The sequence below is a fragment of the Lithobates pipiens genome, unplaced genomic scaffold, assembly GCF_037356315.1.
Source record: "Lithobates pipiens isolate NorthernLeopardFrog02 unplaced genomic scaffold, aLitPip1_a1.2 Scaffold_22, whole genome shotgun sequence".
NCBI classification, from domain to species: Eukaryota; Metazoa; Chordata; class Amphibia; order Anura; family Ranidae; genus Lithobates; species Lithobates pipiens.
The window spans coordinates 55,281,976-55,503,401 of NW_027507784.1; the positions used below are offsets into that span (position 1 = coordinate 55,281,976).

Genomic DNA, 221,426 nt, shown 5'->3' on the forward strand with positions numbered 1-221,426 from the left:
AATACTCTGCATTACTCCGCCAATACTCTGCATTACTCCGCCAATACTCCGCCAATACTCTGCATTACTCCGCCAATACTCCGCCAATACTCTACATTACTCCACCAATACTCTGCTATACCCTGCCAATACTCTGCAATACATACCCTGCCGATACTTACTCTGCAATACTTACCCTGCCAAGACTCTGCAATACTAACCCTGCAATGCCCTGCCAATAATCTGCAATACCCAGCAATAATCTGCCATACCCTGCCAATACTCTGCAATACCCTGCCAATACTTATCCTGCCAATATTCTGCAATACCCTGCCAATACTTACCCTGCCAATACATATTCTGCTAATACCCAGCCATACCCATCCATGCTCAGCCAAAATATTATTGGGGGAGATGACGTGGATATTACAGTAGGGGAGATGTATATTGCAGTGGGGAATATATGGTGGTGACATTTTTCACAGGTTTTTGCAAATTCAATTATTATTTGCTGATCCGAAAAAAGATCCGATCTGTGACTCAGATTCAAGGAATGATCCGATCCGTGAGTTTTTTGATCCGTTGCCGATAATCTTGCACGGCAAGGGCAACGTTATTCCAGTTTGTGTGATATTTTCTAATTTTCTGTATTTGAATTTGGAACAGGGTGTATTTGTGTTAGAAATTCCCTGCGAGGGAAAGATCATCACCCATTGTGTTGATTATTCTGTTTGACAAGTTAACTTATTTTGTATTTGTAAACTGGCACTTTACAATAAATGTACTGTATTTTCTGTGAAATATATATGCATATGAGCGTACCTTTATTTATTTTTATTTTTTTTGGTGGGGGAGTGGATCTTGGGTGAGAGTTCCCACACTTTTTTCCCCAGCACTTGACCCCTGCAGTGTGCACATCTGGCGTCACCGACACACAAGTTTGCACTTGCCAGTGCTCACTTGACAAAACCACGCCACAAGGATTTGTTCATTTTCTGAAAATGAAACTTCACACTTTTCTGTATTAGTCAACAAAGCAGCTACACACACTTCTGCATCAGACAAAACAACAAAAATTGTATTTTCTGCACTCAACCATCAACACCACAACAATTTGCATTTTTGAACTCACAATCACCACAATGACAAACTTCTGTATTTCATGACTAGGCACACTTTTACTAATATATACAATATATATGTATATATATTGTAGAGGGTCAGCCTGGGGCAGGGTTAAGAAGGGGTTAATCAAAGAAGGCAGGTACTTCCCCTTCAGACCTGCTTATTATCAGGTGTGCTGAAAGTGTCAATTTGGAGCTGTTTAAATAGGAGAAAGAGACACAGCAGCACTCTGTGTGGAAATGTCCATTGCTGGATGGTGTACCTGCTGGGTGAGCTTAACCCCAAAAAGACTGTAGCTCTGTTTGGAGCCATGAACTGTTACGTCTAAGCCTGTGTGCTGCTGAACTGTGAGCTGTACCTGTGTGCACATCCGTGTGATAAGACGAGTCTGTCTGTCTGGTCTTATGTTTTTTTTTTTACTATTTTGCTAATTGGCCCGGTGTATATCAAGAAATTAAGGACTACTGTGAGTCCTGCCCTACCTGTCAAAGAACCACTCCAATACCCCATTTTCTCAGCCCGCTAGTACCGCTTCCAATTATCGAGGTTCCATTTGATCGCATAGCCATGGACTTGGTGGGCCCCTTACCTAAGTCAGCTAGGGGACACCAATACATTTTAGTTGTCCTCGACTAGCCACCAGGTATCCAGAAGTGGTCCCTTTAAGAAATTGCTCATCCAAGGTCATCGCACGGGAGTTGTTTCAGATGTTCATGAGAACAGGGCTCCCATCCAAGATCTTGACAGACCAGGGTACCCCGTTCATGTCAAAAGTGATGAAGAAACTCTGTAACCTGTTTAAAATTAAACACTTGCGGACTTCAGCGGTTCAAAAAAACCTTAAAGGGAATGCTAAAGAAAGCAGTTGAGGAGGATGGTCGGGATTGGGATTGCTTGTTGTCTCCCTTAAGAGAGGTACCCTAGGCTTCCATGGGGTTCTCCCCCTTTGAGCTGGTTTATGGGAGACACCCCTGTGGACTACTGGATATAATGAAAGAGACGTGGAACAAGAAGCTTCCCCGTATCAGAGTATGGTAGAACACGTGTCTCAAATGCAGGACCGAATAACAAACGCTGTGTCATGTATACAACCGATCTGCCAAGTGGCAAGGACCCTTTGAGATAGTTGAGAGGGTGGGCAAAGTCAACTATAAAGCCCATCAGCCCACCAAACGTAAACCCTACCAGATTTACCACGTCAACTTGATCAAACCATGGAAAGATAGACAGGTTTTGACAGTCAGTCTGAAAGTCCCGGAAGACCCTGATGCTCAGATTAAGAAGGTAGGGATTGCAGAGGCTCTCTCCCCTTCTCAAAAACAGGAGTCCTGGGAGTTTTTGCAGAGGAATCGAGACATTTTTTCAAACTTACCAGGCCTAACCTCGATAATTGAACATAATGTCATTACAGACCCTGGCGTTCGAGTAAAGATCAAACCCTACCGCATACCCAAAGCTCACCGGAATATTGTCTCAGCTGAGCTTAAGAGTATGTTGAACCTTGGGGTCATTGAGGAGTCTTCAAGTAGCTGGTCCAGCCCTATAGTCCTTGTACTCAAGCCGAATGGAACCTGGCGGTTCTGCAATGACTTTCGCAAGTTTTGGCTTATGGCAGTATGCCCGAATGCCATTCGGGTTACATGGAGCCCCAGCCACTTTCCAGAGGGCCATGGACTTCGTCCTGAGACCTCATAAGGAGTTCTCAGGAGCCTATCTTGATGACATTGTCATCTTTAGTCAGGACCGGGAGAGTCACTTACCAAAGGACCAGTTGGTCTTGGATGCCCTCCAAAGAGCGGGGTTCACAGTGAACCCAGAAAAGAGCAAGGTTGGGTTGGAGGAGGCCCGTTACCTGGGTATGTTGTAGGCAGGGATGTGATTAAACCCCAACTAAACAAGGTGGAAGCTATTCAGAAATGGCCCCGTCCACTCACAAAGAAACAAGTGCGTTCTTTCCTTGGCATTGTGGGCTATTATAGGAGGTTTGTCCCCAACTTTGCCAGTCTAACAGTGCCTCTGACTGATCTCACCAAGGGAAAGAACGCAAGGGAAAGAACGCAAATATTGTTCAGTGGAGTGCAGTAGCAGAAGCAGCATTCTGCCGGTTGAAGCAAGCTTTGTGCCAGGAATCAGTGTTGGTAGCTCCCAACTTCCAAAAAGAGTTCCTGGTACAAACAGATGCCTTAGAATTGGGTCTGGGTACAGTACTGCCCCAGATGATTGGGGGGGGGTGAGCACCCTCTTGTGTACTTGAGCCGAAAGCTCACGCCAGCTGAGAGGAATTATTCCATTGTGGAAAGGGAGTGTCTTGCAATAAAATGGGCTTTGGAGACACTCTGCTACTACTTGTTTGGCCGACCCTTCAAGTTAGTTTCAGATCATGCGCCCCTTAAGTGGATGGCCCAAAATAAAGATAAAAACTCCAGAATCACCCAGTGGTTCCTTGCTCTACAGGACTTCAGGTTTGTTGTGGTACATAGACTGGGAAAGGTAAATCAGAATGCGGATGCCCTTTCTACTGCCACTGGATTTGTGGTGTCCAGACCCCTGGCCTGGAACAGAGGGAGGGGGGGATATGTAGAGGGTCAGCCTGGGGCAGGATTAAGAAGGGGTTAATCGAAGAAGGCAGGTACTTCCCCTTCAGACCTGCTTATTATCAGGTGTGCTGAAAGTGTCAGTTTGGAGCTGTTTAAGTAGGAGAAAGAGACACAGCAGCACTCTGTGGGGAAATGTCTATTGCTAGATGGTGTACCTGCTGGGTGAGCTAAACCACAAAAAGACTGTAGCTCTGTTTGGAGCCATGAACTGTTACGTCTAAGCCTGTGTGCTGCTGAACTGTGAGCTGTACCTGTGTGCACATCTGTGTGGGAAGACAAGTCTGTCTGGTCTTATGTTTTTTTTGTACACCCCTCATATTTTTGTAAATATTTTATTACATCTTTTCATGTGACAACACTGAAAAAATTACACTTTTACTACAATGTAAAGTAGTGAGTGTATAGCCCAAATTGAGCCCAATTAGCCATTTCCCCTCCCAGTGTCATGTGACTCGTTAGTGTTACAAGGTCTCAGGTGTGAATGGGGAGCAGGTGTGTTAAATTTGGCATGATCACTCTCAGTCTCTCATACTGGTCACTGGAAGTTCAACATGGCACTTCATGTCCAAGAACTCTCTGGGGATCTGAAAAAAAGAATTGTTGCTCTATGTAAAGATTGTCAAGACCCTAAGACTGAGCTGCAGCATGGTTGCCAAGACCATACAGCGGTTTAACAGGACAGGTTCCACTCAGAACAGGCCTAGCCATGGTCGACCAAAGAAGTTGCGTGCATGAGCTCAGCATTATATCCAGAGGTTGTCTTTGGGAAATATGAGTGCTGCCAGCATTACTGCAGAGGTTGAAGGGGTGGGTAATCAGCCTGTCAGTGCTCAGATCACCACACTGCATCAAATTAGTCTGCATGGCTGTCGCCCCAAAAGGAAGCATCTTCTAAAGATGATGCACAAGAAAGCCTGCAAACAGTTTGCTGAGGACAAGCAGAAGGCTAAGGACATGGATTACTGGAACCATGTCATGTAGTCTGATGAGACCAAGATAAACTTATTTGGTTCAGATGGTGTCAAGCATGGGTGTCGGCAACCAGGTGAGGAGTACAAAGACAAGTGTGTCTTGCCTACAGTCATGCATGGTGGTTGGAGTGTCAAGGTCTAGGGCTGCATGAGTGCACTGGAGAGCTACAGTTCATTGAGGGAACCATGAATGCCAACATGTACTGTGACATACTGAAGTAGTGCATGATCCCCTCTCTTTGGAGACTGGGCCATAGGGCAGTATTCCAACATGATAACGACCCCAAACACACTTTCAAGATAACCACTGCCTTGCAAAAAAAGCTGAGGGTAAAGTTGATGGACTGGCCAAGCGCATGTCTCCAAACTATTGAGCATCTGTGTAGCATCCTCAAATGGAAGATGGAGGAGCGCAAAGTCTTTAACATCCACCAACTCTGTGATGTCGTCATGGAGGAGTGGAAGAGGACTCCAGTGGCAACCTGTGAAGCTCTGGTGAACTCCATGCCGAAGAGGGTTAAGGCCGTACTGGAAAAAATGGTGGCCACACAAAATATTGACACTTTGCGCCCAATTTGGACATTTTCACTTAGAGGTGTACTCACTTTTGTTGCCAGCAGTTTAGACATTAATGGCTGTGTGTTGAATTATTTTGAGGGGACAGAAAATTTACACTGTTATACAAGCTGTACACTCACTACTTTACATTGTAGCAAAGTGTCATTTCTTCAGTGTTGTTGAAAAGAGATACTAAAATATTTACAAAAATGTGATGGGTGTACTCACTTTTGTGAGATACATAGATCATCCATCTGAGGTGTAACATGAGGAATGGAAGGCAGCCCCTGTCAGCCAAAGGGTTAAGTCGAGGACTGAGGTGTAGGAGGAAGTCATGACTCAGAAGGAGGGGGCATTCATAAACTCACAACAACAGCTCTCAGCTGTTGTAAAGTGTTGGCATCTATGCACAGAGGAAGATACAGTGGGTGTTATTTACTAAAGCTGGAGAGTGTAAAATCTGGTGCAACTCTACATTGAAACCAATGAGCTTTCAGTTTTATTGCCAAAGCTTAATTGAACAAGCTAAAGTTAGAAGCTGATTGTCTACCATGCACAGCTGCACCAGATTCAAATTGCACCAGTTTTAGTAAATCTACCCCAATATCTGTAGTAGAGATAATGAGGTAGAGGGTTAGTAGCAGTAATAATATGGGGAGCTCTATGATATGGGTTGCCAGGATCATTGACACATCATTGACACATAATTTTTAAGAATTAGTTTATAAAAGGATCCTCGATCGTTAACCTGTTGTAGAGCACATAACGCATATGTGTAGTGGCAAGGAGGATGGACCTTAACGCCCACATGCTGCACATGTGCATTTACAGTATGGTGGCTGAGGTGTTCACAGACAGCTCTCAGTCTCTGGTTATGATCAAAGCCTGGGAGGGACAGGCTGCCAATCACAGTGATCACATGATCGAGAAATCCGTCCTGCCCCCTCAGAGAAATAACCCAGTTAAAGAGTTCCAGGAGGGGGTGAGGAGGGGTTTCTGATTGTCAGCCTTCTGGCACAGTGCAGGTTTCCTTGCCATTGTATCATAGGAGTGTTTTTGAAAACAAGTACTTTTTATCACCTCCTTTTTAATCTTTATTGACCACAGGCCACTTGTAAAGTAGGTCCAGCTCGTAAAAGAAGAGCATCTAAATTTACTTTTCCAATGACTCGTGTCTTCAAATTCTGGAACTTTGCTGCTCCATGGCCACTGCAGTTATTCCATACTTCTAGGTGTCTAAAATACCTGCTCCTCCCAGGCCCCATATAAAGTGCAATAGAGCAAATTTTTGCCAGATTTTCAGTAAAAGGGGTCCATTTATTCTCATAAAAGATCCACCTTAGTATTAAGTGGCTAAATAAATTTTTCCTCTACATAGATTTTCTGGCCATGTCCATTTTAAAAGGATATGACTTAAGTACCGTTACATAAAGAAAAAAAAATTATAAATGTTATATGGCTATACTGACAATGCAAATGTTCCAACCCTTCAGAACAATTTGAAGTATTGTCAATGGAGCGTTGCTCTGAGCAGCTAAGAGCCACTTCGCCAATATAATCATTTTGGTTAAACATTTCATCCTCCTACATTCAGCCTTCTGTAGAACCTGTTTACAACCAATTTAAGATATGCAACTGAAGATTGTGTGAAGCAGCAAAACAAGAAGTAAAACAGATTCTACAGAAGATTATTCTGAAGGGTGGGAACGTTAAAATAAGGCTTACCTGTAGCTCCCCTGGATATCTCCTAAACCTGAATGGTTTAGGAGATATCCCCTGTATTTGCATGTGCCAATGTCATCGGCACATGCACACCGAAGCAAACTGAAGCAAGGGCACATAAATGCCCTTGCTTCAGTTAGACTGTGCCGTTACCGGCGGCTCCCGCGTGCATGGGCAGCGATGTCTCCAGCCGGAACGGTGAATGAGGACTGCTGCGGGGGGCTTTGATCTGAGGTAAGTAGCTATGCATACTAGCTCATTATGCCTTTGTCATGCAGGGTTTTTTTTTGTTTATTTTTGGGGATTTACAACCACTTTAAAGTGTTACTAAACTCACAACAGTAAATTCCGTCTGTATATGCAGCATAGCATGCTTGTTATACTTACTTTGGAACTTAAGGGGTTAATCCTCTGTGTAGCAATATGGACTGCAAACATAAAGCACCGTACCTTCTAGCATTTCGAGGTGTTACTTGTCCCTTTAGTGATCAATGTATCCAGTGACAACATATCTGTGTGCCAAATAAAAGGAATGTGGGACGAATAGCTCCCCGTCAGATAACTGCTTTGCACAATTGTGTGCCAGGACTACATAACCCAGGGATCCTTGCTGCCATCTGAAGATTGCTGGAAGTAGCTGTAAAAGCAGCAGAAGCCCTTGCAGAGGGTCTCTTCCTCTTGAGCCTGACACAAGATGGCCCTCTCTGTGCAACAGAGAGAGAGAGGTCACAGCCTATCATGCAGAGGCTTAATTCCAACCCGTGGCCTGAGGGGCCTAGCTCTGGTGTTTGCTGTCGGACATTCTTTCCAGCACTACTCCGGTCGTCTGCCTGTCGCTACACGAGTTCCAGTTCGGAGGGCATCTGGACGTTAGTGAGAGGGCAAATTGCTTGACTGTTATACATTCTTTGCCACCGTTACATTGAGACACTTTGCACAGAAATCTTTACTCCAAGAAAACTTTACTGCATTATTTGAACACTGTGCTCAGACACCTTTATCTTTCTTCACTACAAGGAATCTACTGTTCCCACCACACCCAAACGGAAAACAGTTTACGAATTCTGACTAGCTGGTGAAGAACATCAGATCTGCAATGTAGACTTTATTGCCATTATTTATAGAAAGACCCCTATATTACCCTTCTCTAGGCGCGGATAGCATGGAGGATAGCATGGAGGCTGCCCAGGTTCCATCGTCTATAGTGTGGCAGTATATGCAGTTAACTGAAACATCCACTAGGAGTAACATTACATCTAAAGAAAGTGTATAAATATGTATATAGTATTGTCGTTGTTAACATATTATCTTGTGCCTTTCGGAGGAATTATTTTGCTGAGTTGGTGCTGTTGCCTAGAACTCCACAGATTTATTGTCTCCTTTTGTGACAACTTCCCCTTTTAATGGTTCAAGTAAAATATTCATATAGATTCCAGATAGAACAGTCCTTTTTTAAGTGACCGATCTTCTTACAGTGAAAACAGGCTCTGCTTTCTTTGTTGTGCTTTGTGCCTTTGTATATCTTAAGAGCTTTGTCATCATGGTGCGCATTTTCTTTCCTTCTGTCATATTCATCAATTAATTTCCCTTTGACATGTTCCAGATACTACACCCAAAGACTGACCAAGTGACAATAAGCCATAGTGTTTATTTTGATGAGAGTGTTATAGAGATGGAACTTGCGTGCTTCTATGTGTAGTTTACAGTGAAATAAAACATCAAACTCCAATGATTATAGTGAAATAGAATAAACTAAAAAAACAATGAATTTGAACAGCTGCAACCACTTAGGAGTATACTCATAATCACTGCATAAACAAATAAAAAAGAAGAGGGGAGTGGTGCGCTTATCCAATATAATGTGCCATTATTATAAAACCCAGAAATAAACTAAAGTGCAAAAAAAGTCCAAATAAAAACAAATGGTCAGGATCAGTAGACATATATATATAGATGTCTCATGGAACAGTAACTTGATAGAAGGAAAACAAAACATCAATTCAACATTGACTGTAAAATTTATAGATTGGCAACTCCCCTTCAGCGATGACCAAAAGGTCAAACAAGGCTCTTCAAAAAAACTGCTTACATCAAATAAGAACAAAATCCGCAATATAAAATGGGAGTGGTGACATACTCGCCTCCTCACCACGCTTCCACTCTCAATAGGAACCGGAAGTGATGTTAGGAAAGATAAATGTATTATAGTGACATCTAGTGGGCAAGAGGGATTAAGCTGGGCAAGAGGGATTGGTAGCTTGATCCACTTGGTAGCATAATCCCTCTTGCCCAATAAAAAAAAATGGTTGGGATCAGTTTATATATATATATATATATATATATATATATATATATATATATATATATATATATATATAATGTATAAACTGATCCCAACCATTTGTTTTTATTTGGAATTTTTTTGCAGTTTATTTCTGGAGTTTATAATAACGACACATTTTATTGAATAAGCGCACCACCCCCCCCCCCCCCCCCTTTTTATTTTGATGAGAGCCCATCATCAGAAATACAGATCCCTGAAAGTCATAAAGTGAATATGCCAAGCAAACGAGCAGTCAGAACAAGAGGTGGAACTCAGACCCTGCTGAACTGCCAGTCAAAGGTGATACCACCCCCCAAGCTGTCATACACTGTCAAATTCCCAGCATACTTGAACCAACATCCTGGGAAGTCATAGAAAAACTGCCAAAACATGAAGCCAATAAATGGAGAAAGTACCGTATATACTCGAGTATAAGCCGAGATTTTCAGCCTCTTTTTTGAGGCTGAAAGTGCCCCCCTCGGCTTATACTCGAGTCATCGCTGTCTGCCCGCTCGATCAGCGTGTCGAGCAGACAGACAGCGGCCATTCTATGATTCAAAAGCCGCGCCTCCGGCTCCGCCTTCGCCTGTGATAGGCGGAACACTGAATTTCCCAGCAGCCTGTGTTCCGCCTATCACGGGCATCTTCTCATCCTCGTACTACGGACAAGGATGATACGACGTCCGTGATAGGCGGAACACAGGCTGCTGGGAAATTCAGTGTTCCGCCTATCACAGGCGAAGGAGGAGGCGCGGCTTTTGAATTTTACAATGGCCGCCGACGAAGAGGGCACGGGACGGAGGCAAGGCAAGGCACGGCACGGGACAGGACAGGACGGGACGGGACGGGACGGGACGGGACGAAGGCAAGGCACGACACGGGACGGAGGCTCGGGACAAAGGCTCGGGACACAGGTAGGCTGGACACACACACACACACACACACACACACACACACACACACACACACACACACACACACACACACACACACACACACATGGAGACACACACACACGGATGGATGGATGGATGGAGACACACACACACACAGGGATGGATGGATACACACACACACAGGGATGGATGGATGGATGGATGGAGACACACACACACAGGGATGGATGGATGGATGGAGACACACACACACAGGGATGGATGGATGGATGGATGGAGACACACACACACAGGGATGGATGGATGGATGGACACACACACACACAGGGATGGATGGACGGACACACAGGGATGGACGGACACACAGGGATGGACGGACACACAGGGATGGACGGACACACACACAGGGATGGACAGGCATGTCTCACCCTCGGCTTATACACGAGTCAATAAGTTTGCCAGTTTTTTTGGGGGTAAATTGGGGGCCTCGGCTTATATTCGGGTCGGCCTATACTCGAGTATATACGGTAAGCAGAAGAATAATTAAAGTCACTACAAGAAAATAAAACCTGGACACTCATAGAGCTCCCTCCTAATCACAAAACTATAGGAAGTAAGTGGTCTTTCAAAATAAAGTTAGATGCAGAAGGGAATATCCACAAATACAAATCCAGACTAGTTGTCAATTTGGTAAAGATTATGATGAAACATTCACTCCTGTAGTAAAACACTCCACCATCATGCTGTTGAAAAGGTGTGTTGGAAAAGAACAACAGCATGTAATGTAAAGTCGCTTCTATACATTGACAAAACTGTACGCATTATACCTATCTATGCAGCAGGTGGTGCTGCAGTATTATAGTGTGTGATTTGTAGTAAGGTAATCAGAGGAAGTACCATCCTTATTTTGTTCTATACACTTGTTTGTTGTTCAGTTCCTGTTCCATGATCAAGACATCTTCCATGAAAGTAAATTATTCTCTGCATACAACAAACTTCCAAGCGTATGATTAAATAACCCGCCAATATGCATATACATCTTTCTTACACAGGTTAGTTAGCAAAGGTGATGTGGGGGGGGGGGGTTATGATTAGTTAGGTTAGGTTAGGTTTATCCTGGAATTCAACTTTAAGTAGCAAAAAAGGTAGATGAAGCACAGATCCACAGAACGGATGAGCCAGAATCAGGGGGACGTCACTACCAAGTGTGGTGAGACTGGCAGTCAGAGGCAGCAGTACCTTAGATGATCTCAGACTGTAGCTATTTTTCAGGAGGAATTGAAGGCAAGGGTAGATTTTTCTGGGTACTGCTTAGACAAAATTAAAACTTCTAAGTAATTTCTATAGCAGAGCAAATCTTCACTTTTTTTTTACCACATAGACCTGCACTATCACTGTATGTGGGCCTGGAATCAAAAATAACTACATATAATACAGATTCCACAAGAAAAACAAGGCTGCATTTCTGATTCTCCTGTTAGTAATAAATCAAAAAAATAGACACAACCCTAACCAGTAAAATCAAATAACATTACTTACTACAATATTGGGTTGCCCCAGTTTATCAGTATTGACCCAAAAATTTAAATATATTATAATCAATTCCATACCTCAGGGCACATTTAGTAAATTATATAATGATGTGTTTTATGCACAAATATAATGCCTTAGCCATTAGAACAACTTGTCAGGTTCATCAATCTCAAACCCACATTTAAGTCCAATTGAAATCACTAATTTTCATACTGGGATGCATTCAGCCTGGATACACAGTAATTCATTTTGGAGTCTTTTTTTTTTTTTATTTCAATTTGTTGTGGTAAAGAGTGAAAAAACCCTGTAGCCAGAACTGTGCTCAACACAAGCACAATGGCCTAGATCTCTGGACATGGCCTCCTTACACACTGCTCCACTTAATGGGGTTTACACTCCCTGAGCAACACTATTGATTGAAGCAGTGTGCAGGGATGGAATGTCAGACCGCTGAGGACCCAGACCAATGCACTCTGTGTTAAGCAGACGTTCTCTAGACTCTTTAGCAATACTTCTAACACAGGGTGCATCAAATAGAAAGCAAATCATTAAAAAGGATGCCCATATTACATAGAAACATGGAAAAGTGTCGGCAGAAAAAGACAAAGTAGTCCATTGAGTCTACCCATTTTTATTATATATATATATATAAATATTTTAAAATAAATATATATATTTTTTTTGTTAACTTTGTTATTTGAGTATAGATCTATGTTTATCCCAAGCATGTTTGAAGCCATTTACTGTTGACTGTCTCACTACCTCTTGTGGTAGTTTATTCCAAGTATCAACTACCCTTTCAGTAAAATAATACTTTCTAAGATTAGTTTCAAACTTCCCTCCAGTTAGTTTGAGGTCATGTCTCCATATTCTTAATTTGCAGTTTCACGTGAAAAAACTGCCCTCCTGAACCTTATTCACCTTGATGTATTTAACGGTTTCAGTCATGTCTCCCCTTTCCCTGCATTCCTCCAGACTGTAAATATTAAGTTCCTGAAGTCGCTCACGACATGTTTTATCCCTCAGACCTTTCACCATTTTTGTTACCCATCTCTGGACTTGTTCTGTTTTATCAATATATTTGTATTTATTACTATGTTTTTCACTGTATCACAGTCAAAAAAAACTTCAGGGGGCCATTTGGGCTTTAATTAAAATCTATAGACAAATAAATAGAGAAACAAGAATAAATGAATAAAGCTCAAGCAGATAATTATTTACTAAACTAAACCCCACTAGAGTGCTTTTCTTATTCCTAAACTCATACTGTCAAATCTCAAATCCATATTATCAATCAGCCACAAATTGATTTTTTTTAAAGGTTACAGCTAAACTTTAGGCAGATATATGTAGCGGGTGCCAGCTGCCACCACAGCCAGCACTCTTTAATCCTTCCGCGCACAGAGAATGCTTCAAGCAGCTGTGGGCTGCCACTTTCTCCTTCTCCACCTCCTGTCAGCTTAAACAAGCAGGGAGACTCACAGGGGACCAGAGCGACTGTGCTGTATGTGGCTGCAGGCTCCCCCTTTCCCGCTCAGAGCGCTGCCACAGTAGAAGACCTGAGGACTTACATGTGAGTGAGGAGAGGAGGAGAGTTGCGGTCTGTCCGTGTCTCCTTCCGTCGCCTTGCCCTCTGCCCGATCGAGACACACACCACCCCAATGGGAGACAGGAGCGGCTGTGCCACAGTAACAGAGAAAATAGAGAGAGCCCGGGAAAGAAGATTTCAGGGGAGTGAGGAGAGCGGGCTGAGGTACTAGCATCAGGCTGAGAGAGAACGATCTAAAGATTACAAAACAAGCTAAATTTAGGTGCGACTTAGCGGACTTCGACAAAGATGAAGTATTTGACTTAACAATACGACGAGGACGTAGTAGGTCACAGCGACGAGGTCGTCACCAACATTCCAAAAAGAGTAGGACCAAATCCCATAGTAAGTCAGACGAGGATACTCGAAGGTCAGTCATTTTTTTAGACGCAGAGGAGGGGAAACAGACAAGTGGACAAACGTCACCTCCAAAAATAAAGGCAGGTCCCAAAAACCTAAAACCATTAAAAACGCCTCAGGAACGCACACGTACACGAGGAGCCAAAAGAGAAATTGACTTACTTGATATTTACACAGACTAAACATGACACAGAGCATAAGAAGGTAATTTATCTGGCAGATATCGAACTCTCCCCTGATCATATAAGTTTATTGCAAAAAGAAATTACCTTTTCACCTGTGTCCAATATGGATGAATTTACAGTTTATAAGGACGTAACTTTATTTTTACGTAAAGTGTTCTTTCGTTCCCTGTATAAATCCAAGCCGGATATAGTTAAGGCTTATCTGGAAAATGCAGATGATCAAAAAGCAATGGAGATACTAAATTCCCTACTTGAGGAAAATGAGGGTCCCAGCGAGCCATCTATCTCTATAAAAAGACGAGCTAATTTGAAAATTCGGTCCCAAAAAATGCCACCATTATCCAAAAATAAATGGTTAACACTTTTTCTGGATATGGTCCAGACTGATTTAGAGAAGATAGATTGGTCTCGTTGCTCCCCTGACAACCTCACAGTGGGTGAAAGACAGGCCCTTAATGATCTGAAGGGGAGAAAGAACATCGTAATAAATAAGAGCGATAAGGGGGGTAACGTTGTCCTATTGAATCAAAACCAGTATGAAAGAGAGGTTAAACGATTGCTCGGAGACAGTATGACCTACCAAAAACTTGCCATTATTCCCTTCCCAAAATTGGTAGAAGAACTAAATCGCAAAATAGCCTTTGCCAGGGACGAGGGTTTACTGTCCACTCGCGAGTTCCAGCACCTGTCAATATGGGAGTTCAATGTGTCGACCTTCTACATCATTCCCAAAATCCACAAGGACTTAAAAAATCCTTCCGGCAGGCCTATTGTGTCAGCCTGTCGGGGACCTTTGGAAAGGGTGGGCGGTACTTGGACTCCCTGTTACAGGATCTAGTGAAGAATCTGCGATCCTTTGTTCAAGACACCAGACATGTCTTGGCCAAAAATCACTTGATGTCTATAGCCAGCCCGATGAACTATGGCTGGTTGGCTTAGACGTAGAATCGCTATATACCTCGATACCCCATGAAGTGGGGATATGAGCAGTATCAAGATATCTAGAAACTACCTACCCTGACTCAGGACCACAGAATGAATTCTTGACTGAATTGCTGGAATTCGCCTTGACCAATAACTTCTTCCAGTTCCTGGCTACCTATTACCATCAAATAAGAGGCACCTCGATGGGGGCAGCGTGGGCTCCGGCCTACACTTGCCTCCACCTGGGCCTCTGGGAGGAAGAGGATGTATATTCATCGTTACTGTACCGCGACCACGCCCAGGTGTGGTTGTGGTACATTGATGATGTACTGATGATTTGTAGGGGCTCCCCAGAACAACTGCACCAATTCATGAATGAGCTGAATTTAAAGCAGGGTAATATATGACTAACATATACCCTAGATCAAAAGATGCTGTCCTTCCTGGACCTTCGTATATCTCTCGAAAATGGCAGACTCAGCACCTGTACATTCCGAAGGGATACAGCAGCAAATACCTTTTTGCATGTGACTAGTCATCATCCACACTGGCTTAAAAACGGAATACCAGTGGGACAGTTCCTACGCATCAAGCGAAATTGTACAAGTGCAGATGACTACAGACGTGAAAGCAAGGAACTTTATATAAGATTCTGTGAATGTGGGTATTCCCACAGGCAAATTAAAAAAAGCCAAAAAAAGGGCATCACTGAGGAAACGGGAGAGCCTACTGACTGGCCCATTGACAGCAGATACATCTTTGTAAAACACTGTTGAGCCAGTAAGAATTATAACCAACTTTGGGTCACAGTGGGATAAGGTTTGTTTAATCCTGGAAAAACACTGGGGCATTCTGGCCAATTCACCAGGCTTGGCCAAAATAGTTGGCCAATCCCCCAAGCTTGTGGCCCGATGTGCCAGAAGTCTGGGTGATACACTAATTCGCTCCGAATTTGTTAAAGAACCTGACTGAACTTGGCTATCTGAATACCCACGGTCGAAGGGTATGTTTCCCTGCACTAAGTGCCAAGTGTGCCCTTATGTGCATCGGACATCCAATTTTATGGATGCCCTAGGCAAGGAGTCCTTTGAAATTCGTGATCTAATTAATTGCGCCACCACACACGTGTGATATATCTTATCACCTGTCTTTGCCCTAAAATATATGTGGGCAAAACTAAAAGATCACTACGAATAAGGATAGGTGAGCATATACGCGAAATTACAGATAAAAGTAAACCACGAGAGAAGCCATTGGCTAAACATTTTGCTTTATGCCATGACAATAACCCAAGGGGTATGACAGCTAAAGGCATCTATGCCCTGAAATTGCCCAGCAGGAGGGGTTACTTCGACCGTATCCTACTACAGAAGGAGAAGTGGTGGGTATACCGTTTAAAGTCACTTGCTCCCGTGGGCTTGAATACTGAACTGAATTTGCAGGTATTTCTGGAAGCATAACTAGCCAACTGTAATTATGGGTGATGTTATCGTAATAGCCGTCACTTACCATTACCATACACGTATGGCAGTAAATAAAGTGTGGTAACCCCTCGCCTTAAACTGGGCCTTAGGTATAGAAATGGCACCTATTCAAAGTTCTCCTGTATTCCTATAGTGCCAATACCTTCTGGGAGGGAACATATGGTGATGATTCATTGCAATTTGGATGTACACAAAAACTATATCTCCAGCAATTTTCTACTCCAGTGTGCTTATGTGTGTCCCAATTTGTCCACAGTTTTGGTGATGGGTTCTGTTGGTACATCGGTGTTGTTTTTGTGCCTGTGGAGGCTTGTTTGTCCATGAGCTTGTGTGCATGTTTTCCATAGTCCTATATAGTCATTATTTAGAGTACCCAATTTTAGAACATATTTTGTAAATGGACAGGTAAAAGCCCTATCGGAGGAATTTTCCTGACAGACGAGTTACCTTTAAAAACAGGCTGAAATAATTATGAATGAACTTGTATTGATTACCAAATCCGTAATAAAAGGAGGTGTGACTGTGTGTTAATGATCGTCCGAGAAGAAGCTACGCTAGTAGAGCCAGCGAAACGCGTTGACGTCACACCTTGACACAGGGCAGGCCTCGCAATAGAGTAGAGTGGGGATGCTGGCTGGATGGCAACTGTTTCCTGTTAACAAGCTACAAAGTAGCTGCGATTGATTTATTTTCAATCAGGTAGCTGGAACATTGGTCAGACACTGAGGAAAGGCATCTAATGAACTTTGCACGCTCTTGAGTGTAACAGATGTGATATGTCTGCTGGGGGAATGATAAATGGCTGAGCCTTGCTATCCCGAGAGACGTTGATCGCAATAATCCCAGAGTGCTGTGGTAACGTACGGATAGACGATTTTGAGTTGTCAAAGAATGTATGCAAACTGTTTGAATCTAGCAGAGTGCGCTATCCACTGACTTAACCAAAACCTCTTGCTTCAGGATCTGTTAATAACAGACCAGCAGCCAAATCTCACATACTGTCTCAGCCGCCGCTACTTAACGGGGACTGCTACTATACGGATAAACTTACCACAGTAAGGTAGCTGGGCTAAAGCCCATGGTATACTCGATCTGAGTTTGGGCTAATGAACGCCAGTGGGAAATGAACTGCACCTTATATATATATATTAAAACTGATGTGGATATTCCGTACTAACCATCCAACCTAAGCGTTATTTCTGCCTGAAATAATAGTATCTAATTTAAATTCAGGCTAATTGAACAACACTTTGCTTTTTTATTTCACCCCCTCCTCTTAGCGTGCTGTAGACTACTGGGTAACCATATAGAGACTAACTGGGAATTCTGAATCAGGTTTACCTAGATTACCTATATTTATGATATCTAATCTATGGTTACAGTAGTCCATAGCAACTGGTCCGGACCTGCGTTGTTTGGTGTGTGGTTGTAAATGTTATTTATGTGAGTTATCTGTCTGTGGTAAATGTACTGTCTATTTGTATGGATACTCTTGATGAATTGCACTTGGTTTTAACTAAATTAATTAAATATTTATGGTATATTATTGAATTTAATACCCATAGCACTAAATAAAATATAGTAATTAAATCAATTAGTTCCATATTGAACTATTTATTGGTGCCCATAGTAACCTCTTTACAGTCTGTATCTGTCGGCCTGTAACCCCTCCCCTTTTTCCTAAAGGAGAGAGAGCAATCTGAATGCAAGAGAATGATGAAAAGAAGAGAGAGTGTGGTGAGGTGACAGGACATGAAAAAAAAAACTGCTGAGAAGGGAGAGAGAGACAGACTCTGGCAGCACCAAAGAGGGAGAAAGCCAAGCCTTTCCACAGACTGCCTGGAGTCTGAAGAGTGAGGATGCTGGAGGGGAGCCAGGAGCAGAGACAGCCACGTGGTCCACCACTATTCAGTCCAGGGACCCTACTCAGCAGCCCAGAAGCACTCAGCTCAGCTTTGACAACCCACGCCTTTCAGGGATTGCGATATCCATCTTTGTATCGGGTCAGGCTGCTGCCTGTTCACCTTGCAAGTTTCGCTGCCAGTCATCTCCATCAGTCATCAGAAAGAGATCCAGTGCCTTACAACATCACTAGGAGCATCAGGAGCCTGAACCAGCACCTGGGATTATCGTTGTGACATCCTTCTTGGCACAATACTGACACTGCACACAGACACCAATTTCCCTTTTTAGTGTCATGGATGCTTGTTTGGAGTTGCCATCTTTAGTAGTTTGTCCTTTTAAATCTCTACCCAATGGAACATTCTAGAAGATTACTGCTCCAAGCTTGTTTAAACCTACTCTTAAAATAAGGGCCCCACTGTTTGCTAGCAGAAGACACTACTATTCTTTACCTCAGGACCTGTAACATTACAGAGCTGTGCTTACTGTACTTGTGTAACCCATTTCTTTTCTTTGTATGTTTGCCTCTTAAGGGTGTTTGCAGCCCAGAAGGAGCTGAGAAGTGGACCAGTTCTCTCTCCTCCCTCAAGGCCTGTATTAAGGGCATATATAGATTACTGCCTTTTCTATACTTATAGTTGCTAAGCATTGAAGGTTATATTTTATAATATATTAATTCTTTGCAGCAAGGTTTAAATGTGTTGTAAGTTTCCATATGCTTTAAACCATGATAATATATTCAGCTAATTTATCACTACCAGTTGTGTCTGTCTGTCTGTTTCTAATATCAATCCACAGCCAGGATATTGGTACTTTCTTCACTTGCATTCTTGAAAGTATTTGCAGAAATGTTATAACCAGGTGTGCCAGAGGGGCTGGGGCCATTCTTGGAGTTGAGAAGCAGAACAGAGAATCCAAAATCACCAAGTGGCTCCTTCGGGGGTGGCGCTACATATAAAAGCACTAATGTGATGCAGATCTGTATTTATTAATACATCTTTACATGTATTTTACAATGTTTAAATGTATTTTCATTAAAAAGAAGTGTAACTACAGTATGTGACTTTGATTTTTATATTAACCTCTTGCTGTCTACCATACAGCAAAACTCCGAAAGTAGGAGGGAGAAGCAGTAAAAGAGCCAATTAGGTTTATTGAGTAAAAGAGTTTTCAGACAATAAGAATAAAAAAAACATGCAACAGGTACATGAATTTACAATAGCAATGAGACAAACCCTCTAAGTAACAGTCAGGTAAATCTCATGCCAACAGAAAACTAAAGGTTATTCCAAAGTCCCAATGAAATGGTTTGTTCCATAGAAAGGATGATACAAATTAACACTGAAAATCGGTACATTGATTGAAAAAGTATACAGTTGAAAATTGTGAACTTAACTCAAAATAATGGACAGAGCAGGGACCAAAAAGCTGAGCCAAAATCTACAGAGCTATTATGAGAGCCATCTCATATGGAAGGCCAAATTTAGGCCTGGGGAGGAACAGAGAGACAAAAAAGTGGGAAAATGACTAAGAAGGGAAAGAGAGCAGGGGAGGGTCAGTGGGGGAGAAAAGAACTGCTTCCAGCTTGGAAAAGCCCAATTAGCGCCGTACAAGTCTAGAAAATGCGTTGGCAGACTCATCAACGGGAACTGATCAGGCCAGGGCTGCCAAAAACACAAAAATATATTCTGTGTGTTCATGAGGATTGTCACGGAACGTTCCACACGCTGCTTGAGTGCTTCTGTCAGTATACCGCTTTCTCCAGTCTGAACATCAGATATCAGATATTCCAGCCAAACGTACAACACTAGCTGATACTAGCTTGTAGGAACATGGAATGATTTATTGGACAGGTATACAGCCTTTTTATACATCTGAAAGGTATGTCAGTCCTTACATACACAATAACCCAAATATTTACACAAAACATCACACAATGGTTTAGCTAAGAGGTAGGGCTGACCCATGGCTAATCTCATCACAGAGGGTCTTTAATTCAACCTGGATGGATCAGATGTTACCTTGCAGACCAGCCTTGCCGACTTGAAGCTAATTGCAGACAATACACATTATCATAAGTATAAACACAGCAAACCTTCAAACAATAGCAGAAGACCTAATTAAAATGACCATTTCAAACAGTGATCTCCCCCCTCATCAGCCTAGTAGGCAACAGACTATAGTAGTAGTAGACTGTTCGGCTCCTACACAGTTCTAGAGACCTGTAACCAGCTATTTCAATTAACATGTCGAGTTCAGAATTAACCAAACGAGGAATAGTCTTTATAGATATCCTGGGAGATATTGTGGATAAATATTATTGTTCCATTTTAAGTAACCACCTTCTCATTGCCCATTAAACAGCCGTCCATCATTTTTCTTAGTCACCCTGTGCCCCTAATAGACATAGGGTAACTTGAACATAGAAGGTGTATGAGGAGCTGAAACAAGGGTTTCCCAACCTCTCCAAGGGATTCTTAGTTCCATGGGCCCCCCGCCCAAAGTGACTCCCTTCACATCTATGATGTTAATCTCTTGTGCACTAGTGTACTGTGTACCCGCCATTTCATCTAGTCAAATGAAAGAAAGGGCTGGGGTAGGGGGAGTGGATTTGTGTTGGGAGGAGGAATTTGAGGGGCAGCAGGGTGTAAGAATTGTTCTAGGAGGGAAAATTTAGTGGTGTGTGCTAGGAGGGTTGTGCTAGACAAGGTGATATGGTAATATGGAAGAGGGAGGTGGGATTTGTGCTAGATGAAGATTTTTTGGGGGGATTGTGCTATTAGGGATGATTGGGGGTGCTTGTGCTAGGAACAGGGACTGGGGAGGATATTTATTCTAGGGGGGGTTTGGAGTAGGAGGGGAGAATGGATACTCAAAAGGGAAATTTGAGGGGTGGAGGATTTGTGCTTAGGGGGGTGATTTTTTTGGGGGGGAGGGGCATTTCAGCAGGGGGCAGATTTGTACTGGGAGGAGGGAGTGTTTATGCTTAGGGGTAATCATGCAGATTAGTGCCCAATTTTTTTTGGGGGGGGATTTTTGCTGACACATAATGTTCATACTTATTGGGGGGGGGGGGCAGTTTGGCGTGTTCACCCTGGGCTTTAGGTGACCTTATCCTAGCACTGACACACACAATGAACATCAGGGAATGATCAGCAAGATCAGGAATTTGCAATCACTGTTTGCATGCACATCTGTGCTTGCATTTGTAGTAATGAAACAAGTGAACAATGATCATGTAAATACAAAAATGTAAAATAGTGACTGCAGAAAAAGACCAACTGGTCCATAACATTTTCTCCTTTTTTTGGATTAGATTTTTTTATGTTTGTTTTTGTTTTATTTTTTTGCTTTTGTAAATCAATTCATGTACAAATTAGGTATTTGTGTGCTCAAAACTGAAAAAGCAAGAACAAATTCAAGGACAGAAATGCAAACTCCGGCCATTGCCCTGGAAATAAGGGTCAACCGTTAGCTCGGAATGTGTACAACTACATTGCTTCATACATTCAGAAAGAAACTTTAAAAAAAAGTTTTTGCTCTAAAATCAGCCCAACAGGAGCTCTGAAATGCAGTCCAGCCTCCCATCCTCCTAAGTGTCCTATAGCAAGCACTTCATAAACCAGCCCACATACCAGACCTCTTCCCAACCCTCTGCCTATCTATGCGAGACAAGAAGAAGCTTTACATTCCAGTATGAGAACATATCCAAGTCATGACTCCAGCAAGAAGTCACCACACACTGATTAGCAGTACGCTTGGCTTCGTGCTCCTGTTTGGGTTGTACCTTCCTTCAAGTCCTGCAGATTCCACATCATACAGTGAGTGCGACACACAGCAATATTTATTGCAGGATATAGATTGTTGTGTAACAGCACAGGAAGCAATTACCTAAGCTTGTATAATTGTCTAATGTGCCTTTCTACACTATATGTATATACCAAATTGAAAAAAAAAAAAATAATATATATATATATATATATATATATATTTTTTTTTTTTTTTAATTGTTATTGATTTAAAAAAATATTTTTAAAATGTTACTTTATTTTTTTCAATTTGATATATTTGTAATTAACAATATATATTCTAATTTTATATATATATATATATATATATATATATATATATATATATATATATATATATATATATATATATATATATATATATATATCCCCTTTGTTGTTCTAGCCAGAAACAAATGTTACCTGTTCTTAAGCATAATAACAATAATAATATTTCTATATATTTCTATAGCTCTTTCCTCCCTCATTGCCATTGGGATCTTTTAAAAGAAGGATTGATCTAGTGTTGCTTTAAATCTGGGTGAATTGATGTGTCTTAAGTATTCAAAAATACCAACAGAGGGTGCTTCATGGACAATGTAATGGCAGTCCTGTAGCGTGGGTGATGCATAAAAGAATTCACCCGATCCAAAGATTACACAATGATCCCATGTTTATAGTTTACTTTGTAGCAGATTCAATTTTTACATCCTGGCTGTACCTTTCTTTTGCTGTAGTAGAAGTACAGACTCATAGATATCCCCTCTAGTGGCTAAATGTAATTCAATACACTGATTTATTGTTAAATAATTTTTAGAGAGATAATACAGGTCATATAAACAGTTTTAAAATGCAAAGGAACATAGTCACTTTGCGCATTGAAATTAAGTTGCAGAACAGCATTTGTATGATAACAAACAGAAATATACGGTTCAATGAACAACATAATATCCACCCACATATTAAAGCAGAATTAAACTCTCCTGAACAACATTAAAGTGTCACTAAACCCACATCATAAAAAAAATGAAAGAGCATTTCCTCCCTATCACATCTGAACAGCTCATAGGACTATTGAGTCACACATGTGGGTTGGCAGAAATCTAGCCACACCATGTTATTGACAAAAAAAAAAAAGATTTTATTTAAAATACTGTATATAGTATATTTGTATGACAATTTAAAACAGTTTATTGATATTAATTATTTATTTTTACCATGTATTTCAAAGGCTTTTTTTTTAACATATATATATATATATATATATATATATACACATATATACAGTGCCTTGCAAAAGTATTCGGCCCCCTTGAACTTTTCAACCTTTTGCCACATTTCAGGCTTCAAACATAAAGATATAAAATTTTAAATTTTTGTGAAGAATCACCAACACATGGGACACAATTGTGAGGTGGAACGAAATCTATTGGATATTTTAAACTTTTTTAGCAAATAAAAAACTGAAAAGTGGTGCGTGCAAAATTATTTGGCCCCTTTACTTTCAGTGCAGCAAACTCACTCCAGAAGTTCAGCGAGGATCTCTGAATGATCCAATGTTGTCCTAAAGGACTGATGGTGATAAATAGAATCCACCTGTGCGTAATCAAGTCTCTGTATAAATGCACCTGCTCTGTGATAGTCTCAGGGTTCTGTTGAAAGCGCAAAGAGCATCATGAAGACCAAGGAACACACCAGGCAGGTCCGTAATACTGTTGTGGAGAAGTTTAAAGCTGGCTTTGGATACAAAAAGATTTCCAAAGCTTTAAACATCTCAAGGAGCACTGTGCAAGCGATCATTTTGAAATGGAAGGAGTATCAGACCACTGCAAATCTACCAAGACCTGGCCGTCCCTCTAAACTTTCAGCTCAGACAAGGAGAAGACTGATCAGAGATGCAGCCAAGAGGCCTATGATCACTCTGGATGAACTGCAGAGAACTACAGCTGAGGTGGGAGTCTGTCCATAGGACAACAATCAGTCGTACACTGCACAAATCTGGCCTTTATGGAAGAGTGGCAAGAAGAAAGCCATTTCTCAAAAGATATCCATAAAAAGTCTCATCTAAAGTTTGCCACAAGCCACCTGGGAGACACACCAAACATGTGGAAGAAGGTGCTCTGGTCAGATGAAACCAAAATCAAACTTTTTGCCCACAATGCAAAACGATATGTTTGGCGTAAAAGCAACACAGCTCATCACCCTCAACACACCATCCCCACTGTTAAACATGGTGGTGACAGCATCATGGTTTGGGCCTGCTTTTCTTCAGCAGGGACAGGGAAGATGGTTCAAATTGAGGGGAAGATGGATGCAGCCAAATAAAGGACCATTCTGGATGAAAACCTGTTGGAGTCTGCAAAAGACCTGAAACTGGGACGGAGATTTATCTTCCAACAAGACAATGATCCCAAACATACAGCAAAATCTACAAAGGAATGGTTCACAAATAAACGTATCCAGGTGTTAGAATGGTCAAGTCAAAGTCCAGACCTGAATCCAATCGAGAATCTGTGGAAAGAGCTGAAAACTGCTGTTCACAAACGCTCTCCATCCAACCTCACTGAGCTCGAGCTGTTTTGCAAGGAAGAATGGGCAAGAATTTCAGTCTCTCGATGTGCAAAACTGATAGAGACATACCCCAAGCGACTTGCAGCTGTAATCGCAGCAAAAGGTGGCTCTACAAAGTATTAACGCAAGGGGGCCGAATAATTTTGCACGCCCCACTTTTCATTTTTTATTAGTTAAAAAAGTTTCAAAAATCCAATAGATTTCGTTCCACTTCACAATTGTGTCCCACTTGTTGGTGATTCTTCACAAAAAATAAAAATGTTATATCTTTATGTTTGAAGCCTGAAATGTGGCAAAAGGGGGCCGAATACTTTCGCAAGGCACTGTAATATATATATATATATATATATATATATATATATATATATATATATATATATATATATATATATATATATATATATATATATATGTGTGTGTGTGTGTGTATATATATATATATATATATATATATATATATATATATATATATAGTATATTTTCCTTTCTTATTTGGAACTATTAAAAAAATAAACATTTAAAAATTGCTTTAAAGTCAAACTCCAGTGTACTTGCACAGTAATGCACACTTACCTCTGATTCTCCTCCAGAGATGCAAGGTCGGTGCTCCCTACCACTGCTCCATCGCCATTGCTGTCATCTTCTGTTCTTCTTCCAGGTCAGGCGTCTTCTTTCTTTGGCCATTGGGCAGCCACTGCACTCTAAAGTTACAATTTCATGGCATCAAGCACCATTCTTGCCATCTCACAAATGGCAGGAAATGACTGGAACCCATTCAGTGTACAAACAAAATAGTTCCTACATTTATTTTTACGTTTCTACAAATTTGGCAGAATAGAACCAAAAAAAACTTTTTTTTTATTTATTTTTTATTATTTTTTTAAACTATGCTCCTGCCTTAAAAAGATATGGTCCCTTCTCCCATTCAGGGTGACAACGCTCTCTTCCCATCTCCCAATTTTCTTTCCTGCGTTGTCACCTTGTCTATTACAATCAGCCATGCCGAAGCACATTGTTGTACTGGCATACTCCACTGTTTTCACCATCAGGAAAACCGTGTTGAGATATGACCAGCAGCATTTGCACAGACAAGAAATATGTGAACAGGAGTGCTGATATGCAAACAAAGGTTTTGAAAAAGTTGAAAATCTTATTTTATTTAAAATCCCAGATAGCAAGCAATTGTGCTGCAAGTTTAAACATAACTTGCTCAGCTATTGCTAGACTTACCAGGCTTCACGTTTGTTGCACAATTGCAGCAAGCCCATATTGCATGACTCCAGATCAACTTTCTTTTCAAACATTCTGCAAGCCTGCTGCAAGTTCTGGTTCAGTTATGTCATCCCACCACAGGGGTCACTGTGAATGAATTTTCATGCTGCAGACTTGTATAGCTCTTGCTGTAGACTCATTACTGCAACTTTTCTCTTGCTGGAGACTTGCCATGCAAATTTGCTACAAATTGGAAAAGTGTCAACTAGAACTTGTGCTTCAAGTGCTCTGCAAGAGAGCAACTTGCCATTGGAAATGTGCAGCAAGTTGACAGACTTATAATTCAACACTGCCACAAATTTGTAGCAAGTTATCCTTGCTATTTGGGACAATAAGCATGACAATTGTTTCCCAGATAGCAAGCAATTTTACTGCAAGTTTGAAAATGACTTGTTAAGCTATTCCTAGACTTGCCAGGCTTCGCAAGTTTATTGCACAATTGCAGCAAATCCGCATTGCATGACTCCAGATCAATTTTCTTTGCAAACATTCTGCAATTCTATTGCAAGTTCTGGTTCAGCTATGTTGTGCAATAGTCATCCCACCACAGGGGGCACTGTGACTTGCAGAGATCTTGCTGTAGACTCACTGCTGCAACTCTGCTCTTGCTAGAGACTTGCCATGCAAATTTGCCACAAATTGGAAAAGTGTCAACTAGAAGTGCTCTGCAAGTGTACAACTTGCCAGTGAAAATGTCCAGCAAGTTAATAGACTTACAATTCAACACTGCCACAAACGTGTGGCAAGTTATCCTTGCTATCTAGGATTATGATTTCTGCTTTAGCAGGCTACATGCCATTCAGATTTGGTTTACCTATGTATGATATTCTGAGACTTAACCAAATATATTTTTGCAGGTCCACATCTATTTATTTTAGAAAGCAAAGAGAACCATTTGTGCATTTTGGTCAACAAAACTGGCCTATTTCTGTCAAGCTGTGAGCCCTTTAATAATGACATACGATGGATGTGGGGTACAGGACAGCGGCTGTACAACCTGGGAAGCAGGAAGTGCCTCGGACTGGACCTCCAATATCCCGCAGAGCCCCTAGCAATGGTTGAATGTGATTCTGACCAGCACACCCTGAGCTGGCAGTGCAACAATGGCCTTCTGATTGGTATCAACAATTACAAGCTTGCTGCTGTTGGAGAAAAAGTGATTGCCAGCAAACAATTATTACATACATGGAGAGGTTCTGGATCTTTTCGTGACAATTTATGCGACTACAATTTCCAAGGTGACTTTTAACTTATTAGATTTACACACTCATTTACACATTCAGTATGTAAAAATAGGGGATGCAGCCTAATTTTTTTATACTGGACTTGCCTAACCACTTTCCGTCTGTGGTATAGCCGAATGACAGCTACAGTGTGGGCTTCCACCAGGAGGGCGTCAATAGACGTCCCCCCCCCGTGATCGGGATGCTCACAGTCCTTTGAACTCAGCTGATCACAGATCGGGGTAAAAGGTCAATCACAGGGGGCCCTTTACTATGTGATCAGCTGTCAGACAATGACAGCTGATCACGAAAAGTAAACCAAAGCCGGTTATCGACTTTTTTCTCCTCACGATCAATGTCCGGAGAAAAGAATAAAGCCAGTAACCAACTTCTGTTACAGGGACATTGGTCCCTGCCTCTGTGCCTACCAGTGCTGCTAATTAGTGCCACTAAGTGCCACCTATCAGTGTCCACCAGTGTCGCTAATCAGTTCCCACCAGTGCCACCTATCAGTGCTCGCCAGCACCACCTATCAGTGTCCATCAGTGCTGCCAATCAGTGCATCATCATCAGTGTCACCTATCAGTGCTGCCTACCAGTGCCTATGGGTGCCCATCGGTGTCACCTATCAGTGCTTATTAGTGCCCATCAGTGGCACCTATCAGTGCTGCCTATCAGTGCCCCTTTTTAGCTCCCTTCAGTGCCGCTTATCAGCCCCCATCAGTGCAGCCTCATCAGTGCCTCCTCATCAGTGCCCACCAGTGCCGCCTTATCAGTGCCCATTAGTGCAGCCTCATCAGTACCCATCAGTGTTGCCTCATCATTGCCACCTCATCAGTGCCCATTAGTGCAGCCCATCAGTGTCCATCAGTGACGCCTCATAAGCGCTTATCAGTGAATTAGAAAAATCATCTTTTGCTAAATTTTATAACTGTGAAAAATGTTTTGTTTGTTTTTTTTGAAAATTTTCGGTCTTTTTTTGTTACTTTGTCAAAAAATCAAAAATCCAATGGTGATTAAATACCACCAAAAGAAAGTTCCATTTGTGTGGTAAAAAAAATTTAAATGTCATCACCGGCTGCTCCCGACACGTTGCGTCACAGGTCATGAGAATTTCTCAAAGGAAATTAAGCCATGTGACAAATGTTGCGGTATAAGAGCTACGATTTGTATATCGGTTACCACGAGTCATTGGGTCATCTTGCCATCAATCACACTCATAATACTCTTCATTGTGTGGAAATTTATACATAGTATTACACAATCCATATATATAGTATTGCACAATCCATATTGCGTTAACTGGCTTAAAACTTATATATGTGTTTTAAAATATTATATTAAAACTATTGTGACCCTTTTTGTGAATGTTATGACCCCTTTTTTTAAATTAAAACTCACTTATATCTAAAAGGCTTATTTGGCTCCATCTAGTGGCATATATCAAAAACACCTATCAAAAATCAGAAATAAAGCAGTTCAGATCACAATAAATATTTAACCCCAGTGGCAAGAAAGTATTGAGCTCAAAAATCCATCTTGATTCGCTTTTACTCACGTTCCTAATGTTCTTTATGTGTTCTTGTATTCTTTTCCACATTGGTCGCTTGGTTATTCCTACATATTGCAATGAACAGGGACATTGCAATATGTACACTACCCCTTCTGTTCTTCACAATATTAATTCTTTTATTTGGAATTCTTTATTTCTGGTACTAGAAATGAATTTATTGCATTTTTGAGCATTTAGATTGGTGTTTCTACATGCATGGCACCTTTTACAAGGAAAAAAACCTTTAACCTGAAAAAGTAAATTCATATGATTTATTTTTTTTGGAGATCTAGAACATGTTTTGTTATTAAATCTCTTAATGTGGGTGCCCTTCTATATACAAATTAATTTTTTCCAGTAAAATAGTCCATAACTGTCTATCAGCTCTGAGGAGTGGCCAATATTTTTTTGAAAATTTGTTCTATTTGTCTATGTTGAATATTATAATTTAAGATCATAGGTACTCCTTGATGCGGAGTTTCCTTTCTTTCTTTATCCTTAAATAAAACATCCCTTGGTAACCTGGATACTTCTTCAATCGTATCCTTTATGAATTCTTCTCTATAGCCTGCAGCGTTGATTGAGCAATGCGGTTGTACAGAAGTTGACCAGTAGATTGACTTCTGTACAACCTCCCTGTCCATACATGGATCAAAATTCAGCCAGTCCCTGCTGAACCTGCTAAATTTAGATCCATGCACTGAATAGCTAGCTTTAAACAGATGGGGTCAGGTGTCCCCATTGGAGGACTTACCCTTAATTCTTATTAAGGGACAGCTCTAAAATGTTAAAATCTTAGAAGTGAATTTTCTTGCCTGCGCCTCAATGAGAAAATTTATTAATTCTAGACACAGACAATCATGGGTTTAATTTTACCTTGTGTTGTGTAGTCTTGATCAATTACGCCTGTGCTGCCTCTTTTAATTTTGCCAAACTGATAAATTATTACTTTGTCTTTCAGAAATCTTTACTCTTAAAGGGAATTCCAGGGGAAAGCCTTGTGCATTTCCATTTAAATTCCAAAACAGCTGGTTCCATGAATGTATTACCAGTGGAAGACCTGACGGAATGCCATTGTGTGCCACCACTGTGTCCTATGACAAGCACAAAAAATGGGGATACTGTCCCACATATGGTAAAGTTTACATGATCTCGCTTCAAATATACATCTAGCAAAACGTAGTAAAAAAGTAGAACTAAAAGCAAAACTTTGCAGGGACCAGTCAAATTTAGATCCATCTATGGCCGTTTCAGCTCAAGAAGAGTCGATCTAATGATGGACTCCTCTCAAGTAGGACTGTTGGTATATTTTCATGTATTCAGCACTTGGAGCCAAATAGCTGCAGCGCTGATCAGTGTATTTTGAGTCCCACTGTTGGAATACAATAAGGTAAGGGGGGAGGATTCCACCATCCACCTGCCTTGTGTGGATGGAGGAACTTCTCAGTTATTTCAAACGAAAAAAAAAACCTCATCTATGGCCAGCTTAGGGGAGAGTTATAATCACTGTCAGGTAATTTTTGCCATTTGTGTCCCATTGGGGAGATTTCCCTTTACTTCTTTACTCTACTCGTCCGCCTCACAGAAGTAGCCGGAGTCCAAGACATAGATCTCCAATGGTTCGCGTCCTTCCTAGGAAATCGGTCACAGACAGTGAAACTAGGAAAATTCCTCTCCGAAACTCGGGCAGTCACCTGCGGAGTCCTTCAAGGCTCTCCGTTGTCACCCGTTCTCTTCAACATTTACATTCGCCCACTCCTTCAAATCATCAGATGCTCAGATCTCTGCTTCCACTCTTACGCTGACGACACGCAACTTTATTTCCGGATCAATGGAAAAAAAGATCACCAACAACAACTTGAAAACTGCCTCAAATCAATAGAGGACTGGATGACCACTAACTCCCTCCAGCTGAACGAATCAAAGACAGAGCTTCTTATCTTATGCCCCGTACACACGAGCGGACTTTTCGACATCCAAACTCCGACGGACTGAGTCCGGCGGACTATCCGATCGTGTGTGGGCTGCAACGGACTTTAGCGAAGCTAAAGTCTGACGGACTTTAGAAATGAAGCATGCTTTAAATTTTCCCGACGGAACTCCGCCGGACCCGGTCCCCTTTGAAAAATCCGCTCGTGTGTGTGCTACTCCGACGGACTAAAACCGACGCTAGGGCAGCTATTGGCTACTGTCTAGGAACTTCCTACGTCGAATCCAGTCGTACGTCATCACGTTCGACTCCGTCGGACATTTGGTGTGATGGTGTGTGGTCAAGTCCGTTCGGTCGAAAAGTCCGCCAGAACTCCGTCGGAACTCCGGCGGAACTCCTTTGGAGGTCTGTCAGACTTAATCCCTCTCGTGTGTACGGGGCATTACACCCAAATCATAAGCCCGCAACCAAAACCTCCTGGTCTCCACCAACCATCTTTGGGCGGACTATCTCCCCAAAGACCAAAGCGAAGAGGGTTATTTTAGACGCACAAATGTCAATGGATGCGCAAATAGGATCTGTAGTCAGTGGATCTCACCATCTGCTGCGCATGCTTCGCAGACTCATCCCCTTTATCCCAAAGAATGACAAAACAGTGGTAGTTGGAACAATCATTAATTCACGACTGGACTACGCAAACTCGCTTTACATAGGATTACCACAATATCAACTTGCACGATTACAACTGATCCAAAACACGGCGGCAAGGCTGATAACAGGAAAAAAACCCTGGGAATCCATTTCTCCTTCACTGAGGAGCTTACATTGGCTAACCGTAAAAAATCGGATCACATTCAAGACCCTATGCCTCACCCACAAATGCGTGCATAGAGAAGCTCTGCAATACCTAATGGAGAAAATAAATCATTACACACCAAACCGCAGTCTTCGATCAGCCAACAAAACCTCCTCCTCGTGCCCAAAGCCCGGTATAAATCCAAGGGGGATCGGAGATTCGCTGTCCAAGGGCCTCGGCTATGGAATGCTCTACCAATCAACATCCGCCTGGAAGAAAATCACCTGGCTTTTAGGAAAAAACTCAAGACCTTCCTCTTTTAGCAGATGATCAAAGCTCGCCACAGCGCCTAGAGGCGATTCAGTTCGCATTGTGCGCTATAAAAGTATTTCATTCATTCATTCATTCATTCTTATTATATAGCCAAAGCAGGAAGTGAAAGGAAATCCATCCAACATGAGAAAATCTCTGGTTGTTATCAGGGTTGAAGGAACTAGTGTCCTTATTGGAAGGTTTTCCCTCTATTACTGTTCTGTAGACAAAACAAAATGGGATTGGGATGGGATTTTCTTTGATTTTCAGTGATAACAGTAAACGGGACAATTAGAGAGGGTGCATCTCCGTAAAGAGGCACAGACAATGATCCTTGACAGGTTTTCTAATTCGTCTCCACTCTGTCCAAAGCTGAAAAAAAATGCAGCTTGGAGCCAAACCACTCTTAGCTTGCTGATTGGATAATGCAGGATCAACACACCAATGAGGTCACCACTCTGCTTTCTCCTCCTGTCAGCAACTACCCAGTGTTAAATTGACAGTACTGTGCAATGCAGTCAGTCCTGAGCCATGTTGCAAGGAGAATTAAAGGAAGCTAATTTAATGCATTTTAATTCTAAAACCCATACTAACTATAGAAAAAAAAACTCAAAATATTTTTAAAGCAATGAATATGTTGATTAAATTGTATATTTTGCATATTTGCTGCACAATGCACTGCCAGCCCTCTGAAATCCCACCACAGTCTAAAGATACTCCACCCCTATTTAGTAAATTGGTAAGCACACTACTACTACATTGGTAGATACCAAACTATGAGTTCACCAACAAAAATACTTTGCTTTAGTTATGCCAATTGGAGGCCCCTTTCTGACCTTGGCATTGTAGTGTATTGCATTAATGTACATGAATAATTCAAACTGTGTTGCATGTTTCTATCCCATGCGTTAAGGCAGCCCAATATTTCTGAACCAGAGCTGTAGCATTACATCACTCTACAACACAGAGCAGAATGAAAGACAGAACATTTTCCTAAAATAAAATAAAATATAAATATATTTAAAAAAAAAAGAAAATAATGAAAGGCAGTGCAACGCACAAAGTGCCATGCATTTCTGCACATTGTATCAGTGCATTAATTATTTTTGTGTTCTATTTATACTTTTAATTTAGAAGGGATCAATGAAAACAGTTTAGAAAAAGAGAAGGAAAAAAAATCAAACAAGGTATTAATACCTATCTCTTATACATCAGGTTCAGCTTCCTAAAATGTAAAGAACATATAGCTACCCAATGCATCTCACGCAACTCTCTCCCCTAATTCCCTGTATACACGATCGGAATATCTGGCAGACTTTTTTTTCCCAAAAGTCCGGCGGACTTAGAAAGAAGTTTTGACTCAAAATCTGGCTGTATGTGTGCTAGTCCGCCGGACTTTTGAAATGAACAGACTTGCCCGCACACGGAGAAAAGTCCATTCATTTTGAACGCGGTTCCAGGTAGACAGTACTAGTGAAGGAGGTCAATGTCGCCGCCTCCATCGGCGATATTGACACCTCGCTGGCCCCGTCACCTGGTATGGACTTAAAGGGGAAGCCCTACACTGAAAAAAACGTTGTGGGGGTCCCCCCCAAGGTTCATATCAGACCCTTATCCAAGCACGCAGCCCGGCCGGTCAGAAAAGGGGGTGGGGACGAGCGAGCGCCCCCCCCCCTCCTGAGGTGTACCAGGCCGCGGGCCCTCAACATGGGGGGGTGCTTTGGGGAAGGGGGGTGATGTCACATGGTGACCCCGCCCCCTTATGAAGTCACAGTCCCAGAGTATGCTGGGACTGTGACATAAGGGGATGGGGTCACCATGTGACATCACCCGGTAACCCCGCCCACCGTCCCTATATAAGTCGCCGCACAAAGCGTCATTGCAGCCAGAGACATCGTTGAGTCAACATCTCAAAGAAGAAGAGAAGAAGAAGAGAAGAGTAGGCGGCGGCGACGACAGAAGACCAGGCCACCGCTAGTAAAAGAGCTGGAAGAATGAAGCGGTGGCCCGGCAAGAGGAACCGAAGAGAGGGACAAGACCCACGAAGAGGGGGACAAGACCCCCGAAGTCGGAAGAAGACCCCCGGGCGGCGATGAAGAAGAAAGCCGGGCTCCTCCGCTAGTAAAAGAGCTAGCAGAAGATAGCGGAGGAGTCCGGCGAGAAGACCCCCCAAGACAGAAGAAGACCCCCGGAGCTGTGTGATAAATTATTTTAAAACCTTGTGTAGTGTTTTGTTTAAATTTTTTTCACCAGGTGAATGGGTAGGGGTACATTGTACCCCATATTCATTCACATAGGGTGGGGAGCCGGTATCTAGAGGCCCCCTTATTAAAGGGGGCTCTTGGATTCCGATAAGTTCATACCAGGTGAGAGGGCCAGCGAGGTGGGCTACATTGACTTCGGCAGTCCGGCAGACAATCCGGCCATCTGTGTGCTAGTCCGCCGGACTTGCCCACACATGGAGGAAAGTCCGTTCATTTTAAATGCGGCTCCAGGTAGACGGGACTAGTGAAGGAAGTCAATGTCGGCGCCTTCGGCGGCTAGATTGACACCTCACTGGCCCCGTCACCTGGTATGGACTTAAAGGGGAAGCTCTACAATGAAAAAGCGGCGTGGGGGCCCCCCCAAGGTCCATATCAGACCCTTATCCGAGCACGCAGCCCGGCCGGTCAGGAAAGGGGGTGGGGACGAGAGAGCGCCCCCCCTCTTGAGCTGTACCAGGCCGCATGCCCTCAACATGGGGGGTGCTTTGGGGAAGGGGAGCCCTGCGGCCCCCCCACCCCAAAGAACCTTGTCCCCATGTTCATGAGGACAAGGGCCTCTTCCCGACAACCCTGGACGTTGGTTGTCGGTGTCTGCGGGCGGGGGGCTTATCGGAATCCGGGAGCCCCCTTTAATAAGGGGGCCTCCAGATACCGGCCCCCCACCCTATGTGAATGAGTATTGGGGTACCACGTACTCCTACCCATTCACCTGGTGAAAAAAAGTCTAAAAAAGAACACAACACATGTTTTTAAAATAATTTATTGCACAGCTCCGGTGGTCTTCCGTCTTGGAGGGTCTTCTCGCCGGACTCTTCCGCTATCTTCTGCTAGCTCTTTTACTAGCAGAGGAGCCCGGCTTTCTTCTTCGTCACCGCTGCCGTCTGGGGGTCTTCTTCCAACTTCGGGGGTCTTGTCCTCTCTTCGGGTCTTCTTACCGGGCCCTCCGCTTTCTTCTTCCAGCTCTTTTACTAGCGGTGGCCCGGTCTTCTGTCGCCACCTTCTCGTCTTCTCTTCTTCCTTGAGATGTTGACTCAACACTCTCTCTGGCCGCAATGACAGGGATGCATTGTGCGGCATGGTACCCCAATACTCATTCACATAGGGTGGGGGGCGGTATCTGGGGGCCCCCTTATTAAAGGGGGCTCCATGATTCCGATAAACCCCCCCCCCCGCCTGCAGACCCCGACAACCAACGGCCAGGGTTGTTGGGAAGAGGCCCTTGTCCTCATCAACATGGGGACAGGTGCTTTGGGGTGGGGGGGCCGCATGTTGAGGGCACGCAGCCTGGTACGGCTCGGGGCTGCGTGCTCGGATAAGGGTCTGATATGGACTTGGGGGGGACCCCCACGCCGTTTTTTCAGCGTAGGGCTTCCCCTTTAAGTCCATACCAGGTGACGGGGCCACTGAGGCTAGTCCCATCTACCTGGAGCCGCGTTCAAAAGGAACGGACTTTCCTCCGTGTGTGGGCAAGTCCGTTCATTTCAAAAGTCCGGCAGACTCCCGCCATAGTCCGGTGGTTTGTCCGCCGCACCTAGTCCGCCAGAAAAGTCCAGTTGTGTGTGGGCAGGTCCGCTCATTCGGAAAGTCCGGCGGACCTGCGCTTCAAAGTCCGCCGGATAGTCTGATCGTGTGTATGCAGCATCAGCATGCGTGGAATTTTGTGAGTCGGAATTTTGTACACACGATCGGAATTTACAACAATGGATTTTGCTGTTGGAAAATTTGAGAACCAGCTCTCAAATTTTGTTTGTCGGAAATTCCGACAAAAAATGTCTGATGGAGCCTACACACGGTTGAAATTTCCAACAACAAGCTCACATTGAACATTTGTTGGTGGAAATTCCGACTGTGTGTATGTGGCATAAGAGTACGGAATAATGGCCGTTGGTTTTGGCTGTTAGTAAGTCGTTTGTGAGTTTTAAGACAGCTTCCGTGGAGTGCTGTGGGCGAAATCCAGACTGAAGAGGAACAAGAAGGTTATTCTCAATGAGGTGGTCGCTCAGTCAGTTGTAGAATAAACGTTTAAGGAGTTTGGAAGCAAAAGGGCGTAAAGAGATGGGTCTTAGGTTGTTAAGATTGGTGGGGTCTAGTGAGGCCTTTTTGATATGAGAGTGACCAGCGCATGTTTTAGAGGGTTGGAAAAGGGGCCAGTAGAGAGTGAGAGGTTGAAGATATGAGTTAAAGAGTGTATGATAGAGCCAGATGGTGACTGTAGTATTTGAGAAGGAACGGTCCAGGGGGCAGGAGGTTAGGTGGGCGTTAAAAAAAAGTTCAGTGACTTCCTCTATAGTAGCTGGCTTAAAAGAAGGAAGTATTGATTGTGCAGTAGGACAAGGAGTGTAAAGTGAGGTAGATTTAAGTAGAGTGGAGATCTCGAGACGAATTGTCTCAATCTTATTTTTGAAGTGATTAGCAGTCTCCTGGGCAGTGACTAAGTTAGTGGGTGGAGGTAATGGAGGACGAAGTAGAGTGATAAAGGTAGAAAAGAGTTGACAAGGACTGTGTGAGAGGGTGTTAATGAGAGTGATGAAGTAGGTCTGCTTGGGAGTGTGGAGGCAAGAATGGTATTTTTGGAGGGAAGATTTATCTTGGCTGAAATCTTGCTATGACAGACACTCAAGAGCATGTTTTTTCAGGCTTCTGGTATTGTCTGTCTGCCAGGTCTGTTGCGGTTGGGGCATGATTCTGTGTGTAGTGAGGGGGGCAAAGGTATCCAGGGTGGATGACAGTGAACTGACAGAAGTGGCCAAGTTGGAGCAGGACAAGGATGAGATTTTGTCGTAGAGACAAAAGAAGAGAAGGGTTAAGATGGCAAAGGTTTCTACGGGTAATAGTTTGGTAGTTGGAAGGCAAGGAGGAGGAAGATAAGGAGAGAGTGAAACTAATAAGGTGGTGATCAGAGAGAGAAAAAGGAATATTGGAGATGTTGTTGTGCGGAGTGCATAGGTAGGAGAATATGAGGTCAAGGCAGTTGCCAACAGAGTGAGTAGAAGTGTGTGTCCATTGTTTTAGGTCAAAAGAGGATGGTAGGCTCAGCAGCTTAGAAGTAGCGGAGTGTTAAGATTAACAGGGATATTGAAGTCACCAAGAATGATGGAATTTCAGAAGAGAGAAAGTAGGGTAGCCAGGCAGAGAAGTCGTCAAGGAAGCTTGATACTAGAGGGCCGATAGATCACATCAATTCTCAATGAAACAGGAGAAAATAGACGAATACAGTGAGCTTCAAATGAGGAGAGGGGCAGAGAGGGGGTGGATGAAAAACCTGAAAAGTGCTTTGAGGGGATAGGAGGATTCCAACACCACCTTTCCATCTACTAAGCCTGGGAGAGTGAGTCCACAGGAGGCCACCATAGGAGAGAGCAGCAAGTGAAGGAAAGTCACATTCTTGAATCAGGACTCAGTAATTGCAAGTAGGTTCAGGGAGTTTGTGATAAATAGTTCATGGACAGTGGTGAGTTTGTTACAAACAGAGCAGGCATTCCAAAGGGCACAGGAGAAGGGGAGGTTGGTTCTAGGCAGAAGAGGACTAGAAATGAGAAATTACATACTCATCCATGTCTGTATTGACCTTGCTTTGTCCACTGGGATGCAGTCATGTTGCAACAGGAAAGGGCCACCCCCAAACTGTTCCCACAAAGTTGGAAGCATGAAATTGTCCAAAATGTCTGGATATACTGATGTCTTAAGCGTTCCCTTCACTGGAACTATGGGGTCAAGTCCAATCCCTGAAAAACAACCCCACACCATAATCCCCCCTCCACCAAATGATTTGGACACATGCACAAAGCAAGTTCCATATAGACATGGATGAGCAAGTTTGGGGTGGAGGAACTTGACTGACATGCACAGAGTCCTGACCTCAACCCGATAGAACACCTTTGGGATGAATTAGAGCGGAGATTGGTCTTCTCTTCCAATATCAGTGCCTGACCTCACAAATGCACTTCTGGAAGACTGGTCAAACATTCCCATAGACACACTCCTAAACCTTGTGGACAGCCTTCCCAGAAGAGTTGAAGCTGTTATAGCTGCAAAGGGTGGGCCAACTCATTATTGAACCCAACGGACTAAGACTGGGATGCCATTAAAGTTCATGTGCAGGTAAAGGCAGCCGTCCCAATACTTTCGGTAATATAGTGTATATCTGAACAGCACGAATCCTAGCCAACAGGCATGAAGTACATATTTCTTTAATCTAAAACAGATATTTTTATTTTTGTTCTAGGAGATGGCTGTGGTTTGTTATGGGAGAAAAACAATGTCACACATTCTTGCTACCAATTCAATCTTGAGTCTTCGCTCTCCTGGAATCAAGCCCGAGACTCTTGTCAAGCTCAAGGTGGAGATCTGCTAAGCATCACAAATCTTGCTGAACATGAGTATATTTCCAGTAAGTAGACAAATCCTCTCATTATACAGGCGTTAAAAGAGAACAGAAATCTGGCTAATACAGTAATGCGGAAAGCTTGCATAACATCATATTTTCTTTGTTTCAGTTCAACGTGTAAAGCTAAAAGTGATATGGTTAATCCCTTGGTCAAGTTTTTTTGGTTTCTTTTTTCGGTTAGGAAGAGTTTCTTTCAAGACTCAACAGCAACTAAGAGGTCACTCCAAAGAAAATCATCTCTTAGCTACTTGTCTTCAGAACAAATGTCCTTATTGGAAGAGTTACCCTCTCACCCTGTTTATGGCTATGACTCAAAATTTTAGACAGAAAGTAGAATGAAAGGCAATTTTTCTTTTCATTTTGTATAGCGTAAGGAAGGGTTATAACCCCTGTCAGCTGTTATTTTGCCATTTGTGTCACATTGCAGAGATTACCCTACACTTCCTGTACCAAAACCAGAAAAGGAAGGGAGAGGAAATCCATCCAGTGTGAGAAATCCCTGGTTGTCATCATGGTCTTCAGAACTTGTGACCTCATTGGAAGATTTCCCCTCTATTACTTTGAGAGACGACCCAAAATTTTGAATTTTATTTTATTTTTCACTTTGATGATAACGGTAAACAAGACAGATAATGGGGCCACATAAAGTGTTGGAAACCTGACAATTGGTCTAATCCCTCTCCACTCCATCTAAAACTAAAAAAAAATGTCTTTAGTTATACTTTATCTTTATACTTTAATCTCACTTTCAGTCCTGGAAACAATGGTCACCAGAAAAATAGAGAAGGTAAATCTCCAGTACGGGTCCACAGATATTTATCTGACACAGGTTCTAACCCTTTCACACTCCACCCAAAACTAAAATACAATTTGGTTTTAAAGCGGAGCTCCACCCTAAAGTGAAACTTCCGCTCATCGGAACCCTCCCCCTCTCCGGTGCCACAATTGGCCCCTTTCAGGGGGGAGGGGGGTGCAGATACCTGTATAATACAGGTTTACAGGATACAGGATTACCTTTACATAGACTATCCCCCCTTCAGTCCATAAGACAAGAGATCAGAGGTTGCGAACATGATACAAGGGATGGCTAGAAACTATGGACATGATACAAGAGATGGCTAGTGACTGAGGACATGACACAAGAGATGGCTAGAGACTGAGGACATGACACAAGAGATGGCTAGAGACTGAGGACATGATACAAGAGATGGCTAGAGACTGTGGACATGATACAAGAGATGGCTAGAGACTGAGGGCAGGATACAAGAGATGGCTAGAAACTGAGGACATGACACAAGAGATGGCCAGAGACCGTGGACAGGATACAAGAGATAGTCAGATGTTGCGGACATGATACAAGAGATTGTCAGATGTTGCAGACACGATACAAGAGATGCTCAGAGGCTGCAAGCATGATACATTAGATGTCAGAGGCTGCAGACTTGATACAGTAGGTGTCAGAGGCTGCGGGCATGGTACAGGAGCTGATTAGAGACTGAGGACTTAAGACTAAACATGGTCAGAGACTACAGACATAGTACAAGAGATGGCCAGAGATTGCAGACATTGTACAAGAGATCAATGCAGCCTCATCAGTGCCCATCAAATTCAGCCTCACTGTGCCCATCATTTTAGCCTCACTGTGCCCATCATTTCAGCCTCACTGTGCCCATCAAATGCAGCTTTATGGTGCCCATCAAATGCAGCTTTATAGTGTCCATCAATGCAGCCACGCCGTGCCCACCATTACAGCCTCACTGTGCCCATAATTGCAGCCTCACTGTGCCCATAATTGCAGCCTCGCTGTGCCCATCAGTGAAGCCTTGCTGTGCCCATCAATGGAGCCTTGCTGTGCCCACCAATGCAGCCTCACCATGCCCACCAATGCAGCCTCTGTGTGCCCACCATTGCAGCCTCTGTGTGCCCACCATTGCAGCCTTTGTGTGCTCGCCATTGCAGCCTTTGTGTGCCAGCCATTGTAGCCTCTGTGTGCCAGCCATTGCTGCCTCTGTGTGCCCACACTTATAGCCTCTGTGTGCCCACAATTGCAGCCTCTGTGTGCCCACAATTGCAGCCTCTGTGTGCCCGCCATTACAACCTCTGTGTGCCTGCCATTACAGCCTCTGTGTGCCCGCCATTGCAGCCTCTGTGTGCCCGCCATTGCAGCCTGTTTGCCCGCCATTGCAGCCTCTGTATGCCTGCCATTGCAGCCTCTGTGTGCCAGACATTGCAGCCTCTGTGTGCCCGCCATTGCAGCCACTGTGTACCCACCATTGCAGCCTCTGTGTGCCAGCCATTGCTGCCTCTGTGCCTACTGCCTACTAATTGCAGCCTCACCATTTCCTGGATCACACACAGCGGCCAATGTATTGCACAGACGGAGCTGGGTCTGTGTGTGTAAAGTGGCGCTATAACAAGGTCCCGCCCCCCTAGACCAGCTCGTGTGATAGACTGATTCAATCAGTTTTCCATCTAGAAGACTATCACACAAGCCGGTCTAGGGGAGCGGGACCTTGTTACAGCTCCGCTTTGCACACACAGACCGAGCTCAGTGCCATACAGGAGGAGGAGTCAGGGGGAGGGGAGCATTGCAGCCGCCGCTCAACGTGGCCCCAGGGCCACCAGCCTATGGGGGAAATTTCCCAGTATCCCGGGAGGCCAGTCCAGCCCTAGTTAAAGGGATTGTAAACCCTTGTGTTTTTTCACCTTAATGCATCCTATGCATTAAGGAAAAAAAACTTCTGGCAGTGAACGGCCCACCCAGCCCCCACGTTTTACTTACCTGACCCCTGTATTTCCTTCGGCAGAGATGTGCTGTAATTCTCTGCATGGGGTCTCGGCTCTTGATTAGATAGATTGATGACGCGGGCGCTGGGGGGCAGGGCAGGACCCTGTCCAGTATTCGTGTCTATGGACACTGAATGCTGAACTCAGGATGGCACCCGCAAGGTAACCCCCCTCGGAAGAGCACTTCTCCTAGGAGGTTATCTGATGCATGGAGGAGCCACGAGAGCTGCTGGTGGACCCCCAAAGATGATGATCGGGGCCACTCTGTGCAAAACAAACTGCACAATGGAGGTATGTATGACATGTTTGTTATTTTAAATAAAAAAAAACAAAGCTTTACAATCACTTTAAAGTGATACTAAACACACCCTGTTTAATCCTTTCATGACTAAGCCTATTTTTGGAATTTGGTGTTTACAAGTTAAAATCCATATTTTTTGCTAGAAAATTACTTGGAACCCCCAAACATTATATATATTTTTTTTAGCAGAGACTCTAGAGAATAAAACGGCGATTGTTGCAATATTTTATGTCACACGGTATTTGCGCAGTGGTGTTTTAAACGCAACTTTTTGGGAAAAGGGACACTTTCATGAACAAAAAAAAAACAAAACAGTAAAATTAGCCCAATTTTTTTGCGTAATGTGAAAGATAATGTTACGCCGAGTAAATAGATACCAAACATGTCACACTTTATAATTGCGCGCACTTGTAGATTGACGATAAAGTACGGTACCTAACAATCTCAATAGGCGACGCTTTAAAAAAATTTTACGGTTACCAGGTTAGCGTTACAGAGGAGGTCTAGTGCTAGAATTATTGCTCTCACTCTGACGATCGCGGCGATACCTCACATGTGTGATTTGAACACCGTTTACATACGCGGGCGCTACTTCCGTATGCGTTTTCTTTGCTTCGCGAGCTCGCGGGGACGGCGGGCGCTTTAAAAATTTTTTTTTATTTTTTTATTTATTTTAAAATGACTAAATTGTTTTTTTTTTTGTTTTTTTTTTAATTGATCACTTTTATTGCTGTCACAAGGAATGTAAACATCCCTTGTGACAGTAATAGGCGGTGACAGGTCCTCTTTATGGAGGGATCGGGGGTCTAAAAGACCCCCCACCCCTCCTTTACACTTCAATGCATTCAGATCGCCGAAAACGGCGATTCTGAATACCGGATATTTTTTTAAAACCGGCGCCATTGGCAGCCGAGTAAACGGGAAGTGACGTCATGACGTCGCTTCCGTGTTTACGATGAGGAGACTGGAACGAAGCCGATTACGGCTTCGTTCCAGTTCCTCCGCAGCAGCCGGAGGCGTCGGATCACTGATCAGTGCTCCCGATCGAGCGGGAGCACCGGTAACAGCGACGAGAGGCGGCGGGAGGGGGGGACGTCCCCTCCCGCTCCTCCGGCATAACAGCCGAGCGGCTTTTAGCCGCATCGGTTGTTATGCCTGGATAGCCAATCGCCCGCTGCAAAAAACGGTACCGGGATGATGCCTGCAGGTGCGGGCATCATCCCGGTATAACCCCCGGAAGCCGAGTACGCATATCTGCGTACGCTCGGCGGGAAAGGGTTAATTTACATTGTCATGTCTGTTTCTGTATGTAGATGATGGCACTGTAGTAATTTTAATAGAAAAAATATCTAAGTACCCTTTTCCTAATTGCTATACAGCTGTCACATGACCCAGATCTTTACCAGCCTATCTGCAGGGAAACATAAGCAGGAGGAGCTTTTAGTCCTCTGCTGCTGGTCACATGTTTAAAAAAAAACAGTCTTTGGGATACAGCATACAAAATAATTGATTAATGTCAATAATCTGTATTCAATTGTCATACAAATATATATTTGAAATCAAATCGTTATTATTTTTTGCAATAACATGGTGTGGGTTTTATGCCAGTCGCAGGTTGTGTCACGCCCCTCCAACCTGTGTCCTAGAATAATGGGGAGGTGAAGCCTTAATCAATCTATATGTAATATCCCACCCTCATTGTATTTTTCTGGTTAGTGGACATGGAGGAGGAGGGAAGGAGCGGGCTGTCATTTATCACTGTGTATACACCCACATGTGTGACTCTATAGTCACATGGGCTGCTCAAATGTGACAGAGAGGAAAAGCTCAGCATATAAGCTCAGCATAGAAACTGAGCATGTGCAGAGCTGCCAACACTGCTCTGCAAAATCCCCAACTGCATTGGGGACATGGGCAGAAGAACAGAGAAAAGCAGATTCAACCAGGTTTTTATGCAGATTACAGAAAACAAATCTCATAGTGACTGAGTGAGTATAAACAGCATGGAATACACAATTTATTGATAGTTTTTATGATGTGGGTTTAGTGACACTTTAACCACTTACCGACCATGCTATAGCCGAACAGCGTGGATGGCTAGTTCTGGGAAGCCGTCCTAATTGTACCCACCGCATGTTGGGCGCGGGCGGTGTGCTCTGTGATCACAGTGTCTGGAGGACACTACTGATCACAGATTGAGGTAAAGAGCCAATCAGCGGCTCTTTACCACGTGATCAGCTGTGTCCAATCACAGCTGATCACGTATGTAAATAGAAGCAGGTGATTGGCACTCCTTTCCTCAAACTGACAGCATGAGGATTGGAGAAGAGAGCTGATAAGTGGCTTCTCTAAAAGGGACATGTACACTGATAATTAGAGCACTGATTATCAGTGTCCAGATTATGAGTGCAGTACAAACAATGCCCACCAGTGCTGCCAATGTGTACCCACCAGTGCTGCCAATGTGTTCCTACCAGTGCTACCAACCTGTGCCCACCAGTGCTGCCAACCTGTGCCCAGTGTTGTTAACCAGTGCCCATCAGTTCCTCCATAGTGTTACCTATCAGTGCCGCCTACCAGTGCCCATCAGTGCACCTATCAGTACCACCTATCAGTACCATCAGTGCTGCCTATCAATCAGAAAATTGGCCTGGGCAGGAAGGGGGTAAAAGCGCCCAGTAGGCAAGTGGTTAAGTTGTTTGCCTGGAAGTAACGATTGTGACAGCCATTCTGATTCAGTTACCATACATCTACTTTTTTTGGGAGGATTTGGTATTGCATTTATTGAAATAAAGGCAACAGACTAAGAATGTTTCAGGGTGACCTGTTACTATTTATCTCACCCAATGCAGAGAGACTGACTTATCCTGGAATTGTGTTATGGATTGGGCTCAATCAGCTGGATACCACTTCTGGGTGGCAGTGGTCGGATGGCTCCCCCTTTGCTTTTGTCAACTGGAGATCAAGTACTGTATCTGTATTTTTCTATCCTTACAGTATTTCAAAATCTTTTGGTACATTGTTTGTTATGCAACATCAGACAAGCTAAAAATCTTTGCACAAAGTTATGCAAGAATAAATGTTTATTTAGCTTCTTATGGAGGAAGTGCGTGAGCAGACCAAGCATTCCTCAGCCCCTATGTGGTATCATGTAGTCTTGTGTGGAGGATCATATATCCATCTAATCTAGATGACCAAGCTATAGCCTTGTGTGACTGATACACTGTATATATACAGTATATAAAACACATGAAATTATGTCACCCCAACATTTTATATTCCTGATATGTGCCTGCTGTACCATATACTTGTATGAGGAAATAACCTGCACTCTTTTTATTGCTTCCTTTGTATGAAATCCCTGGTGTTCCTGCCAGTCCCTCTGCTTTCCGATTAAAAACTGACCACACTAAGCATGAGAGCACACTGTGGTCAGTTCTCTAGCTATGCTGGGAACTCAGCCTGCTCTCGCCAATAATCAGACTTGTCCTGACAACCCCCCTCCCTGCACAGCTATTCACTGGTAAGATCGGTGTAATGCTCTTTCTTCTCCCTCAGCTCTTATGCAGCTGAGAATGAAGGGAACGTGATCACTTAAAAAAAAAAGAAGGGTAAAATAAATGTTTATAATTGTTTTTATATGTATGTTTATAATTGTGTTTATATGTATACACAAATGTTTTCCCTATTGTTTCTAATTTAAACAAAATCCTTGTGATTGGCTGAGACACAGCAGCGACGGCATTGGCTCCTGCACCTGTCAATCAAAGTCAGTTAGACAATCAGGAGAAAGTGGGCATGGCCAAATTACAGCTCTGTGTCTGAATGGACACAAGGAGCAGCAGGGGCGGACTGACCATTGGGCCACTCGGGCACTGCCCGAGGGCCCCATGCCACTAGGGGTCCCCATCAGGGTTGCCAGCCTCAGTAAAACCAGGGAAAGTAGAGATCTGTCTCTGAAATGTCCCTTACCGACATCCTTTTGGTCTAAAAATCCAGAGATTATAGCTGCCCCACCTCTCCAGTACCTTCTCAGCCAATAGAAACATGTCTGTGTATACTGTGTGATTGTATACTGTGTGTGTGTGTGTGTGTGTGTGTGTGTGTTTGTGTTTGTGTATACTGTGTGGCCCCATAAAGTCTGATTGCCTGGGGCCCCCATAATCTCCTATTGCCCGGGGGCCCCATGAGTTGTCAGTCCGCCCCTGAGGAGCAGTGACTTGGCTCGGGTGCCCCCATAGCAAGCTGCTTGCTGTGGGAGCACTCAGCAGGAGGGAGGGGCTAGGAGCAGCAAAGAGGGACCCGGGAAGAGGAGGATCCGGGCTGCTCTGTGCAAAACTACTACACAGAGCAGGTAAATATAACATGTTTGTTATTTAAAAAAAAAAAAAAACTAGACTTTACAATCACTTTAAGGCTTCTCTCTTTTAGCCCTGGTTCACATTGATGCTACTTTCCAATCACACTACTTCACTTGAAGTAGCGTGATTTGAAAGTAGCAAGGTCAGAGCGATTTCCGGTGCTACTTGATAGACATCTGTGTGGCTTCATACACAGATGTCTATTGAAGTCGCACCTTAAATCGGCAAAAGTAGTGCAGGAACTACTTTTGCAAATTGGTGTGGCGCTGCAAAATTGGTGTCACACTGATTAAAACATCTAGTCCATCCAGTTCAACAAAAAAAAATAACAGTGTCATTGCCTCCAATAGGCTGCGACTTGTCATGCCATTTGATCTCTCAGTTCCAATGTGAACCTAGACTTATGCCCCGTACACACGAGAGGGATTAAGTCTGACAGACCTCCAAAGGAGTTCCGCCGGAGTTCCGCCGGAGTTCCGACGGAGTTCTGGCGGACTTTTCGACCGAACGGACTTGACCACACACCATCACACCAAACTCCGACGGAGTCGAACGTGATGACGTACGACTGGATTCGACGTAGGAAGTTCCTAGACAGTAGCCAATAGCTGCCCTAGCGTCGGTTTTAGTCCGTCGGAGTAGCACACACACGAGCGGATTTTTCAAAGGGGACCGGGTCCGGCGGAGTTCCGTCGGGAAAATTTAAAGCATGCTTCATTTCTAAAGTCCGTCAGACTTTAGCTTCGCTAAAGTCCGTTGCAGCCCACACACGATCGGATAGTCCGCCGGACTCAGTCCGTCGGAGTTTGGATGTCGAAAAGTCCGCTCGTGTGTACGGGGCATAAGAGACATTTTTCTTTTATATGCCTGAGGACTGTTCCTGGAACTGTAGTGCTTTAAGACAGCAGAGTTCAGACTCAAAGAATTTGAACCTTCTGAAGTATTGAGAGTTGAGAGTGCAGGCATCTGAGAAAATCAGTGTGCCAATCGCACAAGCAGAAACTGACATTTCTGGGGGCATTCTGTGTACAGAACGCCTGCAGGTTTAGAAAATTACAGGGGCTGCAGATTGGAAAGGTCATTGCAATGGAAAGGTCATTTTTAATTATTTTGAATTAAATACACGGTTTGTGTAACCATTTTACATGCTGTATTAATTGCTTTTTTAGGAAAGTGGACTTTTTCTTTAACAGAAGAAAATAGAGCAAAGAAGGGGAGTTTGTTGTTAGGGTTTACATTCACTTAAAGGAACATGCCAATCCAAAAGTGATCTGCCAAGTAAAAGATTATTGGAAATGTTTTTACCACAATTGTGAATTAATGGTTGACTGATGTATCATTGGTAAAATAATGACTTATACACTATATTACAAAAAGTATTGGGACACCTACCTACCTTTACATGCACCTGAACTTTAATGGCATCCCAGTCTTAGTCCGTAGAGTTCAAAATTGAGTTGGCCCACCCTTTGCAGCTATAACAGCTTCAACTCTTCTGGGAAGGCTGCCCACAAGGTTTAGGAGTGTGTCTATGGGAATGTTTGACCATTCTTCCAAAAGAGAATTTGTGAGGTCAGGCACTGATGTGGACGAGAATGCCTGGTTCGCAGTCTTCGCTTTAATTCATCCCAAAGGTGTTCTATCAGGTTGAGGTCAGGACTTTGTGCAGGCCAGTCAAGTTCCTCCACCCCACATTCACTCATCGATGTCTTTATGGACCTTGCTTTGTGCACTGGTGCACAGTCATGTTTGAACAGAAAGGTGCCATCCTAAACTGTTTCCACTACTTTGGGAGCATGAAATTGTCCACAACCTCTTGGTATGCTGATGCCTTAATAGTTCCCTTCACTGGAACTAAGGGGCCAAGCCCAACCCCTGAAAAACAACCCCATGCCATAATCCCCCTTCCACCAAATGATTTGGATCAGTGCACAAAGCCAGGTCCATAAAGACATGGCTGAGCAAGTTTGGGCGGAGGAACTTGATTGGCCTGCACAGAGTGCTGATCTCAAACCTATAGAACACCTTTGGGGTGAATTAGAGTGGAGACTGCAAGCCAGGACTCCTCATCCAACATCAGTGCCTGACCTCACAAATGCGCTTCTGGAAGAATGGTCAAACATTCCCATAGACCAGTGATGGTGAACCTTTTTCAGCCCGAGTGCCCAAACTGCAACACATTTGCAACACATTTGTTTCAAAGTGCCAACACTTGAGGACAGTCCACCACTAGGTGGGAAGGTAGCAGGGATAGGTGGTTTACGAATTGTGCATTGTCGATCAGACAGTTTGAGGTTCAACAAACAATAGGAACTGGCGCAGTGGTTGTTAACAGTGGTGGCTGGTGTTTTTTTGGGGGGGTGGCTAACAACCCCCGGTAGCAGTTGGGGGAAGCATGCATCGGCGCCGTGTCCTCTCCTTCATCAGCGGCTTTCCAGCTTGTGGCTCCTCCCCTCCTCCTAGGCATCCAATAGGATCGCCTGTCCTTTCAGCCAATAGGATGATGGGTATCAAAACCCGCTTCCCGGTTGGCCGAGAGGAGGATCAGTGTTACAACAGCGAATATTCACTCGGTGTTGTAACACACCTGAGTGAGCTCCGAGTGCATTCTCTGCGCCCCAAGCCGACCCTATTTTGAAGCCTATTATAGCCTCTGGCTCTAACCAGTGCTTCAAAAAACACCCACCCTGAATAGGGGGAAGGGGCACCTGTGTGCCCTTAATGGATAGGCCGCCCCTGGTTTTTTAAAATATACCCTTTTTTTTCACCATCTGCATAAAGCTAAATATGACAATCAGACAGAATTTCTAATTGACAGATCACATATGGGCAGGCCATCAAATGATAGAAATGTTCTCAAATGTCTATATGGCTGTATATAAGTCCATAGCTCAGGTCAAGCCTCAGGGGGATGTTGAAGCAGGTAACATGCAAGAGAGAAGGATATAGAGGCGCCTCTAAGTGCAGACTGTTAAAAAAAAAATTATTTATTAAACAAATAAATGTAGGAGAGCAACTCGCATTTTTGTAGACAGATATAGGCAGATAATATTGTCCAAAGTCCTGTGGAACAACAAGGTGCACTGTGCTGCTGGTGACACCACTCTGCTGGGTCTCGAAGCCGGCTGTATGTGTAGAAGGATCCATGAAAAGGGGCTGGAACACTCTTGGAGCACAGCGTCAGGCACAATGACGTCACTGGACAAGCCGCAAAGCGTTTCTGAGCATACGCACTGGCGATGGCCAGTCAGTGTGTGCTCCTTTGTCAAGCTCTTCCAAGTTTCCGAGATTCGACTGCCAGGAGGGGGTAGCGATCCAGCAACTTATAGCTTGTGTGCCCACAGAGAGGGCTCTGCGTGCCAGCTATGGCACGCGTGCCATAAGTTTGCTATCACTGCCATAGACACACTCCTAAACCTTGTGGACAGCCTTCCCAGAGGAGTTAAAGCTGTTATAGCTGCAAACAGTGGGCCAACTCAATATTGAACCCTACGGACTAAGACTAGGATGCCATTAAAGTTCATGTGCGTGTAAAGGCAGGTGTCCCAATATATGTATATGACATGTATAATTTGAATGTCTATGGATTTGTGTCTAACTGCTGCTCATTATTAAGTAACGATAATGAAATGTATCATGATTTGGTTGATTTCAATCTATGATTTAATGTGCAGATTCTAAACCATATTCGACGGGGCAGAAACAATGTGGAGTCCTTGACACAACATCAAATAACACCTGGTACAGCTTAGCATGGGACGTCCGATTGCCATATGCCTGTAAGAAGTTTCTTACTCCAAGACAACATGACATCTTTGGTGAGTCAGTGACATAGTTAGGGCTTGTGTTATGGGCTTCTGAAATGCTTTGAGTTCATTGCAAGTGCAGTTGACCTGCCTTTGACTTGTCTATTTGCACTCTTAGGGATTTAGGAACAAGGACAAGGAGGCATAGTGTTGGAATACATTGTTCATGTATTTTGTGCAACAACTACATCAACCAGCAGTGTTCATATGTATTTAGCTGCATCTATGATAGAACTCTGCATTTTCTCTATATTAAAGCCCCTGTTTTCTGTCTGCAGTTAAGCAGCAAAGCCCATGTGCACGGTGCACTATATGTCTTTTCTATAGGGCTATATACAGAATTTCTAAGCCCCTGTACACACGGTCGGAGATTTCGACAACCAAATCCGTCGGATTTTGTCCGAAACTGTTGCATACACACGGTCGGACAAAGTTGTCGAAAAATCCGATCTTTCAGAACGTGATGACGAAATTTCGTTACGATGGGACTAAATTCAGGCTAGTAGCCAATAGCTTTGATGTTTGAATTGATCTGAGCATGCGTGGCACTTGGTCCGATCAAAATTCTCTACACATGATCGGAGTATGTCCGATCGGACCAGTTTGTCTGAAAATATTTCCAACAAGGTGGAAAATTGGGTCAGACGGATATTCCGACGGAATCAGTCCGATGCATACCACACACAGTCGGATTATCCGACAACACGGTCCGATAGGACACATTCCGACGGATTCTCCAACCGTGTGTACAAGGGCTTACACAGAGACCCATCTAGCAGCACATCAAGGCAAAATTGGGCAAGGTTGGAGGATCGTCAAATATCACATCCTCTTAACCAGTTGCCGACCGCCGCACGCCGATGTACGTCGGTACAATGGCACGGGCAGGCATAAGGACATACATGTACGTCCCTTGCCTCCCGCGGGTCGGGGGCCCGATCGGGCCCCCGCCCGGTGCCTGCGGCGGTCGGTTTTCGTCCGGGAGCGATCCGGGACGAGGGGGCGGCCATTCATTCATGGCCACCCCCTCGCGATCGCTCCCGACGAATAGAAATCCCCGGTGACATCACTTCCTCTCCTGTAATGTAAACACAGGAGAGGAAGTGATGTATTCTCTCCTCCGTGTCGGTATTTTCCGTTCCGACACGGAGGAGAGCGGATCGGTGAGTTGCACCAACACTCTACACACACAGTAGAACATGCCAGGCACACTCACACCCCCCCTTTACCCCCCGATCACCCCCCCAATTACCCCTGCCCCCCAGTCACAGTGACACCAATGTCATTTTTTTTTTTTTGCATTGGTGTCATTTGTGACTGTAATAACTGTTAGGGCAGTTAGAGTTAGCCCCCTTTAGTTCTAATGTACCCCCCTAACCCCCCCAATAAAGGTTTAACCCCGTGATCACCCCCCGTCGCCAGTGTCACTAAGGCTGGGTTCACATTGCAGCAGTTTATGAGAACGAATGTGATTCGCACCGCACTGCAGTGCAAATCACATCCGATCTCTGTGCGATTCGAGTTCAGCCATTCGCCGCACCCGCCGCACCCGCCACACCCGCCGCACCCGCCGCAAATTCGCACGGGACCCTTTTTTTGGCCCGCAGCAGAATCGGATCGCATGGGTGTTCACACCATGCGATCCGAGTTTGCAGATCGCACTGCGATATGCGAACTGATCTGGGGGTGTCAGTAACATTTCACTGACACTCCCAGCAGTTCGCATAGGGCAGTGTGAACTGCCGCCGGGAGGCATGCGATGCGGGAACCCGCCGCGGATTCGTGCGTTCCCGCATCGCTCCAGTGTGAACCCAGCCTAATAAGCGATAATTTTTCTGATCGCCGTATTAGTGGCACAGGTGACGCTAGTTAGGCAGGTAGGTATTTAGGTTCGCCGCAGCTTTTTATAGCGCCAGGGACCCCCATATACTACCGCATAAAGCCCCCTGATTGCCCCCTAGTTAACCCTTTCACCAGTGATCACCATATAACTGTTACAGGTGACGCTGGTTGGTTAGTTATTTTTTTATAGTTTCAGGGCACCCGCCATTTATTACCTAATAAAGGTTTAACCCCCTGATCACCCGGCGGGTGTCATTTGTGACTAATAACTGTTAGGGCAGTTAGGGTTAGCCCCCTTTAGTTCTAAGGTACCCCCCTAACCCCCCCAATAAAGGTTTAACCCCGTGATCACCCCCCGTCGCCAGTGTCACTAAGGCTGGGTTCACATTGCAGCGGTTTATGAGAACGGATGTGATTCGCACCGCACTGCAGTGCAAATCACATCCGATCTCTGTGCGATTCGAGTTCAGCCATTCGCCGCACCCGCCGCACCCGCCGCAAATTCGCACGGGACCCTTTTTTTGGCCCGCAGCAGAATCGGATCGCATGGGTGTTCACACCATGCGATCCGAGTTTGCAGATCGCACTGCGATATGCGAACTGATCTGGGGGTGTCAGTAACATTTCACTGACACTCCCAGCAGTTCGCATAGGGCAGTGTGAACTGCCGCCGGGAGGCATGCGATGCGGGAACCCGCCGCGCATTCGTGGCGTTCCCGCATCGCTCCAGTGTGAACCCAGCCTAATAAGCGATCGTTTTTCTGATCGCTGTATTAGTGTCACAGGTGACGCTAGTTAGGCAGGTAGGTATTTAGGTTCGCTGCAGCTTTTTATAGCGCCAGGGACCCCCATATACTACCGCATAAAGCCCCCTAATTGCCCCCTAGTAAACCCTTTCACCAGTGATCACCATATAACTGTTACAGGTGACGCTGGTTGGTTAGTTATTTTTTTTATAGTTTCAGGGCACCCGCCATTTATTACCTAGTCTCACTAGTGTACCCCTAAATTTAGGGGTGTCTACTTTCCAAAATGGGGTCATTTGGGGGGGTTTGTGCCATCTTGGCATTTTATGGCCTTCAAAACTGTAACGCCCTTAGAAAGCCTGAAGGCGGTGCTTGGTTTTCGGGGCCCCGTACGCGGCTAGGCTCCCAAAAAGTCCCACATATGTGGTATCCCCGTACTCAGGAGAAGCAGCAGAATTTATTTTGGGGTGTCATTTCACATATGCCCATGGCATGCGTGAGCAATATATCATTTAGTGACAACTTTGTGAAAAAAAAAAAAAAAAAAGTTTGTAATTTTCCCGCAACTTGTGGCAAAATATAAAATATTCCATGGACTCAACATGCCTCTCAGCAAATAGCTTGGGGTGTCTACTTTCTAAAATGGGGTCATTTGTGGGGGTTTTGTGCCATCTTGGCATTTTATGGCCTTCAAAACTGTAATAGGTAGTGAGAAGTGAACTCAAAAATTTACGCCCTTAGAAAGCCTGAAGGCGGTGCTTGGTTTTCGGGGCCCCGTACGCGGCTAGGCTCCCAAAAAGTCCCACATATGTGGTATCCCCGTACTCAGGAGAAGCAGCAGAATTTATTTTGGGGTGTCATTTCACATATGCCCATGGCATGCATGAGCAATATATCATTTAGTGACAACTTTGTTAAAAAAAAAAAAAAAAAAAAAAAGTTTGTAATTTTCCCGCAACTTGTGGCAAAATATAAAATATTCCATGAACTCAACATGCCTCTCAGCAAATAGCTTGGGGTGTCTACTTTCTAAAATGGGGTCATTTGTGGGGGTTTTGTGCCATCTTGGCATTTTATGGCCTTCAAAACTGTAATAGGTAGTGAGAAGTGAACTCAAAAATTTACGCCCTTAGAAAGCCTGAAGGCGGTGCTTGGTTTTCGGGGCCCCGTACGCGGCTAGGCTCCCAAAAAGTCCCACATATGTGGTATCCCCGTACTCAGGAGAAGCAGCAGAATTTATTTTGGGGTGTCATTTCACATACGCCCATAGCATGTGTGAGCAATATATCATTTAGTGACAACTTTGTGTAAAAAAAAAAAAAAATTTTTTTTTTTGTCATTATTCAATCGCTTGAGGCAAAAAAATAAAATATTCAATGGGCTCAACATGCCTCTTATCAATTTCCTTAGGGGGTCTACTTTCCAAAATGGGGTCATTTGGGGGGGTTTTGTACTGCCCTGCCATTTTAGCACCTCAAGAAATGAGATAGGCAGTCGTAAACTAAAAGCTGCGTAAATTCCAGAAAACGTACCTTAGTTTGTAGATGTGACAACTTTTGCGCAAACCAATAAATATACAATTATTGACTTTTTTTTTACCAAAGACATGTGGCTGAATACATTTTGGCCTAAATGTATGACTAAAATTGAGTTGAGTGGATTTTTCTAATAACAAAAAGTAGAAAATATCATTTTTTTTCAAAATTTGCGGTCTTTTTACGTTTATATCGCAAAAAATAAAAATCGCAGAGGCAATCAAATACCATCAAAAGAAAGCTCTATTTGTGGGAAGAAAAGGACGCAAATTTTGTTTGGGTACAACATTGCATGACCGCGCAATTACCAGTTAAAGCAGCGCAGTGCCAAAGTGTAAAAAGACCTCTGGTCATTTACCAGCAAAATGGTCCGGTCTGAAAGTGGTTAAAGAGGGATTTCACTGTGGAAAAAAATATTAAAAGCCAACAGCTACAAATACTGCAGCTGCTGACTTTTAATAAATGGACACTTACCTGTCCCTGGGTCCAGCGATGTCGGCAGCCGAGGCCGATCGATCGCTCGGCTCTCGGCTGCTGCTGCCACCATTTTAGGTGAGGGAATCAGGAAGTGAAGCGCTGCGGCTTCACTTCCCGGTTCGTTACTGCGCATGCGCGAGTCGGGCAGCGCAATAGGAATTGTCCGCGCTGTCTCTGGGACCCGTGTGTGTCCCAGCAGACAGCGCGCAGGGACAGGAAGAGGCATAGACTCCCGTGGGAGTCTATGCCCGGAAGTGGGTGTAAATACCTGTCTTTGACAGGTATCTGCACCCCCCTCCCCCCTGAAAGGTGCCAATTGTGACACCGGAGGGGGGGAGGGTTCCGATCAGCGGAAGTTCCACTTTAGGGTGGAATCCCGCTTTAAGGACAAGCCTGGGAAGCTAAAGGACACTTCTAGAAGGGTTTCTCTGAATATTTATCTCCTTCTCTAACCTACATCACTGACATTTAGTGATTGGGTGGGGTGAAATAAATATTCATGACTCATAATATTGTTTCTTCTTGCTCTATCTACTGGAGCACACGCCCCAGCTAGAGGCAGAATCTTTTCTGCTTTTGCATTACCAAAGATTTGTATGGGAAGGGTAGCAAAAGAAAGAGAAGCAAACAAAAGCATGTTGACACTGGCCCATACTCTCTGTTTGGTCTTCTTATCTCACATAAACTGTAAAACTGAAGTCTGGGCAGTTTTTTTCCCATGCAGTGGGGCTGTGCTAACATTGCAACTGCTCTTTTTTGTCTAGGGGAGCAGAGATATACTTATCCAATCCTCTGATCCTTTTAGCACAAGACCAGTCCCCGTGGGTACTGACCCCCACCCCTGCGGTCTAGCAGTCTTGTGCACTGGACTGTTCCTGACATCATCACGCCCATAGACCTACTCTGGACGTGAAGACATCAGAAGCAGTCCACTGCTGGAACACAGGGGAACAACTATTTCCTGCTGGGATACTTACCCAATCCTCTGATCCTTTTAGCACAAGACCAGTCCCTGTGGGTCCTGACCCCCCACCCCTGCGGCCTAGCAGTCTTGTGCGCTGGACTGTTCCTGACGTCATCACACCCATAGACCTGCTCTGGACGTGAAGACATCAGAAACAGTCCACTGCTGGATCACGGGGGAACAACTATTTCCTGCTGGGATACTTACCCAATCCTCTGATCCTTTTAGCACAAGATCAGTCCCTGCGATCTAGCAGTCTTGTGCGTTGGACTGTTCCTCATGTCATCATGCCCATAGACCTGCTCTCCAGGGCTATTGTTTTGTTTCAAATGGCGCTTTGACATATCGCCTTAGACCCAATCTGTTCAGGAAATATGGGCACTTGCTAACTTGGCACTAGGGATGAGCTTCGAGTTCGAGTCGAACTCATGTTCTACTCAAACATTGCCTGTTCGCCTGTTCAGCGAACAGTGAACAATTTGGGCTGTTCGCAGCAAATTCGAAAAACCGGAACACCCTATACAAGTCTATGGGAGAAATCTAAAGTGCTCATTTTAAAGGGTAATATGCAGGTTACTGTCCTAAAAAGTGTTTGGGGACACGGGTCCTGCCCCAGGGGACATGGATCAATGCAAAAAAAAGTTTTAAAAACAGCCGTTTTTTCAGGAGCAGTGATTTTAATAATGATTAAAGTCAAACAATAAAAGTGTAATATTCCTTTAAATTTCGTAGCTGGGGGGTATCTATAGTATGCCTGTGAAGGGGCGCATGTTTCTGGTGCTTAGAACTGTCCCTGCACAAAGTGTCATTTGTGCAGGAAAAAAAGTCTTTTAAAATCACTTGCGGCTAAATTGTCGGCTCCCCGTAATACAGAGAACACTCAATGAGTTTTCATTTATTGATTATAAAAAAAAAAAAAAAAAAAAGCGTGGGGGTTCCCCTAAATTCAATTACCAGGCCCTTCAGGTCTGACATGGATATTAAGGGGAACCCTGTGTCAAATTTTAAAAAAAAATTGACGTGGGGGTCCCCCTAAATATCCATACCAGACCCTTCAGGTCTGATATGGATATTAAGGGGAACCCCGCATCAAATTTAAAAAAAAATTGACGTGGGGGTCCCCCTAAAAATCCATACCAGACCCTTTATCCGAGCACGCAACCTGGCAGGCCGCAGGAAAAGAGGGGGGGACGAGAGAGCGCCCCCCCTCCCTCCTGAACCGTACCAGGCCACATACCCTCAACATTGGGAGGATGCTTTGGGGGTCTGTGACCCCTCAAAGCACCTTGTCCCCATGTTGATGAGGACAAGGGCCTCATCCTCACAACCCTGGCCGGTGGTTGTGAGGGTCTGCGGGCGGGGGGCTTATCAGAATCTGGAATCCCCCTTTAACAAGGGGACCCCCAGATCCCGGCCCCCCCCTGTTTGAAATGGTAAGGGGGTACAAAAGTACCCCTACCATTTCACAAAGAAAGTGTCAAAATGGTTAAATAAGACAAACACACTTTTTTTTTAAATTCCTTTATTAAAAATAAAAAAAATAAAAAAAAAGATTCCAGCGGTGCTAATCCACTCTTGCTATCCAGCGACGGATCTCCGGGGTCCAGCGATGGATGATCATATCCAGCGACGGGGGATCTCTCAGTCCAGCGCTGTCCATACATCCTTCTTCTGTCTCCACTGTGGGATCCCAGGCCGGATTAACATAGGGGCTATTGGAGCTGCAGCTCCTGGCCCCTAACCTTCAGATAGGCCCATTAACTGCTTTCCGACTGCCGGCTGTGGCGGGAGGGCGTCATATGACGGCTTCCCATTTAAACAGGGAATGCGCGCGATCGTGCGCGCGCATCCCTGTTCCTTTGGTGGCGGCATGTCACGGAGACACCGCTCGCCACCGAGGGGGTAGAACAGCCATTGGGTTTGGCTGTTTACCACATGATCATGGCCGATCACAGATGGTTAAACCCCCACTGTGCATGGCGCGTTCGCGAGCGCTCTGGGCGTTGGTGGCGGCATGTTCCCGGGAAAACTGCTCGTCACTGGCGCTGATAAACAGCCATTGGCCAGCTGTTTACCCACGTGATCGGCTGTGATTGTTTCACAGCCGATCACTAAATGTAAACAAACCGCGGTAACGGGATGTTACCGGGTTCTCCTCCTCACACACTGATCGTGTGTGAGGAGGAGATTGCGGTAACATCTCGTTACCGCTTACAGTGTACACCAACCACACTGATTGCCCCCCCCCAATAAAGAGGACCTGTCAACACCCATCATAGTACCTGTCACTCACAGTCCATCAGAGTACCCGAGTACCTGTCACTCACAGTCCATCAGAGTACCCGAGTACCTGTCACAGCCCATCAGAGTACTAGAGTACCTGTCACAGCCCATCAGAGTACCCGTCACAGTCCATCTGAGTACCCGAGTACTGTCACAGTCCATCTGAGTACCCGAGTACCTGTCACAGTCCATCCGAGTACCTGTCACAGCCCATCAGAGTACCCGAGTACCTGTCACAGCCCATCAGAGTACTCGAGTACCTGTCACAGCCCATCAGAGTACCCGAGTACCTGTCACAGCCCATCAGAGTACCTGTCACAGTCCGTCTGAGTACCCGAGTACTGTCACAGTCCATCTGAGTACCCGAGTACCTGTCACAGTCCATCTGAGTACCCGAGTACCTGTCACAGCCCATCAGACTACCCGAGTACCTGTCACAGCCCATCAGACTACCCAAGTACCTGTCACAGCCCATCAGAGTATCCGAGTACCTGTCACATTCCATCTGAGTACCTATCAAAGTCCATATAAGTACCTGAATACCTGTCACAGTTCATCTGAGTACCTGAGTACCTGTCAGTCCATCTGAGTACCTGATTGCGGTAACATCTCGTTACCGCTTACAGTGTACACCAACCACACTGATTGCCCCCCCCCCCAATAAAGAGGACCTGTCAACACCCATCATAGTACCTGTCACTCACAGTCCATCAGAGTACCCGAGTACCTGTCACAGTCCATCCGAGTATCTGTCACAGCCCATCAGAGGTACTCGAGTACCTGTCACAGCCCATCAGAGTACTCGAGTACCTGTCACAGCCCATCAGAGTACCCGAGTACCTGTCACCAGACCATCAGAGTACTTGAGTACCTGACACCAGGCCATCGGCGTACTCAAGTACCTGCCACCAGCCCATCAGAGTACCCGAGTACCTAACCGCAGCCCATCAGAGTACCCGAGTACCTATTTGCAGCCCATGCCTCATAAAATATATACATTGGGGTGTTTGCTTTCCAAAATGGGGTCATTTTGTGGGTAATTCCATTGTCCTGGTGTTCCTGGACCTTCAAAAGTGTGATGGGTAGGAATGAAATGAGATGTGTAATTTATGCTCGTAGAACGCCTGAAGGTACTACTTCAATGTTCGGCCTCTCTATGTGACCAGGCTGTGTAAAAGTCCTACACATGTGCGATCTCCATACTCGGGAAGAGTAGCAGAATGTGTTTTGGGGTGTAATTTTTGCTATATACATCCTATGTGTTAGAAATATCTTATAAATTGACAACTTTGTATAAAACAAAATGCGTTTTCATTTTTTTTCCACATTTTCCAAAAACTTCTGTAAAAAAATGAACCGTTCAAAAGACGCATTATGCCTCATAGATTATACGTTGGGGTGTTAGCTTTCAAAAATGGGGTCATTTTGTGGGCAATTCCATTGTCCTGGTGCTCCAGGGCCTTCAAAATTGTAATAGGTGGTTGTGAAATGAGATGTGTCACTTTTGCTCGTAGAACGCCTGAAGGTGCTACTTCAATGTTGGTCCTCTGTATGTGGCCAAGCTGTGTAAGTCTCACACATGTGGTATCGCCATACTCGGGAAGAGTAGCAGAATGTATTTTGTGGTGTAATTTGTTGTATGCATATGCTGTGTGTGAGAAATAACCTGATAATATGACAATTTTGTAAAAAAAATCTTAATTTTGCAAAGAATTTTGGGAAAAAATTACAACTTAAAAAAACTCACCATGCTATTTACTTAATACGTTGGAATGTCTACTTTCTAAAAAGGGGTCATTTGGGGCTATTTGTATTTTCCTGACTTGTTAGTGTCTCAAGAAATGAGATACACCTGATGTACTGAAGGCCTGATCAGATGTGGTCAATTTTCAGTGATTGTCACCATAGTTTGTAGACTCTATAACTTTCACAAAGACCAAATAATATACACTAATTTGGGTTATTTTTACCAAAGATATGTAGCAGTATACATTTTGGCCAAAATTTATGAAGAAAATTTACTAATTAGCAAAATTTTATGACAGAAACAAAGAAAAATATGTTTTTTTTTATTTATAGCACACAAAATAAAAAAACCAACTAGTCATTAAATATTACTAAAAGAAAGCTCTCTTTGTGTGGAAAAAAGACGCAAGTTTCATATGGGCACAGTGTTGCATGCCTGAGTAATTGTCATTCAAACTGTGAGAGCGCTGAAAGCTGAAAATTGGTCTGGTCAGGAAGGGGGTGTAAGTGCCCTGTATTGAGGTGGTTAAAAAAAAATAAAAAATTTTACTTTGAGGGTCGTGGCTCAGCGACCAGGGGTCACATAGAGCTCAAATTTAGGGGGTATGTAGCTTAAGGTCTACCCCACTACTGATCATACGGGGATCCTTGTGCAGCCTGTCAGAAGCTACATACAGAGTGGCCAGTTAAATACAAGCTGGCACACCCTGTTTGCAGCAGACTGAGGGGATGAGCTCACAGAGCCTCTCTCTCACTTCTTGTCAGAGGCCACAAGCTCAATGGACAGCTTGGAGCCTGCAGAGTATGACAGACAGCACCGTCTGTCAAATTTGCTCGCAGTAGCAGCATAGTCCAACAATGTAAAACTGCCAGTCAGCAATGTAAAAAAGAAAGGAGGTAGCAGTAGCACCTCGTGAACGTCTGCTGCTATACCACTCGCTGAAAAGCAATATACTACAAATCACTTTTCAAAAGGCAGTAAGCATTACTGCAAATGTGAAATAAACTTAAAACACATCATCCATTTCACACTCACCACCAACCAGGTCACTCCCCAGCCACTTCCCATGTTAGCCACCTTCCTTCAATTTATTTCACAGGTGACCATTTCCCTACAGACCCTACTCCAAAAGATATCACTCCCAGTTACTCCCCCACCCGCTGATTGATATCCCTCCATGACCACCTCACACCCCCCCCCCCCCCCCTGCTGACAGACCTTTCTCCCCAGCCTGTCCCCACACACCCTCTCACCTGTGGATAGGGGAATCACTCCCACAGTGTTATTGTGTTATGCCAGTGGGGAGCCTTCCCTACCCACACAATACAATGATCAGTGTTGCTAACTATAGCTGGCAGCACTGACTGTCTTGGAAAAAACCTGACAGGCTGGTTGTGCTCAAGTCAATTAATAGATTGCTTGTGTACAACCAGCTAGCCCATACATAGATCGACTATAGCTGGTCTCTGCTTAATTGGCTTAATTTCAATCAATGTATGGCCCGCTTAACCACTACACAGTCCCTAAACATCCTTCCACAAACCTTTACATTTTTCCTTTCCAGATTCTTACATCCTCCTCACCTGTATATAGTGCCCTCTGTCATACCCTCCACACTCCTATCCTATACATAGTGCTCACTGTCATACCCCCCACACTCCTATCCTATACATAGTGTCCACTGTCATACCCTCCACACTCCTATCCTATACATAGTGCCCACTGTCATACCCTCCACACTCCTATCCTATACATAGTGCTCACTGTCATACCCCCCACACTCCTATCCTATACATAGTGCCCACTGTCATACCCTCCACACTTCTCTCCTATACACAGTGCCCACTATCATACCCTCCATACTCCTCTCCTATACATACTGCCAGCTGTCGTACACTTCTCTCCTGTACATAGTGCCTGCTGTCATACCCTCCACATTCCTCTCCTGTACATACTGCTCACTGTCATACCCTCCACACTTCTCTCCTGTACATACTGGCCAAAGTCATACCCTCCACCTCCACACTTCTCTCCTATACATAGTGCCCACTGCCATACCCTCCACACTCTTCTCCTGTACATACTGCCCACTGTCATACCCTCCACACTCCTCTCCTGTACACGCTGCCTACGGTCATACCCTCCACACTCCTCTCCTGTACATACTGCCAACTATCTTTCTCTCCACACTCCTCTCCTGTACATACCACCCTCATAATACCTTCCACACTCCTCTCCTGTACATACTGCTCCTATCATACCCTCCACACTCCTCTCCTGTACATAGTGCCCACTGTTATACCTTCCACATTCCTCTCCTTCACCTGCACATACTTCCCACTCTTATATCATCCATACTCCTCCCCTATGCCTCTTACATACAAAAAAAGTTCTTTAAAATCATATTGAATACCCTCAATGTTACCAACTCTAGAATGGGCACACATTTGATCCATCTTCACCCGGTCTTCCTTCCGGGTTCTGTGCTTTCAGTCACTTGCCTTGGCTGGGCTGTGTTGCTGTCACTTCCACGCATGCTCATTTGCATCCTCTCTCTCTCTCTAATCCCCCCTCTATCTCTCATCCTCCCTCCCTTACCCCTCACCCCTCTCTCATCCACTTTCTCTCTTTCTCATTCTCCCTCTCTCTATTTTATTAAATTTTCTGTAACAAAAAAAGTTTGCATTTTTAATTATTATTTTTTTAAATAAAAACTCCCACCATAATTCTCAGCACCAGGCCCATAATGTTCTTAATCCAGCAATGGTTTCCTGCTGTACTCGATGGCTCCCCTCATCAGCCCTTATGTCATTACTGTCTCCTCTAGTAATTTAGGGGTCGGAGGCAAGACCCACAGTATGTGGAATGGGGGTGGGTAGGACACAGACTCTTCTAGAAGTGTCAGATTCTGAGGACTGTTCCAGGGACTGTAGTGCTTCAAGACGGCAGTTCAGACTCAAAGCATTTGAGCATACGGAAGTATTCAGAGTTGAGAGTGCAAAGAGTTTGTATACACTTTTTAACTTCAGTCATTTTTTCATCTTTCCATCTATTAAGTCTCCTGCTCATGTTGTATTAACTTTGGATAGTAAAACATTTTTTTTCTGCCAGTAAATACCTAATACGCCCCACTTCCTGTTTCTTGTCTGGTTATTAGCCTAGGCTTATGACATCATGCACAGCTCTCTCACTCTGGTGAGAGTTTGCCAGGAAGAGAGGGGGGGGGGGGGGTGAGTCATAAGAGGGTCAATCAGAGCTGCAGAGCTGGAGGTATGCCTCTGTGTGTCTGTGTAAATCCAGGAAGTGAACAGGCAGCAGCTTCAGCTGCCCACAGTTAAAATGGTTGCAGCTAGACTCAGTGGAGGGAGATTTCTGCAGCATATTTGGCAATTACAGAATCACAGTATATATAAAATAATATGCAAAGTGGTTGGAGGGAAGCTTCAGAATGGCAAATATGTTTTTATTACAAATTATGTGAGCAGACTGCAGTTCCTCTTTAAGTGACAGTCACTTCATGATTTTAGATTGTGATATTATTTTAATAAATGCCTTTTATCTTCTTTATAAAAGAAAACTGGAAATATTACCCAACGGTGTGTGAAGATAATTGGCTACCCTACAACCGCTATTGCTACAAGCTGCAGAAAGAGAAGCTGAACTGGTCCCAGGCATCTGCTGCCTGTGCCACCAATGGAGGGGAAATAATGAAAGTCACGTCACTGGCACACACAGAGTTTCTGCTGCATCTTCTCCAACATGGTAAACAGATATGTACTTGGAAATAAGAATATCTTTTTCATGTTACATTTTTACCTTAAAGTGATACTAAACACACCCTGTTTAATTTACATTGTCCCTTCTATTTCCATATGTAGATGATGGCACTGTATTTTAATTCAAAGACCATCCAAGTACCTTTTTCCTAATCGATATGCAGCTGTCACATGATCCAGATCTTTCCCAGTCTGACTGCAGGGAAACATAAGCAGGAGGAGCTTCTATTCCTTTGCTGCTGGTCACATGTTAAAAAAAAAAAAACTTTGGGATACAGAGTGAAAATAAATAATTAATATTAATAAACTGTTTTAAATTGCCATAAAATATATATTTGAAATCAAATCTTCAATATGTTTTGGCAATAACATGGTGTGAGCGGATTTCTGCCAGTCACAGGCTGTGTCACGCCCCTCCAGTCTGTGTCTTAGAATAAGAGGAAGGCGAGGCCTCCATTAATCTACATGTAATATCCCACCCCCATTGTGTTTAGTTGGTTAGTGGGGGTGTAGGAGGAGGTGGGAGGGAGTGGGCGGTCATTTACCAGAGTGTATACGCCCACATGTGTGACTCTATAGTCACATGGGCTGCTCAGATGTGATAGGGAGGAAAAGCTCAGCATAAAGAACTCACTGAAAACTGAGCATGTGCCGAGTTTCCACCACAGCTGCAAAATCCCTAGCTGCACTGGGAATATAAACAGAAGGTGGAGCTAGAGGGCAGCAGGATCAACCAGGTTTTTGTAGAATACAGAAAATGTATCTAATAGTGACTGAGTGAGTATGAGCAGCAAGTAATACAGCATTTATTGATAGTTTTTTTTTATGATGTGGGTTTAGTGACACTTTAAAGCTAAATAAAAAACGCAAAATATGCAGTTGTAATAGCTGCCAAAGGATTTGTATTTCTGTCCATTCAGCCTGGAGATTTACATTGAGATCTGTTAGACAGGCTAGTGATATAACTTTTTCTGCTGCAGTTTAGCAATAAAGTTAGATCACCATGTACACACTCCCACTGCATCCTAAATTGGGCTGTGTGCATCTATAGACACACATAGTGCCAGCAAGCCATGCCCCTGCTCCCTCCTCACAGGAGTTTAACTGGCAGAAGCTTGAGCCTATGGCCCCACTGCCCCCAGTTTTTACTGTAAAAGCAGGAAGTGGGGGAGTTGTGCTGGAGCCAGAGATCGCTCTGGAGTGGTGAAATGGACCCAGGTACGTCTTTATGGATGGGGAGGTAGGACACTTAGTGGGGCATTTGTTATTGTAATGCACAGAATGCATTTGGGTAAAACAAACCTTTACATTTTAGAACTGCTTTAACCGCTTCCCGACCGGCTCATGCCGATATACCATAGCAAAATGGTACAGCTGGGCAAAAACATATGGGTACGTTTTTCCCCTTTAAGAGCCGCCAGAGGCGCGCGCACGCCCACAGCATGGCAGGGGACCTGATGCGCGTGGCCAGCGGGTGCAATCACTGCCGGCCATGAGCAAACAGGGGCACAAGAGCCAGCACAGGGATTTGTGTGTAAACACACAGATCTCTGTTCTGTCAGGGGAGAGAAGACATGTTGTTTGTTCCTACTTAGTAGGAACAGCGATATGTCTCCTCCCCAATCAGTCCTATCCCGATACAGTTAGAATACATCCAGGGAACACACATTTAACCCCTTGATCGCCCCCTAGTGTTAACCCCTTCCCTACCAGTGACATTTACACAGTAATCAGTGCATTTTTATAGCTCTGATCGCTGTATAAATATCAATTGCCCCAAAAATGTGTCAAAAGTGTCCGATCTGTATGCCGCAATGTCACAGATCACCGCCATTACTAGTAAAAAAAAATTATAATAATAAAAATGGCATAAATCTTTCCCATAGTTTGTAGACGCTATAAATTTTGCACAAACCAATCAATATACGCTTATTGCGATTTTTTTTTACCAAAAATATGTAGAAGAATATATATTGGCCAAAACTGATGAATAAATTTGTTTTTTTAAAAACATTTTTGGGGCTATTTACTATAGCAAAAAGTAAAAAATATATATATTTTTTTCAAAATTGTCGCTCTTTTTATGTTTATAGCGTAAAAAATAAAAACCGCAGAGGTGATCAAATACCACCAAAAGAAAGCTCTATGGAAAAAAGGACGCAATTGTGTTTGGGTACAGCATTGCATGACCGTGCAACTGTCAGTTAAAGTGACGCAGTGACGAATTGTAAAAAGTGCTCTGGTCAGGAAGGGTGAAAATCTTCTGGGGCTGAAGTGGTTAAAGCAGAACTGAATCCAATCAATTTTCTTGTTCAATATTTTTATTGGAGAAATTGAACAGTGTGCAGTCCTCACTCAATCAGTGCATTGTTATACACTCTAACAGTAACAGTATAATGCAAGTTCAAACAAGTATGGCCATTCAAATACTCAGCAACATTAACTTTAAAGTGTTACTAAACCCACAACCATAAAATCAATCTGTATATGCAGTAAAGCATGCTTGTTGTTATACTCACTGCGCAACCTAAGAGGTTAAAAATTTTTGTGTAAAAAGGCTGTTTTATTCTGTCTTCTTTGATCCTTCCTTTCCTTTACTGTTCCAAATCCATCTGCTGATAGTATAGAGCGGGGATATGCAATTAGCGGACCTCCAGCTCTTGCTGAACTTCAAGTCCCACGAGGCATAGCAAGACTCTGACAGCCACAAGTATGACATCTAGAGGTAGAGGCATGATGGGACTTGGGTAGTTTTGCAACAGCTGGAGGTCCGCTAATTGCATATCCCTGGTATAGAGCCTTGGAGGCACTCTGCATATTCTCTTATAGCACCCTCTACCATAGGTAGGTGGTAGCATAGGATTTTATGCTAGGGAAATTGTCAGTACAGGCAAATTTAGGAAGGCCTATGCTTTGAGCTAGGCCTGTCTGTTTTGATCTGGGGGCAGGGAGTGGGTGTAACCCCCTGTGCTCTAGTTCTGAGATGCCTCCCCTGCTTCCAGGGAGAATGTTCTGGAAGAAGGGCTGGGCCTAGGACTGGAGTGGCTGGCAGCTCATGTGGGAACCCTGACCAATCCCCAACTGGAATTGGCAGGGGGTGGGCCTCCTATATAGGCTGAGGTGACAGGCCACTGGGGGGAGTTGTCGACTGGGAGAAGTGGAGAATGGAGTACTAGACAGCAGCAGGAGGGCACCACCATCTGGGGGGGGGTGTGCCGATTGCTGTCCCCTGTTCCTCGGATGCTGCTGCCGCCATCTTTGGGACTCAGGAAATGAAGCCTTGCAGCTTCGCTTCCCGGTTCCCTACTGCGCATGCACGAGTCACACAATCTAAATGGTCCGTGCTGTCTCTGGGACCCGTATGTGTCCCAACAGACAGTGTGCCGGGATGGGAAGAGGCATAGACTCCCTTGGGAGTCTATGCCCGAAAGTGGGTGCAAATACCTGTCTTAGACAGGTATCTGAACCCCCCCCCCCCCTGAAAGGTGCCGAATGTGACACCGGAGGGGGGGAGGGTTCCGAAAAGTGGAGGTTCAATTTTTGTGTGAACCTCTGCTTTAACTGCTTCCCAAAACAAGGCATGATAAGTTGCCTGGCAGTCATGCACTTAGAACAAGTATGCATAGCCCCCAAACCGTCCATGATTTCGAGGGACTGTCCCTGATTCAAAATAATGCCCCTCAGTTCTTCTTTCCTCCTCATTTATCCCTCATTTTGGTCTAATCTATATAGTTGTATATGAAATGCACTTTCTATCTATCAAAAACTATTTCACAGTGCTAAACCTTTCATCCAACTATAAAGGAATAGTAGTGGTAAAAAACACTTGTGGGTTTAACTAATATCTTTTTTTTTTATAATTCTCCTTTAAGTGGGTGTGGCGGGGGGTGTGTCCTTTGCCTACATACTTTTGCTTATAGGTGTCCCTCGTTCCCATCTCAAAAAGTTGAGAGGTGTGAATATGTAGGCCAGGAGGTGAGTCAATGAAGCTAGAAATGGCCAGGCAGGTAGCCATGGAAGCTTCCATATTTCTCTCATTGCAGGTTTACTTTGAAAAAAGAATGTTGTTTTTTTAATGTCACCATGTACACGGTGTAATCACTCTGTGTACTATTGCAGAGAAAGTGACCGAGGCCTGGATAGGAATGACCAGCAAACATAAGGACCCTGTTATCTTTCAATGGTCGGACGGCTCAGCGGTGACCTTCACTAGTTGGCAGAGGCAGGAACCCAACATCAGCCAAGAGGACAGTGACCTGTGTGTGTCCACACAAACATCTGGAAGAGACTCTCTGGTTTGTTTGCTTTCCAACATTCCTTATAGATGAAAAAAGTCAAGTCCGGGCAGTACAACACAGACAGTGTCCTTCTAATACTGTACAATGCAACTGCACTAACTTTTCTACTACACGGCCTATAACTAAGGGACATATTTATTTTTATTATTATACTATTATATAGCGCCAACTGTTTGTGCAGAGCTTTAAAATGTTAGGGCAGACAGTACAGTTACAACACAATTCAATACAGGGGGAATCGGAGGGCCCCGCTCGTTAGAGCTTACAATTGGAGCTTACAATTAGAGCTTACAATCTAAGAGGAAAGGTCAAGGGATACAAAAGGTAATAACTGTGGGGGATGAGCTGATGGAGAAAGTGGAAATACAGGTTGTTAGGTGGAGATGGGATAGGCTTCTCTGAAGAGAAAGATTTTCAGGGATCACCTAAAAATGGACAAAGTAATAGATAGCCAGATTTGTAATAAAACCTGAAAATTTTTATTTAAAAATGTAATTAGTATGTTCATGAAGGGGGGGAAGGAGGACCCAGGGAAGGCTAAATATAAGCAGGTTAACCAGCCATAGTACATATACTGCAGCAGGTCGGCTCTATTGCGCAAAACTACCTACCTGTACCTCATTTCCTGCAATATCCAGCACAGGCGCTCATGCTCTGATTGGCCAGAGGGGGAGCCAATCAGCGGGGATGGCGCATCCGCCGGCCACCCGTGATCGTTCCCCGGAGAGGTAGAATGCCGGTCTGCTGATGTAAACAAGGCAGATCGCCGTTCTGACAGAGATTAACTTAGTGATCTTGTGTTCTTTCTAAGCATCTCTGTGTTCATCTAGTGAGTCCATCCCCCCACACAGTTAGAAAGCACCCCCTAGGAACACACTTAACCCTTTGATCGCCTCTGGTGTTAACCCCTTCCCTGCCAGTGTCATTAGTACAGTAACAGTGCATATTTTTAGCAATGATTACAGTAATGATGTCACTGGTTCCAAAAAAAGTGTCAGTTAGGTGTCCGATTTGTCGCAGTTCCGCTAAAAATCGCTGATCGCCGCCATTACTAGTAAGAAAAAAAAAAATATATATATATATATATATATATATATATATATATATATATATATATATATATATATAAATATATACCATATTTTATAGACACAATAACTTTTGCGCAAACCACAATATACACTAATGATGCGTACACACGACCAGTTTTTCCGTCAGAATAAACTCTGATGGTCTTTCTGACGGAGTTCCGCTGAAACAGACTTGCCTACACACGATCACACCAAAGTCCGTTCTTTTAGAACGCGATGGCGTATGACGGGACTAGAAAAAGGAAGTTCAATAGCCAGTAGCCAGTAGCTGCCCTTGCATCATTTTTGGTCCATCAGAATTGTACACAGACGAACGGTTTTGCCGATAGGAATTGATTCCGTCTGAAAGATTTAAAACGTGTTAAAAAGAAGTCCGCTGAAGGCCACACCACACATCATAGGAATATCCGTTGAAATGATTCTGACCTTTTCTGCTGGAAAGTCCAGTCCTGTGTACGCGGCATTAGTGGGCAGAATACATATTGGCCTAAGCTGATGAAATTTGATTTAAATTTTTTTTTTTATATAGGTTTTATAGCAGGAAGTAAGAAATATTGTTTTTTTTGTTTCTAGAGCAAAAAATTAAAACTGCAACAGTGATCAAATACTTCCAAAATAAATTCCTCTATTTGTGGGGGGAAAAAAATACATCAATTTTGTTAGGGTTCAGCGCCGCACGGCCGCGCAATTGTCAGTTAAATTTACAGTTAAAGTGCTGTAATCACAAAAAATGGCCTGGTCATTAAGGGGGGTAAACCTTCCAGGGCTGAAGTGCTTAAAGTGTTCAAAAAGCAAGACATTGATTTTATCCTTATTTTTCTTTTTTTTATATTGTGTACACTGTACAATAATTATGTTCACGTGTAATATGTGTATTTAGCAGTAACATGAGAGTCTTAACATAGTTTCTTTGGTTGTGGTCTAGGATGGAAACTGGAAAGTAAAACCTTGCCATGTAGAACTTTTCTCCATCTGTAAGAAGCCTGGACTAAATGTTACCGCAGATGTTGCTGAAGAGACCTGCGAAGAGGTACCTTAACATGCACTAGAAATAGGCAAAAGCTTTGTGATTTGTTACCACCAGGGCTTTTTTTCAGCGGAAATGCTGGGAAAAGCAAGGGGTGCTGGGGCATGCTGGAGTGTCTATTGATTCTTTCTGTTGAAGAATCTATTGTCACTGGAGGGATCTATTGTTGCTGGTGGAGGATCTATTGTTGCTGGGCGGTCAATGGTTGCTAAGAAGGATCTTCTGTTGAGGGAGGTGTCTACTGTTACTGGCTGCTGTAGGTTCCATTGATGCTGGCTGCTGGGAGATCTATTGTTACTGCGGGTATATTGTTGTCGGGGGATGGGTGTATAATATTGCTTGGACTGATCTATTGTTGCTGGGGGAGTTTGACTGTTGCTGACTGCAGGGGATCTATTTTACTGCTTTTCTTGTCATCATTAACACATTCTATTCAAATTACTTAGCACCACTTGGTTCTGAATTCTCTAAAAGGGGAGGTACTGGGAGGTGGTTATGTGGTGGAACCAAGGGAAGGTGATTGGAGGTGGGTAGGCGGTGGAAACAATGGGATCTCAGAAGACTGAAGTACCTGTTCTCTGAGAAAGCGCAGACTTCCCTTGTTAGCACAGACTGCAGATAATGAACACAGTGCATGACAAAGGATTTCCAGAGAGCACTATGGGTTAGCTAAAGACAGAGCACAGCAGAAGTTGCCTGCCTTTAAGCTAGTTCTGTCTCACTGACACCTAAGATGGAAACTTAAGCCGGCCTTACATGGATCAAAATCCATCTGGTTTAGCAGGGACCGGATTCATTTTTATCCATGCGTGGCCACTGCAGTTGAACACTAGTTGATCTGGCGATCGTGTTAAGTTTAGTCGCTATGTCAGATAAAGGCCGGCAAAAAGCAGGCAATGGGCTGCAGCACTGATCTGCATATTCTGACAGCAGGGACAGCAGTGTCTCCCCACTGTCAGAATACCATAGCACAACGGGGAGGATTCCCCCATGCAACTCGAATGGTTTATGCTAACCTGGCAGCAGCGCCGGATCTGATCCTGGGCTCCCCGATCGCACAGGAGAGCCCAGGGAGGCCTATGAAAGGAATCCAGCTGCTAAGTAAATGCTAGGATGGCTTTTACATTACAGGAAATCACTGGCTGAAAAAAAAAAGATACAGGCATGATTCCTGTAGCTGCAGGCATCATCCCGTTATAACTAAAGGTACGGGGGGTGTGGTCTCGGCATGGAGGAGTAGAGCCGCACTTTCTTAGGGCTCCCGGGCTGTGGCTCCTTGACGGCTCTCCGCAGCAGCCTTACTCCACATTCCAGCATCCTCGCAGTGCCCAGGTGACGGGAGGCACGGGGGCACAGCCCGCAAACCTTGGCAGCCGGAATGGAGAGATTCCTGGTCCCCCTTTAGCCTCCGGCCTCAACGCCGGACCCAGCCAAGATGGCGCTGGCATCAGACAGGAGGACGGAGCCCGGATCGCCGGCGGGGAAAGGTGAGCGATCCGGACTCAGTAATGACATGCCACCGTTCTCCCCGCCTAGTGATCTCTCCCCCTGCTTCCCCGGCTCACTGCCTATGAATACCGCTGGGAAGCCCAGAGGGAGAACGCTGCGGCTCTGTACAGTGGGGACCACATGGCTCCCTGGCCTCCCAGCACTCCATATCTGGTACAACGCCACCCCCTATACAGCAGCAGCAGGACATACTGTCCCCACCGGGGCTGCCCCCACAAGAATCCTTGCACTGCAATGAGCATGCATTATGGGCACTCTTACAAAAGTTACCCACTAAGGATGATTTAGATTCTGTGGTGTCCAGAATTGAGGGGGCATTGCGTGGAGAGATAGCGTAATATAAGAATACGCGGTTTACCAGAAGCGACCAGACAGATTGACCTAAAGGCGACCGTGACGGCCATATTTAACAATTGCCTGGAGCGTCCGCCTGAGACACCAGTGGCAACCGACAGAGTCCATAGAACATTGGGTCCCAGGGGTCCCACTGCAGATAGGCCCAGAGATGTCCTTTGTTGTTTACACAACTACACTGTCAAAGAGGACATCCTCCAAAAGGCCTGGCGCAGGGGTAATATAGACTTTGATGGCGCTCAACTTAACCTACTGCCAGATGTATCCTGGAGGACCCTTCAGATGCGATGCTGCATGAAACCCCTACTAGAGAGGTTCAACGAATGGGGGATCACCTACAAGTGGGGGCATCCTTTTCACCTGATTGCACGTAAAGATGGCAGATCATATACCCTCCGGCACCCTGCAGATGTTCCCGACTTCCTCAGGTCCCTTGGAATACCCGCTCTGCAGCTGCCCAACTGGCTGGCGTTTGTTCTACCTACTGGAAACGATAACCCACCAGCAAACACCGCAGCCAGACCCCAGAGGTCCCGGCGCAACCGACGTGCTCAACGTAGAAGACCGCAAGCTCCCCAGGACAATGAGCCTTGAGTCTCTTTTGTCTTTCCAACCCCCCCCCCCCCCCCTTTTTTTTTCTTTTTTTTTTTCTTCTCTTTTTTCTTTTTTTGTAGCCCTTAAGGGTAGGTCTCCCAGGTGAGAGACTTCCTAAATAGTACCGCTCCCGGCGGACTTCTTGGTTCGACCCATCTCCGGATGGTCGAGAGGTACAGTGTAATTGATTGGAACTTGCAGCCCTCCTGGGCCAACACCCTTACTATTACACATTGACTAATGCTTGTCCTGTTTACCGGTAACGGCGGCCGGAGAGAGAGCCCCCCCACAGCAGGCCGCAGGCTCTGTGGGATGAAGACTCATAAGTCCCTAGAGTAGGGCAGGTATACCCAAGGTTTTTCTCCCCCCCCCCCTTTTTTTTTTTTTCTTGTGTTTGGTTTTATTTATTGTTTTCTATGTCCCTTGATTAATATTAGTACTGCTTCTAGTAGGATAGGATGAGTCATCCCATCTACCATTGCTAGTTGACCCACAGGCTATCTTTGCAGTTAATAATCGGCCCTTCAGGCCTGGTTGTTATGGACCTCCCTGGGCATAATGGCCTCATATGCCCCTGAACTGGGAAAGGACAGGCAGAGGCCGTGTGGTACTTTCCAATGTACTTCCCTGGAGGAGTGTCTCAGGGGGAGCCAGAATCAACCGGCCATGCCGATTTGGCCTGGAGACAGTGGCCGATTTAGACTGGCTTGGGCCTGCTCTCCTAAAGCGTAAACGCTAGGGCATCCTGGCCATGATGGAGCCCATGCCTGGCAACCGGCTGGTGGGGGGAGGTCCCTGGTGCCAGGGTGCCCGGGGGATCCATCTTCCCGCTGGCGTGCAGTTCTGGTACTGTAAAGATACAAGAGAGTGTAGACTGTAAAATTCTTATTTAATGCACAGGTGGTTAAAAACACTCACATTAAGTGGTACATTAACAGGCAATGTAAAGATTCCAAACCGGAGGGAGACCCTCGATGTGTCATCTGTATCCCTTGCGCTGGGGGAGTCCTGTCGGCGTGTGTCCGCTCCTGGGGGCTGTATTAGATGTGCAGAGCCGGCCGATGTAGAGCAGTGAGCGTTAGTCCGAGGCGTGGCCACTGTCTGAGCCCTGTCTCAATATGGTACAGAGAGGAGGGTCCATCTATAAATGGCTGTTTTTTTTTTTTTTTTGTCTTTCGCTCAGGAGTTAGGGGACAAAGAGGTTAGCTTTCAAACCTCAATGCCCCGCCCTGGGTCCCGGGGGTTTAGCCCATCTGGGGCATGGGGCTGGCAATGGGATGGCGGCTCGCTCGTGCTGGGCTTTGGCCCGGGAGGGTGGGCAGTCTTTCCTTCGGTCAGACCCAATATTAGAGCAATGTGATGAGGGGAACAGTGTGGAATATTGCTGATATTTAAGGAACAGTGTTTACATAGTTTTTTTTTTATATTTTTTTGTTTTTTTAAGTTTCTTCCTGGTGCTGTTTTTATACTGCATATCTGAATGTACTACAGCAGTTGCTGACCAGACCATTACTAGTGGAGAGTAGCTGGGGAGGTATCACGCCCGGGGGCCCCGCCCTCTGAAGTGCCCTACCGCTTCCCCCACTAGGCTCTAGCTGCCAAATTCGGCAGTGGTCCTCTGGAGATTTAGTCTTCTCTTCACTCTTTCTCCTTGTTCTCTATTTCTCTCTATCCTTTGTCCTTGTCCCCCCTCAGTGTCTCTCTTCTCTTTGTGGCTTCGGCTCCCCTACACTAGCCAGCCACCCCCCCCTCCCTTCCCTGGTACACTAACTACCGTACTAGCTTCTGGCGGGGTTCGGCAGTCTGTCCCTGATCTGTTGGAGATGTCTCTGAAAATAGTATCTTGGAATGTGAAGGGTCTGAATGTCCCAGAGAAGCGAACCAGTTGTCTCACTGATCTATGGAGACAAAGACCACAAGTGGTATTCTTGCAAGAGACCCATTTCTGGGCTGACAAGATCACTAAATTTAACAATAAGCGTTTCCCAATAGTGTACCACAGTGCATCGTCTTCCTCAAAATCAAAGGGGATGAGTATTCTCCTAGCCAACAACCTGCCCTGGCAGCTAACGGACCTCCACGCTGACCTTGAAGGCAGATACCCTTTTATCAAAGGTACGATTCAGTCACAGACATTTACCTTCGCAAACCTGTATCTGCCGAACGTTGATCAGTTGCCAATACTGGAATCATGCCTGACCGCCCTGGCTTCCTTCACAGAGGGAACACTAGTGCTCGGAGGTGATCTTAATTTTACCGTTGATCCCTGTAAGGACTTATCGGCTGGTTCTTCTGCCCTGTCCCTGAGATCCAGGAACCGAATCAGAGAACTGCTACACTCTTATCGACTAGTTGACATTTGGCAGATTCTTCACCCGCTAGAGAGGGATTACACCTTCTTTTCGCCAGTTCATGGCTTATACTCCAGGATAGACCTCTTTTTGGTCTCCCACGCCACAATCCCACTTGTTTCTGAAGCGTGGATCGGCCATATTGCGCTCTCAGACCATGCTCCGATCTCCATAACCATGGCCATGCAGCGCATGACACACAAATCAGCTACATGGCGACTTAATGAAGCCCTCATTCAAGATCCTGAGGTTAGAGCAGACATAGCACGGGAAATTGGACTCTTCTTTGAGAGTAACGGGGACTCTGTACCTAACCCACTGACTACTTGATCTGCACATAAGTGTTACATAAGAGGTATACTCATTAAACATGGCCACAGACTAAAAGTCGCCAGAGAGAAAACACTGTCCGAGTTGCTGACAAAACTTCATGACTGCGAAAAGCGCCATAAATCTCTCCCAGACAGAGCTCTGGAGGTAGAAGTAACTTCCCTCTGAGAGCAAATCAAAGAACATTCTTTATTTCATTCAAAGAATAATCTTTTGAAGGTACGCAGAATTTTTTACGAATATGGAGATAAATGCAGCAGAACGTTATCGAATGCAATACGCAATCTTTCCTACATCCCCGCCTTAGCTACCGCCACAGGGGCTACAACCCATGATTCGGCAGAAATGGCTGAGTCCTTCCGGGTTTTCTATGAAGCCCTCTATTATCTACATTCCAGCCCCTCAGGTGGTCGGCCCCGGGATAGCTTAGAGGCCATAGAAACATATCTAGCAGCGGTGGACCTGCCCTCTCTTAATGAGGAGGAGGCTGAATTGCTTCCACAGCCTATAACCAAACATGAACTCACAAACGCACTGGCTGGAACTCCAAGGGGGAAGGCACCCGACCCTGGCGGCTTCACAAATTCGTATTACAGAACATTTCAAGCTCAACTGACATCACACTTTGTAACTGCCTTCAATGCAATTTTAGAAAATCATGCCATACCCCCTGACATGCTGCAAGCCAGCATCACGGTTATCCCTAAGCCAGAAAAGGGCCCGCTTCTCTGCGCAAGTTACTGGCCCATATCCTTATTGAATTGCGACTTGAAATTATTCACAAAAATATTAGCCGAACGGATAGGCTCTGTCCTTCAACGCATAATCCCTCTAGATCAGGTCGGATTCCTCCGAAACAGAGAGGCGCGAGACAACACCATAAGGACGATTCATGTAGTGGCAAGGGCCAAGCATCTTAACGACCCGCTCATCCTGTTGTCTACGGATGCAGAGAAGGCGTTTCACAGGGTGAGTTGGACTTTCCTGCTTGCTAACCTGTGACGCCTCGGAATCCCAGCCTCCATCCTGTCCTGGATATCGGCCATATATTCCTCCCCTTCCGCATCAGTCAGAGTAAATGGGGTGGCACCCGACCCCTTTAAGATAAGTAACGGCACGAGACAGGGGTGCCCTCTTTCCCCACTCCTGTTCATAATCTCCCTAGAACCCCTACTACAACGCATCAGGCTTAACCCGGATATTAGTGGACTTGAATCAAGCACATACCACCATAAAATTGCCACATATGCAGACGAACTGCTGTTTTATGTCTCAAAACCACATACCTCACTCCCAATCCTATTGTCGGCAATACGCCAATATGGGATGCTCTCAGATTTTAAAATTAACTTCCAAAAATCAGAGGCGCTGAATGTCTCCTTAACTCCTAGCTCTCGAGCTTCCCTTAGCGAAAACTTTCCCTTCCGTTGGGCGCCTCAAGCCATCAAGTACTTAGGTACTAGGATCCCCTCTGACTTGCACCTTATTTACCGACTCAATTTTCAACCACTTCTATATGCTTTTTCCTCAGACTTTGACAGATGGAAGGGCCTGGCAGTCTCATGGTTTGGAAAGTGCAACGTCTTAAAGATGAACGTCATGCCAAGATTGCTCTTCCTCTTACAAGCGCTACCAGTAAAGATTCCGCAGAACTTCTTCCGTAGGCTGCGCTCAATCTTTATTAAATATGTCTGGCACAGCAAACCCTCGTGACTCAAAAGCTCGCTCTTGCACCGCTCAAAACTCAGGGCAGGGACCGGCCTCCCCGACCCAGCTTTGTATTACACAGCAGTCCACATGAACAGAGTAGTGGACTTGTGCAGGCATGCACCATACAAATTATGGGTCGGACTGGAAAAGGAGTCAGTGCTGCCCCCTCTTGGAGGCTTACCATGGAGCAGAGCTGGGTCTGCCAGATTTGCCCTTTCCCACCAGTTAATAGAGCCCACTTTACAAGAGCTTCACAGATACTTTAGAATGGCAGACACACCCAGTTTTCCCTCCCCGATGACGCCTATAATTGGACACCCAGACTTCTCACCGGTTCTCTCTGATAAATCTCTCTGGCTACACCCGGAGCGGGGATTGGTCAGGGCATCCTCTTTCTGCAGTCCCTCGGAATGGAGAGATCCTTCCAGCACATATCCTAGCTTTACCTCCTCTGGTCTGGGAAGGTGGAAGATCTTACAACTTTCACATTTTCTCAGATCCCTTCCGGATATTGAGGGTTTTCCGCAGACAACTTACACCCTTTGAAGATATATGCCTGGGAGAGGAGCCAATACGGACATCCCTCTCTTGCTCTTATAATTAGTGATGGCCGAACGGTTCGCCCGGCGGTCGTTTCGCGGCGAATTTCCGACTTTCGCCGTCCGCGGGTTCGAACGCCTTTTTCCGTCGTTCGCCCCGGCGGACTTACGTGTTTAATGTATACAAGAACTTTAACCTTTCGTGACACGTTTATCATGTGTTACAGGACAACCAATTGAGACATGACAGCTCATGGACACTTGGACATTCCCCCTAACCTATAAATACACCCGATCCGGTGGCCATTTTACATTCTTTCTTCTGTCACTGTAGGGAAAGGATCCTGTGTGGAGTAGGGACAGAGAAAACGCTAGCTATTTGGTACACAAAAGTTCTTTTCAGGACTGGTATAGGTGTTAGGTCAGCAGCCTGAGTTTCTTTTGTCAGTTTAGATAAAGGGACAGAGCGCTGTATGCTGCTATTTTAGGGACAGCTCAGCCAGATTAGTCTTTCTTCATCATCATCATCATCATCATCATTAGCTGTTACTATCAGGTCCACAAAAGAGCTGTTCCAGCTAATCGTTCCAGCCTACTCTTTTTTGCCAATTTGTATAGGGACAGGCAGGAAGCAGTGTGTCAGGCAGTGAGGATAATTTTAAAGACTTGCTGTTACTATTAGTTCCACAAAGGTTCTTTTCAGGACTGGTATCAGTGGTACAGTAATAGGCTTGTACACGTATAATATTCTTTCTTCCAAATATAGAAAGAATATTATACTTGACTGCTGCCCTTCTGCTGCAGTCTGCTAATCATTCACAACTCACTTGTTCCACAAAAGTTCTTATAAGGACTGGTAACTTGGTCTGTCTAGGGTGCTACGGTACATAGGCTTGGGTGCGGTACAGTCTGCTGTTCTGTAAGGACCGCTATCGGTCCACAATAGATAGGGTTGCCGTGCACTACTGCTGACCGCTGCCCTATACTGCAGCAGTCCTTCAGCGGTATAGGGACTGACGCACAGTCTGCTAAACACTAATACACAACCTGCTTGGTCCACAAAAGTTCTTATAAGGACTGGTAACTTGGTATAGGGTGCTACGGTACATAGGCCTGAGTGCGTTACAGTCTGCTGTTCTGTAAGGACCGCTATCGGTCCACAATACATAGGGTTGACGTGCACTACTGCTGACCGCTGCCCTATACTGCAGCAGTCCTTCAGCGGTATAGGGACTGACGCACAGTCTGCTAAACACTAACACACAACCTGCTTGGTCCACAAAAGTTCTTATAAGGACTGGTAACTTGGTATAGGGTGCTACGGTACATAGGCCTGAGTGCGTTACAGTCTGCTGTTCTGTAAGGACCGCTATCGGTCCACAATACATAGGGTTGCCGTGCACTACTGCTGACCGCTGCCCTATACTGCAGCAGTCCTTCATTGGTATAGGGACTGACGTACAGTCTGCTAATCACTAACACACAACCTGCTTGGTCCACAAAAGTTCTTATAAGGACTGGTAACTTGGTATAGGGTGCTACGGTACATAGGCCTGAGTGCGTTACAGTCTGCTGTTCTGTAAGGACCGCTATCGGTCCACAATACATAGGGTTGCCGTGCACTACTGCTGACCGCTGCCCTATACTGCAGCAGTCCTTCATTGGTATAGGGACTGACGTACAGTCTGCTAATCACTAACACACAACCTGCTTGGTCCACAAAAGTTCTTATAAGGACTGGTAACTTGGTATAGGGTGCTACGGTACATAGGCCTGAGTGCGTTACAGTCTGCTGTTCTGTAAGGACCGCTATCGGTCCACAATACATAGGGTTGCCGTGCACTACTGCTGACCGCTGCCCTATACTGCAGCAGTCCTTCAGCGGTATAGGGACTGACGCACAGTCTGCTAAACACTAACACACAACCTGCTTGGTCCACAAAAGTTCTTATAAGGACTGGTAACTTGGTATAGGGTGCTACGGTACATAGGCCTGAGTGCAGTACAGTCTGCTGTTCTGTAAGGACCGCTATCGGTCCACAATACATAGGGTTGCCGTGCACTACTGCTGACCGCTGCCCTATACTGCAGCAGTCCTTCATTGGTATAGGGACTGACGTACAGTCTGCTAATCACTAACACACAACCTGCTTGGTCCACAAAAGTTCTTATAAGGACTGGTAACTTGGTATAGGGTGCTACGGTACATAGGCCTGAGTGCGTTACAGTCTGCTGTTCTGTAAGGACCGCTATCGGTCCACAATACATAGGGTTGCCGTGCACTACTGCTGACCGCTGCCCTATACTGCAGCAGTCCTTCAGCGGTATAGGGACTGACGCACAGTCTGCTAAACACTAACACACAACCTGCTTGGTCCACAAAAGTTCTTATAAGGACTGGTAACTTGGTATAGGGTGCTACGGTACATAGGCCTGAGTGCAGTACAGTCTGCTGTTCTGTAAGGACCGCTATCGGTCCACAATACATAGGGTTGCCGTGCACTACTGCTGACCGCTGCCCTATACTGCAGCAGTCCTTCATTGGTATAGGGACTGACGTACAGTCTGCTAATCACTAACACACAACCTGCTTGGTCCACAAAAGTTCTTATAAGGACTGGTAACTTGGTATAGGGTGCTACGGTACATAGGCCTGAGTGCGTTACAGTCTGCTGTTCTGTAAGGACCGCTATCGGTCCACAATACATAGGGTTGCCGTGCACTACTGCTGACCGCTGCCCTATACTGCAGCAGTCCTTCATTGGTATAGGGACTGACGTACAGTCTGCTAATCACTAACACACAACCTGCTTGGTCCACAAAAGTTTTTATAAGGACTGGTAACTTGGTATAGGGTGCTACGGTACATAGGCCTGAGTGCAGTACAGTCTGCTGTTCTGTAAGGACCGCTATCGGTCCACAATACATAGGGTTGACGTGCACTACTGCTGACCGCTGCCCTATACTGCAGCAGTCCTTCATTGGTATAGGGACTGACGTACAGTCTGCTAATCACTAACACACAACCTGCTTGGTCCACAAAAGTTCTTATAAGGACTGGTAACTTGGTATAGGGTGCTACGGTACATAGGCCTGAGTGCAGTACAGTCTGCTGTTCTGTAAGGACCGCTATCGGTCCACAATACATAGGGTTGCCGTGCACTACTGCTGACCGCTGCCCTATACTGCAGCAGTCCTTCATTGGTATAGGGACTGACGTACAGTCTGCTAATCACTAACACACAACCTGCTTGGTCCACAAAAGTTTTTATAAGGACTGGTAACTTGGTATAGGGTGCTACGGTACATAGGCCTGAGTGCAGTACAGTCTGCTGTTCTGTAAGGACCGCTATCGGTCCACAATACATAGGGTTGACGTGCACTACTGCTGACCGCTGCCCTATACTGCAGCAGTCCTTCATTGGTATAGGGACTGACGTACAGTCTGCTAATCACTAACACACAACCTGCTTGGTCCACAAAAGTTCTTATAAGGACTGGTAACTTGGTATAGGGTGCTACGGTACATAGGCCTGAGTGCAGTACAGTCTGCTGTTCTGTAAGGACCGCTATCGGTCCACAATACATAGGGTTGCCGTGCACTACTGCTGACCGCTGCCCTATACTGCAGCAGTCCTTCATTGGTATAGGGACTGACGTACAGTCTGCTAATCACTAACACACAACCTGCTTGGTCCACAAAAGTTTTTATAAGGACTGGTAACTTGGTATAGGGTGCTACGGTACATAGGCCTGAGTGCAGTACAGTCTGCTGTTCTGTAAGGACCGCTATCGGTCCACAATACATAGGGTTGACGTGCACTACTGCTGACCGCTGCCCTATACTGCAGCAGTCCTTCAGCGGTATAGGGACTAAGAGTTTTGTCACAGGGTGATTTAAAAAATGACAGGCAGAGGAAGAGGCAGGCCCTTCCGCAGGGGTGGTAGGGGTAGGGCAGGAGCAACAGCCTTGAGCCAAAGTGGGAAGTTGCAGAAGGTGCGTTCAATTACTTTAAAGGACGCACCAGACTTGGTTGAGTGGCTCACTCAGCCTTATTCTTCTGCACCCTCCTCATCCTCTCGATCTGCACCCTCTTCTTCACTCTCTGCTATGTGCACCCCCAAAGACACTACCACCAACAACACCACCACCACCACATACCTTCCGCTTGAGTGCAAATGGGGGCCTTCATGCTCCAGTGTTTTAATAGGGACCCCCGTATAAAAAGCATGAGGGTCAAGGACCAGTACTGGGTGGCAACGTACTTAGATCCCCGGTACAAACACAAAATGGCGGAAATGTTACCGCCGTCGCAGAGGGCTGTCAGAATGCAGCACTTCCAGGCCTTGCTTCGAGAAATGCTGCATTCTGCTTTTGCGTGCGCTGGCAGAGGAGCAATTCCCACTCCCAGAGAAGGATTTGCGGGTACCAATCCAACAGCGCCTGCAAGAAGAGGCCGGTTTGAAGATGTGTTGGTGACTTCGGATATGAGGTCATTCTTTCAGCCGACCCATCGACAGGTGTCATCCGGATCCAGCATCAGGGAACGCCTAGACCGTCAGGTGTCCGACTACATTGGGTTAACGGCCGATGTGGACGCTCTGAGGAGTGATGAACCCCTAGACTACTGGGTGGGCAGGCTTGACCTCTGGCCAGAGCTTGCCCAATTTGCAATCGAACTGTTGGCTTGCCCCTCATCCAGTGTCCTGTCCGAAAGGACGTTCAGCGCAGCAGGGGGGATTGTGACCGATAAGCGTACTCGCCTAGCTCACGACAGTGTTAACTACCTCACATTTCTAAAAATGAATGAGGCATGGATCTCGGAGGAATTCAACACATGTGATCAGTAGACCATGTATATGTCTATAAACAATTTTTGGAATCAAGCACACAGACCTTCTTAATTCATTTGGCTCACTTCCCTGACCCAAAAAAGCACACCGTACTATATGCCCCTACCCTCCTCTTTGAAGAGGTTGAGCGGTGTCATATTTCTACTGGGGCTGCTTATTATGAGGGGTTCCCACCATCCCTGTGCTGTGCTGACTTCCTCCTGGGTGTTCTTATTATGAGGGGCTCCCACCATCCCTGTGCTGTGCTGACTTCCTCCTGGGGGTTCTTATTATGAGGGGCTCCCACCATCCCTGTGCTGTGCTGACTTCCTCCTGGGGGTTCTTATTATGAGGGGATCACACCATCCCTGTGCTGTGCTGACTTCCTCCTGGGGCTGCTTACGGTGCTGCTGTCAGCGCTGTATGTCACGGAGCTGCTGTCAGCGCTGTATGTCACGGAGCTGCTGTCAGCGCTGTATGTCACGGAGCTGCTGTCAGCGCTGTATGTCACGGAGCTGCTGTCAGCGCTGTATGTCACGGAGCTGCTGTCAGCGCTGTATGTCACGGAGCTGCTGTCAGCGCTGTATGTCACGGAGCTGCTGTCAGCGCTGTATGTCACGGTGCTGCTGTCAGCGCTGTATGTCACGGAGCTGCTGTCAGCGCTGTATGTCACGGAGCTGCTGTCAGTGCTGTATGTCACGGAGCTGCTGTCAGCGCTGTATGTCACGGAGCTGCTGTCAGCGCTGTATGTCACGGAGCTGCTGTCAGCGCTGTATGTCACGGTGCTGCTGTCAGCGCTGTATGTCACGGAGCTGCTGTCAGCGCTGTATGTCACGGAGCTGCTGTCAGTGCTGTATGTCACGGAGCTGCTGTCAGCGCTGTATGTCACGGAGCTGCTGTCAGCGCTGTATGTCACGGAGCTGCTGTCAGCGCTGTATGTCACGGTGCTGCTGTCAGCGCTGTATGTCACGGAGCTGCTGTCAGCGCTGTATGTCACGGAGCTGCTGTCAGCGCTGTATGTCACGGAGCTGCTGTCAGCGCTGTATGTCACGGAGCTGCTGTCAGCGCTGTATGTCACGGAGCTGCTGTCAGCGCTGTATGTCACGGTGCTGATGTCAGTGCTCTGTATTACGGTGCTGCTGTCAGTGCTCTGTATCTCCTGCACCCTCTTGTTTGCCTACCCTGGTCCCTGACCTTCCCTCTCCTCCATTGCCTTCATTAGCTCCATAGTCCTGAATTGTCAGAACAATTTCCCAAATAAAAAAAAAATGCTTGTAGTTATCGATCCCAAATTCACCTCATACATGTATTATGCTATTGTCCAGGTGGTGGGACTACGTGCTACCCCCTAATAATTACCCCGTGGCCGCAAATTCGACCTAAAGGTTTGCGAAATTCGCCTCCCATTGAAGTCAATGGAGCCCGCGGCGAACGGTCGTTTTCGCGAACGTTTGTGCCCGTTCGCGTTTCGCGTTCGCGAAACGTCCCGTCGGAAGTTCGTCCATCACTACTTATAATATCTTGCTGACCCATACGTCCGTACGTGATCCCCCGTACCTGGGGAAGTGGGAGAGAGATCTTAATATAGAGTTTACAGAAGATCAAAAAAAGCGAATCCTCTTTTTCGTGCATAAGTCCTCCCTGTGTAGCCAATATCAAGAAATCATCTACAAAGTACTGACCTGGTGGTACAGGATCCCCTCAGTACTAGCATCCATTTTTCCGGGTCATAGCCCCCTATGTTGGCGATGTGGCACGCAGAATGGCACATTGCTCCACATCTTCTGGGAGTGTAAAATATTGACCCCCTTTTGGAGACAGGTACTAGGAATTATTTACAAACTAACGGATGTGGATCTTCAAGACAACCCAGCAGCGATATTATTGAACCTAACTCCAATGTCCAGTAGGCGTTATCGTAAATCACTATTGAAACACCTCCTGAATGCAGCCAGGGCGTGTATTCCCAGTATGTGGAAGCAGCGGTCCCCTCCGATGGTGACACAGTGGTTTGCTAGGGTCTGTGACATTCAGCGGATGGAGTGCCTTACGGCTGCCTTGGGGGAAAGGGAGGAGGAACATAGTGCACGTTGGACACATTGGGATCTGTTTTGATTTTCATATGAATACAGGTCCTACAATTAATTGAGATACCCCTTAGCGGATTGGAGCTGGAGATCGTCGGCCTCGCCAGGGCTTTATCCATACCCCCTTTCCCCCTAATCCCTCACTCTTTCCCCTCTCTTTCGCTTTTCCCTCCTAATTTCAGCGACACCAATGGTGTCACTCACCCTTTCTTCCCATAACTAAGAAAAACTTCTGGTTTGCGATACCCCATTTTGGCACCACTCCCGTGTTTATAGGCGTGAGCCCGATATGTTACAGACAAAGACGACGCTTAGATGCATCTTGTTTAAATATTTTGCCTTGCTATCTGACCAATAGGAATAAACTTGTGTTGTCCCCTGGAGGGTCTCCCTCTACACAGAGGGCCATGCTTAGATAAGCAACACAGGTCTATTGGTAATATGTTCAGTTTAAGTTTGATATTTCAGGCTGAGCAGAGGGTTACTCCTGCTGACATAACAGACCTGTTAGTTAAATAGGGTTGAACTCTACCAATTAGACATGTGCATTCGTTTTCGTCCGAATGCATTTTCGTCCGAATTTCAGCTATTTTCGTTTTCGTTTTGACAAACGATAACGAAAGCACAAAATCCGAAAAACGAAAGATCCGACATAAATAAATGCTTTATTTTCGTTTTCATTGTTACAACAGTTCGATATAGAATAGGAGATTCGACATGACTCTGACAACAATCTGTGTCTATAGAACCTGTGGTCGAATGTGCTTAACCTTACCTCTATTAGTCCAAGATTATATAGAGAAAATATTCGACAGAGAAAAAAGATTTGACAGAGAGAAAAGATTCTGCAAGTTACTGTCCTAAAAAGTGTTTGGGGACCCGGGTCCTGCCCCAGGGGACATGTATCAATGCAAAAAAAAGTTTTAAAAACGGCCGTTTTTTCGGGAGCAGTTATTTTAATAATGATTAAAGTGAAACAATAAAAGTGTAATATTCCTTTAAATTTCGTAGGGGGGGGGTTGTCTATAGTATGCCTGTGAAGGGGCGCATGTTTCCCGTGCTTAGAATTGTCCCTGCACAAAGTGTCATTTATGCAGGAAAAAAAGTCCTTTAAAATCACTCGCAGCTATTATGAATTGTCGGCTCCCGTAATACAGAGAACACTCATTGAAAGTCATTGATAAAAAAATAAATAAATAATAAAAAAAAAAAAGCGTGGGGGTCCCCCAAATTCAATTACCAGGCCCTTCAGGTCTGGTATGGATATTAAGGGGAACCCTGCCTCAAATTTAAGAAAAAATTTGACGTGGGGTTCCCCCTAAATATCCATAACCAGACCCTTCAGGTCTGGTATGGATATTAAGGGGAACCCCGCATCAAATTTAAAAAAAATTTGACGTGGGGTTCCCCCTAAAAATCCATACCAGACCCTTTATCCGAGCACGCAACCTGGCAGGCCGCAGGAAAAGAGGGGGGGACGAGAGAGCGGCCCCCCCTCCCTCCTGAACCGTACCAGGCCACATGCCCTCAACATTGGGAGGATGCTTTGGGGGTCCGTGACCCCTCAAAGCACCTTGTCCCCATGTTGATGAGGACAAGGGCCTCATCCCCACAACCCTGGCCGGTGGTTGTGGAGGTCTGCGGGCGGGGGGCTTATCAGAATCTGGAAGCCCCCTTTAACAAGGGGACCCCCAGATCCCGGCCCCCCCCCTTTTGAAATGGTAAGGGGGTACAAAAGTACCCCTACCATTTCACAAAGAAAGTGTAAAAAATGGTTAAATAAAACAAACACACTTTTGAAAAATTCCTTTATTAAAAATAAAAAAATAAAAAAAAGATTCCAGCGGCGGTAATCCACTCTTGCTATCCAGCGACGGACGATCATCTCTTCAGCGATGTCTCATGTCATCCAGCGCAGCGAATCCTCCGTCCTTCTGTCTCCGTGGAGGAGACACTGCAAGGATTCCGGCGGATGACGTTTCTTATATACGGAGGGCGGGGCCACCCGTCACCTGACCCCGCCCCCCTCTGACGCAAGGGGAAACCTGGGGTTCCCTGTGACGTAGGGGTGACCCGCACCCCTCTGATGTAACACAGGCAGGTTTCCGTTACATCAGAGGGGGGCGGGGTCACCCATACGTCACGGGGAACCCCGGGTTTCCCCTTGCGTCAGAGGGGGGCGGGGTCAGGTGACGGGTGGCCCCGCCCTCCGTATATAAGAAACGTCATCCGCCGGAATGCCTGCAGTGTCTCCGTGGAGGAGACAGAAGAAGGATGCTGCGCTGCGCTGGATGACATTAGACATCGCTGGAGAGATGACCGTCCGTCGCTGGATAGCAAGAGTGGATTACCGCCGCTGGAATCTTTTTTTTTATTTTTAATAAAGGAATTTTTAAAAAGTGTGTTTGTTTTATTTAAACATTTTTTACACTTTCTTTGTGAAATGGTAGGGGTACTTTTGTACCCCCTTACCATTTCAAACAGGGGGGGGCCGGGATCTGGGGGTCCCCTTGTTAAAGGGGGCTTCCAGATTCTGATAAGCCCCCCGCCCGCAGACCTCCACAACCACCGGCCAGGGTTGTGGGGATGAGGCCCTTGTCCTCATCAACATGGGGACAAGGTGCTTTGAGGGGTCACGGACCCCCAAAGCATCCTCCCAATGTTGAGGGCATGTGGCCTGGTACGGTTCAGGAGGGAGGGGGGGCCGCTCTCTCGTCCCCCCCTCTTTTCCTGCGGCCTGCCAGGTTGCGTGCTCGGATAAAGGGTCTGGTATGGATTTTTAGGGGGAACCCCACGTCAATTTTTTTTTTAATTTGACGCGGGGTTCCCCTTAATATCCATACCAGACCTGAAGGGTCTGGTTATGGATATTTAGGGGGAACCCCACGTCAAATTTTTTCTTAAATTTGAGGCAGGGTTCTCCTTAATATCCATACCAGACCTGAAGGGCCTGGTAATTGAATTTGGGGGACCCCCACGCTTTTTTTTTAATTTATTTATTTATTTATTTATTTATTTATCAATGACTTTCAATGAGTGTTCTCTGTATTACGGGAGCCGACAATTCATTATAGCTGCGAGTGATTTTAAAGGACTTTTTTTCCTGCATAAATGACACTTTGTGCAGGGACAATTCTAAGCACGGGAAACATGCGCCCCTTCACAGGCATACTATAGACAACCCCCCCCCTACGAAATTTAAAGGAATATTACACTTTTATTGTTTCACTTTAATCATTATTAAAATCACTGCTCCCGAAAAAACGGCCGTTTTTAAAACTTTTTTTTGCATTGATACATGTCCCCTGGGGCAGGACCCGGGTCCCCAAACACTTTTTAGGACAGTAACTTGCAAATTAGCCTTTAAAATTAGCACTTTAGATTTTGAACGTTGGAGTCCCATAGACTTTAATAGGGTTCTAAAGTATGCTATATACTAGCTCCGTCGAATCTTCTTTATACATTCGACAGACACCATAAGCCTTCAAAGACAGATTCGACCGTAATTCATGTGGATTTTCGGACGAATGCAATTTTTGAACGAAAACCAAAATAAATAAAAACGAATTTCGGGAGTAACTAAATAAATTAAGTTTTCAGACGAAAACGAAATTCCGAAACGAAATATTTTACTCTGCACATGTCTACTACCAATGCGATATATCAGATAGTTGATTACTATTACAGCATTTTAAACAGATTTGTTTGTGTTCCTACGAATACTTATCAACAGTGACAGATGATTGTTTTTGTCGTTTGTATGGCATATTTGTGTATTCAGCATTCCTTAAATAAAGATTTTAAAAAATAAAATAAAACCACTAAAGGTGCACCGAATGGAAATTTTGGTGCCGAAACTGAAAATAACAGGTTTTAAAAAATATATTTTTTTATACATAATTGTTTTATGTTCGACTTTTTAATTAATATCATGAATTTAAATGAATATGCGTTTATTGTCAACCTTATTGGCACCTTTAGCGCAAGAAAAGCTCAAGAAAAATGTATCCCTTTAAATTCTATGTATGTCTTCACACTGGTCTGTTGCTCTTCCATTGTGGTGTTAAAAATCTTGTTTGTTGCATTTTTGGCAAGTTAAAAAAAACGCACCTCCTCGTTGAAATGCATTGAAAACGCAGCAAGAATGCATCAATATCGCACCTGTGTTAGGTTTTTGATGTGATTTTTGAGTTACATGACCTATGAAAAACAAACCTTAAGCACAGTAAAATCGCAGCAAAATCGCGTGTGTTTTCGGGGCCATTATTGTCACCTATTTCTCTTATCAGCAAGATGCTGATAACACCATTTTCGCCTGGGAATGTTTTGGCTCCCGAAATTTCAATGCATCTCTAGTTATAAGAATGTCAAGAATGTCCATGGACATCCACCTGGCGGTAAGTGGTTAATATTGCTTGAAGCTCAGCCACTTCTCTTTTTTTACCTCCACGGGCCACCCGTGTGAAAGAATCCTAAGAAAACAGTGTTTGTTTCACACTAGGTCTACTTTAATAGGTTCGAAAGTTAAATGTTGAAGATAAGCGAAAAATAAATAAACAGCACAGCTGGCAGACAAGGTTCTGAACATTCTCCATGTGTCCATACCAGAGTCACTTGATCTCAGCTCATTTTTTATTTGCTTGGGTCAAAGTTTAGGAAAACACGCTGGTGAAACCAATATCTGTATACTGTATATGCACTGAAGTTGAATGTATAATATACAGTATCTCACAAAAGTGAGTACACCCCTCACATTTTTGTAAATATTTTATTATATCTTTTCATGTGATAAAACTGAAGAAATTACACTTTACTACAATGTAAAGTAGTGAGTGTACAACTTGTATAACAGTGTACTTTTGGGCACGGATATTTCAACCGTTAGTGGGATTCCCCCACTGACAGCTCAAATGTAAGCACCTTCCTTCCGGGATAATACAGTGTCCCGGTGTTCTGGCATATAGCGCCCTTCCATCGGATAGTGTCCGCCCCGTATTGCCCAGGCACAGTACGGAGCAGGAGGAGATTCGGGAAATCCCCGAAGATGAACGGCGCCTGCGCCGTGAGTGGAGGTGGTAGCCGCAACATCCAAGTGGACATAGGGCTGCAAATATTAGAGGGCCCCTCGCAGGATCGCTTCGCTCACCACGCTTCGGGCACGGCCTCGCTGTGCTCGGCTCTTTTTATTCCAACTCTATGTACAGGCGCCATTCATCTTCGGCTATTTTTGCAATCTGTGTGTCCTGTGTACTGCGCATGCGCAGTACACAGCGGACACTATCCGATGGGGGACACAGTGTGATAGGACACCGGAATGAAACTGACACAGCCTGCACAGTGCATTCTGCGCCCTGATTGGACAAAGCTTTACCCAACCAGGGCGCAGTAAAAGCTGGTTGTTAAGGAGCAGAGTCAAGAAGCCAGCCACGGTGTCCTTAGCAACCAATGAGTCATCAGCTGTCAATAGGCTTCCCCGCTGACAACTGAATAATGAAAAAATAAAATTGCTGGTAAAAAAAAAAAATGGTAAGGGTGTCCCCCCCCCCAGGCCATATCAGACCTGATTTGGTATCGATTTTGAGGGGAACCCCCCACCAAAATCCATACCAGATCCTTACCTGAGCCTGCAGCCTGGCAGGTCAGGGAAGGGGAGGGGATGACCGAGCACCCCCCCACCCCCCCTCCTGAAATATACCAGGCCACATGTCCTCACCAAAAAAGTGTCAAAAAATAATAAAACAGAGACAGTTTTGACAATTCCTTTATTAAAAAATAAAAATAAAACAGGTCCCCCAATGTAAATCCATCATCAATCACGCCACCATCGTGCCCGAAAAAGAACAATGCTCCCGTCGTCCATGAAGGCTCGCCACCTACTGCAGGCTCTGCCGTTTGACAGTTCTTATATAGGTAAGGAACGGGACCCACCTGGCTATATCACCTGGTGACACCCCCCACTTCTGATGTCACTGGTCAAGCATGCACCGGTCCGTGACGTCAGAAGGGGATGGTGCCACCAGGTGACAAAGCCAGGTGGCCCCACCCCTTACCTATATAAGAACTATCAAATGGCAGAGGAAGGAGTAGGCAGTCAGCCTTCGACATTTGAACCTTTTTTTTTCCTGGTGCGGTGAGTGGCATGATTGACGATGGCTTTACATCAGTCGACTGTTTTTTTATTAAAGGGATTGTCAAAAGTGAGTACTTTCAGCAGCATTGATACCCAATGCCTCCTCTTTAGTTCCGGCTCCTGTGAACTGAGAGGACATGCCAGGTGGAGTGGAGAGGGTGGGAGCACGTGGCTGAATGTAGTAGGAGGTGAGGTCCTGTGTATGGCAAAACATAAAGCTAATATGATCCCACCTCCCACAACATTCAGTCTGACCCAGCCACATGCCGCTGCCTAAAGAGGATCTTCAGCCCCCCACCCCCCCCCCCAAAAAAAAGTTACAAATACTGCAGCTACTGACTTTTATTAAAAAGAAATGTACCTGTCCAGGAATCCAGCACTGTCCTAACCCGGGCCGGTTCTTCAACGGTCTTCGGGTCCCCGGCATGTTTACTAAGGGAAACAGACTGTGACTATTTGAAGCTCCACAGCTGTCTTCCCACTGTGCATTTTGAATGGTCCTGCCAGGGGTGGCCTGACCATTAAGGGCGCAGGGCGGCGCCCCCCCACCCATGCGTTTCACCCCTTGCAGGATGCCGGATGCATGGATTCCAGTGTTATTTGTTTTTTTTTAAGCGCCTGATTAGAGTCAAAGGCTCTAAAAGGCTTCAAAATAGGGTAGACTCGGGGGACAGAGAATGCGAACCGAGCCCACCCAGGTGTGTTACAATAGCGAGTCACAGCTTGAACTCTTCTCTTTTTTTTTTTAACCACTTGCTTACTGGGCACTTAAACCCCCCTCAGTCCCAGACCAATTTTCAGCTTTCAGCGCTGATGCACTTTGAATGACAATTGCGCGGGCATACAACACTATACCCAAATGAAATTTTTATCATTTTTTTTCCCACAAATAGAGCTTTCTTTTGGTGGTATTTAGTTACAGCTCGGAGTTTTATTTTTTGCTAAACAAACAAAAAAAGATGCAAAAAAGAAAAAAAAAAAATCATGTTTTAATAGTTTGTTATAAAATTTTGCAAACGGGTCATTTTTCTCCTTCATTGAAGTGCGCTGATAAGGCGGCACTGATAGGCTGCATTGGTGGGCACTGATGGGCTGCATTGGTGGGCACTGATGGGCTGCATTGGTGGGCACTGATAGGCTGCACTGGTGGGCACTGATAGGCATAGTTAAGGCGGCACTAATAGGCACAGATAAGGCGGCACCGATGGGCACAGATAAGGCGGCACTGATGGGCAAAGATGGGCACAGATAAGATGGCACGGATGGGTGGCACGGATAAGTGGCACGGATGAGTGGCACGGATGGGCATTGATAGGTACCACAGATAGATGGGACTGATGGGCACTGATAGGTGGCACTGATAGGTGGCTCTGATAGGTGGCACTGCTGGGCACTGATGGGCGGCACTGCTGGGCACTGATGGGCGGCACTGCTGGGCACTGATGGGCGGCACTGGGGTGTAGCACCTTTGAGGCAGATTGGGTGGCACTGTGGGTGGCACTGTGGGTGGCACTGTGGGTGGCACTGTGGGGTGGCACTGTGGGTGGCACTGTGGGTGGCACTGTGGGCACTATGGGCACAGACGGGGGGCACTTACTTTTACTTTTAGTTATACTTCAGGATGGCACTGCGGGAGGCAGGTGGGCACTGGCAGGTGGCATGTGGTGCCTTGCATTGCTGGCCGTGATCGGGACTGATGTCCCGATCACGGCCGCCGGTGATCGGCTTTTTTTTTTTCTCCTCGCGCTGTCAGCGCGAGGAGGAATAATAGCCGATTACCGGCTCCGTTCTATCACATGATCAGCTGTCATTGGCTGACAGCTGATCACGTGATAAGGGGTCGGGATCGACCCCTTGCACGGATCGGTGATCAGGCGAGTCTCATAGACTCGCCGATCACAGAGCGCGCCGCGCGCGCCCCTCAGGGGGCGCGCAGGCCGCTCGTAACCGGGACGACGTCAATAGACGTAGTCCCGGAAATCTAGGTCCGCGCTAATGCCGTCATTCGGCAATAGCGCGGTACCCAAGTGGTTAAATAGCAAACATCCCTATACTTACCTGCTCTGTGCATTACTTACCCATCCTCTTCTTCTGGGGTCCTCCGCCAGCGCTCCAGGCTCCTCCAATTCAATGGGTGCCCCTACGGAAACCACTTTCCCTGGGGGCACATGTGCAGGCCCACTCCCAAGTCCCGCTGCTGTGTCCACTGACACAGACAGTGAAACACAGCCCCTCCCCTCACTCACATGTCACTGGATTTGAGTGACAGCATTGGGAGCCAATCGCTCCCACTGTTATCAATCTGTCCAATGAGGAGAGAGACACCGGCTGGAGCTGCTGCGCCCGTGCACATCACTGGATCAGATCGGGCGCAGGTAAGGAAAAGGACTGAGCTGCAGCACAGAAGGTTTTTCACCTTAATACATAGAATGCATTAAGGGGAAAAAACTTTAAGGCTTTAGAACCACTTTATACCAAGTTAATTTGTAGAGCTGGTAGTTATAGAAATGAAATACCCTTTTTATAACTTTCCCATTTTAAAAATGAAGGTAGTAGGGGCTTATAGCCTTAGAGAAATGGTCATGCTAACAAGTAGACCCGGATTACTAGGCCTCTGATCACTTTGGTAAATGCATCCTCGTTTTGACCTGATAATGTATATGTTTTTGTATTGTGCTTAACATTGTAATAGAAATTATTGAAAAGAAAAATGAAGGTAGAACCAAAGAAAAAACTTGTTTTTTAAATTTTGTATAGAGTAATGTACTGTAGGTGGTATAACCTCTGTCATTTTTTTTTTCTGTGCCATTTATGTCCCATTGGGGAGTTTTCCCTTCACTTTCTGCCCCATAGCTATAACAGCACATGAGAGAAAATCCTTCCAAAGTAAAGGAAATCCCTGATAGTCACCAGAACTAGTGTCCCCATTGCATAATTTCCCCTCTATTCCTGTTCTGGTGGCAACTCGGAATTTGGGATTTTTATTTTTTTTGTCATTTTTCACTCTTGATGAAAACGGTCACCAGGAGAAACAGGAATAGAGAGGGGTACATACATCAATAAAAATGACCTCTCCGCTTTTGATTTTAGTTATATATTAATGAATATGTAAATGTGCGCTCTTCTTTATTTGCCTGGGGCTGAACTTAAATTCTTCATCCACTTTTTTTTACCTTTATTTCCTTTTTGGTTACCAGGACAGGAAGTGAGGGGAATCTCCCCACCAGGGACACAGGCAGTAATAAAAAATGACCAAGGTTTTCTTTACCTTTCCTGAAAAATTGATATCTGTGTCCCCTTTAGCTTGAGTTCCCCTTTAATTTAAATCTTGACTGGCCATCCTGGTAAAGAGAGGGTGAGGTGATAATCTCAATGTTATTTGTTAATAATAGTAAATGACATAACCTTATTTCTATTTCAGCCCTTCGAGAGATACAGAGGTTACTGCTACGGAGTTAATGTTCTAAAACTAAATTATGAAGACGCTGGAAGTGATCCTTACTGCCCTCTAGTGACCATAACTGACAGGTGCATGTTCCACACATATATATATATATATATATATATATATATATAAATATAGCGGATTGCGACATTCTGCATTAGAATCTCATAGCTCCCAACTGTCCCTGATTTAGAACAATGTGCCTCTGTCCCTCTGTACCCCTCATTTGTCCCTCATTTTGGTCTGATCTATATAGTTGTATATAAAATGCACTTTTTATCTTTCAAAAAGGGTTTCCCAGTGCTAAACCTTTCATCCAATTTCTAAATTGTTGCATTTGTAAGTTTCAAAAGCCAATATAAAGGAATAGTAGTGGTAAATAAAAGCACTTGTGGGTTTAACTAATCATTTTTGTATAATTGTCCTTTAAGGGGGCGTGGCAGGGTGTGTGTCTTATGCCTACATAGGTGTCTCTCCTTTCAATCTCAAAAAGCTGGGAGGTATGGGAATCTGTCACAAAGAAAATCATGTGTGAGATGCATCAGGTGGAAGCTGCCATTCCCTGACTTCAAAGTTTCCTTTGGAGGCTTCTCACAGGCATTTCAAGATATATTATGCTTCATGAGCACAGCTCCCAACTGTCCCTGATTTGGAACAATGTCCCTCTTTCCCTTTTTCTTCCTCATTTTTCCCTCATTTTGATCTGATCTATATACTTGTATATATAATGCACTTTTTATCTTTCAAAAAGTGTATCTCAGTGCTAAATCTTTCATCCAAATTCTAAATTGCTGCATTTGTACATTTTAAAAGCCAATATAAAGGAATAGTAGTGGTAAAAAAAAGTCCCTTTAGTGGATTTAATTAACTTTTTTTTGGTTAATTCTCCTTTAAGGGGGTGTGGCAGAGGGCTTGTCCTATGCCTACATACATTTGTTGGTAGGTGTCCCTCATTCCCGTTTTAAAATGTTGGACGGTATGCATGAGAAGTACATTTTCATGGCCCATTCACACCTATGCATTGGGGGTTATTTACTAAAGGAAAATCCACTTTGCACTGCAAGTGCACTTGGAAGTAAAGTCGCTGTATATCCGAGAGGACATGCAAGGAGAATAAAAAACAGCATTTTAGCTTGCACATGATTGGATGATAATTTCAGCAGAGCTTCCCCTCATTTCAGATCTACCCCTAAGCCCTTGTACACACGGTCGGAGATTCCGACGGAATGTGTCCGATTGGACCGTTTTGTCTGATAATCCGACTGTGTGTGTTCTCCATCGGACTGTTTCCGTCGGAGTATCCGACGGACCAAGTTTTACAACTTGTCGGTAAAATTTTCCGACAACATGATCTGATCGGACCTTGTCCGATCATGTGTAAAGAATTCCCATCGGACAAAGTGCCAGGCATGCTCAGATCAAATTTCTACACCAAAGCTATTGGCTACTAGCCCGAACGTAGTCCTGTCGTAACGAAATAACATCATCACGTTCTGAACGATCGGATTTTCTGACAACTTTGTCCGACCGTGTGTATGCAACAGTTTCAGACAAAATCCGACGGATTTGGTTGTCGGAATGTCCGACCGTGTGTACAGGGGCTTAGATTTAGAGCAACTGCATTTCCAAGTGCACTTGCAGTGCAAAGTGGATTTGCCTTTTGTAAATAACCCCCATTGCGTTGCAGCACCTTGCTGTATGTATATTATTTCTGGCATTTAAGCTGAGCTCCGGGCACAAGAAATTTAAATATATTCAGTATACAGCCACAAAGGATAAAATTCACTTCTTGTGCACCAAATGCCTTTGCAACCCTTTAGACCCCTTTCACACTGACAACGCAGCCGTGTTAGCGATAAAGCCCCGCTAGTAGCCGAACTAAGGATTAAAAGCACTCACAAAGCACCGCTACCAAGGCGATTTGCTGGCACTTCAGAGGTCCTGACCATTGATTTCAATAGGCATGGGTGCTTTATGCACTTTCTCCTAAAGCGGCCCAAAGCAGCACTTTTTTTAACGTCCTGCCAGCGCAGCGCCCCAGTGTGAAAGCAAATCCAGACTGATAGAAATACAAAGCATTACCGCACCAAGGTAATGACTTCTCCCAAAACAGCTGTCTCCACAATCCCACAGGGTGCCGGCTCTGTTTGCAACAGGAACTGAAGTAGAAAAGATGTAGCTGGATAGCCGCACTCCAAATTATTCAACTTTATTTCAAAAATGTAATTAAAATCATGGCATCTAGGCTTGTATACAGAATAACTGCACAGCCGCTATCCGCTAACTGTGCAGTTAGTCTGTATACAAGCCTATATGCCATGATTTTAATTACATTTTTGAAATAAAGTTGAATAATTTGGAGTGCGGCTATCCAGCTACATCTTTTCTACTCCAGTGTGAAAGCAGGCGAGGCATTTTTCAGGTGCTTTAAAGGCACTATTTTTGGAGCTAAAGCAACTGAAAAACGCCTCCAGCGTGAAAGGGGTCTTAAAAGTAGCAGCGCAGTCATTACTGTGTACGCAGGTACAGTCTGTACTCCCCACTATAGGTGGCGCTCAACTGAAGTGGCAATACAGAAGGGGAACATCTGTCTGATTGGACACTGGTGCCCCAAGTGACCTTGTGACCTATCTATTTAAAACACCAGCTTCCGAGTGTATTGAGAATTTGGAAGTGGTCAGACATGTGCAATTCGTTTCGTTCCGAATTTGTTAATTCGGAAATATCCAAATAAGCGAAAACCCATTAATGATTCTTTACGAATATTCATAAATTCAAATATATGCAAATTTGTAAATTTGCTAATTCGAATATATGTAAATTTGTAAATTTGAATATTCATAAATTCTGACATTTCGAAATTCTGACATTTCGAAATTCGAAAATCCGGAAAATTGGAAATTGGAGATCCCAAAATCCAGAAATTTGAAAACACAAATATTCAAAAGAACAAAAATTAAAAAACCCGAAAATGCAAAAATCCAAAATAATAACTAATAATTAGTGATGGCCGAACGGTTCGCCCGGCGGTCGTTTCGCGGCGAATTTCCGACTTTCGCCGTCCGCGGGTTCGAACGCCTTTTTCCGTCGTTCGCCCCGGCGGACTTACGTGTTTAATGTATACAAGAACTTTAACCTTTCGTGACACGTTTATCATGTGTTACAGGACAACCAATTGAGACATGACAGCTCATGGACACTTGGACATTCCCCCTAACCTATAAATACACCCGATCCGGTGGCCATTTTACATTCTTTCTTCTGTCACTGTAGGGAAAGGATCCTGTGTGGAGTAGGGACAGAGAAAACGCTAGCTATTTGGTACACAAAAGTTCTTTTCAGGACTGGTATAGGTGTTAGGTCAGCAGCCTGAGTTTCTTTTGTCAGTTTAGATAAAGGGACAGAGCGCTGTATGCTGCTATTTTAGGGACAGCTCAGCCAGATTAGTCTTTCTTCATCATCATCATCATCATCATCATTAGCTGTTACTATCAGGTCCACAAAAGAGCTGTTCCAGCTAATCGTTCCAGCCTACTCTTTTTTGCCAATTTGTATAGGGACAGGCAGGAAGCAGTGTGTCAGGCAGTGAGGATAATTTTAAAGACTTGCTGTTACTATTAGTTCCACAAAGGTTCTTTTCAGGACTGGTATCAGTGGTACGGTAATAGGCTTGTACACGTATAATATTCTTTCTTCCAAATATAGAAAGAATATTATACTTGACTGCTGCCCTTCTGCTGCAGTCTGCTAATCATTCACAACTCACTTGTTCCACAAAGCTCTTTATCAGGACTGGTAACTTGGTCTGTCTAGGGTGCTACGGTACATAGGCTTGGGTGCGGTACAGTCTGCTGTTCTGTAAGGACCGCTATCGGTCCACAATACATAGGGTTGCCGTGCACTACTGCTGACCGCTGCCCTATACTGCAGCAGTCCTTCATTGGTATAGGGACTGACGTACAGTCTGCTAATCACTAACACACAACCTGCTTGGTCCACAAAAGTTCTTATAAGGACTGGTAACTTGGTATAGGGTGCTACGGTACATAGGCCTGAGTGCGTTACAGTCTGCTGTTCTGTAAGGACCGCTATCGGTCCACAATACATAGGGTTGCCGTGCACTACTGCTGACCGCTGCCCTATACTGCAGCAGTCCTTCATTGGTATAGGGACTGACGTACAGTCTGCTAATCACTAACACACAACCTGCTTGGTCCACAAAAGTTCTTATAAGGACTGGTAACTTGGTATAGGGTGCTACGGTACATAGGCCTGAGTGCGTTACAGTCTGCTGTTCTGTAAGGACCGCTATCGGTCCACAATACATAGGGTTGCCGTGCACTACTGCTGACCGCTGCCCTATACTGCAGCAGTCCTTCATTGGTATAGGGACTGACGTACAGTCTGCTAATCACTAACACACAACCTGCTTGGTCCACAAAAGTTCTTATAAGGACTGGTAACTTGGTATAGGGTGCTACGGTACATAGGCCTGAGTGCGTTACAGTCTGCTGTTCTGTAAGGACCGCTATCGGTCCACAATACATAGGGTTGCCGTGCACTACTGCTGACCGCTGCCCTATACTGCAGCAGTCCTTCAGCGGTATAGGGACTGACGCACAGTCTGCTAAACACTAACACACAACCTGCTTGGTCCACAAAAGTTTTTATAAGGACTGGTAACTTGGTATAGGGTGCTACGGTACATAGGCCTGAGTGCAGTACAGTCTGCTGTTCTGTAAGGACCGCTATCGGTCCACAATACATAGGGTTGCCGTGCACTACTGCTGACCGCTGCCCTATACTGCAGCAGTCCTTCATTGGTATAGGGACTGACGTACAGTCTGCTAATCACTAACACACAACCTGCTTGGTCCACAAAAGTTCTTATAAGGACTGGTAACTTGGTATAGGGTGCTACGGTACATAGGCCTGAGTGCGTTACAGTCTGCTGTTCTGTAAGGACCGCTATCGGTCCACAATACATAGGGTTGCCGTGCACTACTGCTGACCGCTGCCCTATACTGCAGCAGTCCTTCATTGGTATAGGGACTGACGTACAGTCTGCTAATCACTAACACACAACCTGCTTGGTCCACAAAAGTTCTTATAAGGACTGGTAACTTGGTATAGGGTGCTACGGTACATAGGCCTGAGTGCGTTACAGTCTGCTGTTCTGTAAGGACCGCTATCGGTCCACAATACATAGGGTTGCCGTGCACTACTGCTGACCGCTGCCCTATACTGCAGCAGTCCTTCAGCGGTATAGGGACTGACGCACAGTCTGCTAAACACTAACACACAACCTGCTTGGTCCACAAAAGTTTTTATAAGGACTGGTAACTTGGTATAGGGTGCTACGGTACATAGGCCTGAGTGCAGTACAGTCTGCTGTTCTGTAAGGACCGCTATCGGTCCACAATACATAGGGTTGCCGTGCACTACTGCTGACCGCTGCCCTATACTGCAGCAGTCCTTCATTGGTATAGGGACTGACGTACAGTCTGCTAATCACTAACACACAACCTGCTTGGTCCACAAAAGTTCTTATAAGGACTGGTAACTTGGTATAGGGTGCTACGGTACATAGGCCTGAGTGCGTTACAGTCTGCTGTTCTGTAAGGACCGCTATCGGTCCACAATACATAGGGTTGCCGTGCACTACTGCTGACCGCTGCCCTATACTGCAGCAGTCCTTCATTGGTATAGGGACTGACGTACAGTCTGCTAATCACTAACACACAACCTGCTTGGTCCACAAAAGTTCTTATAAGGACTGGTAACTTGGTATAGGGTGCTACGGTACATAGGCCTGAGTGCGTTACAGTCTGCTGTTCTGTAAGGACCGCTATCGGTCCACAATACATAGGGTTGCCGTGCACTACTGCTGACCGCTGCCCTATACTGCAGCAGTCCTTCAGCGGTATAGGGACTGACGCACAGTCTGCTAAACACTAACACACAACCTGCTTGGTCCACAAAAGTTTTTATAAGGACTGGTAACTTGGTATAGGGTGCTACGGTACATAGGCCTGAGTGCAGTACAGTCTGCTGTTCTGTAAGGACCGCTATCGGTCCACAATACATAGGGTTGCCGTGCACTACTGCTGACCGCTGCCCTATACTGCAGCAGTCCTTCATTGGTATAGGGACTGACGTACAGTCTGCTAATCACTAACACACAACCTGCTTGGTCCACAAAAGTTCTTATAAGGACTGGTAACTTGGTATAGGGTGCTACGGTACATAGGCCTGAGTGCGTTACAGTCTGCTGTTCTGTAAGGACCGCTATCGGTCCACAATACATAGGGTTGCCGTGCACTACTGCTGACCGCTGCCCTATACTGCAGCAGTCCTTCATTGGTATAGGGACTGACGTACAGTCTGCTAATCACTAACACACAACCTGCTTGGTCCACAAAAGTTCTTATAAGGACTGGTAACTTGGTATAGGGTGCTACGGTACATAGGCCTGAGTGCGTTACAGTCTGCTGTTCTGTAAGGACCGCTATCGGTCCACAATACATAGGGTTGCCGTGCACTACTGCTGACCGCTGCCCTATACTGCAGCAGTCCTTCATTGGTATAGGGACTGACGTACAGTCTGCTAATCACTAACACACAACCTGCTTGTTCCACAAAAGTTCTTATAAGGACTGGTAACTTGGTATAGGGTGCTACGGTACATAGGCCTGAGTGCGTTACAGTCTGCTGTTCTGTAAGGACCGCTATCGGTCCACAATACATAGGGTTGCCGTGCACTACTGCTGACCGCTGCCCTATACTGCAGCAGTCCTTCATTGGTATAGGGACTGACGTACAGTCTGCTAATCACTAACACACAACCTGCTTGTTCCACAAAAGTTCTTATAAGGACTGGTAACTTGGTATAGGGTGCTACGGTACATAGGCTTGAGTGCGGTACAGTCTGCTGTTCTGTAAGGACCGCTATCGGTCCACAATAGATAGGGTTGACGTGCACCACTGCTGACCGCTGCCCTATACTGCAGCAGTCCTTCAGCGGTATAGGGACTGACGTACAGTCTGCTAAACACTAATACACAACCTGCTTGGTCCACAAAAGTTCTTATAAGGACTGGTAACTTGGTATAGGGTGCTACGGTACATAGGCTTGAGTGCGGTACAGTCTGCTGTTCTGTAAGGACCGCTATAGGTCCACAATAGATAGGGTTGACGTGCACCACTGCTGACCGCTGCCCTATACTGCAGCAGTCCTTCAGCGGTATAGGGACTGACGTACAGTCTGCTAAACACTAATACACAACCTGCTTGGTCCACAAAAGTTCTTATAAGGACTGGTAACTTGGTATAGGGTGCTACGGTACATAGGCTTGAGTGCGGTACAGTCTGCTGTTCTGTAAGGACCGCTATAGGTCCACAATAGATAGGGTTGACGTGCACCACTGCTGACCGCTCACCTATACTGCAGCAGTCCTTCAGCGGTATAGGGACTAAGAGTTTTGTCACAGGGTCATTTAAAAAATGACATGCAGAGGAAGAGGCAGGCCCTTCCGCAGGGGTGGTAGGGGTAGGGCAGGAGCAACAGGCTTGAGCCAAAGTGGGAAGTTGCAGAAGGTGCGTTCAATTACTTTAAAGGATGCACCAGACTTGGTTGAGTGGCTCGCTCAGCCTTACTCTTCTGCACCCTCCTCATCCTCTCGATCTGCACCCTCTTCTTCACTCTCTGCTATGTGCACCCCCAAAGACACTACCACCAACAACACGACCACCACCACCACCACCACATACCTTCCGCTTGAGTCACTGGAATTATTTTCCGATCCATATCAAGAGGACATTTCTGATGCGCAGCCACTCTTGGTATTGGATCAGGAAGAGGAGGTAGCAACAAGCGCTACTCAGCAGTCTGACGCCAGTACCCAGATCAGCCCAAGGAGGAGGTTGGTCCCCGGTGTTGCTGCCTACTCTACTTATAGCGGTGGGGAAGGTGACGTTGATGATGACGTGTCTAGTGATGTCACGTGGGTGCCCACAAGAGAGGAAGAGGAGGGGAGTTCAGAGGGAGATATGGACCAGCAGATAGGGAGGAGAAGCAGCAATGACTTACATTGCACAGCAGGGACAAAGCAGACTGCAAATGTATCAGGAGCGAGTCATCGACCATGTACGGTCACATCTGGCGCTCCCAGGACACCGGCACATGGCTCCGCAGTGTGGGCTTTTTTTAACGTGTCCGCTGCTGACAATAGCGTTGCCATCTGCAATCTTTGCAGTCAACGCGTTAGTCGCGGTAAGCCCAATACTCACCTAGGGACGACCGCCTTAAGAAGGCACATGAGCAGCCATCACCGAGCCCAGTGGGAGCAACGGAACACACAAAGCCACACTGCAGGCTCTCACCGTCCAGCCTCGTCTTCTACTTCTCCTTCTCCTCTCTCCTCACAATTGTCCTCCACTCCACCTTCCATCACGCCAAGCTCACATTTTTCTGCAAAAAGGCAGGCTTCCGTGGGCCTAATGTTTGAGCGTAAAAAAATGATGACGCCGGATAACCCTCTTGCCCAACGGTTGGCGGCTGGCTTGTCAGAACTCATAGCCCGCCAACTACTGCCATATAAACTGGTGGACTCGGAGGCCTTTCGCAAATTTGTGGCCATTGGAACACCACAATGGAAGGTCCCAGGAAGGAAGTATTTCTCAGAGAAGGGCATCCCAGAGCTATATGGCCATGTTCAGCGGCAAGTGAATGTATCTCTGGCACACAGTGTCGGTGCCAAGATACATCTGACCACAGACACGTGGTCTAGCAAACACGGGCAGGGAAGGTATATCAGTTTTACTGCCCACTGGGTGAACCTTCTGACGGCCGTCAAGCATGTAACCCGTGGCACCCGTGTAGATTTGGTTTTACCGCCACGGATTGCATGCAGGCCTGACTCTTCTTCTCCTCCTCCTACTCCATCCTCCTCCCTCTCCTCCTCAGCTGCCTCCTCCTTTTCCGCTGCTAGCGTCTCTTCCACTGCACCGCCCAAGCTCCCCAGAACCTATTCCACATGCCAGGTGAGACGTTGCCATGCCGTGCTGCGTCTGTTGTGCCTGGAAGCAAAGAGCCACACTGGCCCGGCACTCCTTTCAGCTTTGCGTTCACAGGCAGATGAGTGGCTAACACCGCTCAATTTGACAGTTGGTAAAGTGGTGTGTGACAACGGTGCCAATCTGCTTAGCGCATTGAAACAGGGCAAAATCACGCACGTGCCGTGCATGGCACACGTCTTAAACTTGGTCGTGCAGCGATTCCTTGTCAAATACCCTGGGGTCCAGGACATCTTGCGGCAGGCAAGGAAAATCTCGGCCCATTTCAGAAGATCTTACACGGCCATGGCTCGCCTTGCTGACATTCAGCGGCGACACCATCTGCCGGTCAGACGTCTTATTTGCGATTGCCCGACGCGATGGAACTCAACCTTCTATATGCTTGATAGGCTGCTCCAGCAGAAACGTGCAGTTAACGTCTACCTGTATGAACTCTGCGAAAGAAACGGTTCTGGGGAGCTGGGTTTTTTTTCACCGCGCCAGTGGCTGCTCATGCGCGACACATGCAGACTTCTGCGGCCATTTGAGGAGATCACCAAACTGGTCAGTCGCAGCCATGGCGCCATCAGTGACATGGTACCTTATGCCTTCTTTCTGGAGCGTGCATTGCGTCGTGTCATTGATCAGGCTGTGGAGGAGCAGGAGCGGGAAGATGAGGAAGTCGCAATGCTGGATGAATTCCCAGGGGGGGCTACTCTATCTGAGACAAGTCAACAACAGGAGTCTGATGAGGAGTCAGAGGAGGATGGTGCCGGGGCGGATGAGCAGGAGCAAGAAGAGCATGCTTTAAACCTTTCTGGGATCCCTGTTGTGCGAGGATGGGGAGAGGAGAATGAAGAGGACGACATTATCCTGGATGATGAGCAGGAGCCAGGCCACCACACCGCTTCCACTTTAGTGCAAATGGGGGCCTTCATGCTCCAGTGTTTTAATAGGGACCCCCGTATAAAAAGCATGAGGGTCAAGGACCAGTACTGGGTGGCAACGTACTTAGACCCCCGGTACAAACACAAAATGGCGGAAATGTTACCGCCGTCGCAGAGGGCTGTCAGAATGCAGCACTTCCAGGCCTTGCTTCGAGAAATGCTGCATTCTGCTTTTGCGTGCGCTGGCAGAGGAGCAATTCCCACTCCCAGAGAAGGATTTGCGGGTACCAATCCAACAGCGCCTGCAAGAAGAGGCCGGTTTGAAGATGTGTTGGTGACTTCGGATATGAGGTCATTCTTTCAGCCGACCCATCGACAGGTGTCATCCGGATCCAGCATCAGGGAACGCCTAGACCGTCAGGTGTCCGACTACATTGGGTTAACGGCCGATGTGGACGCTCTGAGGAGTGATGAACCCCTAGACTACTGGGTGGGCAGGCTTGACCTCTGGCCAGAGCTTGCCCAATTTGCAATCGAACTGTTGGCTTGCCCCTCATCCAGTGTCCTGTCCGAAAGGACGTTCAGCGCAGCAGGGGGGATTGTGACCGATAAGCGTACTCGCCTAGCTCACCACAGTGTTAACTACCTCACATTTCTAAAAATGAATGAGGCATGGATCTCGGAGGAATTCAACACATGTGATCAGTAGACCATGTATATGTCTATAAACAATTTTTGGAATCAAGCACACAGACCTTCTTAATTCATTTGGCTCACTTCCCTGACCCAAAAAAGCACACCGTACTATATGCCCCTACCCTCCTCTTTGAAGAGGTTGAGCGGTGTCATATTTCTACTGGGGCTGCTTATTATGAGGGGTTCCCACCATCCCTGTGCTGTGCTGACTTCCTCCTGGGTGTTCTTATTATGAGGGGCTCCCACCATCCCTGTGCTGTGCTGACTTCCTCCTGGGGGTTCTTATTATGAGGGGATCACACCATCCCTGTGCTGTGCTGACTTCCTCCTGGGGCTGCTTACGGTGCTGCTGTCAGCGCTGTATGTCACGGAGCTGCTGTCAGCGCTGTATGTCACGGAGCTGCTGTCAGCGCTGTATGTCACGGAGCTGCTGTCAGCGCTGTATGTCACGGAGCTGCTGTCAGCGCTGTATGTCACGGAGCTGCTGTCAGCGCTGTATGTCACGGAGCTGCTGTCAGCGCTGTATGTCACGGAGCTGCTGTCAGCGCTGTATGTCACGGAGCTGCTGTCAGCGCTGTATGTCACGGAGCTGCTGTCAGCGCTGTATGTCACGGAGCTGCTGTCAGCGCTGTATGTCACGGAGCTGCTGTCAGCGCTGTATGTCACGGTGCTGCTGTCAGCGCTGTATGTCACGGAGCTGCTGTCAGCGCTGTATGTCACGGAGCTGCTGTCAGCGCTGTATGTCACGGAGCTGCTGTCAGCGCTGTATGTCACGGAGCTGCTGTCAGCGCTGTATGTCACGGAGCTGCTGTCAGCGCTGTATGTCACGGTGCTGCTGTCAGCGCTGTATGTCACGGAGCTGCTGTCAGCGCTGTATGTCACGGAGCTGCTGTCAGCGCTGTATGTCACGGAGCTGCTGTCAGCGCTGTATGTCACGGAGCTGCTGTCAGCGCTGTATGTCACGGAGCTGCTGTCAGCGCTGTATGTCACGGTGCTGATGTCAGTGCTCTGTATTACGGTGCTGCTGTCAGTGCTCTGTATCTCCTGCACCCTCTTGTTTGCCTACCCTGGTCCCTGACCTTCCCTCTCCTCCATTGCCTTCATTAGCTCCATAGTCCTGAATTGTCAGAACAATTTCCCAAATAAAAAAAAAATGCTTGTAGTTATCGATCCCAAATTCACCTCATACATGTATTATGCTATTGTCCAGGTGGTGGGACTACGTGCTACCCCCTAATAATTACCCCGTGGCCGCAAATTCGACCTAAAGGTTTGCGAAATTCGCCTCCCATTGAAGTCAATGGAGCCCGCGGCGAACGGTCGTTTTCGCGAACGTTTGTGCCCGTTCGCGTTTCGCGTTCGCGAAACGTCCCGTCGGAAGTTCGTCCATCACTACTAATAATAACTTATCTAATACTAACTATTAATGATAGTAATTATAAGTATTAAAATTTCCTTTCACATTTCTCTGTTTGTGAATGTAACGAATACAAATTTATCCGAAGTTGCGAACTATCCGAAATAACAAATGCCATATCTAAACTAATTTAGATCGTAACAAATTTATAATAATAAATAACAATAATAATAACAACTTTTTATTATTATTTATTATTAATTAGTTATATTCCATTTGTTTGTCCATTTCGGCTGTCACTTCACTAACACCCCCCCCCCCCCCCACACGGCTGGTCCGGCGGCACTTACCACTCCTCCCCTGGAGTGACAGGGCTCTCCTCCTTGGCAGCTCTCCTCCTCAGTAGCTCTCTTCCTTGGCGGAAAGCGACGGCTGCGGGTCCTGTGTCCGCTTGGCTCGTCTTTAGGCATCCAATAGGATTGCCTAATGCTTTGGCCAATTGGGAGACAGGTCTCATTGACCTGCCTGCTGATTGGCAGAGAGGAACGTTTGTGTGAAAATAGCGAAAATGAATTTGCTATGCAACACAACAGGGGATCGGGACTCAGTGCTCTACGCCCCAAGCCCACCCTATTTTGAAGCCTATTAGAGCCTCTGGATGCACGGGCCACCACTGCCTAAGGGCTTGTGTCAGTGGATATTTGATCGGTGCAAACACACCCATACAAGTCTTTGAGATCCCAATACCTGCTTGAAGCAGGTCAATTGAAGGTTGGAAAGCGGACAACTGCAGGTCAAACTCATCTATCAATTCAGATAGATTTTTGCACCAGTATTTCTTTATCTATTTCAGGACTCTTGTTTTTCAGACTTTATTTCACAGTTTTTTTCTAATTTTTTTTGTCATTTTGTATCAATTGTTTATACACACACAGTACTTGTAATAAACGTATGTGCTTATGCACTTATTTTTGACAGCACACTTTACATTTATTACTACATTTATTGAATCCCACCTATCTAGGGATTTTTTAGTGCAGCAGTCTTTTTACTATATTGGTCAAGCGTACCCCTGTTTTAACTGTACAATAATAATACACGTAAAAATGTGCGTGCCTGCGATACATAAATACTCCCACCCCACTAAATATGAACAACTGATGTTGTCACAGCCTACAGACCATCACCATGGTATATAAATTAAGTGAAAAGTGAGTGAATATTTTCCCAATTCATTCATCAACATATAGAAAGAGTAATAAATGAATGAATAAATATTACACAAATTCATAAACAATCATTAATCAATAACCGTGAATAATGAGGGTGCAAAAATAAATAAATAATGAATAAATAAGTATTACACAAATTAGTGAATAAATAGTGAATGAATAAATATTAAACAAATTAATAAATAAGTGCCAGTGGAAAATAAATATGAAAAAATAAGAAATATATAAATGATCTACAAATAAAACGGGGATCAGCACATTTTGTTTGGTGAAGGAGGACTGCACATTTGACTAACATCATTCAAAAGAGTTATTCCTCTCACTGAAAGGAATTTGGTTGGACTGTCTCACTTTGGGTTGTGGGTTATTGCTTCACACTTTTTATGTATAGGTGTTTTATGTTTTATTTTTAGATCATTTATATATTTCTTATTTTTTCATATTTATTTTCCACTGGCACTTATTTATTAATTTGTTTAATATTTATTCATTCGCTATTTATTCACTAATTTGTGTAATACTTATTTATTCATTATTTATGTATTTTTTTACCCTCATTCTTCACGGTTATTGATTAATGATTTTTTATGAATTTGTGTAATATTTATTCATTTATTTATTACTCTTTATATATGTTGATGAATTAATTGGGAAAATATTCACTCACTTTTCACTTAATTTATATACCATGGTGATGGTCTGTAGGCTGTGACAACATCAGTCGTTCATACTTAGTGGGGTGGAAGTATTTAGGTAGCGCAGCCACACACATTTTTACATTTATTGACTTTTTGGATGCGTATCACATCCTGGTAGCTGCAGCTTTAGTAGTGTGGGGGAATAGCTTTTTTCTTTTCTTTGGGTTAGGAGCGCAGTCATTTTTTATTTCTTGTTTTAGTTACAATAATAATACTCCAGTTTATTAAAAGTAAGACAAAAGGGCAACTCACATCTTGGTAGATCAGATGGGCATGTATAAAATGATTGTGGTCAGTCTTCTGGCTCTCTTGGATTGTTCTGGTGGAATAAGGCTGTGGAGCTGTGTGAGTGGAAGATTGTATTTTATTTGTAAATTGCCCTTTTTCTTACTTTTAATAAACTGGAGTATTATTAATTCTGCACTTAGTCTGGCGCCCCTCTGTATTTTCCTTTTATACCTACAGAGCTGCCTGCTTTAATCTAAGGGTGCTGCCCCTGGTGCTGCTTACAACCATTATCTTACACCATGAACTTATGACTTATGGACTGTTTATCTTTTTACGATTAGTATTGCACGTTTCTATTATGTGACACCTCTTAAGCGCCACTATTTCCTTTTATTTTATTTTTTATTTCAATTCATCTGAATAATTTCAGAAGCATCTCAACAGAAGCCCAAAGCTCATTGACACAGGTTCCAAAATATACCTATTACATAGCAAGATTTGTGATCTAGAATTGATGCTCAGTGATGTCATCTTTATCTGTCCATAGGTTTGAACAAGCTTTTGTTAACAGCTGGATATTCAGAAGAATAATACCTGGGGATTATTACTTTTGGATTGCTTTACAAGATATCAATGGCACTGGAGAGTATGCCTGGACAGCAGATGGCACAAGGCAAACCCGCTTGTCCTTCACAAACTGGAACATGGGACAACCCAGTAAGTGCAGTGATTACTTCCTTGAGTAGCCCTGGGAACAATAGTACAGAGCTTTTACCGAGAATAATGAGTGGAGTCATTGCAGTGAAATTCATGCCAAAATTTCGCCCAAGACATATGTTTAAATTTCATTTTAGGTACTGTCACTTTTCATTTTTATTTTACTTTTTTGTCTGTTTTAATGGGGCTGATAGGGGGATATTTTTTAATAGGTCTGAGGTAGTTAATAGGAGCTATGTAAAGCCCAATGACCCCTTAAAAATGACCAGTTACCTAAATTTACCTTTCTAAATGGACTCCTATGCGGTTTGCAAAAAGGGTGAAATGTTGCTGAAATCTTTAGATTTTTTATTGAAATCTGGAAACTAAAATTTATTGGACTGGAAGAAAGAGCAGAATGAGCAGATGAAACTACTAGGATACAAAAAAGGAGGACTTTAACGACTGCCACTCAAAACCCCAAAATAAAGGAAAAATACACTAGAATGTAATGCATAAAAATATACAAAATGTTATTGATAATTCATTAAAAACAGTATTTTTATACCGTTTTTAATGAATTATCAATAACATTTTGTATATTTTTATGCGTTACATTCTAGTGTATTTTTTATTTACTGTGGGGTTATGAGTGGCAGTCTTTAAAGTCCTCCTTTCTTGTATCCTAATAGTTTCATGTAATCCTTTTGGATGCGGTGCCACGCTATCAAACTGTGCTTCATACGGTATTTCAGTAGAATGAGCAGAGATAGGGAATTATCAGTTTGTTGCTGCTCCTACATTGTCCAATCAACAGGCTCTGGGAGGAGAGGAGACAACACTGTACTCCTTAAGGGGATAGTTCACCTTTACCAAAAAGCAGCCTATGCAGATAAATGACGTCTGTAGACAAAAACAAGCTGCGTGGCTTTGACCAAAGTTAAATAATGTCCTTGGTATAGGTGTAGACCATGACTGGAAAACTCAGAGGATGTTGTTAAGAGACTCCTAGCACTTATGCCCTGTACACACGACCAGTTTTCCCATCGGAATAAACTTTGAAGGTTTTTCCGCTTAAACTGTCTTGCGTACACAGGATCACACAAAAGTCCAATCGTTAAGAACACGGTGACGTACAACACGTACGACAGGACTAGTAAAAGGAAGTTCAATAGCCAGGAGCCAAAAGCCTTCATCTCGTACTTGCTTCAGAGCATGCGTTGTTTTTGGTCCGTCGGAACAGCATACAGACGACCGGTTTCCCCGATAGGAATTGATTCCATCGGAAATATTTAAAACATGTTCTACTTCTAGGTCCATCAGAATTTTCATTAAAAAAAAGGCAGATGAGGCATACACGCAATTGGAATATACGATGAAAAGCTTCCGTCTGACTTTTTCTGTCGGACATTCCACTCGTGTGTACACGGCATTACTGTTCACCTCTACCATCACAGGTTCAAGCTTCTTCTCCGATTCAGACTCCCTCACATGCAATTTTTCTCCCGGATGCAGTAGCTCTGAGCTCAGCATTTGAGAGCTCACTCCTGTGATAGTGAATGTGAACAGTAACAGATAGGCTAGGGTGACCAGGGCTCAAGTCCCGACCAGCCACCTGCTCATCTCCTTGCCTTCCCTGGCTGAGTGATCTTCTTCTGCTCCCCACCCAGTAGTAGCCGGGGCCCGGAGAGTAAGACTTGACTGGCTGAGAGTCGCTAATTGCCGCCTATACTAGTTAAAAAAATAAAAATATGTCCCTGGATTTAATTTAAAAAATCTGGTCACCTTAAGCTAGGCTTCTCTTAGCAACAGCCTCAGCAACATCCTAGGAGTTCTCCGGTCAGGTTTCTTGAGGTGCATAAATGACTAGGGCATTACCTAGGGCATTATTCAACTTTGGTCATAACTGCGCAGTTTGTTTTTCTCTACAGTTTTCCACTTTTGCAGCCAAATTGGGATAACACCTACTTTATATTTGTTACGTGTTTCTATTAACATAGCATAGCTTAAAAAAAATTATACATGGCTGGTTATCTTTTTAAGTGCGCTTTACTTGCTTGAAAATCCTTACATGCTCCCCCTGCTTTGTAATGTTTAGGATGTATCTGGAGCAGCATTTTCACTTAGGGGTGTACTCACTTTTGTTGCCAGTGGTTTAGAAACGAATGGCTAAGTGTTGAGTTCTTTTTGAGGGGACAGCAAATGTACACTGTTATACAAGCTGTACACTCACTACTTTACATTGTAGCAAAGTGTAATTTCTTCAGTGTTGTCACATGAAAAGATATAATAAAATATTTACAAAAATGTGAGGGGGTACTCACTTTTGTTAGATACTGTAACTGTCTGTACTGTGCTCACAGTTCTTCATTATCAAAATTGTATTTGAGCACTGTCCTAAAAAAAGGGTTAAACATTTAGAAACCACCCTCCTGCATTGTATATTAATGTGGGATAGCTCAGTCTGTGTAGGGACAAAGACCATGAGCAGAAATTTAGATTTAGCCATGACACTTTCTTCTTAGAAACATCTAAAAGGTAAAAAATATTTTTTTTTTAGGTATGCTGTGTGAATGGGAACACATAACAAACATATTGTGAGGTTTTCTCAAATTTCATTGCAAAAGTGGTAATATCAAATACAAGTATCACTGATAAGTATCCACTGACAAGTATCACTGATCCCAGCGCTCAAAAGGAGATGTTCAGAATTAAAATTAAAGTGGAAGTAAACCCACTTTTTTAACTTTTACCTACAGGAAAGCCTATAATAAGGCTTACCTGTAGGTAAAAAAAATATCTCCTAAACCTGTACGGTTTAGGAGATATTCCCCTCGGTATGCGCCGCTGACTGCAGCGGCGCATGCACACAAGGGGGTTCTCTCCGCGAAAATCCGGCAGCGCTCGTCCGGCCGGATTTAAATCTCCCGCGCGCATGCGCGGGAATGACGATATCGCGGCTCCGGCCACTCACAGCGCCGGAGCCGCGATACCCGGAAGAGACGCCGAGGGAGCATGTCGGCTTCCTCGGCGTGGATCGGGCGAGATGTCGGGGCCTCGTTCTAAGGTAAGTATTTCATAATGAGCTAGTATGCGGTGCATACTAGCTCATTATGCCTTTTGCTTTGCAGGTTTTAAAAAAAAAAAAAAAAAAATGCGGGTTTACTACCGCTTTAAACTACAAGCTGCTATCATAAAAAACTAAATTATCAAAACAACATATAGTATCACTTATTCAGAAAATACTGAAACGTACAGTTACTTTATTGACAGCGCTAAACAATTAAATATGAGACAATCAGAAAATGAAAATTAGAAAGTTTATAGATATCAAACAATGTGGCGAGTCTTAGATTGGGAATAGAGTGCTCCACTTAGTTCCTAAACGAGGAGAAAAAGTCCTTTTCAAAACAATCCACCACACCGCTCTATCCAATGTGAAGCTTCGTGCTCAGTGTCACTCTCAATGGTAATGCACTTACCCCCTAACAGGGTTATATACAGGCACTTCTAATTATGAATCACTCCGGATATTCAAAGCCAAAACCTCCAAATAGGACTCTCTCCTCACAGCACAATTTGTGGATGTTTCACATATGGAAAAAATCAAAGATACAATCCATAGTGCAAAACATTTTAATAGGCAATCTCATACATGCTCATTAAAAACATACGTACAATATGGATAATATCATGTCACATTGAATATCGTCAGCAGGGCATGGTTCTAATCTCGCCACAGTCCGGATTACAATGATGGAAAAAAGTCTCGGTGTCAGTGGCGAGTCCCGGGAAGACCAGCTCTCCTGCAGCGATAGTGAACAGCTGCACGGTCACGCCCATACGCGTTTCATCATCACGTCTTCGTCTGTGGGCGTGGCCATGCGGCACAGAAAATTCATAATATATAGCAAACGGACCACTCCCCCGGCCGGCCTCCTCACCAATCACATCACGCAGACTGCGGAACCTCTTATTCCAGAGACTCAGCCAATTCCAAAGCAAGCTACGGAACAGCATAAATCCCATGTTCACACACAGTCTACGTGCATGTTCGTTTTCATAGCCATACACAGATAGATTATATATAGATAAAATATGTACACGTACCAAACAGTACCGGAATGGTAAGTACATTATACACCAAAAAATAGCAAGAAGGACGGCAGACGGATCACTCCCCCAGCCGGCCTCCTCACCAATCACATCATGTAGATTGTGGAACCTCTTATTTCAGAGACCCAGCCAATTCCAAAGCAAAGTACGGAAGCCAAGTTCACTCACAATCTGCGTGCATGTTCGTTTTCATAACCATACACAAATAAAAATACATATAGAGAAAATATATACATTATACACCAGAAAGTACTCATAAAACACTGCATCGGTGAAGCCTGCATTGCATCAGAGAACCAGCACATAGCCTCTTATCCTAATGATGGCATTATTCCTAATTTTAAAGACACCCATTATGTTAACAGATAGTACACCGACGCTGACAATACATATTTCTCATTGTTATCGCAGCGCCAACGTTGGCGCTACTCTAAACTATTTAATATCATCATGACATACTATATACCCCACAACGTATAATAATAAATATAAAACAGATAAGAAAAAAGAGGAAATACAAAACTAGCAATAAATCTAAAACCAGCTTATTAGTGTCGATAAAAAAAAGCGATATCAATTGCAAATGTTAGGACTCCAGACATAATTGTAAAAAAGAAGAAGGAAACCCAATAAAAATATTTTGTAAATAACTGAGTCGTGTGTATATGTATATATATATATATATATATATATATACATATACATATATATATATATATATATATATATATATATATATATATATATATATCAGTGGGAGCTACTAGGACACTCCAGGACATCTTATCAGTAGTCACTGATAAAAAATTCAGGTCTAGTTCGATATTCAAACCATTAGGGCTTAGAGTGTTGGTCAGAAAAATCCACTCAGTCTCACGTTTAGATACCTTGCGTACCAGATTACTACCCCTCCACGAAGGGAAGATTCTGTCTACGCCCCAAAACTTAAGCTCACTGGGGTCCCTATTATGTTTACGTCTAAAATGTAAAGAGACACTATGGTCTTTATATCCCATGGAAATATTGTAAATATGCTCGAACACTCTTTTTGACAATGTTCTCTTGGTCCTACCAATATACATAAGCCCACAAGGACATTGCAACGCATACACGACATGAGTAGTCGTGCATGTAATAAACTGTTCTATTTTGAACACTAGACCATTCCCTGTAGATGTAAATTGATCAATACCCCTCAGATGTCTATATATGAACTGAGGATTGTGCGGAATCACATCCCTAAGTGAACGATCCAATTTGAGGACCTCCCAATGCTTTTGGACTATAGCTTCTATATCCTTGTATTGCCCGTGTAGGGTACTAATGAAACCCCATTCGTGTTTCATCTCAGGATCTTTCACCTTCGATTGCAAACACATTTCTTGGGAGGTCTCAAGAACTTTATATAAGTCCTGATCTAGAGATTCAGATGAATACCCTTTCTCCTGAAATTTTTTTTTAACTAATAATGCTTGCGTCAAATAATCATCATCTAAAGAGCAGTTTCTGCGGATACGCAGAAACTGCCCTTTAGGAATGCCACGCAACCATAAAGGGTGGTGACCACTCTGAATGGGAATATAGCTATTCCTGTCAGTAGGTTTGAAGAAGGCCTTAGTGGAAAGAGTGGTACGTTCTTTCATTATCGTTACATCCAAAAAGTGAATTGTATCACTACTCCAATGAAACTCTACATTGATATTGTTCTTATTTGTATTCAACCCATCTGAAAAGGACTTTAAAGATTCTTCTGACCCCTACCAAATAAAAAATAAATCGTCAATATACCGCTGGTAAAAAATTAGCTCCCGTCGGCGACAAGAAAAAATCCACTTGTCTTCCCATTGACTCATAAAAAGGTTGGCGAGACTCAGCGCGAATTTAGCGCCCATCGCCACACCCCTCCTCTGGCTATAAAATTTACTGTCGTACCAAAAATAATTGTGTGAGAGACAAAACTCTAAGGTCATTTGTAAGAACTTTTTATGAATATAAGGAAGATCATCCCTCTGACAGAATGCCCAGTTTAATGCCCATAGGGCATCTTCATGCTGGATAATTGTGTAGAGGGATGATACGTCGGCTGTGACCAAAAAAAATTCTGATTCCTCCATAAATTCTACATTACGTAAAAGTTGCAAAAAATTGGTAGTGTCTTTCAAATAAGCTCACGTATTCACAACAATCATTTATAGATAATGATTCAAGTATTGTCCCACTCTGGATGTTACCGAGTTTATCCCATTTACAATTAGCCTGGCAGGGGGTTCAGTTATATTTTTATGAATTTTGGGTAGCGTATAAATGGTCGGAATCCTACTGAAACTGGGTGCCAGGAAGGATTTTTATTTTTTTGTTAGAACTCGCATATAGTAACCAAAATCAACTAAATTAAACAAATCCATTCTGTATTCTTTGGTGGGATCCTTCTCCAGCTGTGTGTATGTCTGCTTATCTAACAGCATATTACTGAGCTGTGTATGATAGAAGTTTTTATCAAGGACCACTACACCTCCACCTTTATCCGCAGGACGTATGATTACATCCTTTCTTTCCTCCAATGCTCTGATACCCTCCGTAATGTGTTTTGGACATACATTTCTCTTAAGGGGAAGATCATTCAAATCCTTCAAAACTAGCTGCTTAAATATCTCCACTTGATGGTTTGATGGTAAAGGGGGGTTAAATAACGATTTATTTCGGAGGCCACTATCAATACCGACTGTTTCCACATTTCTATTATTTTTCATCATGCTGCTATTAGAAAGCATGTATTTCTTGATGTTTATTTTACGCACATATTTCTGCACGTCTATATAAATGTGAAATTTATTCATGGGTTGTCGGATGGTACACTTTAGGCCTACATTAAGAATATTCTTTTCCTTCTGGGAGAGGGTGACTTGACTTAGATTATAAATTCCGGTCACTCCATCCCCCTTCTTCTTTTCCTTCTGGGAGAGGGTGACTTGACTTAGATTATAAATTCCGGTCACTCCATCCCCCTTCTTCTTTTTTTTGCTGGAGCCTCCTTCCGGCTCTGCCCCCCCTTCTTGGGTGGGCCTTAGCCGTCTGTTCGGGCTGTGTGGCAGTCCCCTCCAAGGGCGACCTCCCCTAGATCCGCCCCTCCACTGTCCCCTCCCACCTCTCCCTAAAAAAGGCGGTCTTTGTATATGTTGGGGGGAAAAGTATCAGAGAGTGGTGCAAACCGATTGTGTGTACTAACTCCATAAGGGCCTTGTGCGGTATATTCTTGGGGGACCACCCTTATATCCTACTCCTTTATTAGGATTTTTTTTTCTGGGATCTCTTATCCTGAAAATTGACCTTCTTAGATGATGATCCCTCAATCGCTACTGGACCTTTTCCAGAGGCGGCTCCCTTACTTGGTTGTGATTGAATTACAATATTTTATCCTGTCATAAATTCCCTTGATACCATCGTATTACTGTCTTGCCAACTATAGATCGAATTATTTTTGAAATCACTCACATCTCGCCAAAAATTTTAGATTTTTTTCTTTTGGGTTTCCCTATCTACTTTTTCTAATTTCTTACGTATTTCATTATTAAAATTAACAAATTGTGGCATATCTTTTATTCGTTCCAATTTTTTTTGCAATTCTAAAATCTTTCTTTCTAAAATTGACATTTTCTTCCTCTTCCATTCAAGCACTAATTGCTGTAGCTTATAACCAACCCCATTGAAAGAATCCAGCCACTCAGACATTGAATTAATATCATCCAGACCATCCTGGGGTGATACATCCCATCTGAGGCTTCTCATAATGATTTTATCTTTGAGGTACTGCTCAAACGTACTAATATCCCACCATGTTCCTATTTGTTTCTCAAGTACATTTGCCAATGCTGAGAAAGTATCTGAAAAATCGTTATTGTCAGCTATATCTCCTTCCAAAAGTGGTAATATGCTTTAACTCCAACGGGTAAAGTGCTATAATAAGGCTGTGGTGTTTTCCGGATATAGGCGCGCGCACAGGGTCTGCCAGGTGGGCCTGGGCAGACCCTAATCATCTACGTGAGGTACCTATTTCCCCTGTCTCGCCCCTGCAGTGCTGCCAGCTTCTCTTCTCTCCTGTCAGCTGCTACAGGGGATGTTTCAGGATGGAGAGTGGGAAGGGGCCGGTAAATATTTAATTTATCATCCCCTTCCTTTTCTGAGTAAACACAGTGAGTAATCTGTACTGATCGCCCCTGTGTTTTTTCTTAGCTGAAGTACAGTAAACTATGTTTACTATGCTTCAGTTTGTGAATAAACAGGAAGCCACTCAGCACAACACTTTCCATTCTTTCACTGTCCAGTGCAGCTGAGGCTGCAGAGAAAGGGACTGGGAAATCTTTGTCCACAGTCCCTTTTTCTGTCTCAAAAGTGAGACATCAGGGGTACGTTTAGACCAGAGATATGCAATTAGCGGGCCTCCAGCTGTTGCAGAACTACAAGTCCCATGAGGCATAGCAAGACTCTAACAGCCACAAGCATGACACCCAGAGATAGAGGCATGATGGGACTTGTAGTTTTGCAACAGCTGGAGGTCCACAAATTGCATATCCCTGGTTTAGACTCTTGACATTTCACCAAAGCCCCCAAAAGGGCTGCTAAAAATAAAAATGGTAAAAAAATAATATTGTAAAAAATAATAAAAAGAAAAAACTACTGACACTATCCACTGACCTGCTCTACTGAAACCGTCCACTGCTCTGCTCATATACACGCATATGTGTTTGTGCTCTAGGGTGTACACCCTAATGCAATAGGCGCACACCAGTGCTGGCAGATATCTATAAATCTGTACCAGTATAGAATTACAGAAGTAAATCCTGCTCAGATGAATCTACAGACTGATACTGTAGATAGATATGAGATAGACAGACATTAAGGCATTGATTTAGTCCTAAGTTCTCTAAGTTTAATATCTTTTGAGATTTACTTAGGTCGCAATGGAGGGTGTGTCGTTATGACCAGACCACATCTTGGCCATTGGGAAGTGAAGGACTGTAAGAGTTTCCTTGCAATGTCATTGTGTAAGAGGCCTCTAACTACAACTGTAAAGGAAGAAGACTGGGATACACCCACAATAGATAAGAAGCAGCAATGTCCTCCATCATGGGACACGGAACCACACCTGGAGCACTGCTATAAGGTAAACATTCACTGAAATAATGCAGAAGAAATTGGTTTGTATACGGGATAAAATTCAATAAGGTACATCATATCCAGGAGTTACATTATCTTTGGCCACCCAATACACCAAGTATAGATGATGACCAGGAGAAGGTGGAAGCATTCTCAGGAAAAAGTGGCATAAAGAAACCTTTCATAGTTGGGTGATTGTACGCTGCTAAGCATTGGCGAGTTAGTTGTGGGCTGCCTACAAATCATAAATCAGTATCATGGGATCCAAAGACTAGGGGTGTATTTTGGTTTTGTGCTGTCCTAGGCAAGACTTAAATTGGGCACCCCCCATCTACATTTTCCCCACTACTTCCTGTCTGTTGACACCTGCTGCCATCCGATCCTGTCTGCCAAAAACAGACGGATGTGAGATCTATTCCCCATCTCTCTGGCAGATCAGATGGCAGTCGGATGGAAATGGAAATGTGGTCTGTTCCCATCCGACTGCCCCATAGAGGAGAGTAGGCTGTGTCCATGTCCGCTCTACATAGTGGACAGATCCCCCGCTGAGCAGGCGGATCCACTCACGGAAAGAGCTCTTAGTGCCGGTTCACACAGGGGGCGATGCGAGGCGACACCGACTTGCCTCGCCGCGACCTGCCGCGACCTCAGCGGCGACTTGCAAATGACTTCTGTATAGAAGTCAATGCAAGTCGCCCCGAGGTTGCCCAAAAGTAGTACAGGAACCTTTTTTCTGAGTCGGAGCGACTCGAGTCGCTCCTCTCAGAACGGTTCCATTGTACAGAACGGGGGAGACTTGTCAGGTCGCGGCGAGGCAAGTCGTGTCGCCTCGCATCGCCCCCAGTGTGAACCGGCCCTTACTGTTTTTTTATTTTATAAAAAAAAAAAATTGCAACTTGTTTTTTAATTTCATATTATTTATATAATATTTTTCTACTTTGGGGGGGGGGGGGGGGGTTTGGAGAGACATCAGGGGTCAGACCTCTAATGTCTATTTTTTGAGACAGAGAAAGGCACTGTGGAAGAGCTGCTGTGATATGTCGGATTCACATACTTTGGCTAATAGAATTGTGCACTCGTGCAAGCATGTCCACAGTTTCCACTGGCACCAGACGGCCTATTCAAAGGGTGCTCTCTCTACTGCTCAGAGCTGACTGGGCTTCAGCTGTTCCTTGTGCCCTGTTTGAATCCTTCTTGATAAGTGTTGCTGACCTGGCTTACTACTGACATGACCTTGAATTCTGTTTATGCTATTGATTATCTGTTCCTGACTTCGGCTTACCCCTGACCTTGCTCCTGTCTAATGCCCTGGTACCTCGCTGCCTGCTTGCTGCTATCTCCGGCTATCCAGACTACACTTCTGTCTCCTGTTTGGCTCCATGTTACCTCCGAGTGCCTGTGCTGCCTGCCCCTCATCCCAGCTTCAGTAGACACAGTGTGCTCCTGTCTCAAGACTGCGGGGAGCTCTGGAAAGCCACGTATACTGAATCTGCAAGCCTGGTGGAGTGCCCCTTTAACCTCCTGGCATCATCGCAGTTCCTGACCTGATGTTCTGCCTGAATCACAGAGTCTACCACTCCTGCCATAAGCTCTGCCATCAACACCTACAGGCACTAGTGTTCCTCCTGTCCCTTGGCATCATCTGTTCCACTCTCAGTGGGGCCTGGACTGGACATACAAGAGAGGCCGACCTCGTCATTTCAGTCTCCCACCAGGTACATGAAGGGGACTGAAGACAGTTCCTTTCTCTGCAGCCTGAGCTGCACTGTGGATGAATGAGATAGGAGTCTGTATAGAGACTCTTATTCATTCATAAAATAAAATACAATAAACAGTGTTTACTATATTTTATTCAGAAACTAACAAATAGTAAACACAGTTTATACTATTAGATTGTAAGCTCTTCTGAGCAGGGCCCTCTTAATCCTCTTGTATTTTATTGTATTGTAAATGTATTGTCTCCTTTTATATTGTAAAGCGCTGCGTAAACTGTTGGTGCTATATAAATCCTGTATAATAATAATAATTATGTGTCGGTGGTTAATGAATACAAAAACTATCAGTACTGTGATCACTGTCTCTTCTTTCAGGAAACTAAGGGGGCTGGTAAATACTGCCCGCTCTCCATCCATTCAGCGATCTCCTGCACCAGCAGCTGCTGCGGCAGGATTGACAACCGCCAGTAAATTTACTGACAGTTTGTAAAAATCTGTGATTTTTTTTTACAACTGCCAGTAAATATCAGGGGCTGATAATGTAATGCTGTGTTGACTTTTTAAGTGTAAATCAAGCAAATGACTTCGTTATTGTCAGTGTTTCCATATCATGTTTATACTGTTCAAATATCCACTGTGTTCGTTTTCAATAGGAGTTCTGTAATTTCTCAGGCTGTCAGTAAAAAATGTGCTCCACCAGTAAATTGTCCATGTTTTGTCAGTAAAAAATTCTGCGGGAGGTTGGCAACCCTGGGCTGCGGCCAGCGGGAGGGGGAAGAGGGAGAATTGGACATCAGATTGAGGTGAGGAGGTGCCGGCACTCACTGAACTGGGGAGGGGACTAAAGGGGGGAGTCGGATCAGCATTGGGGGGGGGTCTGCTTGGCCAAATAGATCCCTCTGTAGCTTTCCTGCAGTGCACAAAGTCAGCAGGGGGGCAGAGGGGGAAAGCCGATAGCGGCAGGAGATCAGGTTTGTGGGGGGGGGGGGGGGAGATCAGTACAGTGAAAAATGCCACCCAACACAAACTTCTTGTTTGCCTCGTGGTAGATATGCATCTGCCAAAGACTATTGGTTTAAATTCTCACAGCTGTTAGATAAGTGTGGATAATGATCCCATGAGGGATGCACAGTTATACATCAGGAGAACGTTCTTCTTGTGTGCATGGGTAATGTTATCAATTAAGCTCCAAGTCATTTGTCATTTTCCAACTATTGCATGATCCCAGTTTGCACTGTAGTGAATCATCCCAGTGTATGGAACAATCTTACCATCTGCTACAGATAATCGCATTGCCTTCCTGCCTACACACTCCCCAAAATTAAACTATATCAACACACCACCACCCTCCCAAGCTTCACACTAAATAATAAAGAGGATGATCTAATAGCTCTGCAGAAACTGAATCATTTCTAACTCTCAAATAAATACATTTAACCAAGTTCTTCATATACAAAAGTTTAAAGTTTGCGTTATATTTTACTAAAATATAATTTGTCTTATTATTATACACAATTCATATAGAACCAACAGTTTGTGCTTTGCTTGAGATATAATGGGAGACAGTACAGCTGCAATACAATTCAAGACAAAAGGGCTAGGGGGGCTCAACTGGTAAAAGCTTACATTTTAAAAGGGATGAGCAAGTGATACAAAAGGCAATAACAGTGAGGGGATGAGTTCATAGAGAAAGTAAAAGTTCAGTTCTTAGTTGAGGTGGTATAGGCTTCTTTGTAGTGATGAGTCTTCAGGGATCAACTAAGGCTGCATTCACACTTGAGCTGACCGTGTAGGCAGGTGCAATCTGCTTCCTCCACTGCAGGGTGTGCTCCTCCATAGCGGCGCTGTAGCTAGAGAGGAAGTTACAGCTCCTCTATGGTTTCCTGGATCACTGGGGAAGCAATCCGGGTGGATGCTGTTGCCCCATGTGCCTCTGCCAGCCATCTTGGGTCAGGCAGAGCCTATTTAAGGCTCTGGCTCCCAGGTTTGGTGTGCATGTGCGTGTGCGAGTTGGTAGAGTAGAGACAGGTATGGGACTATTAGGGATAGTAATAGACAAGAGTAAAAGATATAGACAAATAAATGTAGTACACTCACATTGCGTAGATAAAAACAAGCGCATCCATAGAGGCTGTGGTTGCTCTCCTGAGTCCAGAAATCCAAGCTGGATGTAAAGTGAACTGACAGTCTCTTTTCTAATAGTCCACGTGCAGCCACCGACAAACTGCATGAGAGCCGCCCGCTCCCAGCGAGGATCCTGGAAAGCAGAGAGACTCCACGCAAGGACACATGCACGTAATCCTCAGAAGCCAGCTGATAACTACGCGTTTCAGAGGGTATGGCCTCCTTCTTCAGGTATACCATGTGGCCTCATAGGAGCACATGGTATTAGACAGAGACTGTCAGTTCACTTTATATTCAGGAGAGCAACCACAGCCTCTATGGATGCACTTGTTTTTATCTACACAATTTGAGTATACTACATTCATTTGTCTATATCTTTTTTAATAAACAGCGTCACACGGTGCGCTCTCTTTTTTACTCTTGTCTTTTCAGCTGTCAGTATTCCCGCTGATTGATGGAGCAGCACGGCTAAACCTATGTTACACCCTACTGATTTAGCCCCTACTATTAGGATCTCAACGGTACCTTTCCATACATACAGTGGTGTGAAAAAGTGTTTGCCCCCTTCCTCATTTCCTGTTCCTTTGCATGTTTGTCACACTTAAGTGTTTCGGAACATCAAACCAATTTAAACAATAGTCAAGGACAACACAAGTAAACACAAAATGCAATTTGTAAATGAAGGTGTTTATTATTAAAGGTGAAAAAAAATCCAAACCATCATGGCCCTGTGTGAAAAAGTGATTGCCCCCCTTGTTAAAACATACTATAACTGTGGTTGTCAACACCTGAGTTCAATTTCTCTAGCCACACCCAGGCCTGATTATTGCCACACCTGTTCACAATCAAGGCATCACTTAAATAGGAGCTGCTTGACACAGTAAGGTCCACCAGAAGATCCTTAAAAGCTACACATCATGCCGAGACCCAAAGAAATTCAGGAACAATTGAGAAAGAAAGTAATTAAGATCTATCAGTCTGGAAAGGGTTATAAAGCAATTTCCAAAGCTTTGGGAATCCAGCGAACCACAGTGAGAGCCATTATCCACAAATGGCGAAGACATGGAACAGTGGTGAACCTTCCCAGGAGTGGCCGGCCGCCCAAAATTACCCCAAGAGCGCAGCGACGACTCATCCAAGAGGTCACAAAAGACCCCACAACAACGTCCAAGGAACTGCAGGCCTCACTTGCCTCAGTTAAGGTCAGCGTTCATGCCTCCACCATCAGGAAAAGACTGGGCAAAAATGGCCTGCATGGCAGAGTTCCAAGGAGAAAACCACTGCTGAGCAAAAAGAACATCAAAGCTCGTCTCAATTTCTCCACAACACATCTTGATCCCCAAGACTTTTGGGACAACATTCTGTGGACCGATGAGACAAAAGTGGAACTCTTTGGAAGGTGTGTGTCCAAGTATATCTGGCGTAGAAGGAACACTGCATTTCATAAAAAGAACATTATACCAACAGTAAAATATGGTGGTGGTAGTGTGATGGTCTGGGGCTGTTTTGCTGCTTCAGGACCTGGAAGACTTGCCGTGATAAAAGGAACTATGAATTCTGCTGTCTACCAAGAGATCCTGAAGGAGAATGTCCGACCATCTGTTCGTGTACTCAAGCTGAAACGAACTTGGGTTCTGCAGCAGGACAATGATCCTAAACACACCAGCAAGTCCACCACCGAATGGCTGAAGAAAAACAAAATGAAGACTTTGGAGTGGCCTAGCCAAAGTCCTGACCTGAATCCTATTGAGATGTTGTGGTATGACCTTAAAAAGGCCGTTCATGCTCGAAAACCCTCTAATGTAACTGAATTAGGACAATTCTGCAAAGATGAGTGGGCCAAAATTCCTCCAGGACGCTGTAAAAGCCTCATTGCACGTTATCGCAAACGCTTGGTTGCAGTTGTTGCTGCTAAGGGTGGCCCAACCAGTTATTAGGTTTAGGGGGCAATCACTTTTTCACACAGGGCCATGATGGTTTGGATTTTTTTTCACCTTTAATAATAAACACCTTCATTTACAACTTCCATTTTGTGTTTACTTGTGTTGTCCTTGACTATTGTTTAAATTGGTTTGATGTTCCGAAACACTTAAGTGTGACAAACATGCAAAGGAACAGGAAATGAGGAAGGGGGCAAACACTTTTTCACACCACTGTATACTCTATTGACAGATTATTGTGGAACTGTTTTGGCTTTTATATCTATTTTACCATCAGCTTATTGCCTTCACTGATTTTCAGAATTTCAGCACTTTTGGTGTTTTTTATTCTTACAGGCAGTACTAGTAGTAGGGAAAGGTTCTTGATAAGGAAGGAAAATGTAGGGTCACAGCTCCTTTGGGTAACATCCTGCTTGGGCACAAGATGGTCAGGCCACATTCTGCTGTATTTACAGATGCTGTCAGTCCAGCTGATACCTGCGTTCTTAACATTACTGGAAACCGTGAGTGCACCTGGTTGGGCAGCCTTCCCACCTGGTTTGTTGTGAACTGTTGCTGTACTATATGTATTTCAATGTTCCATTGCACCTATCTGTGTGAATTGTATTGTATTGTAGTGTGAGCCCTGTGCTGCTCTCTGGCGTTATCTGGCTTTATCCTGGAAAGTGCTAGTTCATCCGGTAATGTTATGTAATGTAATGTTCATCCGGTAATGCCACACCACGCTGCACTCCACCTACAAGTGCCTTTGGCCAATTTACAGGCTTTTTTTTGGGCATTTGTACAGGCGCTATTGCAAATTTTTACTGACATCTGAGGCTTGAACCTTTTTTTTTCTTAATTATATTTAACTAGGGGCTGCCCTCAAAAATTCAACAAGGTATGGGATATCTGGTTGGTATCTGTCACTACTACTACAGGGCAGGACAACCTTGAAAATAGCCCATATTAAATTTCTGACTTTTGCCCGGCCTTAGCCAGTTAAATAGTGTTTAACTGGTAGATGGTTTAGCTCCTTAAACCCCTTGGTTTTGTTGCTGTAGAGACAAACAACCATTGGTTGTGCTGATGATCTGATCATCATCCCTATGGACAATACTTCCCGTGTGCTTGAGCACTTTCACTCCCCTTTCTTAGCAACAAGCTTTGGGCTGTTTTGTGAGCCGAGGTATGACCAGGGGTTCTGCTTTGTACCGCTTATTGTCAGGGCTGGCTTAGCCCTTCCTCCTCTGGGCTGGCCGCTCAGCTGTCAGCTAATTGCCAGCTCTCTTCTCTTTCCACAGTTACCAGCTGTTCCCAATGATGCTCGCCTGACCTGCCTATTTAAAGCCTTCCAGCTCACTCTTTCCTTTGCCTTCGCGTTGGTCACATCACGAGGAACCCTTACCTGCTGTTTGTTTCAAGACTGGCTTGCTGGCATCCCTCCTGGCTTCTATCCTGCTTGCAGTTGCTCTCCTTGGATCCCTGACGTCTGGACTAGCTGATTACCCGATCTGGTTTATGAACTTTGGACTGGCTGACTACCCGATCTGGCTACCGGACTCTGGCTATGTTTGACTACGCTTTTTTTCTATTTAACTTTTATTTTTATTAATAAACAAGTGTGATTTGATTGTACTTCTGTCTCTGTCTGTTTCATGGTTCCTGACAGTACGCGAAGGCCATGAATTCAGAAGATACAGTCAATCCACTTGTTGGTTATATTTTTTCCAGATTGGATGAGCAAGATCACCGCATGGATCAGTTTGCCTTGGCGTTACAAACGCACCTGAATCGCACGGCTCACCTGGAATCCCCCACGGTGGCTGCTCCGGTACAACCTGAGTAGCAGGCCGTCCCTGCTGCTGCGCCAGTCTCTGTGCAGGCACCCGCCTCGAGTATTACCTCTATAAGAGCTCTGCTTCCCCAGTGATTTGGGGGTGATCCAGTTCAATGCAGAGGGTTTCTCAATCAGGTTGAGATATACTTCGAAATGCTGCCCCAGGCGTTTCCCACGGACAGAAACAAAGTAGGTTTTGTGATATCTTTGCTTTCTGAGAGAGCCTTGGCCTGGGCTAACCCTCTATGGGAGACTCAAAAACCTGTTGTCTTGAGTTACCCTCAGTTTGTGGCCTCCTTTAAAAGGGTTTTTGACGTTCCTGCACACTCCACTTCTGCTGCCAAGTGCTTCATGTCCATCAAACAGAGTACGAGAACTTTTGCCGACTACGCCATTGAATTCCGTACTCTGGCAGCAGAGGTTGCTTGGAACAATGAGGCCCTCGTGGCTGCTTTTTCTCATGGTCTCTCGTATTCCATCAAGGATGAGATAGCAGCCCGAGATATACCCACTGAGCTGGAGAGCTTGATCTCGTTTGCCATCCTCATTGACTCCAGACTCAGAGAAAGACTTTCTCTTAAGAAGCGCTTGCGGAAGCCTCCTGTACGTTTGCCTCAGAGCTTTGTAGTCCCACCCATGCCTCCCTCACCTCCCATGCCTCCCCTTACCGAGTTGGTCAGTGAAGTTGAACCCATGCACCTGGGCTTCACGCCTCTCTCTGTGGATGAGAGCCTTTAGGAGGAGGGAGTGATTGTGCCTTTATTGTGGCCAGGCAGGTTACTTTTTGAAGTCTTGTCCTAACCGTCCAGGGAACGCCCAAACCTTGAGGTCCTGTCATTGACAGATCTTAGATGGCGTTGTTTCGTCCCCAGTTATCCAGAAGGATAAGCCCCTGGTTTTGGTCACCCTTTCTTGGGCTGAGTCGTCCATCGAGATACAGGCGCTAATCGACTCTGGGGCTACAGGCCTGTTTATTGATGCTGCATTTGTTTCGCAGCACTCGATTCCGCTGTAGCTGCATGACACTCCACTTGCCATTGAGGCTCTTGACGGGAGACCTTTACAGCCTGCCCATGTGACTCATGAGACAGTTCCATTGTCCATGGCCGTAGGGGCTCTTCACCATGAGATAATCCAATTCCAAGTTATTTCCTCACCCAAATTTCCGCTGGTTATTGGTTATTCTTGGTTACAGAGGCACAACCGCTCTTTTGATTGGCTCCGTGCTGAGGTTCTCTCTTGGTCACCACAATGCAGTGAGACATGCTTCCTGAAGGTATCCAAGGTCCTGTGCACCGCTTCACTCCCCTCCCTGCCGGAGGAGTACCGTGATTTTGGCAATGTCTTTGATAAAGGTCAAGCTGGTAGTTTGCCTCCCCACCGGCCTTATGATTGCGAAATTGACCTTCAACCTGGTGCCATACCTCCTCGTGGCAGGGTTTACCCTTTGTCGGTCTTGGAGGATAAGGCCATGGAGGAGTATGTTGCTGACGCACTTTCTCGAGGTTTCATCCGCAAATCCTCATCTCCTGCTGGTGCTGGTTTCTTCTTTGTGAAAAAGAAGAGCGGTGAACTGAGACTTGTATAGATTATAGGGGTCTCAATCGTGTCACGATTAAGAATGCCTACCTGATTCCATTGATTACAGAATTATTTGACCGCCTCAAGGGATCAACGGTTTTCACAAAGCTTGACCTGAGAGGGGCATACAATCTCGTGCGCATTAAGGAGGGCGACGAGTGGAAAACTGCGTTTAATACCAGAACAGGCCATTATGAATACCTGGTAATGCCTTTTGGCCTTTGTAATGCCCTGGCAGTTTTCCAGGAATTTATTAATGATGTCCTCCGAGATTTGTTGCAATTGTGTGTGGTTTATCTCGATGATATCCTCATATTTTCCAAGTCCCTGGAGAGCCACCACACAGATGTCTGTCGTGTACTTCAGAAACGAAGGGAGAACAATCTCTATTGTAAACTGGAGAAGTGGGAGTTCCATCGTGAACAGGTTACATTCCTGGGCTATGTCATTTCCACTGCTGGTTTTTCGATGGACCTAGAGAAACTGTCGGCAGTCCTACAGTGGCCTCGACCCGTGGGTTTACGTCCTCTGCAGCGTTTCCTGGGCTTTGCCAACTACTATCGTAAGTTTATTCGTAACTTCTTGTCTCTGGTCAAGCCTCTGACTGATATGACCAGAAAGGACGGTAACCCACAGAGTTGGTCTCCGGAATCCATTAAGGCCTTTGAGACTCTCAAGGCTGCCTTTATTTCTGCTCCTGTGTTGGCACATCCTGATCCTACGTTGCCTTTTATTCTAGAAGTTGATGCTTCTGAGACTGGGGTTGGCGCCCTTCTGTCTTAACGTCCTAACTGAGAGCGCTAAGCATCCATGTTGTTACTTTTCCAAGAAATTGTCACCTGCTGAATGCAATTATGAGATTGGTGACAGAGAGCTGTTGGCGATCATTTTAGCCCTGAAAGAATGGAGACATCTCCTTGAAGGTACCACTGTGCCCATTCTTATTCTTACTGACCATAAGAATCTTACATTCTTGTCTGAGGCTAAGCGACTCTCTCCCAGAAGGGCGCGGTGGGCTCTTTTCTTCTCGAGCTTTAATTACATTGTCTCATTCTTACCCAGTACTAAGAATGTAAGGGCTGATGCCTTCTCACGACAATTTTCCTCCACATCCAAGTCGGAGTCGGTTCCGGTTCCTATGATTCTTCCTGATCGTATCTTGGCTACGGTTCGCACCAGTCTTACTTCTCCTTTGGGTGACAAAATTCTTGCTGCTCAGGTCCATGCTCCTCCTGATAAACCTTGTGACCGCTGCTTTGTCCCAGAGAGTCTCCGTACTGCAGTGCTCCAGACTTACCATTCTCCCAAGGCAGCTGGCCATCCTGGGAAGAATCAACTCATTTGGGCCATTTCCCAACAATTCTGGTGGCCTAGTCTATGGGCTGATGTTACTGCCTTCGTAGCTGCCTGTCCTGTGTGTGCTCCGAGTAAGACTCCACGATACCTTCCAGTGGGCCTCCTACAACCCATACCCAATGGAGAGAGGCCCTGGACTCACCTGTCTATGGAATTTATTGGGGAATTGCCCAACTCCCAAGGCAACACTGTTATCCTTATGGTGGTTGATCTGTTATCTAAGATGTGTCATTGTATTCCACTTAAGAAGTTGCCCACCTCTAAGGAACTGGCTTCCATTTTTGCTCGGGAGATCTTTCGCTTACATGGGCTACCCAAGGTGATTGTCTCGGATAGGGGCAGTCAGTTTGTCTCCCGGTTCTGGCGAGCCTTTTGTGCACAGTTGGGAATCCAGATTGCGTTCTCTTCTGCGTATCACCCGCAGTCTAATGGGGCCCTTCCTCCTCTGGGCTGGCCTCTCAGCTGTCGGCTAATTGCCAGCTCTCTTCTCTTTCCACAGTCACCAGCTGTTCCCGATGATGCTCGTCTGATCTGCCTATTTAAAGCCTTCCAGCTCACTCTTTCCTTTGCCTTCGTGTTGGTCACATCACTAGGAACCATTTCCTGCTGTTTTTTCAAGACTGGCTTGCTGACATCCCTTCTGGCTTCTATCCTGCTTGCAGTTGCTCTCCTTGGATCCCTGACGTCTGGACTGGCTTATTACCCGATCTGGTTTATGAACTTTGGACTGGCTGACTACCCGATCTGGCTACTGGACTCTGGCTATGTTTGACTATGCTTTTTTTCTATTTAGCTTTTATTTTTATTAATAAACAAGTGTAATTTGATTGTACTTCTGTCTCTGTCTGTTTCATGGTTCCTGACACTTATACAGTAAAACCTTGGATTGCGAGTGTTTTTCAAGATGAGCAAATTTTTTTTTATAAATTTTAACTTGATAAACGAGCGATGTCTTGGAATACGAGTGTCAGGCATAACACATGCAGGCATCTATCAGATCAGTTGGCTGCACCTTAAGGAATCGGGACGCAGATGAATAAGTGAAAATATATTTATTAAGAAAATTATACACTTCCAATTCCAACCCCAGTAAAACAAAAACACGCAAGTGGAAAGTAAACGTAACAAAGCAAAACCCTTAATAATAACCTAATAACCTAACTAACTACATACAAGGGGGGAACACACGTGAGCAAGATAGGACAGGGACAAGAGACAAGGGGAGCAGGAAGCCAGTTAGTGAGAGCAAGAAGCAGGTTCCAGGGTACAGGTTTCTGAATCAGGGTACAGCTTGCAGGGAAACTATTCAGAAGCACTGGACCTCAGTGAAAGGCGTGCTTATATACCCCCAGTAGTCCATATCAGGTGCAGCCTAAATTCCCTGTATAGTCAATCTGCTGGGAGACTCCTGTTGGTGTAAACTGGAACTGCAGCATATGGATCTGGGAGCCACAGTGCCACCAGCATGTGAGTGTTTTCCTGACGAGTAGTGTCACGTTACAACTGAGTAGGAGCAGCCCATCCTTTAAGGGCGCACGAGCGCCCCCCCATCCATGCGTCCAGCCCCTTGCAGGAAGCCGGATGCATGCATTCCAATAGGGGGGGGTTGAAGCACGTGATTAGAGCCAAAGGCTCTAATAGGCTTCAAAATGGGGTGGGCTTGGGGCGCAGAGCACTGCGAACCATTCCCACCCAGTTGGATGACAATAGCGAATTAATATTCTCTATTTTCACACTAAATCTCCTCCCTGCCAATCAGGAAGTGTGTCTGAGACCCGTTTCCCGATTGGCTAAAAGGAGAAGCGTTCTGATTGGCCGTGGAGGAGGAGGGAGGAGACGGAAGTCACTGATCAGAGGAAGGGGAAGCCGCTGTGCTCATGATGCCCGCCACCAGTGATGCCCACGGAGGAGAGAAGCAGAAGCCGCCCGCAAATGCAACTGAGTATAAAAGAGAAGAGAAATCCCATTTCAGTCAATGAGAGCTGTCTTAATTAGCAATACTGAAGTCGCTCCAACGTTAGAAAAGTTTCCTGTACTACTTCAAGGTGACTTCTATCCGACCTGTGCCCATAAACTTTAAAGCGGTAGTAAACCGGCACATTTTTTTTTTTTTTTAAACCTGCAAAGCAAAAGGCATAATGAGCTAGTATGCACCGCATACTAGCTCATTATGAAATACTTACCTTAGAACGAGGCCCCGACATCTGGCCCGATCCACGCCGAGGGAGCTGACATGCTCCCTCGGCGTTTCTTCCGGGTATCGCGGCTCCGGCGCTGTGAGTGGCCGGAGTCGCGATATCGTCACTCCCGCGCATGCGCGCGGGAGATTTCAGTCCGGCCGCTCTACGGCTGCCGGATTTTGATGGCGAGAAACCCCTTGTGCGCATGTGCCGCTGCAGTCAGCGGCGCATACCGAGGGGAATATCTCCTAAACCGTACAGGTTTAGGAGATATTTTTTTTACCTACAGGTAAGCCTTATTATAGGCTTTCCTGTAGGTAAAAGTTAAAAATGTGGGTATACAACCACTTTAAGGAGGCTTTGTGAAGAAAAAAAAAATGATGCTCAAAGGAGCTCAAAAGAGCTCAAAGAATCTAAAACAAAAAAGCACAAGAGCACAAAAAAGCACAAGCTTCTTCAAGCTGAAATAAAAACTCAAGTGAGTGCCTGTAAAAGCAGCTTTAATTTTTAACTGCAGTGTGCATGAGCCCTAAGTCGGATCCTCATCTTAATTGTGATTTGGATCCGACATTACAGGAAGATTACTCAGGCATTCCCTGAAGCTGCCTCGTAGTTGCCTTGAAGTCACATTGCTATAATCTTTTTATATGGACTTTATACAGAAGGACTCATGAATAAATGGTTGTGACTCATCGGAGTTTCCATGATTTCTTATGGGGAAATTTGATGTACGAGTGCTTTGGAATTTGGAAACTAATTATGCTCACAAAAAGATATCACTGTACATTCAAATAATAAAAAAGAATAAAAAAAAGATGTTTAACTAACAGAAAGCTAGTTACTAGAGAATAAAAACGTGATAAGGGCTTTTTTCACAGATTTTTGCATCTGTTCTTGAATTTTTTAGGCACTCACATTTAAGTCTATTGAGGTCAAAAAGCTTGAAGCTTGTAGCTCAAAAGAAGTTTATATACTTTAACTACAACCTGCAAGCTTCATGTGATACTACGCACCGGTGTGAACAAACATGATTGAAAATTAGGGGATTTTGTATATGGAGTGTTTTGGCGCTTAGATCTACAGAACGCTCAGGAGTGAATGGGGGCTAAAGAAGAACAGAGTATGAGATAGCCAGATAAAAACAGATATTGTCATAAAGGCAATTTAAAAAAAAACAATAAACACCCAAGACTTTTGTATTTAAAGAGCCTGTTGGTTAAATGTACTAATTTAAAGAGTCGTTGCAAAATAATATATGATATGTATGATAGAAGTAAGTTTACCTTAATGGTGTTCCATATCTGCAGTGTCTGGGAAAGAAAGGCAAACGTATCTCCTGATATACCTTCATCAGACCTGGGGTCTGCATATATACAATTAATTCTGGGGTGTATCTAGATGCCTGTTTCTTGGTGCAGCCATAAATCTGACCCACACATCTTCTACTACAGGTCTTCCACCATGAGAAAATGCTAAGAAAGAGGACCTGGCAGGAAGCGGAGAACTTGTGTCAAGATTTTGGTGCCCATCTTGTCAGCTTTTCACATTTAAATGAAGGGAAGTTTGTTACAGAGCTTTTAAGCAGCATGTTTAATCGGTATGTATGTACAAGTACGTCAAAGTGTATTTTTTGGGGGTTCCTACATGGAAAGTCTGCCTAGTGGCTTTGTTAAACCATGGATTAGATTAGCTTTCTGTATAACTATCCCCCAGTGTCCATACCTCTGCTTCACCGGCATTATATAATTTCTGTATGTAAAGCATAGTTTCTCACTTTATACACATTTTTCTTTCATTTCTTTCATCAATCATTTGCAAAATGTCTTACCTGAAGATCCTGCCAGTAAAAGCACTTCCCATTGCAGGCTAACAGGGCTAAGCCACTGCCAGTGGTCACTAAAGCAATGTCCCCTCACCTCCTGTTTCTGTGTCAAGTTTAAAATTTGTTGCTTCCCATCACTCTCTGTACTGGAGACAATGGTCACCAGGGCAAAAAGAGAGGATGAATCTCTGAGTGGGGACACAGAGAGCAACACATAACACTTCCTCACCTATTCAAAACTACAATGTGAAAGAAAATACATACATTTTGAGCAGTGCTGGGACAAGGTCATGCAGTGCCCAGGGCAAAGATGTCAAATTGTGTCCTTCCTCCACCGCTCACAATATGTAAGCTTAGGGGATCCTATGCCCAGCAACAGGAGGAAGGCACCCTCATCCCTACAGTAAAACATTGTGCCCAGGACAGCCGTCCCTCCTGCCCACCCCTTGTCCCAGCCCTGACTTTGAGACATCAACAGAAACATTCCCTTTAAAGTTTGTCCTCAACCCTCAAGTGAAGTTGTTATTATTCCACATATTAGGGACTTTGTACCTTTGCATGATATAACTCTTAGGCCGCGTACACACGCGCGGACTGTTTGCCCAACCTTGTTCGTCAAACAGTTTCGGCAAACAGTCCGCTCAAAATTTGCATGAGCGGACTTGCCCACACACGAGCGGACTGTTTCAGCAAACTGTTTGCCAAACAGTTCGCTCAACTTTTGAAATGAACGGACTCGCCCACGTAAGGAGGAGGCAAATCCGCCCATTTCGAGCGCGTGTACAGGTAGGCGGGGCCCGCGAAGGAGACGTCGCGGGCTCCGCCGCCTGGAATGGGCTTAAAGGGGAACCCCAACGCCGAAAAAAATCGGCGTGGGGGTTCCCCCAAAGTCCACACCAGACCCTTGTCCGAGCACGCTACCCGGCCGGCCAGGAAAGGGGGGCGAGAGAGCGCGCCCCCCCTCCTGAGCCGTACCAGGCCGCGTGCCCTCAACATGGGGGGGTGCCTTGGGGAAGGGGGGGCCGCGCGGCCCCCCCACCCCAAAGCACCTTGTCCCCATGTTGATGAGGACAAGGGCCTCTTCCCGACAACCCTGGCCGTTGGTTGTCGGGGTCTGCGGGCGGGGGGCTTATCGGAATCCGGGAGCCCCCTTTAAGAAGGGGGCCCCCGGATACCGGCCCCCCACCCTATGTGAATGAGTATGGGGTACAATGTACCCCTACCCATTCACCTGTAAAATAAAAGTACCAAAAAAAACACAACACACGAGATAAAATATTTTATTGCACAGCTCCGGGGGTCTTCCGTCTTGAGGGGTCTTCTCGCCGGACTCCTCCGCTATCTGTGTGTAGCTCTTTTACTAGCGGAGGAGTCCGGCTTTCTTCCTCCCCGCCGCCGGCCTCTTCTCCCGACTTCGGGGGTCTTGTCCCCCTCTTCGGTTCTTCTGCCGGGCCACCGCGCCTTCTTGTAGCTCTTTTACAGGCGGTGGCCCGGTCTTCTGTCGCCGCTGCCTTCCGTTCTTCTGTCGCCGCCTTCGGTTCTTCTGCCGGGCCACCGCGCCTTCTTGTAGCTCTTTTACAGGCGGTGGCCCGGTCTTCTGTCGCCGCTGTCGTCGCCGCCGCCGCCGCCTTCCGTTCTTGTTCTTCTTCTTGTTGTTCTTCTTCTTCTCCTGGAGATGTTGACTCGACGAGCTCTCCGGCCGGAATGCCAGGGCCGCGCTGTGCGGTCACTTATATAGTGACAATGGGGCGGTGTCACATGGTATATGTCACATGGGTTGGTCACATGGTGACCCCGCCCCCTTACGATGTCATAGTCCCCATGTGACATCAACCCATGTGACCAACCCATGTGACATATACCATGTGACACCGCCCCATTGTCACTATATAAGTGACCGCACAGCGCGGCCCTGGCATTCCGGCCGGAGAGCTCGTCGAGTCAACATCTCCAGGAGAAGAAGAAGAAGAACAAGAAGAAGAACAAGAACGGAAGGCGGCGGCGGCGGCGGCGGCGGCGGCGACGACAGCGGTGACAGAAGACCGGGCCACCGCCTGTAAAAGAGCTACAAGAAGGCGCGGTGGCCCGGCAGAAGAACCGAAGGCGGCGACAGAAGAACGGAAGGCAGCGGCGACAGAAGACCGGGCCACCGCCTGTAAAAGAGCTACAAGAAGGCGCGGTGGCCCGGCAGAAGAACCGAAGAGGGGGACAAGACCCCCGAAGTCGGGAGAAGAGGCCGGCGGCGGGGAGGAAGAAAGCCGGACTCCTCCGCTAGTAAAAGAGCTACACACAGATAGCGGAGGAGTCCAGCGAGAAGACCCCCGAAGACGGAAGACCCCCGGAGCTGTGCAATAAAATATTTTTTCCCTGTGTTGTGTTTTTTTTTGTACTTTATTTCACAGGGGAATGGGTAGGGGTACATTGTACCCCATACTCATTCACATAGGGTGGGGGGCCGGTATCCGGGGGCCCCCTTCTTAAAGGGGGCTCCCGGATTCCGATAAGCCCGCAGACCCCGACAACCAACGGCCAGGGTTGTCGGGAAGAGGCCCTTGTCCTCATCAACATGGGGACAAGGTGCTTTGGGGTGGGGGGGCCGCGCGGCCCCCCCTTCCCCAAGGCACCCCCCCATGTTGAGGGCACGCGGCCTGGTACGGCTCAGGAGGGGGGGCGCGCTCTCTCGCCCCCCTTTCCTGGCCGGCCGGGTAGCGTGCTCGGACAAGGGTCTGGTGTGGACTTTGGGGGAACCCCCACGCCGATTTTTTTCGGCGTTGGGGTTCCCCTTTAAGCCCATTCCAGGCGGCGGAGCCCGCGACGTCTCCTTCGCGGGCCCCGCCTACCTGTACACGCGCTCGAAATGGGCGGACTTTCCGAGCGGGAACAGTCCGCTCATTTCGAAAGTACAGCGGACAGGCCCACACACGGGCGGACTGTTCGCTCAAACACAGTTTCAGCGGACAGTTTATCGGAATTTCCGAAAGACTTTGTCCGTCCAACTGTCCGCTGAAACTGTCCGCTGAAAGCCCACACACGAGCGGACTGTCCGCCCAAACACTGTTCAGCGGACAAGGTTGGGCGAACAGTCCGCCCGTGTGTACGCGGCCTTACATATTTACAGCTTTACAACATTTCAACCTATTCTTTAAAGCTTTCAACTCATAACATTATCTAGTAGTAGTTAATCCCATTCAACTGTGCTTGCTCCGAAATATTGAATACTACACAATATCCCACACAGGTAGCACTGGCACCTTCATCCAATCACCTTGGGAAGTCATATGTTATTGTCTAAAGCCTAGTACGTACTATTAGTTTTTTTTTTCATTCCACCCAGCGGGCTGAACACAAAAAAATGAAGAGTTCAGGAGGAGCCCGTGTACTAACTACCCAATGTTAGTACAGTGATATCCCCTACTGAGCTATTGTGTTCTGAAAGGGGGGCGGCTCCCCCGCCAGAACACACCTGTCAGTGCTCTCAGCCATTGGCTCAGAGCGTTAATCAGGTGCTGCTTGGCAGACCTTTTTCGGCCATGCCCCTTCGACAGAAGGTGGCCAAACAGCTGGTTTCTGTTAGACTAGTTGCAGTACACACAGGCCAGATGTTGACCAGTTTCTATTCAAACCCGGCCAATGCTGCCCAATATTCGGCCCATGTATGGTGCTTTACACCTATAAAGTCTGCCTGACACTGGGGATAGGACTATGTAACTAGAACAGGCCGGTTCTACAAATATCACACCTCTCATCCTGTTCTTGGACAATTGTCATCTGCCTTTCCATGGTGATTAATTAAGGTGATGGTGCTACCTGTGTGATTATAAATGCTTGGATAAGTTCCTGACATTCATTAGAACTGAAGAAGTGGCTTGGCTACTAACTACTACTAACTATAGTACTAACTATATAGCATGACCACGATAAATGGGAACCTTCAGAATCGTGTTAAAATTCTCTTTTGATATGTTACAGAGATGATCATAGACAATTCTGGATTGGATTTAGTAGCAGTAATCCATCTTCTGAAGGGTCTTGGGAGTGGTCAGATGGAACTCCGGTGCGTATTATCACCAATAAAAGGCTCACTTACATGCTATTTATTGTTTTATTCACACAAATATAGCTTTCTTTTGGTGGTATTTAATCACTGCTGGGATTTTTTATTTCTTACAAAAAAAAGCCGAAATTTTGAAAAAAAAAATGTTTTTCTTAGTTTCTGTCAGTAAATTTTGTAAATAAGTAATTTTTCTCCTTCACTGATGTTCGCTGATGAGGTTACACTGATGGGCACTGATGAGGTGGCACTTATGGGCACTGATGAGGCGTCACTTATGGGCACTGATAAGTGGCACTGATGAGGAGCCACTAATATGCCGCACTGATAGGTGGCACTGATATGCAGCACTGATAGCTGGCACTGGTGGACACGTATAGGTGGCACTGGTGGGCACTGATAGGCAGCAGTGGTGGGCACTGATGGGCAGCACTGGTGGGCATTGATAGGCAGCAGTGGTGGACACTGATGGGCAGCACTGGTGGGCATTGATTGCCACCATTGATGAGCAGGCACTGATGGGAGGCACTGACTGGCATCACTTATGGGCACTGATTGGTGGCACTTACAGGCACTGATTGGTGACACTGATAGGCACTGCTGGGGCTTTCCTGTAATCAGGGCACTGATGATCAGTGCCCCAATTACCTGCCCAGGTCTCCCCTGCGAGCAGATGCCACTGATCAGCACTTCTCACACTCTGTCAGTGTGAGGTCAAGGAGAGCCGATAAATGGCACTTCCGTATTTACATGTGACCGGCTGTGATTGGACACAGCCAATCACATGGTTGAAGACCCGCGCCTGCTAGGACATGGCCACGATCGCTGCGGCAATAGCAGCCATTCTGTGTGTCATCATATGAAGTCCTCCCAGAACGAGAGCTGCACCGCCCCTCCATTATTCGACGGTGGGCGGACGGCTAGTAGTTAAAAATGACCTTTCCTTTTAAATCTGCAGCTCTGTAATGTTCTGTAAAATGCAATATGGCAACTCTGAGGCGTTCTGTACACAGATGGTGTACAAAACACCCCACAGAAACATAATTTCCTGCTTGTGTGATTGGCTTATTAATTTTCCCAGAAGTCTGCACAAAGATACAAGTCAGATTTTGGCCATCCCCTGCAATAAAAATTTCATTTTTTGAGATATTATGTCTAAAGGGATGAAGACACTGCCGCTTTCCTCATTAGAGCCATGCAGGTGCAGCGGCTGATTTATAAATATAAAACCACTGCTATACAGATTCATTGTGGACATGAACACAGACAGACAAACAGCTATTTATTCAGAATAACAAAAGCTAGGAATCTGCAACAAAGTTTGTTAAAATCCCTGAAATGTACAGAGGGGAATTTTTTTCTCAACAAAAGTAGAGTTACTCTTTAGTTACTCTTTAATGTATGAAAAATATAAAATTCTACATAAAACCACTCGTATGATATTTGCACAGCTATGCAGTAAACAACCTACATCCGATCATTAGAGCTTAGTTAATGACATTGCTCTTTATAAATTACACGGGCTCCTTCGCCCTCCGCAGCTGTTCTGAAGCAGATTTATTGGATACAGATATTTACAATTTAAAGGATTAATGTATTCATGCCTAACATTGGACAAAATAAATAATACATGTTTTATTTGTAATTTTCTTTCTCGTTCTGAACAGGCTAAAATACAACTATTTTTCTGTTGCAGGTTATATCTGCATATTGGACAGATATATATTCTAGTGGAAAATCTGTGCGCTGTGCCGCTTTTAATGCAAATAAGACATTCATTTCATTAGATTGTGAGGAAAAGCTGGAATGGATCTGCAAAATTCCAAAAGGTACATTATTACTGTGCTATATGAGGGAGGTTGTGTTCAATGCATTATTCAGCTTTTTCATTATTCAGCCTGATTCTCGTTCTGTATGTTTCATACAATTACTAGCAATATTTGGGCAAACAACAAAATGGCTGTCTAAAGATGCCCACTGCCCAATGGTGGCTGGACATGCATGTTTATTCCAATCATTGAAAGGTCCCTTTTAATGAATAAGCAATGCACAAACATAGATGTCCAACAATGGTAAATGCATATGTTTGTTCTTTTGGAAAAGGGAAGGGGAGCACTCTAGAGAACTTCTTATAGAGAAAAAATGATTCCAGGAAAAATCCATCTGGCCGCCCTCTGTCTGTTGCCAGCAAGGAGGACCTACAGATTCCTGATCTAAATATCAACCTCAATTTATTTTTTCATCTTTTTTTAGTTTTTTAACCCTCACTTCCTATCCTGCTGACAACATAAATGTATTACGAATGAATGCAAAGTTTTCTCTGATGGGATAAGGTGGAGAGGAGGGGTGGTGATGTCACACTATCCACCCTGTCCAATGAGAGAACACTTTGCATTCATTCAGAAAATGCAAAGCATTCTCTGAATGGTTCCTGTGGCAAGCCTAGGGTTGCCACTTAATCCCTTTAAACCCAAACACATATTAATTACACAGGTTCTGTGGCTGATTAAGGTAGTAATTAAACTTATCTGCATTTATTAGCCTCAGAATCTGTGTAATTCAAAGGTGTTCGGGTTTAAAAGGATGAGGTGGCAACCCTAGTCAAGCCAACAACCTCCTTTGTTCACAATGCACCAGTCCAGCTGCTTAGCAAAGGGTCCAGAGGCAAATGGAGATCACTAGAGTAGAGGTGTCTACTTCAGTCATTTCTAGCTTCCAGGGGTGTCAGGCACAGTGGCGGCAGGTAAGATATTATGTCTATTATGGGGGGTAAAAACAACCATCCATCCCCCCAAGCGGGGGGTCCGGCACTTACACCATTGTGGCGGGTGGCAGGCAGCCCCTAGTACTCTCTTCCATGGCAGCTTAAAGCTCCTCCCTTCCTCCTAGTAGGCATCCAATAGAATGGCCTGTCCTTTCAGCCAGTCGGGGGGACTGGTGTCAAAAACCTGCTTCCTGATTTGCCAGGAGGAGGATCAGTGTTACAACAGCGAATATTGATTTGCTATTGTAACACACCTGGGTGGGCTTAGAGAGCACTGTCTGCGACCCAGGCACACCCTATATTGAAGCATATTAGAGCCTCTGGCTCTAATCGGTGCTTCGAAAAAACAGCCCCTCCGCATTGGAATCCATGTACTGGTGTTCTTAAAGGGGCCGGAACACATGGATAGGGGAGGCGACGATGGACGGGGGGGCGATGCCCGTCCGCCCTTAATGGTCAGGCAATAATGCTAAATACATAATTAAATTGGTCCAAGCTAATACAATACTGTACTGTACCAATAAAATACTGTATATCATACCTGCAGTTCTTTAAACTCTGTGATTCAAATGACCCATAGCAAACCAAGCAATATGTAAATGTAGTGCTAATGTACTCCCATTTCCAAATTGAAAACACTATAAATTTACAGGCCTGAAAAAATAAAATTATGTAAATCTGGCTGGATAGTGTTGTGCTGACTTAAAGCGGTTGTATACCCGCAAACAAAAAACAAAACAAAAAAAATCTGTAAGGCTAAGGCATAATGAGCTAGTATGCAGCGGCATCGCATCCCGGTCACCGCTGAGGGAGCTGACATTTTCCCCCCTCTGCGTTTCTTCTGGGTTCGCGCGGGAGTCTTCTGTTCCGGCGTGATACACCGGACCATCACCAGACCTTAGCGGCGCATGCGCTGCTGACGTCAGCAGCTGCATGCAGGGTGAACATGTCCTAAACCGTGTAGGTATAGGACATATTCATTTTAGCTACAAGTAAGCCTTATTATAGGCTTACCTGTAGGTAAACATGTAAAAAAGGGGTATACAACCACTTTAAACACCAATGAAAGCAGACACCCTTTAAAAGCTAACTCAAAAGTATAAAGTTGCAAACATTTGAAGTTCATCAGAAATATTATTACTTACTGTAACATTTCTCTATTTTGATTTTTTTTTTTCTAGGGGTCACACTGAAGTTTCCAGACTGGCATGTTATGGGTATGAATTAGGATGAACTTGAATAGTTTTCTTATTGTAAAATGTTTTTTTTATTTGTATTTAAAGCCCGTGGTGTGTGAAACACGCTCAGACTAACACCCGGTGCAAAAAAAAAAAAAAAAGCGCACGCACAAAATGTGAGAACACAAAAAAGTGCACAGGGTGTACACATGATTCTGGGGAGAGGCTGCTTAGCTCTGTGTATGCTCTTACCAGAGCCAATTGAAGCTTACACAGGGTTCTTCTCTTCACTCCATGTGTATGCAAAGAGACCAATAAAAAGAAAGTCAGTTCCAATGAATGTGCAAATGTCCACTTTAAACTGAACAAACAAGTGAACCAGGGAACGCAAGCTGATAAAACACTCAAAAATTGCCAACCAAAATGCTTTGAGTTTATAATTCCCTTTTATAACTTTATCATGGTTGAAGTATGGGTTTGGTTACTGCAGGGATGTGCGGTGGGATAGGTGGCTGGTGAAGCACTGGCTAGTATCAGAGCCAAATACACAGAGTTTACATACGCCGTAATCATTAGTGTGAGAGCAATAATTCTAGCACTAGACTTCCTCTGTAACTCCTATGGCGATCTCTAAGTAATGAAGTTTGGCGTTATTCCATAAGTGTGCACAATTTTAACCACTTAAAGACTGGCCCTATTTTTCAAACTTATTGTTTACAAGTTAACCACTTGCCGCCCGCCCTATAACAAATAGACGGTGGCAAAGTGGTTGCATAATCCTGATCGGACGTCATATGACGTGATCAGGATTATGAGCCGCTGCGCGCCCCCCGCATCGCGGCGATCGTTGTTGCGGGGTGTCAGTCTGACACCCGGCAACTACGATCTCGGTAAAGAGTCTCAGACGGAGACTCTTTGCCATGTGATCAGCCGTGTCCAATCACGGCTGATCACAGTGTAAATAGGAAAAGCCGATGATCGGCTTTTCCTCACTCGCGTCTGTCAGACGCGAGTAGAGGAGAGCCGATCGGCTGCTCCTCTGACAGGGGGGGTCTGTGCTGATCGATTATCAGTACAGCCCCCCCCCCCCGAGGATACCCACACTGGACCACTAGGGACGCCACCAGACCACCAGGGATGCCCAGGACAAGGTATGCCACCCTAGACCACCAGGGATTCCAGTCAGTGCCACAATGGATGCCAATCAGTGCCCATAATGGATGCCAATCAGTGCCCACAATGGGCATCACTGATTGGCATGCATTATTGTTTGGCACTGATTGGCATCCATTAGTACAATATATTATAATACAATGCCGCCTATCAATTCCCATCTGTGCCGCCTATCAGTGCCCATACATGCCACCTATCAGTACCCATCCATGCCCACCTGTGCCGCCTACCCATGCCCACCTGTGCCGACTAACCCATGCCCACCTGTGCCGACTAACCCATGTCCACCTGTGCCACCTATCCATGCCCAGCCATGCCAATCTGTGCCAGCTATCAGTGCCAATTTGTGCCACCTATCAGTGCCCATCCGTGTCGCCCATCAGTGCCACCCATCAGTGCCGCCTATCAGTGCCACATATCGGTGTCCATCAATGCCACCTCATCAGTGCCACTTCATTGGTGCCACCTCATCGGTGCCCATCAGTGCCGCCTTATCATTGCCCATCAGTGTAACCCCATCAGTGCCCATCAGTGAAGGAGAAAACTTACTTATTTGCAAAGTTTTGAAACTGAAACAAAAAAAAAACATTTATTTTTTCAAAATTTTCTGTATTTTTTTATTTGTTTAGCAAAAAATAAAAACCGCAGAGGTGATCAAATACCACCAAAAGAAAGCTCTATTTGTGGGAAAAAAATGATAAAAATTTCATTTGGGTACAGTGTAGCATGACCGCGCAATTGTCATTCAAAGTGCGACAGCGCTGAAAGCTCAAAATTGGTCTGGGCAGGAAGGTGTTTAAGTGCCTGGTATTGAAGTGGTTAAAATATTTTTTTTGTTTCCTAGAAAATTGCTTAGAACCAAACCAAACATTATAATTTTTTTTCCTGACACCCTAGAGAATAAAATGGCAGTTGTGCCAATATTCTCTGTCACACCGTATTTGCGCAGCCATCTTACAAGCTCAGTTTTTTTTGGAAAAAATACACTTTTTTGAATAAAAAAATAAGACATGGGGCACATTAAATTTTTTTTATTTTTTCATATTTATTTTACCTTTTATTTTTTATTTTTACACTGTTCTTTTAAAAAAAATGGTGTCACTTTTATTTCTATTATAAGGGATGTAAATATCCTTTGTAATAGAAAAAAAAGCATGACAGGACCTCTTAAATATGACATCTGGGGTCAAAAAGACCTCAGATCTCATTTTTATACTAAAATGCAATAAAAAAAATGTCTGCCCTGCAATGGTATGGGGCCGGGTGGGGGCCATCTTCCTCGCTCCATGCCAAGCAGGAGAACAGACCCAATCGCCTCTGCCGCTGCCTGTGGCTCCAGTAAGTGGCGGATGGCACGGGAGTGTGGCAGGAGGGGGGCCCTCTCCCGCCACCGATAAAAGTGATCTCGCGGTGAATCCACCGCTGAGACCACTTTTATCTGAAAGCGGACCGACCACTGAAGAAGTGGATATCGTGGTTATGGCAGCTAGCTGCTGCCATAACAACGATATTCCACTTTAAAGAGCCACCGTATAATGACTGTGAGCGGTCCATAAGTGGTTAAAGTGTGACAGGTTAGGTATCTATTTACTCTGCGTAGATCTGTTGTGGACCAAAGCAATTTGTATGCTGGTCAATTCATCGCCACTAAACCCCAGTTGACCCTTGCCAGAGATTGCAATTTCTGAATTTAAGACCTTCCTGGATCTATCCCCTACTCATGGGCATAGTTTAAAAAAGTGAGTATTGGTCCACTGACCCAATTCACCATATGCTCGTGTTCTCTGCCTCCATGACCAGTACACGATATGAGCAGATCTTGTGGTTCATGCATTTCAATGACAATGAACTCTGTCGTCCTCGGGGTGACCCAGGATTTGATCGGTTCCACAAAATTCGGCCCCCTCTTAAACCACCTTAACCAACAGTTTGCAGCCATGTTTACTCCCGATCAAGTAGTCTGCGTTGATGAGTCCCCGATTAAGTTTTCTGCCCGTGTGTCTATTAAGCAGTATCTTCCCGGCAAGCATGCCAGATATGGGGTCAAGATGTACTGTATAAGCTCTGTGACAGGGCAACAGGCTATACAAATAAACACATGTAGTTTTATGGTTTACGAGGGAAGAGATAGTCACATGGAGCCCAAGAACTGCCCAGACGACATAGGGAGCACTTGTAAGATTGTGTGGGACTTGGTGTCACCCTTATTCTTAATAATTGTCCATTGTACGTGGACAATTATTACACAAGCGGTCCACTTTTTAGTCACCTTTTTTATTGTGGAATTGGCGCATGTGCACCATGCGATCTAATCGCTGGGGCTTCTCCCAATGGCTTATAGAGTCCCGACTTAGATGGGGGAGAGAGCCTGCTTGAAATGTAATAATTTGTTAGCAGTGAAGGGGAGGGATACATGGTATGTTTTCGTTCTGTCCTCCCTTCGCGCAGATACGACTGTCCAAATTCCTACAGCGACTGGTGTTGTAGAGAAACCCCTCTGTGTCCACAAATACAACCTTAACATGAGAGGGGTGGACCTCAGTGACCAGTTGTTGGTGCCGTACTTAATTGCCCATAAGGCCAGATGCTGGTACAAAAAAGTGTTTGTATATTTATTCCAATTGGCTCTGCTGAATGCTTCTGTGCTATACAAAGCTTCAGGATTAACTGGATCCTTCCTTAAATTCAAGGAAGAGATCATCACAGCCCTTCTGTTTCCAAACAGTGCTATGGCCCACATTCCCAATGCAAATGCAGTGAGCCGGCTGCATGAAAGGTATTTTCCGTATGTCCTCCTTGGTACCCCTGCCCACAGAACACCCCAGAGAAGATGTTGTGTCTGCAGAAAACGCAGATTTAGGTGTGACACTCGCTTTTATTGTCCCTCCTGTCCTGACCAACCTGGTCTCTGCATCGGGGACTGTTTCAAATGCTACCACACACTAGTGGAGTATTAGCGTAGGGTACAGCATTGCACAGTCCTAGGGCACACTTACACAGGGTTTTGAAAGATGAGATGGCCATCACATTTTGAGAGACCCTAATCTGGAACGTTTACAGTTTACAGTTTATATAAAAATGCAAAAAAAGAAAAAAAAACACAAAAACACAAAAAAAAGACAAAAAATTGTTGTTTTATTTTTCTTCTGTCTCTATTATTCTCTCTCTTATGTTCGTTCTCTATTGTACACTCTAATGTTTTCTCTCTATTGTTCTTAATCTATTGTTCTCTCTCTATTGTTACTGTTATTTAGAACTGTATTTACATTAACTGAGATAGCAATAAAAATAAAAAATGAAAGGAACTGTTTAAAAATAAAATATAAAAGCAAAATAAATAATAAAAAAATAAAAAAGCACCCCTGTCCCCCCATGCTCACAAGCAAAGGCGAACGCAAGCGTCGGTCTGCCTCACCTGCCACCCCTGACTGCACGTCCCTGGGTTACTGTGATGGAAAGATCTTTCTGAAATCCCCAGTGAAATTACAGATAACTAACATTTCAGCTTTTAGTGAACTTTAAAGGATGAGTTCACCTTTGTTTGCCTTTTTTTTTCTTCTAAACTCCAGCTCCCCTATGTACCAATACTTATTTTGCAAAAATAAAATAGCTTTCCATTAATTCTACACGCGCTTACCTCACTCTCTTCATAGCTGTTTAAACACACTGCTAAATTACTTCTGCCTTACTTCCTGGTCAGACTTTAGTTCATGACACAAAAAGGAGTTGACCAGCTGAGGGTAGATGATGCAGAGTGTGTGCTAATGAGATCAGCTGGTCAACTCCTTCCTGTGTCATGACCTAAAGTCTGACCAGGAAGTAAGGCAGAAGCAATCGAGCAGTGTGTTTAAACAGTTCCGGACCACCCATCGCATATATACTGTGGCAGGGTGGCCAGCTGCACAAAACAATGTACCTGTACGTTGTCCACGCGACCAGGTCTGGGGGTGCACTTGCGACCCGCTCCCGCTGTGATTGGACAAATCGGGAGGCAATCAGCAGGCCCGGTGGCCGCGATCGCTCCAGGGAATGACAGAAGGGCAGTCTGCTGATGTAAACACATGTAGGGCAGTCTGCTGATGTAATCACACAGATATTGCATGTGATCTGCACAGCAATGCGGTGCGAATCACACTAGTGTGACCCACCCTAAAGGCTTTTTTATTTGAAAGGAAAAGTTGACCCATTAGCAAGCAAAAGGGGTCTAATACCACACACATAAAATATTGGAAGTTATAAAGAGAGCTAATTTTTTTTCCTTTTTTATATTTCAGAAATTCCGTTCATTTTTTATCAAGGAAACAATTACTTGTTCTATAAAGCAAATGCTGACTTTGCTGCATTTGAATTTGTATGTGGCTGGCTGGGAAGTAACATAGCCACCATACATTCTGAGGCTGAACAAGAATTCATTCACAGAAGGATTAAAAAGGTAGGTTTAGAACAAATATGTTTTTTGCAGTCTGCAATCATTTCCCCTTCTTTTATTGAAGGCTAACTTCAGCCTAAGCATTTTATTTTAGTAGTTTTAGAGAGAGTGAGAAAGAATTGGTCAGGGATTTTTTATTTCTATTTGTGACCCCTATCGGGAAAATTTTCTTTGGCTTCTCATCCCCTGTGATGCCTGAATCCAAGGCCGCTGATAAGGCAGTACAACTGATCCTGTTGTACTGGATCAAGGCCTCATCAGCTAAACGAAGGGGGGGGGGGGGGGGGGGTCAGGGCTTTATTGTTAATTTCTGCTTAAGTTAATAAATTGATTTTACTAGAACACACTCCTACTTGTTTACCAGTGCTTAGGTTACATTTCCCTGGGCCCCATCAGGTCAACAGAAGGGCCCAGGAGGTAAGAGCAGAGGAGGGACCTTTTTTTTTTGAGGTGTAGGTGGATAAAGTCAGGGCTGCTGTTCCACTGCACCTCATGGGAGGTGGAAGAGGGGTTGGTGGGGCCCCATCAGGAAGGCTGTATGGGGGCCTCATGATTTCTAAAAACAGCCCTGCCTGTATCAACAATGGGGGGGGGGGCAGTTGTAGGCAAGGCATCAACAGCGATAACACTGTCAGATGTTCTAACCATTCCTAAGGCCGCGTACACACGGGCGGACTGTTGGCTCAACTTTGTCCGCTGAACAGTGTTTCAGCGGACAGTCCGCTCGTGTGTGGGGCTTCAGCGGACAGTTTCAGCGGACAGTTTGACGAACAAAGTTTTTCGGAAATTCCGAAAAACTGTCCGCTAAAACTTGGTTTGAGCGAACAGTCCGCCCGTGTGTAGGCCACTTTCGAAATGAGCAAACTGTTCCCGCTCGGAGGGAAGTCTGCTCATTTCGAGCACGTGTGCAGGTAGGCGGGGCCCGCGACGGAGACGTCGCGGGCTCCGCCGCCTGGAATGGACTTAAAGGGGAACCCCAACGCCGAAAAAAATCGGCGTGGGGGTCCCCCCAAAGTCCACAACAGACCCTTGTCCGAGCACGCTACCCGGCCGGCCAGGAAAGGGGGGCGAGCGAGCGCCCCCCCTCCTGAGCCGTACCAGGCCGCGTGCCCTCAACATGGGGGGTGCCTTGGGGAAGGGGGGGCCGCGCGGCCCCCCCACCCCAAAGCACCTTGTCCCCATGTTGATGAGGACAAGGGCCTCTTCCCGACAACCCTGGCCGTTGGTTGTCGGGGTCTGCGGGCAGGGGGCTTATCGGAATCCGGGAGCCCCCTTTAATAAGGGATACCGGCCCCCCACCCTATGTGAATGAGTATGGGGTACAATGTACCCCTACCCATTCACCTGTAAAATAAAAGTACCCAAAAAAAAAACACAACACACGAGATAAAATATTTTATTGCACAGCTCCGGGGGTCTTCCGTCTTCGGGGGTCTTCTCGCCGGACTCCTCCGCTATCTTCTTGTAGCTCTTTTGCTAGCGGAGGAGTCCGGCTTTCTTCCTCCCCGCCGCCGGCCTCTTCTCCCGACTTCGGGGGTCTTGTCCCCCTCTTCGGTTCTTCTGCCGGGCCACCGCGCCTTCTTATAGCTCTTTTGCAGGCGGTGGCCCGGTCTTCTGTGGCCGCTGTCGCCGCCGCCTTCCGTTCTTCTTCTTCTTCTTGTTCTTCTTGTTCTTCTCCAGGAGATGTTGACACGTCGCTCTCTCCGGCCGGAATGCCAGAGCCGCGCTGAGCGGCCACTTATATAGTGACAATGGGGCGGTGTCACATGGTATATGTCACATGGGTTGGTCACATGGGTTGATGTCACATGGGGACTATGACATCGTACGGGGGCGGGGTCACCATGTGACATCAACCCATGTGACCAACCCATGTGACATATACCATGTGACACCGCCCCATTGTCACTATATAAGTGGCCGCTCAGCGCGGCTCTGGCATTCCGGCCGGAGAGAGCGACGTGTCAACATCTCCTGGAGAAGAACAAGAAGAAGAAGAAGAACGGAAGGCGGCGGCGACAGCGGCGACAGAAGACCGGGCCACCGCCTGCAAAAGAGCTATAAGAAGCCGCGGTGGCCCGGCAGAAGAACCGAAGAGGGGGACAAGACCCCCGAAGTCGGGAGAAGAGGCCGGCGGCGGGGAGGAAGAAAGCCGGACTCCTCCGCTAGCAAAAGAGCTACAAGAAGATAGCGGAGGAGTCCGGCGAGAAGACCCCCGAAGACGGAAGACCCCCGGAGCTGTGCAATAAAATATTTTATCTCGTGTGTTGTGTTTTTTTTTGGGTACTTTTATTTTACAGGTGAATGGGTAGGGGTACATTGTACCCCATACTCATTCACATAGGGTGGGGGGCCGGTATCCGGGGGCCCCCTTATTAAAGGGGGCTCCCGGATTCCGATAAGCCCCCCGCCCGCAGACCCCGACAACCAACGGCCAGGGTTGTCGGGAAGAGGCCCTTGTCCTCATCAACATGGGGACAAGGTGCTTTGGGGTGGGGGGGCCGCGCGGCCCCCCCTTCCCCAAGGCACCCCCCCATGTTGAGGGCACGCGGCCTGGTACGGCTCAGGAGGGGGGGCGCGCTCGCTCGCCCCCCTTTCCTGGCCGGCCGGGTAGCGTGTTTGGACAAGGGTCTGTTGTGGACTTTGGGGGACCCCCACGCCGATTTTTTTCGGCGTTGGGGTTCCCCTTTAAGTCCATTCCAGGCGGCGGAGCCCGCGACGTCTCCGTCGCGGGCCCCGCCTACCTTGACACGCGCTCGAAATGAGCGGACTGTTGCCTCGTGTGTGGGCGAGTCCGCTCATTTCAAAAGTTGCGCGGACTTAGTACGACGAACAAAGTTTGCCGTATTTGTCCGCTCAAAAAGTGCCGTGTGTGGGCGTGTTCGTTCATTCAAAAGTTTGAGCGGACTGTTTGACGAACTTAGTTTCGGCAGACAGTCCCCGCGTGTGTACGCCGCCTCACTCTGAAAGCATGGTTTGGATAATATATGTGTTTCTGTAGGCCAAGAGTTACGGTTGAATCTCCCCCAAAGCCCCATATAGAGGCACTAGAAACCTGAGAGAAGTTCTTCTGCACTCTAACCAGAACAAAATAAAAGGTTTTAGCTGGAGTTTGGCTTCACTTAGGATGACTGGGGACCAAACATTCTGCATAGTCTGCTAAAGGATTCAAGTGACACTAAACTCAAGTAAAAAAAAAAAAATCTATTCAGGTCTGAACAGTATTCTTAACTCCCACCTTCTATTGCTTTCAGCCTCCTCCAAAGCTTTAAATTCCTTTTTCATGTATTGCTGTGTTCTGACTTCCTGTTAGAGGGTGGCTACGTTCCTTCTCTATGGTCCCACTGTATGTAGGAATGATGCCACCTTCTTTGCTTGCTCTCAAGATGGACTAAGGCCTGTGAACTATGTGATTTGGAGTGTGCGCAGAACAGTGTACATTACCGCAACTAATGTGCATTGCTTCTTGAGGGTGAGAGGGAGAGGTTTTAGATCTCATGGAGGATGTTACAAGGTGGCAAAAACACAGTAAAGATTTAATGAAAAATAGATTACAGGGCCATTAGGTAGTGGATGTGTATCGTTTAGTGTCACTTATGCCATGTGTTATCAAAAGCAATGATGTGCTTTAGGGCATTGGCTAATGGTCTACATTTACCTTGTAATGGGCCCACAGCATGGGTCAACTAACAGAGTCCTGTGCTTTACTGTATCAGTATTTCTCCTGCCATGAGGAGTGGGACTGGATAGCTGCTGGAGGGAGGATTCTGCTCTCTCCAGTAGTAGCCTACTGAGGATAGAAAAGAACAAGAACCCACTGAGAACTTACCTCTGTCTAACCGTAACACTACTGAGGAGTGAGGGAAGACTGCTCTTCTTACTGTCTCCCCTTTTCACATAGTACATCACCGGTGATGAAAAGAAGGTGAGATTTCTTACATTCTCAGTGGGCTCTGCGCTAGGAAGGAGGATCACATTTATTGAGTAAATACAAAACGATAGGGGGGGCAATACTATAAAAAAAATCAAAATAAAAAACAATATCCCCCAATGTAGATCCATCATCAATCATGGCGCCCACTGCACCCCTGGACCCAAAAAAGAAAAAAAATCATTCCGCTCACAACGAAGGCCAACCCCCGAATGCCTGCTCAGCCGTTTGACAGTTTTTAACCATTTGCTGACCAGCTCATGCCGATATACGTCAGCAAAAGGGCACGTACAGGCAGATTAACGTACCTGTACATTGCCCTTTAAGAAGCAATACCCGTGATCGTCTCACGGAGGGGAAGAACGGGCAAATGCTAATGTAAACAAGCATTTCACCGTTCTGCCTAGTGACACTGACAATGATCACAGTTCCCTATAATCGGGAGTGGTGATCAGTGTCGTGTCACACATACGCCCCCCCCCCAAGTTAGAATCATCCCTAGGACACACTTAACCCCTACAGCGCCCCCTAGTGGTTAACTCCTTCACTGCCAGTCACATAACATTAAACAGTAATCAATGCATTTTAATCGCACTGATCGCTGTATAAATGTGAATGGTCCCAAAATCACACCAAAAGTGTCCAATCTGTCCGTCATAATGTCGCAGTCACGATAAAAAAAGAAAAATCGCTGATCGCCACCATTACTAGTAAAAAGAAAATTATTAATAAAAATGCCATAAAACTATCCCCTATTTTGTAGACGCTATAACTTTTCCGCAAACCAATCAATAAACGATTATTGCGATTTTTTTCCCAAAAATATGTAGAAGAATACGTATCAGACTAAACTGAGGAAAACATTTTTTTTATATTTTTTGGGGGACATTTATCATAGCAAAAAATTTTTTGTTTATAGCGCAAAAAAGAAAAACCGCAGAGATGATCAAATACCACCAAAAGAAAGCTCTATTTGTGGGGAAAAAAGGACGTCGATTTTGTTTGGGAGCCACGTCGCACGATTGCGCAATTGTCAATTAAAGCGACGCAGTGCAGAATCGCAAAAAGTGCTCTGGTCTTTTGCCAGACAAATGGTCCGGGGTTTAAGTGGTTAAAAAGGTAAGTGGTGGGCAACTTGTTGACATCACCTGGTGGCAGCGCCCCCTTGTGAAGTCATTGACCCAGCATGCACAGGTCTGTGATGTCACAAGTGGGCGCTGCCACCAGGTGGCCCCACCCATTACCTATTTAACAACTGTTAAGCGGCGGAGCAGGCATTTGTCAGTTTGCCTTCATTGCTGGTATGGATTTGGGGGGGGTCACTTTTGTTTTTTTCATTTTCGCGTGGGGTTCCCCTTAAAATCCATACCAGACCTAAAGGCCCGTTTTGGTAAACATTTGTGTATTGTCAGCAATAGTATTGTATTGCCGGAAATTTAAATGTAATTTTTTTTCTTTATAAATTTCATTTTGCTGCAGCAGGTTCTATACACGGTACAGATGTGCCACTTTACAGGCAGACTAAGGGGACCCCCCAGGCACTATATTTAAAGGAATTTTTCATTGTTATTGTTTCACTTTAAGCATTATTACAATCACTGCTCCTGTAAAAACAATCTTGTTAAAAAAAATTGCATTGATACATGTCCCCCAGGACAGTACCCAGGCCTCCATATCCCTTTTATGGCCAATAATTTGCATATAAGCCTTCAAAATTAGCACTTTTGATTTTTCAAGTTTGGGTCCCATAGACGTTATCATGGTTTGTGGGTTGGGTCTGAAGTTTTTCAATTTTCAAGAGTTCTGGCACATACCTAGCTGGGGGAGGGGGTGTTCTACCCAAGAGCCCCTTAGCCTCCACCCACCCTTAGAGTCCTTCAGCCCCCTATCCACATACATTATATACAGTTTGGTGGAGTGCACTGTGTCTGTTGCTTTTAGTTCCATTCCCTCCTCTAACCAGTATGTCTGCCATGTTCACCCTGGGCACTGAATGATCATGTTTGCCACTGATTACAGGCATGGATGCCTTTTCTGCATTAAGCATCTATGCAGGATTTATAGCCTGCAGTCTCCTCAAGGGATAAATGTAGAGGTATCACAGCATGGACACAGCATAGTTGATGGTCCCTGTGTACGCTATAATCTATTCTGCTATGTAACCCCACTTTGTGTTATCAGTAGCTAAATAAATTCATAGAAATTACCCTATCGTGCAGCAAAGACCACCTAGCTACTGAGAAGGTACGGAGATGTGAGCTCCATCTAAAAAATTCACTTTTCCTATGGTTTGAATTAAACCCTACATTTTTTAGATCTTGTCAGCACAAGAATGGTTGTCATATCATTATGCTGTTTGATAAATATATTATTGGCTGATTTGTAAATATCTTTATACATTGTAACATTACTCTAAACATACCTTACTTACTACACTTCTAGATGTCAAAAGAAAATGAAAAATGGTGGCTTGGTCTTGTTTACGAAAACCCAAATGATGGCTTTGGAAGGTATCGGCATTTATTTATTTATTTTAAATCCAGGGAAGAGGTGTGTCTTCTGTGTCACGTGACCACTGTGATGGGTTCTTATGGAGATCACCCATCCTGCTGGGAGTGGTGCGCAATGCACAGTACACAACCTCCTGTACACGTGGATGTTCAGCAGCTGGGCATTAGAGCCCACCCTTATTGGCACAACACATATGTGTTACATGGTCAGCAAGAGGTTAAACACATTTGATTTGTTCCCATCTGGACAGCTCACAATAATACAGCTTTAATTGCCTAGGGTTTAAGTATCTTTCCACTTCTGCAGTCACATTTAAGAACACCCCACTATATGTCAATTATGTGTTGCCTTAAAGTGGTTGTAAACCCTCAGATACAGCATACAAGGAATATTACAGCTATACTACCAGGAATTTAATACCACACACTATTGTATGATATTTGGAGTCGTTTCCATTTCTGGGTTGTGTATACCACGCTTCTGGTTACCTCATACAAGTTTTGTATAGAGAATGCTGTAATCTGTTTTTTTTTTTTCATGTAGAAATTATTTTAACTTTGCGAAAAAAAGTAGGGATGCACCATAACAATTTTTTTTAAAACTGGTAGAGAGTACCGATACATTTTTATTTTAATACTTGCCGATACCAATTACCGATACCCATCGCAACCGTTTTGTGTACACTTCAACTGTCAGCAAAAAGCATTGAAAAGTTATTTACAATTAAAATAAATGTATTTATTTTAAATTATGCGTTTTTTTAATGTGAAACTTTTAAAACTATTTTAAAGGTGTAAAAATATTAGCTAACAAAGCAAACAAAAAAACTGTTTGAATTATTAATAGTTTATAAAAAAGAAGTGAACAAAGGAAAAAATCAGCAGGAAAATAATAATTAAATGGAGAAGAATAAGGAGTTAAAGAGGAAGTAAACCCATCCATAAAACAGTTTCATTTCCGGGGCATGCTGGAAATGTAACACTCCCATTGGTTGTGCTCTCAATCAAACTGTTAAACCATCCAATGGCTGGTGTCATGACTGATCACATGTGCAGCATCATGGTAGTTTTATATTAAACAGAGGCAAAGATGGCAGCTTCCTTGGCTGAAAATCATAGGGGGGTTTACTTACACTTTAAGTAAGGTTGATTAGAGTAAATTAAGGGTTAATAAGGGGTTAAACAGAGGAACATTTAATAAAGAATTTTACTTCACAGGTTGCTTTAAACTGATTTCCTCTGCAGATCAAAGTTCATCCCTTTTATCTGTAGATGTTTCTTTTTATCTATCTGCTGCCAACTGGGGAACCTCAATGAGTCATCGGTTGTTAAGGAAGCGGCGGTCCCACTCCTTAATAACCAATAATCGTCTGCTTTTTTTTTCTTTCAGCTGTCAATGGAGGGGGGGGGGGGGTCCCGCTGACAGTGAAAATAATTGAGCCTGAAAGTATTGGTTTCAGGTATCAGAGCATTTACACAAGTACCGATACTCACGCAAATGCTTATTATCGGCACCAATACCAGTATCAGTATCGCCACAACCCTAAAACAAAGTATATGTTAATACTATTAAGCTGCCTCATCTTGTGCCAACAATGTCCACCTCTTTTAAACCTATAGGTTTTCTATGGAATGGAAACACAATATGACGGACCTTCAGAGTGCATCACCAGTGACGTCATTGGCTGCATGCTCTCTGAATAACTCCTAAACTGTGCAAGTTTAGGAGATGTTCACAGTACCTACAGGTAAGTCTTAGTATAGGCTTTCCTGTAGGTATAAGTTAAAAAATTAGGTTTACTACCACTTTCAAACAGCACATAAAAAATACATGAGAGTGGGGTACAACAGACACAATCTGTATTGCCAAGACCCCAGCAGGGATTCCAGTAACCACATTGGGGCAGAAAGTACAAACTTTTCTTGCAGTATATCCATTTCTGGACCAGCGAAGTACCCGTACATAGCCCATACATGTACATAGCTGGGCTTCAAGTGGTTAAATCAGGATGATGCCTGCAACTGCTTTTTTAGAGCTTTTGGTTGGCTCTCTTGTAAAAGCAATCCTAGTGGCTAAGTAGTCGCTGGATTTCTTTTACAAGCAGCGGGAAGGAACGCCCTCCTGCCACCTTCCCGACTTTCCCCTGTCCCACCGGTAGACCCGATCGGAGAGCTTGGTCGGCTGTGAGCGGCTCTCGGTTATGGTAAGTGATGACCTGATATCAATTGTGCCATTTTCAAAAATCAAAAGCATTTGAAAACACAGATCTTGGTGTGATCGAATCCTCTTAAGGGCAGAGGAGGGATTTGGGGTCTTATAGACCACAGATCTCTCCATAAAGAGTACCTGTCACATGCCTTTTAATGTCACAAGGATGTTTACATTCCTTGTGACAGCAATAAAAGTGAAAACATTGCCTATGTATAGTAAAATGTATGCTGTTTGCTGCCGTTGCACGGGCTTGCACAATTTTAAAGTGTGGCATGTTTGGCATCTATTTACTCAGCGCAACATCATCTTTTATATTTTTCAAAGAGATCGTTTTTTTTTAGCAAAAAATACTGATTGTTACATGTAAACAAAAAGTGCCAGAAAAGACCTGGTCTGGAAGTGGATATAGCAGGGAGGTTCTGTCATAGATATTAGCAAGTCACTTACCAGTAGACATGTGCAATTAGTTCCGAATTTATTTTTTTTAACACATTTTGACAAATTCGGTAATTTCCGAATTCCTGAATTTTTCAATTTCGGAAAATTCTGAATTTCCGAATTTAGAATTTCTACATTTCCGAATTTTCAAATTTCCGAATTTTCAAATTTCCGAATTTTCAAATTTCCGAATTTTCAAATTTCCGAATTTTCAAATTTCCGAATTTTCAAATTTCCGAATTTTAGAAATTTGGAAATTCAGAATTCAAAAATATAAAATTCAGCATTTTCGGAAATTGAAAAATTCAGGAATTCGGAAATTAACGAATTTGTCAGAACTCATTAAAAAACTAATTAGGAACTAAACGAATTGCACATGTCTACTGGTGAGTGACCTGCTAATATCTATGAATTTTGGAAATTGGAAAATTCGGAATTTTGGAAATTCCGAAATTCAGAATTCAAAAATATAAAATTCTGAAATTTTAAAATTTTAAATTTGAAAATCTGAAATTCGGATATTTGAACATTCGAAAATTTTTGCATTTCTGAATTACAAGTTTTCGAATTTCTAAATTTTCGAAAAAAGCAAAAAACTAATATTTTTTTGTCAGTGCACATGTCTACTTACCAGCTTGTATCACAAATAAATGTTGTTCTATGATGTGATGGCCTATGACAGGTTATCTTTAAATAGTGTTTGATGTGCTGGCAGATGGAAGGACGGGTCGCCTGTTATCTACAAGAACTGGGAAAAGGAACCAGAGAGCCACGATTTATCCATTAGAGGACAGCAGTGTGCCTATATCATGGCAGACACAGGTTGGTGCCATAAAACGGATTATTCTTCATCATCATATTCACAGAATATGCACATCAAAAGAAACTGAATGTATAGATTAGGGGGATACAAATTTTATGCCTGTGTGTCAGATGATTTTTTCCCCCCTCTCTTTTGCTTGTCATTTCTAACATCTTCAAATTTCTGATATATCAGTTACATGAAGAGACAGCATTTAGCTACTGCTATGCACAGAAAATGACTACAGCTTTGTGTAAGGAGTCCAAAATTCTGGATAATTCTAGGCTGCAAATTAGGAAATGAACGCAACAAGTTTCCAAAGGACATCAATGGAAATTGTTCAGTTAAGTTCTTAAAGATAAATTCTAGGCATGGTATGGCATGGTATATTTTTACATAGTTACAGTGCCTTGAAAAGGTATTCATACCCCTTGAAATTTTCCACATTTTGTCATGTTACAACCAAAAATGTAAATGTATCTTATTGAGATTTTGCATTTTTATTCAGCCCCCCTTTACTCTGATACCCCTAACTAAAATCTAGAGGAACCAATTGCCTTCAGAAGTCACCTAATTAGTAAATAGAGTCCATCTGTGTGTAAGTTAATCTCAGTATAAATACAGCTGTGCTGTGAAGCCCTCAGAGGTTTGTTAGAGAACCTTAGTGAACAAACAGCACCATGAAGGCCAAGGAACACACCAGACAGGTCAGGGATAAAGTTGCGGATGAAGTTTAAAGCAGGGTTAGGTTATAAGAAAAATCCCCAATTTCGAACATCTCACAGAGCACTGTTAAATCCTATTCAAAATACATCAGGCCGGCCGCTCAGTAGACATGTGCAGAACAGAAAAAATAGTTTAGTTTTGTTTCCGGTAGATTCGTTATGTTACTAATTTTGTTTTGCTGATTCGGTTTATTTCATTTTAGTTTTCTATTTTCTATCAAATGTTTTGGAATAATTCGAATTTGGATTGGTTGAAAAATTATCAACCAATTCAGCTGGTTGTTAAGGAGCGGGCCAGGAAGCTGGCCACCGCGTCCTTAACAACCAATCTCAAATGTAAACATTCTGGCAATGAAAAATGGGGAAAAAAAAGTGTGCCGCCCCCCCAGTCTATACCAGGCCTTTCGGGTCTGGTATGGGTTTTAAGGGGAGCCCCACGCCAAAATGTAAGAAAAAAAAGTGTGTGGCCCCCTCCAGACCCTTATCTGAACATGCAGCCTGGCAGGCTAGGAAAAGAGGAGGGGCAAGGGCCCACCCCCACCCCCCCTCCTAAACTATACTAGGCCACATTTTCTCAACATGGGGGGTGCTTTGGGGCAGGGGGGCTTTTCTCTGCTCTCTGTGAAACATTCCTTGCAATCAGTGCTGGTGCTCAATGTTTTAATGGTGGCCACAAACCAACGCTAAGTCCTAAGACTCTCTGGTCAATCGGGTCTTAGGAGCTGCATCCTGATTGGTCGGGAGGCGAATCAAAAAGACAATAGCGAATATTAATTTGCTATTGTCACACAACTGGGTGGGCTCAGGGCACAGTGCTCTTTTTTTGTAGCCAATTAGAGCCTAACATTTTAACCATTTCAGCCCCAGAAGACTTTACCCACTTCCTGACCAGAGCACTTTTTGCGATTCGGCACTGCATCACTTTAACTGACAATTGCGCGGATGTGCAATGTTGCACCCAAACAAAATTGATGTCTTTTTTATTCCCACAAATAGAGCTTTCTTTTGGTGGTATTTGATCACCTCTGCAGTTTTTATTTTTTGCACTATAAACAAAAAAAGAGCGACAATTTTGAAGAAAAGCAATATTTTTTACTTTTTGCTATAATAAATATCCCCAAAAAATATATAAAAAAACAACAAATTTCTTTCTCAGTTTAGGTTGATATGTATTCTTCTACATATTTTTGGTAAAACGTAATAAGCGTATATTGGTTGGTTTGCGAAAAAGTTATAGCGTCTACAAAATAGGGGATAGATTTATGGCATTTTTATTATTAATATTTTTTTTTTATTAGTAATAGGCGCAATCTGCGCTTTTTATCGTGATTGCAACATTGTGGCAGACATATCAGACACTTTTGACACTATTTTGGGACCAGTAACATTTATACAGCGATCAGTGTTATAAAAATGCACTGATTACTGTGTAAATGACACTGGCAGGGAAGGGGTTAAACACTAGGGTGCAATCAAGTGGTTAAGTGTGTCATAGGGAGTGATTCTAACTGTGGGGGGGATGGGCTCACTACAACATGACAGATCACTGTTCCCAATGACGGGGAGCAGTAGATCCCTGTCATGTTGCTAGGCAGAACAGGGAAATGCTTTGTTTACATCTCCCCTTTCTTCCACTCCGGGTCACTATCATGGGCCCCTGGCAGACATATAGTCTGCGTGACCTGCGGGCATGCTCACGGAGTACACGGCTGGAACGCACACACCCACTAAGCCACGTCTTAAAAGGGATGTACAGGTACGCCCATTTGCCCAGCTGTGCCATTGTGCCGATGTACATTGTCATGCTCGGGTCAGCAAGCAGCTAATCAAGTGCTTAACAAAAAAAAAAAAACTCAATGAAATCCATGTGTCTGGCGCCCTTCATGTAGATTAGGGGGCAGGTGCATGGATTAGTGGGGTGGCACCCCTGCTCCGTGTATGGATGGGACTCCACTGCTGCAATAAACTATGTTTAATTTCACGTCTGAGTCTTCTTGGTGAGTTGACACTGCCAGTGGAGATTGTTGAGTCAGCAAGTTGCCATAGTTTTCATACAAACTCGGGGGTATGTCTTTTCCAAAAATTGACATTTGAGGCTGAAAATACTTTGACTGGAGAAGCTCTGCAAGACAGAGAACATCAGAGGTGGCTTTTTTTCTTTTCAGAGTAACTTTGAAAATAAGTAAGAATAACAGCTGGCAAGCCATAAGTACAGTAAAATGTATTTTTAGTCTTTGTACGCAAAGTCCCATGCCCAAATCTCCTGTACTTAGTTTCAGGTACAGAAAACAAATATTCACTCCATCTGGTTGGTGGGCATGTGAATCAAGCTGTCAAATGGGCATTCTAAAAAAAAAGCGAATCTTCCAACTGGTCCCTGATCTGATCAAATTGAAGTGGTAGTAAAGTCTGCTTTCTAGTTCTTTACCTAGAGGTAACCTTATAATAAAGCTTACCTCTAGGTAACATGAATATCTCCTAAATGTGCACCACTTAGGAGATATTTGCTCATTTGACAGCCGGTGGTGTCACTGGTGCATGCACTCTGAAGAAACGGCATACCGGTGCCATTACTTCAGAGCGCTATGTCATGCCCGTGACTCCTATGCACATGCACAGGAGTGAGGTCACCGCAGCTCCTGAAAACCTGGAGGAAGACAAGGTAAAGATGGAAGCTCTCTCTGCCATCACAGCACACTGCTGACTTGCCTGAGAGCGATGCATACTAGCACATTAAGCCATTGCCTTACAGGAGATTACTTTTTTACAAATACCGCTTTAATAAACCATCAGCCATTCCCCTAACCAGTGGCGGCCGGTGGAATAAAAATATGGGGGAGGGGCAAACAGTATAACAACAAGTAGTATTAGTGGCACTTATCCCATCCCCATCGGCTTCCCCTGCTCGGCGGCTTCCCATTTTCCTGCTCTCCACGGGTCATAACAATGGCGGCTTCCGTTTACCTCCCTCCTTCTTGGCAGCCAATCGGAAGTCTTCTCTTTTCGGAACAATCAGAAAACGGGTCTCACATCCGCTTCTGATTGGCCGGATTGAGGATCAGCATTTCAACAGCGAATGTTCATTGGGTGGGATAGGAGTGCATTCTCTGCGACCCGAGTCCACACGATTTTGAAGCCTATTAGAGCCACTGGCTCTAATCAAGTGCTTCAAAAGAAAAAACCTGGCCGATGTAGGGGGTGGCCGTGCCAGCCGTGTATAGATTCATGCTATCCATTGCATATAGGTGGGAGGTGTGAAGAGAGGGGGCAGTGCCCGGGCGCCACTAATGGACGGACCGCCACTACTTCTAACCTGATAAATGTACTCCATAGCATATCAGTTTTCAGTTATGTACATTTATTTCCTATGAATAGGCTTCTGAGCAGTTTGTAAAGAAGATTGAGCAATATTTTCCCTAAACACAAAATCATGGGATTTGGCAACGTAGCCTATCATTGGTATTCCACCATTACTTGTTCAGACATACAAAGATCATTTCTTCTGTTTAGTGAGAGAAATAGTCATAATTGTAAAGTTTATTATATACTATCATTCTACTTAAGTCTTCCAGGATCACTGGAGGCTTTGTGTGGGTGGGTTGTCGGGAAGGCATGGCTAGGATTACAGATAATGCATTGTGTTGTATCAGTAACTCTAGAAAGCTGTCTCTTCCAGGCCTCTGGGGGTTTTCAGACTGTTTTGCAATGAATTCAGGAATCTGTAAAACAAGCTTAATGCTCAGAATAGAAAAAGATAAACTCCCCGAGAAGGACGACAAGCAGAAACATGGAACATGCCCTGTGGATTGGCTGTACTACGGATATAAGGTTAATATATGCGGTCATTATTTTCCATATTCAATGGAGGTGATTAAAGAGCATTTCTTGTGTAAAATAAGACTGTCTTTTGCTTCTGGCCTCTATATGTAAGAACAGATCACTCCTCCTGCTGCGGAAGCTGGATTACACCAAGGAGATGTGACATTAGATCTAATTTCCATCTCCACCTCCGGATAAATATAGCATTGTTAGGCTTTAAATGCATTGTTGTATGAGGACTGTACTGGAAGTAACACAAAAGTGGGCATATTTTTATTAACTTACAGAGACCATTCAAATTTCACATGGGGATAGAGTAACTTTTCTCTATAGCAGGGGTAGGCAACCCTCGGCACTGGTGCTGCAAGCGGCACGCAAAGCCTCTTTTGCTGGTGTGTCGAATGCTGTCCCCCGTCAGATAGTGTCCGCCCTGTACTGCACTTGCGCAGTACGTAGGACAAGGAGACGACGATGGTCTCCAAAGATGAATGGCGCCTGCGTACTGAGTCCAGGTTCAAGCCCCACCATCCAAGTGGACATAGAGTCAGAATAAAAAATTGCAGAGCGAAGCGAGGCTGTGCCCGAAGCATGGCGAGTGAAGCGAGCCCGCGAGGGGCCCTGTTACTAAGTGCTACCGTATATCCACTTGGATGGTGGGGCTTAAACCTGGACTCCGTGCGCAGGCGCTGTTCATCTTCGGAGACTTTTGGAGTCTCCTTGTCCTCCGTACTGTGCAAGTGCTGCACCTGCCTAGTACGGGGCGCACACTATCTGATGGGGGGACAGTTTTTGGCAGAACACCAGCACTCGACTTCCTCCCCATCAGCGGAGCAGTGCAGGGAAGTGTCAGTGAGACTCGAATGCATTCCAATTTCAGAATTCCCCACACTGCACCTACACATTGTAAAAGACGGGAATCATTGTTTGGTTTTCGCTGTAGCTGTGATCGTCAACTTTTGTGATGGGGGAGATATTGGGTGCAGTTCTGCTGGGGGGGGGCGCTCCCTGTTTCCTGGAGGAGGACTGTCATTGGCTACTGGCAAAGCCAATCACAGTCCTGCTAGCCCCGTCTACCATCTGGAGGAAGATGACTCCTTTGGTTGCCACTACCAATCTCAGCTGACAGTTTGTGGAATTACTGTTCAGCTTTTGGGAACTTTGTTGAAATTATTCCTTAACCTTTGTGTCACTTACTACTGAACTCGCTGGGACTCTGTGTCCCTTTATGGAGGCGACTCCACAGCCAGTATTCAGCACAATGAAAATCACACCCAAATTTTGCTGCGGCGCCGAGCGTTGCACATTTTCACAGCTACGGGGCCCCAAATTATGATCCTGCACACAGGCCCACTGCTTTCAGAAAATGCCCTTGACCTGAGCTCATCATTGCGCATACATTCCATATGCTTGTATGTAACATCACATACATCACATACATCACATACAAGCACGTGGGCTGGATGCGAGAGGTAGATCAGCAGGATGAGTGTGCTAGGACAGGTAGATGTGTATCATCTCTGCTTCCTTTCACCACTCTGCATATCATAGATGAGAAGAGGGTACAGCGGTGGAGCAGATGAGCAGGGAGGTACAGTGGTGGAAGAGATGAGAAGGGGGTTCAACAATGGGTCAGAAGAGAAGGGGAGTTACAGTGTTGGGACAGATGAGCAGGGGGGTTCCCTGTTGGGGCAGATGGGAAGGGGTTTCAGTGGTGGGACAGAAAAGCAGAGGGTAGAGTAGTGGGGAAGATGTGAAAGGAGATGTTTTGGTGGGACAGATGAGTTGGGGGTTACATTGGTGGGGCAGAAGAACAGGGGGGTACAGAGGTGAGACAGATGTGCAGGAGGTACATTGGTGGTGCAGATGAGAAAGCGGGTTACAGTGGTGGGGCAGATGAGCAGATGAGTTCAGTGTTAGGACAGATGAGAAGGTGATTCAGTAGTGAGATAGAAGAGCATGGGGATATGGCGGTGGAGCAGATGTGCAGGGAGGTACAGTGGTGAGGCAGATGAGAAAAGGGGGGTGGGTTTACAGTGGTGGGACAGAAGAGCAAGTGGGTACAGTGATGGGGCAAATTTGCAGGAGGAACAGTGGTGGGAAGGATGGGAAAGGGGTTCAGCGGTGGGACAGAAAAGCAGGGGGGTACAGTGATGGGGCAGATGAGCAGGGGGTTACAGTGGTGGGACAGATGAGCGGGGGGGGTTCAGTGTTGGGCCAGATGAGAAGGGGGTTCAGCGGTGGGTCAGATGTGAAAGGAGGTGCATTGGTGGGACAGATGAGCAGGGGATTACAGTGGTTGGGTAAAAGAGCAAGGGGTACAGAGGTAGGGCAGATGTACAGAGGGGTACAGTGGTGGGGCAGAGGAGAAAGGAGGTACATTGGTGGGACAGATGAGCAGGGGGTTACAGTAGTGGGTTAGAGGAGAGGGGGGGGGGGGACAGAGGAGAAAGGCGGTACATTGGTGGAACACATGAGCAGGGGGTTAGAGTGTTGGGGCAGAAGAATGGGGAGAACAGAGATGGGACAGATGTGCAGGAGGTATAGTGGTGGCAGATGAGAAAGAGGGTTAAAGTGGTGGGGCAGATGAGCAGATAAGTTCAGTGTTAGAACAGATGAGAAAATAGTTCAGCGGTGAGAGAGAAGAGCATGGGAGTACAGCAGTGGAGCAGATGTGCAGGGGGTACAGTGGTGGGACAGAAGAGCAGGGGTACAGTGGTGGGGCAGATGTAAAGAAGCCTCAGCTGCAATCCCAGTGTGAAAGCCCGAGTGCTTTCACACTGGGTCGCTGCGCTGGCAGGGCGTCGCAAAAAGTCCTGTAAGCAGCTTTTTTGAAGCGCTGTAGGACCGGTGAATACTACGCTCCTAAATCGCCCCTGCCCATTGAAATCAAGCGGCGATTTGCCTGGTGGTTTAACCGTTTTTCAGCTACTAATGGGGGTTAAAACCACCCCGCTAGTGGCCGAATAGTGCCGCTAAAACCACAGTAAAGCGCCACTAAAAATAGCAGCGCTTTACCACCAACGCCCTGTCGCTTTCAGTATGAAAGGACTCTTACAGCATTTACTTTATAAAAAAACCTTTTCATGATTGAGAGTGTAAAGTTGACATTTTTTTGTTAAAAAATCGACATGCTCAATATCTATGACAATTTTTTTCGGCATACTGTACTCAAAAGGTTGCCTTCCCCTGCTGTATAGTAAATCTTCTTTTTCATTGCAGGTAAATAATGAATTCAAAGCAGAAGCAATGTATCATTGTTGAGTTCTTGACGAAGGAGGGGTGCAGGCTGTCCGGCATCCATAAAAGGATAGAGAATGCTTATGTAGATCAACCTTTCTCAACTGAGGTGCTACGGCACACTGTGGTGACATATGGGATCATCAGTGAGATCCTGGTTCAGAAAGGCAGTAGATGGAGCTTCCACTGTGATGATGTAAAGTTCGGAGCTCTGCCGGTCCCAGCCCCATATGGATACAGCCCAGCACAGAAAAGGCTTGATCAAGGGAACAGTGCAGAACAGTGGAAGGGGGTGTCTTCCTGAGTTCTTGAGAAAGGAAGGGTGCATTCATTAATTCACAGGATAGAAGAGCCACTCAGTTGAGACCATCCCCCAGCTGCTCCCTCTTTAACTGCAGGGGTAGTGGTTGGGGTTGCACACATACCGTGGCAATGATATTTTGCTTTGCGACTGCGGCTTAAGTTTTACCAGCAGGCAGACAGTACATACTGATGAATGCACCTCATTCAAGAGATTGGGGCAGAGCTGCAACTGCCCTGCAAACGTGTGCATTGCATGTGGTTATGGCATGCTGTTGCTGCATTTTGGGCTTAAAAACAGGCAGTGAGGAGGCAACATAGCACCTCCTCACCGCCTCTCAAATGTCTCTGAAAAATGATCTGAGCATAGATCACCTTTTGGAGGAGCAGCAGTCCTTGTCGCTATTGTGAACGCTATAAAAGCAATTCTGAACAGGCAGAATTAGGGGTCAGGAATAAAAGTAACATACATGCATACACACAAATACAGTGCATACACAAACTTAGTTTGTCGCCATTCCACGAGCGTAGAAAGAGAAAAAAAGGGGGTTCTCCTGGGTGGACTTTATAGGCAACACAATGTATTCATAGAAAAACAGGGAATTTTCAATAAAGTAATATCAATATAATAAAACAATTATTTATTAAAGATCATACATAAAAGACAAATTTGCACATTGATTTTCTGAACATAGTACAGATCACCGTGTCAAACATAAATGTGGAACAATCTCCTTACACCCGACTCGTTTCAGAAAAATTCCTTCTTCAGGGGTACAGAAGAATTCCACGAGCGTGAGCAATTTTAAAAGCATGACATGTTAGGTATCAATTTACTCAGTGTTTACTCGGTGTAACTTCATCTTTCACATTATATAAAAAAATTGGGCTAACTTTACCGGTTTCTTATTTTATAATTCAAAAAAGTGTATTTTTTCCCCAAAAAATTGCATTTGTAAGACTGCTGCGCAAATATGGTGTGACATAGTATTGCAACGATCTCCATTTTATTCTCTAGGGTCATTGCTAAAAAAATGCTAGCACAAAATACTGATTTTAACTTGTAAACAACAAATGTCAGAAATAAACTTGGTCCTTAAAGTGGTTGTATACTCATTTTTGGGACTTTTACCTACAGGAAAGCCTATAATAAGGCTTACCTGTAGGTAAAAAAAATATCTCCTAAACCTGTACGGTTTAGGAGATATTCCCCTCGGTATGCGCCGCTGACTGCAGCGGCGCATGCGCACAAGGGGATTCTCGGCCTGAAAATCCGTCAGTGGCCGGCCGGCCGGAATGAAATCTCCTACGCGCATGCGCGGGAGTGACGATATCGCGGCTCCGGCCACTCACAGCGCCGGAGCCGCGATACCCGGAAGAAACGCAGAGGGAGCATGTCAGCTCCCTCGGCGTGGATAGGGCCAGATGTCGGGGCCTCGTTGTAAGGTAAGTATTTCATAATGAGCTAGTATGCGGTGCATACTAGCTCATTATGCCTTTTGCTTTGCAGGTGTTAAAAAAATAAATAAACAATTTGCGGGTTTACTACCGCTTTAAGTGGTTAAAAAAAAACCGATTATACCTGCTCCCATACTGCTGGGCAGACTGTTTGCTTAGCAGTGCACTGTAGGGGGAGGTATAATAGGTCAGGATTTAGGAAGATGCCTCCCCCATCTACTGCTTTGCACTGTTCCATTGATCAAGTCTTTTCTGTGCTGTGTTGTATCAACACAAAACTGGGTCCAGCAGAGCTCTAAAACGTTACATCAGTACAGTGGAAGCTTCATCTACAGCCTTTCTCAACCAGGATCCTGCGACACCCCTGATGACCTCATACTGCACCCCAGGGTGACACAGCACCTTGGTTGAGAAAGGCTAATCTATGTAGGCATTCTGTATACTTCCATGGATATTAGACAGACTGCACCCCTCCTTTGTCAAGAAGACAATACCAAAACATTGCTTCTGCCTGGAATCCATTATTTACCTGCAGTGAAAAAGAAGAGTTACTATAGAGGGAAAGTTACTCTACAGTAAGGATGAGTTCCGGCGTGTTCGTACACCCCACGTGCAGAGCCTGCCAAGAAGTCAGCACTGCGCTGCGCTGCGCTAATCACAGGCAGTGAGACATTGTCCCAATGCACGTCTGCAGAGATCGGGAAATGTCTCCCTGCCTGTGATTAGCGCAGCGCAGTGCTGACTTCCTGGTGGGCTCTGCACTTGGGGTGTGCGAACACGCCTGAGCTCATCCTTACTCTACAAAGAAAATTTGAACAACCTATGTAAGTTAAAAAAGTTACGCCCACATTTGCATTTATTTCCGTACAATCCTTGAACAGTCAAGTTTCAGCCCATTCAAACAAAAATAATAACACTGAACCTGGATATTTACACACTCTGGTGCCTTCTGCATTGTATGTTAATTGGGCCCCATATCCTTCATAGCACAGGAGCACAATTAGAAGTATGGGTTGGTACAGTGGCATATCATCCATGTGTGCAGGGTGTTCACTGCACACGGGCCTCCGAGGCGGGGGGGGGGGGGGGGGGGGGGGTGTCCCAAAGTGACCCACACTGCACCCATGGATGATTTCCAGGTTTACAGTCCAGATGATCGGTGCGGTGGTGGGGAAAGTTGCAAGCACAGATCTCCCTGTATGACTTTTCAGCTGACGGGAGGGAGAGGAGGAGAGGCTGCTGTGAGCTGAAAAAAATGCAGGGAGATCTATGCTTGCAACTTTCCCCTGCCGCACCGATCCAGACCGTCTCTTGTGTCCTCCTTGTCCGGCAACCTTCCATGTCCTCCTCTGACCCCCGTGTACTCCTCCTCCTCTGGGACCCCCCCATCCTCCTCCGGCCCCCATGTTCTCCTCCTCCTCCTCTGGACCCCCCCCATCCTCCTCCTCCAGCTCCCCTCCGTGTCCTCCTCCTCTAGCCCCTCTCTGTGTCCTCCTTCGTCCCCCCACAACCGGCTTCCCTCCTTTCCTCTCCCGCCGGCTACAGGGGATGTGTCAGAATGGAGAGCGAAGGAAGTGATCGGTAAATATGTGATTTACTAGCCCCTTCCTTTTCTGAATTGGACACAGTGAGTAATCGCTCCTCTGTCCTGTAATAACTGAGCAGAGCAAACTGTGTGTTACTCTGCTTCAGTTTAGGAATGAACAGGAGCCTCAGTCTTCTGTCCATTCATCTTCAATGCTGAGACTGCAGAGAAAAGGGACTGGGGAATCTATGTTCTCAGTCCCTTTCTCTGTCTCAAAGGGGAGATGTCAGGGGTCTGTTTAGACCCCTGATATTTCATCAAAGCCCACCAACAGGGCTGAAAAAAAAAATTCAATAAATATGAAAAAAATGAATTGTGAAAAAATGATAGAAAATGTAATTGTAAAAAAAAAAAAAAAAAAATACTGACACCTACCCCCTCCCCCTGCCCTACTGACAACCGCCTGTTCATTACCCCGACAACACCCCTAAAAGCATTGTGAAAAAAATTAAAAACAAATTAAATTGTAAAAAAATAAATACATAAAGATAAAAAAACTAATGACACCATCCACTGCCCTACTGACACTTCCCACTGTCCCATAACACCCCTCATCCCCAGAAGCACTGTGAAAAAAAAATAATTAAAATTAAAAAAAATTATAATAAAAAACTAATTGTATAAAATAATAAAAACAAAAAACTGACACCATCCACTGCCCTACTGACACTGTCCACTACCCCCGCCCCAAGCATTGTGAAAAAATAATACAAAAATACATTTGTAAAAAAATAATAAAAAATAAAAGACATTGACACTGTCCATTGCTCCACTTACACCATCCACTGCCCTACTGATACCATCTACTGGCCCCCAAAAAGCATTTTCAAAAAAAGTAAAAAAATTAAGTTGTAAAAAATAAAGAACTAATGACACCATCCATTGCCCTACTGACACCACACTGCACATACTACCCACTGCCATACACTCCACACTCCTCTCCTGCACTGTTTCCCCAAAAATAAGACCTAGCGTGCTTGTCGATGATGGCTGCAATATAAGCCCTACCCCCCAAATAAGCCCTACCCTGAATATAAGACCTACAAGGACTTTAACTAGGGCTTATTAGGGGGTCTTATTTTCGGCAAAACAGGGTATACATGCTACCCACCTCCATGCACTTCACACTCCTCTCCTGTACATACTACCCACCTCCATACACGCTGCACTCCTCTCCTGAATATACTACCCACCTCCATGCACTCCACACTCCTCTCCTGTACATGTTATCCACCTCCATACACTCTGCACTCCTCTCCTGTACATACTACCCACCTCCATGCACTCCACACACTCCTCTCCTGTACATGTTACCCACCTCCATACACTCTGCACTCCTTTCCTGTACATACTACCCACCTCCATATATGCTGCACTCTTCCTGTATATACTATCCACCTCCATACACTCTGCACTCCTCTCCTGTACATGCTACCCACCTACATACACTACACACCTCTCTCCTGCACATACTACCCACCGTCGTATACTCACAATTTAAGCCACGCCAACATTTCGCCTGAGGCCCACATTTTATCTTGCACACGGGCCCACTGATTTCATGATACACCCCTGGGTTGGCATAAACCCAATAGCTCATGCTCAGATTGTGTGTTATATGCTGAGGTATTTTCACCTGTAATTAAATTGTCTTCCTTTTGCCGCGTACACACGAGCGGACTGTATGGCGTACTTAGTCCGTCGAAACACATTTCAGCGGACAATCCGCTCGTGTGTGGGCTTCAGCGGACTTTTTCAGCGTGCAGTCCAGCGTACTAAGAATTTCGGATTTTTCGAAATTCTGTCCGTCGTACTTTGGTTTCAGCGGACAATCCGCTCGTCAGTATGCTAGTTCGGACTAAGAATGGCGCATGCCCAGAAAGGATTTACACGGCGGAAGGGTGCTTTGCTGTGTATTGGACTTCCTATTTCTAGTCCCGTCGTACGTGCTGTACACGTCATCGCGCAAGCTTTCGACGGACTGTTTGTGCATCCATGTGTGGTCAAGTCCGTTCAGTCAAAAGTACGACGGACTGTCCGTCGGATTGTATGACGAACTAAGTACGCCATACAGTCCGCTCGTGTGTACGCGGCATTAGTTTGGTGAATAATTGGTATATTCATTTACAGAATTCTCTGTATACAGTATTAGTGGACCCTGGTCCTTCCTGGCTAGATGTTCAAGTGTGAGCACTAGCTGGAATTAAATGCAGGTAATAAACTATTGGTACACTGATCCATTTAATATTGTGGCCCTGTGTTATTTATTAATGATGTAGGATAATACAGTATTTCCAGATTTCTGGAAGGAATCCTTATGGATACAAGAGGATTCATTTTGAAGATCCAGGTATAGATATTTTTACATTGTTGCATTGGTCTAGCTTGGACCAATATACTATAAATAGTACGATTTCCACTCACAGACCATCTTTTCTTCTTTTCCCCATGACTGTGTCTCTACGTATGTGGAGGTGGCCATCTTGTAGAGGCAGGGCTTTGCTTTGTCATGCCAGAGCTGCGCCCACCCCTCCCCAATGACTAGTTATCTGCAGAATGATGGGGCATATGCTCAAGAGGAAGCAGGAGGTGTGGAGGAATCACAGATGTACAGAATGGATGAAGCAGATGCAGACAAATGCTTGTGCTGTAGGTTGTCAAGTACAGCTTCCTCTCCAGCAGGGAAAACAGTGAGCTGCACAGTAGTGACATCACCAAATCTCAACCCAAGTCTCCCGAGAGTAGCAGTCGGAGGAAGAGTGCCTTAGATCTGACACTGCAAATATACTGTACATCTATGAGGCTCAATACACAGCAGTAATCATGCACAGTTTTTCAGTAGAAATTCAAGATAAAGGTACATTTTTGGGATATATTTAGATGTTCCCTTGCAACACAGAAATTCTTCACTTTTTGAAGTCTACTTTATCCTGCAGCTTCTCCCAAACGTTAGCATTAATCACAAACTAACCTCTAGAACCATACACTTAGTAATTATCTGGACAGAAAGAATTGTCACAAGGAAAACTCACGTATCAAGTATGATAATTTTTCCTGAAATCCAATACCCATTTTTTGTGCTCTTATTATACCACCACTATGTGAATCCAATAAGTAAGACAATTTTAAAAAATACAACACCCAAATTGTGTCAAAAGCAGATGGTCTGTGTTTTCCTACTACAATGTTAATGTCTTTTTTTTTCATTATCAAAAAATAGTGTTACCTTGTAAACAAAAATGAAGATGGAAAAATACTGGATTGGCATTCTGCTGCTAAGAATTGCAAAAATTATGGCGGTCAACTGTCTACTATTTCCAATCATCTTGAACAAGGTATATGCTACATGTTTTTTTTTTTTTTTTAATAATTGTGTATAAAATAAGGTGAACCTGTTCTCCTCTAGTTTCTAAAGTAACAGCACTATAATGGCACCAGGCACACTAGCTTACAAAAACGCTCCTAGCAGCATGTTTTGAGCATTTTTTTTTCTGCTTCTAGAAGCAAACAGCATTATCCTATGCATCTATGCACACTAGTTTAGTCTAGAAGTGTTTTTGAAGCTTCAGCTTTTCTGGAGCAGGAAAAAAAAGCACTTTGTAGGGCGATTTTGGGTGAGATTTGCCAGCAGAAAAGAACGCTGAATGCTCCTAAAATGCTGATAAAAGCTGGCACAAAGAAGATATTCTAAGCATTTTCATCCAGCATTTTTGTAACTTACAGTGTGCATGGAACCTGTAACCGTCAGAAGGCAAGTTCCTGATCCAGCTTCTTCTTCCCAAGTTTGTCAAAAGCTGCCCGGCCAAAAAGTAAAGGCCAGAACCAGGCCTGCCAGAGAGGCTGGAAAAATCCGGTCTCAGTCTCTGACAGTAGAACAAATGCGAGTTGAAATATATTGATTATCGATGACCTCACCTAAAAAAAAAAAAAATAATAATAAAAAAAAAATTGCACAGGTGACCAAAAGAAAGCTCTATTTGGGGGAAAAAATTATAAAAATTTCATTTGGGTACAGTGTTGTATGACCGCGCAATTGTCATTCAAAGAGTGACAGCGCTAAAAGCTGAAAATTGGTCTGGATAGGAGGGGGGTTTAAGTTTCCAGTAAGCAAGTGGTTAAAGGGATGAGGTGGCAAGCCTAGCAAAAACCCAAAAAGTTACAGTGTAGGTTGAACAAATGCAAACTAATTTCTGGCTTGCAGCTTTATATAAATGAACATAAATAATAAGCGCATGCAAAAATGGTAAAGGAACATACATAGTGTTAAATGTATTGCTTTTGTGACCAGAGGTCATTGAAGCTTAGTTAAACTCACTTGGTGCCTTATGCCCCGTACACACGATCCGAAAATCGTACGGAAAATACCGCTTTCAAAGCGATCGTACGATAATCGGATCGTTAGTACAGAGCTTTCGAGAGCCAATTAGGACAGTTCATCCGATATTATTCTATCGGACATGCACGGAAATTTTTTTCGTACGTTGCCAGATCGTACGATTTTCGTTTAATCAGCACAGCTATCGTTCGAAAATGCAATACAAATGCATTACAACACATGACATCACTTCCGAATTTTTTTTCTGTCGTGCGGGAATTTTCGTGACTCTAGTAAACTCATCAGATTCGATCTGAGATTAGCATGCAATAAAAAACGGACGATCATTCGTCCGATAATCTCATTGTGTGTATGGGGCATTATCTGCATTCAATTATCCGCAGAACCTGTGTAATTCATATGTGTTCGGGTTTAAAGGGATGAGATGGCAACCCACCTAGTGAGTATGCATCAGTTAGCTTGACAATAAGGCTGGGTTCACATATATGCAGCTGCGATTTTCAGTCCGGAGTCTGGTGCATTTCTGTTTCTGGTTCAGATGCAAATTTGTCCCTGAATTTTCATCTGAACTGGACCCAAAAACACACAGGACACTTTTCAAAACCGCTCCGCGGCTGCCTTTGCACTTGCGTGAACCGGCGCCACTGAAAGCCAATCACACTCATATGTTATGCGAATTGGATGTGGTTAAAAATGCATTCAATTCACATATACAGTATGTAAACCCAGCCTTACTAATTTGTCAGTTTTACACTGGGATCTGAAAATTAGCAATGTGCAAAGTAAACATCCCTAGTCCCCTGTCCACTGTGCAGGAGGATTTGGAGGATTTAAAGGGGGAGTATTATACTCATAAAGTGGATATATTCATTTTTTATAAAATATATTTGTGTAATAATGTACCTTTAAAATAAATGATAAACTATTATAAAATATGTACTTTGGGACCCTTATGCCGCGTACACACGAGAGGACTTATGTCCGGCAGACTTCCAAAGGAGTTCCGCCGGAGTTCCGCCGGAGTTCCGACGGAGTTCTGACGGACTTTTCGACCGAACGGACTTGGACACACACCATCACACCAAACTCCGACGGAGTCGAACGTGATGACGTACGACTGGATTCGAATAAGGAAGTTCATAGCCAGTAGCCAATAGCTGCCCTAGCGTCGGTTTTAGTCCGTCGGAGTAGCATACACACGAGCGGATTTTTCGAAGGGGACCGGGTCCGGCGGAGTTCCGTCGGGAAAATTTGAAGCATGCTTCATTTCTAAAGTCCGTCAGACTTTTGCGAAGCTAAAGTCCGTTGCAGCCCACACACGATCGAATAGTCTGACGGACTCAGTCCGTCGGACTTTGGATGTTGAAAAGTCCGCTCGTGTGTACGGGGCATTAAAAGTTGCTGTATCATATGTAGAACTAACTCAGATATGTATTAGTGTTCTGTGATTAAGAATAGATCTTTACTAATAATTATTTTTTGCCTTATTAATTAAAGTATCTGAATAAAGAATTGTCTGTATTGCCCCACAGATTAATTTTTCAGTGTTGGGTGTCAGGACAGGTTTGAATATGATTGACTTGGACAATATAGTGTGTTCTCCTTTCAAACACTTTGATGAATGAGACGGCCTGTTCTTTGTTGTAGCATTTATAGTTATGCAGCTGTTTAAACAGAAGAAGAGTTTTTGGATTGGACTCAGCAGAGATGATTATGATGTATGGGAAAATGGCACATCAGACAGATACACAAACTGGTTTCCAATTAAAACAAACCATGTAAGTACAAGTGACTTCATTGATGGGGAATGTGTGTTATTTAAAGTTCTTTTCTATCGGGAGAAAAAAAACATATATTTTATTTTTGCATAGTAGTTAGCAAGTTAAGTCACATTCTAGAATGTTAACATTTTGAAGGCAAGATATCCTCTCCAGCTTTCCCAGTCTTACCTAATAACCTTCGTAATTACAAGTAGACATGTGCAATTTGTTTAGTTCCAAATTCTTTCTTTAACAAATTTGTCAAAATGTCCAAAGTTTTTCAATTTTCCGAAATGTCGAATTACCAAATCTCCGAAATTTCGAATTTCCAAATTTCCGAAATTTCAAAATTTCAGAAAATTCGGAATTTTGGAATTTCGGAAATTCAAAATCCAGAATTCAGAATTCATAAATTCGTAAATTTGAAATATGCAAATCTGAAGCACGGAAATTGGAAAATTTGAATTCTGAAATGTAAAATTTCTGAAATTCGAGATTTGGAAATTCGGAAGTTTGGAAATTTGAAAATTCGGAAATTTGGAAATTTGAAAATTCGTAAATCTGAAAATGTGAAATTCGGATTTCTGAATCTTCGAATTTTCGAATTTCTGAAAAAGCAAAAAAAAACGAATGAAATGAAAACAAATGAATTTTTTTGTCAGTGCACAAGTCTAATTACAAGCCCACTTCATGGTGTCACAATTCTGTAGCCCTCTTCTTTTTTTTTGGGGGGGGGGGGTTGTTGAGAAATGGCTCTCCCCAAACTGAATATTGCACCAAACCTATAGGTACATAGTAGAACCAGAACCTTTGCTAAGTGGAGGAGTGGGTTTGAAAACAAAGTTGGCAATGCCTCCACCCAGGACTGGGCCTCTGTGAGGGATTTTCTTTTCTGGGACGTTAACCAGTTATCTAATCAAAGTGATTGGGAGCAGATGAAGTACTGCAGCCATCATATAAGCCTAACCATGGATACATAGCTGCACACCAGTATGGTAATAATATAAGATTTATATAACAAAAGCAGCGGCAGCCCATCCATAAGGGGCGCTGCTCCCCCATCCATGCATCTCGCCCCCTAATCTACATGCGGGGCGCCGAGCACATGGATTCCAATTGTTTTTTGTATTTTTGAAACACGTGATTAGTACCAGAGGCTTCAAAAAAGGCCACCCTTTTTTTAAGCCTCTGGCTCTAATCACCCCCACTTGTGTAACAATAGTGAATGAATATTCACTATTGTCACACTGATTTTCCTCCCACCCAATCAGGAAGTGGGTCCTGAGACCCGTAACCTGATTGGCTGAAAGGAAAGGCGGTTTTATTGGGTGCCTAGGTCCCCATAAGAGCGCTGCCTGTCCACGACCTAGATGGGCGGGACTGGGTGACCTACTGATCAACCCCATGGGGGGTTGCCAGCCAACCGGGGGGTGGTTGTTTGCCCCCCCCCCACAAAAAAAACAAACACAACACCAGCCATCACCGAATAAAAGATTAATAATAGTACATACTGTATATCCAGTGTACAAACAGGTAATATCAACAAAGGGGCCCAAACGGAGTCCTGGGGGAATTTTGCACATACACACAGGTATGCACTATATTGTTAAAAGTATTGGGACAACTGTCTTTACACGCAGATGAACCTTAATGGCATCCCAATCTTAGTCCATAAGGTTGCATATTGAGTTGGCCCATCCTTTGCAGCTATAAGGTTTAGGAGTGTGTCTATGGGAATGTTTGAACATTCTTCCAGAAGCGCATTTGTAAAGTCAGTCACTGATGTTGGGTGAGAAGGCCTGGCTCGCTGTCTCTGCTCTAATTCATCCTGAAGGTGTTCTATTGGGTTAAGATCAGGACTCTGTGTAGGCCAGTCAAGTTCCTCCACCCCAAACTCTCTCATCCATGTATTTATGGGCCTTGTTTTGTGCACCCTCTAATAACACAAATGTTTAATTCAGAGTGCTGAAAGCAGTGCACAGGTGGCCGGCTACAGAGAAGACCACTGGGCTCTGTGTAAGGGCTAGTTTACACTTGCTTCAAAACAAGGCTTTGTTAAAGCTCTCTGAATGCCAGTCAAGGTTCCTGTCACTAAATAAAATGGTTAGCTTACAGTCCTGTTTAACCTTGTGCTTGCTTTGCTTTGGCTTCCCTTCAAACATTACACCCCATGTCGCTTTAGTGGTGCTTCAAAGCATCTTCAAAGCCTCCATAGAAGACTATGGCAAAGCTCGCTGGAAGCACCTGTAGCTTTTGAGAGGCTTTAATTCAGCTTTAGCTTCACTTTGTTTTAGAGGGGAAATTGCATGTATGAGATATCCACGCACATACGGGGCATCTGTCAAGCTTCAAAAAAGCATCACGGAAACATCATCAAAGCTTCATCGAAGCACCACTGAAGCATCAAAGACACATCATAAAAGCATGTTGAAGCGGTAGGTCGCTTTAATGTGTGTTGAAGCCAAAGCAAGTGTAAATGAGCCCTAAGAGCAAGAGGTCTCTCTGCAGCAGTCCAATGTGACCGCCTGCTGAATCACAGCTAGAGCTGTCCAATCAGCAGGGAGCATGAGCTTTGTAAATTGCCTAGTGGTAGCTGTGACTCAGCGGGACGGCGTGTTGGGCTGCTGTAGGGAGAATGGCGCTCTCTCACACAGAGGGGGTTATTTACGAAAGGCAAATCCACTTTGCACTGCAAGTGCACTTGGAAGTAAAGTCACTGTAGATCCGAGGGGGGCATGCAAGGAAAATAAAAAACAGCATTTTAGCTTGCACATAATTGGATGATAAAATCAGCAGAGCTTCCCCTCATTTCAGATCTACCCCTTAGATTTACAGCAACTGCACTTCCAAGTGCACTTACAGTGCAAAGTGGATTTGCCTTTCGTAAATATCCACCAGAGTGTCGTCTTTTCTGCAGCCGACAGACTTTGACCTGCCACTGGACATGATCTATAAGCCAAAAAGAAAGTAAAGGCTCGTATAAGAAAATCAGGGGAACATTTTCGTCCAAAGAATTTTCGTAAAATTTTCGTATAGTGTGTACACAACTTTCAACAGCCGACTCCAACTTTCTGGATGAAAATTCCCAAAGGGAGAAACAGGAACAGAATGAATGGTTTTCGTTTAACGTGTGCCGTTTATGTACGATTTTTGTACAAGAAAAATCAGAAAAAGACTGCACATGATCAGAAACAATACATAACAAAAAAAAAGCCTTTTTCGTTCATCAGTTTCGATTTGCTGTGAAACTAGTAAAATCGGACAATCATTTGCCCGATTTTCTTACATTGTGCACCCCACTTTAGACTGCAAGTTTTATGTTTTCAGCACTATGATTTTAGGAAGTGTATTTATAAACATTTGGCAGAGCTATTTGTTCTGCCAAACTGCATATACATTGGTTCTGTATGAATGCCAGCTAAATCGTATAGTACTAGGTTATTTTGTCTCAAGGTCAGATGTTCTTTATTCATGTGAAAGCATGAATCAGGAAAATACCACATTATAGCCACTAGATGGAGCTGATGATCATAGGAAATACTATTTTTGAACATAGTTTACTAACTTTCAATTTTGCCAGCACCGAACGAATGTACATGCAATTTCCCAGGATAATTCGCTCTGCAATGTTTTTTTTTTTCATAAACACACCTTTAACTATTAAGCTTTTGTTAAAGGTACAAGTTCAGCTTTAAATTATTGTTTTTGGGCCATTGACATCAACCGAAAAACTTTTTGGACTATTTCTGGCTGCACTTTTGTAAGTTCATTAACTAAGGAAGCATACACAACCTCTTTCTGGGTTTAAAGAGGAGCTGCACCTAAAAAAAAAATATTAAAAGCCAGCAGCTACTAATATTGCAGCTGCTGACTTTTAATAAAATCACACTTACCTGTCCCAGGTTCCAGCGATGTCGGCGGCAGATGACGAGCGATCGCTCGTCTCGCTGCTGCCACCGCCGCCACCCTCTGTCAGGGAATCGGGAAGTGAAGCATGACGGCTTCACTGGCCGGTTCCCTACTGCGCATGCGCGAGTCATGCTGCGCGTCTCTTATGGTCCCCCGCTGTGTCTCTGGGAACTGTGTGTTTCCCAGAACACAACGGGGGGGGCGGAGCGTCTGCGGGGGTCTGCGGCGTTCTGGCCGGAAGTGGGTGCAGTTACCTGGATCATCCAGGTAACTGCACCCCCCTCCCCCCTGAAAGGTGCCGATTGTGGCCCCGGAGGGGGGGAGGGATAAGATTAGCGGAACTTCCCCTTTAGGGTGAAGAACCGCTTTGTAAAAGTGGTTTCCAACTTTGCTACCTGCTATCTTTTTACTTTTTTTGCTACACGTTTTATCTCTTGTGCAAATATAAATAACTATGTTTTAACAATGTTTCTATTTAAATATGACCCACAACGATGTTGTCTTTTGTCCTAGAGCTCAGAAATCCTTCAGGATCACCAATGTGCCGCAATATCTGCCGATCACAACATTTTTCCTGTTGGAAAATGGTATCTTGAAAACTGCGGCCATGAAGGCTATGGATTCATTTGTGAGAAAGCACAAGGTAATGGTCTGGCCCTACAGGGTCACTCAGTAGCCACAGCCAATAATAATAATAATTATTATTATTATACAGGTTTTATATAGCGTATAATAATTGTATCCTTTCATAACTCTAAAGCCAGTTTAGCAGGGACCAGTTGAGATTTAATCCATCTATAGGCAGGCTGGTTGTACTAAATTCAATTCAATTCATCGATCAACTTCAGTATTACCAGCTTTTCAGATTTTTTTGCACGTGATCACTGCCTGTGGCTATAGCTGGCAGCAGTGATCATGGTGTTCTTCTGGCAGTGAAGGCTTCCCACCAGCAGAACACAATAGCTCTGCAGGAGGGATTCCCCCATTAACACTGACTGTGTTGATGGGGAAATTTAGCAATTTTCTTTCCTTCCATCCCTAGTGGAAGGAAAGAGAATTGCTTGCATTAATCAAGTATTGGTTAGGTGACCCATGAGTGGCATACCAAGCAGCACTGTAGTCATCTCCACATCACAAGGCAAAATTTCCAGCATCCCTATACCTATTTTCAAATCGATTAAATTTAACATTAAAATAAAATAAAAAAATGCTTCCTGGCAGCTATTAAAACAAAAAAGCTGGAGTACTCACCTCAATCATCCACCTCAACTCCTCTTTCTGCTTGAATGATGGTCAGCATCATTCCACCCACTTTCTATAAGCCATGGGTGTCGAGGACCCACCTCCTGGTGATACATTATCAAACTGCTCTGGCATCACATGAGAATGCCATTTCATGCAGCATTTAAGATTGCCCACCACCAAAGGAGGAAGAGGATTCATGGTGCCGTATGACCAGATTAAAGACCCTTATGCCGCATCCACACAATCTGACTTTTCGACGGACTAGGTCCGGCGGACAATCTGACAGACTTTGCAGCTGAGGTCTGACTTTAGACTTTAAAACGAACGGACTTGGCCACACACGATCACTCCAAAAGTCTGACGGATTAGAACGTGATGACATAGAATAAAGAATTTCATAGCCAATAGCTGACCTAGCGTTGGTTTTAGTCCGTCGGACTAACACACAGACGACCGGATTTTTTGACCGGACTCGAGTCCGTCGGAAAAATTTGAAGCAAGTTTTATTTCTAGGTCTGCCGAAAGTCTGCTGGAGCCCACAGACGATCGAATTGTCTGACGGATTCCAGTCCGTCGGACCAAGTTCATCGAAAAATGAGCTTAGAAAAACAACATGAATGCAATATTTTTTTTTTTTTAAAGTTCTCTCATATTTTTCATAATGCAATAGAGGGAGTTTTTGAACTAGTGCTTAGTAGCTACCATGGACACAAGGTACATCATCACCTATAGGGCTGCACTAAAGAGAGCTAACACCACCAATGGATCATGGAGGAATCTAGGTGTATTGTTCTATTATTTCTGCATTTGGATGACTTTTGAATGTCCTCCTATGAGTTGATGATATCCTATGCAGCTTTCCTCTCCACTATTAGCAAGGCTTTATATCATGTCAATCAAATAAACAGTATACTTCTGCACCCATCAGTGTAAGCACATGAAGTCAGAACAGTAAGCAAATTGTTTGCTAAGCCATGAAACTCACATCATATGTTTATCCTTCCTATTTTAGATGTTTCCGTTCACAGTGTAAATGGTTCCGACATGTTCCCACTACCAGACATATTGCCATATGGACATAAATTGTACAGAGTAATATCTGGAAACATGACCTGGTATGATGCCTCTTTTGCTTGCAAGAGATATGGGGCTGATTTGGTCACTATTACTGACGAGTATCATCAAGCCTTTGCCACTGTCATTGTCCACCGCAAAGGTTTAGCCCACTGGATTGGATTCTATAAAGAAATAGTAAGTGCTATTGTATTTAATATATTCAGTATAGACTATAATAAGACAATCTTATATTTATCTGAATTTGGGAACACATTGCTCACATCCCAGTCTAAAGTTGGATACACACTATACAACTTTTTTGTTTGATGTCCTTTAGATTTACCTTCAACTATATAGTGCAAGGACCTGCCTAATGTCATACAAACTGAAAGTGTTTAGATTTACCAAAACCATATAATATGAGTTCAAACCTAAAGGAAAAAAAAATCGAAAGAAAATTTTATAGCGTGTATCCAGCTTTAGTCTGTAGGGTTCAATATTGAGTTGGTCCACTCTTTGCAGCTATAACAGCGTCAACTCTTCTGGGAAGGTTGTCCACAAGGTTTAGGAGTGTGTCTATGGGAATGTTTGACCATTCTTCCAGAAGCGCATTTGTGAGGTCAGGCATTGATGTTGGAGAAGGCCTGGCTCGCAGTCTCCACTCTAATTCAGGTCAGGACTACATTTATTGTAGTATACTGAGAACTAGATATGTTGAGAAGAAAAACAAAAAACAGATATTTGCTGAATAGCACACAATAAACTACAGTAGATGCAATGAATCTTCTAAGCCCTTGTACACACGGTCGGACATTCCGACAACAAAATCCGTCAGATTTTGTCCAAAACTGGTGTTGCATACACAACACGGTTGGACAAATTTGTTGGAAAACCCGATCGTTCAGATGATGACGTTATTTCGTTACGACGGGACTAGGTTCAGGCTAGTAGCCAATAGCTTTGGTCTAGGAATTTGATCTGAGCATGCGTGGCACTTTGTCCGATCGGAATTCTCTACAAACGATTGGACAAAGTCTGATCGGATCATGTTGTGGGAAAATTTTATAGCCCAGCTCTAAAACTTTGTTGGTCGGATATTCCGATGGAAACAGTCAGATGGAGCCCACACACAGTCGGATTATCCGACAACACTGTCTGATCGGACATTTTCCGCTGGAATGTCCGACCGTGTGTACAAGGGCTTAACAGATATCCAGTGATGAAAAAGCAACAAATGATGTGTGAATCAGACATTTGCTGGCTGATAAATACGCATTTAAAGAGGAAGTAAACCCTGATGGGTTTACTTCCTCTTTCATTCCCTGCAAAGGCAAAGCATAATGGACTACTATGCATCGCATAGTAGCCCATTATGTGTCACTTACCTGACACAGGAGCCAGCGATGTCACCGCTGTCCCCTGTAGTCCGGTGCATCCATCTTTTCGGTGGGGTCTCGCAGCTCCGCCGCTGTCATTCGGCGGAGCCGCGATGACGTCACTCCCGCGCATGCGCACGGGAGCCGACACGCGCGGCAGCTCCATTGTTGGAAATGCCGCGCTCAGTGCGCCTGTGCGCCGCTGTCTACGGCGCATGCACCGTAGACAGCGGTGCCTGTCTTCGGGCAAATATCTCCTAAACCGTATAGGTTTAGGAGATATTTCTTGGACCTACAGGTAAGCCTTAATCTAGGCTTACCTGTAGGTCAAAGTGGTTTGTAAGGGTTTACAACCACTTTAAGATTGCAAAATGGCGTTGAGGTGAGTGTTTTTTCACCATAGTGCCTTTAATCTTCAGCTACAAAGCCTTGGTCCTGGCACACTAAAGCCTTTACACAGCAATTCTGCAGCTGGTGAGCATTACTTATAATCTCTGGTGACATCTTTGGGGATTTCCCTGACATCTGAGCAGTTGCAGAGATGTGCACATAGGGCAGTGCATGCTGGAAATTTAAAATTATACAGCTGAGGATTTCCTTAGGGAAAATAAAGGTAATAATAAGCTCTATGTTTACATCTCTGCTCCAGAACCAAAAGATCTTTAGCAGCAATGTTAGGTCCCTGAAGTCTTTTGTCCTCGGTGCTCACGGGGGGCCAGTCCAGTGTTACTTGCCATCCCCAAACCATCCACACGCACAAGGGCAAGCAGAGGATGGAACTGTGCCAAGACAAAATATTTGCAATTGAATATATCAGGATTGGAGGCACAATTTTAAAATTGCACGACCCTCATCTAGAAACGTTTCCCTTTGATGTAGAACTGTGGTCAGGCTATAGACCAGCCATGACTGCTGAGGCTCAATGTGCTTAGGTCCCAAGTAACGTAACACAATGGGATCAAGTCCCCCCGCCACCCTTGCCCTTTACCCCATTAAAAAAGACACCAAGGCCCCTTTCACACCTGCGGACAGTATGTCCGTATTTCATCCATCCGTTTTCGGATGCAATACGGACATACATGCATAAACATCCACGGACACCCGATATCATCCGTCTCCGCTATGGTCCGATTCTGCAGACGGATGAAAATCCTATTTTTCTATCCGTCTGCAGAGCGAATTGAATGAGCACGGACAGACGGTCCGTGTTCATCTGATCCCCCCATAGGGGAGAGCGGAGATCTGACAGGGCGGTCCCTGCACAGTGTGCAGGGACCGCCCTGTCATCCGTTGGCTCAGTGGGGATCAACGGAGCGATCCCCACTGAGCAAGCGGATGTTCACAAGGCGGATCATCACGGATCCGTCCCATGTGAAAGGACCCTTACAATGGTTGGAAAGGGCAAGGCCACAGCTTTATTAAATTCCAACTAATAACATGTGAACACATTTAAAGGGGAAGTAAACCCTGATGGGTTTACTTCCTCTTTGTCTCCCTGCAAAGGTAAAGCATAATGGGCTACTATGCATCGCATAGTAGCCCATTATGTGTCACTTACCTGACACAGGATCCAGCGATATCACCACTGTCCCCTGTAGTCCAGAGCATCCATCTTCTTCTGGGTATTGCTGCTCCGGCCACTCACAGCGCTGGAGCAGTGATGACTTCACTCCCGCGCATGGGCATGGGAGCCGCCACTAAAGGCATAGTGCACCTGCGTGCCACTGTCTACGGCTCATGTGCCATAGACAGCCGTCACTGTCTTTTAGTAAATATCTCCTAAACCGTGTAGGTTTAGGAGATATTTCTTGGACCTACAGGTAAGCCTTAATCTAGGCTTACCTGTAGGTCAAAGTGGTTTGTATGGGTTTACAACCACTTTAACCAGTGCCAGTCACAGTCGTACTATGAGCACTTAACTAAAAGAGGGAAGTAGGATCTGTCCTTACCATAGGTACTGGACAGATAGCCTACGTCCAATTCTCCATCAAGGGCATAGCCCATTACAGCAACTTTAACTGCTGGCAAGGTCAAGAAAACCGCAGCAAGCTATGACATACCATAACATAGAAAAAAGGGGGTGGGAGGGTGGGCAGCTCTTCCAACCAACTCTTCCGAAAGACCCAGAATTCCTTGGGGCACACGTTCCCTGAACTCAGGCCCACCCCATCCCATCCCACATGTTTCAACCAATCGTTCCCCTTGTCATACACCTAGCCATGCCCCCATCAGTCAAGGCTCTTTCCCTAGGGAGGGTGCTCAAGAGGCCTTCATTCTCAACCAGCGTTCCTCCAGAAGTTGCTAGGAGTTCACTGAACTGTGGCTGATTGATCTCCAATTTTATGTTCTTAAAATGTATCTAAAAGCAAAAATAAATATGTAATGTATTGCAGCTTACCAGTCCTTAGATGTATTGGCTGCATTTGTTTTCTGTTTATCAGGCTTTCCTTCCTTTCCTTTTCTTTCCACTTAGGGATCTGGAAAATAACATCTGAAACTTGATTGATTGCTATGGGTTAAGCCTCGCACACACTATAAGAAAAATTCTGCTTTTGACGATAATTTCGTACGATAATCAGCTTTCGTCCAAAATTTTCCGAAGGGTCAAATATGAAAATTTCTCTCGTACGATACCAGATCGTACAATTTTCGTTTAATCAGTACAATTTTCATCCAAAAACACAATACAAATACATGACGTCACTTACGAATTTTTATTCTGTCATACGAGAATTTTTGTACTTTAGTAACCCATTTGCTTTTGGATATGGAGACTAGCATGCAAAAAAAAGTTTAATAAACTAGTTTAAATGGTTTCAAAGCATGAACACACGGTAATGAGATTATACATGTTAAAAAAAGGTTTATGATGTAAATGGAGAGAGGTTGGGACTTTGAGTGAGACGTGCAGGTAAGCACATCTCCATCCCTGTGTATACATTGAAATTCATTTATTTTTTTTGTAGACTTTGGTGCACCTGAAGAGTGTTTTACACACGAAACGCGTAGGGACCATGCCATACACCTACTTTTTCATAGAATAATTTTTTAGATAGAAGTGCTTTGGATTACAAGCATGTTTCTGGAATGAATTATGCTCGCAATCCGAGGTTTTACTGTATTCTGGATTATATTAAATAAAGCTGGGAGCAAATAATGCCTTTTTCCTGTATTGAATTTTATATATGTTATAATGTCTGACTTTTTTTCCACAATTGCTTATACTATGACATCTTTATATAAACAGGGAGATGAAGCATTTGAATGGGCAGATGGTTCTATTTCTTGGTTTACATCATGGGCAGATGAGTCACCATCAGAAGATGGGAACTGTGCATATATTGACACCGATGGACTTTGGAGAGCTGTGGACTGTAATATGCAACTGCAAGGTGCCATATGTCTTGTCAGCACGGGTAAGGACATGTCATTCTGTTACCACTCAATGCTCTGTTCTGGGGGGTAAATACATGATCCATATTAGCAGAGTTTCAGAAAAAGGAAAGCCTGGGCTCATTTATTCAGTTGTCTTCCATAAGAACTATCTGCTTTGTTTTCGGTTTAAATCTGGACTAGAAAATGATAAATGGTTGTTGAAATCTTAAAGACTCTGCTGTCATGCTGACAGGTATAATGTTTAGAGACTGGGTGTGCAAGCAGGGCTGGTGCAAGGAGTTTTGACACCCTAGGCGAAACTCTACTGGTCAGACGAAGCAGCTGCCTGAGACTGAGTTAGTTACATGCTGCAGCCTGGAGAGCGTGCAGACACGGAGGGAAACCAGTGGTCGGGATAGTTTGCCTAGTAGTGATGGACGAACTTCCGACGGGACGTTTCGCGAACGCGAAACGCGAACGGGCACAAACGTTCGCGAAAACGACCGTTCGCCGCGGGCTCCATTGACTTCAATGGGAGGCGAATTTCGCAAACCTTTAGGTCGAATTTGCGGCCACGGGGTAATTATTAGGGGGTAGCACGTAGTCCCACCACCTGGACAATAGCATAATACATGTATGAGGTGAATTTGGGATCGATAACTACAAGCATTTTTTTTTTATTTGGGAAATTGTTCTGACAATTCAGGACTATGGAGCTAATGAAGGCAATGGAGGAGAGGGAAGGTCAGGGACCAGGGTAGGCAAACAAGAGGGTGCAGGAGATACAGAGCACTGACAGCAGCACCGTAATACAGAGCACTGACATCAGCACCGTGACATACAGCGCTGACAGCAGCTCCGTGACATACAGCGCTGACAGCAGCTCCGTGACATACAGCGCTGACAGCAGCTCCGTGACATACAGCGCTGACAGCAGCTCCGTGACATACAGCGCTGACAGCAGCTCCGTGACATACAGCGCTGACAGCAGCACCGTGACATACAGCGCTGACAGCAGCTCCGTGACATACAGCGCTGACAGCAGCTCCGTGACATACAGCGCTGACAGCAGCTCCGTGACATACAGCGCTGACAGCAGCTCCGTGACATACAGCGCTGACAGCAGCTCCGTGACATACAGCGCTGACAGCAGCACCGTGACATACAGCGCTGACAGCAGCTCCGTGACATACAGCGCTGACAGCAGCTCCGTGACATACAGCGCTGACAGCAGCTCCGTGACATACAGCGCTGACAGCAGCTCCGTGACATACAGCGCTGACAGCAGCTCCGTGACATACAGCGCTGACAGCAGCTCCGTGACATACAGCGCTGACAGCAGCTCCGTGACATACAGCGCTGACAGCAGCTCCGTGACATACAGCGCTGACAGCAGCTCCGTGACATACAGCGCTGACAGCAGCTCCGTGACATACAGCGCTGACAGCAGCACCGTAAGCAGCCCCAGGAGGAAGTCAGCACAGCACAGGGATGGTGTGATCCCCTCATAATAAGAACCCCCAGGAGGAAGTCAGCACAGCACAGGGATGGTGGGAGCCCCTCATAATAAGAACACCCAGGAGGAAGTCAGCACAGCACAGGGATGGTGGGAACCCCTCATAATAAGCAGCCCCAGTAGAAATATGACACCGCTCAACCTCTTCAAAGAGGAGGGTAGGGGCATATAGTACGGTGTGCTTTTTTGGGTCAGGGAAGTGAGCCAAATGAATTAAGAAGGTCTGTGTGCTTGATTCCAAAAATTGTTTATAGACATATACATGGTCTACTGATCACATGTGTTGAATTCCTCCGAGATCCATGCCTCATTCATTTTTAGAAATGTGAGGTAGTTAACACTGTGGTGAGCTAGGCGAGTACGCTTATCGGTCACAATCCCCCCTGCTGCGCTGAACGTCCTTTCGGACAGGACACTGGATGAGGGGCAAGCCAACAGTTCGATTGCAAATTGGGCAAGCTCTGGCCAGAGGTCAAGCCTGCCCACCCAGTAGTCTAGGGGTTCATCACTCCTCAGAGCGTCCACATCGGCCGTTAACCCAATGTAGTCGGACACCTGACGGTCTAGGCGTTCCCTGATGCTGGATCCGGATGACACCTGTCGATGGGTCGGCTGAAAGAATGACCTCATATCCGAAGTCACCAACACATCTTCAAACCGGCCTCTTCTTGCAGGCGCTGTTGGATTGGTACCCGCAAATCCTTCTCTGGGAGTGGGAATTGCTCCTCTGCCAGCGCACGCAAAAGCAGAATGCAGCATTTCTCGAAGCAAGGCCTGGAAGTGCTGCATTCTGACAGCCCTCTGCGACGGCGGTAACATTTCCGCCATTTTGTGTTTGTACCGGGGGTCTAAGTACGTTGCCACCCAGTACTGGTCCTTGACCCTCATGCTTTTTATACGGGGGTCCCTATTAAAACACTGGAGCATGAAGGCCCCCATTTGCACTAAAGTGGAAGCGGTGTGGTGGCCTGGCTCCTGCTCATCATCCAGGATAATGTCGTCCTCTTCATTCTCCTCTCCCCATCCTCGCACAACAGGGATCCCAGAAAGGTTTAAAGCATGCTCTTCTTGCTCCTGCTCATCCGCCCCGGCACCATCCTCCTCTGACTCCTCATCAGACTCCTGTTGTTGACTTGTCTCAGATAGAGTAGCCCCCCCTGGGAATTCATCCAGCATTGCGACTTCCTCATCTTCCCGCTCCTGCTCCTCCACAGCCTGATCAATGACACGACGCAATGCACGCTCCAGAAAGAAGGCATAAGGTACCATGTCACTGATGGCGCCATGGCTGCGACTGACCAGTTTGGTGATCTCCTCAAATGGCCGCAGAAGTCTGCATGTGTCGCGCATGAGCAGCCACTGGCGCGGTGAAAAAAAACCCAGCTCCCCAGAACCGTTTCTTTCGCAGAGTTCATACAGGTAGACGTTAACTGCACGTTTCTGCTGGAGCAGCCTATCAAGCATATAGAAGGTTGAGTTCCATCGCGTCGGGCAATCGCAAATAAGACGTCTGACCGGCAGATGGTGTCGCCGCTGAATGTCAGCAAGGCGAGCCATGGCCGTGTAAGATCTTCTGAAATGGGCCGAGATTTTCCTTGCCTGCCGCAAGATGTCCTGGACCCCAGGGTATTTGACAAGGAATCGCTGCACGACCAAGTTTAAGACGTGTGCCATGCACGGCACGTGCGTGATTTTGCCCTGTTTCAATGCGCTAAGCAGATTGGCACCGTTGTCACACACCACTTTACCAACTGTCAAATTGAGCGGTGTTAGCCACTCATCTGCCTGTGAACGCAAAGCTGAAAGGAGTGCCGGGCCAGTGTGGCTCTTTGCTTCCAGGCACAACAGACGCAGCACGGCATGGCAACGTCTCACCTGGCATGTGGAATAGGTTCTGGGGAGCTTGGGCGGTGCAGTGGAAGAGACGCTAGCAGCGGAAAAGGAGGAGGCAGCTGAGGAGGAGAGGGAGGAGGATGGAGTAGGAGGAGGAGAAGAAGAGTCAGGCCTGCATGCAATCCGTGGCGGTAAAACCAAATCTACACGGGTGCCACGGGTTACATGCTTGACGGCCGTCAGAAGGTTCACCCAGTGGGCAGTAAAACTGATATACCTTCCCTGCCCGTGTTTGCTAGACCACGTGTCTGTGGTCAGATGTATCTTGGCACCGACACTGTGTGCCAGAGATACATTCACTTGCCGCTGAACATGGCCATATAGCTCTGGGATGCCCTTCTCTGAGAAATACTTCCTTCCTGGGACCTTCCATTGTGGTGTTCCAATGGCCACAAATTTGCGAAAGGCCTCCGAGTCCACCAGTTTATATGGCAGTAGTTGGCGGGCTATGAGTTCTGACAAGCCAGCCGCCAACCGTTGGGCAAGAGGGTTATCCGGCGTCATCATTTTTTTACGCTCAAACATTAGGCCCACGGAAGCCTGCCTTTTTGCAGAAAAATGTGAGCTTGGCGTGATGGAAGGTGGAGTGGAGGACAATTGTGAGGAGAGAGGAGAAGGAGAAGTAGAAGACGAGGCTGGACGGTGAGAGCCTGCAGTGTGGCTTTGTGTGTTCCGTTGCTCCCACTGGGCTCGGTGATGGCTGCTCATGTGCCTTCTTAAGGCGGTCGTCCCTAGGTGAGTATTGGGCTTACCGCGACTAACGCGTTGACTGCAAAGATTGCAGATGGCAACGCTATTGTCAGCAGCGGACACGTTAAAAAAAGCCCACACTGCGGAGCCATGTGCCGGTGTCCTGGGAGCGCCAGATGTGACCGTACATGGTCGATGACTCGCTCCTGATACATTTGCAGTCTGCTTTGTCCCTGCTGTGCAATGTAAGTCATTGCTGCTTCTCCTCCCTATCTGCTGGTCCATATCTCCCTCTGAACTCCCCTCCTCTTCCTCTCTTGTGGGCACCCACGTGACATCACTAGACACGTCATCATCAACGTCACCTTCCCCACCGCTATAAGTAGAGTAGGCAGCAACACCGGGGACCAACCTCCTCCTTGGGCTGATCTGGGTACTGGCGTCAGACTGCTGAGTAGCGCTTGTTGCTACCTCCTCTTCCTGATCCAATACCAAGAGTGGCTGCGCATCAGAAATGTCCTCTTGATATGGATCGGAAAATAATTCCAGTGACTCAAGCGGAAGGTATGTGGTGGTGGTGGTGGTGGTCGTGTTGTTGGTGGTAGTGTCTTTGGGGGTGCACATAGCAGAGAGTGAAGAAGAGGGTGCAGATCGAGAGGATGAGGAGGGTGCAGAAGAGTAAGGCTGAGCGAGCCACTCAACCAAGTCTGGTGCATCCTTTAAAGTAATTGAACGCACCTTCTGCAACTTCCCACTTTGGCTCAAGCCTGTTGCTCCTGCCCTACCCCTACCACCCCTGCGGAAGGGCCTGCCTCTTCCTCTGCATGTCATTTTTTAAATGACCCTGTGACAAAACTCTTAGTCCCTATACCGCTGAAGGACTGCTGCAGTATAGGTGAGCGGTCAGCAGTGGTGCACGTCAACCCTATCTATTGTGGACCTATAGCGGTCCTTACAGAACAGCAGACTGTACCGCACTCAAGCCTATGTACCGTAGCACCCTATACCAAGTTACCAGTCCTTATAAGAACTTTTGTGGACCAAGCAGGTTGTGTATTAGTGTTTAGCAGACTGTACGTCAGTCCCTATACCGCTGAAGGACTGCTGCAGTATAGGGCAGCGGTCAGCAGTGGTGCACGTCAACCCTATCTATTGTGGACCTATAGCGGTCCTTACAGAACAGCAGACTGTACCGCACTCAAGCCTATGTACCGTAGCACCCTATACCAAGTTACCAGTCCTTATAAGAACTTTTGTGGACCAAGCAGGTTGTGTATTAGTGTTTAGCAGACTGTACGTCAGTCCCTATACCGCTGAAGGACTGCTGCAGTATAGGGCAGCGGTCAGCAGTGGTGCACGTCAACCCTATCTATTGTGGACCGATAGCGGTCCTTACAGAACAGCAGACTGTACCGCACTCAAGCCTATGTACCGTAGCACCCTATACCAAGTTACCAGTCCTTATAAGAACTTTTGTGGAACAAGCAGGTTGTGTGTTAGTGATTAGCAGACTGTACGTCAGTCCCTATACCAATGAAGGACTGCTGCAGTATAGGGCAGCGGTCAGCAGTAGTGCACGGCAACCCTATGTATTGTGGACCGATAGCGGTCCTTACAGAACAGCAGACTGTAACGCACTCAGGCCTATGTACCGTAGCACCCTATACCAAGTTACCAGTCCTTATAAGAACTTTTGTGGAACAAGCAGGTTGTGTGTTAGTGATTAGCAGACTGTACGTCAGTCCCTATACCAATGAAGGACTGCTGCAGTATAGGGCAGCGGTCAGCAGTAGTGCACGGCAACCCTATGTATTGTGGACCGATAGCGGTCCTTACAGAACAGCAGACTGTAACGCACTCAGGCCTATGTACCGTAGCACCCTATACCAAGTTACCAGTCCTTATAAGAACTTTTGTGGACCAAGCAGGTTGTGTGTTAGTGATTAGCAGACTGTACGTCAGTCCCTATACCAATGAAGGACTGCTGCAGTATAGGGCAGCGGTCAGCAGTAGTGCACGGCAACCCTATGTATTGTGGACCGATAGCGGTCCTTACAGAACAGCAGACTGTAACGCACTCAGGCCTATGTACCGTAGCACCCTATACCAAGTTACCAGTCCTTATAAGAACTTTTGTGGACCAAGCAGGTTGTGTGTTAGTGATTAGCAGACTGTACGTCAGTCCCTATACCAATGAAGGACTGCTGCAGTATAGGGCAGCGGTCAGCAGTAGTGCACGGCAACCCTATGTATTGTGGACCGATAGCGGTCCTTACAGAACAGCAGACTGTACTGCACTCAGGCCTATGTACCGTAGCACCCTATACCAAGTTACCAGTCCTTATAAAAACTTTTGTGGACCAAGCAGGTTGTGTGTTAGTGTTTAGCAGACTGTGCGTCAGTCCCTATACCGCTGAAGGACTGCTGCAGTATAGGGCAGCGGTCAGCAGTAGTGCACGGCAACCCTATGTATTGTGGACCGATAGCGGTCCTTACAGAACAGCAGACTGTAACGCACTCAGGCCTATGTACCGTAGCACCCTATACCAAGTTACCAGTCCTTATAAGAACTTTTGTGGACCAAGCAGGTTGTGTGTTAGTGATTAGCAGACTGTACGTCAGTCCCTATACCAATGAAGGACTGCTGCAGTATAGGGCAGCGGTCAGCAGTAGTGCACGGCAACCCTATGTATTGTGGACCGATAGCGGTCCTTACAGAACAGCAGACTGTAACGCACTCAGGCCTATGTACCGTAGCACCCTATACCAAGTTACCAGTCCTTATAAGAACTTTTGTGGACCAAGCAGGTTGTGTGTTAGTGATTAGCAGACTGTACGTCAGTCCCTATACCAATGAAGGACTGCTGCAGTATAGGGCAGCGGTCAGCAGTAGTGCACGGCAACCCTATGTATTGTGGACCGATAGCGGTCCTTACAGAACAGCAGACTGTACTGCACTCAGGCCTATGTACCGTAGCACCCTATACCAAGTTACCAGTCCTTATAAAAACTTTTGTGGACCAAGCAGGTTGTGTGTTAGTGTTTAGCAGACTGTGCGTCAGTCCCTATACCGCTGAAGGACTGCTGCAGTATAGGGCAGCGGTCAGCAGTAGTGCACGGCAACCCTATGTATTGTGGACCGATAGCGGTCCTTACAGAACAGCAGACTGTAACGCACTCAGGCCTATGTACCGTAGCACCCTATACCAAGTTACCAGTCCTTATAAGAACTTTTGTGGACCAAGCAGGTTGTGTGTTAGTGATTAGCAGACTGTACGTCAGTCCCTATACCAATGAAGGACTGCTGCAGTATAGGGCAGCGGTCAGCAGTAGTGCACGGCAACCCTATGTATTGTGGACCGATAGCGGTCCTTACAGAACAGCAGACTGTAACGCACTCAGGCCTATGTACCGTAGCACCCTATACCAAGTTACCAGTCCTTATAAGAACTTTTGTGGACCAAGCAGGTTGTGTGTTAGTGATTAGCAGACTGTACGTCAGTCCCTATACCAATGAAGGACTGCTGCAGTATAGGGCAGCGGTCAGCAGTAGTGCACGGCAACCCTATGTATTGTGGACCGATAGCGGTCCTTACAGAACAGCAGACTGTAACGCACTCAGGCCTATGTACCGTAGCACCCTATACCAAGTTACCAGTCCTTATAAGAACTTTTGTGGACCAAGCAGGTTGTGTGTTAGTGATTAGCAGACTGTACGTCAGTCCCTATACCAATGAAGGACTGCTGCAGTATAGGGCAGCGGTCAGCAGTAGTGCACGGCAACCCTATGTATTGTGGACCGATAGCGGTCCTTACAGAACAGCAGACTGTACCGCACCCAAGCCTATGTACCGTAGCACCCTAGACAGACCAAGTTACCAGTCCTGATAAAGAGCTTTGTGGAACAAGTGAGTTGTGAATGATTAGCAGACTGCAGCAGAAGGGCAGCAGTCAAGTATAATATTCTTTCTATATTTGGAAGAAAGAATATTATACGTGTACAAGCCTATTACCGTACCACTGATACCAGTCCTGAAAAGAACCTTTGTGGAACTAATAGTAACAGCAAGTCTTTAAAATTATCCTCACTGCCTGACACACTGCTTCCTGCCTGTCCCTATACAAATTGGCAAAAAAGAGTAGGCTGGAACGATTAGCTGGAACAGCTCTTTTGTGGACCTGATAGTAACAGCTAATGATGATGATGATGATGATGATGAAGAAAGACTAATCTGGCTGAGCTGTCCCTAAAATAGCAGCATACAGCGCTCTGTCCCTTTATCTAAACTGACAAAAGAAACTCAGGCTGCTGACCTAACACCTATACCAGTCCTGAAAAGAACTTTTGTGTACCAAATAGCTAGCGTTTTCTCTGTCCCTACTCCACACAGGATCCTTTCCCTACAGTGACAGAAGAAAGAATGTAAAATGGCCACCGGATCGGGTGTATTTATAGGTTAGGGGGAATGTCCAAGTGTCCATGAGCTGTCATGTCTCAATTGGTTGTCCTGTAACACATGATAAACGTGTCACGAAAGGTTAAAGTTCTTGTATACATTAAACACGTAAGTCCGCCGGGGCGAACGACGGAAAAAGGCGTTCGAACCCGCGGACGGCGAAAGTCGGAAATTCGCCGCGAAACGACCGCCGGGCGAACCGTTCGGCCATCACTATTGCCTAGTGATAGCACTGGTCCTGTGTGCAAGGAGAAAAGCAACAAAAGCAGAAGGTAAAAAGTCTCTATTTTATTTATTTTTTTGAGTCAGGCCGCAGTTTCACAAATAAAATAAAAAATCCAACACATTTCGAGGATTTAAAAGGTCCCCCTACATCAGGGCTCAGTACTGTTGAATGACTCATTTACCGGGCTTATAAAATTGAAGGGTTCGGGGGGGGGGGTAATTGGTATAATTGCTCCAGTTGCTGGTTAAAGGGATTGTAAGGGGTAATTTTTTTTTTTAATAACAAACATATCATACTTACCTCCACTGTGCAGCTCGAGCTGAGTGGCCCTGAACCTCATCTTCTTGGATCTCCCGGCAGCTCTCACGGTTCCTCCCCACATCAGATAACCCCTTTAGGAGAAGCACTCTCCCTAGGGGTCACCTTGCGGGTGCACTCATGGGTGCACTCATGAGTCCATAATTCGGCATCCATAGCTGCCCCCTGGGGCCCACGTCATTGGATTTGATTGACAGCATTGGGAGCCAATGGCTGCGCTGCTATCAATCTATCCAATCAAGAGCCAAGAACCCCGGGCAGAGAGACAGTGTTTCCCCATTGGGTTAAGCTCCGGGGCTCAGGTAAGTAAAACTGGGGTGCTGGGGGGGCCTGCCCCTGCCAGGTTTTTTTTCACCTTAATGCATAGGATGCATTAAGGTGAAAAGACACTAGGGTTTATAACCCCTTTAAGCACGGAAAAAAAAAATCTGCTTTTGGCACGTTCCTCCTTGAGCACAAAGTCCCTATTCATGCAAAAAGCAAAACTTTGGTTACCACTCCTAGATGAGCTACTTAAAGTGTTACTAAATCCACAACAATAAAATCTGTATATACAGCATAGCATGCTTGTTATACTCACTGTGTAACTTAAGGGGTTAATCCTCTGCATTGTGTAAAAAGGCTGTTTTATCCTATATGCACAGATCCCCCCCTTCTGAACTGTCTATCTGGGGAAGGCCACCTAACACAGACAGAGTAGCTGACCTGCACATGCTCAGTTGTGTCTTTTATGCTGGAGAGAACATTTACTTGTTCTCAGAGATAGCCAGGTCACATGATACTGACATCACACATGTGGGCATGTATTCAGGCTGTAGTGGAAATCTCCTCCTTCCTGAACTCTCAGCACTGGGGAAACTGTGCAGGTCATCATGCCCTTAATGCCCTTAATGGATAGGCCGCCCCTGGTTTTTAAAAATATACCCTTTTTTTTCACCATCTGCATAAAGCTAAATATGACAATCAGACAGAATTTCTAATTGACAGATCACATATGGGCAGGCCATCAAATGATAGAAATGTTCTCAAATGTTTATATGGCTGTATATAAGTCCATAGCTCAGATCAAGCCTCAGGGGGATGTTGAAGCAGTCTGCAGTTAACATGCAAGAGAGAAGGATATAGAGGCGCCTCTAAGTGCAGACTGTTAAAAAAATTGTATTTATTAAACAAATAAATGTAGGAGAGCAACTCGCATTTTTGTAGACAGATATAGGCATATAATAAGGTAATAATAACAAGGTGCACTGTGCTGCTGGTGACACCACTCTGCTGGGTCTGGAAGCCGGCTGTTTGTGTAGAAGGATCCATGAAAGGGGGCTGGAACACTCTTGGAGCACAGCGTCAGGCGCAATGACGTCACTGGACAAGCCGCAAAGCGTTTCTGAGCATACGCACTGGCAATGGCAGTCAGTGTGTGCTCCTTTGTCAAGCTCTTCCAAGTCTCCGAGGTTCGACTGCCAGGAGGGGGTAGCGATCCAGCAACTTATAGCTTGTGTGCCCACAGAGAGGGCTCTGCGTGCCAGCTGTGGCACACAAGCCATAAGTTTGCCATCACTGCTCTAGTGTCACCTTACCATAGTCCAATCTGCCAAATACTTGCCTTCTCTAGTGGTAAGTAGAATTCCCAGTCCAGGCACTTCCCCCTAATAGCCTTGGTCAAAGTTGGGTTCTTTGTAGGTGGGTTCTGTGTGCAGACCCTGACTGGTTGCCTCTGCCTTACTCCACCCTAGAACCGAAGAAGGTATGAAGGGCCTTAACTGCTTGCTGTGTTTTTTTATGTTTGCAGCAAGGGGTACTGGCAAACATTAAGTCAGCTTTTAATTTTAAGTCCGCTTTGTGGAAATTGTTTTTGGCAACCCATGTTAGTTAACTGGATGTTTTATTTTCAGAAAACAGAACAATGGGATTTAATGGCAGCTGTCCAGAAGATTGGATACAGTTCCAAGATTTTTGCTACACATTTTCAGGTGTTTTAAACAACACAGATTACCACACCGCTGAGGAAATCTGCCAGCAGCAAGGTAAACCTGCACGAATAATGCCTTTGAGCCGGTTCACACAGGGGCGACACGACTTCCAGGACGACTTTGTGAGGCAACTTGGAGACGACTTGAACATGACTTAGACAGGACCTGGGGCGACTTACAACACGACTTTAAGTTGCCCCAGGCCAGGCGACTTTTGCCATGGCCAATGAGAGAATGAGCTCTGAAGGGGGAACTCCACGCCAAATTTATGAAAAAAAATTGGCGTGGGTTCCCCCTCCGAGAGCATACCAGGCCCTTAAGTCTGGTAGGGATTCTAAGGGGAACCCCCTACGCCGAAAAAACGGCGTGGGGTCCCCCCCAGATCCATACCAGACCCTTATCCGAGCACGCTACCCGGCCGGCCAGGAAAGGGGGTGGGGACGAGCGAGCGCCCCCCCTCCTGAGCCGTACCAGGCCGTGTGCCCTCAACATGGGGGGTGCCTTAGGGAAGGGGGGCTGCGCGGCCCCCCCACCCCAAAGCACCTTGTCCCCATGTTGATGAGGACAAGGGCCTCTTCCCGACAACCCTGGCCATTGGTTGTCGGGGTCTGTGGGCGGGGGGGTTATCGGAATCCGGGAGCCCCCTTTAATAAGGGGGCCCCCAGATACCGGCCCCCCACCCTATGTGACTGAGTATGGGGTACAATGTACCCCTACCCATTCACCTGTGAAAAAAATGTTTAAAAAAAAACACAACACAGGGTTAAAATAGTTTATTGCACAGCTCCGGGGGTCTTCCGTCTTCGGGGGTCTTCTCGCCGGACTCCTCCGCTATCTTCTGCTAGCGCTTTTACTAGCGGAGGAGCCCGGCTTTCTTCTTCGTCGCCCTCTTCTTCCGACTTCTGGGGTCTTGTCTCCCTCTTCGGTTCTTCTTGCCGGGCCACCGCTTTTTCTTCCAGCTCTTTTACTAGTGGTGGCCCGGTCTTCTTCTTCTTCTTCTTCCTCTTCCTCTTCTTCTTCCTCTTCTTTCTTCTTCCTCTTCTTTTGACTCGACGCTCTCTACGGCCGCAATGCCAGGGACGCGGTGCGCGGCGACTTATATAGGGACAAGGGGCGGGGTCACCTGTTGATGTCACATGGTGACCCCGCCCCCTTACGATGTCACAGTCCCGGAGGATGCTTTGCTGATTTTATCATCCAATCATGTGCAAGCTAAAATGCTATTTTTTATTTTCCTTGCATGTCCCCCACGGAACTACCTGTAAGTGTGCTTACTGTCTGCCACTTCACACTGCACCTAGCCCAAACACTCTTTGCTTTATTTTGGACATTTTTTAGATAAACTCTTTGTTTCTTGTGAGATTAGCCATAAGGAAAGCAGGAAACTGATAACTGGCTGAACAAATGAACTTATGTATGTGTTTTGTGGCTGTTCCGTGTCTAGATTCTACAATCCTGAGTCTAATGCATGCAGAGGAAGATGCATTTCTTCAGAGATTTCTCACTTCCTTTACCATACAAGACATATGGTTAAACAGAATAACGTATAGCAACGGTAAGAAAATTGCTCTAAAAAGTAAGTCATTTAAAACTTATGATTCAAATTATTAAAGCAGTATTAGGCCCCTTTCACATGATCAGGTTGGTGTGGATTTCTGTGGCAAGAATCTGCAGATTCATACTACTGGAATGACTGGGTTATGCGATTCTGTGGATTCTTGCTGCAGAAATCAGGTGGCTGCACCAACCCGGCTGTGTGAAGGAGGCCTTGATGCTGGGTTTACACTAATGTGATGACAAACATTGCACTGCTGTGCACATCACATGCGAAGTCTGTGCCATGCAAATTCAGCCATACAGTTTTTTGGGCTGAAATTGCATCGCACCAAATTTTTTGTTTGCACTGGAATCGGATCACATGGGTGTACAGACCCATGCGATCCAATTCCACGGTAAGCACTGCGTTCTGCAAACCGATTTGGGGGTGTCATTAACTTTATAGTGACACCCGCAGAGAGCAGTGGGAACTGCCTGCGAGACAGATGTGATGCGGGAGCCGCACAGGAATCGCAGTGGTTCCCATATCGCACCAGTGTGAGCCGAGCCTGAACCCAAAAGCAAACATTTATAATATGTCAGCTTACCAATTCTTAGCTGTGATTGCTGCATTCATTTTATTTTATTTTTTTAGCTTTTCTTTTTTATTTGGTAATCTGGCCAGTAATCTGTTTTTAAAAAAGAATAAACATTGACATGGGTGCTTACAATGATCAGCTTGTATTTATTTATGTAAAACCTTTATGTAAAGAGGAGAAAAAACTGTTTGCTATAACTGATTATAAAGTGTTAGCTGGAGTTTGGCTTCAATGTGTTAGGCTGGGTTCACACCTGTGTCCGTCTTAGGCCGCGTACACACGGGCGGACTGTTCGCCCAACTTTGTCCGTCAAACAGTTTCGACAAACAGTCCGCTCAAAATTAGCATGGACGGACATGGCCACACACGACGAACGAACAGTTTGCTGAAACCGTGCGCGATGACGTGAACGGCACGTACGACGGGACGAAAAATACGACGTCCTATACACTGCATTATAACTTTCGGCGTGTTAAGCCTTTCTGAGCATGCGCGGAACTTAGTTTGTCGAACAAGCCTACACACGGGCGGACTGTCCGCTCAAACAAGGTTTCAGCGGACAGTTTTACGGAATTTCCGAAAAACCTTGTTCGTCAAACTGTCCGCTGAAACTGTCCGCTGAAAGCCCACACACGAGCGGACTGTCCGCCCAAACACTGTTCAGCGGACAAAGTTGGGCGAACAGTCCGCCCGTGTGTACGCGGCCTCAGGGGTCCCATTTTAGAGTAGATTAAAGAATGTTAGCTCCGACACTTAGTCCTTTTTCCAAAGATTTATTTGAAAGAAACATGAAGTTTTGCAATAGAGGGATAGAGGGTTAAGGGGAGTTCAGGTACCTGGTAATTGCAGGTTAGAGGTATATCCTTGATCCAGAGGACAGACGGCTTCCACAGGCTGGATCTAGCAACTACCGGATAGGTCTCTCTCACTGACCTAGCAGCCGGTGAGATGCTCGAATAAAGTCTCTGCCACAGACTTGTCAATATAACGGAATCGTTGTGCAATCCTCTGCCACAGGAGAGCACAACCAGCAATTTGTTGATAAATTAAAGAGCTGTCACACAGTACCAGTTTCCTTCAGCCGATCCGGCGATACTGTGTGGTAGGTGACCCAGGATGCATCCTCCAACTGAGTTTCCAGGCTCTTCCAGAGATACCAGCCTTGTTGCTCGGTCCTCTCCTGAAAAAGTCCTCCCCTGGATCCTCCAGTCGCTTGGCTACTCCCCGCAGGCAAGACAGCACAGGACCACCCCTGGATTGGTAGGCCACAAGACTTTTGGGCCCACCCTTACAGTTACAAAGCCTCGGGCCAGCCGGCCCCGAGACATAGAGTCAGGCAGCACACACCTCAGGCCAGGAGGGCCATGAGGTCGGGATAACGAACCCGAAAAGAGACCCCTCAAAATGGCATCAGTACCTTAAGTAACCTTACCCAGAATACACAGCGGGTGAACCGCTCCCACTGGGCTATTTCCGAGTAAAAGGGATACCCAATGCATTCAGCCTGTTACATTTACAACACTTACCAGTGGTGACAGCGACACACGCAGCCAAGTGGAAACTAGCACAACCCAGCTGACCTGGTATAGAAACCAGAACTTTGATATAATTAGTCTGAGCCAAACTGCAGCTTAAGACAAACTTAAATTTACAAAACAATAGCGTCTGTTCATTAGGAGCAGGGCGCTACATTTATTTTTACTATCTATATGAAAAATTTGAAATACTGATAAATATTCTTGTTCAATATTTTTATTGGATAATTAAGAGTGTACAATAATCAAAATACTGATAAATAATCAATACAGAATTTAGTCATAACACCAGTGTAACAAAGTTGGTTTTCTATAGAAAGAGCATGGTACAGTATGTTTTAATATATTATTATATTTGTTTAATAATTATTATTAGTTTGTCCATTACTTTACAAAATCATTCAATCCAAGCAGGGTTAGGTGAGCCCTGCTAAATTTTGTGTGGTGGCTCTCCCAGTATTCCCAGTTACAGCTGGTTATTCCCAGTTATAGCTGCAACTGTTATGACTCTGCCGTACTCCCTTGATGATATGACAAACACAAATAATTGCCTCATGGGAGGTAGAAGAAACAAAGGCTACCATAAATAAATAACAATTGAATCTTTGAGAGCCATAAGATGTCTGTGATTATTACCATTAGTGGCCACCCAAAACTTAAATATAATTTCTTGGGCAGATCTAGCTAATAACCACAACAAATTTACGTGTTTTTCCTTTTATACGGTACAGAACATTGGTCAAAAGGCACAACGTTAAACTACACCAATTGGAATAACGAGATAGATTACAAAGCCTTGACTGACGGCATGTGTGTCACACGCTTGACTGTTGATGGTACTTGGGTGCCGACAGAGTGCTCTGAAAGAAGAGGATTTATATGTAGGAAAAACACAAGTAAGTCTGTTTGTCAAGACGTTTTTCTGATAAATGTTTTGTGTGATTGAAATGGTATATTTCATATTGAAACTTCTTCACACCTTTTAACATTGATTGTCAAGCTAAGCTCATAGGAGGGATCCGCTACAAATACAGTCTGAGTCAGCATTCTTTAGTATTGCATACTTGCAAATAACTACGCTACCAAAGACCCCCCAAACCCCCCCCCCACCCCCGGGGTCCGGCACTTATCCTATCTGGGTGGTGCGCTGTGGGCAGTAGGGTTGCCACATCATCCCTTTAATCCAGGACACACATTAATTAAGGTGGTAATTAACCTCACTTGGTGCCTTATCTGCATTAAATCCGCCTCAGAACCTGTGTAATTGCCAGGAACCATGAAACAGACAGAGACAGAAGTACAATAAAATCACACTTGTTTATTAATAAAAATAAAAAGTTAAATAGAACAAAGCGTAGTCAAGCATAGCCAGAGTCCAGTAGCCAGATCGGGTAGTCAGCCAGTCCAAAGTTCATAAACCAGATCGGGTAATCAGTCAGTCCAGACGTCAGGGATCCAAGGAGAGCAACTGCAAGCAGGATAGAAGCCAGGAGGGATGTCAGCAAGCCAGTCTTGAAACAAACAGCAGGAGATGGTTCCTAGTGATGTGACCAACGTGAAGGCAATGGAGAAATGAGCTGGAAGGCTTTAAATAGGCAGGTCAGATGAGCATCATTGGGAACAGCTGGTAACTGTGGAAAGAGAAGAAGCTGGCAATTAGCCGACAGCAGAGCGGCCAGCCCAGAGGAGGAAGGGCTAAGCCAGCCCTGACAGTACCCCCCCCTCAATGACCCCTCACCCTCGGAGGGCCACCGGGCTTGAGAGGAAACCGTCTATGGAACTCGCGGAGGAGGACAGGGGCATGTACGTCGGAAGATGAAACCCAGGAGCGTTCCTCTGGACCGTACCCCTTCCAATGCACCAGGTACTGTATGCACCCACGGAACCTACGGGAGTCAACAATGGATTGTACCTCATACTCCTCATGGTTCTCAACCTGAATAGGGTGAGGACGTGGCACCGAGGTGGTAAATCGGTTACAGACCAACGGTTTCAATAAGGAGACATGAAACACATTTGAGATGCGCATACTAGGAGGAAATTCCAACGCGTAAGCTACTGGGTTAATCCTGTGAAGGATATGGAAAGGCCCAATAAACTGAGGTGCAAACTTCAGTGAGGGAACACAAAGCCGGAGGTTGCGAGATGACAGCCAGACTCTGTCCCCAACCTGGTAGGAAGGCGCAGGCGTCTGCGGTCAGCATGGAGTCTGTACCTATCATTAGCATGACACAAAGCCTCCTGGACCCAAGTGGGACGGAGACCACGGAGATGCTCCTCTAACACAGGAATACTCTGCGGAACAAACGAGTCAGGCAACATGGAAGGTTGGAAACCATAATTCGCCATAAATGGAGACAATCGGGAGGCAGAATTCAAGGCACTGTTGTGAGCAAACTCTGCCCAAGGTAATAGGTCAGACCAGTTGTTATGATGGTCAAAAATATAGCAACGTAGGAATTGCTCCAAGGACTGATTGGCTCGTTCTGCGGCCCCATTAGACTGCGGGTGATACGCAGAAGAGAACGCAAGCTGGATTCCCAACTGTGCATAAAAGGCTCACCAGAACCGGGAGACAAACTGACTGCCCCTGTCCGAGACAATCACCTCGGGTAGCCCATGTAAGCGAAAGATCTCCCGAGCAAAACTGGAAGCCAGTTCCTTAGAGGTGGGCAACTTCTTAAGTGGAATACAATGACACATCTTTGAGAAACGGTCAACCACCATAAGGATAACAGTGTTGCCTTGGGAGTTGAGCGATTCCACAATGAAATCCATAGACAGGTGAGTCCAGGGCCTCTCTCCATTGGGTATGGGTTGTAGGAAGCCCACTGGAAGGTGTCGTGGAGTCTTACTCTGAGCACACACGGGACAGGCAGCTACGAAAGCAGTAACATCAGCCCGTAGGCCCCCAGAATTGTTGGGAGATGGCCCAAATGAGTTGATTATTTCCAGGATGACCAGCTGCCTTGGGAGAATGGTAAGTCTAGAGCACAGCAGTACAGAGATTTTCTGGGACAAAGGCTGCAATGAAAGGCTGCAAATGACTGAAAAGGCTGCAATGGAAGGCTGCAAATGACTGACAAGGCTGCAATGCAAGGCTGCAAATGACTGACAAGGCTGCAAATGACTGACAAGGCTGCAATGCAAGGCTGCAAATGACTGACAAGGCTGCAAATGACTGACAAGGCTGCAATGCAAGGCTGCAAATGACTGACAAGGCTGCAAATGACTGACAAGGCTGCAATGCAAGGCTGCAAATGACTGACAAGGCTGCAATGCAAGGCTGCAAATGACTGACAAGGCTGCATTAATGGGCATTTAAATGTAAGTTTTCCCTCCTAAACTTGGGGTGCGTGTTATACGCTGATAAATACGGTAAATGATTTGTGATGTAGGGATGATTCAGTGTATAGCACAGCCCGATGGCACTGATTGCCCATTAATAAAACTGTAAGGTCACTGTGCTGGATCAGTCGGGTTGTATATACATAAAAGCAGTCGCTAGTAGACAAACAGCCCTGCAAGCCGGGTGTGATGACCTCAGCTGTCAATCAGAAATTTGTCTTCTTCATAGTGGCAACAGACCATTCTGCTTAAAAACTAAAGCTGGCCATAGCTGGATCTTTTTTTTCTCAGACAGCCAACTGATAAGAGAAAAGAAAAAAACTGATTCACACATTTGAGGTAAATGGGAACCCCCCACTTCGCTATTGTATTTTGCTGCCACCAGGACTCCTCCACTAGCAGAATACACTGCCTGGATTTTGATCCACGTATGGCCAACTTAAGGGACAAATTTAAATGAGACCAAGTGTTATACACACTTGTTCATGTCTCCTGGGGAGTTAAAGTGGTTGTAAACCCTTACATATACCCAGTGAAGTTAATGGCTTCGATGATACACACAGATGAAACCAATTTTTCTACATAAGTTGTACCTGTTTAACTACAGGCTTTTCTCCTCTACATCCAAAGTCCAGAATTGATAAAGCTTGTTTGAGCTGTCAGAAAAAAAGCTGGTGGAGCTCTGAGAGCTGATTGGAGGGAAGGGACAAACCCACTTCGCACAGCATACAGGAACAGAGCCGGCGCTGTCAATCACAGGCTGTGTGCTGGAGGTCCCACCCCTGTCACCTTTTTTCTCTTGGTGTTAGGAAAACTTGTCAGAAGTGATTCATACAGATAGCAGAACAAATCACATGCCAAATCACATCAATGTGAACCAGGGCTCAATGATAGTTTTTAAGTGTGCACTAATATATCCAGTAAAAGCAACAGGGGTTGGTGAAAACATAACATGCCCAGAGGCTTAAACATGCACAGTAATGCCCCGTACACACGGTCGGAATTTCCGACAACAAATGTTCGATGTGAGCTTATTGTCGGAAAATCCGACCGTGTGTATGCTCCACCGGACATCTGCTGTTGGAATTTCCGACAACAAATGTTTGAGAGCTGGTTCTCAAATTTTCCATTCCAATCGTTTGTACACAATTCCGACGCACAAAAGTTCTATGCATGCTTGGAATCAAACAGAAGAGCCGCACTGGCTATTGAACTTCATTTTTCTCGGCTCGTCGTACGTGTTGTATGGCACCGCGTTCTTGACGTTCGGAATTTCTGACAACATTTGTATGCAAGACAAGTTTGAGCCAACATCCATCAGAAAAAAATCCACGGTTTTGTTGTCGGAAAGTCAGATCGTCTGTACGCGGCATCATTTTTTATTTTTTTATACAAAAGATTTAAGCCATGTAAATAAAAGATAACCATTATAAGTCCACCTGTTGGTGTTATAGTTAGGCCCCAGCTCCCATCACTATTACCTGTGTATAAAAATTTAAAGAAGACAAGTAAAATAAAACAAGGAAACCAAGTACTAAATACTTTTACGTCTTAAACAGTTATATAATAATACGTTTTGCTAATAAGGTTCACAATGCTTTTCATAATCCCGGGCCTTTAAAGTGTACCTGCCCCTATGGAACACTATAAGGGTAATTCCACCAAATGTAAATGAAAACACCACTGTAGGTGTGCCAACTGGCATACTCTGTACACAGGTTGTTTACAGATCGCCCTCAGAAATGTAACCGTATGCTTAGGTTTCTGTTTTTTTCTCAACAGTACAGACACACAGCTCCCAAATGTCCCTGATTTCAAGGGACTGTCCCTGATTTGGAACAAAGTCCCTCTGTCCCTCATTTGTCCCTTGTTTTGGTTTGATCTATATAGTTGTATACAAAATGCACTTTTTATCTTTTAAATAGTGTTTCCTGATGACTGAATGTCAGCACAGCTGGGTATAGGCTCTGTGCCCCCCCCCCCCCCATGCCTCCAGGACTTAACTCATAACTTTGAGCCCACCTACAGCCTTGGCGTTCTTCTTTTTTCCTCCTATGCGCAGGGCATAGGTGTGCCCATCTACCTGGCTGGTCTAAAGGGCTGTCAGTCCATCTGTCCATGTGTGTGGATTAGGCTTGACACAGTTCCTGGTGCCTCGGCTAAATGACCCATAATCCAGGTTGCCCTGCTGCTGGTCATCGGGGTGGCTTTTATCATGGCTAACAGCCTTGTCTGCTGGGTCCATGTAAAGTGGGCAGCGGTGTTGGCAGAGTCTCCCATATGCACGCTTACCCGCGCTGTGCCAGTGTTTATAGTCAGATGACGGAGGATGGGTGAGCTAAATTTTAAAAATGCTTTGTACCCAAATGAATGCTACATTGCTGGGTATTGTTTTGCCTTGCTCCCTACAGCCACTATGCATAACCTGAGCTCCTCCACAGGGAGTACTCTGCATAACAGGAGCACAAAGTAATACCAGTACTTTGTCTGTTCACACATGGCAATAACCTGTTTTTTGGCTTCTCACGTTTGCTTTACTACTGTGCCATTGTGCCAACCCTGGCCTGTTGAGAGATGGGATGTCCTCTTTATATTTCTATGTGCTCTCCAGTTTTTCACCAAAAAAAAAAAGGGGGGGGGGGGAGCATGTTTATGATGTCTACAATTCCCTTGGTTTGTGTACATTGCAGAATATTATTGTTATTCTGTTGCAAATTCCTATCGTTTTGTTGCTGTTCTGAACAAACTTTTTCATTATTTCCCAATTCCTGGCAGGGCAAGGTTTAGCTTATTAACCACCTGGTGAATCAGGGCTGTAGATGGAGGCTTCAGTCTTCCTCTAGCAGTGGTTAACCCTTTAGAGTTTGTTACTAAGCAAACTATTTTACTGCATTTATTTTTATGGGCTGGTTTGTTAAAAAGCATGCAAAACCCTGTGGAAAAGGTTATTTATTGGTAATTACCAGTCTCAGAGCAAAACAGCCCTCTTCAGGCTCTTCAATAAAGAAGACGTGTTTTTATATGGTTATATGTTCTGGCAATGACCAGTCTAATTGCCTTCCCAGGCAAATCAGCCTCTTCGGACTTTCCAAATGGGAAGATGTGGAGGAACATGACTGTGTGAATCTTGCTTTGATTAAACAACCAGAGATGTGGATGATGATACCTAACAGGTTGTCTTATTTATTAAACAAGTGGCCAATACACTCCAAGGAGTTATTCCTACTTACCCCACGAAGGGGTTAAATTCTCTGGCAAGGAGCAGTCTCATAGCTTCCCCAAGCAAAACATCCCTCTTCAGACTCTATAAGAGGAATACACAGATGGGCATGACAATATGTATCCCACTGGCTCAGGCAGCCAGTGATAAGAATGACATCTAATAGGATGTCACATTCAATAAACACATTGTCAATACACTCTAAAGGAGTGGTTTCCACTCACCCATTGGAATGGGTATCTGCTCTGCTCTGGCAATGAGAAGCTGCCAAGCCATACCACGTGAAATGGCCCATTTTCCAAATTTCCGGATGGACATAACTGCATAAATACCACTTTGTTCAAGCAACCATGGATAAGACATCTAACAGATTGTCACATGAGGTTAATATGCTCTAAAGAAGTGTTTCCACTTACCCTGTATAAGGGCTATCCTTTCTATCAGTGAGCAGTCTCCTAGCCTGGTCAGGCAAACCATCTTATTCAGGCTCTTCTAAGAAGAAAAGACAGATGAGCATGACATTATAAGCCCTGCTGGTTCAAGCATCCAGGGATAAAGGTGTACACACCTGCCAGGTTGTCATATTCATTGACCACATTCTAATGGAGTTGCTTCCACTCTGTGAAGGGGTCATATATTGTGCCAATGAGTAGTGTAAGAACCTCCTCAGGCAAATTAACCCTTGTCAGCTTCTTCCCAAGAAGAGGTGAATGAACATGTGATTCCTACTTTGTTTAGGCAGACTGTGATTAAGATGATGGTGACCAAGTTGTCCCAATTAAGCATATGGTCAGGAATTGCTGAAATCATCTTCTGCAAGGGCCATCTATTCTGGCAATGTTCAGTCTTCTTCTGAACAGGAAGATGAGGATGACTTTTTGTCCAGATTGGTAAGGTTGGTGAAATGCCTCTAAATAGGATAAATGAGGCTTTGGAAGTATTTTAAGTACCGTATTTATCGGCGTATAACACGCACTTTGTTCCCCTTAAAAAAATCGTGGGTGCGTGTTATACGGCGATCCCCCGCAGTTCTGAGCCTCTGAGCAGCTTTCAACCGCCTTCGGCTCTTCAAGACGGCTTTCGGCCGCCTTCGGCTATTTTCGGCAGCTTTTGGCCACCTTCGGCCGTTCTCGGCAGCTTTCGGCCGCCTTTGGCCGTTCTTGGCAGCTTTCGGCCACCTTCGGCTCTTCTTGGCGGCTTCCGGCTGCCTTCGGCCGATCTCGGCGGCCGAAAGCTGCCGAGAAGAGCCAAAGGCGCCGGAGGCCGCCGAGAACTACTGCGTGCTGCCGAGATACACATCCGGCTCTGTATCTCGGCGCCGGCATTTTTAAAAAATAAAAAACAGGAAAATAAAATAGACAAGGCTGCAATGGTGGACAAGGCTGCATAAGGCTGCAATGGTGGACAAGGCTGCATAAGGCTGCAATGGTGGACAAGGCTGGATAAGGCTGCATGACAAGGCTGCAATGGTGGACAAGGCTGCAGATGACACTGATAGGCATATAAATGTAAGGTTTTTTTTCCCTTAAACTTCCCTCCTAAAAGTTTTTTTCCTTAAAATTCCCTCCTAAACTTGGGGTGCGTGTTATACGCCGGCGCGTGTTATACGCCGATAAATACGGTACCTCCAGAGGACAGCTTGACAATTCCCTTATGTTGGATGGATCAAGTGCTTGTTTTACAACTTTTGATGTATGTTATCACAGCAAGATTTCAAAGTATTGCCCTTTTGAACTGAAAGATGTCCAGGGGTTGGGATCACCCCTCTGGTCAGCATGTGGCCCTTGTGGGATTGGCCAGATACATGACCTTAACGGAAGATGTGGTGGCCTTCAAGGACAAACACAATCACTTTTTTTTCTTGGTCGCAGAAGGTCAAGCCTAAATTTAATAGTGGTCAGTTTGGCTTCCACCCTCAAGATGAATCTCTGCTGAGTTAAAAGAGACCGAAAAGCTGAAGAGTCAGTTTCTACACTCACTCTTACTCCAGAGAGGTTAGCTTCTGCACTTCTGGCTGAGAGTCCAGGGAAAACTGGGAAGCCAATGCATAAGCCAAGAAGTCAGTAAAGAGTTCCATGTCAGGAACTTTTTGGTATTTTAGGATTGTGCCACCCATACATGCCTTATGGGCACTTTATGGCTCCTTTGTGGACATAGGTTTAGGCTTTGGTGATTGACACATGGTCCCTTAAGGCAAGCATTTTAGGCCATGTTTGGAGATCTTTCATCCTTCACGTTTCAGATTGAGCCACAGAAATCGCCTCGCTCCAGCAGCTTAGGTAGGCTCAGTTTTACTCTCGCTCGCATTCAAGTCGGCTTTCTGGACCAGTGGCCTAAACTTGTGGTTGAAGAAACTAAATAGTCTGCAATGTCATTCCCTTCTGACGACCTAATGGCTGGTGGTGCAGCCAGACACCAGCAAAGTAGTAGGTTAGCCCTACCTCAAGAGTAATGGGCTCAGGGCCAATGGTCTTTTTCAAGGGTCCAAAATGGTGTCCAACGTCCTGGAGTTAAGAGCAGACTTTCAGACTCTTAGCCATCAGTCACCCCATCCGGGGTAAGCCTGCCCTGGTGAAGTTGGACCACGACTGTGGCCTACATCTGAAAACAAGGCTCAGTCTTTCCCACCTGAAGGTTTCTCTGATTCTACAATCTGCCCAAGTCAATCTTCTGCACCTATCTGTGGCCTATGTGCCTGGTCAGAAGAATCTTCAGGCAAACTATTTGTCCAGGACTAGTCTGGACGACAATGAATGGTCCAGACTACTGAAAATCTTTCGCAAACTAACAGAGGTTGGTATTTTTCTTCCAGAGGTACACCGCTCACATCCCCAGTTCACATCAAGTTGATTTAAGTTCTATTCCAGGGTCCAGAATCTGCCAGCAATCGGGGTAGAGGTGCTGACCGCAGAGTGAATCTCCAAGACAGCTTATGCCTTTCTGCTGGTCCCTCTGATTGTCAACTTCCAGCTGAGGCTGTGGTTGGGGAAGGTGACAGTTCTGGTGATAATCCCAGATTGGCCAAAGTGGCCTTGGTACCCTCTGCTCATCCTTATGAGTATCAAGGATTGACTCCCTCTGCCTGAGGGCTCAAATTTATATGAGTTAAGTGCTGGAGGCATGGGTGGGGGGGGGGGGGGGACCTATACCCAGCTGTGCTGCCATGGAGCTCGTCAGGAAAGGAAAATTACGGTAAGTATTTGAATTACTTTTTCAGTTTTTCCAGTGTTAAACCTTTCATCCAATTTCTAAATTGCTGCATTTGTAATTTTCATAAGCTAGTATAAAGGAATAGTAGTGGTAAAAAAAAAAGTAGCTGTGGGTTTAACTATTTTTTTTGTATAATGCTCCTTTAAGGGGGCATGGCAGGGTGTGTGTCCTACACCTACATACTCTTGCTAATAGGTGCCCCTCATTCCCATCGCAAAGTTGGGAGGTATGCAGACATCTAATGCCGCGTACACACGGTCGAACTGTTTGGCGTACTTAGTCCGTCATACAATCCGACGGACAATCCGTCGTACTTTCCACTGAACGGACTTGACCACACACGGATGCACAAACAGTCCGTCGAAAGCTTGCGCGATGACGTGTACAGCACGTACGACGGGACTAGAAATAGGAAGTCCAAGACACAGCAAAGCACCCTTCCGCCGTGTAAATCCTTTCTGGGCATGCGCCATTCTTAGTCCGTCAAACTAGCATACTGACGACCGTATTGTCCGCTGAAACCAAAGTACGACGGACAGATTTTTGGAAAATCCGAAATTCTTAGTACTCCGGACTGCACGCTGAAAAAGTCCGCTGAAGCCCACACACGAGCGGATTGTCCGCTGAAATGTGTTTCAACTGACTAAGTACGTCAAACAGTTCGACCGTGTGTACGCGGCATTAGTTTTTGGTGAGATAGTTTCAAATATTCAATATTCAGTAAAGGGATGCAGGGGTTGCGGGATTTTTTTATTTTGACACAGACTGATAAAGTGATGATAATGAAGACCAACTGCTCCACTTAGCACTCAGTTTCAAGAAAATAGCGGCATTATTATTTTAAGTTCACCTATAGCAGACCGTTTTCACTCAATCAAACTGAAGCTTCTTTTTATTAATATCCTAATGATCAAATATCAATTTGTGTTTCACAGGTATCAAAAAATTGGAAGAAAATCTTGCAGAATTAGGTAAGTGTAATACCTCTATAAACTTGGATATACAACTTATAGCATTTGACCTGACTTTGAAGCATATTTAGGGTTTTGTGTAGGTGGACAAATACAGCATGTTTTCAGATGTGTTCAGCTTGCTTTCAAAATCTCTTTGAGATGTCTAGGAGTTACGGAAATATAAAAAAAGTGACAACAGAAAAAGACAGAGTAGTCCACCGTGCCTGCCCTTTTTTTTTGTTTTTTTTGTTTTGGGTTGTCTGACTGTAGATTTATGTTTATCCCAAGCATGTTTGAAGCTATTTACTGTTGAAGTTGAACTTCCTTCACATTGGAGGTGTGGTGGACCTCCTTTTGAATGGCAAGTGTCACCCTAATGCCACGTACACGCGATCAGACTATCTGGCGGACTTAGTCCGCTGGACAGTTCGACCGTGTGTGAGCTCTGGCTGACTTTTTCTTCCCAAAAGTCCGGCAGACTTTCAAAGAAGACTTGACTCAAAATTGTCCACTGGACACGGCTTTCCGGCGGACAGTCCACTCGTTTGTGTGCTAGTCCACTAGACTTTCCAAATGAACGAGACAGAGTTTTATACCCAGCAAATTTGGTAACCTGCCTCAGCTGATCCAGGAGTGACAGGGACAAACAGAGAATTGCCCACAGTACTTTATACTAAACTAGGCATGGCTGGAAAGCAGGCTGAGTAAAACTGAGGTGTGGCTCAGAGGTAAAGAAACAGGAGCAACAACTGACAGTCATGAATTCAATACCACCCAGAGCAACTTGGGACATGACCATGCCTGGCCGTCTATGAGGCATGGTAGTGATTGTGACACAGGGGCCTCTTCCCGACAACCCTGGCCATTGGTTTTTGGGGTCTGTGAGCGGGGGGCTTATCGGAATCCGGGAGCCCCCTTTTATAAGGGGGCCCCCACCCTATGCGGATGAGTATGGGGTACATTTGGGGGGAAAAAGTGGTAATAAAAAAAACACAACACAGGTTTTTAAAATAGTTTATTACCCCCAGGTAAATGGGTAGGGATACAATGTACCCCATACGCATTCACATAGGGTGGGGGTGGGATCTGGGGGCCCCCTTATTAAAGGGGGCTCCCGGATTCTGATAAGCCCCCCATCGCAGACCCTGGCCATTGGTTGTCGGGAAGAGGCCCTTGTCTTCATCAACAAGGGCCCCCCCTTCCCCAAAGCACCCACCCACCCATGTTGAGGGCACGCGGCCTGGTACGATTCGGGGGGGCACTCACTTGTCCCCACCCCCTTTCCTGACCGGCTGAGCTGCGTGCTCGGATATGGGTCTGGTATGGGCTTTAGGGGGAGCCCCATGCCGTCTTTCCTTAAAACCCATACCAGGCAACGGGGCTTGCAAGGTGTCAATCTCACCAATGGAAGTGGCGACATTGACTTCCTTCGCTAGTCCCGTTGTACCTAAAGTTACGTTCAAAATGAATGGACTTTAGTCCATGTGTGGGCAAGTCCGTTCAGTTGGAAATTCCAGCGGACCTCCGCCAAAAGTCCAGCGGATTGTCCGCCGGACCTAGTTTGCCGGAAAAGTCAGTTCGTGTGTGGTCGTGTGTGAGCAAGTCCACTCGTTCGGAAGGTCCTGCGGATTGTCCGCCGGACTAAGTCCGCCGGATAATCTGATCGTGTGTACGCGGCATAAGTTGTATTAAAGTGATTGTAAAGAAAACATTTTTATTTAAATAAAATAATAAACATGTTATAATTACCTGCTCTGTGCAGTGATTTTTCAAAGAGCAGCCCCGACCCTCCTCTTCTCGGGTCCCCTGCTGGTGCTCTGGGCCCCTCCCCCTTGCCGAGTGTCCCCATAGCAAGCCATTTGCTGTGGGGGCACTCATGTGTGCTTGCTCCCGTCCCAATTCTCTGTATTCATAAGACATTGGAGAGCACGGCTCAGCCCCGCCCCCTGCTCCCATCTCACTGGCTGTGATTGACAGCTTTGCACGCCAATGGCTCCTGCTGCAGAATCTCAGCCAATCAGGATGGAGAGACCCAGGAGAGCCTCGGGTCTCCTGCACATCACTGGATCGAGATCTGGCTTAGGTAAGTATGGGGGGGGGGCTGAGGGAGGAGCTGCACACTGAAGGTTTTTTACCTTATACATACTGTAGAATGCATGAAGGTAACAAACCTTCAACCTTTACAACCACTTTTAGCTTGTTGAAGCTTATTTTGCTTTCGCGTTATAAGTAAAGCTGTTCTGATGCAAACAAAAGCCCATGCACACACCATTGCTATCTACAGAGTTGGTAAAGATGACCAGTCAGTAGGTTCAGCAATCACATGGACCATATTTAGATTTCATAATGCTTCATACCAATCCTCAGGCCATTTTTCACCAGATATATTCACTGAGATTATAACAATGTACATTGAAGGCATTGTGCTGTAAGCTTCGCATTTCCAAGCTACCATTGGACCACACAATCTGCTAATCAAGAACCTGCACAGAGGAAAATACATTATTTCCTTGTATCTCTACCTAAAATATATGCTTTTTAAAAAAAATTGAGATAGAATGGGAAAGAGAAGAATTTATTTTTTGTTGTGCAGGTTTTTCCTGCAGTTGAAATCTTTGAAGAGTAAAGGAGAATCCCCCCTTAGATGGTTGTCACCAGAAAAAGAGTTTCCATAACTCTAGGCTGAGTTAAAAAAGTAACTTTGCCCCCTAGCAGAAAAATAATATAATGCTAATTTTTACAGTGGGTAATTTAACAGAGAACATTACTTACAAAAATTACAATGATTGATGCACCATCAGTGAATCATTGGTGAAAATCACATTCACTGCGTGTCTTATATACATTTTGCACTTTGACACCAAAGAAATTATCATTTTTGTGCTTTTATCAAAATGTAGTGTAGCACCCTCCTAGCGTAGGTTGTTAGGAAAATTTAGCTTTGGCGCCTTCAGTATTCCAGGGAGCAGTGATTGTTTGTTCTGGCCTGTTCAGGGTCTCATAGTCTGGGAGTTTGATTACTTCCCTCTACCTTCCAAAGCTTCTGGAGATTGAAATCAACCAGTATTTTTTGAATGAATATTTATCAGGTTCTAGCCAATTCCTGGAGAGGAAGTGTCCAGTAGGGGGCTGGAATGGAGATAAATATTTTGGGACACTGGAGAGCAGAGTTCCTTCTCTCCAGAAGGGTTCTAGAGGTGCAGGGGCTGCTGCTCTCAGGCAGCCCATGGAGTACAACTGCTCTAGAGGCCACAGAGGTGCCAGTACTGAGGGCTTTAATGGACATTGCTTAAAAGCTGATTACAGAACCTCTCACTCTCAGGGATCTGGTCCTGACAGGTGCCATCTCACTCACTGGACTGTGTCCGGGGGAAGATAAAAGGAAGCAGCTGTCCTTGGGGACTTGAGAGTAGTGACCTGGAATAAGTTGCATAGCGTGGGGGGTGCAGGGGGTGCCATGACATTTGGGGGGGCGAAGTTTCATGCCAGTATGTGTCACTACCTTCTCCTAATTTTAAGTTCCTGTGTCCCCGCACTCCGACCGCCATGTTCATTGTCTGGCGCCCTGTGATTGGGCGTATGGGAGTCATGTGAGGCGTAGGGCTGGCCTGTCCACGATCACAGTTGCTCCTGAAGTCTCGCTTCCGCACATGACCCCATGCATCCAATCACAGTGGGCCGGACACTGAACATGGCGGCCAGAACACGGGGGAGACAAGCAAAAGTGTGAGCTGCTGCGGACGCTGTCTTCTCCTCCTCCTATCTTCCGGACCATTGCAGGCCAGGACAAAAAGGAGAGTGAGATTCCCTCGTGAGAGTCATGTTACTGGCCCTTGGGGGGGGGGGGGGGGGAAGAGAAGAGAGAGAGAGAGAAAGAGTTCTCAGCATAGTGGACAGTACAGTGGTCAGTATAGTGGTCATTGTTGTTCTCAGTGTCTAGTATAGTTCTCAGTGTAGTGTACAGTATAGTATAGTGGTCAGTGCAGTTCTCAGTATAGTATAGTAGTCAGTGCAGTTCTCAGTATAGTATAGTGGTTAGTGTAATGGTCAGTAAAGGATTCAGGTTGGTCAGTACTATTGTATTGTTGGAAAGGACTCGGGGAGTGCTAAAAGTCCGCAGGTGAGGGGGCGCAAATTACTTGCCTTGCCCCGGGTGCTGACAACCCATGCTACGCCACTGCCTGGAATTGATCCCTGCAATTGTTGGCTGAAAGCTACACTGGGTACCAGTAGTTGTGCATTGGCGTAAGGCCACCAGATGCCCATAGACAAGCCTTATGGTCTTCTGTTGTGAGGCCTTGGACTGTTCACCACTAGCCATTACTACTATTAGGAGAGATTGTCCTCTAATTACTAACTACTGAGTGTTTTGAAGAACCCCATTCTCAAGTTCCCTCTCCCCTGTTGAAGATCTTCAAGCAATAAACTTTAAAAAGACGTCCCTTAGAATGTTTATTGGAGCCAGTTTGAATGGACTGTTGCTTCTGTGGACGGGCAACCTCTGTACTTATTGGGGACAAACTGGTTAAAATCAGTGACCCCTTTGGGGGGGGGGGGTGTCGCTAAAGCAGTTACATACACAAATCGGGTGACTTGCAGACAAACATCTATGTGGGCCTAATATGTTATTGTTTTTTTTGTTTTTTTTACTTTAACATAGAATGGTCTTTTATTGCAGGAACAAGTCATGTTGTGATTCCAGTTGCTGTTATAGTGACCCTGGTACTGTCAAGTCTTTTCATACTTGCATTATATCTGTTCAAGAAGAAAAGATGCCCTGCAGACTCCAGCTTGCAGGACCTGATCTGCATGCAGTCTGGCACAGAGGGAAGTAATGTGGAAGAAAGTATATTGATTACAGAACTGGAGGATGAAGGAAACAGATAGCAGTGTTTAGTTATGATCAACGCAAAGATGAAAGAGATCAAAGTGAGCTTGAAGACTTGTTACAATTTGGCACTGGAATGTAGATACATTTTCTATGCTTTTTTAAGCTTACAGAAAAACACCACTTTTTTTTAATAGACTTTAAAAAAATAAAAAACTCATCATCCAGGAAAATCAAGCAAGTTTTCAAAAAACAAAACAAAACTTTTCACCTTTTTCCTTTCTCCCACCGTCCCCTGAGAGCATTGCCTTAGACTTGCCCCCCAGTTTTCTGCAGACATGAGCAACTTTGAAGAAATGCTGAGAATAACCGACATGACAGAACAATGAAACTGAAGGCACTTTGGCTGTCTCTCACTTTAGGATTTCCTTCTGCTCAACTATTCAGCTCCAAAACACTGCTTTTTCTAAAGACGTTCTGGATTTCTAAAATGGTGATTTGGCGGACTGTAAGTGCTAAGATCACTATAAATGTTCACTGTTATTTCTTACCACGGTTTTAAAACATACTTGGCTCTCTGGAAAAAATGTAAACCAACAACAAGCAGATACGGGTTCTTACATGCAAGATTTTATCCCATGCTGAGCACCCACATAGAGAGGCCCGGAGTACAACCCCAAAGCCATAACGGAGGGCCGGCATGACAGGGGTTAATGGGGCATTAGGTATCTGAGGTTAGAGAAGCAGGGGAGTGCAGTGGGTGATTGAGGTGAGCGGAGCCCAGGAGGGGGAAGTGACGTAGGACAAGGATAGGGGGGTGGGGGACATCAGTCTGCAGGGGAAGAGAGAGGAACACAAAATATTTTGGAGTTAACAACCACCTTCTGTTGTCATTGCTTCTGCTTACTGTTGGCCTGCAAGTCTAGACATCTCAGCCATGGACTAATAGTATGGAGGGGTTAGGTCACACATGCTGACCACCGAAGTTGGTTGCTTGTTGCATTACAACAACACAACTCTCACTAGCGTGACCCCTACCCCACGCTCTAAAAGAAGCAAAAATGGAGGGGAGGTTCCTGATGTTTGTAATGAGCAACATTTGTTGTGTATATATTGGGTGAGCCTTAGGGCCATCAACAAATATTTCACCAGACATGAAGTGAAGGGAAATGTGCAACAGTGACATAGACAGCAATAAAAGCATACCGGGCCTTCCCCTACTCTGCTTAAAACAAACCTTTTCATGTCAATTTGTGGTACCATTGGAGATTTATCCATTGATGCATGCAGGTTTGTAAAGCTACTGCAAGTTTCACTTCTGGCTTTGGTGATGTCACATGCAGTTTCAGGAAATGGTTGTTGCTCAGAAAATTTCCTCTGAATTTTAAGGCTGAAATTATGACTAAGCAGAAGATGTGTGAAACATGTTAACCTTCCATTCATTTCTGTGACTACATCTGTCTACATTACAATAAAGACGTTTTTATTGGTATCCAGTTGCGATTTGCAGCTGCCTATTCCAAGTTTCCTTGTGTGTCGCGGTGGCGAGCCAGGCCAGCGCATGTGGGGTTACCTGCTGTGGGATCTCCTCAGCTCACCTGGAGCGGTGATTTCTCCTCTACCTTCCCAAAATCAATTCATATTTCATCCCTCTGGTCATTCTTTGGTTAAAAAAGTAGCCACAGTGAGTAAAAAGGTACAAAAGAATTTTGGGGCTCAGAGAGGCAGAAAATGTCTCAATGGGCTCAAAAGTCCCCAAAACAGATGTAACAAGGCTTAAAATGCCAAAAGATCAAGAAGGCCACTGATGATTCTGCTGACGTCACTTCCTGTTTTGGCTGCGTCACTCAGGAAAGGGGAATTTTCAAGCCAATTTTGGCGCTTTTTAAGGCTGAAATCAATTTTTATTGAATCTCTCTGGTCATTTTTTGGTAAAAAGAAGCCACAACAGGTAAAAATGTGTGAAAATGTAAAGGGCTGCACCCCCCAAAAAATTTTGCACCTTTTTACCTGTTGTGGCTTCTCTTTACCAAGGAATGACCTGAGGAATGAAATATGAATTGATTTCAACCTTCAGGCTGGGTTCACATATCTGAAAATTGGATGCGGGTTTCCATGCAGTGAACCATGGCCACACATATGCGCATTTCCTGAAACTGGAAGTGACATCACCAAACCCAGATGGAGTAAGGAAGGGTTATAACCCCGGTTGTTGTTGTTTTTTTTTTGCCATCTGTCTGCCATTGGGGAGATTTTCCTTCACTTTGTTCCGCCAAAACTGGAAGTGAGAGGTAATCCCTCCAAAGTAAGGGAATCCCTGATTGTCATCAGTGCTAGTGTACCCATTGGAAGATTTCCCTTACATTCCTGTTCTAGGGACAGCCCACAATGTAAGGTTTTCTTTCACTTTTCACTCTCGGTGATAATGGTAAACAGGACAGATAAAAAGGGTGAATCTCCCTAATGACAGACAGCAATAAAAACTTGCAGGTGTTTTAATCACTGTCTTCTCTATCCAAAACTAACATTTTGGCTTTATATTTTTAGCACATCTTAATTAATATTAGTGAGCAATGGTTTGGGCCCTTTGTCTTTTTTCAATCTTTTTTATACAGGAAAAGCTTGTAAAATGTCTCTGCACCATTTTATTATCCATATAAAACCCTTTGTGTCATATACCTTATGATGATTATTTTCAAAGTAGAAAGCAGGCTGTAACTGTATTCACCATACACGTCACTGTGGCCATTTTAACTGTAGGGAGCACCCTCAGTTTTCTGGGGAATTCATGTCGCTTCTCGGCCCTCTGTGCGTCCACGTATATGCAGTACAAGGCGAATCCATGCACGCGCAGTACAGCGGCACACAGAGAATCTGCGTGTCTGCACTACACGTTGGGGTGCATTTTTTGATGCATTTTTCAGAAGTGCAGGGAATTTTTTTTAACATGGGTTCCTAAGGAGCACGTTCACATCAATGCATTTTTGTGCCTCTGCGTTTTTGGAAAGGGTCGGGGACTTTTTACATGTAATAGACTTCAATGGACCCGAATCACCAAACACGGATGGAGTGTTTACGGACGGAGTAAGGGAGGGTTGAAAACCCTGTTGTTTTTTTGTTGTTTTTTTGCCATCTGTGTTCCATTGGGGAAATTTTTCTTCACTTCCTGTTCCCATAGCCAAAACTGGAAGTGAGAGGTAATCCCTCCAAAGTAAGGGAATCCCTGATTGTCAGTGCTATTGTCCCCCCTATGTAAATTGGTATCTGCTATATTGTACCCCTACCCATTCACCAAAAAAAAGAGTAGTGTAGTGTAACAAAAGACAATAGACAGTTTTTGACAAGTCCTTTATTAAAAATGTCTTCTTCCTTCTAGAGGGCTTCTCCCACTTCTTCCTCCGGTCTTCTCCTTCTCCCTGCGATCTTCTTTTTATTACTCGGTTGTCTTCTTCTCCCACTTCTTCTTCCGGTTTTATTCTTTTTCTCCTGTCTTCTTTGTCCAATGTTCATCTTCCTCTGCCGCCACTCCCACTGACGACCCTCCTTCGCTGCGTCCCAATGATCTGTCCGCGCTGATGTCTTAGTTAATGATGGGGGCGTGGCCAATAGATTACATCATCCGGATGATGTCATCTGATGGCCACGCCCTCATCATTATCTAAGAAATGCTTGACATTGGAGTGGACAGATCAGCAGGACACAGCATCGGAGGAGGGTCGTTGGCGGGAGTGGCGGAGGAAGAATACAGAAGAAAGAAGAAGACCAGAAGAAGAAGCAGGAGAAGGAGAAGACCGGAGGGAGAAGGATAAGTCCAGAGGAAGAAGTGGGAGAAGCCCGGATGAGGGAGGAAAATGAAGACATTTTTAATAAAGGACTTGTCAAAAACTGTCTATTGTGTTTTGTCACACTACACTACTTTTTTTTGGTGAATAGGTAGGGGTACAATGTACCCGAAACCCATTCACATGGGGGGGCGGGATCTGGGGGCCCCCTTGTTAAAGGGGGCTTTCAGATTCCGATAAGCTCCCCACCCGCAGACCCCAACAACCACCGGGCAAGGGTTGTCGGGAAGAGGCCCTTGTCCCTTTCAACATGGTTTCAAGGTGCTTTGGAGTGGGGGGCACAGAGCCCCCCTGCCCCAAAGCACCCGCCCCATGTTGAGAACATGCAGTCTGGTATGGTTTGGGGGGGGGGCTCCTTTCCTGACCTGCCGGGCTTCATGCTCGAATAAGGGTCTGGTATGGATTTTTTTATGGATCCAAAACCTTACTAGACCCAAGGGCCTGGTATTGATCTGGGAGGAGGACCCCATGCTGTTGTTTTATTTTACACTATTTTTTTTTTAGCCGGCAATTTTTATTTTTGCAATCAGCTGTCAGCAGGGAAGCCCGCTGACAGCTGATGACTCATCGGTTGTTAAGGACGCAGCAGCCAGCTTTCCGGCCCCCTCCTTAGCAACCAGCTATATACAGTGTAAAAAAAGAAAATGCAATTTGTGGTAAAAACACGGAAACGTGGCAAGCACCAAAAAAAGCACTACAGAAATGCTCAAGAGCAACATGCCTAGATGTGAATCGAGCCTAACTGAACAATCTGAAGTTAGAAGCTGATTGGCTACTATGCAGAGCTGCACCAGATTTTGTACTCTCCCCTTTTAGTAGATCAACTCCATTTTCTCCATCCATCCTCCACCCATTTTCACTCACCTCTGCCTGTCCTTCACAGTCCTCCATCTCTCCTCTCCCCACAATAAAAAAAAAAAAGGCCTGAAGATTCCTGGCATTTCTAAAGGAAATATCCCAGGAGTCAACAGGAGTGGAGTTTTGAGGTCATTCACCTAGGCGGGAGAAGCAGAAAGTTGAAAGAACTATGAAAAAAGGCATTTGGAGATAGAAAATTATAATTTTGTCATCCATTTGGTATTTAAAGGGGGGGGGAGGGGAATTCTAGTAGAAGAAAATTCTATTAAAAAGGTTGAAGATTCGCTTTAAATACCAGTTTATTTATTTTTATTTCCATTCTCCCAAATTTAAATACCAAATTAAATATCAGCCTTTTTTTTTTTTATTTCATTCTCCTAGACTGAAGGTATTCTTTTACCTAATATAACCAGACCAAAAATCTATTTAAGAATATGGACAGCTACTGTATGCAATATATAAGGTTTGCATATAAAGTGTTACTAAAACCACAAGTAAAATCAGTCTGTATATGCCAGGCATATGCAGTTATTGGACCTCCAGCTGCTGCAGAACTACAAGTACCATGAGGCATAGCAAGACTCTGACAGCCACAAGCATGACACCCAGAGACAGAGGCATGATGGGACTTGTAGTTTTGCAACAGCTGGAGATCCGCTAATTGCATATCCCTGCAGTAAAGCATGCTTATTATACTCACTATAGAACCAAAGGGGTTAATCCTCTGCATTGTGTAAAAAGGTTGTTTGATCCTGTCCTCTCTGATCCTCCCCTTTTTCCACTGTCCCCAATCCATCTCCTCGTAAGACAGAGCCTTTGGAGTCACTCACATTCTCTGTTTGGTGTGTATTGCTAGAGAGTTTTTTTTTTCTCTTGGGAAGGTGCATGTGTTTAGCACAGGGCCAAATAACACTATCTGGACAGAGAGTCAGGGGTCCTGCAGCCTCATAGGACAATCGGAGGAGAATGAAAACAACTCATCCTACAAGCTTTAACCAGACAGTGATAGAAGTCACAAGACTGCTATATACTGCTGATGAGAAAAGGTATTTAGCAGTTTATAGTTACAAAAATAATTGCATTTTCAAGTTCTGTGTACTGTGGGAGACCAGATATAGTGAATGCAGGGTCCTGGGTTTAGTAACACTTTAAAGTGGGGTGCCCCCTGAAAAAAAAGACTTTTAATAATCAGACACTTACCTGTCCCAGGGTCCAGTGATGTGGGGGAATGAAGCCCCCCCCCCCCCCCCCTCCGCTCATGGCGCCGTCATTCGTACTGTGGGCACCCGGCTGTGGCTTCACAGTCGGCTCCCACTGCGCACGTGCGAGCGGCGCAGGGCGCCGTGATACGCCGCACAGTCACCTGGGACACGTGACAGGTCCCAGGTGACTGTGCGACGCGAGGGGAAGTGATGTCACCAGCCCGGGCAAGGAAGAAGGCAGACTATGAGGGATCCCCTAGCAACAGGTATTTAGAGGTGAGTAAAAAAAAAATTTTTCCAATTATTTTTTTTAAGAATTTTAAACAATTTTTTTTTTTTTGGTGGCAACACCACTTTAAGCTTCAGTTTGGCATTGTACAAGATCATGGACTGTTATGGACAGCTAATCTCATTATTTTTATTTTCTGTTGGCACCAGACCAGGAGCTTCCAAAGTCCTATGTATAAGTAAAGCCTCATACACAGAAGACATTTTGCTATCTCTCCTAGACTCCTTTCATCCTGACACAATTGTTTTTGGCAGAAAAACAAAAAAACATCAGATGCCCCTAAAAGCCATGTTAAAAACATCCTGTGTGTATGAGGCCTAAATGTGATTGTGACTACCGTATATAATAGATGGTATAAACCCAACACAATATACAATCATAAAATGACAGGTTTTGTTTCAGTAACCGCACATTGTTGTTGTTTTTCACTGCAGCAGTACAGGAAGTAATGTCTGCTGTGTCAGCTCCACTTTACCTACTTGCTGCTCTGTATTGTGCACACTGCACCCCACACATCAATGGTCTCTGGAGGCTTTGCTTTTGGCATGACACAGGACTGATGGTAGCGCTCACCTTTTCTTCTCCAGTCAAATTGTTTTTCTGGATGCCCCAAACAATGGGAAAGGGGATTCATCAGAGAAAATGACTTTACCCCAGTCCTCAGCAGTCCAATCCCTGTACCTTTTGCAGAATATCAGTCTGTCTCTGATGTTTTTCCTGGAGAGAAGCGGCTTCTTTGCTGCCCTCCTTGACACCAGGCCATCCTCCAAAAGCCTTGCACTCAAGTCAATGTACTCACACCTGCCTGCCGCCATTCCTGAGCAAGCTCTGCACTGGTGGTGCCCCCGATCCCGCAGCTGAATCAACTGTAGGAGATGGTCCTGGCGCTTGCTGGACTTTCTTGGGTGCCCTGCATAGGATTGACACCTGTCCGGGATTTGAATCATATGTCCGGGTTTCAGTCCACCTGAAACCCAGACATAAAAATTCAGACAGGGATGTGGCTTGCAACAAGGCCTGAGAGGAGAGTGAGGGGGCACTATACATGCCGCATTACTATTCTCTTTAGAGCGCCCAAAGGTGTCCCAAGTCTAATACAATTAGGGTTGCCACCTGTTTGGGATTCACCCGGACAGTTCAGGTTTGGAATCATGTGTCCAGGTTTCAGACTGCCTGAAACCTGGACACATTATTCACACTGGGCTATGGCTTCCCAGCAGGGTTGCTGGCTACAGTTGTCTAAGCCGAGAGTGTCTGCTTCACTCTCTTTTATGCTGCCCAAAGCAGGCACTAACAATCCTCCCCTCAAATACACACACAGACAGGAGAGGAGAGAGGGCTCGATCTGCACCTCTTCCTCCCTCCTGCCCCTACACCCCTGTGTCTGCCCACATTTCAATCCCGGTCCTGTGCCTCAGAAAAGGAAAGTGTGGGCTGTAAATTTGAA

At 45.1% G+C, this 221,426-nt stretch overlaps 1 protein-coding gene across 1 annotated transcript; it reads left to right on the forward strand.

Annotated features, from left to right (window-relative positions):
* Nucleotides 1-21,728: 21,728 nt before the first annotated feature.
* Nucleotides 21,729-215,280, forward strand: PLA2R1 (phospholipase A2 receptor 1). Its single transcript, XM_077447604.1, has 30 exons — nt 21,729-21,968; nt 26,636-27,016; nt 29,515-29,688; nt 38,081-38,245; nt 44,183-44,296; nt 49,366-49,509; nt 62,665-62,853; nt 66,987-67,162; nt 69,182-69,286; nt 93,142-93,248; nt 107,865-108,034; nt 117,082-117,290; nt 131,450-131,595; nt 135,790-135,874; nt 137,568-137,700; nt 139,817-139,852; nt 145,261-145,418; nt 151,789-151,856; nt 155,222-155,328; nt 159,710-159,861; nt 169,653-169,767; nt 172,416-172,546; nt 176,951-177,080; nt 178,695-178,933; nt 183,362-183,530; nt 194,482-194,613; nt 196,004-196,114; nt 198,961-199,125; nt 208,943-208,978; nt 213,639-215,280. Exons 1-30 carry the CDS (start codon nt 21,863-21,865, stop codon nt 213,845-213,847), a joined length of 4,362 nt encoding a protein of 1,453 aa, XP_077303730.1. The 5' UTR covers nt 21,729-21,862; the 3' UTR covers nt 213,848-215,280.
* The last annotated feature ends 6,146 nt before the right edge of the window (nt 215,281-221,426 follow it).

Bases quoted from the DNA above. Each gene is read 5' to 3' on its own strand.
- PLA2R1 (XM_077447604.1), top strand. From the start codon at position 21,863: ATGACTCCAGCAAGAAGTCACCACACACTGATTAGCAGTACGCTTGGC. The intron at 172,547-176,950 runs GTAAGTACAAGT...CTTTTGTCCTAG, and splicing joins TTCCAATTAAAACAAACCAT to AGCTCAGAAATCCTTCAGGA. The intron at 177,081-178,694 runs GTAATGGTCTGG...TTCCTATTTTAG, and splicing joins CATTTGTGAGAAAGCACAAG to ATGTTTCCGTTCACAGTGTA.